The 288,358-nt window shown below is 36.0% G+C and overlaps 3 protein-coding genes across 4 annotated transcripts; 1 reads left to right on the plus strand and 2 right to left on the minus strand.

Annotated features, from left to right (window-relative positions):
• Positions 1 to 28,810: 28,810 nt before the first annotated feature.
• On the plus strand, positions 28,811 to 150,003 carry LOC134676557 (uncharacterized). Of its 2 annotated transcripts, none has more exons than XM_063534958.1 (8): positions 28,811 to 28,948; positions 111,653 to 111,745; positions 115,250 to 115,437; positions 120,700 to 120,801; positions 120,927 to 121,035; positions 124,679 to 124,790; positions 134,072 to 134,250; positions 147,012 to 150,003. In XM_063534958.1, exons 2-8 carry the CDS (start codon positions 111,673 to 111,675, stop codon positions 147,110 to 147,112), a joined length of 864 nt encoding a protein of 287 aa, XP_063391028.1. In that variant the 5' UTR covers positions 28,811 to 28,948; positions 111,653 to 111,672; the 3' UTR covers positions 147,113 to 150,003. The 2 variants fall into 2 exon arrangements, with proteins under 2 accessions (XP_063391028.1, XP_063391021.1); XM_063534951.1 differs by having other exon boundaries at positions 28,841 to 28,952.
• A 12,145-nt stretch (positions 150,004 to 162,148) lies between these two features.
• LOC134676139 (zinc finger protein 595-like) lies at positions 162,149 to 164,435 on the minus strand. Its single transcript, XM_063534422.1, has one exon. It carries the CDS (start codon positions 164,419 to 164,421, stop codon positions 163,123 to 163,125), a length of 1,299 nt encoding a protein of 432 aa, XP_063390492.1. The 5' UTR covers positions 164,422 to 164,435; the 3' UTR covers positions 162,149 to 163,122.
• Positions 164,436 to 219,599: 55,164 nt separating this feature from the next.
• Positions 219,600 to 221,928, minus strand: LOC134679645 (attacin-like). Its single transcript, XM_063538594.1, has 3 exons — positions 221,454 to 221,928; positions 220,883 to 221,080; positions 219,600 to 219,829 (listed from the first exon to the last, which is right to left on the minus strand). Exons 1-3 carry the CDS (start codon positions 221,843 to 221,845, stop codon positions 219,622 to 219,624), a joined length of 798 nt encoding a protein of 265 aa, XP_063394664.1. The 5' UTR covers positions 221,846 to 221,928; the 3' UTR covers positions 219,600 to 219,621.
• Positions 221,929 to 288,358: the final 66,430 nt, after the last annotated feature.

The raw sequence follows: 288,358 nt of genomic DNA on the forward strand, positions 1-288,358 counted from the left end.
GGAATTGGGCTTTTATTTTGCTGTCACAAGCCGCAATACTGCAAAATTTATCGTAATGTTCAACCGTCCAGTTAAAATTTCTATGAATAATTGTTATATTGCAACTAGCAAAATTATTTCACAAAATTGTAGAAATAAAATTAAAATACTAAGCCCTTATTATGACTTCTTAATACAGAGAACCGCCCGAGCATGCTCTGAGGCCGTTTTTATGAGAATCTAAATGTCTATATATGAACAACTGTATTATATACGTAGCAAGAAGAAGGTCAGTGTGGCTACCACTATTAGTTTGGCACTGACATAAACGCTATCGAGAACGTAACTTACTTTCTATGCGACGCACTAATATGCGAGACATATGTAGTTGTAGCTATGCGTAGGGGACGCTTGACGTTTTTCGATTTTATAATTATGGTAAAAATTTGGAAAGAAAAAAGATATCATACACATTTCTAACTCGTAACTATACATAGGGCCGTTAGCTGTGGTAAAAAAAATGTGTCAATAAATTTTCAATAATATTCTTATCAAGAGAGAAAAATGAGGACTACGTTTGTATGAACCTTCGTTTCAAATCTTAGGCTGTTCGATTAATAGGTCACTTGCAATATTAAAGAAGGTACGGAATTTTAAGTTTAAAATAATGTTATTCAAACTCAGACTAATAATACCAATCATTAAGCTTGTTTACTTCTAAATCCCAAGTTTTACCCATATACACGCTTAAACATCTCATTTAACACAACGCGCCTGAGCAACAATTTGTAAATGTACACCTTAATATATGAATGGGTCACTGAATTTCAATATTTTCTTGAAAATTTGTTCTTAAGTGCCAACAAAAAACATTCGAATGAAAACCTTAGAGATATTCCCTTAAGTTATTTTTTGACTGAGGAGTCGTGGAAAAACGACGTTGTTCTTTTGAAGGGGCATTTGGACGAGTGCCAGACTCTAAAATCTGAAACTAAGCCGTGAAATTTTAGTCTGAGTTACACTAAGCACAAAATCACCCGATTCCTAATGTGTTTTAGATAGCTTCGATTGCAATTTGAAGTTATCCAGTCAATAAGAATGATATATTTGATTTGTTGATTGTATTACTGAGACTTTTATATCCAAATAACTGTTTATGTAGGTACATAATCATCAATTGTTATTCCTTGTGGTTCTGACACAATTTATATATAAACTAGAAGATACAAAATTAAATAACACCGACAAGCCGATCTTTAGATCTGATATGCGGAAGAATCAACCCTGGACACAGTGACTATGCGAATGTGGCGACCTACAAGCAACGCAACATATTATGATGCAATGTCCCCTGTGCCCAACTAGGTACATGCATTGCAGAAACCCTTATAAAAGCTACCCTCAGGGAGGTTAGGTAGTTAGAGTTGGCAAGGTACTGGAAAAATATTATCTATGTTGTTATGATCTCTTCACATGATAGGAAGAAGAAGACTGTAGCCAGTAACTCTGGTGCAGACTTCACTTCAGTTCACCTTTAACAATCGCAATGGGTTATGTCTTAAACCCTATTCAAGTGTTCATAGTATTTCTTAATACTCTCATTTTGATTTCAATTATCTACGATTTCTTTTTTCAGAAAAGTACTTGCTAAGTTTGGGTAAACGTGGAAATCTGATTGTATATTATGCTTACAGTAACTTTTATTTATAGAGTCTTTGCGGAAAAAGAATAAGAATCTTGAAATGTAATTGTATGACTCTTCTGTTTTCGCACAGACTCTAATTTGTTTTGCAGATAGATAAGTAATAATACAAAACATTAAACGTTATGACTTGTTTTGGTTACAATAATGAAATTATTGGACTGTGATCCAATTACTCCGTGATTGAATTGTCTGTATTGATTATGTCAATGATCGACTTCTGTAGAGTTATGCTTCATGACACGGTTAATTTTCGGCGTAGTACACAAATCTAAACCTATTCGAAATCACCATTGTTGTCTTTGTAAACATTTATACAGCTGGCTTGGCACACGTCGATCGACTGCTGTTATTTTACCTGCCTTATTGGTCTGTGCTTAAACAATTAACCGCTCAATTCACACAACTGCTAGTCAATTTAGTATTGTTTATGTCGTCGTCGAATATATGTTTATGTCGTCGACGTTTACTAAATTTGATAGGTATATCATTAGTCAAAATATTAGACGATTTACCAATAAAAAACGTTTTAACAATTTACCAATAAAAGTTGTTGTTATAGCAGCAACAGAAATACAGCATCTGTGAAAATTTCAACTGTCTAGCTATCACGGTTCGTGAGATACAGCCTGGTGACAGACCGACGGACGGACGGACAGCGGAGTCTTAGTAATAGGGTCCCGTTTTACCCTTTGGGTACGAAACTCTAAAACGTACCCTAATAACTGTTAAACGCTGTCTGTTTAGAAACTCATTAGCCATGATATATTTATTTTTTGACTAGCGACCCGCAGTACCCGCACTGGCTTCGCATGGGTTAACAAATTACCTAAACCTTCCTCAAGAATCACTCTAATGGTGATAGGCTGATACGTGAAAACCGAATGAAAATCCGTTCAGTAGTATTTGAGTTTATCGCGAACAAACAGACACACGCGAGGGACTATGAAAAATATTAAAATACAACTAGGTACATATAAATAATGAGGAGTTACGATTATGCTCTACGCGATTATGTTCTATTGTGATTTTTACAATTTACAAGTGAGGCGTGCATCAAGTCTCGTAATAGACTACCATCAAAATGTTGAAATAAAAACGAATTTTGTTTCTTTGGTCGAAAAAGACAAGGTTTTAGTTAAAACATGTACGCTACGAGTCGATTAGTGACTCTAACCAGCAAATTTTAACAATCCTTGTTTTAGTGTATAATATCTATATTTTAAAATATAATCAAATATTAATGTGTGTAATCAAAAACACCATAAATATATATTATGTTTTCCATTGTTTGCCTTTTATAATGGCTTCAAGCTTAACGTGCAAAGCGCTCAAACATGGCGAAGATTAATTTTAAAAGGACTCTGATCTCCTTGTTTTTCTTTTCTCCGTAATCCCTTATAGCTGTGTGAAGCGGGATTAAAAGCTCAGGAAGGGCCCTTAACAACTGTTACTGACTTAGGTTTCTTTAACTGCTTGAAGCCTTGACAGCACTAAAAAGCAATTTCAAAGCTGAAAAAACTGATAAATTGTAATATGGCATCAAAAATAATACAGAAACTTACAACTATAATATTTTCTTTTTAATATTTTGCCTATCTATTTTACTAAATACATAATTATATTTACAATTTTATTCATAGTGATCATCAATTTAAACATCAATATTTATGTCAGAGCCTTTGTGTATAGCTTGTTTACAATATGATTATCTTGTTCCGGAATATCAGATCGGTCTGTATTCTGTTTACTTTAATCTTATTACAATTTGTCAATACTGATTGATCCTTTAACTTTGAAATCTTGGGGACGTACAGTCAGCAGCAGAAGTTGCTAAGCGAGCGAGGTATTCAAAATGATCTTGACGCGACTTTATTGTTAAGAGAATAAAAGCACGTTAAGGTAATTTTGAACACCTCTCCCGCTTAGCAACTTCTGCTGCTGACTTTACGTAGCGTATCTGTAAAATATAATTTGAAGGCAAGTAGTAGAAACTATTCGATGTTATTATAGCAATAACATTTAAGTTACACTGAGTGCCTATTTGACCTAATACCAATTAAAACTAAAACCAAAGTTCAGGAACTATTTATAAGCAAAGCTTGGTTCCTCAGAAGTACTTAAATTAGTTAGGGGGCATAAACAATTTGGACATATCTATTCTGCGGTGCAAACTTAGATATTTGATTGAATTGTCTGACTTTATGCCGTCATGAATTCGTAATAGGTAAGGAAATCAAAGATACAGTAGACTCGCTTTCGTGAATCTGTGGTCTTATCAAGGTGACTAAACTTACTATTTTGTAGGTACATGTTCTCTTATCAGAAAAAAAATCTTAAAATCATCTACATGCAATGATACGGCCAAGTAATTTAGTTGGAATGTAAAGGCGTTAAATTATAGATTTAGGAATAAGTAATATCCCAAAATTTATCAGTGGGACAAGTTTCCCTAATGATGAGTAAACCAACTTGTTAACTAATCTTCTAAGGGATTAGAGTGGCCCTAAGTTACATTTTTATATTTTTTATATTTCCTTCCTAATGTAAATTTTATCAAACAGATACGTTTGCGAGCGATACTATATTTTTTTAATTTAGTGTTAAAGAGAAAATGCGTGCGTATTATTCCATTCGTTTGGTTTTGTTTACACGCACGCTCTGGTAAGCTTCTGTAGATCAGAAGGGTACGAGCAGTCGAGCACAGACAAAACATCCTCCAGGACTGAGCATAGTCACGCTACCCCTCTGCCACGCATACGGTAATTTTACTCCATGTTCGAGTCGAAAGTGTGTGACGGACCAATCACAGCACGGGACTAGCCTCACCTCGTCCCGCGCACCCCCGCATTTTTGGCATCATCGGTTGCATGAAATAATTGCTCTAAACTCGGTCTAGAGGATTTCTAGTCTATGGGTTGCAATCGCGATTCTTGCCGGAAGTGGTGAATTTTTGCATTTTTCGTTTAGAATAATAATATTATACTTATGGTATAATAATATATAGGGCCTTTACGTGTTTGCTCCGGCTCCGCACACGCCTCCCAAAGGTCTAAATACCATTGTTCCATGATGAGAAAGATATATTATATGTATTATGTTATTTGCGATTTATATATAAAATACAAATTAATATCTTGCCACAGTAAAACTATTACCGTTTAAAATGTAACTCCTCTAGCGACTTTTATAGGTATATAAGTATCTACTTAACATATTATCTTATATAGCCGGTCAAGTAAGTTAGTCAATAGAAAAAGGCGCGAAATTAAAAAATTTCTATTGGACGATAATCCTTCACGCCTACACTTTTTATGCAGATATTTAAAAATGAGATGTAGAATTACAAAGAATTATCCTGTACAATTCGGAAAATATTTTTAGTTTTGCTATATCTGTTAGCAATATGAAGCCGCATTTAGTGCTGTATAGTTATTCCAATATTTTATGAATCTATATTTAATGCATCTTCTTCTTCTTCCCAGACCTTATCCCATTTACTTGGGGTCGGCCTTCCCTGTCCTCTTCTTCCATTCTGTACGATTTAGTGCCAGGTGTGCGTCATTTATGCCTTGCTTCAGGCTATATTTAATGTATGATCTTTGTTTATTTATAAACCTTACCTACTGATTAAATATACTTTTCTACTGACGGAAATGGCTTGACAGAGTCTGCTGTATCCTGTACAAGTGCTCCGAGGCATCCACCTGACAGTTCCCTTAATTTGTGTAGACCCGCCAATCACAGCGACACCAGAGCAACCAAATTAATATTTATTATGTTATGTTCATAAGACCCTTGAAAGGTACGCAGACCAACGTAAATGTTGCGAAACTCGACTGTACCGGCATTTCCCGTTTTATTACATTAAGTAGGAAATTGGGTTACCCACGATTAACTTTTCCATCGCTGCAAAACTGGTAAAGCATAAAAATAATAATTAATTTCTTGTTTCCACTTAGTTATTGCATGTTAGTTATACTTTTATGGACATCTGTTTTTGGCTATGTTTTCTGTTCACTATGCTATGTACTAATTTTTGTAGTGCTGTAGATCCCCAAATAAAAAAAATAAAAGAATGATTCGTTTTTATTCCTTGTCCTTAGCTACTCGTAATTTAGGTTCACGACCTACTTGATATTGTTTGATGTTATAAAACTTATAAACTATTAAAAATGATACTGCATACATTTCATATTTTTCCATACATTTTGTACGATATTTTTATGGAAAAAATATTAACACAATTATATTTGTTATAATAACAATCTTATTAAGTAATTAAAATATAATGAGATTTATAGTCCAATTAGAAGCAAATCTACATATAAGTCTATCATTTCAGAAGTCTATTTTCTGTGGAATTGATGTATATTAATTCCACAGAAAAAGTAGACTAGTCATGAAACAAAATTATTTGTCTACTTTAATTTTAGACCTCACATCGGTTACCCGTAACCACGTTAATTTAATCGACCAACATACATTGGTCGACCACCACATTCTACAATTTCTCTGTACGTAATCATGCCCGATAGCTCAAACTTTACTCTTCGTCAATTTCATATCCGCTGGAGCCCATATTAACTGGTTCGATGCTTGTCGATATCCGGATTATCCTTATTTGGGGGATGACAAGGGTACCGTTTTCTGCCCTGTCGCCGACGATTCTGGGGGTTAATTTTTAATGGCCTCTTATATCTTTGGTGGGCGAATTTCGGAACATAACCTTTAAGATTACGTATAGTTATATATAGAATCGCCCACATAGTTAAGTAAATACTTTAATAATTCACGTGAAAGTGTGCTTTGATGTATGCGGGGTATATATTTTTTATAGTTAAAATTAAGTAACTAGTCACTTTTACTTTAGCTTTTATTTATAAAAATCGGTTAGACTTCAATATAAAACCTAAACACAATACAAGTAGATACCGATGAATGTGAAATTTGCTTTGGGGGATAGACATACATTAAGTACAAATTCGTAGTAGATAAATATACTGTTAATAAATAAATATATAACCTTCAACATTTAACTTTTGCATTAAAATGACAATGTATTCATTTGGTTTTCATATTTGTTATATCAAATTGCACATCATTATGCTCAATGTTTGATGTTGGCGACGTTTAACCTCTTGTGTGAGGTTTGGCTGGAAACACTGCACACTGCAGAACAATTCTCGCTAAATATCACATTCAACACGTACTACTTAGTTATCCCCACATGCCTATAAGCAAATAACACCGACCTGAAGCTGATGCCAGGAGAATAAGCAGACACGTTAGCAAACGACGAGCCAATGACTAAAATGCTTGATTACTCGACAGGCCTTTTAGGTTTGCCCTTTGCAGAGAAATAGTCATAACATAAAATCCAAAATGATAGCGCATATATTTTCCTCCAGTCAGATGAAACCCGCAATTAAGAATATTCAAAACGGGTCATTTTATAAGAAAACCTCCCTACAAGTAATTTTCATTGTTCTTGCATGTATTAACTTAATTGTCACTGTATACCTAGGTACACGCACATCTTGAAATATTTAGGTATCTGGAAATCGTATTTAGGAACAATACAGTACCGAGTACTTATGCTCACCAATATCATTTCAGTTGAGTCCTCAATCTTCGTGTTAATAACCTAATCATTGCTAACAATAGGTATGTAATCGGGCATAGCACTAAATTAATAATCGCTAATATGTTATACTAATATTACTAATGGATAATAAATTAATGGTGATTACTTGGGGGCTAAAATATATAGTTTAGTTATTCTGTGTATTATGCTTACGAAACCAATTTACTACGAAATAAGTAATAAGGTTGTAAAGCATCAATACAAATAATTACGTCTTTTGTGAATGAACTTTGTCCAGATAAAATTTTATTACTGTTTCATAAAAGTCGATCCAACAGTTCGTATCAGCATTTCCAAAATAATGTAACGCATTTTTTACATAAAATGGATTTTGTTCGCATATAGCGTAGGATTTTATTTTTAATGTAAGTACCTAATAGTTATGTTATCTTCCCATCTGGTTTTAACAAGACAGTTGTGAATTACAATTCCTGACATTGCCCAAGCGCTGGAGCTTTAGACTCTGAGCTATCTTGTAGATCCAGTACAGTTGGAATAGCCGCGATTTTACATAATCCCTAAGTGAAATAAACCGACCTGTGTCCCCAAGGTAAGGCAATATATACTTTGTGTTTCCTAGAAATTAGTTTGGAAGACAAACGTAGGTACTGTGTGTTTTGTGACCATGGACAAGGATATTATACTGGAAAACAATTCTAGTAGATACTTTTATCATGAGGTCCGCTTAAATCGATTTTATTGGTTACAAATTAGATGCCAAATGCCTGCAGTCAAAACGTTTAAAAACATTACGTGCTCGATGTATGCGATGAAAAACGTCCATATAAATTCCGCTCAGCAGTTACAAACCCCGAACCAGGAACAAAGAATCCTTTTCTACTAAACATATAAACCAATTCATTTTATATACCAATAGTCAATGGATATAAATGTTACAGTAAACAAATTTACATCTATTCCTAGATCAATCTACTTGTGTATTGCTGTTGAAGAACTCCAATACTGAAGAAGAAATAACAAATAAAAATGTTGATTTGAATTGTTTGACAAAAACGTTTTATCTCCGTAGGTAACTAGAAACTGCCATGCCATAAGGACCTTTTGCCATGGAAAGCCGCAAATTTACTTTACACGTACCAATATTTTATTTTATTTTCTGGTATCATTATTGAGGAAAGCACTTTATATGACTTATCTAGCCTGCTATTAATAATGTATTGTTAAAAGTGAACACACATAATACCTATAAGTAGGTCTTGAATCCTTGTGCATATATGAAACTGAATAGGTAGGTACCTACCTATTTTTAAAACCTCCGTCGACTCACAATTTAATCTTTAAAAAATCCTATTCTTATCATCATCAGGCCTTTAACATCTTGACAGATGATTTATGCAGCGTCTTTAAGCGAGGAACAACGTCTCTCGTGGCTGTAAGTATAAGCCAATGCGGGATCGGCATTTGCGACCGCATTTATGGCAGCTGAAGCAGGGAGCCATGTCGACATCATCAGGTGGATTGTGCCTCTTTGCACGTCGGGCAAGGTCTTGAAACCATGCGTTGTCGTGGATTTCGCGACCTTTCGCGATGGAACCCCTGCATAGGTACAGTATTCTTATAGGTACATAAATTCACAATGGCTATGATGTTAAGTTTATAAGGTATTTCATACTCTTATCTCACAATTCAACAAGGTTTTTATTTTAACTTAAACCTTAACACGTAACTTAAATATAAGACTAAATAAATACTCATACTTTAAATTCTGGAAAGGTTTCAAAGAACTCGGATTCAATTAAAATTAGTTCAGCTTCAACCCTGCTGTCTTAGTTTTTCTTTTTAAATCACCAACGATTAGCTAGCTACTTTTTGATTGCGTTCACTATTTTTACACAAATTACCTACCTATCGCAGTTACGTTATTGCTGCCGAGTGTATAAATAAATGAATATAAATAAATAAATAAATATTATAGGAAATTCTTACACAGATTGACCAAGTCCCACAGTAAGCTCAAGAAGGCTTGTGTTGTGGGTACTCAGACAACGATATAATTATATAATATATATAAATATGTACTTAAATACATAGAAAACAACCATGACTCAGAAACAAATATCTGTGTCATCACACAAATAAATGCCCTTACTGGGATTCGAACCCAGGACCATCGGCTTCACAGGCAGGGTCACTACCCACTAGACCAGACTGGTCGTCATACGTCGAATATAAGGGAACATCTTACACAGATCAATTAAACAAAACTTGTACTATGGGTGCTGATCCAATAATGCGTTTCTTTAATAAAATGTTGTAAATTACCGATTCGTAACACAATTTTAACAAGACACACATAGTAGAAACTACTGATTTGTGAAGTTCCAACGTGATTTGAGCATTTTATACTGCAAGTGCAATTACCATAGACGGTTATAAATATTATATGATTATCAGTGCAACTCGCTAGCGCTTATTTGGTCTAAGCTAGGTAATATAATTTCAATACAGAATAAAATAACAGATTTTTAAATCAGAATAGCAGTTCAGAATGGATTATATTTTTGAGCCACAAGTGAATAAATGCCAGATGGATTTTGCATGTTTGTGTTATAAAAAAATGGAAGAATACTGTTTGCGAAATTTAACGCTTAAAAACGCGGACGACTTCCCAATAACGTTATTCCGTTTTCATAATTCTCGTAACTTGAATTGCTGAATTTTTAACGATTAAAAGTAGAGCTGGAAAATAGTTTACCGGGCGGGTTGGGTCCTGAAAGAAGAGCAAATATTGAAAAAGAAGACTCATAAAACTATCTGAAGTTAAATAATTACCATCGAACTAGCCTTCATTGCCTCCAGTAGAATCTTTGCCCAAAAATACATTTGTACACATATTCGTTTACGTAGACAAATTTAATGTATAAGCAAGGTATACAAGAACACTTCTATTTTTAGTGGAACATTATGACAACACTAAATTTTTAGCTAGTTCCCAAATGTGTGATTTTTGCGGGAAAAGTCGTATTGAAAAATGTTAACAAGTTTATAAAAAAATTAAATCCCATTGATTTTTTTTCAAACATGCAATGAAATATTGATGTTATGTTCCTTATAATAGGCTGCGAAGTATGACGTTTCAGGTGCAGCTAGGACAAAAGGTCGTTAATGGAATTTCATACACATCTTGCAGGCCTAGGCCGGCAAAGTCCTCTTTTTTAATTTTCATTTCACAGATATTTGTGACACAGCATCGTGGCATTCATCCATTAAAAAAACTAGAGGCAGTATTTGCTTTATGGTTCGTAATGACAATCTGCCACTACGCCTATAAAAAAAAAACAAAAAACAATGTTTGCTATAATTTGCAGTTTTCTTTGTATAAAATCAACATGAACTTAATAAATAATACATTCTATAATTTTATAATTTCAAAATATAAATTTAACTAAAATTACAAATAAAAACATTTAAAATATTTCATCTACACGTTAGCGCTAAAAAGGTCTACTCAAACACGCGTAGTTATATTTTTTAAATTGTTATGGAGGTAAAGTTGAAAAATATTCATTCTGTTTTATTGGATTTATGGTGCGTTGTTGATTTTTTGACTTTAATATGAGTTCCGACGAAATAATGAAATTAATATTAATTGTAATCGTAGGTGTTGGAATTGGCAGCGTAAGCAGAATTGATTTTAAATAACTTGCTGCCTCTTCCGCCAAGTCAAAGACGAAGTATGCATATGGTTGCTTATGGCAATTTTATTATTTGAGAAACTAAGAAAAATGGCTTACAGTTTATTAGAAACAATTTTGTGGCATATTTTAAATGAATGTAACTACAAATTCGTCAACACTGTGGAAATTATACTTATTTACTCCATGCATAAAGCAACGATGTATGTGAAACATGATATCAACATGAAAGACTATGTAAACTTATGTGACGAAAACGACAGTCAGACGGATACAAGGCGAAAAAATCAAAGATACATGAAAATATACGGGTAGTAAAAATACACGACTCGTGTAAAACATACGCGTGATAATGATATAGGGACGTGTTGGTTATATTTTGGGTGTAGTTTACTTTTTTCTATAAATAAAACTTGGGTTTCGTGGATTTTTTATTTTATTTATTTCATTGCATGTTTGAGAAAAGCACTATACATACCTCGGCGGGAAATGGGGTTGCCCGCGCTCAGACCTATCCGTCTATATGTCTTCGGCCGGCAACCCCTTTCGTCCCGGCCTCTGTAGTAATGTACTATTGTTATAAAATATGAATCGTAGATTATTTCTATCATAGTTAAAACAAAAACAGGCCTACAATTTTATTACTACACAATGTGACGGTGACCAATGTAACATTAGTACATTATTACAGAGGCCGGGACGAAAGGGGTTGCCGGCCGAAGACATATAGACGGCCGAGCGAAGCGAGGCCGGATAGGTCTGAGCGCGGGCAACCCCATTTCCCGCCGAGGTATGTATAGTGCTTTTCTCAAACATGCAATGAAATAAATAAAATAAAAAATCCACGAAACCCAAGTTTTTTTTATAGAAAAAACTAAAAGTAAACTACACCCAAAATATAACCAACATGTACCTATATTATTATCACGCGTATGTTTTACACGAGTCGTGTATTTTTACTACCCGTATATTTTCATGTATCTTTGATTTTTTCGCCTTGTATCCGTCTGAGTGTCGTTTTCGTCACATAAGTTTACATAGTCTTTCATGTTGATATCATGTTTCACATACATCGTTGCTTTATGCATGGAGTAAATAAGTATAATTTCCACAGTGTTGACGAATTTGTAGTTACATTCATTTAAAATATGCCACAAAACTGTTTCTAATAAACTGTAAGTCATTTTTCTTAGTTTCTCAAATAATAAAATTGCCATAAGCAACCATATACATACTTCGTCTTTGACTTGGAGGCAGAGGCAGCAAGTTATTTAAAATCAATTCTGCTTACGCTGCCAATTCCAACACCTACGATTACAATTAATATTAATTTCATTATTTCGTCGGAACTCATATTAAAGTAAAAAAATCAACAACGCAAACGCACCACAAATCCAATAAAACAGAATGAAAATTTTTCAACTTTACCTCCATAACAATTTAAAAAAAATAACTACGCGTGTTTGAGTAGACCTTTTTACCGCTAACGTTTAGATGAAATATTTTAAATGTTTTTGTTTGTGTAGTTAAATTTATAATTTAAAATTATAGAATTTGGTTAATAATGTTTTATTTATTAAGTTCATGTTGATTTTATACAAATAAAACTGCAAATTATAACAAACATTGTTTTTTTTTATAGTGTAGTGGCAGAGTGTCATTACGAACCATAAAGCAAATACTGCCTCTAGTTTTTTTTTAATGGATGAATGCCAAGATGCTGTGTCACAAATATCTGTGAAATGAAAATTAAAAAAGAGGACTTTGCCGGCCTAGCCCTGCAAGATTTGTATGAAATTTCATTAACTACCTTTTGTCCTAGCCGCACCTGAAACGTCATACTTCGCAGCCTATTATAAGGAACATAACATCAATATTTCATTGCATGTTTGAGAAAAATAATTTACAGACCTAATGGCAACTTGCCACCACTATTTGTAAGAAACCGGGCAAGTGCGAGTCGGACTCGCGCACGAAGGGTTCCGTACCATAATGCAAAAAAAAAAACAGAAATAAAGCAAAAAAAAACGATCACCCATCCAAGTACTGACCACTCCCGACGTTGCTTAACTTTGGTCAAAAATCACGTTTGTTGTATGGGAGCCCCATTTAAATCTTTATTTTATTCTGTTTTTAGTATTTGTTGTTATAGCGGCAACAGAAATACATCATCTGTGAAAATTTCAACTGTCTGTTGAAACTGTCTGTCTGAAAATTTCAAAATTTCAAATTTCAACTATCACGGTTCGTGAGATACAGCCTGGTGACAGACGGACGGACGGACGGACAGCGAAGTCTTAGTAATAGGGTCCCGTTTTACCCTTTGGGTACGGAACCCTAAAAAGCGCCTAGGCCTGTCACTTTCTCGGAGGTCACTTTGGATAATTAACTAACTGTGTACTCGTAAGTAATAATAGAATGTAATATTTTGTACATCAAAGTAGCGTTATAGAAATAAGTATATACTGTATCATTTTCTCGCTATACCTACTTTGTTTAGACGTATTAGGCCTTTTATGTATACGGCGTACAGCACAAAATTAAAATACAATACATAATACCTTTTGCCTATTTTGAAGATTATAATTAACCTAACAATTTTGCAAATAATTTAAACGGCTTGTTTGGTAAAGATCAAAAATGGCTTGGTAACATTGCCGACCAGATGTTTTACAAAATTTTACATATTTAACCAAAAGTCGTTTGAAGTGAACGCTATGATTACCCTAGGTACCTATATCAAGATTTCAAGAAATGACCCTCGTTTCAACGTCCAACGAGCCTGTATTTTTCTGTACGAAAACGACGTGGGCAATAATGGCGAAAACTATACCCACCATCAAAATTGCTAAAAAGTTAGTTACTTAAATGCCAAGTTGGCTAGTTTGGCGGTACCTATACCTACCCTGGAATGTTTTTCTAGTAAGTGCACTTCCACTCGTATTTTCTGTATACGTGTACCTTAATATGATATTAAATCGTCGTAAAATATAACTTACTGTCTAAATGTACGTACAACTCAAATATTAGTGATATATACAGATATATGCGGCTTGCAATATGGATCACGCGGCAGGCGGTCACGTTTCTAAAATATTCTACGGGCGCCAAATTTAGAGTTGGCGGTGATGCTGCCCCCTACCAAAGTCTTATACAAAATTATGATATAAAAAAATTAAAATCGAGGTTTTTGCAGAATATGGATTAAATAGATTTTAAGGCGCGGTGTGTAGTAAAATGCGCTTTTTTGTAACCATATTTACAGACTTTTACAAGGATTTTAAGCATGATTTTCTAGTATGTATAACTTTAGTCCTTGAACTACGTTATTGCTTGTCAGGAACACAACGGCTCATTATTTTCTCGATAGAATCTTAAGTTGAAAACATGCTTAAAGCTGTCTTTTGATCCATATTTTAGAAGTACTACGACGAAAATGGATATGAAACTTACCTCATTCGATAGCTTTTAAGTAAATCTTCGTTATTACTGGTCCTTTTATCGATACGTTAATCTTTTCATTCATAATTTTATGAATTCAACTTTTGCCTACTAAATTACACCCTACGCGGCAATACCTTGCGCCCATTCCCCGCGCCAGTACGCCCGTGGCCACTGCCAGCGTCGGACCTATGCTAGTTTACTGGACGTTTCATAAAATGGGTAACCACTGTATAAATATGCAAATATGTTATACACACAATGTTTTTCAACATACTTACGAAGAAAAGCAAAATAATTCTTAATTATTGTGACATTTCAGACATTCGCCCGTCATATTGTCAATTTATAACAAGTTGGGAAGCAAAGGCACACACCCATCTAACCAATCCGGAATTCAGTCACGATTGATAAATTGTGTAAACATATTTTATTAAAGGCTATTAAATTAATCAAATTGAATCATTTTTAAACATATGTGTACGGGATTCAAATACCTATGTGGGAGTGTTTAGTGTATGGTGGTAACCATTTCACCGCTTTTAGTTTCCGAGTTACCTACATGCGTTTTAAGGGAAGTGGTCGAAAAATGCCTAAAATGGTTTCGTGTTTAATATTAGGTAAGGTAGAAGTACTAGTGCTCGACGCTGCACTAGTTTTTGACAAGGTATAGTGTGTAGCTTTCAAATAGAGCTCGATGGCTAATCCTATTGTCTATTGTTAAGTAAAACCGCTCGTGCCACGTGCCACAACCACCTGCATAAAAAATACGTACTTCGGTTACTGAGTGCCGGCGAGTCGAACGCTACAGAACCAGTTTAATATGTGTCATCGAGATGCGTAACAAAGGCGCGTTATCGGAGAGCGCACCTACACTGGTTTTTTGAGCGTTGGCCTAGCCCGCGCTCAGGTGCCAAATAAAATAATTAAGACCCTTTTTTGCAGGTAAGTAGCACGTGCGGTTTTACTTAGGGGCTATTCATAAATTACGTCATTTCAAATTGGGAGGGGGGGGGGTCTGGACATCGGATGACGGTAGCATGAAGTAAGGACTGTTCATTTTATTAAGCGGACACACAAAAAAGTATAAATTACATTTTTCTAATTCTGGAATCGCTTTATTAAGATAAATATAATAAAAACGGAAACCAACGCAAAACATTTTAATGTAAATATAGTATAATATAATAACATCGGTAAGATTTTCGTACTTTTACACGGTTGCGCCGTTCAAGTGCCTGCACATAAATTTTTGACACTTTTTGACAAGTTGTAAACAACATTCGTTTGAATTCTTTCAATGTTTTAGCTTCTCATCTACCCTTTTTTAAGTGCATCTTCACATTGGTCTAGTGCCACTCGATGGAGTGGAGCTCCGGGCAATTAGATGAGTTGACTTGTTTTTGAACGAAATCAATGTTTTTCAAATTCAGTAGCTTCACTTTCTGACCAGCATAGTGGGCACTTGCCAAATCAGGCCGAAATGAAGAGGTGACATTATGCGTCTGATAGACGGCAAGTACTCGTTATTAGATGCATTATTTTCTGTAAATGTCGCAACCAAAGTTCATGTCGCAAAATAGAACAAACTTTTTAAGGCCACAGGAACCAATTGCCTGCCAGACAAGGACTTTCTTCATGAATTGGTCAATTTTGATGTTACTCTCCTCGTCGAATATATGATCTTCTACAACGGCATGGTAGCATCAGGGCCATTGGTAACGTACTACAGCAACATTTTACGCATTTTCCGTTGTCCATTAAAATGCTACGAAATTTATCTTAATGTAAAATGTAGTACAGTTTGACGCTTCTTTTTTTCGATTGCTTTCGCTGCTCTGTAATTCTTTTGTCCATTTTTTTCTTTCTATGGGTCCATTTATTGTACATACTTCTTATATTTTAATCTGTGCCTACTCTAACGCCTGCTGTCTTAGGAATTTCGCGAACCGATAAGTAATTTATTGATTTTAACAGCCGCATGACAATACTTTTGTTTCTGGATTGGCCGGGCCGCTTCTGTGCCGGGATTTTGTAAAATCTTCAAGCATATGATGCCCTGCAAATGTTTTAATAATTTTATTCACGTTTAACTTGGAAAATTTGTACATATTTACGATTTTTCGCAGTGAATACTAGCCTGTGCATCCTTATTGCAGAACTAACTTGCTATGTTCCAAATTTGTTCGGTCCTTCGGGAAAAATATTTGACTATTATGGGAACAAATATGTAGCAATTGATAAATAAGGGATTGTTAATTATATTGTTATGAGCTGTACGTCAATTGATTTTAAATTCGCCGATTAAAAGAGGTGTAAGAGTGTCCGCTTAGTAAACTGAACAGTCCTTAGGAGGAAATGGGGTCATTTGGAGCATGATTTTTGGATGATTATAAGGGGGGGGGGGTCTAAAATCGTCAAAAATCGATGACGTAATTTATGGACAGCCCCTTAACAATAGACAATAGGATTAGCCGTTGAGCTCTATTTGAAAGCTACACACTATAATTTATGTCAAAGTAATATAGGTTAAATTTGAACGGCGACGATCTTTCTGTAGTCAAATTTAGTTCTTGTCACTTTGACATAAAGTGCCCGTGTCGAATACTAGTGCAGCGTTGAGCACTAGTACTTCTACCTTATTTCCGCCAAGTCTGTACCGTGCGATATGGGAAATTTATTCCAAAAAATACTGTTTTTATATACCACACTGGTGGCAAGCAAGCATACGACCCACATTCACCATAGGCTATGGACGCCTGCAGCTACGGGGATGTGACACATCATGCCAAATGTGGATTGATTATATATAAAATAAAAGTCCTAATATATAAAATAAGCTTTCATAATATGTAATAGTTACTGATTTTTAAAAAGCGCTTTTCAATTAAAAGACATGTCAAGATCGGTTACCTTCTTTCGAGTACTTTCTAATGCTAAAATAAACGAACTACAGTATTCTTCCTTATTTTCAAACCTACTTGCCCGAAATTGACTTCTAGAATTAGACCAAGTCTGCGACGATTTTGATTGCACACGCAGTGCAAGTGTTAATCATAATTTCATAAAGGTTTGTCGTTCAAAATAACACTTGCACTACGTGTGCAATCAAAATCCTTGCAGAATTTTCTTGGTCTAACTCTATTATATTTTTAAGGTAAGTAAGTACCAATTTCTGTCTCATAATAATTGGGTATAATTTGATTAGGTTCTTAGTTTGTCGGGGTATACTCTCATATTGTATATAATTTCATTAAATACTCATTAAAATACGAATTTGTTAATAAACCTTATTCGATATTAATTGCCGGAAAAAATCCCGGAACTGACAAATCAGAATATTCAGAATACCGATGGCGCCAGAATAAGGATGTAGACGTGCTGCGCGGAAATGGTGCGGCGGGGCGCGCGGGGCGCCCGCCCGCCTGTTCTACCACTCGTCTGCTTCACCCCCTCGGAAACGTAAAACTCAACTATAAGAGCGCCTTAACATAAAAAATGGAAAACAGTAATAGTACATTACTACAGAGGCCGGGACGAAAGGGGTTGCCGGCCGAAGACATATAGACGGCCGAGCGAAGCGAGGCCGGATAGGTCTGAGCGCGGGCAACCCCATTTCCCGCCGAAGTATGTATAGTGCTTTTCTCAAACATGCAATGAAATAAATTAAATAAAAAATCCACGAAATCCAAGTTTTAATTATAGAAAAAACTAAAAGTAAACTACACCCAAAATATAACCAACACGTACCTATATCATTATCACGCGTATGTTTTACACGAGTTGTGTATTTTTACTACCCGTATATTTTCATGTATCGTTGATTTTTTCGCCTTGTATCCGTCTGACTGTCGTTTTCGTCACATAAGTTTACATAGTCTTTCATGTTGATATCATGTTTCACATACATCGTTGCTTTATGCATGGAGTAAATAAGTATAATTTCCACAGTGTTGACGAATTTGTAGCTACATTCATTTAAAATATGCCACAAAACTGTTTCTAATAAACTGTAAGCCATTTTTCTTAGTTTCTCAAATAATAAAATTGCCATAAGCAACCATATATGTACATACTTCGTCTTTGACTTGGCGGCAGAGGCAGCAAGTTATTTAAAATCAATTCTGCTTACGCTGCCAATTCCAACACCTACGATTACAATTAATATTAATTTCAATATTTCGTCGGAATTCATATTAAAGTCAAAAAATCAACAACGCACCATAAATCCAATAAAACAGAATTAATATTTTTCAACTTTGCGTGTTTGAGTAGACCTTTTTACCGCTAACGTTTAGATGAAATATTTTAAATGTTTTTATTTGTGTTGTTAAATTTATAATTTAAGATTATAAAATTATAGAATGTATTATTTATTAAGTTCATGTTGATTTTATACAAATAAATCTGCAAATTATAGCAAACATTGTATTTTGTTTTTTTTTTTTATATAGGCGTAGTGGCAGAGTGTCAATACGAACCATAAAGCAAATACTGCCTCTAGTTTTTTTTAAATGGATGAATGCCACGATGCTGTGTCACAAATATCTGTGAAATGAAAATTAAAAAAGAGGACTTTGCCGGCCTAGGCCTTAGACCTTTTGTCCTAGCCGCACCTGAAACGTCATACTTCGCAGCCTATTATAAGGAACATAACATCAATATTGCATTGCATGTTTGAGAAAAGAATATTGTATTCAATTCTATTCTTCTTCTTACACAATGTCAATTTTAGTGAGATTTGCATTAGCAACATTGGGCGTTTTTCAAGTCTCAATAGTTTGAAGTAAGTAAATACTTCGGAAGATAAGAAACTTCTGTCTAAATTCCTAAATTCTATTGACTATTCACAGACAGAAAATAATATAGATAAGATTCTTATCACTCTTCATAACTTGTTTAGTTTCGTTTGAAGTTTAACTTTAAAACAAGATTAAATTGATTAACTCTATTGTCAATAGTAGCGGTCACGGCATCCATATGATCTAGGAAAGTCGCTTCAATACATCACACTCGCCACAACGCTTTAAATTATTCTAAAGAGCGTTATTTACTATCAAAACACGGTCAAACGTTTCAACAGGCTATATTTTGAGCGGGAGAAATGGACGTCGCACATTCAGAGGAAAGTGCAAATACGTTTATGGTACGAATCGTGAATTTAAATATTGTGAATGATATGATGAGATCTACCCTCATTGAAACTATTTGAAAATCTCTCGGAAGGTCACCTTTTTTTGCGGAAGCCTATTTCATCGGCATGTAAGGTCAAGCTTTCACAGTTTTAAATTAACTTTAAAAAAGTTTATGCTCGAACACCAATTAAACGAAGAGTGCCTCAAACTTGAGACTAGCTACATTTAAGCACCCTTGACGCATTCCTAGTATTACTGCTTTTCGTCTCTTCTACAACCGCCACTCATTTTAACTGTAATAATTTTTAGTTTTATTATGTAATATTGTAGTCATAATGTGTTCTTTTATAATTTAGACGTAATAGTCCATGGCCCCGACGGAAGACCAGCGCTAGCCTTTAGGCTAGCACCTGCTGAGTCGGGACCATTTCGTGACCATGGTAGTATTGGTAGTATTACCTGTTGTTTTATCTATTAAGTTTTGTCACGAATAAAAACATTCTATTCTATTCTATTCTATTCTATTCTATTCTATTCTAATAAGGGTAAGTGTGGCTGTGGGGTAGTTGCGGCTAGCCTTTATATTGAGGCTTGTTTACAGATTGTTTAGTGTTTATCGCGAGTCTATATATTTGCTACTTATTACTTGTGTATAATGTATGAATTCGCACTAATGATAATCACTAATCAATGTGTAAATAGGGGGCCTATTCATATTATTTTTATTTTCCTTGTTTTGTTTATCAGAATATCCACATTGTCTAACATACCAAAAAAAGTGGCCACCGCGGTTAGAATTAAACCTTCATCTTCAGCATTCGCAGCTGTTACCATCAGGGTATAATAAAGGGATATAATAAAATACTTATACATAGCTATATGTACAATGACTTAACTACCCGGATCATTTTAGGGATCCCTGGCATAGTGAAAGAGATTGCGCTGTTATATTATATGTCATATACAAATTAAATATTTTGATTATCTTTATTTAAACATAGATACCTACCACAATATTCAAATTGCCGTTTCATTAGCTAAATGTTAAAATATTTCAAACATGGCCCGTAATATTTTACATAGATAGTCATTATAACAGGATTAATTAACGTGTACTGAAAGTATCGATATAGAAGTAAATGGACACCCAATTAGGACTTTGCGGTCAAGGTTCTGTAGAGGTTGCAGAAAAATGTCCTGTTATTTATGTGAAAACATTATAGAAATAGAAAATATAGACCAAGCGCAGAGTGGGTTAGACGGAGATTAGTTACACGCGTCGTACCTACACACCTACACATAATAACTATGAGTTTACAGGTTAGAATCGAACTTCAACAAACAAAAATCAAGCGGTTGCTTCGATAGAATAAGATTTATAATTTCTCATGAATCGTTTTAAACTTCTAACTAATGCTTGAACAGTTGAACAGTAATCGATAAAAAAAACAATGTTATTTTATTTACAAAGCAAAATATGCTATACCATTAAAATATATTTGGAATAGGTACTCTTGTATGGACGAATAGTCAAATCATACTAATACACATTATTAGAATAAATTGTATACCGATATTTGTTCTAATCACTAGCAAAAACTACTGAATGGATATTGATGAAATTTTGCAGAAAATATAATATAAAATTCATATAGGTTAATAGACAAGCTAAACCTTCATTAGCTGAGTATTGTCCTTCTGATAAGTACCTATACTCTACGCTGAGTATATACTTTGTGTTAACATATACTTCAGAAAATATAATATAAAATTCATATAGGATAGACAAGCTAAACCTTCATTAGCAGAGTATTGTCCTTGTGATAAGTACCTATACTCTATACGCTGAGTACATACTTTGTGTGAAGTGTTAGCTAATAGTAGTCTTAGGAATTGATATTAATGGAGGGGATATAATGTTCGCGCTCATACTTTAAATACCTACCTATTATATATATTAAGTATAATTTTAGGAATATTTACATACATCGTTGTGAAAACGTTTTTGTCTATTCTAACCAAGCACTGTTGCTATTTCAGAAAGTCATCAAACAAAAATTAATATACCTACTGATAATAATTTTGTTCAGTATCTAAAACCGGCCAAATGTGAGTCGGACTCGCGCACGGAGGGTTCCGTACCATTACGCAAAAACACTGCAAAAAAAATCACGTTTTTTGTATGGGAGCCCCAGTTTTAAATATTTATTTTATTCTGTTTTTAGTGTTCGTTTCTATAGCGGCAACAGAAGTACATCATATGTGAAAATTTCAACTGCCTAATAGCTATCACGTTTCATGAGATACAGCTTGGTGACAGACAGATGGACAGCGAAGTCTTAGTAATATGGTCCCGTTTTTATTCTTTAGGTACGGAACCCTAAAAATCATCAAATTTTAATTGGTATATTATTCGGTATGCACCATTATCCGAACGTTACATAACTTTGTTATTCAGATACCTAGATTAAATTACTGTGCGACATTCAATTAACCAAACCAAACTAAGGCCCTGATTGCTAATGGAGTGGCCGTGAGAATCATAATAAAGTTGACTCGATTTATCAATTCAGGCCTTAATTAGGCTCCTCGGATTTTAGTATTAATGGTTAAATTATTATACTTTAGGGAGTGAGATTTAGATTGATAAGAATAAATTTAATTGTACATACACTTACAATAACTAGACATACACATTTTATAGTACCTATGCTTAACTCGTTCGCGTCTTTCCTGTAGACATCTGAAAGTTAAGGGAATCCAAAACAATTTTTTACGCTGAACCCTTACAGGCGGGATAATTTTTTTCAGTATGTACCTACTTGAGACTCAAATATAAGAAACGGGATATAAATGAACCATAGTCGTTCATTTTTGTCCCGTATTGTATTTATTGTCCACTGAAGTGACCTAAAATGTGTTTGACCCATTAACTCTAATGGTCTAATGTTAAACTGAAGTGGTTGCTAAGAAGATTTTGTGGTCAGCTAGGGACATGTTGAAGGTTTGGCTGCATGAAGATGATTTGTATTACATTAAGGGCCACTTGCGTTACCATCCAGGGTTAACCACTAACTCGAGGTTAACCGGTTAAACCCGGAGATACCAGGACAGTCTAACCCCGAATAGTGCAAGTGGCCATAAGTAAGTAAAATTGTAATACATAAACTAGATCTCGTTTCTCGGACGGTATTAGACTAATATTATTAGTCCACGAACTGTATGGGTTACAGTTGCCATGGTAACCCATACAAATTCGTATGGGTTACCATGGCAACACACTCTAATACTATTACCCTAATACTGTTCGAGAAATGGACCTCATTGCTCCATTAATAAGGTAAGGACTGACCGTTTTATTAGATCGTTATAAGCCTGGAATAATGAAAGTAAAACCAAAATCATGAGGAAACATGTAATAATAATAAAACAGGAAGGATGAGAAAGCGTTTTGACCTTTGAGTTGGGCCTAAAGATGCAAATTACTTCTCTTCACAACAATAAGGTGCCTTAAGGGCCCTTTCCCAGTGTATATTTTGCTGAGCCTTAATTTAAAATGACTTTTCTGTGTTAGAATTAAGTTAGTTTGTCATTTTATGTGTAAATATTGTGTCTTCTTTTGTATGATGTACCTATTGTCCTTTTTGTATAATAAATAAATTAAGTTAATATTTCATATTTTTTCGATATCAAACTTTCGTGAGACATATTTTAAACTGCAAAAAGCGACTGCAACTCGTGCACTGAGTTGCCGCCAGCACTCGAGCCTGAGGAAGGACCCCCGAAAGGCCCGAAACATGTCGCCAATAGCGACAAAAAATCAAGTGAGTGAAACCGTTATCGTCTAAATAGTTTATATTTTTTCATAAGTTAAATCATAATTTTACTTTTAACATACCTATTTTTTGCAATTGAAAATGTGACTTAGTCTAATTGTAATAACCGGTTACGAATTTGATCTGGATATGATATTGTCAGTGTCAAGAGTGACATTTCTCTAGCCAGAAACGTCACTGTTCACATGCTTTCCTGAAAAAAAGCTTGTGATTCTGAAAAGAAAGACTGTAATATATTGTAGGTAGGTACAACATACTAAGATTATTAGTAACGCAAGTAAATAATGCTACAAAAATTACATTTAAATTATAAGTAATATTTTAAGTAGGACGGAAATAAATATTATACCTTTTTCATTCCATTCAACTGCATAATCATCATAATTTTACTTTATTTTCTCTAACAATAAAGTAAACGCCCGGAAACTGTTATAAATAACTTCCGTGGTCGCCTCACGACTCCTTAACAAGCGAACATAGCCCTAACTGCCACAATAAACAGAATGAACTTGGCTCTATACAGGACTTGAAACTTTTTAATTTTGCCTCCAAACTCCAGCATTGTGCTGCAAAGAGTTCGCAACATTTCAGCCCCTTTTATGTTGGTAGGACTAAGTTAATTTCAAGTTTTAAGTTGAGCGAAGATGGCTCAAATTTTATTGCACAGCTTGGTTAATATACAACTTATATTAATCATGTACATACAGTATCTGACACTGAGTACAATCAAACTAGTTGTAGATATACTTAGTTAAAAGTAATTAAAATAGATCACTGCGTAAATAATGTTTATTATAAAGTGACCTACTGTCATGGTATCTGGCCAGGTTTTTAATAATACCTATTACTATGACCTTGTAAATCCTTGATGTGTAAGTATGTAGTATAACTATTATACCATTTAGTAGAAATCTTAACTCAAACGAAATAATTTATTGCAAAACTTTTGTAATCCTACTCTCTGGAGGATAGTACTACCTCTAGTAAACAAAATTCGAAAACATATTCAATTGTTTACCGTATTCTTGCGTAATAAATTTCAAGTTCAAATTTATTTTCAAATATCACTTACCTTCGGTTACGCTAGAGCACAAAGGGTATTTAATTAGTAATACGAGTAATTCAAATTTATTTCCCTCTAAATAATATAAAAAAGAATGAGATTCTCAAAATAACCCTTTTATTTGATAACAATGATATTTTTACTAATTTACCCGGTCCGGAATCCAAGACTATCAATTTACATAGGCAAGATCTCTCACCGGGATTTTTGTTTATTTGAGGCAGCTTGAGGGCTATATCCAGAGTGTATTGTAAGCCAGTAGCAATAGCTACTAGCTTACAATATTACAATTTCAGAAATGGCTAGGGAAGATCAGAAACAGAAGTCTGGTAAATAGCTATAGCAGACTCGAAATATATTTTATTAAAGTGACTAAAAAGTATCTCCGTGTTAACTTGGCTCCTTGCCTGGCTTCTCAAATTTCCAGGATAGCATTGTTCTTACCATTATTACGTGTATGTAGTAATTGGTAGGTACGCGAAAGACAGGATAATTAAACATCAAACGTAGACATAAAGTACTAGGTACTACATTAAAGATATACTCCATAAAATAAACAATGCAAATATCTTGATTCGCTGGAAACACATTAATTACTTTAACAGTTTATGGTACAAAACACAATAAAAGTTACTAGGTCCTACAATAGTTAAGGCCGCAAGAAGCCAGCCATCAAACTTGAACTATTCGCAGTTTGCAAACTATGCGTCGCACGGGGTCCTCAGCCGCGGAACCCTAAAAACTAGGTCGCAATTAAGGCTGAAATTCGCCTTTGAAGTTATATTTTACGATGACATAAAACGCCTTGTCATTTTCACGCGTTGTTGCGTATAAAAGCGTCGGGTAGAAAAGTTTATTTAATTTTGATCTAAACACTGAACGTAAACAATTAAGTTGTTTTCAATTAAATAATAACATTAACTTTAACCTGTTTTATTATTCGACGTTATTGAATATATTTATAATTCATGAAATTTACAATCTATTTATATAGAAATACATGAAAAAATTGTCACAAAAAATGTTTTGACCTTGTCTTTTGTTGATAAATATAGGGTCATTTATATCCTAAAATAATATATCCTATAGGTACCTACTCGATAAAACTTAACATAATATATTATGTAAGGACGGAATAAATATATTATCACGTTTTCCTCCACGACTGTACGCCTGTAAATGTGACCCGTAATATAACGGATGCTTAACGAGATTTGAGCTTTAAAAGGACGAAATCAAGCAGTTAAGTTGTTTTCAGGGTTCTGTCAAAGAAAACCAATTTACAGCTAAATAAAGAAAGGAGAATACCAATTCATAGAAATTGAGTAATATTGGTAAGATAGACGTCACAGTGAAGATAACTATTTGGCTCTACTCAATCGAGTATCATTTAGCGTATAATTTAAGTTAACATTAAATAGATACCACCATAGCATAGCATACCGCTCTCCGTTGTATACCACATTTAATGACAAATTAATATATTTGTATTTCTCTAGACTAGGCATATCTCCGTCGCCCTCCTGAGTCAGCATCCTGCTTTGATGCCGACTGCCGACCTATGCCCTGAACCTTACAATTATATGCCCTAGTTGGCGTTACACACATTAGTGAAATGTGTGCGACAGTTTCACGTCGTGTCGAGGACTGGACTAAGTAGGTATAATCATGTATATTACATTTCCATGAAATAATATGTCTTTACTAATAATTATAATTAGGTACTCTACGTTTAGTAATTGGAACAATTGGAACATTTCTCGGAATCCTACGTAATGAGCATAATAATATTTGATGAAAACATAATTATTTATATTCCAATAATAACTTAGAATTATTAAACAAAGTAGCATGTTATTGAAAAATAAGAACGAAGTTTTGTGTAATTAAATTATTCATACATTTACTAAATATACCTAGACATGTAGGTAAAGGCTTATTTGTTAGGTACATAAATACACAAAAAAAATATTTCGACACAATAGATAAAATTTATAAATCCACTGTCTTTATGTTTTTAGTAGGGATGTTTATTTTTTAACATCGTATGAAAGTACGGAACCCTCCATAATGCGTGGTCCGACAACTCTTGACCGATGGTACTTACTGTGCTGTATAGTTTAGTCATGCGCCTCCCTTTTTTTTCTCGGGATGCTTCAGGCTAGGTATATAACAATATGAAGCTAACACAATACGAAATACTCTATCAAGATTTTGTATTTTGTTTGTATATACTCTATCGCAAAAACTTGGATTGTTCAAGTCAACAACTTACCTAATTGTTTCTCAGTTTAGTAACTTTATGATACCGTACACATTATTCGAGAGCCGAACTGTAAACAACTAATGAAACGTAGTCATTTCAATTCAATTAGATTAGACGTTGACAAAATTGTTTATATCCAATACTGTAGGAATATCCTTTGTCTCAGACATTTTCAATTTATATTAAACTTATTATTATAAATTAAGCCCTACTAGGTGTTAACGAGGTAATGCTTAACTAATCCTAATTATTTAGGCCCAGTGTCCCCACTTCCTGCGTCAGTTGCCACTTTTTTTTTATTACCTGCTAATTCTTGGCAGTTGGTACTTAGGTAGGTTGGTACCTTGGCAAACGCCCTCTTAGTCTAGTCGGTAGTGACCCTGCCTATGAAGCAGGAGGTCCCAGGTTCGAAATCCTGTGACGGCATTTGTGTATATCTAAGTATTTATTTATCTTGTAAGTATAGGTATATATCGTCGCCTTGTACCCATAGTTCAAACTTTGCTTATATTCGGGCTATGCGAGGACAATTTGTGTAAGATTGTCCCCAAATATTGATTAATTGGGGAAAATACTAATGAATAGTTTAATAAACCGCAATAAAAATATAAAGTTATGTCGTTGTTGCTCCTTATTTTTTATCTTAGATTTCTCCCCAAGTCCCCACTGTATCAAGCTTCTATCACCTCCTACTGGAATCAGTTATATAACGCTGCCATACATGACCCAAATTTTTTTTATTAAGCTATGAGCTTCATCACATCTGATATTAGAGTAATTCTAAGCATTTCTAGCCTGGGAGGCGGGGAGGGTGGGGTACAAAGACGGCCGCCACCCGTCATCTTTAAAAAAAAATCTATTCTGATCCTGGTGGCTACTAGGGCAAGTTGGTATCATTTTCGTATAAACCAAAGACGTAGAATTCATTGCTGATATTTGTTTTTTTCAGTTTCATAGTAATTTTACAAGAAAAACGTAAAAAGGTGAAAATTTTGGTTGGAGATTTTTGCTACGCGGAGCCGAAACTACAAAAGATAGAAAGTTGAAATTTGCACACTAGATTACATTTATAAAGTGTACAAGAGATAAGAAGCGATTTTGAGAAATTCAACCCCTAAGGGGGTTAAAAAGGGGATGAAAGTTTGTATGGGGTTCAAGTTTTATTTTAAGCTAGGAATTTGAAACTTCGTAAAACGATATATTATTAAAATACAAGAAAACTCATTTCAGCGTTTTTGAAAATTCATCCCCTAAGGTGGTGAAAAAGGGGTTGAAAGTTTGTATGGATATCAAAAAAATTTTCGGACGCGGGACTTGAATCTTTGTATTTGGGGATATTATTAAAAGACAGGAAAAGTAATTTCAGCGTTTTGTAAAATTCATCCCCTAACAGGGTTAAAAAGGGGTTGAAAGTTTGAATCCATTACAAATCCGAGTAGACGCACATTTCTTATCGCCTCCCAGGCTTGAAATGCTTAGAATTACTCAAGGAACATATGTGATGAAGCTCATAGCTTAATAAAAAAAATTTGGGTCAACTTTATAACTGCTTCCACTACCGTAAGCTTTCGAATATAATGTCAGCTGGGATCGAAATGAATGGCGTGGAGTTTGCCGAAAAGCGTACAATTATACCTTTTAACGTAGACGTATAAATATAATAGATCTGTTATTGCGAACACCGGTCTAGTATAATGTTAAACAAATATAATATGATTTTATTTACATACTTACTGTAAGGATTTTTGTCACTCTCGTATTTTAAGTCCATAAACGCTCTATATGCTTTCGTGAATACTTGAGTGACCCGATCTTAATAGATTTAATTTAACTACGTACAAACTTTTAACATTCTAGACAGATAATAAGTTACCTAAAATTATTGTTTAGGATTAGTATTAAAAAACATTGCCTAACATGTTTTTTAATAATCTTAGAAAGAAATTTTACAACGCTGTAGTATAATCCCCGTTAAAATAAAGTACTAAAGTTTTTTAGCGACAGTAGGGACCCACCAATTATTAATCATAGCAAAGTAACCAGAATCGAAAGTTCGTAAATAACCGGAGGCTGCGCGCAGGCGCGGAGGCTGCTGCGCTGCAGTGGGGAGCAGAGGTTGTACTCCGCGCGTGCAAAGTGCCCGCGTCGCGTAGTGCCTGAAGGATGAAGTGAATCGTGTTCAGTGAGTGATTAAGTGATGAGTGCATTCGTGTGAAACATCGGGTAAGTGACATTTTTTAACCACTTTTTTTATTCATAAAAAATCAAGCGTGAAGAGTAATGCCTGAGCTTAAAACGGCGCGAACGGTTGATTTATTTGGCAAAGTTTTTGGAAGTTTCCGGTTAAATTGACTAAAAGAAAACAATATCTTCTTTCTGTTTATACTATGTTAACATTAACTTAATAACATTATTTTTATAGATAATGCGTTAAAACTTTCGAAGACTTTTTGCTTTAAGTAACAAGGGTATATGTAGGGATGTTTCTTTCTACATACGTATCTACATATTGAAGAGATTAAAATGTTGCAATATAAGATACATAATTATGGTTAATCATTGTTATTAATTGCAATAAAAAAAATTAAAACTAGAGACACAAATGGTGACGTGGTAATTATCTAAAATGTGCCTGAATAGATCTTAATACAAAAGGGTAGGTTTATTGTATTAGGTGTTTTATTCACTAGGAAACTTTATTTTCCACTTCAGAATATAATTGTTATTTACACTATGCCAATTTAGTAGGTATTACATTTAGTCTTAGTAAATGTAGGATTCATGGCGTACCAAAGAAACATAATACATATATAGATTTCAGTATGTAATTTAGGCACCGAGCGACGAAAAGATATATACTGTATTGCAATAAGTGCTTAGAATCGGAGAACTTTAATGAGAAGTCCTTGTTGGTAACAAATCATATAGGCTCATAATAATAAATTAACATGCTAAAATTAAAACTAATCTACCCTCCTAAGCTAAAATGACGTATTTAATGCTTTTTAGCTTATGAGGGCAGTAATATAATCAATTTTGGAGGTATTGGTAAATATTTCTCCCTTCTCTTTATAGGTAATGTAGAGACGGAGAAGATTTTGCTTGCCTGTCACGAGTCGGTTTTTTTACTTCTCCGAAATAAAAATGTAAAACGTCGTTGTGTCGTATAACTTTTAATTAAATTTAAGAGAATGTCGCGAGAAAATTTATTTCTACTCATAATTTTCAGTCTATAATAGGGTAAAAAAACAAGCGGTTTCTGAGTAAATACCTATACATATTAATGTCTACGGGTAAACTAAGTCTTATTTGGAAAAGCTCATTTAGCAAAAGACTTCTGACTTTCAATGGACCTTTGGCCTCTTGTACCTAACTAGTAGTGTATAGGTATAACTACGTAAGCTTTGTACTTATTGACAAATCTTACGTAGCGGACTTAATCGCGTGCACTTTTATTATTTGGGTTGATGTTTCCAACGTGACGTTCTCGGTCGCAGGCAGCGCAGACTGGTGAGGAATTGTATCGCCATCTTATAACTCTGATTATGATTTTCACGGAATGCATATAAACAAAGGTGTGATTCACGATATTTATTATTTCCGCAGTTTCCAAATTTATAATAAATACATACATACATATAATCACGCCTATTTCCCGGAGGGGTAGGCAGAGACCACGGATTTCTACTTGCTACGATCCTGACATACCTCTTTCGCTTCCTTCACATTCATAACATAATATTTATAAGATAATAGATAATAACTGCAATAAAATTAACTTTTTAACCACCATCCTATTAAAACGGGGTTACCCGGTTAAACCTGACCATGGTTACCAGTACAATTTGACACTGGGTTAACGGCTTAACCGCTTTACCCCGGGTTTGTGGAATGGTGTAAGTGGCGCTAAGTGTGTTACCACACCAATCGATCGCTGACATCGATAGACGTCCACATGGAATAGTCGACGTTGATCGATAGTTTCTACCTAGAGATAAATCGATCAATCGACGTCGACATGGAACATTTGACAGTGCAAGAGCAGCATGAGTCAAGACAGCCTCAAAGAGGAAAGGGGACAACCGCTTCTCCATCTCTATATCTCTATAATTTGAGGAACGCGCTGAAGCATTGGGCAAATTTTGTGTTGAACTTAGGACTGTTCCAACGCTCACGTCGTCTACATAATGTCAGAGTCGAAGTTTTTATGTTTTTTCCATGTAATCTGTTCAGAACGTACAGTACGCCACACGATTCGGCGGTCTTTATTACACTCATGCTAAGCTTCCGGTATGCTTAGGATGAGTGCGCGCGAGATAGACTATGTCTACCCCTTTCAGTTAGAAAAAGACCGGGAAGCCAATTCGAACTTTAATTTTGATGTCAAAATTAGTTGATGTTTTTTTTTTTATTTTCACCCCACTCTCTTTCGCTCGCTTGTGTGCGAACCATTAGTTCGAGCGAAATGCACGTGGGATTGATAAAAAATGTCATAATATTGGAATAAATAAATAAATTATGTTTGATTTGGCCTCCGAGAATCTCACGCGCGAGATAAGTACCTACTGTCACAGTACACTAGTTCTATTTACGTCTACAGGATGATTACTAAATGCTACTTAAATATTTATTTGTGTTAAAATACCGCCTACTCGTAATTTTACTGTACTCTACTGTACATTAAATAAGCTGTTTATTTGCAATACACAGAAAAAGCTTTCGCTCTCTGATCTTTTATCATGCTCCTAAAATTTTATTATCAGGCACGGCTGTCCGCGGGGTAATAAAAATATGCTCCAAATTCCATTTCGTAGGAATTTTCAAATAATGGGTTGTGACAGGAGCGTAATAACAGGATTTGGTGAGGATATTGTAGCATAAACAACACAGGCTTAATAAGTTAGCCATCTGTACCTATAATTATTGTTTTCATCTGAATTTAAAATTTACTTTTCATAGTCCATTATCAGGGGTTGTGAACCTAGGATCATTCGCTTTATGTACCTAAGTACATTTTATTTTAACAGTGAAATGTAATATTCTTGTCTATTTGTAGGTACCTACCTGTCTCGTCTAGTATCAAAATACTAAGTTTATTCAGTTGGCTGCGACCAGCTACGGACTTCAGAAACACATTTTACGAAATAAATCAGGAGATATTCATGGAAATACGTAAACAAAGATTTTTTTTATGTTGAAATCATTGAAATACAATGATTCTTAGGTAAAATTCGAATCGGTAAAGTTGCAAGTTTTTCGTTCTTATTTTAAAACTACGTGTTGGATTGAGATGAATACAAGTTACGTGTCATTTGAAAATCAAAAATATTAAATAGGTTTTTGTAAAGTGTTGTTACAACCAGTTATGGTTGGGATCTAATTTTTATAATCCAATTATGCTTGTGTCAGAAGACTCCGCTCAAGTACAACAAAGCAAGGGTAGAAACCAATAGTTTGTAAACTTATTTAAACAACTAAACCTAAATTGATATATAAACACTAAAATGTGTTAATTTAATTAAATTACAATTTTCCTTAACTAATATTTGAACCCTCTTAGTTGTATGCGGTAAGGTTTGCTAGCAATTTTAATATGTTTTATGTAGTGACTCAGGGTATCTTTATTTATATAATTATCTTCCTAGCGGTGATCCGGCTTTTTGCCACGGCTCTTGATCTGGGGACCGACTGGCAACTAATCCAGAGAATTGGCGTAGATAGGCAATAGTTTTTACGAAAGTTACTGCTGTTTGACCTTTCCACCCAGAGGGGAAACCGGGCTTTATTAGGATAATTCCGGTTTCCTCGCGATGTTTCCCTTCTCCGAAAAGGGACTGGTAAATATCAAATGAAACCTCGCACAAATGTTAGAAAATCTCATTTATAGGAACTGGAGTTTGTATCCGCGACCTCCGCATTGAAAACGCTACCTCCTTCATTCTTCCTCTCGTTTTCCCAGCATTTTGCCACGAATTATAGGAGCTTGAGAACTAATCCCAAGAATTGACGTACCTAGGCACTAGTTTTTACGAAAACGACTGCTATCTGACCCGTATTAAAATTGCTAGCGATACCTTATCGCAGTCGGGGTTGTTAATAATTTAATTCGAGTTATCATGATTTGGGAGCGTTAGCAACATCAGTGACATTTTTTATTTTACTATCATGTAACAGTTCTATTTTTAACATGACGGAACGGGTACCAAAATAAAAGGGTGTGATATTACCTACGTAAACTTATAGCGAAAACGAGTTAGTCAAGCGATCGGTCACCGAAGTAGATGATGGATGAGACAAATTCCTGGGCAAAGCTATGACCCACAAAATTGAGCATGATATGTCACTCCTATGATATTACTTATGTATGTACCTATACATAAAAGTGATATGACACTGTTACGGGAACGAACACCCACATAAGTGCCTTTAAAAATCATGAAAATGCTTTAGCTGATATTCACATACCTTCAAACCAGCCAGCATTGATTCAAGGGATATATATGCCCAAAAATATATTTTTTTTTAATTCGTTTATGTATATTAAAGTATATATATTAAAGAGGTTTAATGGATTAAGTATACCTAGTGATACTGCTATTTTTAAAAAAATAGCTTATTTTTGTGAGCACACATGTGTTCAACGTAACTCGGGAATTTTCATCGAGTTGTCAAATGATCGTACAGTCAACTTGATAAATATGACTGTAGACAACTTACTCAAAAAATAAAAAATATGTCCCATAGTTGTTACTTCACTGACATAAGAATTATGGGACATATTTTTGAGATGATTTATACAGCCATATTTTTACAGTTGACTATACCTAGTTAGGATGCATTTTTGACGCCAATGTTTCCATACCAAATAGACGTGGATAATGTTGGCAAAAATATGAAACACCTTTACCCGGCATCAAAAATTGCAAATAAAAACCATATTTATTTTGAAGAACCTACTCAACAACATCGGGGGTTAAAAAGAAAAAAAAATGCTTTAAAGCATTTTTTTTAGGGTTCCGTATTTTTATTTCACCACTTTGTTGGCATGAATGTTTAATATATCCATTATCCATGTCATAGCCGACGTTGGCATAGCATAGCCGAGCATAGCCACGGACTGACAGACAGACAGACGAACCCGCCACTGAAACTACTATAAGTGTTCCTAGTTGACTACAGTATCCCTACTGTACATATTTCATTCGATACCTACAGCGTGACGTGACATATATCTTTTACATTTGTACATTAATTTAACTTGGACACATTTTTAATGTTCAGAACCCCTGGTGTAAATTTCATTCGATACGAGATGCTTTCGCGTTTGCGTTACGTCTATATTTTTTGGGATTTTGATTATGGGCAGCGCGCCAAACTCAAAATCCCATACAAAATGACCCTTAACGCAAACGCGAAAGCGTGTCACGCTATCGAATGAAATCACACTAGGGGTTTTGAACATTAAAAATATGTCCAAGTTAAATTAATAAATGTAAAACAAGTTAAATTAATGTACAAATGTACTTACACGATATACAAATGCAACAGAAAAAATTGATGCGCGAAAAATTGTATATGCGACGCTCATTGAGCATATTTAACAAGGCCACGAGTATTTTAAATGTTTCGGTATTTTAAATTTTAAAAATTTTAAATGCTCATTGTTGTGTAAAATAATAATAAATGGCTGCATATTGTTACCTACATTTTTCATGTACTTGTATGTATATAAATAACTCCACTTTACTTCTACAATTTTTAGAATTCCGTACCTCAAAAAGAAAAAATGGAATCCTTATAAGATCACTTTGTTGATCGTCCGTCTGTCTATCAAGAGATTTTATCTCGGCAACGCGTTGAGTATTATTAGTACGCGTTGAGTAGATTAGTTAATCTACACTAACTACGACAAACATTCGTTTTTTTTTATTGTAGGGAAGCAAGATCGTCACTTATGTCACTCAAATGTCATTCCACTAAAAACGAATGTGTAACAAAGTTACATTATAAGTAAACTTTTTATAGGTAACATGACTTCGAGGAGGCTTAAAATCATTGTTATATTGATACCATCATTTTCTATAAAAAGGCCGGAACCATCATTTATATTAGCAATTCATATTTTACGTTACACCACGGTAACACCAATACCCATGTTTTAAAATACTGCGCATCAAGCATCGTTAATCCTTCAGGATGTCACCAAGCCGACGACGTGACCAAACGGCCATTATCTATAAAATTGAACGAGCACAAATGACGCGTACACGTGTCTACAGGGGCACAATTTCACATAGTGATTTCACAACTTGTCATATGTCCGCCATTTTGTGCGTCATACAGTTTAATTTTGATGCTACTACAGAATTTGAAACCTGCGGGCGCAGCAAGGTTCCATTTTTATCGCCTGTCACTATGCCCATTACTTTCGCACTTACATACTTGTTAGATAAGCGATAAAAATGCGACCGTGCTACCGCCGCTGGTGGTATTAACGCGTTTAAAAAACAACCTATGACTATAAAAATAAATTACTTAAGTGAGCGAGTCGTATGCGATAGCATATTACTGTATCGATAGATATTGAGATATTGTATTGTACCGATTGTTTGTGTTTACGAATAAATCAATTCTATTCTATTCTATTCTAATTCTATAGATGTAGGGATATTATTAATAAGTTTTGTTTTCCTACTTCAGTAGGTATGTAAAGAGTATTGTTTTGTATTGCATAATAATATAATAAGTAATCATGTTTAGATTATCAGTGGTAACACGTTGTAAAATTTAGTGCTAATCACCATTTGTTTGTTAACCTGTTGCTATTGGTGGGAACCTATAATTGGCTTTCTGTTATTTACATATATAACTACTGTACAATTGATAGCTGTTGGTTCTCCAAATAATAAATAAATAAATATATCACGAGCTGTAAATAAAACATTTGAAAATGGGCTTCCTGTGTAACGTTTGTTTTTCACCAACGGGGGATTAATTGAAACATACGCTTTATAATTTCCATTAATTGTTATGCCGGTTGCAGGTTCCGTAGATATTTGGATATATCATCATCATTTCAGCCATAAGACGTTCACTGCTGAACATAGGCCTCCCCCTTGATGGGGGGTGAATGCAATAACCGCCACGCTTGGCAGGCGGGTTGGCGATCGGAGTCGAATACACCGAATTTGAGGGACGCTGCTGCCCGTCTACCGGTGGTCTTGGACGTATTTTAAGGACATACCCGGGTCCAGGACATACCCTATACCATTTGGATATATAGATATTTGGAACTTAATTAGTGTTTAACATTCCCATCCATTCAACGCAGAAATAATTACACAATCTTTGTAGTCAAATGCCAATTGTCAAACAAAATCCTTATTAATTAGCCAAAGCGTATTGCTTTGATAATATAATATGTGCAGTATTATGGGATACTCTACTCATCATAAAGTTATTAAAACATTCAAAATTTTACCCAAAATTATAGCAATTACTAAACACAAAAAGAGGTAAGTACGGTTAAACTGCCAGGTGTTTATTTTCTTAATAATCATGTCATGCCTACGCCGTTATTAAACCACATAAATTGAAAGGATCTCTAAAACGGTCTTCAAATGTTAACCTTCATTTACAACCCCAAATTATACCCTGTGTCACGTTAACGGTAAACGTGAGGAGAATAAAAATATCGTATTTTTTTACGGTAACGTGTTTTTAACATTTGGTGCGTAAATTGATATATGTTTTCAGTTTAAAATTTTGTTACAAATTTTATACAAGAATATTAAAAAGAAACCCTTATAAATAGCAATTGTTTTTGTATAGGTATAAAATCCTTAGCCAACATTTACAGAAATATAAACTCAAAAGAAAGCAACCGAAATAAAATAATATGAATTAGTAAGTAACCTTAGAAAGTAGGTTTTAAAAATTGCCATTTCATTTATAAATGGTAGCAACTAGCTACATGAAAAGTCAATCTATTTTTACAAGCTTTTATTTAGTTTCAACTGACCGTTGTCTGTCTGTGTGTAAGCAAATCTTGCAAGTTAAATTTGATCCACTTCCCGGTTTTCGATTGAGCTGAAATTTTGCATACAAACGTAAGTCACTGACAATGCAATATTATGGTGTCATCGAACTGCTCTGATGATGGAGACTAGAGGTGGCCATAGGAACTCTGTGATAAAACAACGAAACGTAATTGTGTTTGGGGTATTTAGAATTGTCTCGATGAGTATTAATTGCCTGTGGAAAGAAAAGTACAGTCAGCGATAAAAGCTTGTACCAAAAATGAAATTTTTGCCAAAAACTTATTTTGGCAGAGCAGCAGCACAAATTTACACTAATTCGGTGGTAAAAGGCCCGCCTGATGGTATGCGTAAACCGTATCCTGTGGACGCCTGCAGCTCGGCTTCAGGGTGCGTAGCTATCGTGCAATCGTTAACGCTCCGTGGCGAACGAAACGCAACTGTCACTGTGGAAGAGTGATAGAGAGGGATGCTGTGGAGAGATGATTAACGATTGGCACGCTGGCTACGCGCCTTGGGGCGTTAAATCTGCCCTGCTTATCGTTTGTGCAGTACTTGCACGAAAAACATCGTTTAAATAAAGAACTTATGGAAAGAATGAATGACTTAATTTTTTTTTTTTAAATTTTGTATGATTTTTTAGTAACTCAAGCATATTACTCAATACTTACAAGATTTTGTGTCAGACAGTGGAAACTATATAACCTTTTGATTTGTCATGTATTACTTTATAATATAAAGTAATAATATAAAGTTTATATTATTAAGTTTTAGTTTTAAATGCACGCTACATGTATTTTGTAACTATTTGTATGCCATATGGCGAAGCATAGTGATACTTACTACTTATATGTATATTTAAGACCTACTGTTGTACCTACCTATGTTAAACAAATAAATAATTTGGAAAGAGAACAAGATAGACAATTGCATGACTTTTCAACTGCGATTACTGCATATGTTTTGATAGCACGGCAGAAATGCGCGTGGCCAACTATTTAAAAACCTCCTCTCCTGTTTTGAAGAACCTCATGCTGTAATGTCTGCCTCGTGTCCCTCGAGAAAACTTTGGCGGGGAGCTCAGAGCCGAATCTGCGGTATTCCTCTTAAACCGCACAGTGTACTTACGATTATTTAGGTTCCAGCCGGCGTATTATGGACGGCTTTATCCATCTTTATCCACGTGATAAAATAAGTGTCACTTTTTAACACCGTGAGATAGAAAGTGACGGACACCGTTTTATCACGCTGTCACGTAGACAAGAACGACCAATATATCCGTACAGGGCATGAGGGTGTGCGACCTGCAGACGGTAAACGTGATGGAATAAAATTTGCGCTAGGTCTTTGTATAGTATTAATACCTATTAAGTGTTTTAATGGATATAAATTGGTATAGAGTTGTCAGAACTTAAAACACAGTGGTACCACTGGTATCTAAAATGATATTATTATCCTTAATGTTAAAATACTTAATAAATTTTATAACATTAAAAATCTATACGGCGACCAATACATAAAAAAAGAAATAAATAAGAAAATAAGTTTAATTGAGAAAAACTCTTTTATGGCTCAACTACATAATGAAAAAAACTAAAGTATTCAAAATAATTTTATGTTAACTGTAGCCCTAGTGAATAAGGGTACAAGTCTCAGGCAGCGCAGGAGCAAAAGGATGTAAGTTCCACGTAACACTTATGCCCTTTTATTTACACCTAATCTGTGTGAGACTTGTACCCTTTTTCACTAGGGCCACAGGTTTGTTTTGTGATTCAAAACTTATTGATGTTATGAGTGTCAAATGACAGCTACCAAACTGATATGATTCCCCATACCAGGTGCACGTTCAAATTGGCCTAAAAGTTGTTTCGCCTCTATTTAAACCCATGTTATCGGCTAAGACGAGTTAGCGCTACGACCAGTGAATGCTTTGGAGCTTAGTTAAATACAATGAAAAATGTTATGTTGAATAATAAGATAGGACACTCAACAGTGTAAATATCTACAGTCACTCTACAGTAAAGTTTACTCTTAGCACTATCCCGACTTGATTTTGGCCAGACATTTTATTAAACGCTTTGTCCTTTTCATATCACTCATATTAAATTTTTAGTCTGTAAAGAATTTGTAAAATAAACGTTGCACTATTTCAAAAAAATAAGTTTTAGACATAGATGTAATATTTTCTTTTCTCTACTGTTCATGAACAAGTAGTGTATATCATTTTTATTTATTTACGCTACGAAGAAAGTGCTATAGCGGTCCTGGCTATTACGAGTATTTTCAATAAAAAAATATATATAAATTATGAAAACGGCTTCTAAAGAAGGCGACAATGCATGGATTATTTATTACATAATTGCCTTTGGTATAAAATAAATGGACATGACCCGAACCAATAATTTAAGTTGTAAATGTCCTTATGTTTGGGAACGTATTTTGGGAAGTGTAACAAATATAACAAAAGCCCGTGTTTTTGTGTTAGTCCTAAATACCTACTTATCTTCATTTTATTCTATCTGGCGGCCCTAGAGACTACTAATGACCGGTTGTTATTCTGCTCCCATTGTGGACTCAAGTCCAGAAATAAGTAATTGGGTCAATTTTTGAAGAGGGTGTTTTTTCGACATTTGTATGGCAATTTTTTATTTTTGAAAAATCTGATTTATAATCATCGTTTTAGGAAGGGTTCTTAACAACAAAAAATATACTGTAGGAGGCACCTCTGTACTTTTTATAGTTAGCTAGATATGGACGTTTAAAGATCGACATTTGTATGACACTATTTAGCCATTTGTAAGGCGATTTTGACATGTATACGGCATTTTTTCGACATTATATGGCAGTATCAACATGTATATGCCACTATTTATTATTTTTGTTGCATTTATAAGACCCTGGCGACATATGTATAACACCTTCTCGACATCTGTATGGCACTATGTCGACATTTGTATGCCACAATCGACATTTATACGGTCAAAATAGCCGTATAAATGTCGCCATACAAATGTCGCGACATGTCGCCAATAATATTTTTTAGCGATATTTCCTACACAATACAACAGATTCACTTATTTATTTTACTAATTATTTTAACGCTATATTTGCAACTATTATTATAAAAGAAATATTTTTATTCCAACTATGTACCAACGTATTCAGCGTCCATACAAATGTCGTTGTAGTCGTACCAAAATATATCGAAAGAGATTTTTATCTGTTTTTAAATAAATTAAACTGTTTCCGGATTTACATTTGATGTCAATCGATGCCCAACTAACCGCACTATTGCGTTGTAAATTTAATCTAACCGTTATTCAATAGACAAAGAAGATTATAGGGGGTATATTTAAGTCATAACAAAACAGGTGCCGCGCGGGACAGCGATAAAAATGCTTCCCTTGTTTTATTAAATAACGCATTAATTTATCAATACGATTAAATCAATTCTCTAGAAAATGCTCTTTATAGAAATACAAAGTTCTTTATAATACGTTGCCTACATCCAAAGTTATGATTTTTTTTATTGCGCGATGCCGCCACTGGGACACGCGAAAAACGGCAAATTTCGCCGTTTTTGGAACTTCAAATGCGATTTTGTCAGGACCAAATAATATTTTTGGTACAGTTGTGCATGATTTTTAAAGCTTATAATACACTGAATGAAAATATATACATACCCAGTCTTTTAGTCCTATGGACTTCGAGTTTTAGCCGTGGGACAGCAAAAAATGCCTATTTGAAAATTGACCCAATTGTGGAAACTTTGTGAATAGTCTGGATAAAGCTAGTAGGAATTTCTTTCGGTGAGCTTTGTTTAGTTGGGACTTTTATTAATTTGTCCTAATTCTTGTGAACAAACGCTGCAGGTTTTCATAGGTTTAGACATCATAGATGTAGTGACGTTCAGTTTGATTATAGAAGTATTTGTAGTAAAACACTTTTTTGTATAATAACCATAAAGTTCGTATGACAGGTACAGTCAGCTGCAAAGATTATTGACCCCTTCTGCAAACAAATTCCATCACAGGAAATTCATGTCAACAATTGCTCCCACTCCACCAAAAACAGTGTCACAAGGCGACGGATCGCAAAAGCTGCGGTGGCGCAGAAATCGACCGTGACATGACCACGACCACTCTGTCAAGAGTGCACGACTAAGAAGAAGAGCAAACAAATTTTAATGCAAGGATATCAGTTGTCTCTGCAGCTGATTGTAAATTCGATTAAAATAGCTGATTACATAAAGTTTGGTTTCGCAGTTATGCCTGAATTAATCAAGGCTCAGGCTTTAACCACCTGATTAATACAAATAAACGGATTTGCATATAGGAAAAGGATATCTGTGCTCCCAATGCCCTTCCTATGTAAATCAGGTATAGTTCATTCCTGACAAATGCGAGGTTATCCCGTCGCCGGGTTAAAAACGGCCGGCCCAGCATCCATCACGATTGTTTGGGAACAATTCCAATGATTTATTGCGCGTACTCGGGAATTTTCCCCGACTATTGACGTATCGGCCGCGACCACTGCACACAGATTTAGATCAGCAAAACATTGTCACAACTGTACCGCAACAACGGTAGAATTTATTTAGATTCAGAGCTCAATATTTATAAACACCAAAAAGCCGCTCCCATACAATGGATGTTACGCTATCATCTTAGAACAAACTGAAATAACATGAAAATTGACATGTCTTAATGTCTGGTATTAAGCAGTGTTAACTGCTAATAATTGCAACAAAAATAAAATAGAAGTTTTGTATGTTCAACGTTTATTTTTAGGGTTCCGTACCCAAAGGGTAAAACGGAACCCTATTACTGAGACTTCGCTGTCCGTCCGTCCGTCTGTCTGTCACCAGGCTGTATCTCACGAACCGTGATAGCTAGACAGTTGAAATTATCACAGATGATGTATTTCTGTTGCCGCTATAACAACAAATACTAAAAACAGAATAAAATAAAGATTTAAGTGGGGCTCCCATACAGCAATCGTGATTTTTGACCAAAGTTAAGCAACGTCGGGCGTGGTCAGTACTTGGATGGGTGACCGTTTTCTTTTTGCATTTTTTTCCGTTTTTTTTTTTGCTTTATTGTACGGAACCCTTCGTGCGCGAGTCCGTCTTGCACCTGCCCGGTTTTTTCTATTTTCTTTACAATTCCTAGCAACGAAACTACCAGATAGATATAGATATTACTGGAATGTCCATGCCATGTTCCATGTAATTTCAGAAAGTCGTTTTAAAATTGGAGGGTATCTTCGATTGTACATATAGCGGTGGCTAGGTTCGCGAGACCTTTTAAATTTAAGTAAATGAATTGTCAGTTGTCAACAATAGTTACTATTGATTAAAGGGCGATGGGTTATCTCCCACTCATGTTTAAGTACTGTTATGTTCTGTGTGCTAGGCTTTTAGCTAGCGTATACTTATATGTGTGTATTTATATGGCAACTATGTAGGCGTCAGTTTGATAGCTAGTTAATGCTTTTGGAGATTTTCACACTTCATATTTGCTACAAATATTCCACAGTTATATAACTGATCATTGATCATTTCGCTATAGAAAGTGAGAATGTTTTGCATCATTTTACATAATGTTAAACTATTCAGTATAAAAAGTTATAAGTTGTGAGACAAATAATGCACATCTTTGTAGGTAATTAAAAGTGTCTATTTAAAAATTTCTTCCCAAGTTAAGGAACTTATGGCTAGTTGCCAATTATAAACTTTGTATAGTTCGGTATTCTGAGTAAAAATCCAACCAACTGGGGCACGTTTCTCAAAAGCTTGTAACTTGTAATAGGTGCAGGCGGATGTCACTTTTTGACAGCTTTTCTTAGAAAGGGACTTCGACTTGTATTACAAGTTACAAGCTTTAGAGAAACGGGCCCCTGAGCTTGGTAGGTAGGGGAGACCGAGGTGAGTTGTGACATTGTCGATTTTTAGGAATCTAATAACTGTTAGTGAGCTCGCAACAGTGTGCGTTTGTTAGCTCGCAACTTGAACCAATAAACGCGCGCTATTGCGCGCTATTGAGTTTTTAGTTAATAGATTCCAAAAAATCGACAATGTCACAACTCTCCTCTGTCACAACCCACCTCGGTCTCCCCTACTTTGATAATATCTTATATTCATGTTTGGTTTCTAAGCACTTAGGTAATATGTATTTGCCTAGTAATAAGTAGTTACTATTTACTTTCCTTATACATTTACTTCAAAAGCCTTAATTGGTATGCTGACAAAACAAACAAACAAACCAACCTCGAAAAAACCTGGGGATATTTTTATGACCGCCGTAAAACACCGTTAATTTATCAACAACTCGACCAAACTTGTCCGTTTACACTGAAATGCGTTGCAAAACACCTGCCGTATTCGAACTTCAAGATATTCACAAGAGACGACACGTACTAGATCCATTTTAGATACGTTATAGTTTAGATATCAACTAGTTCTCTTTTGCAGCGCAATTCGGGCAACCAATGTCACGTTTACGTTAGATAGAGCAAGATATCTATTAGATGTGAATTAGATCTCTAAGTCATATCCTATGGAAATCGTGCAAGAGTATCTCCAGAATCGCGGAAATGTCAAATTTGACAGGTTAGATCTTAAACATATCGTTATCGTATCTTGGTAATGTCAAAAAGATGTCTAATAGATGTCTATTTCAAAATCCGAATCGGGCCCCACGTCGTTACCACTCCAGTCCTTCAAATTTATTTACGAGTTCTCCGGGGACAGGTTAGGAAACTTTTGAATTTCATTACGGTACCTCGATGTCGGTTGAGGCGTGTTATTACTTTTGTGGGAATAGGTAATTTAACAATAATGTTATTATAAGAAGTTTATTTGCTGCACAAATAAGCGGCCGAGTGTGAAAGTCCGTACGTATCGAATTTCTAAATAATTAGGTGAAGCAAAATAATATGCCAATAATCCTATCTATACATAGGTAATTACTTAAATATTGTTAAATGTTCATTCTAATTTCGAATTTCGCGCCTTATTTGAATCCGTCTCGCACTTGACGATTCTTATGTCAATGTCACTTCATATTCTTGTACTCCGTGACCCGTGTATTGTATGAGTGTTTTTTATAGAAAATTAAAGCAATCTTTACTATACTTGGTCAAGCAGATCTTGTCAGTAGAAAAAGGCGGCAAATTTGAAAAATGTAGGCGCGAAGGGATAGCTCCTCATAGAAAATTTTAATTTCGCGCCTTTTTCTACTGACAAGATCTGCTTGACCATCTATAGATTTCAGTTAATTTTTGTTTAATTTATCAGGTTATTTATGTTTGTATATCTATTTTGTTCTCATGGTTCCTTCATAGCTTATCTCTAAAAAATTATGTAAATTTCCTAACTAAACTTTTCTATTTATAAAAACAACAGCTCTCCTGAAACATAATTATATAAAATAAATATACCAGATACTGCCTCAACTCTTATTATTTATCATGTTTAAAAATCTACCGATAGAAGCTGCATAGATAAGTGACTCCTCCTGCAAAGAGTTCGCAGGGGCTGGAGGTCACTTAACCTATTATAACTAGGCGCCCACAACTTGATGACGTTTTGCAGCCTACTATGACAATATTTCCACGAATTTTTTGAGAAAAAGTGCTTTCCCTTTCCAAATTTCTCGTACATTCCAAAAACGAATTAAATCAAAGTCTAAACGTAATGGTTACTGAATGTTATGATTGATCCCCTTAGTAATCACATCGCTTTCTATCACTTTACGTAGCAGTAGCAACAAAAACGTAGCATATAGTAAGAATATAGCATATATACTATTATTTTCCTTCACATCCTTCCTTGACTCATACAATTGAATAGGGCCATTCATCCTAATAGATTACTTTTCCGTGAATGCCTCCGGATCATTCTTTCGCCAAATTTGCTGCCTTACAAAATGAGTAATACGTATTATCAACGTTTTGCTGATACATGTACTCCGTATCATCGCGTTTTTTTATTAATTCCCTTAAGATAAGATTCCCATAGTCCTTTTTTGACGCATAATGCCAATATTTTACAAGCTTTTATTTAACTTGCCCTATAAATTAGTGTGGGTCAAATCTTGGAAGCAAAATTTGACTCCCTTCCCGATTGAGCTGAAAATTTGCATTCTACCTGTGTTTATCAAGTGAAAAAGTGATTATATGTACCATCGAGCTGATCTGATGAACTGAATGATTTTAATCGCAAAAACTTATTTTGTGTAGCGTTGTAGTTCTCAGTGTTCGGTTAGCTGTAAATTGGAAACTCTTTTTAAAGGTACCTATTTTTCAATCATCGATGAGTTCGATGACAAATAATTCATCTTTAAAATGATAAGGGGAAACCGGCGGAAATAGGGATACCAGCAAATATTGAATAAAATAAATAAATAAAGTTATTAAAATAGTAATTATTATATTATTGGCCAAATGACCAAGCAAGCAAGTTGTTTTGTGTCAATTACCAATTATTAATTTTGTGTTAATTAATTAAAGTAGTAAAATCTACAGTCAGCTGTGTCAGCAACTATAGATGCTGACTGTAGGTCTGCTATACTAGCGAATAAAACAACGTTCTAAAATTATCTGTCATCCTAGAATTCTTTCCCAAGTAGATAAATAATATGTCTCTACAGTTAACTTTCTAAAGTACCTATCACAGTCAACCTTTTCTATATGTATACAACTTATATTTTAACCTATTAGAGAATAGTAGATATTTATGATTTGTAGACTGATCCGTTATTTTTGACGCTGACTGTACTTACTGTACAGTCGATATTCTTTACAAACAATAATAGGTTACTGTACAGTCAACGGTAAAAATATGGGTGTAGACAACTTACTCAAAAATATGTCCCATAGTACTTAATTCACTGACATAAGAGTTATGGGACATATTTTTGAAATGATTTGTACACCCATATTTTTACCGTTCACTGTACCTACCTAGTTAAGTAATTTTCCATTAAATTCAAAATTTGCATGTCGTTATTGGTTAAATAAATCTTTAATTTATGTATGTCAGCAAAACATACTACTAAAGGGGAAATTCATTTATTACTAGAAACAAGTAGTAAGTATACAACACAACCAGTATTTACTAGCCTACTAGAAAAGTAGAAAAAATGTATAATAAGTTGGTAATAAAATGCCTTAATTGAAGGAGTACGATTATATGTAAAACTTAATGACGTAATACAAAACTCCACTAACAAGTCCCAAAGGAAAACTTACACCAGGATTCAAGCGCCTTCCTCAACAAGGTAGGCAATTGATACTTTGATCTTCCTAAACACTCTTTTATCATATTGAGTTACTGACCCATGTTTATTACCGTCATTGTAAATGAAGCACGTCCGACAGTTTCTTGGGTCGTTACATTACTTTTAGTAGTTATAGTTATGGAAGGGTAATCGAAGGGCTAAGCGATTTCGAACATAACCCAAGCTAAGATTAAACGGTATTAGGATTAACGACTAAAGAATTTACCGACGTTTAGTTTTCGTGTATAGTGTTTAACTCTCTGTTTTATGTACTAGATGATAATGAATTGAAACTGGTCACCATTTTTTCTTTTTTATTAGAGAATTATACCATGGAAGAATGTTGAAGTGTATATCTTAAACTGTGATAAGTACAATCATTGCGTTTACTGTTTCCAGTATAAAAAATAAGTTTACTTATACAGATACACACTTGCGTAAATAATTATCTATATTAAAATCATCATTATATTCTTACAACAAAAAAGTCAAAAATAATTTCTATAAGTTAAGGTTATTCCTTTTTTCCTTTTTCCTTTAGATATCATAAAATAAACAGATTCTAAAGCGTAATTTTCTTACTCTATTCTTAAAGGCATGTTAAACCTTGTATTTTTTAATGTGGCATGATAAAAGTCTTAGAAAAATGTATCCAAACCGTTAATTTTCAATTTGCTCAACATTTAAAACGTTTTTGACCCAAATACGTTGAATAATTTGGCACAGATATATAATTTATAAATTTGATTGTTCTAGCTCGACCAAACCGAAAACTATTTTTATTTTCAAAGTTGTTCCCCTCCTAGGGGAATAAGATGGGGGTTGTAATGTAGACAATAATAGTAATGAGAACCAAAACCACAACAAAGGCATACCTAGTCTAGATGTACCTAACATATTATATTGTATATACATATAAAATTATAATACAATGTTTATCTTAACCTGATCGATTTCAGCAACTCTAAGCTCAATTATCTCTATATCAAAACAACCAAAATTGTAATCCAATACCCAAATAGAAGGACTAGTAGAATATTAATATTTATTGATAAACTTACTTTAGGTAGGTACTTGGCGCTCTTTTACTTACATAATTATGAGTATCATCGATAGCTGTTGGTTCTCTGAAAAGTAACAATAAATTAATAACACAGAATCTTTATTGTAATAATATACAACTCCAACAGGTACGCCTATGCACAGATGTTATGCATGAAATAGAGGGATATCCAAACGATGGCAGTTGTCAAATTGTAAATCGTTTTAAAAACAACTACGGCAAAATATATACCTAATATAAGCATATATCTTACGCTTTGCTGCGACAAAAAAAATCCAGTGTACTTTAACAAACATAGTTTCCTTGCAATAAAGAAACGTAATACCGCCATTCACATCAATACTCCAGTCAAAGTTGTCGTTTCTAATACATTTTATCGATAAATTCTATCTGAAATGAAGCCGGAGGGCTAACATAATAAGGGATAACAAATAGCATATTGCTGCCCCAAAAAAAGGCAAAGAGATATAAATCTAAGAGTAAAAATGGGCTTGGTTGCCCTTATTATTAAGAATGGGTGACGTTACGCGCAAATGAACCAGGATAAACAATAGCAAAATACGTTATTGTCTTTTCGCCTGATTAAAACCTACGATGCCTTTGGTTAGTAGTAGTTATTTAAATATTATTTGGCAGGATATTTATTTTTGGAATAAATTGCTTTTGAAATCGTGATAAAGGATGACTCGCTAGACCGGGCCGTGCCCGGGCGGAGGCGTCCAACATGTCATTTTCTATGTCATATGATCGGTGATCATATGGGGTTTTCCATAGAAAACGAAGCTCCGGACGCTCCGGCCCTGAGGGCCCTACCGCGAAAACCGAAATTTGCAAATTGCGGGGATCTTTCACTTTTACTCCAATGAAAGCGTAATTAGAGTGACAGAGAAAATTGCCCGCAATTTGCGAACTTCGATTTTCGCGGTTATAAGCGGCTAGCCCTGGCCCAGTCTGACGTGAGTCATCCTTAATGAGAATCATTATTAACTGTCTTAAAAAGCTTTATGTACCTACTTAAGACATGCCAAAATATTTCTAAACTTATTGATTGTGTTCTAATGCTGAGTTTTGGCTCTCTTTCTCATAGAGCATTTCAGAAGTCACTAAGTGTCGCCGACTGTTATTATACTTTCGGCATCGGCAAAGATCGATACCTACCCCGCTCAGTCGGTCGTCTCGTCCACGGAATTCATATTAGGTTGGAAGCCAACTGAATATGAGGTCTATTCAAATGCTAAAAAATCTCATTTAATCACACAGCTTAAGTATTGCTTTGATATAAAATGCATACAAAATATAAAGAATATAAATTAAAATTTACATTACTAGTATTTTTCACTCAACGGGGTGAAAGGAAGAAAATGAAGGGCTTAATGCATTACAAAAAATAAAACACCGAGTATTTTACACGTGAAAAGTCGCGAAGCGATGTTGTTAAGACATGAGCGAATTTTATGAGCAAAACATACTATTAGGAGAAAAATTCATTTACTTTACTCCATCAAATAAAATAAAGAAAGCTCGTTTCGTTCAACCGCACAGCGCTGCATAATGTGGAGTTACTTAAGTATATTATATGTTGCGCCTTTTTAAGGTTCCATACCCAAAGGGTAAAACGGGACCCTATTACTAAGACTCTGCTGTCCAGCCGTCCGTCTGTCACCAGGCTGTATCTCACGAACCGTGATAGATAGACAGTTGAAATTTTCACAGATGATGTATTTCTGCCGCTATAACAACAAATAATAAAAACAGAATAAAATAAAGATTTAAGTGGGGCTCCCATACAACAAACGTGATTTTTGACCGAAGTTAAGCAACGTCGGGCGGGGTCAGTACTTGAATGGGTGACCGTTTTTTTATTTCCTTTTTTTTTAAATGTAGTGGGCGCGCTACGCGTATACTCACACTCCCTAAGTTTAGCCCTATATAAGCTCTTACATTATGTTATTCAATACATTATAGATATATACTAGATGGGTACCTAATGATTCTCCGAGAAACTTTTAGCAGATCATCGATTCGCCGACAACGATTCGCCGAACATCGTTTCGCAGAGTCATTTATTTGTCAATGTAACTTTTGGTCGACTAACGTTACGTAGACTCTTGGTTCACATACCGTTCAGTTCGCTTCTGTGTAAATTAGCAGAACTATTATTGGACGATTTCCATTTAGTAAATAATCGTTTCGTTTAAGCAATGTTTAATCGAATAACGTTTCATATAAAGTCGTTATTTTCGAAACAAAAACTTTTTGCAGAAATAAAGAAAACCTAAAAATAAACCTATCAGATAAAATATTATCCTTTTTTAAGTAAATTATGGTTTATAAAAATTATTATATTTATATGGTTTAGCTTTGCTTTGCCGGCAATTTTTCTATAGATTTTTGTATCACAGAAAAAAAATCTTGTAATTTCAAATAGCAAAATCTTTACACAATATTTATTTCAAATAATTTTAGTTCGGATTAGTTATGTTATGGTTCACCAAAAAATTTAAACATTGGTTTAGTTTCAAGGACAATTTGTTCATGTAATTTCATTTCACAGATTCATGGACCTGTAGAAAAGTTACTTCTTATAAATACGGTTTTTACCAAAATTTAAGATACAGAATAGTCATTTAGTCGAATTTTATTTATTCAGTCGTTAATTTAGCGCAATCTGCTTTTCTGGAAAGATTTAATTTTTTGGGTCACAGTTCTAACTTAACCAACTTTTCTGGGAAAAGTTCGATTTTTTGGGGGTCGTAGTTCTAACCTAACCCAATCTTCTGGCAACAGTTCGTTTTCTTGGGGATCGCAGTTCTAACCTAACCTAACCCACTTTTCCAGCAACGGTTCGTTTTCTTAGGGGTGCAGCTCTAAACCAAACTAAACTGCTATTTTAGCAATTTCATTGAATACTACGAGTATGTGAAAGTTAATTTAGTAAAATAATAAATTAGAGAGAAGTTTTTCTAGTCAATATGAATGCCAAATGAACATTCGACCTATTGTGTTTCGACCAATGGTTTCTCGGGTAATTATGACAGTTACTAAATGATTATTCTACGAATAGTAAATATGCGTATCAATGTTCTGCTTATTGACTACTCTCGCAAACGACTACTATGCGTAATGACATTCGGCCAATCGTTACTCTGCCAAAGAACCCGTCGGCGAATCGTTGTCGGCGAAACAAAAATCGGCGTAATTTTTTTCGGAATATCAATAGGGCACCATACTAGATATAAGCAAGTAGTTTCATTTTAACGTCCAATACTACAAAATACTAACTCTGTTTTAAACAGGACCCACTTAATAGTGTGAATCTCTATTCCTCTTGCTTTGTTTATAATATTCTAGCTATGTTTCTGCCGTTCCCATTAAGTGATTGTCGTCTACATTTGAAACAATGGAACCAAAAACCAGCTTCTCCATTTGCAATGGTTTATATAGAATATTATAGGCCCGCGGTATTGACTGAACGGATTGGGATCGCGGTCAATCCCCATTGAATGGTCCACTTTAGGCGGAGGTCAGCATAACTCGATATTGTATTTTCTGAAGTAGGTAATACTGGCAACTCCAGGATTAAAGGCTTTATTTTACTTGTACCCATTTAATTATATCATGGTATCTATAAGTAATGTCTTTAAAACTCCTCTTCATGGCACTTTTTGACATTACCCTTTGAGTTTCTTAGTGACCGGAAAGGAGAAGCGATGTCTGGGAAAAACAAAAAATTTACCCTAAATGCCGGATCGTGGATCAAAAATTTAATGTTTATGGAGCCACAGTCGGATTCTGCTGGTACAATGCTCAATTTTCCAACAAATTACACCTATCTGCCTAGGGTAAGGCAAAGCGAACTAGTTACTTGTTCTGTTTTTGAACAATTCTGTACTTTTTCACTGCTTCTGTGGGCGAAGTGTTTAATTCGACTGCTTCTGTAGGTGTCACGTTGAATTTATGCAATAAATAAATATTATAGGACAATTTTACACAGATCAACCTAGTCCTGCAGTAAGCTCAATAAGGCTTGTGTTGCGGGTACTAGACGACGATATATATAATATACACTTATATAATACTTATATACATAGAAAACATCCATAACTCAGGAACAAATATTTGTGATGAACACATAAATAAATGGCCTTACCAGGATTCGAACCCGGGACCTCCTGCTTCGTAGGCAGGGTCACTACCGACTAGGCTAGGAGGCTGTTTAAGGCAATGATGTAAGAAAATACAAACAAACCTGTAAGTACACTTATAAGCTTATAACCTAAATATAGAAAGAAAGACAGAACGCAAATACATCTATTTACATCATACCAAACAAATAAACATAGATACTCGTAAGTACAAAACAGATGGTTCGATGCACATAACCTACTTTTAATTTTCTTCACTATCTATGCTGTGCGTTACACAAATAGACGTCACAACCACCAAAAGAAAAGTATCTAGTACTACCAATTTATCTAAACGTTTAACAGTGATTAATTTGCTACTTTTCCCCCGTTACATCCATCTCCAGCCCCTCTCACCTAAATACGTCCGCTCCGTTAGAAAAACCTCCCTGGCCGCCTCATCTAATATCAATTACTCTTTGTCCTTCAGATATATCACAGGATTGTCTTCTTAACCTACGTAATTATCATTCGTCAGGGAGGCGCATTTCTCTTAACTAATTTCCTGCTCTTGGAAAAATCTTGCCATAGGGTTGAAGTACTGGCGCTACTACGGATCTGATCGTATCTGTTTTATCAGTATGTAATTGCAAAAAGAATATAGATAGTATAGAGGGGTCCTGTCATAGTAAATTTTGTAGTCACAGTAAATTTACTGCCATCTATCGACACACGACTAAAACTCAAAACGAAAAAGTATAAAAGTATCAAAAAAATGTGTGTGGATAATTTTTTAATTTTAATTTTATTTATTTGGGAAACATACAGCACATAACATTTTATTATTTTTATATCATTTTGATCCATGTTCATTCACAGATATCCATGTGTTAAAATTGTTAAATATGAAACGGTGTCGTCACGCCATCGGGAGGGGATGGTCCCGGTACTGAGTTTGTATGGCGAGAACCGGGAATTCCCGGTTCCGGTACTGTGTTTGTATAGAAAACCAGTACCGGGAGCACTCCCTAGCTAAAGGTGTGTGCGGCATCTATCCGAGAATGACTTTGGGCCCGATTCGGATTTTGAAATAGATATCTATTAGATATCATTTAGACATCACCAAGATACGATAACGATATGTTTAAGATCTAACCTGTCGAATTTGGGATTTGCGTGATTCTGGAGATACTCTTGAACGATTTCCACAGGATATGACTTAGAGATCCAATTCACATCTAATAGATATCTTACTCTATCTAACTTAAAAGTGACATTGGTTGCCCGAATCGCGCTTCAAAAGAGAACTATTTGATATCTAAACTATAACGTATCTAGAATGGATCTAGTACGTGTCATCTCTTGTGAATATCCTAAAGTTCGAATACGGCAGTTTTTCTTGATTTTCGAGGCACGTTTTTTCTTTAGACTTTATTCATCTTATAGGTACGAAGTTACATATGTCTTTGGTATAATTATAAATATGTTTGTAAAGGATTTTTTTTCAGACCTCACTTAGTTATAACCAGACATCGTAACTTTTACAGCATTTTTGGTGCAGCGGAGTGGTGTTAACGGAATCGGTATAAAGAATTTCAGCCCTAATGATTAATTACGTTAATATTAACCTTAATTTACCATTTCAGTTGGAATTATCTATACCAATTCCGTTAACACCACTCCGCCGCACCAAAAATGTTATAAAAATTACGAGGTCTGTATAAAACAAGTAATATACTGAAGTAGACGTCAGTTAATAGGGAAAATCAAGCCCTCCAGTGGCCGAGAACTACCTACCTACCTTTAGTATCTATATGACATCTATTTCAGTTTACAATTTATATAGTAGTGTGACTACTTAAAACCAACAATCTAAACATTTTATCTACATATACAATAAATACATGGGTCTCTAGTGGACTCAGAATTTACAATTTTTTTTAGAAACGGTCGCTGTCGGGTCTAAAAGACCCATTACGCACTTCAGACGTCCTTAGCACTTGATCGCGACGAGCTGACGGTCAGGCGAAATGACGAATCAATGCAACGGATTTTCACGTGATAAAGACCTCGTGAAATATCACCGGGTCCAGCCTACCTTTTAGCGACTGCTTATTAAAAGTATTTTTACAGGAACTAGTTAGACCAAGAAAAGTCTGCAACGATTTTGATAGCACACGCAGCGCAAGTGTTACTTTAAACGTCAAACTTCCATGAAATTGTGACGTATAAATAACACCTGCACTGCGTGAGTGCGTACACTAACAAAATCGTTGCAGACTTTTCTTGGTCTAACTCTATCGCGGTAATCGTAGAGAGTATTAATAAAATGTTAACCAATAGCATTTCTATGTGTGAGTCCAGAGGCCGCCGACAGCCCTCCTGCCGGGAGGGAGGAGGTAGGATTAGTGGAGAGGTCAAAGGCGACAAATATGTAGCTTTTTTAGGTTATTAGATATTTAGGTGTCCGTGCCTTCGCTTGAACCACATTATGAGATAACACCCTTGTAACTCAGCCCTAATCAAGCGAATTCATCACTTAGTAGCGCCATCTATCGCGCCACTCAAGTACTAATGTCGCCCGGTTGCCAGCGCTCGGCTGCTTTCTCTTCAGTACGCTTTTGTAACTCAGCCGAGCAACACGTTTACAAAGCAAGTTTAAAAAGATCGAGAAATTTAAATCGAAAAAATATTTTGAAAATCTCCGACTTCGTGACATTCCGCTCGGTGCCCATGGCCCAGCGACGAGACGCAGTGACCTTCCTACAGGCACCGTCATAAAAAGTACACGGGTACGCCTCATGGCCTTGTCCTGTGGGACAACAAGCGTCGTCCCGTGAGACGACATGGCGTCGTCCCGTGAGACGACAAGCTTCGTCTCGTGAGACGACAAGGCGTCGTCCCGTGAGACGACAAGGCGTCGTCCCGTGAGACGACATGGCGTCGTCCCATGAGACGACATGGCGTCGTCTTGTGAGACGACAAGGCGTCGTCCCGCGAGATGACATGGCATCGTCCCGCGAGACGACATGCGTCGTTCCGTGAGACGACATGGCGTCGTCCCGTGATCGTCCTGACAGACGACATGGCAGCGTCTTGTAAGACAACGAGCATCGTCTCGTTAAAAGACCTTGTGACATTCGGCTCAGTGCCCGTGGACCAGCGATGAGACTAAGTGAGCTCCTATAGCCATCGTCCTTGAACAGAATACGGGTATAAATGACTCATGGCGTCGTCCCGTTGGACGACAAGCGTCGTTGCGCGAGACGACATAGCGTAGTCCCGTGAGATGACATGATATCGTCCTGTGGGACATCAAGCGTCGTCCTGTAAACAATAAGGCGTCATCCTGTGATACGACAGGCATCGCGATGAATTACGTCATCATGTGAGAAGACATTGCGCCATCTTGTGGTACCGTCCCGTAAGAGGATATTGCGTCCCAAGGGACTACATTGCGTTGTTCCATAAGGCTACATTTTGTCGTATCGTGAGACAGACATATGAGACGATATCGCATCGTCCTTGAAATGACATTGAAATGACGTTATCTTGTTAAACAAAAACCGTTGTCTCATCAGTCTCATGGCCTACCACTAACACGATAGTGGACGACTTATTGGTCGCTTTATCGATCGATGTCTGCACGGCGGACTCGCATTTAAAATCTGCATGGTCATGAACCAATGTGCGACCCACTTAGTAGACGTCATCATCATTGTAGCCGACCAAATGGTGTGTCACCTTTTAGAACGACGAGCAGCAGAATTTCTATTGGCGGATTTGGCGCGAAATTGATAACGAAATGTAGTTACAGTAATTGTTTCAACCTGCCGGGAAAAAAGGACGGTTTCCGTCTTGGTCGTGTACAAATGTTGGTCTTGGTCGATAACTGCCATCTCAATTGCCGTGAGATACCAAACAAACCAAAAATATACATTCTGAGGATCCTAAACTGAATGACTAACTGGCCATGGAAAATAGCAGTTAAGAAACTGTGAAAAGGGAAGAGTACAAAGTGAAAAACCGTGTGTTATACTTTGCCCAACTAGATCCTATACCAAAAAGAGAGAGGGGGAGGCAAGAAAAATTGACGTTAGCTTTAAAGAGGAAAGAAGACTAAAACTCTCTCTTCTAAATAGGAATACCAATACACGTATAATGCCAATTCATTAACGGCTCTGTCATAGGCTAACAAAAGATATCTCTTTATTGCGGCTCTAAACCTGAAAATAAATAAAGAGTTAATGATATATATGAGTGTATAATCATCGCACTAAATCCCTCTCTTAAATGATGAATGACTATAAGACTTAATAGTGTCTTTGGGAATACTGAAGCATCTCTAAATATTGACCATTAGCTAAAAAATTGCGACCTGTCACAGATAAATCTTTTACTTAGGTTAAATCGTCTACTATGTAGCTGTGAAACTAAGACCGAACTGACAAAGGCATTTTTAATGCTGTAAGCAACAAGCTCCACTTCGGAAGAGTATCTAAGCAGCGGGTTGTCAATCAACCTGCGCCGTCGGTATAACAATCATGCATCATAAAACGTTGACCGTAAACGTTACATAGTTCAATTTCAAAGGAAATGAACTCTTACTGGTGATATAACTATCGGAAACAGACGGCATTTGTAGGAGGTGCTTTTACATAATGTCTAAAAGGACCCTACAATATTAATTTAGTACGGCAATCCGCATAGTTACCCATGATTGTTCAATAGGAGGTGAAACATCGGCTTCTTTAGTGGTAATTGTTATGCCTATGTAGACGATGAAGCGCCCCTTCAAATTACTTATGTAAATAAATAAAGAATTTATGAAAAGATTTTTCGTAAGTTTAGTTAGAGTGGAGTTACTGATTTTGTTTCGAAAAATCGCGTATTGAATTAGAGGTGAAGCCGACTAAGGGACTAAACTGTCGAACCAACAGCCACGGTCCACGGCTTTACGTCATCTAAACGATGATTGTTTAATTTTTCCAAATAGATATATTAAAATGAAGTCACTTCAGAAACTTTAAACCAAGTGGACTGTGGAGCAAGCCAATATACATACAAATGTACAACGTACGTAAACGTACATACTATCCGTAATATGTAGAAAATATTTGCAGGCAGTCACCGATAGCAGATACCGGATTCTGACCAGAAATATCCTTCTTTTGATTTCCAGATGAGAGGCTTCCTTGGCAGATAAGGAAGTACTCACATGATTTTATAAAGAATAACAACATACGGTGGTTCAGGCAAAATGCAAGATGTAAGCGAAATGTGATCCTGGTAGTGAATCATGACTACAAATATGTTCGCCGGTTAAATAGAGCCTGCAATTTACTCTAAAAATCAACACTAGTTCTGCTGACATTGCAGCATTGCCAGATCTAAGTACTACAAGCTTAGCTGAAAGGTAGTAGTCCAGGGACTCCAGGGTTTACAGCATACTGTTGTAACAAGTCTCGTAGGGCATGTAATTGGAAACATCATCGTCAATGCAATCAATTAGAGTTCCAGGTGTAGTACCCTACAAAATCATCGTATCTTGGTTATAGGGCAGATGTGCTGCTAATAGAATTACAGCATTAGTTGTGAAGACAACTACAATTCATATATTCATATATTCATGATAATATGCTTACATCATTGAATATAAGATATCTGTAGACATATATCAGTGTTACGTCAGGCATAGCTCACTCCGCGATTTTGTCGCGTCGCTCCAAGTACATGCGGCCCACACCAATTTTGGTGTCTAGCACTAGTAGTTGCCGCGCACCGCTATGTAACGGACACCTGCTCGCGTTTGAGCCACCTTGCGGTCATAATCTGTCGTAATAGACGCGTTTTCTTAGAGAGTGAACCTTCTGTACCTACAGTACATACTATTATTTATTTTATGATTACGTCAAGGTAGTGACATAAATATAATATGTCGCAGAAAGGCCAAGATCATCAAATAATTGTATATTTGTGGCCATCATGATGCCTAATTAACCCTAGGGTTCCCCCACGACCATAAAAACAGTCTAAAATCAACTGATACACAACTTAATTGCACGAAAGCCAATAAACAACATACAACGTCCTTGTATTGCTAAATTTCTAACCAAAGTACCTACAAATTATTAATAATAATAATTCAGCCTATATACGTCCCACTACGGGGCACAGGCCTCTTCTCACTCGCGAGAGGGCTTGGGCCAGGGTCTCCATGCCGGCCTAATGCGGATTGGGGCTTCAAAGTACAAATTAAGTAATCAAATTAATATTTGGTAATGAATGCGTCTACACATGTTAAGGTTTGACAGGAATTGTGCCACAGCATCGCCCGCGCGCGCCGGTGCTGGCGCTGCACTTGAGATTAGATGATATCATGAGACACCCGTGGCTTGTGCAACTACAATGCTATAATGCCAAGAACTTATTGGTTCTCACCATATACAAATAATAATAATGTTTTAATTTGTCTGGGTGTTACGAAAGTTTCGCAATTGGTTTGTAAAGGTTGCACTACAATTTAAAGTGGATAGGTCCACCTCCTCTTTTCTTAGTCAAAGTGTCTTCCACCATCAGTCAAGAGGTTTTTACACTCTTATAGAATATTGTATGTATACAAAAGCATTAAAAACTCACAAATCGTGCTAAGTCTAACAATAAAGCATCGTACAATCCATTACTAGCGCGCGAACCATAAAATCTTCAGTTTGGGAATCAGCTTGCCACCAGAAAGAGTGAACATTAAACAACCTACAATTACAAGCCTTTTTTATATTAGCCTAAAAATTATAGGTGAAGGCATTGGAATTATTCAAAGATCAAAAAATCTTCTAAAATATCCTACTTGGTAGACGGATCTTCAGTCTACGCACAATATCATGGAGAGATGTCATCCACAACAACTGGAGTTGTCAGCATCACTTTAAATTCATAATCATCGCCTTCATACGATTGTCACCTGCGTGTCGGTGATTTTGTTCAGTCGTTAAATACATTCGCTTGCATCACTGACAAGCATATAATATAAAAGCTTGGTTGACCCGGCACCAGCTTAATTGGCATGTTTCCAGTTATCAGTTATCATGTTATCAGTTATTCATAATTAACACTTGAAATAGGTAGGAGGACTAGGAGGCCTACCTTTTCATATAAGAATGAATGAATTACTATTAATATGGTTGTTTTTTTTAAGCAACCCTCGCCTAAAACTAATCAGTAAGGTAGGATGTATTATCGGCTCAGTTGAAACTACTGCTGAGTGTTGTTACTAGTTAGTAACGCATACATCAAATCATGAAGTGTTGTATTTTCTTCTTCACTTTCTTACGCTACTTTCAGGCAGAGGAGTACTCGATTCGAAATAAATCTCAATGGCTTCCACAAACAAGTACATCATGTTTATAATTATTTTTTTTTACACATTTGTTTACGGAATATGTTGTCCTTATGTAATGATAGCCCATTAACAAATAAACCTGGTATACCTAGTCAATAACTATTTATATCTAAATAATGACAACGTCGTATTCTAGTGGGTACCTATACTTACGAACATTTGGTTATTTGTCCACATAGACGTATATAACATTACATTTGGCCTATCATATGATGCAACTTACCAATTTATATTAAATTGTTGGAAAATACGATAAATCAGAGAGGACCCAAGCTTTTCCAATTAGTTACAAATTTTAAACAGTTGATGGGCCGACAGTGCTATTTTTGTGGTAAGCAGTAGATAAGTAGTAGTAATATCATTACATCATACAACAAAACCTTTTTATCACCTAGTGGGCTATTGTAAGGAAAGCATCAGAGGTAGTTTGGACGGGTTTAATGTAAAACTCACTCGATGTGGTTCACGTTACATGCATCAGAGCTACTACTTCAGATAGTGGTTACACTTAAAAATTGTACGACCTACAAGTACCCTTTTATATCTTTAATTATGATTTTAGGGACAGTTTTTCAACTAATAATTACACAGTTTTGTTTTATATAAAAAGTAATTTTATAGTCGCAACAGATAACTTATGTTGCAAGTCAGTGCTAACAATTGTCTCATCTATCGGTAATTTAAAAATAAGGAAAATCTAGTTTGACGCAAACAATCCTTTAATATATCTATATGGAATAAATTTCAAGACCACGTTCTTATTATGTGATTTTTGCATAAATATAAATATTATCAGTCACAGTACGCCCGGACCAGCGCCGGCAGAGGTTTAAACACGTCTCATAATGTGGTTCAAGCGAAGGCACGGACACCTAAATAGAACCGTTTTTCCCCCGAAGGGTAAAAAACGGATATTTAGGTTCCTGCCGAAGCTTGAACCACACCTAAGGGCCTTGCCGGCTTATGTGGTACTGAAGAGAAAGCAGCCGAGCGCTGGCAACCGGGCGACATTAGTACTTGAGTGGCGCGATAGATGGCGCTACTAGGTGATGAATTCGCTTGATTAGGGCTGAGTTACAAGGGTGTTATCTCATAATGTGGTTCAAGCTTCGGCAGGAACCTAAATATCCGTTTTTTTACCCTTCGGGGGAAAAACGGTTCTATTTTATGTAGCTCGTAAAAACTGATACGTTTTAGACCTCGCAACGGTATTTTAATTTAAAATAAAAGGACCCACTGATTAACAGTCTGCCTGTCAGTTGTTCGGAACTGTCAATATTTTGTTCTAACTGACAGGTCGATACCGTCCGGCGGACTGTTAATCAGTGGGCCCCTTAAGTAAAGGAATACTTGATGCACCCTAAGTTGAAGTATGTTCGCAGAGAAGTTATTTATTTTTTACATGACTTCCAAAACAAGGAGTGTATTGTTTTCAGGGTTAATCCGGGGTTAATGTTTTTACACGACTGCTAAAAACTCGAGGTATCACTGGTAAACCCCGGGTTAGTGGGATAATGCAAGTGGCGCTTAGCTACATGCGTAATTAGGAACGAAACTAACGAACATTGTGCAGCTAAAACGTTACGGATTGGTAGATTGCATGATTGACATTTGTGACATTAGACTAACGGCTCGATTCGGAAAATGAATTAGATCTCTACTAGACCTCAACAAGTTACGATATGGATAATTTAAACATATTTGTAAGATAGATATGTCAAATTTGACGTTTCCGCGATTTTGGAGGTCCTCTTGAACGATTTCGACAAGTTATGACTTAGATATCCAAGTCACATCCAGTCGATATCTAATGTACATCTAGTTGATCTCTATATCGTCTCTAGATCTTGTGATTATCTCGTTTCCCGAATACGCGTTTGGATGTCTGGCGTAGATCTGCGAATATACTGCTTAAATAATCAAGCGTTAATGTGTTTCATATAATTTTATTTAATAATCCGTTTGACAAAATTCTTTAAATTTAATTACGAGTAGGTACTTAACATAAAGTGGAACTTTCTAGCCTTAAACTATTTTTATGCTATTTTTTTACCTAAAACACAGTTTCAATTAAAATGTTTATTTTATTAAACCGGCCTAGCAGGTGTATTTATTAACAGGTGAGAATCATTACATTTGATTTCTCACAAATATTTTACAAGTCTGTTCAAGTTACTTACTTAGGAAGTAAAAATAAGCATGAAGAGAAAAGCTACTACAAAGTTACATTCACGCACGTTTCTAATAAACTTTTAGCATCCCTAAAGGCACTGGTCCCACCGCGAGCTAGTAAGCTATGAGCTATCGGCTATAAACACGAACAAAAGATAAGCACTCCCGTGTAAATAAAAGAGACACGGCGATATTTATAGCTCACCGCTGGGCGAGTAACTATAAATATCGCCGTGTCTCTTTTATTTACACGGGAGAGCTTATCTTTTGTTCGTGTTTATAGCCGATAGCTCATAGCTTACTAGCTCGCGGTGGGACCAGTGCCAAAAGCTCCAAACTGGTCGTAATTTCAAGTTATGAGTTTATTTTACTTGACTTTAATGAGGTAAAGTTCGACACCTTACGTAAGGTCCTTATTGTATCAGTAAAATCAAATTTCAGTTAAAATATGTCGTGTGACAAAGCTAGAACAAACTGCCGTATTCGAACTTCAAGATATTCACAAGAGACGACACGTACTAGATCCATCATTCTAGATACGTTATAGTTTAGATATAAACTAGTTCTCTTTTGCAGCGCAATTCGGGCAACCAATGTCACTTTTACGTTAGATATAGTAAGATATCTATTAGATGTGAATTGGATCTCTAAGTCATATCCTGTGGAAATCGTTCAAGAGTATCTCTAGAATCGCGCAAATGTCAAACTTGACAGGTTAGATCTTAAAAATATCGTTATCGTATCGTTATCTTGGTGATGTCTAAAAGATGTCTAATAGATGTCTATGTCTATTTCATAATACGAATCGGGCCCAAAGTGTCTCTAATTCGTCTAAATGATAATTTTCCTGATGCCATTCAATACTTAACTGAAACTATAGTCCGACGGTATATACTAGTGACTCGCCCCAGCTTTGCACAGATTACACAAAACCTTAACAAATTACACTCACAAACCTTTCTCAAGATTTTTTGAAATTCAACCCTAAAGGATGTGAATATTAAGTTTAAATTTAAACCATTTTTACCACTAACATGCGGACGAATTCTCGGGCGAAGGGTGGTTTTAAAATAATATGACTATTAATTTACCAACATCACTCAACTATGCTAGCCCAATATGGATTGGGGACTTCACATATACCTTTGAATTTCTTCGCAGATGTATGCAGGTTTCCTCACGATAGCCCAAGCCCTCGCGCTCGAGAGGAGGCCTGTGCCCAGCAGTGGGACGTATATAGGCTGAGATGATGATGATGATGATGACTCAACTATGAACTGTGTAGGTACTTACCTACTTTCAGTAACTTTCAAAAGGATAGTCCCCATTATTTCCTAAAACGTGCAGTCGGTAGTTGTCCTGAAACTAAATTAGTTTTTGTTCCAGACAGCAGACGGTTAAATTGTTTTTGACTTTAAAAAGGCATTGAGACGAGTTCTAGCTTTAGTGTTAAAGGAATTAGCATTTAAAAGGGTTTTTCATTTCTCATGCTCTGAAAGAGAGTCATTGTTGTTCTTAAAGCTGTGCAGAAAATGATACGTTTTGCACTAGAGCATTTAACGTTTCAAGTACGATTTTAATTTTTTTTATTATAAGCAATTTGAATGCGGGTTTCAATGGATTTTTATACAATTTCTATGCTGATATTTAACTCCTAATTCCATGAAAGTACCCTTAAGAAATAGTATACAAATTATACTTAGTCGTTTAAAAAAAAACACATGCATATTACTTTCCTCGAGCGCCAAGCTTCCTCAGCAGAAATGAGTGGCTTTTATCCCTTGGCACAGAATAAATAATAGTACTAGGTACAGAAGACTCACTCTCTAACAAAACGCGTCTGTTACGATCAGCACAGATATGGCCGCTAGGTGGCGACAGCGACACGCGCGGCTTATGGCTTTCCCCAAAATTGGTGTGGAACGGATGTAGTTTTAACTACCTGTAGCAAAGCGACGAAATCGCGGAGTGAGCCACGCCTACCCTTCCTTGGTTACCAATCTACTATTATTTTCTTACTCTCATTACTGGTATTATTGCAAGCTAGTTAAGTACCTATCAATTAATATAACTGTTCAAAAGTAAAAGTTACTTATTTGTGTTATATTTTATTGACGATTGCAAATAATATAATTATATTTTCAATTAAAAACACATTCCGTTCATATTACTGCTCTAGCAAGGAAATTTAACTAGGAGACTAGACAAAGACGCTAGTGGCAAATTATTTGAGATGAAATCAGACAAGCTATTGTCTGATTTCATCTTAAATAATTTGCCAAACTGTATTCTAATGAGCGTAACCTCAGACTGGAACTAAGCAAAATACATGTCAATTAGGTATAAAGAGAAGCAGCGGGAGAATTTAACTTGCCGTACCTATGTACTTAATGGTTGACTCGTTAGGAAGCGGTGTTTCTGTATTACAAATTAGCGTATGACGTTGGAGCGAATAATGACGTAATAATAAAATAAACATTGCTTACATCTTCGTTGTTGGAATGAAATGGAATTATAAAGCAAGTATAAAACGTTTTAAATATAGTCGAAATAGGTAATTTCACTGCTTCGGACGAAATTCAAACTCGGAACTTCGGGATACAAGGTTTCCGCCCTACGAACTTAGCTGCCGAGACCTACCAGGCGGCAGTAAATAGTTAAATAGGTATGTCGCCCACATCAGTAAACCGAAACATGTGCATTTTAATAAAACCTTATACCTTCTTATAGTTTGTATCTTTAGGTATTTAAAAAAGAGTAAACAAAATCTACCCTCAAACCTCAAATGGCTACTTAAGTCAGTTTAGGGTAGATGAAAACATTACATGATCAAATAATGTAGGTTAAAGTCAGGTCGTTCAGTGACAGATCCTGGTGGTTTTTATTTGGTTGGTTAATCAACAAATGTTATGAGTACCCGAAAATGTACAAATGATTTGTTTACTTTTATTTAAGTACCTAAAGATACAAACTATAAGAAGGTATAAGGTTTTATTAAAATAACAACAGAACAATAGACACTAAAGATACAGAGTATAGTAGTGCAACTTACCTCAATACATATATAAATGAATTGCCTTAGGTACCCATAACAAATATTGTGCCCCTTTGAGACACAGGAGGTATTTCATTTGCACATGATATTGTGTGCGTAAGTCTCAGAGCCAAACATTTGCTCGCCTCTGCCAATATTGGCTTGCAAATACCGTGGCTTACAATTTACGCAGTAGCTGATAACGGCGGACGTCAGCGCGTGTGAGGTTTGGCGATTCCTAACAGGTTCCTATTTCACAGTGCCAGTTTTGGCTTATCATTTTCGAGTACAGAATGAACCAGATTGTAGTCTAGCTAGCCTATAGATACCATGACTTGTTAAATTTGTGAATCAAATGATTTAACGTTTGTCAAAAATATTTCACCGTTGGCTGTATTATTATGGCTTTTTTTTAAATATCATCGTTAAAAGCTTTCCTAGAAAATAGTCGGATTTTTAAAAGTAGGTTAATTTAAGGCAATAATATGATGTTTCAAGAAGACAATTCGGCTACTATGTACAACGTCAAGTTTTTTTGCAACAATTTAGATAGTCAGTTTAACGTGGTAGGGTATCTTTTTTCCGTCCACATTTAGTAATGTTTACATAACTTTGTTACATTAAAGATAAAACAAAAAAACTTGCTTAGTATTTAAATAAAACTCTAACACCCGGATACAAAATATGGATTCATAACCGAATCACGGAAAAACTTATTAGGTAGGTGACTGAATCAAACGGCATCGCCACCCTGTCGCCGCTGACAATAAACCGATGCTCGCATAAACACATAAAAGTTTATGTGTCTCGAGTACATTTACAAGAGTAAGTGTGAGTGAACGGGGTAGTTTTTGCGCGGACTATTTTAGTCAGATTGGATGCTGACGCGGATGAGTTGCTGAGTGATCGAGGATAGGGGGATTTAGGAAACGATTTGTTGATCCACTGTAAATAGGTTGAGTTAGAATCAGTTTCATTTTTATCCGGCCGGCTTGGCTACGAAACAACGTACGCGGCTGTGAATAAAATATGTAATTCTATGAGTTTACTCACTACGTAGAGTTTCGTATCTTTGCCTGCGCTACCTATTTTCGCCTAGTTTGACATAAGTTGCCATTAACAAAATGTTTCTAATGTAAGCCTTACATAAAACTGCTAAATACAAAGTATTTTTTACGGGTGTCAATATTCTTCGAACATTCTGCGGCTAACTCCACACAGTTGACCTTTAGTGAGGTTTTTTCGCGACGCCGACCACACGTTTTTTTAAACCAGTGTTTTAACTTCAGTTTTAAACGGTGATACGGACCCGGTAATGTTAAACTTTTTACATGATTATATCCTATAACTATCTCTTTTTCATATGAAACTATTATTTAATGGCTAGCTTACGTTTAGAAGTCACAATTGGATAAAACGTTGGAGAGGGTACTTTGCGTCCATCTTGTTGCCAAATTTCGCCTACCCCTAGGGTTGACAAATTTTTTGTACCACATTCATCGGTGGATGACATTATTTGTTTCCAGATTTAAATATTTTCTTATGTTTGGTTATTTTAGTTTACGCTATATGCAAATGTTTATTTCTACTCTTACCGATATTGAGTAGGTACCAAATAGGTATTTTTATGTCTCACTTTATGTAAATAAGGTTGATTTGATGTCAAATACGATAATAACAACAATTTTGCAACAATTAAACAATTTTGTTAAAAATAATTATTTTTTTAACTTATAAACCATTACTCCCCTTTATTTGACATGTTGGTTAATTTTTGGCAGCCCTAGCTTCATTATAGAAAATGTATGAAAACAACTTCAGACTGTTACCTAACTTCGCCTACTAACCCGTTTTTTAAATATATGCCTAGTCTGGTGTAGTTAAGGTTCGTAGTATATTAGCACATTCCAAGGAGATGCGACTTATCATGTGTAAGTCACAGAAAAGTAAGTATTAGCGGCAAGGCATGCCATAGGCGAAATTTGGGAAAAATACCCAAACATCGCCTATTGCCTTTGGGGCCATTTATTACCAACTTAAATAATGAAATTTAATGTTTTAGTGGTGTATACTGATAGTTAGGAATACTAAAAAACGTTTTTTCGCCTTAACGGATTAAAATGCTTTCAAATTTGAGAGATTTTTTGAGAAAAGCGTCAAAACCCAGGCGAAGATACGAAACTCTACGGTATAAAAAAAGAATAAAATTAGCCATGTCACTGACTGCCCTAAGGATCTTGACACCAAAGGAAACCTGTGGTTAAGAAATAGCCGCTTTTATGTCGTGTACAAACGCAATACAACAAAAATAAAATAAGATATAAGTAGATAATTAAGTTACTAACAGTCAAATTAAATAAGGTTTATAAATGAATCGGTCGTTTCAAGCACAAGTAAACATCGAGGTCTGAATTGTGTGCTTGTTTTGTAGTACTGTACTAATTGATACACTCCTCTTTTTTATTAATCTCTTGAAAAAATGCTGCCATAAATCAAATTCAATATCACAGACTGACTGAAATTCCTTTGACATGCAAAACTATGTCAGTTGGCAACTTTTTCAATTTAGCCGTTTGATAGCCGTTAAACCTTTTGATGTCCTTTGATTTTTAATGACAGCTCAAAGTGCCTTTTGGTCGCAACTAACATAAAAAGGCACGAAAACCAGAGCGTTTTTAATATATACTTGCTTGTGTCCGACACTCGAATACTGATATTGGTTGCGTGAAATTTAAATTCATGCTAATGTAAGAGTAAACCGTTCAATTAATTTAAAACTTGTATTTTAAGGTTGCCTCCAGAATCTCGCGAACTAAATTGACAGGTCAATGTGCACAAATGATACCACAGTTTGGCCAGTGCTGTTCATATCGATATTTTCAAAAAAGATTGAATTAGAGAATATCGCGAAAATTCACCGCTAGCGGCGCTACTGTTGCGCGGTCAGTTAAAATGTATCTTTAAGTAATTTAAATTATTTTACAAATGTTACTTGGTATTTCGAAAATTGTGCAATTTTATAGTAATAGGTACTAGGATATTAGATACACATATTGTAGGTAATTAAATAAATATTTTACTATATGTATTTATTTTATTTGTTAGGAAAACTTACAGCTAGAGTAACAAGTTGTAGGTGATAACATAGAAACAGTGATTTTGGCTCAAAATACAAATAAGGCCGACCCAGACGGGGAAATAAGATAAGATTTCTCATTTATTTTGTGTGGTGCGGACGTAAAAAATAAATCGTCTCGGTGATCCCTATTGCTTCGATTGTAAAGAAGACCAGTCCCTAAACTGGACATTCAAATTGACCATTAGGTCAGAATTTAAATACAGCTAGACCGAAAAAAAGGTCTGCAGCGATTTTAATAGCCCACGTAGTGCAAGTATTATTTTAAACTTCAAAATTCTATGAAATTATGACGTATTAAATAACAGTTGCATTGCGCGGGCTATCAAAATCGCTGCAGACTTTTCTTGGTCTAACCTTAATTATCGATCAATCTCATCTACCGGTCACATTGTATAAAATTAAATCACCAATTTTAGATTTATGGCGACAACCGCGAGCTCTTGATATAAAAACTTGCTCCCAAACCTGCATATTAAGAGCCAACAGGAGTGGTCATATCTCCATACAAACGTACTCGACTGTTTCCTCCGTGGGTTTTGATGCTAGAGCAATGATTTTTTCAACACAGATTAATATTGTAAATATCTGTGTCGGACCGTTTTGCTTTTTTCGATATTTTTGTTTTTTAAGGCACTAGAACCTTTCAAAAATGGCCTCATTGACTATGCCGCAATGAGAGGCGTAGTATTCAAAACTGATATCAATTAGCCAAAAAAGCAAAACGGTCCGGCACAGATAATTTCATACGAGTAATAATTTAGATTTCCAAATTTGGTTACGATTGGTTAAGTTTTGGAGGAAACAGTCGAGTACGAAACCTCGATTTTTAAGATTTTTACGCAGGATTTTTCGCCTTGTCCTTATCGATCTAGTTTTAGGAGCCGCTTCCGTTAGCGAGATGGGTATATTTACCTAAAATATTTAAAATTCAGCTCTTGTTTCGTTTTAACATTGAAATTTGTCAGTTTCACATCCGCACCTCCTGATTTGATTGGTAACGTCACAATCTTATACAATCGAATCAACCACTTTTCTCGTCACATTCATACAAATCGAAATCGTTTGTGACCCCCTTATAATTATCACATGGGTAGTAAGTGCGTCTTACTTATCGATATAATTTTATCGACATATACCCCTGACTATTTTTTCTTTGCTATTCCTGGTATCATTTTATTTGTCAAACTCATGTCAATTTAGTTCGCGAGTTTCTGGAGGCAACTGTAGGTATGACTTTATTTAATAACTATTCAAATTGTTTTACGTACTATAACGTATATAATTGAAAATCATAAGTCATGTTACTACATGGTGCAACAATAATTTTCATTTCTGTCGACTCATTTTATTAAAGAATATAAGGTAATCAACAACAACCATGCTGTGCAGTGTTGCTGTTGCAGCGTTGCAGCACAGGGAATTGGGTAATGTCATTGACAATAATGACAATGTTCCTAATAAAATGAGTGACAGATTGAACATCCTAATCACAATTCTACACTGCAGAAGTAAAATTGCAAAATACTGTTGTAATCGCTATCTGAATGTTACCTTGCGGTTAAGCGGGCATGCACTGTAAAATAGAGGCAGTGGAAACATGGCATATGCCAAGACACAATTATTTTAGTAGGTATGTTGTTTATCAAACAAAACACTCGCTAAAAAGTATTTCGGGTTTCGATGAGTTTGCACTAACTAGATTTAATAAAAACATTAATTTATGCACTTTTCGTCGTGACAAAACAGACAATTTTAGCGTATTTGTTAAAAGAAGACAGTCAATTTGTTGGTCTTCCATTTATGTAGATGCCAACAGAAAAAGAGTTGATTTAGGTAGGGATCTAAATCAATATGAAGTCTCATTAGCATCATATTCAAAGAATCCTTTTCTTGTATTCGTATCTTTTATTCATTTATTCATAAATATATCCTTCATATCTAGGCACAATCACACTCTGGTTACATTTTTCAGTTTACGGTACGATTTACTTTAGGCCGGGCGTTAAGATAGGTATCATTACCTATATTAAACTTATGTACTTTAAATAAGTAATGTAATCTTAGTGAGGCATCGGAAGAAACGGCTAATTGCTTTTCTAAACTTAAAACTGGTTAAGTATTTAGGTAGATAAGTGTAAGGGACTTGCTCGGTCCTTCATTATATTTTTAACTCTTCCAAATTCTAAAGGAACGTATTTATATTTTTTGGATAATTTTAATGTTTTTACCTCAGAGTCCATTATTTCTCACCCGATTTGGAGAGTTGTTTTTTATTTGTAAGTAGGTATATTTACTTACAGATTGGTCCCATCATTGTCAAAATTTAGTTCTGATGATGGAATCCATAACGACTTGAGGGAACTCCTCAAATTTAATAGACACAGATAGCATTTCGTTAAAAAATCAAGTTTGATGTAGCGAAACTGCTAATATAATATTATTTATTAAGTATGTACTGAATAAGTTATGTCTAACTGCCGTATTCGAACTTCAAGATATTCACAAGAGACGACACGTACTAGATCCATTCTAGATACGTTATAGTTTAGATATCAACTAGTTCTCTTTTGCAGCGCAATTCGGGCAACCAATGTCACTTTTACGTTAGATAGAGTAAGATATCTATTAGATGTGAGTTGGATCTCCAAGTCATATCCTGTGGAAATCGTTCAAGAGTATCCCCAGAATCGCGCAAATGTCAAATTTGACAGGTTACTTACATCTAAAACATATCGTTATCTTATCTTGGTGATGTCTAAAAGATGTCTATTTCAAAATCCGAATCAGGCCCTAACTTATTTAGAAACACGCCTTGCCTTAAAATTATGTAATTGTTGAATTTTAATTCTACGTGTCCTTTGTTTGATATCTTAAACAACGCTCAAACTCAACTATGACTACAAGTATGTAATTATATAGGTACATACTTGTAGTCATAGTATTTCAGCATTATATTTCTTCACTCAGTACATAATCTTCTAAAAGAATATTCTGTCATGATAAGTTATGTGATTATTTTGCATGGAAACAACCACATAAGCTTATTTATTACATTTTCATTTCAAAATAGTTCCACCCAATCTCCACCAGCAAAGATTTTGAGTTTTTGAGTTATTATGTAGACCAGATACTAAGAAATTTTACAGTTTTAGTACTAAATCTTAAAAATATTTTGTAAATGTTTACATATAACTAGTGACAAACTTAAGGCTTCTTTTAGTCGCGTATATAATATATTAAGAGTTAAAATTACTTCTGACGTTTTGAGGACGGCAATCGCGGCCGGGCTTATGGCACTGGTCCCACCGCGAGCTAGTAAGCTATGAGCTATCGGCTATAAACACGAACAAAAGATAAGCACTCCCGTGTAAATAAAAGAGACACGGCGATATTTATAGTTACTCGCCCAGCGGTGAGCTATAAATATCGCCGTGTCTCTTTTATTTACACGGGAGTGCTTATCTTTTGTTCGTGTTTATAGCCGATAGCTCATAGCTTACTAGCTCGCGGTGGGACCAGTGCCTTTAAGAAACAGTAGGTAAGTACCTTAGCACATAAGTATGTTTAAGAGAAACGAGCACAAGATTTCCATCTTTGTTTCCTTTTGTGATAGTTACGCAACACTAAACCAATATAGTTCACTGTATACGGCAAAACCCTTTTTCACTAAATTTACGAAAAACTTTCAAAGTAGGTATATCCTTAAATAAAACCCTAATAAAAGATAGCCCGACTATTTACCCGAATTTTCCGTGAATACGCAAATTTCTAAAAGGAATTTTCGAGCGATATAGTTTGGAGAAGTTATTGCGGTAATCCTCTCTGGCGATCATATCGACGATACGATTTAGTTTTCATGCAGGACGACAATGGACAAACGGTTATCATTGGATATTGTAATGTATGCAAATGCGGGTTTGTATCTCGCATTTATTTGAATGTTTGTGAGATTCGAGCAGTAGCAGAAGTATTTCACTGCTATTCTAAAAGTTGGCAGTTTTCTTGCGGAAGAAGAGATAGAAAAAGTGGTAAAGCTAAGCCAACTAAAAATCTATTTACGTGCAAAATAATTCCTGAAAGATAAAACACCTATTTATTTAGGTGTCTCAGAGATTTTGTTGTTGTTTTACGAGTTGGAGGTCAATGGATTAGGAGTAAGCGATAAATGGATCAAGACAAGCATCATCATCCAACTTTAAAAAACATTAACTCAGTTTATTTTAATAACATATAATCGATTATCATAATATATAAACAGTTGAGCAGACTTTAAAATTTAAATGGTTTTGTACAAAGTGTTCTAATATTTCGGTTTTTTAATGAGTTAGGTTAGAGTTAGGTTGGTTATTAGAATTGTTAGTGTGCCGTGCCCAATAAACGAAACACGGAAATTAGATTTCAATAAATTAAATTTTCTGAAAGGAATTTTATGAAAATGTCAAGTTATCTTCAATACAAAGATTAAGGAGCAACAAAGAAGTACACATTACCGAAAAGTTATTTAAAAAAAAGTCGTAGACCTAGCTGTTATTATAAAGTAAAAGCTGTCTTCAGGAAAATTTATTCATTCAGAAACTATATTAAATATTAAGGTCAAGAATGCAATAAGATAATTCTCGGAGCGTATTCTTGTTTTAATATTATGCAAATAGCTCTTGGCGTCGGTATATCCATAACTACTATCGAGAAAGGAGGTGGGTAGAATATTAAGAAGGTTCTGGAAGAAGGGAAAACGATGTAATGCCGCCATTCGTAATAATGAGATGAGTATTTAATCTTAACTTATGGTATAAATAAGACATTGGTACTTTTTTGAACTTTTCAAGAAAAAATACTTTTATTTTCGACCAGGCTGTGCTGAATGTCAATAATAGCTCTCTTTTGAGAGCCTGCCAGCCTGGCACGGTGGTTTCTTTTAAATAGTTGAGCGCAACAATCTCAGTAGGCACCTATTCTGTACTTCAAAATCTACAAGTAAATACGGATGAACAAATCGGAAGCAACTATCCTTTGTTGAGTTTGCTTGTATCGCAAAATGCAAACCTTTCCGAAATACGTAAAGCGACATACCTGCGCTGAATTCCAAGTTGTCCCGCCAAAAGATGCAAGGTAGCAGAATATTTAACACAGGCTATGTGAAGATTTTCTGGGACTTATCCTTGGCTTATTTTGATAAAAATAATAGCTGTGTGTATTGAAAATGTTCTAAATAATAAGTAAATTATATTAAATAAATGTTGGCTTGGTTCTTATAATTATCTTAATACACAAACATTATTAATAACAAAACTTCCGTGAGACACGTAGACATAACGGGTCACTCATATATTTTAAGTCGAAAAACGCTCGACTAGCCACGTCAAATTAAGCCGAATTTGGGCAAGTTGCGGAAATAATTCGTGTAGTTTTGAAAATTGGTACAGGCATACCTTGTGGTGTCTAGATAAACATACTGAAAGTCCTCGAGGGTAGGGGGTGTGCTGGGGGTGTAGAGGGGGGTTGAAGGTACCTTTTTTCATATTTTTGCTCATATCTCGAAAATGTGTACGAATTGCATTATAATTACTTCGGACAAAAGTTTTAACATAAAATTTACTACAAATTTGGTTATGTTTATTTTTACTCTGCGATCAATACTTTAGGAGCTACAGGCTGTTAAAGTTAAATAAGAGATAAAAAATAGACGGTTTAAAAAACGTCGTATTTTCATAATTGTGCATCATAAATAAAAAATTTAATTAAGAATAAGCAAGCTAAATGACCTGCTGATAAAATATAAAAAAACCGGCCAAGAGCATGTCGGGTCATGCTCAGTGTAGGGTTCCGTAGTTACCCGTCCGTCAAAATAGACTATTTGCAAAAACTCAAAAACTGCTCAATCGATTAGGTTCGCTATATTTTTCTCTGAAAGTCTTTACTAAGCTTTACTTTCACGATTTTTTTCATATTTTTTGGACCCATGGTTCAAATGTTAGGGGAACTAAAGTGGAAAACACAACTTTTTTTCTTTCAGATCGATTATTTCCGAAAATATTAAGCAGATCAAAAAATAGTTCTCGAAGACCCGTATTCGTTTTAAAAGACCTATCCAACGACACCCCACACTATAGGGTGGAAGCGAAAAAAAATTTCATACCCTTTTTAATGTACGTTTTTGAGTTATGGCAAATAGTCTATTTTGACAGACGGGTAACTACGGAACCCTACACTGAGCATGGCCCGACATGCATATGGCCTATTGTTTTATATTTTATCAGCAGGTTGCTTAGCTTGCTTACTCTAAGCTAATTTTTTTATTTGTGATGAACAATTACAAAAAAACGACGTTTTCTTAAACCGTCTATTTTTAATTACTTATTTAACTTTAACAGCCTGTAGCCCCTAAAGTATTGATCGCAGAGTAAAAATAAACATAACCAAATTTGTAGTAAATTTTATGTTAAAACTTTTGTCTTAAGTAATTATAATGCTATTCGTACAGATATTCGAGATATGAGCAAAAATATGAAAAAAAGTACCTTCAACCCCCCTCTACACCCCCAGCACACCCCCTACCCTCGAGGACTTTTAGTATGTTTATCTGGACACCACAAGGTATACCTGTACCAATTTTCAAAACTACACGAATTAATTCCGCAGATTTTTCTAATTTGCTTAGGCTACGACATGTTTCACTCCGTACCGAGCATGTCAACATGTCGAGCGTTTAGTGACCCGTTCTTAATATATTTAGGTAATGTTTGATAAAATTATTCTGTGAAATTCAAGTTCCTGTCCTTGACAGCCCCCATTTGACAATAATCCCTTAATTAAAGCGAGCAGAAATGTAGCAATACTACGTAAACTTAGCTTGGCAAGGTGTCCTTGGGCGGACCGAGACCTTGGCTACTAAGCTCACCAATTACGACAGATGTCGTATAAAAGGGGTTTCACCAAGTCAAGTGATCAATCTTCTGTCCAAATAATCAATCACTTTCCCGCAAAACTTCGAGTATCTAATTAAGTCAATACAGATTCTCCTGTAGATGAGTAGTAATACTCTTTGTTATGTTCTACTTTTTTATATTTCACATTCAGCGCCAAGAACCCGACTGTCGGTTACACTGTTCATATCGACTACGAGCTCCATACGGCGAAGACTTGGCTACGCGCTACGAGCGTAACCCGTAGCAGCACTTAGTGGCAATGAATGTGTTAATTTATTTTTTAATATTACAAGTTTGACTGAAATGTCAAGTGTCAAATTCATATTATAAATATAATCTGCCGGGCTAACTAGTACATGATTATCGCGACACTATCTCGCGGCGAGAAAGACTACCCGTCCCCCTTTTGTTAACATGGATAGAAAAAGACGGGTAGTCTATCTCGCCGCCAGATACTGTCGCGCGATTCATGTGCTCGGCCTACTGCCGGCCTAGCCAAGGTTACAATCGCCATCGCTTCGACAACGAAAAGCATTATGTGTCTCTATCACTCTTCCATATTAGTGCGACAGTGACAGTTGCGTTTCGATCGCTACGGAGCGCAAACGATTGGCATCCTGGCTACGCGGCCTCATGCGAGGTTGTTAATGAGCTATCATTATTCTTTTAGATATTTTGGGGCCAGCTCGTGTAAGTAAGTCGATTTATATAAAAGTCAACATGACGACAAATATATATGTAGCATACTTTACCTAATACACGTGTACATTATACAATGTACCGACATATACCCTTTTTACTTTGATGCATGGTAGGTACTTGGATACCTGAAATGTTATGATATAAAGATGATAAAGATAACAAAAATATTGTAAAGCTGAAGTGACAGCCGTGATATATGTAACTCACGAGAAATAAATAAACTTATATTTTTGTACCCATAAAATGGGTCGAGGCTGCTGCCGGTGCAAGTGAGAAAATTTTATACCGCGTAATTTTGTTAATAATGATGCATATTTTTTTATTGAAGCGTTAAATTCATTTTTGTTATATTACCAACAGCTAAAAATAAATATTCATATGTAAAACTCGAATTCCGAATCGCAAACCGTATTTATCCGTTGAGTACCTATTATACATATTTATATTCCATCTCTGCAAACCTAATCATGTGGCTAATGTGTCATAAATGCAGCCTGCAAAGCAAATAATAGTAGGTGTTATATTTTTATATTTAGATTAGACTACTATTTTTGTTAATCCGGATTTTATAATACTTCCTAGAAGCCTGTAGCGTGCAATAATTAATATTCTAAAAGGCACATGTAACATATGTATCGTCATGTAATTCTAATTGCCAATTTTTATTACCTACATCAGTTATTGTGTAAATATTGAACTTAACAACAACTCATTCATTTACTTAACATTAAACTACGTATCTGATATTAACGTAATTTACAGTTTTTGAATCAATTATATAGCTAATTATAACGTGTGTTTGCTGACAAAACAAAAAAAACATCTGATCCGTAAAGTAATTTCTTCTTCAAATCATTTTCTACTTCCTATCACAAAGACCTATCATCTGTCAATTCAATCAAAACAAAAGAAAACGCAGACCCGGAAAAATACGCCCCAGCACCTTTTTATAATTGTTTTTCCACGAAGCGGCCGGAATTCTAAAACAGCCGAAAAGAAATCAAATCGTCATCAACTATCTGTGAAATTTTGCGGAGCAATTTCTTATCCGGGCCCTAAAAGGGACTTTATAAGTGTCCTTAGCCTATCTAATTTCAACTCTTGAAATATGAGCGCAATTTTTTCGCTTAAGTTTCTTGCCGGAAGACATTTTTTATTATTCTTGAGCCTCGGCCTACATTGTCATACCTTTTTAAGTCGCCCGTAGCAAAGTTCAGCCTTTAATGTTTCTATTTCGGTTCTTGGATAAGATTAAGTTAGTAAGTAAGTACTAAGAGTTATTAAAGGATTACTTACTTACTCAGCTTTCAGTGTTTTAACAAGTGTTTATTCTGAATTTAATCGTTATTTTAGACTACGCTGGGAAATGTAAATAGATACGAGTACCTACCTATATTATCGCAGCTCGCTGCCGCCAGAGCTCCCGAGAGCCAGCAGCGCCTAATTGCGGAACAATCTTACTAATCAACCCGATTGATTTATTATTTGGCACTAATTTCAAATTAAATTCAATAACTTCATTTGCTTCCAGTCATCTGTACTATAAGTAAGGTCACGAATAAAATATGTGTTGGTACCTATCATACATTAAATGCAACATGTGATTACAATTAGCATCTGGCGGCCAAAATGTACATATTATGTTACACTAGCCTCAAAGACTTTATATATGAAGTAAAACGCTGCACAATAATTCTGTTAAAGAATTTTACCTTAATTTACTGCAAAACTCCGGAAGCGTAAAATTATTTAATTAACTCGAATATTAACCATTTCCGTTCAATTTCCGGTAGTTAATTCACTTTTAAAATGCTTGTACTTTTAATATTCTTTGTGTTTGTCGTTGTGAAGGAGGAAATTCAATTCGAATGCTTAAATTACCATTTTAATTTTATTATTTATTAATGCTTTTCATCAGGTCGTACCTACAATAATGTTAAAGACAGCCAGTAGCTGTAAATATAGTAATAATAATATAATAAGCTATCTGGTTTTAGTCTCTGTACGGTTTCACCCCCTTTCCCCTAACTAAGTCAACGATCGTCCACTGTTCAAAGCCATACCGCCTTTAGTTTCGCAAATCAACCTTGAATCGTATTCGGGTACCTCTTTGTTAAGACCCGCAATATCTAAATAGAGTAGGACACCAGACCCTTTCAAACAATAATCGTGAATATAATATTTAACAGCTTAAAAGGCACTACAATAACAATCTAGATGGGTTCCCTAATATATTATTAAATGGTTTGGTTTTGGCTGAAACATCTGCATACGATTTAATCCTCATGCTCATTTGAATATTCGCTCTAGCATTTAAATATAAACTAACAATTGGACGTAGTTACGCGAAAACGTTCCAACCCACAAGTCACTCGAAAATGAGTTACCATAACCAGGGTACTATTTTTGACATATTACATCATGTGCACACAAAGATGCTAGTATTTTTAGGTTAGTTTCATCAATAAAGTTTGACCCAAATGTTCCAACCCACCATTATACCAAGGACGTGTACTCAAAATAAAGTAAAAACATTACATGCATACTGAAACATATTGTTAAAAACTCCTTATAGAATAACATATCGTTATAATGTTCCACTTGTCTTGAAACATTATACTAAATTCATAAAACGCACATTTATTTTTTTCTTAAGTGATCCATGTATGTTGGAACGTTTTTGCAAAATCTTTATACATTTTTTATTTCTGCAAAAATGTTCCATGTAATTTGAAACCTTTTAGATTAATCCATACTGTTTTTTTAAGTTGCGAAGACTGTTCTAAATAAATTGGAACATTTTATTATAATATATTATTTTCTAATTTTTTGCTATAAACGATCCACATATACTTGATCCATTTTTGCTATTATTTAATAAAGGTATACAATAAAGGTGGCAACATTATTACTCTTTGCTCCCGTAAAATGACAGCACCAACGAAACGCACATGTGAAACGAAACGCCGCCGCGGACCTACCTGTCATTAAATGTCATGTAGCTGGTTTGTTAGCGCACACCGTTGTATGGGGACCTTGCACTTTGTGACTATGCGCCGAAACTTGGCACAGTTGATTCTTAGCTGGTCTTGAGCAGATACAGACCGGGGAGACATCGAGAGCCACCTCTCAATTAGTGGGGGGGGGGGAAGTTCAACACTGCCGCGCTTCACTTGGAGCTGCATTTCTCTAAAACTATACCTATTAGGGCATGTAATATATTATTTTCGGATAAATTAAGGACAAGGAATCTATTTTTAGAACAAAAAATGCCCTTTCGAACAAAAAAGTGAGTAAAGCAGAAACGACTAAATAACGTATTTTACATTTTTTTATAATTACAATTTTTTTAAAAAAAGAGTAGCAGGAATCTGAAAAAAAAAATATGCCGATGTGCCGCCGACATATTTATGAATATGGAATTCTTAGAGATTTTTGATTAAAATAACTCATTTTTAGTTACTTTGTCAAATTCGATCTCGTCGAGATATTAATCTCGATCTCGAAAGTGTGACTCTCGAGATCTCGAATCACCCAACCTCAAAAAAAACAAAAAATTAAAATATTATACCCAATCTCTATTCGGATATTTCGTGCGAGATTTCGAATCGCCAATCTTGTACCTAAAGAATTTTGTAAACCCATGACCATGCAATAAAATAAATTTCATATCAATTTCAATTTTGAAATATTAGAATCAAAAAGTTCAAAATAGATTTTATAGGTACATAACTTCAAAAATGTGTTCCCTCTCAACCCAAAACCCCTTGTCTCTCAGGATGATCTAGATATTTTCACACAAGACGGTTTATCGATAACTTCTTACATCACTAGATTCTTCTTCCTCGCGTTATCCCGGCATTTCGCCACGGCTCATGAGAACCTGGGGTCCACTTGACAACTAATCCCATGATTTGACGTAGGAACTAGTTTTTAAGTAAGCGACTGCCATCTGACCTTCTAACCCAGAGGATAAACTAGGCCTTATTGGGATTAGTCCGGTTTCCTCACGATGTTTTCCTTCACCGAAAAGAGACTGGTAAATATCAAATGATATTTCGTACATAAGTTCCGATAAACTCATTGGTACGAGCCGGGGTTTGAACCCGCGACCTCCAGATTGCAAGTCGCACGCTCTCACCGCTAGGCCACCAGCGCTTCTTACATCACTAGATTATCGACATTAAATGTCGACGATTGCCCATCACTTTTCTGTCTGTGTACTTATTTAGAAACTTGACTCCGCCCTTAAAATTAGTGCGATAAGTACAACTGCAGCACAGGCGAAACATACTTACTTACTTACTTACTGCCGTGGCGCAGTGACCCGAAGTGGATCTTGGCCTCTGACACTAAGGAACGCCATGCTTCTCTGTCATGCGCCGTTTCTGTCCAATCGACGGCACCGAGCTCGTTCAGATCTTTCACGACCTCATCGCTCCAGCGATACCTAGGACGCCCAACCGGTCGTCGACCCTCCGAACGGCCCGAGTACGCTCTCCAAACCGCTCGATCTTCACCCATACGGACCACGTGCCCGAGCCATCGGAGTCTTGAGGCTTTCGTTTCTCCGACTATATTGGGCTCGGCCACTAGATCTTCGATTTCCTGGTTCCTGCGTAGGTATCCTCCATGAGCCATCTTCTCCGCGAGTGGGTCCAAGTATCTTCTGGTAGATCCTCCGTTCAGCCACCAGCAGTGCGTATTCCTCTCTTTGTGTTAGGGTCCAGGCTTCGCATCCGTACATCAAGATCGGTCTGATTATAGTCTTGTATACAGGGTGATTCAGGAGACGTGAGCAGGACTAAGACTGCGCCTTTTGTAAATTATAAGCAACTGTTTCGTATCAGTATTAGTGAGATTAACGTTAATTTTCTACTCGTGTTGAAAAAAAAATTAATAAATTTATTTCCGACATGCATGGTCACCCTAAAATTAGAATACTAAACTACTAATATTCTGTGTCAAATTGATTGTCATCACTGTCATCATGGTCTGGTTACTTTTGAAAACTCGTATCTCACTCAAGTTTGACAGTTTATTTCTTCGTAATCAAATGCTGTCATTACGGTTAAAGAGGTTTTATGGTTATTAATTGGGTCTTGTAGGGTAACCATGATTGTAGAGGATTAAATTTGCCCTCACCAAAAAGTTAAAAAATAGGAAAGATTGTGGTTGTTTCACCTAAATACGACGGTGATCGGTCAATTATCAGTTACTGAGTGTGCAGGATTAGTCCTGCTCACGTCTCATGAATCACCCTGTATACGGAGTTTCGTCTTTCTGGTCATTAGCCTGGACACCAACACTTTAAGAAGAGCAGCTGTGCACCGGAGCGCGTTCTGAATTCGGGTTTGGATCTCCTCTTCCCTCCGATTGCTGTCTGTGACGATACACCCAAGATATTTAAATTTCTCTACACCTTTGTAAGAGGTTTGTCCTATAGTGAGATCTTTCCTACGAATAGAGTTATTTCTGTATCGCTTTATATGAAGGTACTCAGTTTTCTCCCGACTAATTCGTAGGTCAACCTTCACTGCCTCTTCCTCAACGAGCAAAATGACGGTGAAAACGGGAGTCGGCCTAACAGACCAGTTTGATGTCGGTACGGGTCTCAAGCAAGGGGATGCTCTCTCTCCCATACTTTTCAACTTGGTGCTCGAATATGTCACCAAGAAAGTTATAGCCTCTGGTGGCGGAGCGGAGTAGAGTTGAACGGTAGCCACCGAATTATTGGGTATGCAGACGACCTAGCCCTCCTGGGGGAAAACGAGGCGGATGTCCGTAGGGCTGCTCAGAGCCTAGAGGACAGGCGAAACATCCTGCGTAAAAATCTCAAAAATCGAGGTTTCGTACTCGACTGTTTCCTCCTCCAAAACTTAACCAATCAAACTTAAATAACCAAAAAGAAGAAAACAATGTTATATGCTTTAGGTCAATTTAAATTCATTACATACACTTAAATTCGTTTTGGAACGTTTATGCATAATTGCTATTTAACAAGTTTCATACAAAATTAAATTTAGCGAAAACGTTTCAAACTCGTTTTACCTATTTATATGCCCCTTGTATTATGTATTTACAAAAAATATGCATATCATTGAATAACCAGTTTGGCATTCCACAGTAAAACCAATAGTATTTGCCTGAAATAATTACAGGGAAAAAGTGTACCGCTAAAACACAAAATTGCGTTTATCTCAAAATGGGGTCGCTGTGGGTTGGAACGTTTTCGCGTAACTACGTCCAATTATGGTATATAATATATATAAGAGCCATGAAGACGAGAATGTAGGTATAAAAAAGTTACGGCTGAGTTGTTGCTCATGCAATAAATCGAATATCTTGTTCCTCTGGGTCATTGACTTACATTCATAAAGACGGCCCTTACGGGCACTAAGAATGGTGCCAGTACAGCCGGTCTTACGTAGACGAATTCGAGTCAATCTGAAGTCTAACGCCACAACGCAATTGGTTGACAAGTTGGCATCATGCTCGCGATTGGTACAACTAGTTGGGTTAGACTGCACGATTGGCTCGAATTCGTAAGTGACACCGCTAAACTAGCACCATTATTAGTGCCCGTAAACCCTGTCTTTATAAATATTGGTCAATATTCTGGGGAAGTATTGCTGCTGTACACTAAGAATATTTTGTTGGTGCCAATAGATAATAAGGTAGTATCTAAAATTTATTGTATACCTACATGTACATGATGCATCAGGATACGGTATTAAATATAATTTCTAGTATCAAGGCAAATGTTGATTAAAAACAGCGTAGCTATTTTAAAATCATAAATTACTTAGTCTTTGTACACGATTTTCTCATCTCTAACCAGCGCGTAACACGAGAAGGGTGTTTGTCGAGTAAACCACTCTTAGATTAATGTGATTAATCTTGAAATATGATCGTTTCGTCCCAGTTAAGGGATAGCGATCATTAAGTTGAGACCAGCAGCCCCATTATCGTCGCATTTACATCGTTTGTCGCTGTGAATAAAACACACCCACTTATAACCAAGATAAAGTACCTACTCAAAAGGAAAAAATCAAGAGGCTCAGCTTTCTCCGATAAAATTTTTGCAAATCTTTAAATAGGGAGAACTTTTTTATGTTATTTCGTCAATGCAAATACACATGATATATGTACCTACATTAAGGGCATTATTCATAAACGCGCTAGAAGCCTTATGTATTGTTCTGAAAGGGATAAAATATAAAGTAAATAAGTATGTGAAGCTTTAATAAGGGGGTAAGGGCTCATTTAGAAGATGCGAGAACTCGCATGCGAGTTTCATTACATTGCGGTTTTTGATCGGTCGGTTGAATTGGATGTAACCAACAACAGTCCGCAATGTAACTAAAATCGCATGCGAGTAAAGTTCGCGCGCCGTCTAAATCAGCCCTAAGGCTAAATCCCGTAGTTCTAAAGTTTGTTTTTAACCATTAAAACCAAAAAGTACAAAGAATTTTTATTTACCTACTTAATTCTTGAATTACGAAGTTAGCTGGAAATCGTATGAGAATACTCAAATCGCTATACATACCTAAATATAATATTTGACGAGTAAAGTGAGTTCAAATCCCATAATTAACTAAATAGATCTCGTCGTAATGATGAGAATGGAATCAATTGTGAAATAACCAAAACAAAGCTACAAAAAGATATCGATGAATTTGAGAACATTCTTTTTTTACTTTGACAACAAATATAAAGCTAGTGGCTTTGTTAGTTGTAGACCTCGCGGTATGCTAAAATTTTTAAAAATAAATATATATTTAGGTACTTACTTCGTTGAGTCATTATCATAGCGAACTTACAATGGTGGTCTTAAGTTGGTACTTCAGTCCTTTATACAAATTTCAACCTTTTTGAACATTTTCCAAAAAAAAAACGACAAAAATATTATATCTAACTAGGTACAGAATCTACTAACAAACTTTCCCGAGAATTAGTTGAGAAATGTGACTAGCATAGGAGAACATCCGGACATACGAAAGCATTATTCATCATCATCATCATCAGGCCTATGTCCAGCAGTGGAGTAGCTCGTCTACTGCTGGACATAGGCCTCTCCAGCTCTTGCCAGCCGCCTTGCGAAGGTCATCGCTCCATCTAGTCTGAGGGCGTCCTACGCTACGCTTGCCGATGCGCGGTCTCCACTCGAGAACTCGTCTACCCCAACGGTTATCGGTTCTACGGCTAATATGACCGGCCCCCTGCCACTTCAGCTTGCTAATCCGGTGGGCTATGTCGACGACTTTAGTTCTCTGACGGATGACTTCATTTTGAATATGATCCTTTTCCATAGCGCGCTGAGCGACTTTGAATTTATGGACCAATCCTACCGTGAGTGTCCACGTTTCGGCTCCGTATGTCATCACGTGTAGGACGCACTGATTGAAGACTTTTGTCTTCAGACTCTGTGGGATTGACGACGTGAAGACGAGCAGCTTCCCATATGCTGCCCAGCCCAGCTGTATCTTTCTATTCGACTCTTTCTCGAAGTTAGAAAGCATTATTGCCCAAGCTGAAACGGGGAGACCTTCGCTAACGCACGGCCCATAATACATGACTAAATAATAAAATAAGACATGTTGCAGTAACACTAAAACTGCGTCGTCCCCGCTATCGTCACCCAAACTTCGGTTTTGGCGAAAGCTCTTTCGGCACCACTAAATTGATCGGTAAGCTGCTAAGCTCGGTTAACTGACAGTAGGCTTAACTGAAATACAGTTTACACGTACCGTAATATTACTGGTTGGTAATAAATGATCCCAAAATGACGGAAATATAAATAGAGTAACATATGAGTGGTTGATGTAAAGTGGAAATAGTGATAGCAAATCAAAAAAAGTTTAAAGTCCCTTGTCCCTTTCCATCATACCGATACGTCGGAAAGGGATAAACGATTATTATGCGCTTGTCAACTTTAGTAAACGTTTATTGAAACGACGCCGCACTCTTGTTGGTGTATATTTCACGGAATGAAACAATAAAACAATGTTCAACAGTTCACAATTATATTGGCAATAATGTATTCTTTACAATCAACCGTTACGATTCCAAACTGTCATACGACTGAACTCGTTTCAAATCTGATGCCCGTTCATTCTCCAATCTACCCTCAATATCAAATAAATCAACTGTCAACTTAATAGGTCCGTCTACCTACAACTAAAATGTTAGTGGGTGGTCTCCTTCATTATGAATTAATGTTACAGTCGGCCATCCGATTTTAAAACGAGTCCCTTCGTTTAAGAGATAACTCATTGAAACAGAAATCACTCCATTATATATTATACATCATTCAGATTCTTCATATAGGTATATTTTTTCATGAGGAAATATTTGAGCAAATACAGATCATGTTACGTTTTCATTTACGATATTACATAAATCTACATGATTTTAATCTAAGTTAAATAACAAAAGGAAACAACATTTGACATCCAGAATATAATCAGTCTTAAAGCTAAGATGTCAAAGATCCGTCTTTAACATTCAGACATGACTCATGATGAGCCATGTTCAGTCATGATAACCTTAATCATGCTCCAAACGATTACCGGTATTGATTCAACATCTCATCCTAAAGGTAATAAATCTTAATATGTCTAACGTATAGAATCTACTCTTCCGAGGAACTGTCATCAGTAGAAGATTTGCTAGTAGGATCATTATCATAACTCATCCACGGGAATATCTTATCAAGTGAGACTATACCTTCATAACGTCTACCTTTCTTCGTAAGGGGTGTGTCTTCAATTACAAAGCGGTCATGGGGCAAAACTTTTTTGATTCTATAGGGCCCTTGACACTTGGACTCAAGTTTCTTCGACTGACCTGTTCCTCCAACTATAGCTCTAACTACCCTAACTAGATCTCCTTCTTTATACTGAGTACCCTTCTTCCTACTCCTATCAAATCTTTCTTTATTCTTTTCTTGGTGTTTTTCTATGGAATCTTTTGCCTGTTCCCTAATTTCTTCTAAATTTGGTTCTACTACCTCTCTATCTATGTCCTCTATCACCTCGCTTAAAATTCCCTGAGAAGTGTTGGTCGCTTTTATGCCAAAAAGTAACTCGTTTGGTGACTTCTTCGTTACCTCATGCACCGTAGAATTAATTCCAATTTGAACGTCTTGGACATATTCATCCCATTTATCAGGGCTTTGGCCGTGAGACATTGTGCTAAGGGCAGATAAGATGGTGCGATTATATCGCTCCACCTGGCCATTTGCACGTGGTGTGGCCACTGCGTTTAATATATGTTTGATTCCTAACTTTTGGGTAAACGTTTTAAACTTTTTACTCGTAAAACTTGTACCCCGGTCAATCACTAATCGCGTAGGGGGTTTGAAATGGCTAAAGTAATTTTTAAAGACCTTTATACTTTCCTTCGACTTAGTGCTACGGACAGCAGTTAGATTGACGTATTTGGTAAACGCGTCGACAATCACAAGTAGGTACGAATTTTTGCGCTTACTTCGTACGAACGGTCCTAAATGATCGGCATGTACCGTGTGAAATGGCACCTCAACTTTTGGAATCGGGTGAAGTTCTCCTTCTTTGGCCCCAGCCGGAATTTTGTGGTGGGCGCATTCTAAACAAGCCGACACATACTTTTTGGTAAACCGACGCATCTTGGGGAACCAATAGTGTGATTTTAGCCGTTGCAAGGTTTTTTCGAAGCCAAAATGACCCACGTCATCGTGGTTGGCTTTCAATATTTGCCAACGGACGCCTCTAGGAACCACCCAACGCATCGTGTTCTCGTCAATGATACGATATACTCGACCGTTTTTCAATTTATATTCTTTATGTATATTTACAATTTTTGTAGTTGAAGGGTCTTGTAGAATATCTTTGATGTGTTTTATTTCTGTGTCACTAGATTGGACAGTCGTGATCCAGTCTTCAAGGTTCACTGAAAGGACATCGAGTACGTGTGGTGGTTCCTCATTTTCGTTGATGGGACTACGGCTAAGCGCATCAACGTGCGCCATTTTCTCTCCTGCTCGATATTCAACTTCACAATCGTACTCTAAAAACTGTATCCACCATCTTGAGATACGAGGAACGAGGTCCCTCTTTGTGAATGTTGAACGTAGGGCATTACAGTCGGTGACGATTGTGAACTTGACACCGAGCAGGTATACCCTAAATTTCATAAGCGAGCTTACGACAGCTAATGTTTCAAGCTCAAAGGAATGTAGCTTTTGTTCGTCGATAGTCGTTTGTCGACTATAGTATGCTACGGGGCGCCAAGGGTCGGACCCTGAACGCTGCAGCAAGATGCCAGCTAAGCCCATTTTGCTTGCATCTGTATGGAGCTGCGTTTCAGCAGTATGATCATACAGAGCAAGTACAGGCCTTTCAACGAGACGTTTTTGTAGGCTCTCAAATGCATTAACCTCGACTGAAGTCCATCTCCAAGGGGTATCCTTCTTCAAAAGACTCGTCAACGGCCTAGCTATTAATGCAAAATCCTTGACGAATCTTCTAAAGAAGCTCGCCAAACCCAGAAACCTTCGAACGTCATGCTGGTTTGTTGGAACAGAGAATTTTGAAACGGCTTGCACTTTTTGCAGCCCAGGCTTGACACCCTCTTTACTTATTTCAAATCCCAAAAATTCAATACTCTGTTGAAAGAAGTTACATTTTTGCTTCTTAAGAGTAAGACCACTTTGTTGCAGTACACTAAGAACTTCTTCCAACCGAGTCAACCCCTCCTCAAATGAGGCCGCTGGGATCAAAATATCGTCCATGTAGATAACAACATATTTGATCTTGGCCAGGACCTTATGCATGACCCTCTGAAATACTGCTGGTGCGTTTGCCAGGCCGAATGGCATCCGGGTATACTCGTACTGCCCATCCGGCGTGACAAACGCAGTCTTCTCTATAGATTCTTCTGCAATGGGTATTTGGTGGTACCCTGACGCGAGATCGAGCGTTGTGAACACCTTCTGTCCCGACAACTGGTCCAGCAAATCTTCAATCCGAGGCAGGGGGTAGTGATCGCGTTTAGTTTTATTGTTGAGTGCGCGATAGTCGACGCAGAGTCTCTTTTCACCAGATTTCTTGTGTACCAAAACAATTGGACTAGCATAGGGTGATTTAGACTCCCGAACTATCCCGCACTCGACCATATCATCTACCATACCCTGTACAAGTTGCCGCTCCGAATGTGACATCCTATATGGTCTATAAACAACAGGTTCCGAGTCTTTTAGCTGGATAACCATTTCAGCTTCGGTTGTGAACCCTAAATCACGTAAACCAGTTGAGAAACAGGTTTCATATTTATCCAGTAATCTATTCAGTTTATGTTTTACATCGGAAGGCAGATTGTCTCCACATCTAATCGATTCATCTGAAATGTCTTTCTGTCCAGCTGTAACTGACACATTCTGCACATGCTTCACCGCATTCAAATATCTGGCGCGAGTAATGAGTGAATCCTTAAGAATGGTTAAAGGCTTTGCACCTAAATTCTGTACGAGTAGCAAACAAGTCCCTAAATTGATTTCATACTCCCCCGGCAAAAGGTAATATTCACTACCAATACTCCCTCTAACCGAGCCACTAACGTAGACAATTCCGCTGAATTGTTTATCTGCAATGACACGAACTGCACTCATTGAGCCTTCAGCGATTGTTACGTCTTTTTCCGCTTTAAGTAACAGTTTCGTGTCATTGTCTTCATCTACCCTCACAAATCTCAATTCCGATGATGTTTTTATAATGCAAACATTTGGTCGTTCTGTATATGAGTGTCCTAAAAGCAATGAACAGTTAATAAGATGGTCGTCAACTATATAAATCTCTACACCCTTTTCAGTGACGCCCTGAACATCAATAATAGCTTGGGTATGCCCCAACGGAACGTATGGTATTAAACCTAGCCCCTTCAAAACAGTACCATTAACTGTTGTCCACTCTAGTCCTAACGTTTCCGCATCAGACTTACGGATAAGTGTAGTCTCAGAACCCAAATCTACGAGACTGGCTATCGGTTTGCCATTAATTTCAATTACCATCTTATATTTACTGCTGGTATTGTCATTTGATGAGTCATGCAGATCCTTGTCATCTTTGTTCACATGGATAACTCTCATAACGCTTTTATCCTTTACTTCAGGTTTAGTTGCCTTTTTGGGACAGTCACTAATAGCATGACCTATAAAATGGCAATACGAGCACTTAACAATGGGTTTTGGGCATTTAGAACATGGGTGACCCTTCTCTTTGCAATTAAAACACACCACACTATCTGAATTTTGCCGTGGTTTAAGAGGGGTTGCGTCGCCACTGCTAGTTCTGTAACTTGGTTTACTAAATGTGTTATTATTATTAGAAACTTTTCTATCTTTCTTCAGGTCTGTGCTGTTTTCTTTATTCTGAACTTTAATGGTTTTAAAGAATTGCAAAACTTGTTCTGTTTTCTCAAAATGTGCCGCTTGAGCGCCTACCCTGACCCCTCTGTCGTCTACACCATGTATAATGCAGTCTATAGCTTCCCTACCGAAAATTTTGCAGCGATTTAATAAATTTATTTTCGAGAAATAGTACAATTCTAAGGATTCGCCGAAACGAGCCCTCTTCGCTAGCATCTCTGTTAATAAATCTGCATAATTCTCGGTTGCAGGGAATGATTCCGCTAGAAGAACTTTCCATTCGGGCCAAGTTCGTTTCAGGGATGGTAACCCTTGGTACCATAACTTAGCATGACCAGTAAGCTTAGGCAAAGCATAGTGGATAGTTTGTCTCTCGTTCCATTTATACATTTCGGCACATTCATCCACTTTGCTTAGCCAAACAGTAATTGGTTGCTCCCTACTCAATGGGTCAAAGTCCGGAATAACATTGTTTAAGACAGGAAAACTGTTATTTTGCTCATTATTCTGTTTCTTCATAACCTTTAAAAACTCTTCAAAGAAACGAGATGTTGAATCATACCTGACCTCGTCGTCCCCTCTAGGGCTCAGTCTTCGATCACGAAGCTCCAAGTACCTCCCGGTACTCTCATTGTCCCTTGCAGGACTCCGTCTCCGATTTCGAAGCTCCATGGACCTCCCGGTCTCCACACTGTCCCTGTCCGGAGTTCGTCTCCGAATAACAAGCTCTGTGAACCTCCTGGTCCTCTCACCTTCTTCAGGGCTCCGTCTAGAACTGCGTAGCTCCGAATCTCTATGACGTGCGCGTTCCTGATGTTCCTGTCGATCACGCTCGTTCCTCAATTGACTTTCTAAAACACGTAAGCGCTGTCTCTCGAGCTCCAGCTCCTCCCGTAGCCTCTCGTTGCGCAGGGAACTACGACTACGAGTACGACTTCGCGTGCGATCATGTCTCCGATTGTGAAGGTCATTTTGTTCGTCGTCAATCAACCGACTACGACTCCGACTGTGCCTTCTAACGATTGAGCCAACACTAGGGTTTCGAGTACGACTGCGACTCCTAGCCGTTCGAGCACTACCGGTACGGCTACGGTGACGACTCTGTCTAGGAGTGGATAAGATTCTCTCTGACCTTATCTCTTCTCGGTGACCGGCAATCGGCACACGGTGTGCGGCAATAGTAGTCCTTGGTCTTTGTAGCACGGGGCTGCTTGGAGCTGGCTGACCATTTTCATCATCATCCTCCATTATTAACTTTTATCTGAAACTTTTAGTGGGCCTGTGATTTTATCCCGTCTTCTGAAGTTGAAACGACGCCGCACTCTTGTTGGTGTATATTTCACGGAATGAAACAATAAAACAATGTTCAACAGTTCACAATTATATTGGCAATAATGTATTCTTTACAATCAACCGTTACGATTCCAAACTGTCATACGACTGAACTCGTTTCAAATCTGATGCCCGTTCATTCTCCAATCTACCCTCAATATCAAATAAATCAACTGTCAACTTAATAGGTCCGTCTACCTACAACTAAAATGTTAGTGGGTGGTCTCCTTCATTATGAATTAATGTTACATTATGAATAAGGAAGTTAGAAATTAATTTAACTGTGTTATGGACTGACTCCCCTTATACGACTTCACTTTAACGCAGCCATCTCGCTCAATCTCGCAGCACACGCGTACATAAGCGAGTAAATCGTGAAAACCAATTACTTGGAAACGAAACCGTTATTTTTTATGAACAGTCATGATACGCGGGTTTCCCGGGTTTGCGTGCGATAAGAAATATACTTTATGACGGATTTAATATAATTTGTATCATGTCCAAGTTATGCCGTGCTCTATTTTTACTCACGACGGAAAGAAATCAGTATGGTATTCGTAAAAATGGTTTTAAGTTGAAAAGTCGTTTATTTGTGCATAACAATTATGTTATGATTTTTTAAACTGATTTATTAGGTTCTTTGATGTCTACTAAAATGTATTGATGTGAACTCAAGTGTATATTTTTTTATAAATGAGGAGAGGGCTTTGCCCAAATGTGAGACACTCAAAGTAATAAATGATTTTATAAAATGATTAAAACGCTTTGAAACCAATTTGTGGACCTTTTGTTATATCGGTTTAATAGTAAGTTTAAGTGGGTAATTTAATTTTCTATTCTGAACTAGCGTTAAAAATTTAAATTGTTGTTTACATTCATTGTTCCAATACCAAGTGCGCAAAGGGGAACAGAGGAGAAGGACCCTCAAAAGACCCAGAAAACTCCCATAAAAGTAGTTTAATGGCCATTCCGTTTGATTTACGTCCAAATAGGGAATAACATATTCTGCCATATGAAGAACTTGAATAAAGTGGGTGTTTAATTTATTTCCCAAGTATTTAGAGCATCAAAATTGCATTTTTTTTAATCTTTAGGTATTATGCAGTAAGCATTTAGTTCTCCGTTTTTGGATGAATTAAGTTAGTAGTTGTACTTATTTATTTTAAATAAAGAAGTATTTAAACAAAAGGCTAGAATCAATTTAGTAGCATTTATATCTTACTTAGTATGAATATAAAACTATACAAATAATTAATATATTGTACTTACACAACTAACATCTATTAAAAACAAGTCAAATACATTCATTAAACAAATTAAATCATTTAGAATACTTAGAAATGCTTCCAGCATTGAATCGTCGCTATGCCTACATTCTTAGAAAGAGATATTAATTAACCTTAGGAACCTAATCAATTAAATGTTCAAATAACGACATCGAATTCAATTCCAAAAGTACCTAGGCAGTTTTATATACGTAGCTGTCGTAGCTGTAAAAATACCCAAGCTCACAATTTTCATCAGTTGCCGCGATGCTGAAATGAAATAAAACTATGTAAACGGATTATATTGCATATAATGCATGTGAAATAACTGTCCAACGCTTAAATTTTCAACCCTTTTCAGCGTTCGTGGTCAACTGTGTCTTCCAATTAAAGTGTGGGTAACGCTGTAAACGGTTTGAAACGTCGGGGTGTATTTTAAATTCATAATACGGATATAATCGGTTTACCTATTTTTTTGTACCAAAAGCTTAAGTTCTATGCATTTTTATTTAAATAAAATGTACACGTTCTTGTGAAATCATTACTCGTCTACAGTTTAGTTCTAAAATGTAATTAGTCTGAAAACTGTTTACGAAATAGCCTAAATTATACGGGCTTTAGAAAAAAAAAACTAATTTTATGATCTTTTTTTACTGCGTCAGTGGCAAACAAGCATACGACTCGACTGATGGTAAGCAGTGTCCGTCCGTAGCCAACTCCAGAGGTGTAACATGCGCATTGCCGGCCCTAACAATCACCTTCGTTCAGCTCTGGCAACCTTACTCACCGGCAGGAACACAACACTATTCTCGTATAAGAAGAAGAAGAAGAAGCCTTATTTATATAAGAACACCATAGCACACCTAATTTAAAGACAGTTGAAAATACAGCTTGGCAAAAAAGAGTAGAAATTAAAAAGTGGCAACACTGTGAACACTGTAGTGTCGTCCCTTTCTAACCAACCCATATAAGAAAACGGGACGACACTTCTACAGTGTTGCCACTTTTTAATTTCTACTCTTTTTTGCCAAGCTGTAGGGTAGATCGGAGTCGATTGTACTTAGCACTTGGCGATTGACGCGTCGTACCTACTTGGATGACCACCATTTGAAAGCTAAATAAGGTAGGTAAGTAATAAAATTATGAATAGGTAATGTTTTGTCCTCCTATTTGTTGTAATTAAATCACCGTGCCATCAGGCTGTTACTTTGTTATGTGTGGCGCAGTTTAATGATCAAAGCAAAAACAATTGTGAGGAGAAATTTTACAGTGCCTCTAGCGGTCACCTAAAAAACTAGGTTATTTTAACTACAAAAAATTGTTTTAATCAAACTTATCTTGCACTAACAAAATTGCTTACAAGTTCAGCGCAATTCCAGCTCCATGTGTAGTTTAGGTATGGCATGATAATATGTTATAATATTAATGTTGTACTAAAGTGAGAGATGATATATGTACCAGACGAAAGAAAACATCGTGATGTAACTGGTATATAAACACAATAAAACCTAGACTCCCCTTGTAGTTGGAAGGTCAGTTGGTAGTTTTTACCTATTGTGGGACTAATTTTATTTGTGTAAAGGTTTTTATGTTTTTTCATATTACTGTCACAAATAAGAGTACAACAAATCTTACTTCATTACTTCATACAAATAAAAATGATGATAACGAAACGATGCCGGATAGGTATAGACATTTTGTGCTCAGGCTGGCATTAAAACTGTAATTGTTATTGCAAACTGTTATTTCAACCGAGGAACATTTGATAGGAATTCATGTAGCCTCATATTCCTACCATTGCTCTCAAGGGTATAATAAAATTTGATGGCAAAAGACTGGCTGGTGGATCTGTAGAATTTTTCAATAACTTCATTCTTGGCAAGAATGGTTTCGTAAGGAGTCATCTAGTATATTTGTAAGTACTTATATCTGAAAATGGGCAAGCTTTTATATTGTTTTTACAATTTTGTGTAGGTAAATCAGAAAGATGTTAATATTTCTTATCGCAATTTAAGTTTCATTATGAACTTTATATCAGATGGTATGTTTATTAGTTGTTGACCACGACTTCGTTGGCATAGAATTTAATAATGATCGCTTAGCATAATTTTCCGTTGTCGCGCGCGACTCTATGTTAGAAGTCACGCTCGGCATAATAATGGAATCGCGGGCGACAACGACGTAAGTCATGCTAAGGGGTATGTTTGGTATACACCCATTAAATTTAGACTCCATTTTAACAACACAAAAAATACATGTTTTTGTTTTTCTTGATATTTAGTCTTGTGTGTGCAAACTTTAAGTACATTGTAAGGCAGGCTTTATGCTTGTTAGTTACTGAGAACTGATATAATCTGATAACATCGGTAATATGCATCCTCTGCTTTTCTTTTATTTACCTATTTTGGCAGATACAAAATCACAACGTGCGCCTTAAAGGTATACCGCAAAATGTATCTTGTAAGTACTTAGAAAACAATTATCAGAATAATTACTTCTTTTCCTGGCCTTTAGACTAAGACTTTTATAACAGCGTTTCCGATACTGAGGCGGATTCGCACGAGACCATTTCGACCGCTTCCAATCTTGAGAAGGATTATACAGAGATTATGTCTCGTTGTTGAGAACAAGGATTTGTTAAGCTTAGCGTCTATGTTACTAGGTACTGTAAAGGTTTGCAACCTTTACAGGTTTCTTTTAGGCACATAATTTCAATTTAGAATCAGGGGCCTTATTCGAGAAGTATATCTGTCAGATTTCGCATCCACATCAAATCAATTCTTGATTTAATTGCATGTTGATTCTATCAACTGTGGATAATATCATTTGGTCCAACCAAAACTCAGCTCTGAACTCGGGATGGTTCGGTTTAATTTGATTTTTCCCACATCAACGGGAGATCAACTTAATACGTCAGTCTAGAAGAAACAGCTATTATGAGTAGAAGTGTTGTACAGTCGCCATCAGATATATCGGAGCGGCCAAGGTGTTCACAATATCTGAACACGCACTCTAACGCCCTGACAATAGAGGCGTGTTCAGATATTTGTGAGCGCCTTAGCCAATCCGATATATCTGATGGCGACTGTACGAAGCGAATACATTGAGAAAAGAAAAATAAATATAGAAAAGTACTGTTAAATGTTTATTATCGACCACATCCTCCCTCCAGGGAGCGATACCTATTAGGTCGACATCTTTTACAGTAAGTACCTAGGCTAGGCTAAATATTCCAAGAAATAATATTAATAACATGTTGTTTACCAAACATTATCGATTTGTATCCAACTTACATTAATATAAAAATTTTATTTACGTACCTAACTATTCTGGGAAATGCCCTCATTATTTTTCATAGATCGTTAACCTGTTCAATTCCTACGATTGTTTACAAAATTAAAAGGAAAAAATACATACACCAAAGCAATCAGTAGAAAGTATTCCCCGATTCTGGCCCCGCCTCTCAGTGGTCCCCGATCCTGACCCCAAGGCCGAGCCACCGCCCCGAACCTAAAAAAAAAAAAAAAAAATAGCCCCCCATTTGAATTGATTGCGCTAGGTCTCAGCAGTGCCCGGCGCCTCCTTCAGGGACTTACGAAATACGCTAATTAAACAATACACCTTGTTCACCACGGTAACAATAGGCTTATCGACCCTTTTCTATTGTTCGATCTCGACTCGGGCGCGCTATTGTGTTACCGAGCATACTACCTGCCTGGAACCTTTCCTTAACCCACCGACGTCTCCATTCATGCCTTCTTTATGTGTGTTTACTGTAGGTGTTTGTGATAGGTATTTTGCAATAGGTATTAGGTACTCTAACTATCAACTCTAATAACCCGCATTATCTTATTACCTCTTGGAGCTATTTCGATTTATAAGGAATACAGTTCTAACCTTCTTCTGACGTAGAATTTACACTAGTAATCCTTTGGCAGCCTAAACTAACCTTAACCTTTTACCAAACCTAACTTATTCTTCGAAAACCTAACCTAAACCTAACTTGTCCAAACCTAACTAAAATCAACCTAACTCATATCAAACTAACCTGCTTTCACCTAGTCTTCCGATATAAAGTAAACTCGTAGTTACTTGTTTCTTTCTATTATTTAAGAAAATAACGAGGCGTGTGAGGCATTTCTTGTGCACTTGTGTTCATTGTTATAATAGCTTAATTGTTTTATTGATAGACGTCTATTATATTTTATACTGACAATGGATTTATTGTTTCCTATACCTATTCTTTTATAATTTGGGTTTGAGTAAAGAGAACGTCTGTTTAGATGAACTTGTTGATACATGTTACTTTGTGTGATTTAAAAAAAAGAACGAGACATGTCAACTGGTTTCAACATGATTTAGTCTAATACATCAACATTTCTTGTGCGTTGCTATTCATTGTTATAACAGCATAATTGCTTTATTAATAGACGTCTATTATATTTTATGCTGACAATGGATTTATTGTTTCCTATACCTATTCTTTTATAATTTGGGTTTGAGTAAAGAGAACGTCTGTTTAGATGAACTTGTTGAGACATGTTACTTTGTGTGATTAAAAAAAAGAACGAGACGTGTCAACTGGTTTCAACATGATTTAGTCTAATACGTCAACATTTCTTGTGCGTTGCTATTCATTGTTATAACAGCATAATTGCTTTATTGGTAGACATCTATTATATTTTATACCGACAATGGATTTATTGTTTCCTATTATGCTTTTGAATTTGGGTTTTAGTAAAGAGAGCGTATGTATTAGATGAACTTGTTGAGACATGATTTTAACGGTACTGTACCCTGGTCATAGTGACACAGTATAAAAGCCGAAGAGAAATGAGTTTGAGTAAGTATTACCGTCGTGGCAGTCCACTGTATCAGAGCTCCTTGTATCTATTGCAGTATATAGAAATATAGTGTTAATTCAACAGTGAAGTGTTTAAGTGTTTATAGAAAGACCTAACAATGGATGTAAGTATGTCTTTTATTACCGTAACTTTGTTTTGTTTTCACTTGTGTTCTTTGTGTTTTAATTATCAAGATTGTAGACAGTGTGTAAATTATTGTTTTATATTGTTTCAGTTCACTGAAAATACTTTCAAGAACTATTACTACCCGGATAATAATAAAGACGAATCAAGCGATGAAGAGGGTACGCTTGGTTTCAAAGTTAAACAAGCCATCGCAAAGAAACGTTCAGGAAACAATATCGATAGTTTCTTTGAACGACCTAAAAAGCAACCCAAAATTGTGAAACGGTCTTCGAATGTGAGCAAAAGTTCACCAGACGGTGTTGCAAACTTATCATCCGGACAAGACGACGGGGCATATGCATCACATTTGATTAAAATCGAGATATATGATATGCAAACAATTAAAAACGTCCCACCCATGGAACACTGGAAGCATGCGGACTTCAGATTGAAATATTTTGCGCTGGAAGACGATTTGGAGCTACAAAATACGCGAAATATTATTTATAACATAACAAAGCAATTAGCTTCTAAGGACAGTAGTGTGAAATATTTTATAGATAATAAGAAACAGTGATAGTTATAATTATTAATGATAGTAGTAGCTTAATGATTGTGTTAACGTATTTCTCATTTTTTACCTCTCCTTAAGTACATTTTCCATGTAACAGATTATTTTTATTGTATAACATTACAACAAGTTTTAATTTAAACTTCTCACTTGTAAAGGTCACAGTCCCCACTCTTAGAAATCTTATACGTGTAGTCAACTATTTAAATGAAAGAAAGCACTGTATGATTTCTCATTTCATAATGGACTCTTTGAGCTGTGATGTCTACGATCTTGAACTTATCAGACTCTGTGAAGAAATAGAAGAAAATGAAGATCTATGCGAGGCTGCCCGTCTTGTGAGCCAACTTCATCGAGAGGCGTAAGTAAAAATATTCCTGTTCATACATGTTTATAACTCTTAACCGGTACCTGTTTAACAAAGGATGGGTCCCTAACTTGTTGTGACCTGAACTAATTGTTAGGATAAACGTGGGGTGGGAGAGGACTGGTTATATAAGCGGGGTATCTCGAGTTCATATCATTCAGTGTTTTGGTGCCGTGCTTGTATTGTGATTTCCTTTTCCATAATGGTGTTTACTTATTATCATATTGGTCTCACCTTACCTCGTGATAAGATTGAGGAATTAAGTAAAGAATTTATTGTATCATATTTTCATAGAAATATTAGAATGTGGTACATTTCAAACAAATTACCTCACACGTTACTGGAAGATTCTGATATTATACCGTATTACACACCATGTGATGGGCATATAAAAAATTCCAAGGGGAATACTGAATCATCAGATGTGATTGATGGAGTTTTGATGATGCAGGCCTATTGTCAGCAGTGTCGAAAAGACTTACGTTAGTATATACAACCAACCATTTTAGTAATTATTTTTATTTTATCTCACATTAAGATATTTATGTTTATTTTGTATTGTTATAGATCTTCTCAAATAGGACGGGGAGTAAAAAGGACAGCTGCAGTTTTGGAGACTGAAGAATTCTTGTTGAAGAAAAACCGTCCAGCAGCTGCTGAACCTGTCACATCAACATCACCCGAACCAGTTCCCGATGTCATTGTGAGTACAAATAATAATCATGAAATTGAATGTTCTGTGTGTAATAAGTTTGTCTCTAAAAGATATTTTAAAAATCATTTAAATAGTAATCTTCACAAAAATAATGTTTTAAGGGCTGACATTGAATGGGTTAATGTTCAGTTAATTGAAAATGCTTTTAAGAATAGGGTGGCCACTTACAGAATACTATTAAATGAAAATGTTCACCAACCATTTACTCCCGAATCTATTTTACTAGGAAATAAAGATAAAATCTTTGCATTATTGGATCGTTCCCTCACTGATCACCATGCTTTAAAAGTAAACTTTATTTTAAATGCGGATTTTACTCAAGAGAGCAAACAAGTAAATAATACATTTGATTTCCAATTATGTAACAATGTAGTTGATGTTAGCAGCGACAAAGATGAGATTTTCGAGTCAGTTGTTAAAGATATATTAACAAAATTATTTAACTTTGAGAGAAAAGATAGTGGATGGAGTTTAGTAAAATTTAACTATCTAGATATCAATGTAAACAAATTTAATCCATTGCGTGGTTCTTCCTATATCGAATTACCTCGTGATATTCAGAACAGAAAAGCAGTTATTAATGTAAAAAATAGTGATCATGAATGTTTTAGATGGGCTGTATTGTCAGGCTTGTATCCACCTACAAGTCATCGTTCAAACACTACGAATTCGTATATAGCGCATAAAAATAAATTAAATTTTGGAAATTTAACTTTCCCACTTATAGTTGGAGATATTCAGAAATTTGAAAAAATGAATGATTTAAGTATAAACGTTTTTGGTCTTGAATACAATTCGAAAAGTAAAATACATGACGTAGTAGGTCCATTACACTTAACAAAGTGCAAAAAAGCTACCCACTTGAACTTATTGTACATATCCAAAGACAGTAAGGGGCATTATTGCTATATCAAAAATTTATCTAGGTTAGTATCCAAACAATTATCAAATACACAGCATGCCGCACATATTTGTGATGGTTGTTTGGCGAACTTTACAACTCGTGACAATTTAATGAATCATCAAAGAAACGATTGTTTCCATGTTTGTACACATTTACCTTCAGAACAGGATAAAAAGAAAAACTGGTTCAATGAAAACGTTTCCTCCAATATACTTACTTTCGATAATTATGAACGTAAATTAAGGGTACCTTTTGTTATTTATGCTGATTTCGAGGCCTTTCTAAACCCGATTCAAACAGGTAAAATGAATCCTACTACATCCTCAACAACAAATATACAAAAACATGAGGTATATAGTTTTGGATACTATATTAAATGTTCTTATAATGATAAATTGTCAGTGTACAGAACATATAAAGGCAAAAATTGCACTCAGGAATTTATGAAGTATATGGAACAAGACTTAAAGGCCATTTGTAGGAGAAATACTTTTGTAAAGACTCCATTGCCTTTATCTAATGCAAATAATGTGCATATTTCTCAGAGTAGTACATGTTATATTTGTGATAAAAATTTAAACGAGGATTCAGTCATTTCCTATAATTACCATACTGGTCTTTATGAAGGAGTGGCACATAAATTTTGTTCTGAAAAATACAGGGCACCTAATTTTGTACCTGTATTTTTCCATAATTTGTGTAACTATGATAGTCATTTTATAGTGCATGGGCTTGGTTTGATGGAAGGCGACATTGAACTAATTCCAGAGAACAAAGAGAAATACATTTCATTTTCTAAGAATTTGCAAATAAATAATCGCACAGTTAAATTGAGATTTGTTGATTCACTTAAATTTATGTCCAGTGGTCTTGACAAATTGGCAAAAAACTTGTTGCCTGAACAATTTCATGAATTAAAATTGAATTTTTCATGCGAGGAGGATTTTAAACGCTTATTACGTAAGGGTGTATATCCCTATGAACACATGTCATCATACGATTCTTTAAACTTAACAGCTCTTCCCTCTAAAGATGATTTCTTTAGTTCCTTGTCTGATAGTCACATCTCAGAGGAGGATTATGATCACGCAAAAGATGTTTGGTCTCATTTTCAATGCAAAAATATGGGTGATTATTCTGATTTATATTTAAAAACTGATGTTTTATTACTAACTGATATATTTGAAAATTTTAGAAACCTTTGTCTTAAGACGTATGGATTAGACCCCGCTCATTATTATACTGCTCCGGGATTAAGTTGGGATGCAATGTTAAGAAGTACAAAAATAAAACTAGAACTCCTAACTGATATCGATAAAATAGCTTTTATAGCGAAAAATATTCGAGGTGGCATATCACAATGTATTAATAGATATGCGAAGGCTAATAATATTTTTTTGTCAGATTATAATCAAAATATCCCATCGTCATTTCTTATGTACTTTGATGCAAATAACCTTTACGGGTGGGCTATGTCTCAATGTCTTCCTACCGGTAAATTTGAATGGGTAAATACAGATACTGACTTTAATATATCTGATGACGCTGATCATGGTTTAATTTTAGAAGTTGATCTCGAATACCCTAACGAGTTGCATGACTCTCATTCAGATTTGCCATTCTGTCCTGAAAACGTTTGTTTGGGTAATTCCAAAGAAAAAAAATTAATTCCTAATTTAAATAAAAAAACGAATTATGTCATTCACTATAGAAATCTAAAACAGTGTTTAAAAAATGGTTTGAAATTGAGTAAAATCCATCGCATTCTTAAATTTCAGCAGTCTATGTGGTTAAAAAGTTACATAGATTTGAACACCCACATGCGATCACAGGCATCATCCGATTTTGAAAAAGATTTCTTTAAACTAATGAATAATTCAGTGTTCGGTAAGACCATGGAAAATGTTGCAAAACGTGTAAATGTCAAATTATTAAATAACTGGGAAAATCGAGGAAAAACGCAGGGGGTTCAATCTTTGATAGCGAAACCTGAGTTCCATAGTTTATCCATATTCTCTGAGAATTTAGTGGCCGTTCAGTTGAAAAAAACTAGAATATTTTATAATAAACCGATTTATTTGGGATTTTGCGTATTAGATATATCAAAAACTTTGATGTATGACTTTCACTACAGCTACATGAAAACCAAATATCCAGACAATCTTAAGCTTCTTTATACAGATACTGATAGCTTAGTATATCAAATTTTCACGGAAAATTATTACGCAGATATAAAATCAGACCTTAATTTATATTTTGATACATCTGACTATCCTCCTAACAATAAATATGATTTGCCGTTAATTAATAAAAAGCGATTAGGGTTTTTCAAAGATGAAAATAATGGTAGAATTTTAAAAGAATTCGTAGGTCTGAGATCTAAAATGTATACCTTAGATGTTGAAAAATATGACGAGAATGATGAGAAAACCGAAAAATACGGTGTTTTATCAAAAGCCAAAGGAGTCAATAAATGTGTTACAAAAAAATTTACTCTTGACAATTACAAAACGTGTTTATTTAATAAAAATTTGCAACGCGCTCAAATGCTAAGATTTAAATCTATAAAACATATAATATTCACTCAAAAAATAAATAAAATATCATTATCGCATGAAGATACAAAACGATACTTATTAGAAAACTCTTCTGACACTCTTGCGTGGGGTCATTATAAAATACCGCAATAATTAAAAAGTTTCAAAGTTGTAATTTAATCACACAGAACATTCGAATTCCAAATTATTGTTTGTACATTGTATATTTTTAAGATATTACTTGTAAACATGTAAAAAAAAAATGTATGAATTTTATTTTATTGTATCTTTTAAGGTAGTTTTGTAAATAAGAAACAAAAAAATTAATGTTAAAAGTGTGATCATATATAATAAATTTATTTTTTTACGTAATCCTTTTGTTTTTTTCTACTATATCTGAGTTGTTTAAATAGTAATCTTCTTTCTGAATATTACCATTTAAAGTCCATCCGTTAACATATCAACACTCACCCACACACACACACACATACACATAGATTACGATATTTAATAATGATTCACTTTTATCATCCTTTCACCACCATTGTCGCAGGTCCTAGTGGCTGTGGTAAAACTCAATTTGTCACAAACTTTTTGAATAACTCCAAAGAGATATGTAATGTTGAATTTGATGAAATTATTTGGTGTTATGATGAAATGCAACCTCTCTACAATCTGGAAAATGTAAATTATAGTCAAGGAATACCAGATTTTTCAATTTTTGATGGGAAGAAACCTAAACTTCTTATTATAGATGATTTGATGAGAGAATCAGATGGACGAATCGTTGACATTTTTACGAAAGGTAGTCATCATAGAAACTTAAGTGTTTTTTATATTACACAAAACATATTTCATCAAGGTCGAGGACAACGTGATATTTCATTGAATACAAGCTACATTGTATTTTTTAAAAATCCCAGGGATAAAACTCAAATACGCTACCTGTCACGACAAGTTTACCCAGAAAACTCAAAGTTTGTGGACGAAGCCTACAAAGATGCTACAAAGGAGGCTCATGGTTACCTCATGATTGACCTGAAACAAAATACAAATGACATATGCCGTTTCAAAACAAAAATATTTCCGTTCGATGGGCATTGCACAGTGTATGTACCTAAAAAGGGGTTTAAATATGATAAAAATCAGCATATTTTAGTCAGTTCTACATGATGCATGCAAGAGTAAACACATATAAACATTTACTTGAAGCATTGCAGTTGCTTAAACCCAAATATCGTACTGCGTTACTTAAATCTTGTGACGATGAAGAGATCAACATTATTTGTGAGTGTATTTATAACGTCCTAAATGGGAAAATTCCATTAGAAAAAAAAGAAAAGACGAAACTAAAAAAATATAAAGATATTTTAAGAAAATTAGTTTCGAAAGGGAAACATAAAATAAGAAAAACTGTTATAGTTCAAAAAGGAGGCGCATTTCTACCTATTATTTTAGGTGCAGTTTTAAGTGCTTTAGTGAACTCTTTATCATAAACAAAATGGAAAACACAAAAAAAATGTTATTAGTAGAATCAGATTTTATTGAAAGACTGAAACGGAATGAGAGTCCACCCGAAAATTCCTCATCTCGGCTAGATGGAGAGATGCAAAAGATCCTTAAAAGTAAAATGAATGATCGCGAAAAGTGGACGTTATATTCTCAAGCATTACAAAGATTTCTACATTTTATTGAAACAGATCGAAAACCGTTTAGAATACCCATCGTGATGGAGGGGCTAGATCAAGTCATCAACGAAAGTAATGATATTATAAAAACAAAAGTGAACAAAAAGGAGGAGAATGAAAATAATGAGTCAGTTACAGATAATATAACTGAAGCAGCCACACCGTCATCGTTTAATACACCACCTGGTGAAATAAATCAAGAACTAATGCCAATCAGTCCATCAAAAATTATAAACATATTACCTAAATCTTATGAAAGAAAAGCTCGAACGTTGTTAGATTACATTGTTTCAAGTAAACCGAAAATTTGGTGGAAACAGACTGGTGAAGTTGTTATAAATAACCAAACCATTCAAAATAGTAATATTACTGATTTGGTAAGCGACACCGTTAGATGTCTTAAACGTCCTAAGCCAATTGGATGGGAAGTGTTTGCTTTACTTTTAAAAGATATCGAAGTTCCTAGGTCATGCATAGGTAATCCTACAAATTTAGCATTTATTAAGGGTACTCCTTTGATTGAACCCTTTACCCCCTCCACATCTGTGAAGACGAGAGCCTCAACAGATAAAGATAATAATACTTCTACACCTCTTGCTACACGGGAGCAAAAGAGATCCGGAAAGAAAATAGAGTGGGAAAGATGGACTCCTTATTAGACATTAACAGAATCTACTATGATGTCTCTAATCCAGCTGGCTATAGCAGTTTAAATAATTTATCAAAGGAAATGAAAGGTCAAATGAACAAAGAGGAAGTGAAAAAATGGTTACAATCTCAAGATACGTACACGCTGCATAAACCTACTCATAGACGATTTACTAGAAATAAATACATTCTCTCGAACTTTAATGAACTTTGGCAAGCCGATTTAAGTGATATGAGTACTTATAGTCAATATAATGATGGGTACAAATATATTCTTTGTGTTATTGATGTATTCAGTAAATATGCTTTTGCAAGAGCCATGAAGAAGAAGGATTCAGCAACTGTTAAACAATGTTTTGAAAGCATATTTACTGAAGCCAACTCTGTTCCCCGTCACATCCAATCTGATAAAGGTACAGAATTTGTTTCAAGGGCGGTTAGAGATTACTTTAAGAGCAAAAATATTAATTATTATACCACTAATAACCCCGACATTAAAGCAAGTATAGTAGAAAGGTTTCAAAGAACACTTAAAATGAAAATGTGGCGTTACTTCACTCATAAGAATACATATAACTACACAAATATATTACAAGATCTTTTACATTCTTACAACCATAGCTATCATTCTAGCATTAAAATGCGCCCAGTTGATGTTAGCTCTAATAATATTATGACTGTTTGGTGTAATTTATATGATCGCAAAAAAGATAGGCAAATTTCATCAGAAACTAAAAAACTAAATGTAGGTGATCATGTTAGAATCACTAAATATAAGCATGTGTTTCAAAAAGGTTATGAAAGTAATTGGAGTGATGAAATATTTATTATTGATTCGATTATTAACAGATCGCCACGAGTTGTTTATACAATAAAGGATTTAGAAGGTGAACCCATCATTGGTACATTTTATTCTAAAGAATTACAAAAAGTAACTTACCTCCCCTCCAACGAGTATAAAATTGATAAAATAATACGCTCGCGTCGAGTTGCTGGCAGAAAGGAAATACTAGTTAAGTGGCAAGGTTATCCTAATAAATTTAATTCTTGGATACCTGAATCAAACTTAAAGAAAATATGAGTGAAAATAGTTTTTATCTAACTTTGTTAAGTAATAGTTCATCAGATTACTACACGGATAACACGACTGCACATTTCTTAACTAAATTACCAAAGACCATTAAATTGGATGGAGAATGGGTAGTTGGGTTGGTGGAATTTCAATACCCTTGTTCCATGTATAATGTTCAAGAGCATGAAAACATCATTTATTTAAAGAAAACGGTGTTATCACCCACCGATAAAACTACAAAAATAGTGGATATAAAAACTCATATACCAGCCACTACATATGATAATATAGATCATTTTCTTCAAGCGTTTAATGAAAACCCACAGTTAAAAAATAACGTAAAATTTCGATATGATGGATTAACAAAACTGGTTGGAATAGCAACAACAAATAAAGAAATAACATCTATCATAACAACTCCGATACTAAGTCTGCAATTGGGTTTTAAACCGAGAACAAATTTAAAACAAAATACATTAGGAAAAAACCCCGCAAATTTATATTTAGGTTTACCATCTCAAATATTTGTTTATACTGATATAATACATCCACAAGTAGTCGGAGATGTTATTACTTCATTACTCAGAATAATACCTTTAGATCCAACTAAGTTCATTTATGGAGCTTATAAAACTCACATCTTCTCACCCGCTCATTATGTACCAGTTTTACGAAGAGAGTTCGATACAATTGAAATTGATATAAGAACAACGACTGGTGTCAGAGTACCATTTCAATTTGGATCTTCTTGCGTGAAGCTACACTTTCAACGAGTAAAATGATTTACAACAGATCGTCAGTCTCTTGTCCTTACGAACATTATTATTCACACCAAGCCGGCTCTGGGATAGGTATTGTCTATAAGGGAGTTCCATACCAACGAGGACATGGTATAGGCAGTTTTTTGGGTGGACTATTTAGATCAGTGCTCCCTTTGTTATCTAGCGGTTTAAAAACCATTGGAAAAGAAACCTTAGGGGCAGGGGTTGGTCTGTTATCTGATATGGTAAATTCTCGTCCTATGGATAGTTCCATTCGATCACGATTTAAGGAAGCGAGCGCTAACCTAAAAAGAAAGGCTGATGAAAAAATTGATTCTCTCATGTCAGGATCTGGGTATAAAATGTCGAATAAAAGAAGAGAACCGCTCATTACTCGAAAAGCATCGCGACGAAGAGGAAGTAAAAATAATAATAAAAATAACGATATATTTTCAAGTTAAATAATGTCATTTCTACACAGTCATTCATGTGAATGTGCAAAATCAGAATTAGATATATTTGCCCTTCCATCAACTCAAACAAGTATTGAAAGCGGACATTGGATTCATTACAAACCAATTTCATCTTTAAGTGATGATGGCCCCATTGAATTTCAAGTACCTGGATCAGGAGATGACTACATTGATCTATCACACACAATGTTACATATTACTGCTAAAGTGTTGAATCAAGATGGGACAAAATTAAAAGCAGATGCCGGAGTTGGACCCACCAATAACTGGCTACATTCCCTTTTCAACCAACTTGATGTATATTTAAATCAAAAACTCATATCACCCCCAAACAATACATATGCTTACCGTGCTTATATGGAAAATCTTCTCAACTATGGACCGGCAGCCAAAAAAACCCATCTTACTTGTGGGTTATGGTATGAGGATACCCCAGATTTTATGGATACCGTTGACGCCAACAACAAAGGATTTCAGAAAAGACTAGAATTTATCAAAGAGAGTAAGCAAGTGGAAATGATTGGACATTTGCATGGCGATATATTTAACCAAGAGAAATTCTTGATAAATGGCGTTGAATTGCGTATTAAGTTAGTCCGATCAAAAGAATCGTTTAATTTAATTTGTCATCAAGATAAAAAATTTAAAGTACAAATAACAGATGCTAGTCTCATTGTTAGAAGAACAAAAATTAATCCTAGCGTTTTGTTAGCCCATCAAAAAGTATTGGCAACAACGACTGCGAAGTACCCCATTACGAGAGCAGAAGTTAAGGTTCTCACAATACCATCAGGGGTCCAGGGTAAAACATTGGATAATATATTTCTCGGACAAATTCCTAAACGGTGTATTATTGGATTTGTATCAAATTCAGGTTTTAATGGAAATTTAGCTTTGAATCCATTTAATTTTCAAAACTATAATATGAATTCATTTAGTTTGTTTGTAGATGGTCATGAAATTCCTTCTAAAACATTACAACCGTCATTTAGTTCTGGTTTAATAGCGGCGGCATATCACACCTTATTTTCCGGAACTGGTATTCATTTTCACAACGAAGGTAATGGAATAAGTAGAACAGATTATGGTGGAGGTTATTGTTTGTTATGTTTTGATTTAACCCCAGATTTATCTGCTAGTTCAACTTCACATTGGAATCTTGTTAGACATGGAAGTGTTCGGATAGAAGTACGCTTTGATTCGGCTCTAACTAGCACCATTAATTGTATCGTTTATGCAGAATTTGATAACATTATTGAAATAAACAAAAACCGTGATGTATCTGTAGATTATAATAGTTGAAAAACATAATTATATAAATACAATGTTTTCTTTCGTTTACTTTATTTTGTTGTAGTCATTGTTTGCAGCATCATCAAGACAAAAATTGTTATTAATTAAGTAATTATGGATACTAATGAGATACAATTTTGTATGAAGAAATTAAACCCACTTTTTGAAACAAATGTTTTTGCAGCTAACAAAATACCTATTTGGGTCGATCTACCTGTCTTTATTGTTAGTAATTTGGACCCTGACACGAAACCAGGCTCCCACTGGGTTGCCATACACATTGATGTTACTGGTATAGGAGAATATTTTGATTCCTTCGGAAGGAAGCCTTCAGGTTACCATAACTTATTTTTAAAAAGAAACACCAGACAGTGGTTTTTTAACAATAAACCTCTTCAAAACCATTTTACTTCAGTTTGTGGTGAATATTGTTTAGTTTATTTGTATTTTAAATATCATGGAAAAACTATGAAAGATATGCTAAGTTTGTTTTCTGATAATTCTGTATGTAATGACCTTATATTAAGGAATATGTTTAAAACATTTTTTGTGAAATAAAATAATACGTGTACTTAAATAAGATTTTTTATTTTTTCATATAATACAAAGACCATTCTAAACTATACATTTTTTTTTTAATTTTATTATTTACAAAATATTTCTTAACATTCTTTGTTACTTAAAAGCGAGACGACACAAAAAAATCTGTTACATGGAAAATGTACTTAAGGAGAGGTAAAAAATGAGAAATACGTTAACACAATCATTAAGCTACTACTATCATTAATAATTATAACTATCACTGTTTCTTATTATCTATAAAATATTTCACACTACTGTCCTTAGAAGCTAATTGCTTTGTTATGTTATAAATAATATTTCGCGTATTTTGTAGCTCCAAATCGTCTTCCAGCGCAAAATATTTCAATCTGAAGTCCGCATGCTTCCAGTGTTCCATGGGTGGGACGTTTTTAATTGTTTGCATATCATATATCTCGATTTTAATCAAATGTGATGCATATGCCCCGTCGTCTTGTCCGGATGATAAGTTTGCAACACCGTCTGGTGAACTTTTGCTCACATTCGAAGACCGTTTCACAATTTTGGGTTGCTTTTTAGGTCGTTCAAAGAAACTATCGATATTGTTTCCTGAACGTTTCTTTGCGATGGCTTGTTTAACTTTGAAACCAAGCGTACCCTCTTCATCGCTTGATTCGTCTTTATTATTATCCGGGTAGTAATAGTTCTTGAAAGTATTTTCAGTGAACTGAAACAATATAAAACAATAATTTACACACTGTCTACAATCTTGATAATTAAAACACAAAGAACACAAGTGAAAACAAAACAAAGTTACGGTAATAAAAGACATACTTACATCCATTGTTGGGTCTTTCTATAAACACTTAAACACTTCACTGTTGAATTAACACTATATTTCTATATACTGCAATAGATACAAGGAGCTCTGATACAGTGGACTGCCACGACGGTAATACTTACTCAAACTCATTTCTCTTCGGCTTTTATACTGTGTCACTATGACCAGGGTACAGTACCGTTAAAATCATGTCTCAACAAGTTCATCTAATACATACGCTCTCTTTACTAAAACCCAAATTCAAAAGCATAATAGGAAACAATAAATCCATTGTCGGTATAAAATATAATAGATGTCTACCAATAAAGCAATTATGCTGTTATAACAATGAATAGCAACGCACAAGAAATGTTGACGTATTAGACTAAATCATGTTGAAACCAGTTGACACGTCTCGTTCTTTTTTTTAATCACACAAAGTAACATGTCTCAACAAGTTCATCTAAACAGACGTTCTCTTTACTCAAACCCAAATTATAAAAGAATAGGTATAGGAAACAATAAATCCATTGTCAGCATAAAATATAATAGACGTCTATTAATAAAGCAATTATGCTGTTATAACAATGAATAGCAACGCACAAGAAATGTTGATGTATTAGACTAAATCATGTTGAAACCAGTTGACATGTCTCGTTCTTTTTTTTAAATCACACAAAGTAACATGTATCAACAAGTTCATCTAAACAGACGTTCTCTTTACTCAAACCCAAATTATAAAAGAATAGGTATAGGAAACAATAAATCCATTGTCAGTATAAAATATAATAGACGTCTATCAATAAAACAATTAAGCTATTATAACAATGAACACAAGTGCACAAGAAATGCCTCACACGCCTCGTTATTTTCTTAAATAATAGAAAGAAACAAGTAACTACGAGTTTACTTTATATCGGAAGACTAGGTGAAAGCAGGTTAGTTTGATATGAGTTAGGTTGATTTTAGTTAGGTTTGGACAAGTTAGGTTTAGGTTAGGTTTTCGAAGAATAAGTTAGGTTTGGTAAAAGGTTAAGGTTAGTTTAGGCTGCCAAAGGATTACTAGTGTAAATTCTACGTCAGAAGAAGGTTAGAACTGTATTCCTTATAAATCGAAATAGCTCCAAGAGGTAATAAGATAATGCGGGTTATTAGAGTTGATAGTTAGAGTACCTAATACCTATTGCAAAATACCTATCACAAACACCTACAGTAAACACACATAAAGAAGGCATGAATGGAGACGTCGGTGGGTTAAGGAAAGGTTCCAGGCAGGTAGTATGCTCGGTAACACAATAGCGCGCCCGAGTCGAGATCGAACAATAGAAAAGGGTCGATAAGCCTATTGTTACCGTGGTGAACAAGGTGTATTGTTTAATTAGCGTATTTCGTAAGTCCCTGAAGGAGGCGCCGGGCACTGCTGAGACCTAGCGCAATCAATTCAAATGGGGGGCTATTTTTTTTTTTTTTTTTTTTTTTTTTTTTTTTTTTTTTTTTTTTTTTTTTTTTTTTTTTTTAGGTTCGGGGCGGTGGCTCGGCCTTGGGGTCAGGATCGGGGACCACTGAGAGGCGGGGCCAGAATCGGGGAATACTTTCTACTGCAATCTTAAACAAGATTTCGTACATTGTTTTATTATGAGTATTTTATTAGACTGAAAATTAAGTAATAATATGGTTGTAAATTGAGTCTGTTGTGAATTATTTGGGCCTACTTTCAAAGCAAAAATAATAAATTTACGCAAAACGCTCCGCTTACTCACCTTAATGGAAATCCAGACGAAGTAAGATTAAAAGCAAAGTCTTGTCTAAAGGCCATCACGGTCTAGTTAAGGCAACGTTGTAGAATTTTTATTAAAACTTTAAATGACGAATATTTATTTTCGTTTAGTCGGATTTTACTATTTAATGTTTTTAATTTAATTGTTTTCGTTACTATGTTACCTTTATTAATATACGAACATAAATGCGTACCTAAGGTCCTGATATGAAAACACTTTCTTTTAAAGACTAGGCACGTAATGTGTCATAGGTGTATGTATTAGGTAAGGCTTTCGGTACTTTTTTCTGATTGTAAAATGCTTAGTAACTTTCTGACGCTTCCTTTTAAACAGTAAAATTAGTATGTACCTACGCTTAAGGTGACAGTGCATTTCCAACGACCGCTGCAATACTGTTCATTTTACTATGGAAATTGACAATGACAGCGACGCGTTCAGTACCGGTAGTGCAGCTGCGGTTAGAAATGGAATGTTACCATTATTTCAAAGGAGGGTGACCGCAAACACGTTTACGCCTTGACCAGAGCAGCATTACACAGGCCACTTTGCCCCCATACAGAACCTTTTAGGGACCGCCATGCCCCAAAGGCATGAATTGATGGCATTAATGATCGTGCCTACGGTGAGTAATCTAGTTTTTGTGGCTCCTTTGAAATATTGTTTGTTTACGGTTCAAAATTAGGTATTGTGAATAATACATTTTTAAAGGGGATGTTTTCTTAAAAGGGTGATAATAATGCTTCTTTTTTAACCGCGAACATTTGCCGCAAAAATCACGTTTTTTGTATGAGGCCGCCATCTTATTAAGATTCTCGAATAGAGAGGACTTCCTCCTTTATGGAGTCGGTTAAAAACTAACAGCATAAATGAATTGATGTGAGTTTGTTCTAAGTAATCGTTGTAAAAAAGCTTTGAAAAGCAACTGATATTTTATAGGCAAAATACCAGTACCCGTACACAACAGTATTTAATTTTACTGGTACAAAGTTATCTTAACAGACCCATCAGAGCTGAAAAATCTTGTCGAAAACCCTCTAAAATTAATTTCATTTAGCAAATTTAGCAAATAGATAAGCGTGTTCAACTGAATGAACGAATGAATTCAAATGTTGAGTAGGTAATTAATCATCCCCATTCTCTTCTGAATGGGACGCGAATGACAAAGGTGTGACAAAACAAGTAGAAGCTAAGGTTAGGTAGGGAAGTATTTTTATACATGTTAATGGTTCAAACACAAAAAATATCTTCCTTGATTTATTCGTTTTATGTAAATTGTATAGCCTGCCCGATTTCTAAAATCAAGTTCGCCATATAATTTTTCTTAGGGTGAGAATAGCATCGGATAAAATCACATTTTAATACTCCCGAGATTTTTTGAGAAAAACATAATCAGTGTTGATTTGTGTTTTCCCTGGTTGCCCTGAAAACCAGCGCCATGACTAAGTATTTTAGTCACCGGCATATATTATGCTGAGTGGCATAGGATGGTATTGAAACATGAAGTCGGGCCATGGTAATAATCTTAATACCAAATACTAATTAATGGTGATTATTTACAAATAATACTAAACTTGTCATAACATAATTTGAGAATACATTGCAAAATTCATTAAAAATTCATTATAATAAATAATGGAAAATCTTAATTAAATAGGATTTATGCGGCATTACTTATTTTATAATTGTACAATTCTTCATTATAAAAGCTCAATAATAGTCAATAATAAAATTAAAGAAATGTAATAAAATAGAATATATGGATGTGTTGGATGTCCTATTGATATTTACTGGTAATTGATTGGTAATATAGGTTAAGTTTTAAGTTTTACACCAAATAAAGTTTTTTTTTGTCTTAATAAACATCGAATAAAGTAATAAAGTATTTATATTTGTATTTGTTGCTTGTTTCAGGGCTAGATCCCGCGGCCGCGATGCCGGTGGAGGGCCAGCGGTGCGTCTGCGTCGTTGTACTCCTTATTCACACCGTCATCGGAGCTGGAGAAGGTAATCATGACAAAAATACTTGAGCAGTTTTTAAATTTGCTTTTATTATTTATACTAGCGAACCACTCAAAAAAGTATATACATAAAACTTCCTCAAGAATCACTCTATCGATAGATGAAAAGCGCATAAAAATCCTTTTAGTAGTTTATCGCGAACATACAAACACAAAAACAGATGCGATGGGGGACTTTGTTTTATAAGGTGTAGTGACAGTGAATACCGGGAACCGCTGGACCAGAAATGATTTTGTTTTGCGTGCACGGTACAACACCAGCACAAGAATTTAGATAGCACTAAGTAGGTACGTTCAAGAACAAGTGTTATTTAAAAACGAGTAAATAACTAACAGTCACCATCCATACATTTTACTTAATTAGTAATTGTAAGAAACATGTGAAACTAAATTACTGTACTAAAATTAAGGAAAGTTCAATATTAATATTAAACAATTTGTAACTTTCTTCTCTCTCCTAAACTCAGAAATTTGAACAAAGAAAAGTTTCAATACAACGCGGCGATAAAAAAAGAAGGAATTACACACTTGCTACTAAAGTTTTACATTTTACGACTCACGGGAGTTGTTGCGTAAGCGCACGTTAAAAATTACCAAAGGATTTTTTGAGCTGAAATTTTATTGGACGCGAAGTCCGAGCGGCGTCCCTGTCCTCTACATGTGCCTTCGATTTGGCCCCTTTTATGTCGAACATGCTTTTTGTCAGCATGCAGCAATCACTTTTGCAATACAATTCTGGTACAGATGCTTGTACATAAATAGTTTGCATTGCAGTGCAAAATATTCTATATTTTTAATACAACGGGAAGAATGTATAGAGTTCTAACCAAAAAACTATTCCCTTTTCATAAGAAAATACTTCGTAAACTACGTAAAATCAATCATGAGGATTCAAATTTACATCTGCGGCTTTTTCCTGGTTCCACAATAGTTTTGCATTTATCGGCCATCGATGTACACAAAGTTCTTCCTAAAATCGATCAGTTCTTTGCTTCGAGTCTGTCACTCGAGCAAAACACGAGTGTTCCGCTTGAGGCCGCCGGCCGAAATAAAAACAAATGCGGGCCATCCAATCTCGCGGGCACCCATTTCACGAGCTGCGCTTGGCCTATGTTCATAGAAACTGCGTTTTAGGATGGTGATAACTGATGATAATACCTAAAAGGTGTAAAACTTAACACTTTAATGTATGGTGTTTCAACCTGTATTTCAAACTGTGATAGAACAAGAACCCGTCAGCCAGTAATGTTCTGCCTACCTACCTTAAATACTAAAATATTTTTTAACTAAATTGTGGTACGAAACGCCTAATAAATAAAGGTAGGTTTATCTCTATTATAATAGCTCGATGTGTAAGTATAAGAAAAACTAACTTTACTATGACTTCAAATTGAGAGCTCAAAGTAGTAGGTAAGTAAAATAAGTTAATTTTCCATTCTTATCATGACGTAGGAAATAATATCCCTTGAATCTACTCAAATGTACATAATATATATTACTCGTACCTACCTATGTGCTCTCGTCACTTGCGTCACATAGTAACACGTTGAGTCGGAAACGCAATTTTGTTATGTCGCGACAACATGCTGGAAATGTGTAATTAATTCTTTGAATCCGGGCCACTTCACGCGCTTCCAAAGCCAGACCCTTTGGACCGAAGCAATTTAATTTTCTGCCCTTTGTATCCGTCTTATTTTCGTTTTTCTTTATATCCAAATGATGTCATGTTCTTACTGAATAGAAATCGATTATCGTCAAGCTTTCAAATATTTAATTCATTGCGGTTGAAATTTATATGTAACTTTGCATTTATGGTTTAGCCCCATAAATGTTTAAAAAAGTAGATAGATTTGAAACCGATTGAATTTTTTATTAGTTAAATTAAGTATTTTCCTGGTATAATATACCGATTACTAAATACAAACTCTCTCTCTCTTCCTAGCTATCCATCCCACATGGTGGTGGGGTCAGCTTTCCTGCTTAACCTTCTCCACTTCGCCCTATCCACGACATCATCCTCGGATAACTTGCACTCACTCATGTCCTTTAGCACTACATCCTTCCATCTTGTTCTGGGTCTGCCCTACTAAATACAAACTAATAATAATAATTAGTGTCAGGATCGTAAAATGAAAGAAAGACAGAAGTTAAATGAGGATTCTTGTGATAGCTCTATGTAAGTACCTGTAGGGTACGCTTTTAAGGTAATACATATGATGAATAGCACGACGGAAGGTACTAATGCACTTGCCGACTAGCTGACTAGTCGGCCGCCGAACAGGCCATCAGAGCACCGATTAGTCGGTCAAATAAGTCGGATCAAATAAAGGATGACGCACGTTAGACCGGGCCGTGTCCGGGCCGGAGGTTCCGGCGCTTACTTTTCTATGACATAACTAGGCGGTCACGTGATGCTTTCCATAGAAAACTATGCGCCGGAAGCTCGGGGTCGGACACGGCCCGGTCTAACGTGAGTCATCCTTTAATCAGTACTACTAATAGTATGCATTAACATTTTAAGAAGATCATTAGAATCTTCAATTAAACAGGCAAATGAGCAAATATCGGGACAAGCATTATAATAACTTTCCGTAAAGCAGCTTATTCCAATAATATTATTAATTATGCTTCACTCCAAGTTGTTCCCAACTTGGCGGAAGATTTGTTGCTTTTTGGAGCATTAACCAAAATGATGATTTGATGTATCTAAGAAGTTATCGTTGGTCGCGAGAGAATACTAAAAAAAATACGTTTTCCAATGGCTGGTATAACTGTTGTACTCGTATCCCGTGGTGGAGCGTCCGCAAACTTGATAAGTTTATAAAATAAACAATCCTACACGTACAATGTACATACCAACAACTTTAAAACATGATTTTAAGTTTTCATGATTTATTCATTATTCTTTACTATAACAGGGCTTAGTTAGATACGTATAAATAAGTTGTTTTTTCTAAAGGTCCTGGTACTTTAATTATTTAAAGTAGGTGGATTCTTTTTGGACTTAATTAAGAAATAATAGTTTCTAAATTAAGTTTTAAAATTACCTCCGGGACCACGAGGACACCGCCATTTTCGAAATGGCGTTACCTCCGCCAAAAACTTGTTGAAAAATTAATTACTTGTACACGATTCAAGTTTTACGGCTCGATTCGGAAAATGAATTAGATTTCCACTAGACTTCAACAAGTTACGATATGGATAATTTAAAGATAGATATTTCAAATTTGACGTTTCCGCGATTCTGGAGGTCCTCTTGAACTATTTCGACAAGATATGACTTAGATAACCAAGTCACATCTAGTCGATATCTAATGTAGATCTAGTTGATCTCTAAATCGTCTCTAGATCTTGTGATTATCTCGAAATCCGAATAGGCGTGTTAGTAAATAACAGTTTTTCAAATAGGGGGAAAATGGGGACCACATGTATATGGAAAAGCGGTTGTGTATTATTTTCTTAATATTTCTATATACCATATTGTCCTCAGCGCCAACATCGTCCCCCCCAACACTGAAGCCCGAACACAACGAGCTGACGGTCACGTTCCCGCCCCTGGACGATCTCTACCACACGCCTGAGAAGCACTTCGCAACTGAAAACAACACGGTTGTGACTTCACAAATCGGCTCCACGGCTCTGTTGCCGTGTGTCATTAGAAATATTGGTGATGGAATTGTGAGTATTTTATTTTACAAATATTTTTTCTGGTCTCCGCTCGACGCTCCCTGCGTGGGAGACGGTGGAAATACAAAATCCAGGCCAGTAGGACGTTTACGAATTAGTTATAACGTCATAAATACATACGTATAAGTTAATTCGACATTCATAATAAAAATAAAGACGTTATTTTATCCTAGATAGTATATTTTCACCTCAAAATTTACCACTTTTGTCGGCATGATTTATTTATAATGTATGCATATACATGCCAAATTTAGCTTTCTGACACCAAGGATCACGGAACAAAGCTGTAGACGGACAGAGTAGACGTGTACATGGCGAAACTATAAGGTATCCTAGTTCACTACTGAACCCTATAAATAAGTGTTGCTTGGCGGTAAAGTTTGCTTCTCGTGTCGAAATCCTCGAATTTCCCAAGGTTAAACTGTTTAAATCAGTAGCATTTTCGCATACTCAAGTTTCAACGAGCAAACTCTTTCCTAGCGCTTTAATACGAGTCTGTTAAGTCAAGGTTTATGTTATCATTGGAACGACCATTTCTCGACTTTTCATTCTGATTTACTTTCTGTCTTTTTCAAACCATATTTAATAAATTAATGACTGTAATTAGTACAAAGTATGTAGGCATTTACTGAACTTCGAGGAAATTCACATTACCTGCTAAAATTTACAGTACGAACCGGGGTGGCTCGCACATAATAAGCTTAATTTTCGCGCAAATTTAATTTAATTATACCGGAACCCCAATAAACAGTCGATTCTGCAAAAATTAAGCAATTTGCTAACTCATAATATGGTAATTATATGCGCCGAGCCAAAGAAGCGGAAAATACAAAGGTGAATTATAATTCTACTTGACTTTAATGAAAGTATTTTGTTTCTTTTATATTTAAGACTTGGGCATGTTAAATATCTTCAAGGGAATATTATCATGCTACGTTTCCGTCGCAAAGGTCAACAGACCGCTAATTACTTATTAATGTTCAAATTTAATAAAGAAGCAAAAACAAAAATGCAGTGTCAGTCAGGTTCTTAGTACCCATGTACTCGCTATTTTCGTTCATACTCTACTCCCATTTAAGAGTTAGTCGCTTTACCTGCAAAGCGCTCGCTAGGAAAGCTTGTACCTACACTCCATTACGTCATACGCGCTTAACCGTTGATTTTTTACTAATCACCCAGTACAAACTAGCGCTTAGTCCAAAGCACATTAGGCAAACTCAACAAGGTAAATAAACGTAGCTCGTTACGAACGTATTAAGCGAGCCATTAATTAGTCAGGTAGGCTGCTGAAATGGTCGTCGTGTTACGATTGTTTTATGTGCTAATGGTTTATTTCTTGACGTTCACCCCTCTTCTACACCAAGTAAATACATTCAATGGATTGTTGAAGAAGAGACGGCTTAACATCAAAGGTTGTTCAAGTTATAGTTAATTATCAAGTGGAATGGAACTGTTTAAATAAAGGACTGAGTATCTCAGAAGTAATAGACAACTTCTTACATTAGAAGTTTTTCAATTTTGCTGGAGCTTCGATACGAGTCTGTTCAATCAAAGAAAAAGAAATTCATGAATTGTAAATTGTGTTATCTAATCTTTGAACACAAATTTAATATAAGTGCTCCTTGATTATTTAATTGGGTCGAATCATTTGACTCTCAAATTTAATTGTCAGTTAATTTGCTCACTATTGTAATTGGAACTCAATGGCGCATGATCTGCGTTCATTAGAGGAGGCATTGAGCTGTGTGATGTTTCGGAAATGATTACTCCGGTCTTAAGTTTCATTATATCTAGATCTATCTTAAACAATGACATCCCTTATCAAAGTTTGCTGTATTTGTTGTATGCTCACGAAGAGGAATGAATTCACAAAGAAAATGAAATTTCGTAGCCGTCGTTTATTTACTATGCCCGTTATTTCGAAAAATCGACTTTCTTAAAAAAATCTATGAAGGTTAACATTTTTTCTTGCCTTCTACATCCATTGTGAGCATACGCATGTTTTTTTTTAAGTCGCTATGTATATGTAATCCACTTTTTAGCAATTTTGATGTCGGGTGAAGTTATCTCCTTTTGCCAACATTGCTTATGTCGATTTCGTATGGAAACACAGCTCGTAAAAAGTTGAAACAAGGATCACTTCAACACAAAGAAAATCCTCGCATATTAAAATTTTACGTTTAACTTTGTAACCTGTACGAAATTGGTGGGCAATGTTAAGTACCTACCCGTCTTTTTTCATACAAGACGCATACACGTAAAAAGAGCTCATATCTCCCCAATATTGGCTGAAAGAAAAATTCTAAATATGGAATCTAGAAGGGAGCTTCACATGGCTTGCCTTACACATAAAGTAGCATACACCAAAATACCTATTTACCTATTTCAAAAATTATCCTTTTATACTGAAACTCGTCGACCTAAAAGAAATACAATGAAGATGAAGTTAATAATCCCGAGATATAAATCTGCAGGATTTAAGGGAAGTTTCAGGTACGCCGCTTCAAAAATCTGGAATAATTTACCACCTCCAATTAGGCTAAAAACCTGCTTGCTGACCTTTAAAAACCAATGCAAAATATTATTATTTAACAAACAGGCTGAAGCGGCGAACCTAAGATAAATAAAAATAAGTATCTGACTAAATCACCTGGTTAAAGTACTATATTTTCCACTCTTTAGTTCACTTTTAATTTAATTTAATATATTATGTATTATGTAGATGTTAAAACGCGGTTTACATATAATTGATTTGTGGAGGTGCGAAGGGAATCTGGTTCTGGCTGAAAAACAGCGCTAAAGTGTCACCCATGTGGGCGGGCATTTTCAGCATCATGCTGACGCCAAAACCGTTTGCCACATTATTTAGAATAATTATAACTTATACTTAATATTATTAGAATAGTTAGTTTAAGTTAGTTTAGTTTATATTTTGTACTTCCTTGTGGCAATAAAGCATTTTCATTTCATTTCATTTCATTCATACAATATTTTCAAAATTAGCTTTTGCCCGGCTAGTAGGCCAATCAAATTAGACCCATAAAAAACGTTTTGAGGAATCAATTCCCAGCAAGCTTGTTGTTTTAATACCTTCATTTTGTCCTAAATGAGTGTAATCCGATTTTGCGCAAACTGCGGAGGCAAAGTTGGCTATTATACCTAAATATTAAGTATTATTTTTGGTACCTGATATTATATAGGTCAATTAATATTTCGTGTTATCAGTAATAAATTCTAAATATTATTGAAAACAGGGTATTTATTTACCTGAATAAATATTTGCTTTGACGTGTTCCCGATATTCCGGCTCAGTTCACCATCACGGAGTCACTGACCTTCAGATTCGCTTGTTACAATTGGTGTCACCACAGCACTGGTACCTACTATCGTTCGCATTCTCACATATTTATACACACATGATATTTGCTCTTCTTATAAATAGTAGGTATTGTCCCGGAATCCAGGACAAGATACACTTCGATAGCTACTAAAAATCGGGAGCAACGAAAAAGCCGAGTTTCACACAGAGCATTTAATGACAACTGGCTAAAAAAAAAGTTAAAAACAAAATACCATAAAACATAGACAAAATGTATAAAAAGTATAAATAACATATAAAACCTCAAATTAGTTCTCGACAGGTATTTATAATGTAAATTTTGTTTTATTTTATGTTATTTATTGGAGAAACAACAGAAGTAGGTATGCGACAGGATAATATGTAGGTTACATTTTACATTGTTAGATACACATATATTATTGAGATGAACACTTACTTCCTTAAATGCTCTCACTAAATATACATCAGTAAATGGCCAAATCAGGTTTAACATCAGTGAGACATTATTTATAATTCCTATTTTAGTAACTACTGAAGAGCTGTTTGTGTGAGCCCGAAGAGAATGGCCAGTATTTTTAACAATACAGTCATTGTACTTCAAGCTTTAATTTTATTAAATCTTTTAAGCCTATGTTAATGAAGTCTGTAGTGCCTGAATTAATTATGTAGGTTTATAATTATGTAGGGTTATAGTTATGTAGTTATAATTATGATAAAATTTAATAACGATCAGGCAAAAACGGTAAAACTCGATGCAAAAAATGAAAACCACCTAACCTCTAAAGTAAACTAACTGGCGAAGCATTTGTCTCGATTTAATTAATCTATATATATAAATGCAAGTGTCCTGACTGACTGACTGACTGATTCATCAACGCAGAGCCGAAACTACAAAAGCCAGAAAGTTGAAATTTGCACTCCAGATTGCATTTATAAAGTGTACAAGAGATAAGAAGCGATTTTGAGAAATTCAACCCCTAAGGGGGTTAAAAAGGGGATGAAAGTTTGTATGGGGTTAAAGTTTTCTTTTGAGCTACGAATTTGAAACTTCGTTAAAAGATATATTATTAAAATACAAGAAAACTAATTTCAGCGTTTTTGAAAATTCAACCCCTAAGGTGGTGAAAAAGGGGTTAACAGTTTGTATGGATATCAAACATTTTTTCGAGTGTGGGACTTGAATCTTTGTATTTAGGGATATTATTAGAAGACAGGAAAAGTAATTTCAGCGTTTTGTAAAATTCATCCCCTAACAGGGTTAAAAAGGGGTTGAAAGTTTGAATCCATTACAAATGGTTTTGAAACTTCTTAGAAAGGCATAATAGCCGATTGCAAAAAAAAGTGATTGCAACGTTTTTGGAATTTCAACCCCTAAGGGGGCTAAAAAGGGGATGAAAATTCGTCTTGGGGTGTAAATTTAATTTTAAGCTAGGAACTTTAACTTTTTTGAAAAAAAAGGTAATAAATTAAAAAACATGAAAACTAATTCAAGCATTTTTGAAAATCATCCCCCAAGGTGGTGAGAAAGGGGTTGAAAGTTTGTATGGAGATCAGATATTTTGTCAGTGCGGAATGCTGAACTTGAATCTTTGTACCTATAAGGGCATAGGTACCTATTATGAGAATACAAGAAAAGTAATTTCAGCAACCAACATCAAAATCCACTTGACTTAAAACTTCATACAACTTGCTAAAAAAGAAAAGTACTTAATTTCAACATTGCTTGGATATGAAAATTATAGGTACTAAAGATGTAAAATGTTGAAGATAAGATTCCACGCGGACGAAGTCGCGGGCAACAGCTAGTTCTAAAATATTTATTAGTAGGTAATAATAATACCTACCCTTCAATGATATGCCACGATTGACCAAACAATATTTAAAGGTATAATACTAATATCTTCTGTCTGCAGATATCATGGATAAGAAGAAAAGACTATCACCTCCTAACAGTCGGTCTGACCACATACAGCTCCGACCAGAGGTTTCAAGCCATTCATCTACAGCATTCAGAGGTAAGGTCATTTGTTTAACAGTTTGCATATAATAACTTGTAAATACGATTTAAATCATATACCTATACATATTTTCTATAAAACAAAAAGGTAACTAAAAAACTCACTGGGCTATTCTGCTACAGGACTGGACACTGAAAGTGAAATTCGTCCAAAGTCGTGATGCGGGCATTTACGAGTGCCAGGTTTCATCTCATCCGCCCACCAGTATATTTCTACGGCTAGATGTCGTTGGTAAGTTTTAAGCATTTAGTTATGTTTTTATATCTATAAGGTTTAGTGAGGTAAGAAAAACTATGGGGCAACAGAAATACTTAAAGGAAAAATAAACGGATACAGATACTTAAGTATAAAAAAAACTAATTTACCTAAATGTTTAAACTAAACATAATCCTAATACATACATAAAATTAACTTGAAAATACTAACGTAGACGAACTTTCTCCATTGGTTTCTCTTGCCCACAGTAAAATAAATTATAGTTCTCTTACCCCAAACTTACCTTACCTTAATTATTACACCTCAGTTTTTACACCACAGCGTAGTAAAACTTTATAATAGTGTACCACCTAAAACAGTGGAATCCACTGTTCCCGTGCTCGAAATGTAGGCAAGGTTAAGTTAGGAAGACACCGAGGAAGGCTCGTTTAATTCTTTATACCTACTTACCACGGATGAACCAAAAATTTTCTCAGAAAAAATGGATAAAGCTCGTGATTCTGAATAAAAACAATATTAAAAATTCCCAATTCTAACGCAAAATTTTTTGGTACTTAATCGAAATACCCAACTACCTTGGGCATTCCAGCATAATATATTATGTTCTATTACCTAAAAACATATTAAAAATATTTTCATTGAAGACACTCCAATATTTACTGACTGATTGAACATAATTACCTGTCTGAAAAACAACAAGCTCTTTGTATTTATTTGGATTGCGAATTCAATATACCTATTGACTTTATTGTTATGCTCATAAAAAGTCTAATTCAATAAACGTGATATTGCTTTGGCGACTTCAATACCTACCTACTTGAAATAATGACTCCTTCAAAGTTAAGCTGTTGTTTGATTAGGTGTTTAACAAAATATTTGAATTATTACTAGATATCACTGGTTCAAGTTTATTGTTATAGGGAAAACTGTTTGTGAAATTTGATGATATTAAGAACAACTTAAAGTTGATCGAAGTTACGTAAGTATTAGTCCTGTTGTATATTTAGCCTTTGATCCCGAAGTAAAGTATTTTTACTGCATTATTTTCCATACGTTTATCGGTATAGGTTATGAGCTATCTCCATGACTAATTTCGATTTTCTGTATCAAATATGTTTAAAAATGTCTGCTTGATGGATATCACAGTGTTGGGGTTTCGGGTACCCATTGCCGGAGCCCCATTCTCGTGCTACACTTGGCTCTCCCATTGGAGGAAATTTCAACATCAGACCAGCAAAATGTATGAATCATCCAATTTATTTTCCGCGTTTTCGGTCCCATAGTAAAAGTTGCACAGTGCTAGTATAACCTAAACATTAATGAGTCTTTATCTTTGCCTTTCGTTCTGATACATACTGTAAACACATCTTAGGCACATATATATGGGTAGGTACCGAACATCAAACAAAACAGCAAAACCGTGAAAGGCGTTCATTTCTAAAACATAATAGGTATGGCTGGGCGGACAGGAAGCTGTTTCAAATACCCGCTTTTAGAAAATTTCAAAAGGGAACCTAAAAAATTACAACCACAAAGAAGCGCAGGTACTTCATACTAAAACATTTGTTTATAAATGTGAGGAGGTCCAGTATTATCACCAACAACGGGTGGAAATGTCAAAACCGTGAAACATTAACATTCCATTTACAATTTACTTTGTACTGTTGGGTCTTTATCCTTTATTTTTGGATGTTTATCATGTAACCTAAGGCGGATGGCTTCCACCACCTCGCGCCGAAAATGAAGTCACGTTTTGCATTTTTGATAACTCTGTCCCGTGTCCGCTTATTTAAGTTATATTTAGGCACGTGGTACGAGAACTAAGTTGATTTCCTTTTTATAAAATTTCCTTTATACTCGTAAAACAACTTGGAAACAATATTGAATAAAGAGAAAATATGGTGTAAAATCAAGTTTAAGGTTAGTTTCCGTTCATGCCATCTTGGATATGAGTATTATTATGTCCTGCATACAAATATATAACATGACAAGCGCGAAAATGTAGCTAAGTATTGCGATGATACGAAGGAATAAAGAGTAGCCATGTTTATTGTGCCCAGCCAGTATCCCGGTATACCTATATGTATATACATACCTATATATTTACTAGGTTCTCTACGCCAAAAATCCAATTGCCATCACTAGCGGGGACTATTTTTGGTCTGAATCTTTATGTGCACTAACAACTAACGACCTATCTCAGCCTGAAATACTGGAATAGAGAATCCATCACGAGTCGGTTTTGGGCTCTGACACATGAAAAATGGCGGCCGTTTAGATGAATTAATCTTTCAGCGATTTGTCTGTACTTTGTTACAGTGTCATTAGTAACATGTCATGTCATAAGTCATAATAATAAATAAATTTTCTACTTTTTGATTTGTTTTGTTACGGCTCGCGATAATGTCACATTAAGGATAGTCCCTACTACTAATGGTAATGACTAAAAGTAGATGCTAAATTCGACTGTGTGTGCGTGCTTGGGACCGCGGATCATTTATTCGAAATTTGATTTTTTTTTGTTTTGATAATAAAAAAAAGTAATGCACAAAGTCTCAAAGTCTCATGCACAATATTGCTCATTTTTAGAAATATTTTTCACATTACAAATAACTTTAAAAAGTGCATTAAGGTTTAAAATAAAATTGGTCAATTTTCGTGATTTTTCCTATCGACCGAAAGTCAAAAACATAATGAGGTCCCTACAGAAAGGCCTCAAGATTACTAATAAAATTTTTGGCAACTGTGTTGTCATTTTAAAAAGAGCTACGTCTGTTCGAAAACTCCGTTCTTTGAGCCTACTGCATCTTAATAAGCGATACGTTCAGCCACCTATAAATATACTTTTTATATTGAAATTGATATAACTAATTAATACTTTTGAATTTCAATCTTGGTTTAATAATTATGTATATACCTATATAAGAACTAGATATTATTCTTATATAGGTATATACATAATTATTAAACCAAGATTGAAATTATTAAATAATTAACAAGAAGAGTGAGTTGATTTACATTTGTCTTGAAATGAAATTTACTTCAAATTAATTCTTCATTCAAAGACATTTCAATAATAATCAAAAATCACGATTGGAATTGATTGATTTTCAATTTGGTTGTTTCAATAAGTACACATCGGTAAAGGTTACATTATATGGTATACAATATACATTAATTTTGTCCTTATTACGCGTTGTTTGTGTCACATTATCTATTAATAATCATGAGTGCCAAACACTTGAGTCATACGGCTCGATTCGGAAAATGAATTAGATTTCTACTACACTTCAACAAGTTACGATATGGATAACTTAAAGATTGTAACTGTAAGATAGATATGTCAAATTTGAAGTTTCCGCGATTCTGGAGGTCCTCTTGAACGATTTCGACAACTTATGACTTACGGGCGATCCGGGAAATGAATAAGAGATTCACTAGATATGAAATAGTAAAGATGTGAAGTACGGCAAAAGGTACCATTGCCCCGGCTGAATATTGCGTAGTGGCGTTAATAATAGCGTAAGCGCCAGCCGCCATAAGGTACCTTTAGATCTAGTTGATCTCTAAATCGTCTCTAGATCTTGTGATTATCTCGAAATCCGAATAGACCTGATAAAGTATTGTGATCTTGGCTAAAGCATGGTAATTATTACAGAGGCACGCGCGCAGATTTCGGGTCCCACTGAGAAGTATCTCAAGCCAGGCTCGACATTGCGTCTGCAGTGCGCCATCGTGCAGACAACGGAGGCACCAGCATTTGTATTCTGGTAAGATTTATACCACATTTTATTAGCTATGGTGTTATAATATCCTGGCCAATAAGAGGTCATATTTATGTAAGTACTTAACTATGCTGTCTTAGGTACATAGGTATACTTAAAGTCAAACCAAATTCATTATTTTTATTCAATAAGACCTAGCTACAAGCACTTTAGAGTCGTCATTTACAAATATTATCTTAAACTAATTATCAAAGCAATTTTACGCCATTATCGTTTTTCTTAAAAATTATTGAATTGTTATAGGTAGAGATATCAAACTTAATAATAAAAATGTCGCATTAATATCCTCTATACCTATTAAAAGGTATGTACAAAGTTGAATAACAAACTTCCGTAACACAGACATAATAAATAATATATTAAAACGGGTCACTCACGTACCTATTTTAAGTAAAAAATCGCTCCACATATTTCACTCCGTACAGAGTAGCATCATCGGGAGCTCACTTTAGCGGACCGGCGCAGCGCTCCTCACTATTATTATTCTTCAACGGTACATATTTTGGATATCTGTAACAAAATATTCTGGCAGTGGAACACCAGAAAAAAAAATTTGGACCATTCTAATCATTAGTTTAGTCAAATATCGAAAATTCGAACGTAAAGCCTCTAAAAGTTACTTATTACTTAGTTAGGTACTAACTAGTAGTGTTCACAAGTTTTGAATATACTGTTTTAGTAATATGAAATATATTATGAAATATTATTAGTATTCATTAGTCAAATGATCTCGCAATTTCATGTTTGCAAATTCTAATTAAAAGCTACAAACCGGCCTTAAATAATTATGTATTAGAAATTGTAAAATTATTAAGCTAACGTTTCTAATTAACAGGTCCCAGGAATTAGTTTAGATATCAAAATATCAATATACATATACAATGCCCAATCAAAAACATCGCACACCTGGCTGTGGCTGGCAAAGTACCTGTGGATGAAATCAAATTCACAGAAATACACTGTAACAATTATTTTAGAATCAACAAAAGTACTTACATCACGATTCGCGATGTACCTAGTTTATTTTGCGAACGTTCGTATTTGTCACCCCACTTCACTCAACTATACTTTTTGTACTGAGACCACACTGACTGACTGAAACCACGTTCGTGAGTTTCCGTGAAAATACGGTGGTAAAGGGTTTTTCAGTACATCTGTAACTAATACATTTTGCAGTTAGATACTTAATTTTCTAATAGATTCATAACATCAAATGTTGTTGATGCTCTATAAATAATAGCTGATTTGACTGGTATAGTAATCTATTCCAAGTGGTACTTAATACTTATATTATATCAGATCCCCGTGAAAATACGGTGGTAAAGGGTTTTTCAGTAGGTACATCTGTAACTAATACATTTTGCAGTTAGATGCTTAATTTTCTAATAGATTCATAACATCAAATGTTGTTGATGCTCTATAAATAATAGCTGATTTGACTGGTAGTAATCTATTCCGAGTGGTACTTAATACTTATATTATATCAGATCCTTGTATATTGTAAAGGTAACGGCTTTGCCGCTCTAACCTATGTTATAGAAGACAACCCAGAACTTTGCAACAATAACACTGTTGTATTAGTCTTTCTAACGTAACCTTAAAGGAGTTAGTAAGTACAGATCCTTTCTAAGACATTTAAATCGCCAACAATGGCGGTAAGTAATCAATATATCTGTCAATACATATAACTGCTTAAAAATGTCCCTCATCATTGTCTCTAATACTGACAGCTCTTTTAGTGCCGACAGACGCGAATGAAAGCTCGCAGGAATATTTTAATAAAATTCTCAAAGTCGGCTGGCAAATGCGAAGCCTTAAATCGATAACGTGCCATTTTGCAAGCGATTCTAGGCACCTGCTCCCTATTACTCATGTTCTTAGAACTATGGAACTGTCTGAATATTTAGTTATACCGCTTTTACAAACTATCGGTTTTGCTTTCGACACACAGGCTAATAGCTTTATTTTATCAACAGTTAGATTTATACGAGCAATCCAAGATTTGCTGTACAAAATCATTTTTTTCATGACATACATAAACCCTATCTCTTAATTCACAGTTTTAGTGTAATGATATGGTGGTGTATGGACATTATGTGCAGTGCGTATGCATATTCAATTGCATTTAAAAGATATCTAAATTTTAGTACTTTAAGTTACTCAATCTAGGCGCCAGGACATTAAATATCATTCACAAATTTCCAAAAGAATAAATTTTGTTTTCGCTTTAGCTCTATGGTGCGAATCCTTAAAAGAGTCATGATATGTTGTAATTGACTGAATTCCACCTCGTCATTAATAATACTTAATGCGGAAAATACCGCATAATATAAAATAATACCGACGCGTTCGGTGAGCTTAATTCTAACTGAATGTTGGCAACATTGCAACTGACTTGGCAGTCTTTGACCGTTGGCTCAGGGCATAGTTTTAGTCAACGTATTCACTGGTCCAATGCTAAAAAGCCAAAATCAAGCCACGTTACTGGATCAGCTTTCACTGGCATTTCCTTTCTGGTAATAAAATGTGCATTATTTTAACGTCACATTTTTTGGTGTTTGCACCGTGGGTGTCTTCATACCTTTCATTGCAATTACTTACCTTTTCATAAATAAAAGTTTAATATTATTTAAAGTAAATAAAATTAAAATTAAAAGCGCTGGTGGCCTAGCGGTAAGAGCATGCGACTTTCAATAAATACAATCCGATACAATCCGACAATTCAATCCGGAGGTTGCGGGTTCTAACCCCGGCTCGTACCAATGAGTTTTTCGGAACTTATGTACGAAATATCATTTGATATTTACTCGTACTAGTCGCTTTTCAGTGAAGGAAAGTATCGTGAGGAAACCGGACTAATCCCATTAAGACCTTTGGGTTGGAAGGTCAAACGGCAGTCGCTTTCGTAAAAACTAATAGTGCCTACGCCAATTCTCGGGATTAGTTGCCAAGCGGATCCCAGGCTCCCATGAGCCGTGGCAAAATGCCGGGATAGGAAGATGATGCTAACTATACCTATTTACAATGAGATAATTTGAAAGCGGCAGTCTCAAAGGATTACAAGCGGGAGCATTTGAGCTATATAATCTAAGACAAGTTCATGTTAAATTACCTACAAGACAATTTGAATTCATAGGTTGGTTCAGTGAACTATTAAATTTGATAATATACCAATTGATGAATAGGCAGTTCCCGCTAGTGAGTAATGAATGCCGCATGTTAGCTAGGTGTACTAATTAGAGAATTCATTTAATACGAGCTATACATATAAGTGTAGCTAAGCTGTTTATCTTAGACTTCTCAATATATAAGTTACCTATTTACATAGGATAGTCTCCAAACTTTTTTATCTGAGGGCCATATTGCGCCTCGAAATTTTCGCGCGGGCCACCGTCGGCGCCAAGCGAGAGGGGGGTTGTATCTGGTTCTACTGTTAGGGCTGAACACCTGGAGCCTGGCTCCCGCGGGCCGGATTGGACCGCTGTTGGCGGGCCGGATTGGAACGCTTCGCGGGCCGGACTTGGCCCGCGGGTCGGGGTTTGGAGAGCCCTGACATAAGAGAAGAGATCGTAGAACAATTTCGGCTGCCCTACAACAAAACTATTGCATATTATATCTCAATAGTCACTACACCTTATAAAACAAAGTCCCCCGCCGCGTCTGTATGTTTGTTCGCGATAAACTCAAAAACATTGTTTCACATATCAATAGAGTGATTCTTGAGGAAGGTTTAGGTGTATAATTTGCTAACCCGTGCGAAGCCGGAGCGGGTCGCTAATAAAATATAATTCAGATAATATACAGAAACGCAAGTACATAGAGGTCCGAAACCGGCGCTCGTTCTTATCGCTACAGAAATTACAAGTCTTTACAGGGTGTTTTTTGATATCCGTTACTTTCAGAGCATAAGTACATTTAAGAAAATCAAATGCGTTTTCGTATCTTTGATTTTTCATACAAAATAATTAAATGAATAATGATAGTTTATTCTAAATTCCAAGTACTTAGGCATATTACAATGCGCTTATGAACTAGCTACGCCGGCTCCAACCCTACACCTCTGACCCGTGAAGATTTAAATCCCTCCTAAATTGTAGGTTGGTATCCCAATATGGGACCGGCAAGAGACTCGACGGGACACAGCTTTTCAAAACATTACACCTTATAATAACATAGGTACATTAAATGAAATACAATAAGCAACAAATTAAAACGTTATTTTCAAATTATTATATAATTTGGAGGAGGCGCGATTCGGCAAATGAATTAGAGAGTCACTAGATATGAAATAGTAAAGATATGTGACGTTCCACGACAAAATATTGGAGCGGAGTTAAAAATAGCGTAAGCGTCAGCCGCCATAAGGTCCCTTATGTCGTGGAACGTCACATGTCTTTACTATTTCATATCTAGTGAATTTCTAATTCTTTTCCTGAATCGCGCCGTATTTTTTCACCTATACTAACTTAATTGGATGCTTACTATGTTTAGGTATTATGTGGTTATTGCAACAACAACCTAATACATATTTATTACCTACTTAACCAAAACCTAGTGTACTTATGATTAGTATTTACAGTGAAACCTGGTTAATTGGCACCTGGATAAATGGAAAACCTCAATAATTGCAACGAAAAGCCCGGTCCCGGTCCCTTGAGACCAAAGGGCCTCTATAATTGAAATTTTGGAACCTCTATAATTGCAATTTAGATTTTAGTGCTTTTCGTAATTTTGCCTCTGTAATTGACCACATCGCAACTAAGACCTCTATAATTGACTCTGTGCTAAAAAAATCAGTTATTTTTTACCTCTATTATTGAAATGAGCCTTACTTTTTACCTCTGTAATTGAAATACATAATGTAGTTATAGACAGCAGAAACAATATTTTAATAGCAATGATCATTTTATTTATATCTCCATCCAGAATTCAATTTATTTATTGGGTATCTATCAAAGCCTGTAGTAGGTGAAATAGTTTAGATTAAATCAAAAACAAAGTATGCTTTTTACATTCTAATAAAACTTTATTCTACAATTCAAGGGAATTTTTTAAACCCAAATGATAAGAAAATAAAGTAGGTAGTAATTAATGTAGTGTAAAAGTGCAAGCACAAAACAGATAGGTACAGAAATCAATCTATGTACATACAAAGCGAGCTCGAGCAACGCACACATAGACACTGCTCACGGACACGATATCTCGGACCGGTTGGGACCACTGCGAGCGCGAGTGCCATCCGCTTGAGACACGCGTCTGTGAACTTTTTTGTGCAATAATGGAGAAACAAAACAAAAAGTTATTATAACTGTACAGTGGACGTTTGTTTAAATTCAACATTAAACGGTGAATTGTCGTTTTTTACCACTACCAGTGGTTTCAGAGAGAATGCGTATGCGAATTTATTACATTGTACATGAGAATGCGAATTTATTACACTTTAAAATATAATAATCGTGCAATTCGCCAATCTCGAAATCATCGCAAGATATTTTCTGTGGCAAATTTGTAATATAACAATGACATTAAAATTTAAATACCTATTTGAGTTATTGTTATTATTAATTTATATTTCCATTCTTCCCGTTTCATCCTCAACAATAAATCAAACAACTAGTTATGAGATACGATACGATAGATACGAGTGCCACTACCACGATAGTTTTTTGTGCATAAGACATAGTTCGCAACAATCGCAACCCTAGAGCGACCGCCGAGCGTAGGTATGAAAAGTAAAGTACATACATGTGATTGACTTCTGTACTTATCTGTTTTGTGGTGCAAGTATAGTTAGAAGCAATATACAGGGTGATCAATCCAAATGGGTCAGTATGGAGAAGTCAGAAACTATAAGAGATAGCGAAATCTGTTCTTAGGAACCATGGCTTCGATTTTAGATTTAATAATAATGGCATTCAATTTTTTTTTAAATCTATCATACATAACCGGGATTCGGACCTTGTCAATATTCTTGTTGTTTGTTTGTATGGCAAGTTTTAAACGATGCGTGATAGGTGGGGGGTGCTCGACCAAATATCATAGAGGGCCCCGAGACAAAACAAACTACATTAAAAAAAATTCAAAATGGCCGACATTTTTTTTAATTTTTTCAAGTTGGTCCGAGCGCGCTGAGATTTGGCATGCGGCGAGCCTGGGGGCCCAAAATTACAATGTCAAAAAAATTTTTTTGGAAAAATCGAAAATGGCGGCGGACATGGGCAAAGTCAAATTCCCAAGTAGATTAAGCGAGCCCGAAGGGCGAGCTCCAGGCTGGGAGGCCGAAGGCCGATCCCGGCGGAGGGCCGAAGGCCCGGAGCCTCCACCCCGACTCCCAATAGTAAAAGTGTTGGCTCGTGTTTAAGCTCCAAATTCCCCCTCTCGTGTGACGCTTCGGGCCTTCGGCCCAACGCGGAGCTCGGCCTTCGGCCTTCGCAAGCCTCGACGCTTCGCCGTCAGACATTCGGCCCGCCGGCTTCGCTCATCAAGTCAGTTGACTTGGTAGAACGCTTGGAAGCACCGCATTCACGCAGCTCGGCCTTCGGCCTCGCATTTTGGGAGTCGGGGTGGAGGCTCCGGGCCTTCGGCCTTCCGCCGGGGTCGGCCTTCGGTCTTCCGGCCTGAAGCTCGCTCTTCGGGCTCGCTTAACCTACTTGGAAATTTGACTTTGCCTGTGTCCGCCGCCATTTTGGATTTTTTCAAAAAAAAATTGACATGGTAATTTTGGGCCCCTAGGCTCGCCGCATGCCAAATCTTAGCGCGCTCGGACCAACTTGAAAAAATAAAAAAAAAGTCGCCATTTTGATTTTTTTTAATGTAGTTTCGTTTGTTTCGGGGCCCTCTATGATATTTGGTCGAGCACCCCCCACCTATCACGCATCGTTTAAAAGTTGCCATACAAACAGACAACAAGAATATTGACCATGTTCGAATCCCGGTTATGTATGATAGATTAAAAAAAAAATTTGAATGCCATTATTATTAAATCTAAAATCGAAGCCATGGTTCCTAAGAACAGATTTCGCTATCTCTCATTGTTTCTGACTTCTCCATACTGACCCATTTGGATTGATCACCCTGTATAGACCAGAAAACCAGAACGTAAGCGTCTAAATCTACTTTCAATGGTTATTTGCACCTCCATAAAAGAAATTTGTCAGAACGCAACCTCTATTAATGAAAACCTCTATAATTGACACAACGATTTTTTGAACCTCTTGACACGACCTGCTTAAGAGCCCTTCAACGTGCACACTAGCGCCACTGCTAAATAATCGTGATTATTTAAATTTAAAGACAGGTATTTAAAAAAGGGGGCCGCTACGGACTGTATTGTGTATTTAAGTACCTTTTGAATACATCAAACTAGTTTTTATGTTGCTGGATTTGTCAATCTATGCGTCCAAAGTAAAAACGGCCGTTTTTGTTTTGAGTTCCTAGATCGTTTGAACGAAGTTAATAATAGCAGTACCTGTGTCCGTTTTTATAAATACGACCTGTATACCTGCGGCACAGAATAAATAATAGTACTACCGTACAAAAAGGACACTTCATACAAACCCGAAGTTTGAAAGCGATTCAGGGTCGAATCATGCTATCCCTTTCTAATATATGGCACTATCCCTTTCGACTATTTAGGGTTGTCAAAATTCAAGTGATTATCTTATCTGTTGTCGTGCACGCAAAAGGAAGTCAAATGGTGCTAACCCTAATAATTGCTCAGAGCAATGCTGAGCCGAACGGAGCCGAGTTCGACCGAAGTGAGGAGTGTATCCCCACTGCCTGTGGAGAATAGCCGAACAAACATACGAAACCATTGTTTCCTAAGGTAAAACGGAGACGCTTCGCATTAAATCGATCAAATAGCGCCGCCCTACGACAATCAGAAATCTTGCGGCGTGGTATGGAAGCTGATGTTACTCTTGATTAATTGACTACACTGCTTGTAGATATTCACGTTAGGTATGTTATACCCAGCCTTAACTGTATACAGCAATTACTGGCACGAAACTGTCGTTCAAGCCTAGAAGCGATATTTGAATGATGATGATGATGATGTAATTTTTGCATGAGCAAAATACACGCACGAATGATATCTTATTGTTTTCGGGGGCCCTTGCGGATACACTTCGACCTATAGGAATCCTTTGTGCAATTACACCCGCACGAATGATAACTAAATGATAACATTTTGACCTCAAAAAGTACGTTCGGATTGGACTCTGTGTCTGTATTGTAAATTCTCAACAAATTTTGTTAGAGAAAAGTGAAAAAATTCCCATAATACCACATGTCTACTTACCATAAATTAAAGTGGAGATTCTTCGACGACCTGCAGTATGGTCTTAAATACCTCTCAATTGGTTTGAGAATATTTTTATTTAAATAGATAAAATTCTATCACGTTCCACTTCTTTTACGAATGTGAGTTACAGCATCTTACAAGGAAGCAGTGGCGGCGCGTCCATAAAAGCCGATTCCCACCGGCTTGCCTGTTTTTGGACATTTGAGCAGAGTTGTAAAGGAAATATGTAAGCCAAATTAGCCCCGGCTTGCCTATGGATATCTTTGTCGCGCCGCCACTGCAAGGAAGGGTACCCAACTGTCCGACTCCGATTTGATTTATTTTGATATATGTTATAGAGTAGTCTAAAATAACGGACACGTATTTTTTTAGCTGCCCAAACTCAACCTTTTAGGAGAAAATGGCCTTCAAAGTACTGAAAATTGACCAAACCTTCTAATTTCAATGAAAAACTGTTTTCAAAAAAATTGATAATTAATTACTGGTTTCGTTATATGTTGGAGAACATGAATAAAGAATGGGGACGTGTTTTGTCATTTCAGCACAAACTATATTTTTACATTTATATTTATATTTTCATTTTATATTTTTTATATTATTATTTTTTACTATATTTTTATATAAAAATATATTTATTATATTTATTTATTTTATATATATTTTTTTTTATATAAAAAATGTGTTTGGGGTGAAATGACAAAACACGTCCCCATTCTTTATTCATGTTCTCCAACATATAACGAAACCAGTAATTAATTATCAATTTTTTTGAAAAAGTTTTTCATAGATTCTTTTTTCAAAAAAATTGATAATACAACTGAAAACCGCCGTGTCGCCGAAATAATTTTTAGCTTGTAAGATTTTACTATTGTATGTATGTTAGTTTGTAAGGTATGTATCTATGGGCCTTAGTTGCCTGATAATAAATGATATTTGATTTGATTTGATTATTTATTGTTGTCAGGTATCACAATAGCCGCATGATAAACTACGACGCCGAGCGCGGCATCAATGTGACCACGGACGCCGCGCAGCGCGTCTCGGATCTGCTGATACCGGCGGCGTCGGCGCAACACGCTGGCAACTATACCTGCGTGCCCAACAACGCCGTTCCTGCTAGTATATACGTCCACATATTTAATGGTAAGTATAACAATTCCTTACACCTAGTAGCTCTACTATGAGTTCCGTGAATGACAGTCGATGGTGAGAAAGTTAAGAAAAATGTATGGAGTAATTGTACAGTGCCTCTACCGGTCACGTAAAGAACTAAAAATTTCAATTTGTACCATGAGTTACAAACGTTTTTACGCGAGTTTTCCATACTTGCCTAACTTCACACCTAAAACGCTCTCTTTCTAATTATATAATGAAAACTGAGCCAGAATTATTCTGCGTAAATACTTTACGCGAGTAAACGTGACAGATGTTATGGAAAAATACGTGCGTTTCCAACGTGACATTTCTGTCAACTTGTAAACAACAAATACGCAGATTTTTCACGAATATTAATGCAATTTTCAACGTAATATGTATAAATTTATAACAGTATGTGAACTTCAAGCAAAACTTTAAGGGATAAATCAATTAATAGTTCGATAAAAGGCTGATTTAGTACAAAGGTAATGAGTTATACTTGACATCATATTTTCCTATTTCTACTGCTACATTTGCGAAAATCACATTGCTTACGAGCAGTTTTTGGTTTTAGGCAAGAAGCTGATTGAAAACAACATTTCCATGAAAACCCGGATTGCATCATGTATGCATGCGTATGCATGTAGAAGTTACATATGTATTAAGAATTAAGGCTCAATACAAGGAGCGGTACATAGACATGTTGCTGTTTTTGTTGCTGGGTGCACATAACACATAGTAAGAACATACCGCAAGACCTATTATAATATTTACACAAGAATTGCTACGTATTTTATTAAGCATTATTATCTTAAATAAAATAAAACATACAAATGTTTTCTGAGTTTATTTATGTTTCTTTAAGTACTAAGTAAGTATTATTTTATTTTCCGTTGTTCAAATTATTGTATTTGGTACCTAGGTAATCGTTTTTCATGTAAACTTGGTAACAGGAAATATAAAACTTTCTTCAAAAACTTTTGCTGGTGGTTCAGAATCTGAAAATTTAAATAAGATTTAACACATTTATTGCCAAAAACCCGCTGCGTGGGTTCATTTTGTATTGGAAATGGGGCGCTTGGCACTGAAATATACTCGAGATCATATAGGTACTATAAAATTAAGATCGCTATTAAGGTCATACGTAGGGTCTGTGCAGAAAGAGGAGAGTCGTAGGTATAATGTATGGGCTCCCCTAAATGTCACGACTCTTCTCTTTCCGCACACTCTATTAGGTAATGTTACTTAGCAGTAGGAGACGGCCGCTGTCATGATGCGGACTGAAGCGGACCATTAAAATACATACCTATTTTAATATTTTAAGATTTCTTCTCATGTGTGTACTATTTTCATCATAGGTAATAAATATGTAGCCAAAAGTAGCCTGTATAATCGCGCCGTATACTTTGCTTCCTATTTTTTAACACGCAGTCATAATTTGAACTCGATTATTAATGATGTTTACGTAATTATCATATTTTGCAATGTTTGTCTTGAATACAATATATTTTAATTTATACATTGTTTACTAACATTGATGTGTTTATTATTTTCGTAACTATGGCAACGTCAAATCTTTAAAAAATTGTAGAATGAAGGTTGAGTCAGTAACATAATGACAAAATTGGTCTTAGAGCATTTAATAACTGGAGTGGCCATTGAGTCGTTACTGTTAGGATTTAGGATTAGGGTTCCAAGCAGGAAAGAAAAGCTTGTTTTAACACCATATAGGTAATGTTTATTCATCTCAAGCAAGACTACATAGTAATGGCGTCTCATACCAGAAGAAAGAACACCTACATTTGTTTTATATTGACAACCGAATAAATCAAATATCATAGTCGTAGTAGTCTCGAAGGTATACTCTTTATTTTTTTGTTGACATTATTACTTACCCCTCTGCCGAAAAACTTGCACAATTGTGCAAACTTTTGTATAGACTGACATGGCTATTTGTACGTTACGTACAAATCATGTAGAAATAGCAATACATTTGACGTCCCCTCCCCCGTAAAAATCGGCAGACTATTTTGTAAAGAAAATGACAGCGATGACATCTCCCTTCTAAATGCTCTTAGTGGATGGTAGAGGTAAGGAATACAATCTCCTTGTAATTAATAATGAAAAAGTGTCCGTCAAAAACCTTAAGAGGGAAGTATACTACGTAATCGTCCATACAAAAAGGGAAAACGTTTTTCCACTTGTAAATACGAGTATCTTCCATTCTCCATGATTTTTAGTACGGTATTGATACAATGAAAAACTAGGTTTATGGGTTTTCTTTTTTTCGCTACTCTGGAGAGATTTAGAAAAATTATAATAGCTGACAGCGTGCCCAGTTTTTGCAAATATTCTCCCATAAAGGAGTTTTCTCATAAAGTCATAAAGGATTCTCCTTACCTCTACCCTCCATATTCACGGCTACATCAGTATATGTAACATTACTTTCTGTGCATCTCACTTGCACTAATATGCGAGAGCGAAATGCATAGATAGTAAATTACGTAGACGTGAGAAAATGTGTCAATTTTGTTATTTAGTTCTTTTGGTGAATCCTAGAGGCGCTGTATAAAACTCCGATATAACTCTTGCTCTGTTTTTTAGTATACTTAGAAAGGGACAGTATCGTTTGGAGTGGAGTGAAGTTAGGTACATAAGACCGTAAAGAAACGTAAAACGTGACTCACGGCACGTTTATTCACCGAGTGTAAGTGAAAAATACTCTGCCAACTGATGGTAGAGGCTATTGATAAAACCATAGCCGCAGTTTTATCACCGTGACAATTTTCATAATTGCGGCAGTAATAAGGCGGCGACCATCACTCATTTTATCAAAGAAATTGATAGATTAAAGCTGTAGCAAAACGACGCCGCAACAGTATGCTTTATTTATTTTTTAGGTTAACTAAAGCTACTATTTAACATGTAAGCAACTTACTGCAGTAACATATTGGTGTCAGAGTCAGATGTTTTAACAATGCTTTATAATGTATTGCAATGACATAAGAGTTAACAACCTAAACAGCCTTTTATTTATATGTAAATCTTCGCGGATACCGGAAAAGTCATAAATAGTTTAGATGCCAAAAAATATTAAAAAATACTATGTACCTCCTTGACTTCCATTGACTTGGGATTCAGAATGAACTTTGGAAATTCTGACCCTAAGCCGTTGAAATGGGGTTTGTATTGTACCTAAGTGGGGGAAGGAAGGGACAGTTTACATACGAGTTCTACGCGGAAAAAGTTCGCAAGTACCAGAGTATTTCGAAAAAAATAACGTTTTACATTATTTTTATTGCTTATATACATCTTGAGTTATGTTGTTAGCGATATTGCAATCGTATCCGCAATCTTGTAGCTTCCTTATCAATTTTGACGCCCGTTTGCATCGTATATGTATAACAGAGCTAAACCTTCTGCGGATTCAGGTTTACAATTTCCTTTGATTCCCCGGGAAATGCCGGGAATAAGACGAGAATTAACAGAGCAGCTACTGTTACAGTATAAAATTAAGTCCCTTAGTCTCTACAATAAAGAACGTCTTAATAATAGGGCTAGAGTAATTGCTGAGGATTGCATAGTGTGAATTGCTATGAATTCGTACAAAGTCAAGAACCTGTAATTAGTCCAAAGTCAATTGTCGTAACACAATGGTGTTTCGATTATGTTACGACAATTTAGCCATTTCTATAATGAAAATGTATAGCTATTGACTTACTTATACATATACATCAATTAAGTACAATAAATACAATACAAACTACATAATTTTCGTAACAATGAATCAATTAAGTTAACAATAGTCACAGCTTCTTAACTGCGCTTAATTATGTATTTTTTTTAATTCACTCTAATATAGGTTAATTGCAAACCAAACGTACGTAGCTAAGGTCCGTAATTAGTTTAAAATTTGTTGATTCGATTATTACAAAAATAAACCATTTAATTTACTCATTTCAAACACATATATATCTTAGTTTACTGCATGTAGCTTTAATAAAAACTTGCTTGGTTTTAGTAACACAATGGAATCAATTAACTTAAGACTAATTACAATCCTTGATTATGTACAATTTAGTTGCAATTACATAGGTATACTCGTACTTACTAATTGTGTAATGGCTCTGTAATAATACTTAATTTAAAATTCAAAGAAAAGATAAGAGCCTAGCTAAGAAGGATAATCTGATGTCAAGGAAATTGTTTTCATAACATGTAAACTCTCTAAGCATATTCAATTTTCCTCGAGGAAGTCCTTCAAAACAAGTAAAACGTTATATCATTATATCGTTATCGTTATAAAATCACATCCAAAATAACATTTAATTCAGGATTACTCGTATAAGTGTCGTCTAGCATTTCTACCTTACACATAACGCCCGTAGCAGAAAAGTATTGATAATCTTGTTTATTTTAAATATGCTAAATAATTGAATGCTATTACGGCTATTAGGGCCTTATTACACTGGCGATTTGCGGGAGAGTTGGAAAGCTAGGCTAGCGCGCAGCGAAAACGCCGCGAGCGCGCATCGAGCTGGCCGCGACCGCTCAAAGAATTGTCTTTTTTTTTTGCTTCAACCGTATGGCGTGGGGACTGTGGAGTATCGTCAAATAGACATTAAGTAAAACTACAGGATTTCACGATGCTATAGTACAATTAGAGCTCCCATGCATGCATGTTAATGCAGATTATTTAACTATGGTCAGATTTTTTTATCTCTACTTCTTCTTTGAATAATAACTATTAAACCATAACGCCGCGTGAAACTTCACATAATATTGCACTATAAAGGCAACATAAATCTAGGCATACATACATCATATTACGCTTCACATTTTATCATGAGTTTTTTTAAAACAACATGAAGTTTTATTTTAACTAAGCGACATGACAATCTAATTTTCACAAAGGTCAACCGCTGTTCCTGACCATAAGCCCGCTGAGCCCTTAATAGCCCTTTTTATGTCATATTAAAATTTTTGCATCAGGCTCATAAATTCTCAAGTGGCATAGAGTCTCTGTCGTAAATTTTTAAATATTAAAATTAAAATAATAATCGCCTACCTTATTTAAAATTTAATGCCGTTCGGGGTTTGTGTATGCAGCGTGTAACTAAAATACCGGTGATTCGTTTAATAGTAGAAACATCACTTGAAAGACAAAATAATAATATACAGCTTCAGCGGCCTAACTATATTTAAAAACGTTCCATTATACGGTAAAAGATTTACCGAATAAAATATGTTTTTGTAGAAGTATATTTTAAAGAGTGAAGTAGTTTTAATATTAAATACATGCGAGTACTCTATGTGAAATTATAATACCAAACACTTATTTGTATTTCAAATAGTTACGTGCAATTGTAACACTAGGTACTCAACTCCGTGCCTAGGTTAACCAATCCGCACTTTAGGTACGCTATAATTAATTTAACTAATTGGATTAATGAATACGGCACATTAAATCAAACACAAAACAGTGAACACAACACTAACCACAACCAAGAGACTGGCATTAACAGGCAAACAATCCGAAGTTCGCGAGTGACTAACTAAATACATTTATCAAAAATCAGATTGGTTACTTGTCCCTATCATTCTTGCATGTTCGAGCGGTAGAAACTGTACCCTCCCCCTTATATATATGTAAATAAATAAATATCCCCTTAATAAATACTCCTAATATTTGGCCTCGTAATCGTCTAGTAAACAGTTAGGACCCCTCGAAGTGGACCGCGGAAACCTAGATCCTTTAATGAGTGATGCTAATTTTGGGAGACTGGTTTTAATCGTTATAATGACCTATCTAGATTTTATTGAAAGAATATCTAAAATACTAAAATAATTTATTACGTAACTAAGGAATAATTGTAACCATTTTATTTTATTATAAAATTAGAAAATTCTACCAGTTTTATAGCGTAATGTAAGTGTCATTAATAAAACCAAAACTAAAACGATATTGAAGAATGCCGCATATATGATAAAATATTGATAATTGATAAATTAAATATAAAAAATAATTGTTGATAAAATCCTGCTACGCCTATTAAGCCTCCGGGATAACATATAAGTAGCATTCCTGGGATAAGCCCGTTTACACCCTAACTTTTCAAGATTATAATTAACTACCAGCTTCTTGCGAAAATGCTACTCATACGCCCGATGCAGGATTGGGGGCTCTTAGTCCAGTCAACAAGGTTAGTCGGAACACCTACCCTAACTTGTTAGCCAGACGGGCTTTTACCAACACTTCGGAACTTATGCGTATCTAGATGACTATGAAGAGAAGTGCCAAGTATTCATCAGTCATCAAAATTACTTTTCTTTTATTTCAAAAGCTAAGGAATATTAATTCCATTTCCATTCCCCAAAACTAAAATATAAGCTGCATTTCTGGTCTCTTAATAGTATAAACGAAGTACTAAATTTACTATGAAACTGAGAACGAATTATGAATATCAAAATGAGTATTATTCCACTCAAAGTATCCTCTGGTTTACTCTTGCCTGCCAAAGGTCCCCTAAAACAGCTATTCTTTGATATTCCATCTCAGAATAGACTGCATTTCCTAGCAACTCAATTTGATATTTTAGAATTTGTTTTATAAACACCTTGGAAACCTGATTATGTTACTCAGTACTTCATCTCTACTCCAGACGACCAGAATTTTAATAGATAAAATTTGAATAAGATAGAGAATACCCTTTTACCCAGATAAATTATAAGTTCATTAGCAGTAACAGTTAACTCCGCATAATTTTATAATGAAGAAACCATATTCGAAGGTTTTGAACGAGGAAAAATATCAACCGTTTCAATCTTTGACCCTAAATCTCTAAAGAAACCCTAATTCCCTAGTAATAGTGTGCGATTCTACCCTATTAACCCTATCCTCTGTCCCTACTTTAGTATAACCAAAGCACAGTTCGTACTTACCATCGACCCTGGTACTTTGGAATATACGCAAGTGTGTCCCTATTAGATGCAAGCTAAGCATTCGGCGAGTGACTCCGAGATTGCAACCTATCAACTCGAGTTATTGCCCCCCTCCATGGCGTTTTGCACAAAGGCAGGGATGCAACATGGATAGGGCAGGTCCCTATTGTGTATATAATTGGTATAAATAAATATATTTAAAATACAAAGCCTTCGAATACTGTAGATTTCAAGCAAGCCCAGGTTACCCCGGATGACGCGCACGTGACGTCCTTGCTATTCATCTACAGTTGGACATCGAAAAGCTAGGGAGGGAGACGTTTTAAGTCTGCTATGTTGATAAAAAGCAGACCCCAAGACAACCCTCATCTTGGAACAAGTTAGACCTCCTTCCATCCGCTGTTTGTCACCGTTAGGATAGCAGATGAAAGGCTAGACTAAACTGTATGTCTAGGCACTGATTTGGTTTTGAATCATATGAAAAATAAAAATTAGGAGCCTTCAGATATAGAATCAAGTAAACACTTTCCAAACAACTACATTTCTATTGAAAACTCCTATAGAAAACTATTAGCAAAGTGGACACACTCTATCCAATGATATCTAAGTTCAAACATAACAGAAACACATATTTCCGCCATGCCAAAACAAAGACACAATTCCAAGTTCTACTCTATGAGATTTGGGACTTGCGTCTTAATCTCGATAAAGCTAAGCACTTAGAAAAATGGACAGAGCTTCCCCACTCTCACCAATAATCTCCGCGTACTATACAAAAACCAAAGTCAGTTGTCGGTCCGGACGCTAGTGAAAGACTAATTCGCATCGCCCCTCTTCAATCCTTTTATACTATTATTCTTGTCGTCAGTGACGACAAAAGTGTCTTCAGTGAAGACAAAAATGTCGCCAGTGAAGACAACCCATTGTCCAAGGTCATTCACCCTGTCTTCACCGAAGACAAAAATGTCGTCAGTGACGACAAAAATGACCTTGGCAAGGACAAAAATGCCGTCAGTGAAGACAACCCATTGTTCTCGGTCATTCACCCTGTCTTCAGTGAAGACAAACCACCGTCCCTTAATATGCCCACTTACCTTACCGAAATATAAGTCTTACATACTTTACTTAAAGCTTAAAACCGTTTAATGCCGACTCTTGACATGTTTTCGCACGTAGTTCCTATGTCTCATACTTTAAGGTTTACTCTTGATTAACCATGATGACCTTAATCGGTGCCATCTATGATTTTCTTTCTTAAACCTTATGTCCTACATGTTAAGATCCATATTCTAATAATAAAATGCTGATGAGGGTAGTTTTAAATCGTATTTACGTACGCGCATGCACAACCAAAGTATGTTTGAGTTAAGATTTTTCCCTTTATGATTCCAAATATTACGTTCATACTGAAGTATTTCGTATTTTCCTCCATAATAATGTTTATTTTCTTATAAACATATAAAAGAAAATAATTATTTAATTATTGTAATCTTTTATCTACCTCACGCTTTTTGAGTTTTACGGTTTAAAACAATACCTAAATGGCTCCTCGCCCATACCTGTCAAAGTCAACGTAAACAACCTCTCTTACTGTCAAATGTTTTCGTAAACAAATCCTTGTCGTTATTTTGTTTTTACTAAGTCAATTAGCCATTAATTTTATTGTGGATACATGTGATAAAGACTGGACTATGAAATCAAGTGCTTTTAGTTACCTAAGTTGTTTAGAAGTTCAATCAAAATCGCGAACGTAAACACACGGCCGACAAGAAAGCTCCCGAAAGCTTTCCTTCACCGCTAAAATGTAAGTTTTATATTGATAATTAAGCTTAATACTATGTAATAGACATATGGCCAGTCACAAAACGTAAAAGACGAACTAACAAAGCGGTTCATAGAAGCCCTCTGCAATATCTCTCTGAGGGGGTATTACAGCAATGTTCTTCCGCCAGAGTGCAGCACTAGCACCTATCGTAAACCATATTAGGCCCACTTGCACCATTCTACTAACTCGAGGTTAACCGGTTAAACCTAGAGTTACCATGGTTACCAGTACAATTTGACACTAGGTTAACGGTTTAACCGCTTAACCCCGGGTTAGTGAGATGGTGCAAGTGGGCCTTAGAGTAATTTATACAAAAATGTCAGAAATGAGCGGTTGCCTAACCCCAAGAATTGGCATTACAGCTGTTATTTTTACGAAAGCAAACTCCATCGGCCTCATCTAGGCTTTGTTTGAGTTCAGTCGATTCTCTCACAAATCTCACAATTATTCACCACAGACGTCTATACTACTCTAGGTATACACGTACTAGTCTTGCCCCCTCCCAAAGTTCATTTAAAGGCAGCAGATGATTTGTTTTGAAACATAGAGGTCACTACGTAACACCACTTTAAAGAGGCAATCGTTAAGTAAGTTTAGCCGTAGGTACTTAAATAAGAATATTTTGATATACCTAGTACGGTATTTTCGACAAATTATTCACAATTTTGATTCGCATAATTTTTTGTTCAATTCTATAAATCTCAAATTTAATTCGAAAGTTTTATTCTTCTGAATCCAAGCTAAATCTCGCTCGCTCAAATGAGACCATTACGTAACTTTTCCTAAAATCTGAACCTTAAGTAATCTGTCTAACTTTCCAAGAAGTTTTTTAAACTCTGCTCAGTTTTAAATGCCTTAAAATGGTTATTATGTAACAAGCTAAGGAGATTATGACATGTTTCTATAGAAGTTAATTGAAGTTTCGTGTTCTCGTTTCCTTGAGTAAATGAGTAAATTGGTGCTCATTAGGTTGATTCAATATATTTGAGCTTTATATTTCTATGAGGATATCGGTATTTGAAGAAGATGAAAATAGAGTCCAACCAAGACAAGTCTGCAATGATTTTAATAGACAGTGCAAGTGTTATTTTAAACGTCAAACTTCTACGAAATTATGACGTATAAATAACAGTATTGCACTGCTATCAAAATCGCTGCAGACTTGTCTTGGTCTAACTCTACCTAGTAAATTTAATCGCGGATTTTTCGTAGGTAAAAGTGATACAAACAAGTTTTACATATTATACCTAACCTACCTACTTGAATTATTTTAATGTTTAAGTACTATACGATTGCATGGCAAGATATAAACGCGACCGGTCCATTGGAACAAATAATTTAAATAAAAGTAGCACGCCCTCATCTAGCAGTAGGAAACTAGTAATAGATTTTTTATTCACGATGCAAATGCGGAAAATAGGAAATTACCTATTCGCACGTTTATCGTACAACGTTTTACAGTACCCTTTAAATTTTCGACATAGTTACGTAGTGCTTATTAACACAGGCTGTTGTAATGGACCACCAGATGAACTCTATAATATCATCATCATCTCAGCCATAAGACGTTCACTGCTGAACATAGGCCTCCCCCTTTTTTGGGGGGTGAATGCCATAATCGCCACGCTTGGCAGACGGGTTGGCGATCGCAGTCGAGTACACCGAATTTGAGAGACGCTGCTGCCCGTCCACCGGTGGTCTTGGACGTGGTTTAAGGACATACCCGGGTCCTGGACGTAGTTTAAGGACATACCCGGGTCCTACTCTATAATATATTGGCACATATTGATTTACCTCGTCTATTTAACAATTATAAATTTTCACTGACGCTAAATATTGTGATGAGATTATCAAGCAGTTCCCTCCTAACCTAAATAACCGCAACCTAAAGAGGCTGCAGCCGTGAGCTCTAAGTGGAGCAATACGTAATACTGGGACAATTCCACGTTCTACGTAAACCTCCTTAGCGTCATTTATTTTCTTTACTGTCCCATTTGTAAAACCAGTAGAAAAGCGCCCCACTATGAGCAACAGCCGCAACAGTTATAGGAAAAAGAGAATTGAATGAGTTTTCCTTTAGCTGTTACGTGTGTTAGGTATTCACGATAGTCGGGGAATAGAATAGAAAATATAATAAATAATTCTGACCAAAGCTTGTCAGAATTATTTATTATATTTTCTATTTTATATATAGGTAATCTAGTTTGACAATTATTAATGTAAAAATACCAAAAAAAAAATTACAAAGTCCATAAGACTTTTAAAAGTAACACATAAAAACTTAATTTAATGAAATGTTTCCTGATTATTAAAGTATGAAGCTTTGTAAAAGAAACAATTGAAAAACCTGATAATTTTAAAACTTATAATATTCTACGTTATCCTTGCCAAGGCATAAGAAATCCGATCTTGCGAATAGGTTAAGCTCAGAAAAGCTAGCGATCAAATCCCAATCAAAAAGCTTTATTGGCCATAAAATTCTCATATCTATCGGCGAATGAACGAATGATTAAATGACAGAGAGTCGGTCTTTTCAACCAGTGACAGCAGTGACATCTATTACGGCATTAACGCGTTTTGAAAGAGTTTCAACTGTAATGTCTAAGATTCTTTTTTCTGATCAAAATATAATTTATAGGTACATATACACATAGAGTAATGAAATAAGCTTTAAAGTAGGTATCGGATCGCTAATTTTAGTTGTCCCTTGCAATAAGTAGGTACCTGCGAAAATCATACAAAATAACTAAAAGTCGCACACGGTTAAGTTACAATCGTATTAAATATTTGATTTTTACCCATTTAAAACGATACATGTTGGTGCAAAAACTATGGTTAATGGCCCCGACGGTCAGACACAAATAAAATTAATTAATTCCATAGGTCTCCAGTTCCATAGGTTCCATAGGTTTATACCTAATTTAAGTACCAACGAAAGATCTTAGACAGATATACCTATGTAACATAACTTATGAAATTATGTATAGAATGTAACCTTTTGAGCTTAATAAACTTAATCTTATCTCTAAAAAAACCTTATAATTTACCAACAAATAATTCATCATTAAAACATCAGATCTTTCCACAAATTAGAGTTTACAATCATTACTCCGAAAGATCAAACGGCAAGTTTATTCAGCAGAAATACTTTCAACCTTTTTTATTCCGTAAAAAATATTTTCTGTAATAGGCAACAAAGGCTGTTGTGCTTTTGAAAACGGCCAATTTGCTTAATAGGTCAAACACATTTTGATAAAAGGTCACTTCTGTGGACAATACAATCGAGTCTCAAGTAATTTGTGCTAATAAACATCTCTTATTCTTATTTTTATTCTTAAATGAAAAAATGTACCTACCTTGGTAAAGGTGCCGCGTAAAAATCAACTTTAGGTTCCTTAAAATTGCAATATCTACAGGAAAGACGGGAATGAGTTTGCTAAAAATGTGTATGTCTATGTGCTTTTTAAATCATGGTAAAATAAACTATTTCGATATTGGTATTTATTTTAACTACCCTCATTTACTCAGCATTTAATATTATCCTGACGATGCAATTTACTTTGATGAGTTTATTAAAGTTTATTCAGTAAAACCATGATAGTTCATATCATTTCGTAGTAGATGAGATATTTGTGCAAATAAACTATTTTACTCTGTAACGTTATATTAAGTTGTCTTTTAGTTGTTATGTGGTAGCTATACAGTATGTAACTGAACGAAAAACAATTATTTAAATCCGTTAATGTTTAGGTCATACTGAGCAACTTTTACTATGGGACCAAGCCCGAAAAAGCGGGAAAAAAATTAGATGTTATATACATTTTGCTGGTCTGATGTTGAAATTTCCTATGGGAGAGTCAGGTTTTTTGCGATTTTGGGGTTGGTCCCATAGTAAAAGTTGCTTAATATGACGTAAACATTAACGGGTTTGAGTAATTGCTTTTCGTTCTGTTACTTACTGTATATTACATGTATATTTAACATTACACAATTGTTTCAGGTGAAAACCCAGCGGCCATGCAATCGTCATCGCCGAGCTACTACATTCTGGGCAACTCTCTATTACCAGCACTAACGATATTAAACCTCTCCCTTCGGTGACAATCGTAAGCTTAACTGCCTTAGCAGAACGTAGCTAAGCTAAATATCTTCTGAAACCTTTGTAGGACGGTTCGTTTTTGCGTGAATCGAGTTAGCGTTAATTAGTGCTGCAATGAGAAGCACTTATTGCATGCAGATTTGTTTTTACTGCTGTTCACCGTGCTTAGTAGTAGGGGAGACAGACAGTTGTTTTTATTTGCGAGTCAGAGTGACATACTTTTTAGCGGCTTAATGTAAATTACTTAACGTTTGCAGTAAACGAAATAAAACTTTTGTGAGACATATTTTAAACTGTTTAGACGACAACGGTTTCACTCACTTGAATTTTTAGTCGCTATTGGCGTATTGCAGCCGCCACGAGCACTCGAGCCTGAAGGTGACAGTCCATTTCCAACGACAGCTGCATTAGGTACTGTTCATTTTACTATGAAAATTGACAATGACAGCGACGCGTTCAGTACCGGTAGTGCAGCTGCGGTTATTAGAGAAGGAATGTTACCATGAGGAATTTCGAATGTTCATCAATAATGTTTCTACTGCTTATATTTGGTATATCCTCCTTGCCTTAATCAGCAAACTTAAGCAGCAAGGAAAAAAAGATATGTGTATGAAAACATGATACGTCAGTAAAATTACGTAATGCGAGCTTGCATCCTAGCCAAATCTGATGCGCTCTAGGAGGTCAGTATGAAACTTGTTTTTTTTTACGAATTTGAAAGCCTGCAGCCGCTCTCCCTACCGATGAAAGTGAATGATGTATTAAAGAAACTGGAACATTGACATATTACTTCTATGGAGCTGGGCATTTGAGGAAAGTCTTTTCAAAAGGGCTTATTTCTCCAAAAACAGCATACAAAAATTAAGCCCTCATTTGATTCTGAAATATGATTTCATTTCATCAAACTGCACAACGGGACTTAATCGCGTATTTAAGTTTTAAGATTTACCTCCGACGTTTCGAGGACGGCGTTGTCCCCGTGGTCTCGGAGAAGACTGGCTTAAGTTGACATCAACATCTTCTAGCCGCGCGAGTTTTTCGAACTACCCGCACTTGGTCTTGTTTATCAGTTTGAACGTTTTGCGCACTAGGGATGTCACTCTGTCGACACACAACACTAACGATATTCGATTTATCGACTGTCGATATTCGTTTCCGCTTGCATTTACTAATGACTGGATTCCATGTGGATGAGATCTTAAAACCCTCGTCCCGATTAAAATTGCAATGTTTTTTGATTTCAATGGCTTGATTTCATTTATCTATAAATTTAAAGGCACTGATGCTTTGAAATTGCTTTAATAGTGAAAGGCTAGACGAGAGATTCGAGTATTATTTAGTCTAAGTACTCAAATTACGGAGCATTCTTAAAACATCTTTTAGGTGCAAACTAATACTAATAAGATGTTATGTTTTGATTTATTCACTAGATCAAAGATAAATGAATGAAATGATGAAGAATATATAAATAATGTTGTATAACTATCACATGCAAAAGATGTTATTTGTTGACGGAATATCTATGTAGCTTACATAGTTATGAACATTTAGCCATTAACCATTGCTTGTAGTCATAGTCGTATCCAAATTTTACTTGTATCTATGTTCAATCAACATTCACGCAAAAACGTTTTCATATTGCAATGATTAAAATATAAATAATTGTAAGTGTTTAATTTACTGTGTCCATGTAAAAATTTCATCACTAGAATATAGTTAATGAATATCAATGTTAAATATATACACAAAATATTTGTAAAAACAGGGAAGTATTATATGTAGGTAAAGTCGGAATTAAATAAACAAAAATCTGTAACTCCACTGATGTTTATTAAAAAAAGTTCAATATGTCATTGTTAAAATTTTTGTTGAAGCCATTAATAAAATCGCAACTTGATAATTGTGTTTTGTAACATCAATAAATTTGAGTGTAACCTTCATATCAACTTTTTTTTTTCATAAATTTTATAATTTTACTACCATACAAAGTCAAAGACGACATTTTATAATTTTAATTGGGTATAGTATAAGCCAATAAAACGTATAGCTGTAGGCAAGTCATGCAGTGACATCATTTGGGTATAACCTTGTAAAATTGGGAATAAAATCGTATTGATCGCTGTTTGGCTACTTAACTCAAAGTATGGCCCAAACCAAACGACTCACATCACATCAAACCGATCCTTTAAAAATTGGGTTACGGAAAACTGGAGTAAGTAGGTACGTATATTGTAATGTTATACTTTGTGGTAGGTTTTGAGAATGTTTTTTGTCATTAATATATTTAATATTTTTAAGTAAGTATGTAGCTTCTTTTTGCAGACAGTTACGATCTTTGTATGTACCAACAATAATGAAATTAATATTATTGCAGTAAGGCCGATAATTATGTACGAAGAATTTCCTATCTCTTTCGAACACGCGTAACTTCGGATGTTTAATAATTTATAAATTATAAATATCAGTGGGTTAGTAGTGAAATAAAGTAGAACTTAAGTGGAAATAAAAATATTCAAGCTGGTGGTAGGTACCACCACCGACACAGGTACCGACAGAGGTATGTTAACTAGGTTTTGACATACAATACAACCAATTACAAGTCCTACAACAAGGAACCTAGCCTTTACATATTGATTAATTTCCTATACAAATATATATTACCGTAAAAACGCATTTCCCCACTTAAAACCAAATTTTCAGAATTAATTACGTTGCCTCACTGTAAAGTGTAAAATCACAAAAAAAATATTGTAAATAATATAATTCATGTATAATATGGTATCCCTAAGTATTGTCATTGTCATTGTTACAGTTGTAAATAAGTACCTAAATTGTACTAGTCGTACAGCAGGCCACATTATGTAATAAAACTAATAAAAAAGATGTTCATTTTAGAATGTGTTTTATTTAAAAAAATGTACATAGGTATAGGTAGCTATAAAAACAAAAGTTTAACCTATAAATCGCAACCTAACCTATATAACTATAACCTTTATCACAGTTACAAATAATATAATATAACAAACGATAAATCGAGTCTTGTTACTCAGGGACTATGTAGACTTATACTTTTTATATAATGTACCATCATGTATGTGCAAGATTTTATAAAATTACTTAACGGGTAGTACACGTCAGATTACTTAACTAATTCCATTTCCACCATTGTACCATTTTATTAACTGAATTATTATAGCTGCTATACTCATCATGGGCACCTTTGCACCCGGTACAGCCCGCGGAGGTCTTTTATATTAAAATATTTTAATATTTAGATATATTTAAGTTACTTTTGTATGATTATTTATGTACCTTTAACCTTTTGTATAATAAATAAATATATATATAATAATCCTATAACCAAACCATACTCACAAATAATCAACTGGATCAAAGTCAAATTACAAATATCAATCATCAGAGCGGTCTCTCTAAGAATTAGAGGAACGAGAAGAAGGATAGAAAGATTTGGATCTGAAGATGGCTGTGGAATACCCATCCTTGAAGATTAGATTTCTCTTCTTTCTACCGCACAACTGTTTTTTAAATACGTCTAAAATTATATTATTTAATGTAATAAATGTGTTATCATATATATATATAATAATCCTATATAAATATAGGAAGCTATAAATGTATAGCTTGGTAAGCCGTGGAAATAGCAGCACAGGTATATCTTCACATAATATCCGTAGCTTCGTGCACTTAGCGGCTGTCGCGAGACATTATTTATCACAGCGACCAAATGGAATTAGGGAGAACGGATGTTGGATTGCGCCCTTAGTAGCTAAGAAATTGCCAGCGGACGTACCTGCTACGAAAATAATCTATCTCCAACATGTCAAAGCTAAAAGTGAGGATAAGGTTTAATTTATACCACATTATGTGGTATTGTCGAGAAGGCTCATATAATATTTACAGCCATCTGCTTTCAGTGAATACGCGACTTCACGGAAAAACTTATTTTCTCGAGATTACTTAATATACCTTTACGTACCATAAAATAAATTATTATCCATCACAGCAATTTTTCAGAACTGGGTTACTTTATATTTTTAGTTTATTGTGTAGAATTACTGCCTATTTTGAATTTTTGTGTTGTGAGGGATTCATTGAATTCACGATACTTACCGTTAGATCAACCATTTTGTTTTTAACTAGCGATATTATTGTTTACAAAATTATTTTAAATGAGCCACACAACGACATCCCAGTTTTTGGCTAGCTGTATGCCGAGTTACCAATTTCGTATTTTTTTTAACTAAACGGGAAAAGCAACGCATTGACCTCAATAGAAAAAAAATCACGAAAACATGTCAAACCTAACCTTTAATTATCTATTTTCAATTATATACCTATCGTTACCCTGCATACGATAGCACTATAATTTTTACAAAAAATAGCTATTAATATAGCCGAAGGATTTGACAAGCAAAATTTTAAACAGAAATATACGTTCAGAGATATTGATGAAAACGTTAAAACCCCCCTTTTAATGGAGAGCAAGCAGGCGTTTATCTGGAGGTAACATAATAGGTATTGCTTATTATACAGACTTTTTCGCTAGCAATATGTAAATACCATCGGGCTAGCCTAGTTTTTCCGAACAAATTTCAAACTAGTTTCATCCCATCCCATCAGGAAAGTGTCACGAACCCGCGTCTCACACTGTGGCCTTCATTACGCGCCCGGATATGAACCAGGCCGTCTGTCGGCCAAATGTGATTTGGTAAATAAATTGGGTTATACTTACACGAGCGTTTGACGGTGGTTTCGTTCAAGCATGCCTGCAGTATTTCTTTTTTTTTCTTAAAATTTACAAACAGCCAAGATACAAGTCAATTCAGGAAGGATCAGACAAGCAAGTCTTAAAGCTTTGTTACTCGCGTTTAAGATAAGGAAAAAACTATATTTTCACGAATTTTCTTGTATTTATCCTCCTGCCTACATCCTTCCTTTGGAAACGACATAAGAAATAAAAAAAAGCTGTGGAGTATTTTTCAATGGTAACCCTAATGCAATCCTTGTAACTCATTATACAACTGTCAAAGTTTATAGGAAAAAATAGAAATGTCAATGTCAAGGTGTCATTTTTCAAAAATGGCGACTGCAAGTGGACGCGCCGGCCTGCGCCCGCGCAAAGGTAAGTCTAATCGTGATTAATCTCGTTTTTAACCGACTTCCAAATCCCAAAGGAGGAGGTTATCAATTCGGTTGTATGTTTTTTATTTTTTTTATTTTTTTTATTTTTTATGTTTGTTACTCCATATCTCCGTCATTACTGGACCGATTTTGAAAATTATTTTTTGATTGTATGTATATGCATACAGATTGGTCCCGTTTTTGTCAAAATCCAGTTCTGATGATGGAATCCATGAGGAATCGACGGAACTCCTCAAATCTTAAAGGCATACATATGGTGATTTTTGTGTTTTTATCAACAAATCAAGCATATACATTCAAAAACGTGACATTTGATGAAGTGGAACTGCTGATGATGATCAGAACGGAACTCTTCAACGACGCATAGTTCACCTTTGACGATTTGTCCTCTTCGTTATGTTTGTTAAGCAAGTTAAGTTTTTAAGCCACAATTTTGTCAAGCTTGAGTTCTGATGATGGGATCCATGAGAAATCGAGGGAACTCCTCAAATTTTAAAGGCATGCGTATAGAGATTTTTGTATTTTCATCAGAAAATCAAGCATTTTCATTAAAAACTGTCGCATTTGATGAAGTGGAACTGCTGATGATGATCAGAACGGAACTCTTCAACGACGCATAGTTCACGTTTGGCGATTTGTCCTCTTCGTTATGTTTGTTAAGCAAGTTTAGTTTTTAAGCCACATTACTGTCAAGCTCGAGTTCTGATGATGGGATCCATAAGGAATCGAGGGAACTCCTCAAATCTTAAAGGCATACGTATAGAATTTTTTGTATTTTCATCATAAAATCAAGCATTTACATTAAAAACTGTCGCATTTGATGAAGTGGAACTGCTGATGATGATCAGAACAGAACTCTTTAACGACGCATAGTACATGTTTGGTGATTTCGAATTTCGATTTGACTTGGACTGGGACCCGGACTCATACCCGGATCCGGTTCGGACCCGGACTCGGAGTCGGACTCGGACCCGGACTCGGACCCGGACTCGGACCCGGACTCGGACCCGGACTCGGACCCGGACTCGGACCCGGACCCGGACCCGGACTTGGACCGGGACTCGGACCCGGACTCTGACTCAGAGACCCGGACCTTGACCCGGAAAACCACTATAATACCTAAACTAAATACATCACTATGATGATTACCTACCATAAAATGTGGGTATGATGATGCCAAACCCCTCCCGCTCAAACTCCCGTACAACGCACCGCATGCGCCGTTAAGTGGGTTAGGTTAGGTTTGAACTGCGATCCTCACAGAACCGAACAAAAGTGGGTTAGGTTTGGTTAGAACTGCGAGTCTTACAGAAACGAAATGCTACTAGAAAAGTGGGTTTGATTAGGTTCGAACTGCGATCCTCACAGAACCGAACTGCTATCAGAGAAGTGGGTTAGGTTAGGCTAGATAACTACGACCCTTACGGAAACGAAATGCTACTAGAAAGTAGGTACTGGTTTTACCTCCTTTTCTACATAGTGCACCATCTACCATAATCTTTCACCGGGCCCCATAGAAGTCGGTTTTTTTTCTTAAAAATTATTTAATAACAATTATCTCGTAAGACGTATAATTTATCGATAACGCTGAAAACAACGGTCAATAAATAAAAAATATACCCTCCTTTGTTAATGTCCTGTGCAAAGTACATATATAGTCTCAATTTCTTAAACTCAATTGCCTACATTTGTACTCTGCAAAGGACATACATACATTTCAACATGGTACTTATCACAAAATATTTTGAATAGTTAAAGAAAATAACTGTCTAATACGTAAATATATCATTTAATTATCGATAAATTATACGTCTTACGAGATAATTGTTATTAAAAAACGAGATTAATCACGATTAGACTTACCTTTGCGCGGGCGCAGGCCGGCGCGTCCACTTGCCGTCGCCATTTTTGAAAAATGACAGCTTGACATTGACATTTCTATTTTATTCTATAAACTTTGACAGTTGTATAATGAGTTACAAGGAATGCATTAGGGTTACCATTGAGAAATACTCCACAGCATTTTTTTATTTCTTATGTCCTTTCCAAAGGAAGAATGTAGGCAGGAAGAGGATTTCGAAGAAATGTGCCTCGTTTTTTTAAAATTTTACATTATTCATATGACGTTGATTTGTTTCTAAATTTTTCATATTATTATTCTTTATAATACCTCAGTTTTTTTACTTTTAATGGTCATCAAAGTGTTATGTCCTTTGCACAGGACAACTTAATTGGGCACTGATGTCCTTTGTAAAGGACGTAAGGAAAAACTAGTAGGAAAAACGAGAGATTTTTTCTGCATTTTTCCTAGACATCTCTAACCCTAAGAAATGTTTTCTGAATATTTCAAAAAGGTATTCCAAAAAAAGTACCTCTGGTAGGCAGGAGGTTATAAATAATCCACTTTTTACCTTTTATATCTGGCTTAATTGCCAATTTTATTAAATCAACTAATGAAGGAATACAAAACAAAAGATCTCTACAGAACAAGTCTCCAAAATTATACTTATTTTAGGTACATTTGATCAAAAGAGATATTTCCATACTTCCCATTTCATCTTCAACAATAAATCAAACGACTAGATACGAGATACGATACGATAGATACGAGTGCCACTACCACTATAGTTTTTTGTGCATAAGCCATAGTTGACAACCTTAGAGCGACCGCCGAGCGTAGGTATGAAAAGTGCAGCAGGTACATACATGCGATTGACTTCTGTACCTATCTGTTTTGTGTGCTGGGTGCGAATCCAACTCAGTAATCATTTATCCCACCAAAAACATTCTGTAAAAAACTAGCCAAGTCTCGATGGAGCTGCTTGTTTATCTCTAAAAAGTAATGAAATCTAGACAAAGTCGTGCCAAGTCTAAGGTTCCTTACTGCGATTTCTTTATTATTATAGTTAATGTTGTGTGACTTGGCCGTTGAAGGGTACACAAGGGTACAAAACCAGGTGCTCCGTGACACCATTGCACCAATCTGTCGCCAGAACCGCTACCCATTGACGATGGAAAATTGCCACTTGGAAAACGTTGATTCAATAACCAGTCAATTGTAGGCTTGATAAAGCTGCGTATTTCAATAATACTTATGTATGGGCGAGCCTGAAACAAACACTTCTTTTTGGTGCAATGGCAGATTGGTGCAATGGTGTCATGGAGCACCTGGTTTTGTACCCTTGTGTACCCTTCAACGGCCAAGTCACACAACATTAACTATAATAATAAAGAAATCGCAGTAAGGAACCTTAGACTTGGCACGACTTTGTCTAGATTTCATTACTTTTTAGAGATAAACAAGCAGCTCCATCGAGACTTGGCTAGTTTTTTACAGAATGTTTTTGGTGGGATTTCACTTCTTTTTGTAGAAACGTGGGCATATTGATTTATTTTATTAGATTTTCTTATTTAACACATTTTTTTTCTTTTTAGGAGTAGTTTTTTTTATTATTACAAATCTTTCTTTTCTTTTTTCCGGTTCTGATTCTTGTACAGTAGCAACAGTTTTTCGTATTGCCCATTCATTAAATCTAATAATTAAATAATAATCAGTAATCCGTCACTAATCATCATATAATGACTTGGCAATCGCACATAATGCTTTACTCGTACCGTACTCGTAAATATGTGTAATGCTCAAACTGCAATTAGCGCTAGCGTTGTGTTCAATTAGAATTATTTTTAATAGGTGACGATGATCCATTTGTCATTATGCAGCCGTGCGATGGCCAAGTCATTATACGTATTACAAATTAAAGATATCTTATTGATACGGTTTTAACACCCCCTGGCACTGATTAAAATAACCGACTTGGTTTCACATTACATCTCAAAACTTTTTTGTAGTAAAAGCGTTGCGAGACTTGCACCTTTTTACATGTAATGTTTTTGATGGGATCTCATCTCTTTTTGTAGGCAGTCCTTCTTTTCGGGTACTCATACCCATACTATGTATACACATATCATAACTAAACATATCTTCATTCATACTCACATCGTACATCGTAGAGTACCTTTACTTTACTTTACCTACTATTTGTAGGAACTGCAACAGTAACTTTGTAATATCATATATTTATATGGGATTACAAACTTACTTATGCAGTTCTTAGATCTTTAAAACGTGACTGATATTGCAATATTTTTAGGTTTTCCCTTTATGTGGCCATTAAACCCTAACTCTGTACCAAATTTCAGCTCTCTGAGTTTATGGGAAGTACTAGTTCTATTCTGATGATCCTGAGTGAGTTTCATAAATGCGAAACTTTGCTTTCGCTTAACTTCGGAACTAAATGACCTACAGACTTGAAATTTTGGATTTTAAGTATGTGATTATAGCTTACTGGATGACCAAAATTTCTTCGTTCTGGTCTTATCCAGAGGTTCTCAAATAGGGGCCTGAAAATGCGGCGAAATGGTTCCAGTAAATATGGTACGGCAGTGTTTGCTTCGCGCTCGACTTGGCGGGGGCACTGCCGTGCCCCCCGATATATGTGAGTCTCTAACGTTGATCAATGTAACAAAATTTTCATTTTAAATAGGTATTGTTGTTTTTAAGTACCCGACAAACCAGCTGTTTCTTCGAGAGTTCATAATGCAGATTTAATTTACCTTTTATTTTCTAAATACTTTTCTTACGTAAAATTGTTTTCTCATGTCAGCAAATCTTAAATCAATCATAATCCCTACATAAATTTCCATACAAAGCAACGCCTTACGAATAGGAAAGCAATTTATGCTTACGCTATTACGGCTTACTATCTTGTGCATATATATTCATCATCTTATCAGACCCTCCCATGGCATTTGCCCGGAATTTCCTTAAGTGAAGATGCTCCGATTATATTGTTTAGAACTTTGGTTCTGGTAAAGTAAAGCTCCTTAAGAGATAATGGACGTATTCGGTCTTCAATGTGGAAATTTATTACTTTGTTATCTGTTTCGAAAGTTTAAAATTGGTGTTATACCTATGCGCTGTAACGAGGGTCGTGGTCTAAGCTAAGAGTTATTGTTTATTGTACCAGAGCGTGGCCGGCAATATGGCACACATTTTCTTCTTTAACATAAGTTTACCTTATTTTGCCAATTAATTACCTATATAACAACATCGTAAAATACAATACTTGTCATTACCATTACAGGGTTAGGTATGCCGTTTATCCTAGACATTGTATTATCATAACCTAGTTTTATCCAGTCAATCTTTATTTTAAACCCTTACATCACACCACATTGACCTTAAATCGTTTATATCAGCTAAATTCGCCAAATACCGGTAAGCTGTGGTTTTGACAGGTGCCAGAACGAACTACAATAGATTTCGCAGGTGCTTAATGGGTTGAATAACGGCGTGGCACTGGTAATACGATATTTGTTATAAAGTTGAATTTATGAGTCTAGACTTAGAAATGTATTCTATATTTGATTTGCAACTTCAAAGCTATAAATTTAATATTAGTGGGTAAATTCATGTACAAATAATATTTTATTTACCTAATTAATAATAGACATGAGTTGTTGCTAGAAACTAAGTAGGTACTTAAGTACCTCGTTACTATATTCTTCTTTTTCATATATTTTACTGCTTGTGCTTTAACTGGCACAGGTTCTTATTTATAAGGAAGCGACTGAAAAGAAAAGGTCCTGAGATGTCTTCATGCTTTCCGTGTGATGTTCTCTTGCACCTGAAAGTGACTAGCTAAATATAAAATTATACTAGTATTTAGTATACAAGTCCCAAGAAACGAATTGGTACGACAGGGGGTTTGACTCTTGCGCCTTGCCTCTATTATTCTACCAGCATGTTTCTTTTCAGTTAGCACCAACTACCTACATTAAAGTTCTTAGATAGGTACCTATAGGTATCTCGTAATGTAAGGGTTCCTGAATTTATCATAAAAATTAAGAGACCTGCCTACTAATAGGTCCTTACCTACATAATACTTCAGCTACTTCACCTACTAGTAGATACTCGCTTCTTAATGCTTATAATATTATATGTATTAAATATCGGATCTTCAGGATTCGTGATAGAACAGAGAACGTCGATTATGTTTTATTTTAAGAAATGTACCTAATATGTAACAAGGTTATTGCAAATACATAGCTCATATATAAGTTTGTATGTATGTCACTTTATTATACATAAACAGGTTTACATAAAACGGACAAAAACAAAACAAAAATACTATGTACAAAGGCGAATTTATCCCTAAAAGGGATGCCTGGGGGAGGGGGGAGTATGTTCTAGGTTTAGAACTTTTATTGGGCATCTCATACATGATAGTTACATACCTATACATAGAATATATATCATAGAAAATGTCACATTTTATTACACTGAGCAGATCTTAAAACCCGCGGGTGTCACCTGCAATAAAACAGAGGGAAGGCCGAGGTAAACAAGTTTCTTTGGGCTCTGTTATTTTATTAAGGCCCTTTAAAAAGAAGGGTCTGAAACATACTGTGTACATGGTAATAATTTAGATGAACAGTAAAGTTCCAACTCAAAGTTTTTTTTACTTGCTGCAACTTTCTCACCAGTTTTTGAATATAAAGAGAGCCTTTACGAGCTGGTGTTGAAAAATACTTAAATGGTTTGTGCCGGCAACAACATAATCCTTAGTAAAAATGTTTCAAATGTATTATTTATGTTTAAATAATATTGTTGCTTTCACATGGTACCAAAGACCTAGGTATAGGACGCACTTATACGTTAATGGGAAAGATGTTTAACTGTTTGCTGTATCATGTGAAAGCGTACAGTCACCTGCAATAATATGTTACTCTTCGAAGGCCGCAAAAATATGTGACACGCTTTTATGGCTCTACAAATAAGATCGTGTCAGATATTTTTACGGCCTTCGTTGTAAAACATATTATTGCAGGTGACTGTACATAATACCCTGCTTACGCTCAGTGGCCCCTCAATAAATTTCAAGTCTTTTTGGTCTAATTTTATCTACACCATACAAAGTGTTTGAAACTAAAATCGCTCCAACAACCACTTTAGTAATAAGTATATACCTTCTTAAGTATTTTCTTTACAATATTTTTAGTATTTTTCCCGATAATTTCCCGAGCATCTGTCGTAATAAAAGAAGAAAGAAAAATTAAGGAAGACAGCTAAATCATCTCTCAAAACTTGGTAAATTAATAAACAACTCCGAACTCACTAGACATTATTTCAACTAGCAATCTCGTGAAATTTCCACCAGTCTGCCATTTTTCTCGTCGACATATTAATTTCGGGTTCTCCCGCCTTATAAAACCCTCTTAACTGCTGCTTGTATTTTTCATAGCAATTGCCAGAGAATGGAGGATGCTGGTAATAATTTATCACTTTATTGTGTTGCGAATAATGTTTGATATTTTGTTAGTCAAAATTTCAATTATGAGTAAATATTAACTTGACATTATAAATCTGAATAATAAGAATAACAAGTGACGGCCAATTCACTCTTAACAACGAACTTAGGCCAGTTATCTACTGTACTTTAGTATTTTAGTTACACTATTCGCCTCAAAATTAAAAAAAAATTATAGCAAGTCACACTTTTCTATATAAATAATTGAATTTATTATCTCGCAATTATAATAAACAACATAAGTAGTGAAAACACTGGGTCAGGGACCAATAAAAGTAGTGAACTTAAGTCAAAAAGCTTTCAGAAACGATGTCAGATTTTAATTTGAACTAACAAACCAACCAAATTGTGATTTTCTTTGCTTGACGGCCATCACTTACCTTTTCTTTGAGCAGTATTCTTTGAAGAAATCGCTTTGTCTAGCAAATTATTTAAGTTACATTAGTCCACTTACAAAACTTCTCTAAGTCAACATACAATCGTTCAATAAAATCAAACTTAACTGCTTAGATTGAATCCCAGGCTAGCAACTGGTGGCTGCCTTAACCCGGCGTCTGCTGTCCCTGGGGGTACCTGCGCCGGGTCGTAACGTTTGACAGGCGGAGGGTTAACTGCCGCTTTGATGCTCGCCTGGGACGTCTTCCAAAAGATCACAGAGGCCTGGACGTTGTCGTTAAGGGTTTCCATCTGTATTGATGCGTGCACTAATATAGAGAATGGATTACCTAAATGGTGTCAATATACTCTGGATTTGATAATTTCTATATTGTTATTACTTATGACCTAGGAATAGGTTTTTAGAAAGTAAATTTCACTATTTAGCCATTCGTAGGTATTCGGAAGTCGGAAACAAAACGTTTTTTAGTCGCCAATGTGTTCACAAATATCTCACCAAAGCCTCAATAAATATCCACATGTTGAGCACTTTGGCCTCTCTGATATATCTGATGACAATTGTACGAATTAAGACGAAACAGGAGCTGAGTTTTAAATATTTTAGGTAAATATACCCGTCTCGTTAACGGAAGCGGCTCCTAAAACTAGTGCGATAAGGACAAGGTGAAAAATCCTGCGTAAAAATCTCAAAAATCGAGGTTTCGTACTCGACTGTTTCCTCCTCCAAAACTCAACCAATCGTAACCAAATTTGGAAATATAAATGATTATGAAATTATCTGTGTCGGACCGTTTTGCTTTTTTGGCTTATTCATATCAGTTTTGAATATTACGCCTCTCATTGCGGCATAGTCAATGAGGCCATTTTGGCCATTTTTGACGGGCTCTAACGCCTTAAAAAACAAAAATATCAAAAAAGCAAAACAGTCCGACACAGATATTGACAATATTAATCTGTGTTGAAAAAAATATCATTGCTCTAACATCAAAACCCACGGAGGAAACAGTCGAGTACGTTTGTATAGAGAAATGACCCATCCTGTTGGCTCTTAACGGCAAAGTAACAACGTAAGGAAATCCGCGTCAAGTCCCAAGCTCCCAAGGTAGCGGAACAAACACGTCAGAATGATACGGATACTACTATACTAAGGATGTATCCCTGGCAGCGGGCATTACCAAAACAATAAAATATTCAGCTAGTAAAGTTAACCGAAACCCCCAACCTAGAATGCCTAATGGTCTAAGCCTGACATTTACAAAACCGAACTTAAATTACTTTAACGCACCACTAGTGTGTAAAATAGTGCCGACTGACGGACAGATTGAACATGACACAGGCTATTTTCGGCCACAACCGCCACTTCGTGAAATTGCTTTTCATCGATCTGTACGGATATGATGGTCGTTCTTGTCTACGTGACAGCGTGATAAAACAGTGTCCGTCACTTTCTATCCCACGGTGTTAAAAAGTGACAGTTATTTTATCACGTGGATAAAGATGGATAAAGCCATCCATAATAAGCCGGCTGGACATTCTGAATTAACGAGTGCGATTCAGATGTTTTCTATAAACTCTATAATTACTGTTTCGTATTGTTTGGTCTAAAATAGATTCGAGAATTTCCTGATTCGTGGATAATAATGGCACACGTTAAATTTAACTTCGTTCGTATCAATAACATTGTAGTGGTACAGTCAGCGTCATATAGTAGCATCCAAAGTATTAAAATAGTTCGGTACACCGTATAGTTAATTTGAATGGCGTACCGAACTATTTGAATACTTTGGGTGCTACCTGCTATCTGACGCTGACTGTACCAAGCACGTACAGTCAAACGGAAAAAGCTTTTGCATCCTCTCTGGGCCAACAAGTTTCATTTGTAAATTACAAAATTGCATGTGAAGAAGTTATATCATTAGTCACAATGTCCATAGTTAAAAGCCTCGGTGGGTCTCAACGAGCATAAGGATAGTTTTTCAATAAATTAAAAATTTCTTGTTAATGATTTTATTAACAAGAAAGCTTAAATACTAAACGTTAATTTGAGTAAGTAAGTACTTACATATTTACTAAAAATATTGTGGCAACATTTCTAATTAGCTCAAGCAAAAAAAGTCATGTCATTTAAATAAATAAAGATGCCATGAATAGTGGGTTTGGCTGAATACCGAATATACAGGCACAGTCTCGGCCAAAACGTATTTGGCCATGTAGAATCAGGTCTATTATGAAAATTGTTCCCTACAAAGAACAATGTTTGCTAAGGTTTAAGTTTAGATGTTTAGTTGTGTACTTATGTATTAAGAGTCAAGCAAAACTGGCCTAAGCTAAAAATAAAATCATTTGCAAGCAACAAATGCTCAGAAAATTCTTCATTTATATTAACTATCCTATGAACACATTTTAATGAAAAAATATAATGGTTTGTGGTATACATTAAAAGTGCAATTTTTCTTTATAGCAAGACTACCGGATACCAAATATTCTTCACATATCGAATATTCATAGCATCTTAGGAAATAAATAAAAGTAGGTAATTTTTACGGTAAAATAGTGAACCAGAGGTAAAAAATAGTATTGGCTTTTCTCATTATTTTTCTTGGCCTTAAACATAATATCATAAGTTGTTGCTAAATGGGCAAGGTTCAAAATGATCTGAGCATGAATGTAGGTATACATTTATTGTTAAGGCTATCATCTCATCCACCTAGCTAAATTATGTACATTATAGTTAATTAAAAATAAATTCTCAACCTATACATTACATAGTACAGTGTAAATGCATTAATTATTCTAAATGATCACAAAAGAATAATTAAGTATGTTGAAAAATTATATTGATCGATTTATTTAGCCTCTAGGTGCCCAGAGGCCTATAATAAGGTCTCCCGTTCCGTTCCAATTTGAATCTTTATTTTAACAAATCAAAATTGCATTTGTCTTGGCAGGTTTTGGCACATAGGCTAGAGGGTAAAGTACTTTCATCTTGTTGGTGGCAAGGAGTCAGACAATATACTGACAAAAATAAACGAATTTTAGAACATTGTTTAAAATACTATTAATTTACTGTCGTATTATGTAATTTATTCTGGAAAGTCACCCTTCCCTTTATTAATCCTAATTACCTTGCCTTGCACTTCTCTTGGCACTCCATGTCTTTCTGTTAAATGCCGCCTGACCGTAGCCGCCTTTGCATAGGTGGCTCCACATTTATTACACAAGTACACATACATCCTCTCGTGAACATTATTACAATGCGCTAACATCTCACTCCGCAGATAGAATTTACGGGGACATAAACTGCATTGAACAGTTTTCTCATTATGGTAGATGAGATGCTTCTTCCATACAAATCTTCTTCGGAATGTTAAACCACACTTTTCACAAGTGTATGGACGTTCACCAGTGTGTATCCTTTCATGCTCGGTTAGACTAAACTTTCGTGGAGCTTTGTATGGGCACTGGCGGCACTGTAAGTATGGTCCGGTGCCATGGACAGACACTTGATGTACTTGTAGCTCGGTAAGTACTGGAAACCCCTTGCCACAATGTTCACAGACAAATCTACATCCATTGTGTCTCTGCATATGATTATCATATGAATGTTTGTTAGCCAGGACTCTGTGGCAAATGTTACAGTTAAACGAGTCTATGCTTTGAAATTTCATTTGTTGTCTTCGAGCGAGTTTTTTATGCCGCTTGAAAGTTTGCTTTTTAAAACTTTTCTTAATTTCCATTGATGATATATCTGCATATGAGCCTATCAGTTTTTCAATGCGATCCAGAACGACATCTGCCTCTTCCAGTGACTGGGCAGGTTTTTCATCAGAATAAGGTGGATTACAAACATAGTCATCTGGATTATCCGGAAAATTATCACTGAAACTGTCTTGAGACGCAGGTAAGTCCATATCCAGATTATCTATTCCAACGATGTTTTGCATGAATACCTTGGGCTTTACTTCACGTTTCATGTTAGAACTTGAACACCCTCGCAGATCTTCGTTAGTAAAATAACTATGAAACATTGCATATTCGACGACTTTTGTTTTGATTTCAGCCTCAGAAAAACACTGATTTGCCAAATTTTTAAGCTGTTTATCACTTGTTTCACACTTTAGTTTGAAAGAAATAGCTTGTTTTAGGCAATATAAACAGTCATTGCACATCAAAGTAGGAAAAACATTGTTCGATTGGATGTCAACACTCGCGAAGGCTAGAATGGCTTTGCCAAAGCAACTTAAGCCGTCAACGCTGGTAAAATCCAATAAAGGAACCATGTTTTGCTCATTATTTTGTTTTAAACACACACGACATAAGTGTTTGTATATATTCTCATACTCTTCCATGGTTTCCGAAATAAAATAAAGTGAAGTCAACATGGAAAATACACAAAAATATTTTTCTAATATAGTACTGTCAATGTCAAACGTCCATGTCAGTTATATGTCATATGTCAGTTTTTTAATAATGGAACTCGGGTCCGAACAAGGCCCCTACCTTTTCTGTTCTCTTTGACGGCGCAGCAACTAGTATCATTTCTCTCTCCTCGCTCTTTTAAAATGCCATTTGTCAAAAAAGGACAAACATACTGTTGACAAGGTGAACTTCAAATCAAGTGTTGCCTTTTTTGATGCATCCAGGCTGTGTGTGTGTGCGTAAAAACGTGTATGTGTGCTCTTTTAGGGATGTGAAAAGTCGATTTTAATCATGTTATATATCGATAAATGCTACACAGTGGAACGAAATAGCAATTAATTGAAGCTTCAATATCTTTGTTAAACATATACATAATTGAAATGCTAATGAATAATAAATATATTAGAATATAATAAAATATTTCAATTATTGCGGAACACATATCTTAGTAGGTGTTTATGTATTTTAATTAAATATCTGAACTTTCCCTTGGTTGTTGGTTCCCTTTCCCAGCAGGGGCTGGGGCGTGACGATAAAATTGTGATCTGATAACCACAATAAAGAATAAAAGCGTTTTTGTTCATTTTAGATATCGTCAAACCTTTGAAGTAAAATTAAAATTGTAAGAAATGTCGATAGTTTATCGATATGACTTTATCGACATGGCTACAGCAAGGTGGTGTTAAATTGTTAATCGTACACTAAACAAAAGTGGCAACAGTGACAGCTCGCTGAGACCCCGTCTCTATATATTGTAAGTCTATGGGTCCGAAATAGACATAGAGAACAATAATATAGAGATGACACGGGGGAGGTGCCAAACGACCGAACGAGATGCACTTGTCCTTGTCACAGTCTCACTTTTTGTTTGTTCCCCACCAAAAATTTGGTATCGTCTTGGGTCGTCCCATTCGTTTTTCGTCAAGTTCTTAAATTAGTCCTATTCTGCTATCGTCACTCATTCAACATTGAAAGCCACCGACGATTGTGACGAATGTAGCATGAGTGACGAAAGCAGAATAGGACTAATTTAAGAACTTGACGAAAAACGAATGGGACGACTCAAGACGATACCAAAAATTTAGTATGGTTTATGGTGGGCAACCAATAACCCGACCGAATTACGTCGATTGTTTTTGGTATGTAGTCAGGAATGTTAAAACGTGTTTTTAATTTAATTGTCGCTTTGCGTATGTTTTGTCCCTCACGGAGGCACGCGTATAGCTCATCTATGTAATACTAGGTCTATGCAACAGAGGTTAAAAACTTGCTTCGAGTGTTAAGCCCACTCTACACTCGCGTTATTGGCTTCGCTTTTGGCTTCGCTCCGCGATTCGCGCACGAGTGTGAGGGGGCTTTACTAGCGAAGGTCGCCGTTTCAACTTACGTACAACGTGTAAAAAAATACTGGGGATCCGGGCCATATTCAGTGTCGTGTTCTTATTAGGAAAAATTACAAGATTTATTTGAAGCGAAAACTGTTTGGCCTTTGTATGGAGTTTGCCGACTTGGACGACATACCCTATATGTATGTTTATTGCGTTAAAAAAAATTGTCTTCTACTTTTCCTAATCAGAACACTATACCGAATATGCCCTTAAATAGATCCCAGTATTTTTGTTATACCTAGGTACACCTGGGTAGGTACAAGTAAAAGCCGAAAGCCAACAAAATTCAGTCTAAGCGCCTAATAATACCTACAATTGAGCTCCTACTTACATACTATAGTTACTGTACAGTTACTCTAGTTTAAACATCGTCGTCGACGGTAACTGTGGTTTAAGCATACGGCAATAAAAGTGTGTCAAACAAACAACCGGGGGAGCTTTGCTTGCACAGAATACATATATAGGTACAGCTTTACCCATCCTTCAGATTCAGAACAGACATCCAATTCCAATCGCTTTGAAATCTTGGCGAGTTAAATATTTGACCTCGACCCCTTTTATGTGGTTCCCATTATCATCCGGTCGGGGACGGGGTGTAGTGAGGAGCGTGTGAGAAAGATAGAACTCGACAACTCGTCTCATCCCTACCATCAATAAATACGATCACTCGACGTGTTTTTCTATGAAAAATATTATTTAATGGGTGCGTCTGAAATTAATAGATATTTGCAATCGTATTCGTATGTGTGTAAGGATGGTATTCCACCATTTCCACCTGTCCCATATTTGTCTAATGTGTATTTTGTCTCACGTCTTGCTTAATAAGTGAGTGAGACGCAATGACATTCGACAGCTGGAATACCACCCTTACTTGTTATTTCTGTGTAGCATAGGAGAGAATCTGAAACTCTTTTTAAAAAAAATGTCTTTAGCTTACGGAATGTGCTCTCGTGTGTTCTTGCCGATTTCATTTCGTGACTGATGTAAAGCAATTCTACTCGTATTATAGGAAACTGTAGCCTATTAAACAAGTGAATTCTCTGTGTGTTTAATCTGTATCCGCTATAGAGCGGCGTAACCACCGCGCATTATTCAACGTGTGAACGACTTTTACGCTCCCGGGGGCGCGTATGGACTATGGACTATTTATATTGAGCTGGTAATACGAATATAAAGTATGGTTATAAAACTTATAAATGTATGATATTCTCATAATATAATACATTTATAAGTTTTATAACTATACAAGTGTATGGTCATTGGTCATATATATGGCTTTTGATGTTTTTTGTCATCGTTTTATTTCTTAACAACCTTAAAATTAAGGTAGAGTTTTGTAGAATGTATTTTTGTTAAAAGAGGATGATAGCTAGTGAAGTGGACTGTATGATGAATTGGTGATATAATGGAAACACGCAGATTTTATACAAATATTATAAATAATTTATTTAAGAAAGCACAACAAGATCTTAATATGTAGGCGGTGACAGGCAGACTAATTGTCAAACACAAATTAAAATACTTCACAAACAATACGTTCGAAGGAGGCCGCGTGCCAGCCAGTCGCCAACATACCGGACCCCCAGTGGAACACTAACCACTGGTGGCTACTGGCTGAGGCGCGGCCTCCATCAGGATAAGTTTCCGGGCCGGTCTGCGCAGCATGCCCCCTCTGGTGTGGACGTCTGCCACGCGGACCGCTCCGTCGGGTCCCAGGTAGACCTTTGCTACCCTTCCTAGTGGCCACAAACCACGAGGGAGGGTAGGATCGGCGATCAGCACCACGTCACCCTCACTAAGGTTCCGCGAGTTGTTGTTGGGTCCCCTTGTACGTAGCATCGGTAGGTATTCCCGTAGCCATCGTGCCCAAAACTGATCTGCTAGGCGCAGCGTTCTCCGCCAGTCACATCGTCGGGATAGGTCTGCGTCTGTCAGCGACGTGGTCCATGGGACGACTGATGAGGAGCCGAGGATAAAATGGAATGGTGTCAACGCCTCTGGAGCATCTGGGGAAGACGGGACATATGTAAGTGGCCTGGAATTCACAATTGATTCGGCCTCGAGTAGGAGTGTTGACAGGACCTCTTCCTTCAGTGGTTGATTTGTTAGGCAAGATCTGAGGGCTGCTTTCACTGTCCGCACAAGCCGCTCCCAGGCGCCGCCCATGAACGGAGATGCCGGTGGGATGAAGCGCCAGTCAATTTTGTGGTTAGTGGCGTATTCTACGACCGAGTTGTCATGTAGGGAGCGCAGTTCGCGGGAAGAGCCAACAAAGTTAGTCCCGTTATCGGAAAATATGGTGGTGGGCGATCCTCGGCGAGCAATGAAGCGTCTGAGGCTCATTATAGCGCTATCTGCAGTGAGCGAGTTCACAATTTCGAGGTGAAGCGCTCTGGTTGTGAGGCACGTATATAAGGCGATGTATCGTTTCTCGCTCCGTCGATATAGCGTTACCAGGATCGGGCCAAAGTAATCAAGGCCTACGTGAGTGAATGGCCTTTTGTGGTGATCAAGACGTTCTGGTGGTAAGTTGCCGATCTGAGGTTGGATAGGTTTGGTGTTCCATCTCTTACACTTCAAGCAGGCGCTTGCTACGCTACGGATGGTTCCTCTGGCTCTTAAGATCGAATATCTTTGCCGAAGTTCATTCAAAACGAGCTCGTTAAATTGATGCGCGGCTTTGATATGTTCGTGGAGGATCAGCAGTCGTGAAATGTGGTGGCGGCCGTCGAGAATCATGGGTGATTTCATCTCGTCGTTCACTCCCGGTGCAGAACTTATGCGCGTGTTTTGTCGCATTAGGCCTTCTCCATCAAGTGTAGGCGCCAATTTCTTAATCCGACTATTCTTGGGCACTGGCTTCGAAGATCGTAAATTCGATAATTCCTCAGGGAAACTCTCTGTTTGTGCTTGACGGACCAACATCTTCTCCGCTTCTATCATGTCTGACGCGTGAAGCTGGTGGGGAGACGTGGTGTTGTCAATGTAGAGTTTGGAATTTGGATCTATTGGCCGAGACAGTTTAAGCCGGAATAGGCGTGCGCCCTGGAGAAAACGGGCAGTGGCACGCAGTAAGCGTAGCCAGGAGCTAAAACGCGTTGGGTCAGGTAATGAATTCGAGAGTGGGGTGTCGAGGAGCAGAACCATCAGATCCGATTTTAACTCGGGGTCTGATGAGATCTCTCCCTCGTCAGTGACGCGCTCGGTCGGCCAAGTGCAAGACTGTTCAACAAGGAACTGCGGACCGGTGAACCACCGATGAGTTGCGGTAAAGTCAGTTCGTTTTGGTTTTGTCGCATCATCAGCGACGTTGAGAGAGGTAGGGATCCATCTCCAATCGGATGGATTGGTGATTTCCAATATCTCTCCCAACCTGTGCGCCACGAACGGTTTAACTTGCGAGCGTCACTCCGGATCCACTTTAGGAAGGTGGTTGAGTCGATCCAGAAAATGGTTGCGGAGGGCTCAAAACGATGGGCTTGCAGAATTGTTTGCGCAAAACGCGATGCGATAAGCGCGGCTTGTAATTCTAATCTTGGGATGGAAACCGGTTTCAGGGGACAGACTCGGGCCTTACTACCGATGAGGGCTGTCGATACAGAGTCATCGCTGTAAGTGAAACGCCAATAGGCGACGCAGGCTTAGGCTTGTTCGCCACCGTCGGCGATGACGTGCAGCTGGACGTCGGACAAGTCTGACCTGACCATGTACCAGCGAGGGATTTTTATATTGGCTACAATCTGCAACTGTGCAAACCAGTCTTTAGATTCGCTTACGTACATTTCGGGTAAGTCTGTGTCCCAGCCAACGCCTGCCCGCCATAATCTTTGAATCAAAATGCGACCCCAGATAACAACCGGCATCAAAAAACCAAGAGGGTCATAAACTTTCATGACGTTCGATAAAAGAATGCGTTTTGTTAAAGTGCTGGTCGGTATCTGGGGTACGGCGCGAAACCCTAATAAATCTTGACGTGGGTTCCATTTAACACCCAAGACGCCGACGTCACTACTGGGAGGCAGGTAAACGTCAGAAGTTGCGTCGCTACGAAGTTCCTTCGGGACAAGAGAGAGTGCCTCTGGATGGTTGGACGTCCACGCTCGCATCTCGAAACCACAATTCTTGTGCACTGTGACAACGTCGGCGGCAAGTTGAGCTGCGTCGGCAACATTTGTGTGGCTCCCAAGGTAGTCGTCCATATAGTGGTCGTCAATGATTGCTTTGCAGGCAGCGGCATAGTCAACTTCGTGCATCTTCGCGTTTTTGTTTTTTATATAGAGGGCGATGAAAGGACTCGAAACTGCGCCGAAAATCATTGACGACATGCGGTATTCCTTGAGGTCGCCGTTCTTGTCACGCCAGAGAAAACGTTGAGCATCCCTGTCCCTTGTGGCAATCTTAATCTGGGGAAACATCTCCTTGATATCGCCATTCAAGGCTACCGCACCTTCTCTGAAACGGAACAGGATGTCAAGTAGGGGCGACAATAGGTCAGGACCTTGCAGAAGCAGACTGTTGAGGCTTACGCCTTTTGTTGTGGCAGCCGCGTCATGGACTGCTCTCAGCTTCTTCTTTTGAGGATGATAGACGCCAAAGATAGGCAGGTACCAGCGAATGGAGCCATCTGGGTTGACGCAAGAGGCATTTGGTGCGGGTCGATGGTGATAAGTCTTCGAGTCACACTCTTCGGCATAGTTCTTGCTGATTATGTCGTCTATGAATTGTTGAAAGGATGCGGCAAACGCTGGGTCCTTTGACATATGTCGCTCGAGTGCCTTGAAGCGTGAGAGTGCCTGTGGGTAGCTATCTGGTATAATTTTCGGTAGCTCCTCCTTCCAAGGCAGGCTAACTTCAAAATGGCTATCGTCAAGTTGGTGAGCGGATGATTCCAAGATGTCTACAGCCCGTTGATCCTCGCTGTTTTGACGTGGGACCTTTTTTGTAATACCCAAGGCGTCGATGTCGTATTGGCATTTTATAAGTGTATCCAAATCTTCCGTGACGTGATTTATAAATTCAAATGGCTTCGACGACAAACAGTGTGCGCCATGGAGTACCCAGCCTAATAAGGTTTTGGAAGCAACAGGGTCGTTCTTTTTTCCGCATCGAACTTCGCGACTTATGGATATATACCACTCAGGCGCGCCGATTAGGACGGTGGGGTAAGCAATGTCACATGACAGTTCGTTTGCCAGACCTGACAGATGATCGTAATCCGTGATATTAATCGTGTCTGGATATCGTGCGCGAAGCCCTAAGGGTTCCACGGCTCGCGCGTGTTCGATCAGGTAACGATCGGGTCGGTCGCGACCGCGTACATAAAAATCAACATAACTTACGTCAAGTTCCGCTGTCATATTACAAACACCTTCAATGCGAAGACGCTCCGAGCGGGTTGGCCTCGCGCCGATGCGTTTTGCCACGTCAGCGTCAATGAGAGATGACACGCTGCCGTCGTCTAGCATCGCTGTTGTCTCGAACGCACCGTCAGGACCCTCGACTATAACCGGGACCACTTTCAGCAGGCCTCGGGGGTGTGGGCGTGAAGTCGATGGGCAGGATCCTGTTGCATTAATTGAACAATCAGTAGTATTCGCGATTTTGTCGGAAGGTTCGATTTCGTTATGTTGTTGGGTAGTATTTATATTGACCAGTGGCGTGCAGTGGAGATAAGACTTAAATCGGGCTCTAGAAGAGTCATTCTTGAAGGAATGTAACGCAAACTATAAAAATCGGCAACTTTTTTTTTGGTCATTTTGTATGGACTGCCTACCCTAGTGCCTACCTTTTTTTGTATGCACTGCACGCCACTGATATTGACAGGACATGTAGGGTTGACAGAGGAAGTCTGAAGACAGAAGCTCTGTCCGCTTGGAGCTGCGTCGGGATTGCCGTCGGCGGTCTCTGTGCCATGGAGGAGTGCGTTATGACGTCTAGGGCATCCATCGACACCGCAACGTTTCGCGCGGCAATTGTTCCACGTGTGTGGCTTAGACTTGAGACAACGGTAACATATTTTAGTTTCTCGGACCCAGCGCCATCTGTCGTCACATGTTAGTTTAAAAAAACTCTTACATGTTTTTATCTTATGCGATCCTTGTTTACAATATGCGCAATGCTCAGATGTATTCCCGCTAGATACCGTAGCGTGTATTGTTTCCTTTTTAAACGGGAATTTTGGAGCATTAGTGCGTAGTACATTTGAATGCGTTGGTGGCGTTGGCGCCTTAATTGTACTGTCAGCAATAAAATTATATTTTAATTGTTTGTCAGCCTCGGCTAAGAGAAATTGTGACATCAATTCAAGTTTTGTTAGACTTTGTTGCTCTGGCGCGTGAGCCGATGCGTAGTCTGTAAAGCGAGATCTAGTGTGCTCACTCAATTTTACTAAAATGCACCGAAGGAGCTCTGGAGATGATAAGTACTCATTTTGTTCAAGTAAAGTGAGCGTTGTAATAAAATTACGCAATTTATTTGCTAAACCATTTAGGTCTTGAGGAGAACTTAGCTTTGGAGTGTTGCGGAGCTCGGCGACCTCGCGGGCGACCAGAAGTTCCGGACGGGCGTACGTCTGCTCCAGGGCCTTCACGATGTCGTCGGGCGAGCCGCAGGTCGAGCACGGCTTGTTGACGCGCGAGTTCAAACTCGCGCTCCGCCTGCTCCCGATCACTAGCTCAATAGTGGGACCGGATTTTTGCACTAAAAGTTTTGATAATTCTAAAGTTGAAAAAGTGATACTTATCTGATATAGGACATATTTTTAAGCATATATGATATATATGATGAAAAGTTAGAACGAGCGTTAGATATAAATTAGGTATTTATATATTTTTAGTAATGATTTTTTAATATTGAATTAAAGTGCAATGTTTAAGTTCCATTGTTTAATAATATGTATGACGCTTTATAATGTAAAATTATTAGAATTTTTTTTAAAGTGCTTCTTTGTCAAACTACCATTAGCTTATTATTTTGTCGATATTGAATTAAAGTTTAATAAATCCACAACAACATATCTAAATTTATAAGTTAATAGGCAAGCTAAAAAGCTAGAAGAATAAGATATATGCTTTAGAATTAATATACGTTTTTTGTCCTATAAGATCTAATATTGAATTAGAGTCTGTAAAAATAAGTCTATTACTATAAAATAATATACGCAGCCATATTATGGAAAGTAAGAAATTTCTGTGTGTAGCTTGCATTGTAATAGTAAAATCTAGTTAAAAAGGCGCGAAATTCATACATACGCCGCGCTGGTCCGTCAGTCGCCGGCGCGGCGCTCGAGAGCCTATCATAGCCTACCTATACCTCGCCCCTCGCCCCACCTCCCGCTCAGTAACACTGTCTGTCTTTTCTTATCATTCATTTGTTTGTTTACCGTGCACATATATAAATTAGATGCGGACATAACGTGAAATTAAAATATCTTATTAAGTAAAAATACCTACAGCTGGTCAATCAGATCTTGTCAGTAGAAAGAGGCGGCAAATTTGAAAAATGTAGGTGCGTAGGGATATCGTTCCATAGAAAATTTGAATTTCGCGCCTTTTTTTAGTGACAAGATTTGCTTGACCAGCTATATTTCATTATCTTGACTAATATTGTAATAAAAATGTACAAGATATTCACAACTATTTTTTACTATACATAGTTTGTCAAAGGACTGTCTCATTTCAAACATAGAGAGGGAGAATCATCATACTATCTTTGACTTACACTAGTACTAGCACCCAAAAGAAAAGGATGAATATAGTTTTTTGTTTGTATTTACTGACAAATTGGTTTGACCAACTATACCTATTTCTGGTTCCTATTGTCATGTCCTGTCCTATTCAACGTCAATATCATAATATGTATATTATAAACCAACTGATCAATATTACACGGTATACATCCTGAATATACAATAAGGTAAGTGGCCTCACTTACCTTATTGTATATTCCGTGTGGGCCGTATATGCCTATATACAGCCCACCTTAAATTAAAATGGTTTTTTTTAAATAAACAGGATATGAAGTATGAAAAACTCACTCAAATAGGTTTCTCATTTATTTAAGTTTCTTCATTATACCAAAAAATATTACGATACTCTTGGAAAATATACCTTTTATAAAAGTCCTATTATGGGCCTTATTGAACACTACCAGTGTATTACTTAATCCCGCAAAAAATAATCATTTTGACTGTAGGTAATAACAGATTTTATTGTTTTTAACTTAAGAGTTATACATATACAAATAACAATATTTATACTTCATAACAGGAGGATTTATTTATAATAAGTGAAAATAATTATTTTGGGTCTTAATAACTAAAGATATAAAAATTGTCTAGTTTACGCGAAAATAGTAGGTAACTAAACATAAATCTTTATTAGTTACAGTAGTCTCATCTTTTAACATCTGGGGGCACGGCAGTGCCCCCGCCAAGACGAGAAAAGCGCAAGGGCACTATCTACCTTTTCTCGAAGCGCTTCGTCGTTTTTTGGAACCCTCATAACTTGGGGTTGTATTATACCAGATAAACAAAGTTCTCGGACTTATTAAGCATATCAATTGCATAGCTCTTATACTTTAGATTTTATTCATATCTAAAAACTTCGATTTCGTCACTGACTCACTCACTTGATGATCATCAATACCGGGTACTTCCTGAAGTCCTCTAAGAAGCTGAAATTTGGTATGTAAGATAGTTTTAGTACACAAACAACAAATAAATTAAAAAAAAAATTATCCCTAAGGGGATGAAGATGGGGTTTCATTTTGTATGGGAAATCAATAATCGCTGAACCGATTTAGTTGAAATTTGGTATGTAGATAGGTATTGTTATGGGGAAGGATATAGAATAGATTTCAACCTAAAAGTTTACCCTTACGGGGTGAAGGCAGATTTCAACCCCAAAGTTTACCCTTACGGGGTGAAGGGTTATATGGGGAATCAGTAAGAAGTACATTGTGTAATAGATGCCCCCAGATACTTATTTCAGGATTTTTAATAGTAAATCACCCCCAACCCTTTAAATTAGGGGATGGAAGATTGTCATAAACAACTTACAATAAGAAGTGAAATCCCATCAAAAACATTTTGATGTACAATGTTGCCCAAACGAAACCATAAGGCTCGCACTGTCAAAAAGTTATCAGATCTCTTGCCAAGCTTCTAACTCTACAAGCCCTCTAACTTTACTAGCTCTACACCAAAAGTGTGTGGCTTGGCCGTTTCGTTTCTACAAGAACTATTGTATGTAAGTATAATACAAAAACCGCCCAAATGCGAGTCGCACTCGCGTTCCAAGGGTTCTGTACATTACACAATTTTTAACAATATATTTTTTTTAGAGAAAAGTGAGTAAAATGTCTTTAAAAAACCCGTAGGTATCGGAAAACTAGGTACAGTAGAGTCCGGTTATAACGACACCCAAGGGACCGCTGATATTACGTCGTACTAACCGGACGTCGTACAAAACAAACCGCCAATTTTAATATATTTTTCAATCAAAATAATTACATCATTTTGTATTTATTAATACTCATGCGACAATTAAAGAAAAAAGAAAACATTTCTTTTAAAATATTTTTTTACGTTAGTATTACGACACCTTGTCAAAATGGAGAGACTTGTGTGTTTAGAAGAAGCCACTTTTCAATATACGCGTACTCACTCGTCATCCGCAAATTACTCGAATCCCGTAAAATAAAAAGACGCAACGCTTGGAGATCTAATCAAGATGACGTTGTTTTATCACACAGTTTCTATAGCCACCTCCTGTGTCCATCATCAGATCAGCTCGAAGGTACCTACCAAATATTGCATTGATATCCAACTTACATAATTATGCACTTATGTGAAGTTTAAGCTCAAATGAATAATGGGAATTGGGTTTTATTTAGTTTACGAAAGTAAGAAGAGCAAGTTTACGAAAAATCACGTGACTATTTCATCTTGCTCCGTATAGGTAAAAGGGGAGTTGGGTGAGTGGGACGGAGTAAGCTTCTTACCAACAATTTATTTGTAAAAACTACGTCGCTCGTCGCTGTAACCGGACTTGACGGACGGATTTTGTGTCAATTTCCGTCGTTAAAAGCGGTCGGTTGTTATAAGCGGAGTCGTAATAAACGGTTGTTCTTTCATAGTAGTTTGTACTAAAACCAAACAAGTGCCTATACTTACGTCGCTATAAGCGGTTGGTTGTTATAAGCGAAGTCGTACTAACCGGATTCTACTGTACTTAAGTCCGACTCACGCTTGACTGCACATTTCTAATAGGTTTTCCTGTCATCTATAGGAAGAGAGCTAATATGTGTATTTTTTTCATAATTTTAGACCCAGTAGTTTCGGAGATAAGGGGGGAGGGGGAATGGTCATTTTTTGCGTATTTTCTTAAATAACTTCTAAACTATTTATTTTAAAATTATGAAAAAATATATCTGAGATTCTTACAATGAGCCCCTTCGTTTGTATATATTTTTTTAATTTATTGAACAATAAGCTAAATAAAGTACATTATTATTACAAGACCCATCGTGGGCAAAACCTTGAGGAGGTTTGTATGCCGATGGGGAGGTTCGAGGGAGTATTTTTTTACAGTAAAAATATTTATTCGTAACAGTAAGTATTATCTTTTAACATAATTTTTACAGTACATCTGGTGCTACATTACGACCGGTGCTATAATAAGCACGTTAAAACACTCCCTTTGACCGTGTTTTAAAATTCGTCACTCGTTGCAAAATATCTATTTTTCGCAATTCTATCGTAAAAGAAAAGAAAACTAACGAAGAGGTTTTACGCATACGAGGGCCGCACTGAAAGTTTTGCGTAACTTTTGAATAAAATCATTTATAACCATAATAATACATTTATTGCTTCTCAAAATGTTTCCCTTTACATTCTATGCACATATTCACTCGCTCGGACCATTTTTGGAAGCATGAGGCCCAATCACTTGACTGCATGTTTTCGACGTGGTGATGAAACGTAGTAACTGCCTTATCCGGGGTCTTAAATGTCAAACCCCAAATTAAATCCTTAATTTTGGGAAATAGATAGAAGTCACAGGGTGCAATGTCTGGATTATAATCCGTATAAGAGACATTTTCCACGTTTTCGTAATTAAAAAATGTTTTATTGCGGTATCGGTGGACGCATTATTATGACGCAGGAGGATGCGGCTTCTCGGTCGTCTCTCGCGGTCTTTTTCAATGACTGCGGGCACACAAATGGTAGTGTACTACTCAGTATTTAACGTTCTTTTATTATTTAAAAGTACGGTACAAAAAAGTCGCGTTTAAAAAAAACAGACGATCAAAATGTTTGGCAACGTTTTTGGCTTGTTGAACTTCTATGGGCCTCCTGTCACCTTCGAAAGACCCATTGACTGGACTAATGCCTTTTTTCCGGATCGTAGCAGTAAATCCAGATTTCATCTCCTCTAACGATGTTATATACAGCATTTGAACTTTCTTGCTTGTACTTACGCAGCATTTCTCGGCACCAGTCAAAAAGTACCTGTTTTTGGACTGAAGTTAATTCGTGAGGAATCCAAAGACAACAAGGCTTCCCGACTTTTAAATATTCTTGTAAAATCTTTTGTATTTGTCTCATACCTATCCCTAATTGTCCTCAAATTTCGTCATAGGTGATTCGTGGGTTTTCTTCAATGAGTCGTCTCACAGTAGCCACGTTTCCTTGAATGATCGCCGTGGACGGTCGACCTTCACGAAAATCATTATCTAGAATAATACTGTCTCTACTAAATTCACCATACCAACGCCTCACGATGCTCAGATGTGGTGCTTCAATCCCAAAAGCATTTTGAAGGCAAGCACTACACTCTTGCGGAGTAAGCGAACTTTTAAAATCATAACAAAATCATAGCTCTAAAAATATTTTCGCGTTAAAGCCACGTTCAACGCACTGACTTACTTTGACAAGCCATTTAAAACAAAAGACGATCGATTTGTCGCCAACATTTGTCACATTCCGTAATCAAAAGCCTGTATTTTTTTTAAATATACAATTCATAATTTAAATGTTTACCAGTAGCCAGTAGTGCAAAACATTCAGTGTGGCCTATGTAGTAGGAGAGAGAGGAGTTTGTTAAGAACTATAGACAATAGAAGAGGAAGGATGCTTGGGCACCTGATACGACACGACGAATTTATCGAAAATATCATAGAAGGGAAAGTTGAAGCAAACAGGAAGAGGGGAAGACCAAGGAGAGCGTACATGGATCAAATAAAGGAAAAGATCAACGTCGTGTCGTATCGGGCTGTCAAAGAGAAGGCGGAGGACCGCCAAACATGGAAATTGCTCCACCGACAAGAGTCATACTCTTAAATATATGATGATGATCGTAAATACAGTGGAAACTGGATAAGTGGAATCGCAAGGGACCGGCTGTTTAGTTCCGCTTATCCAGGTTTTCCATTTACTCGTATCCAGTTTTCCACTTAACCAGGTTCAAATAAAACGTTTTCTCACTTACAGAGGTTCTCCCTAACAGAGGTTGTGGATGCTAGTAATGTCGCTTATAGAGGTCACGTATAGTATGGTCAAATAAAAGATCAAGAAATAAATAATCATCTTTTCTCAAATATGTATGTATGTATTAACAAAAAATCGGTATGTAATCCTGACTTTAAAAAATGCAATACTTTAAATAATCCACAGTACTCGTAGGTATACAATTTTCAAAATTTCAAAAACAAAATCAATTAAACAAAATCACTCCTAATATTTATTTATGCAAGAGAAACCAGTAGGTATGGTTAAATAAATCAATGTACCGATTGTACTTTAATGAAAAAAAAAACCGTTATTTTGGTTTGTTGGCCTGAGTCACATTTTACCACATTTCTTTGAATATCGAGAATACTGTCGAACACATTTTTGTCTACGTTTGGCCGCGATTAAAAAAACTCTGCAGTGTTTCTATTGCTTTTTCAGTCTGTTATAATTTTTAATTTATCCTGAAGAAATATAAAAACTTGGTTTTGCGCTTAGGCATTGCTTATCTAACAGCACGGCACCGCACTACGGCTAAAAGAACCAAACTGAACTATTTGTGATCTCATACAAAATATGTAGTTAAAACACGAACCATAATGTTAGCGAAACACACTACCCTCCTTGTGACGGTTTATTAAAAATACAAATTTTATAACGCCTAGCTATTCCACTCATAGAGGTTTCGGAGACGGCTGCTTCCAGTTACAGAGGTAAAAATAAGAAATTTTCGAAAAAATAGATTCCGCTTATAGAGGTCCCAAAATTCCACTTATAGAGGTAATTCGTTGCCAAGGGACTGGAACCGACAACTTGGGTCCACTTAAAGAGGTTTTCCACTAACCCAGGTTCCACTTATCCAGTTTCCACTGTACCTACCTATGTATTAACAAAAAAAAGTCACTTGTAATTAGTTACTGCCTTTAAAAAGTATAAGTGCCTCAATGTTATTAGACTTTTTGATTCTTTAAAACGTCTTTAGGTCAATAAAGCAAGTGAAAAATTATTAGAGTTAGACCAAGAAAAGTCTGCAGCAATTTTGACAGCCCACGCAGTGCAAGTGTTATTTATAAGTCATAATTTCATAGAAGTTTCTTCAAATCGACCTTATTAATAAGAGATTAAAAATATTGAAAATTATCTTAAAATATTTTAATCTAATATTTCATCTCATACGTTCAATAAGGCCCGGGACTAGACCTTTTTACCTGCACTGACAGTGGGCCTTCTTAGCAACAAGTACAAATTCAGAATAATTGGGAATAATAGGGAGCAACTGCTATTTTTGAATGCTGGGCCTTGTTACCCGCCGGGCCTCATATGCCTGCACCTCACCACAAAACAGATAAGTACAGAAGTCAATCACATGTATGTACTTTACTTTTCATACCTACGGTCGGCGGTCGCTCTAGGGTTGCGATTGTTGCGAACTATGACTTATGCACAAAAAACTTTCGTGGTAGTGGCACTCGTATCCATCGTATCGTATCTCGTATCTAGTTGTTTGATTTATTGTTGAGGATGAAACGGGAAGAATGGAAATATAAATTAATAATGACATTAATAACTCAAATAGCTATTTTCATTTTAATGTCATTGTTATATTACAGATTTGCCACAGAAAATATCTTGCGATGATTTCGAGTTTGGCGAAATGCACGATTATTATATTTTAAAGTGTAATAAATTCGCATTCTCATGTACAATGTAATAAATTCGCATACGCATTCTCTTTGAAACCACTGGTAGCTTAAAAAAACGACAATTCACCGGTTAATGTTGAATTTAAACAACCGTCCACTGTACAGTTATAATAACTTTTTGTTTTGTTTCTCCATTATTGCACAAAAAAGTTCACAGACGCGTGTCTCATACAAGCGGATGGCACTCGCGCTCGCACTGGTCCCAACTGGTCCGAGATATCGTGTCCGTGAGCAGTGTCTATGTGTGCGTTGCTCGAGCGCGCTTTGTATGTAGATTGATTTCTGTACCTATCTCTTTTGTGACCTCACCTACCTTATTTATTTGTTTTACAAGGGGAAAAGTTGTTGATTAACCGCTCGTGCTAATATTGATACCCAAACAAGCGAAACATTTTTTTTTATTAAATAGGAGGCAAACGAGCAGACGGATCACCTGGTGGTAAGCGATTACCGCCGCCCATGGACACCCGCAACACCAGAAGGGTTGCAAGCGCGTTGCCGACCTTTAAGATGGGGGTCTTTGAAGGTTTGAAGGTCGTATCGGACAGTTCATTCCACAGTTTGGCTGTGCGAGGCAGGAAGCACATTCACAAATTCAAACATTCTAAAATTGAACCACGAGCGTAGTTAGTGGTTCGTAAAGTTGAACCTTGAGCGTAGTGAAGGTTTCAAGGGACGAAGGTTAAATAAAATTTTCACCACATCAGCTCGTAAAGGCCCTCTTGATTGTTCGTAACGGATAAGAAAAGTGGCATTTAATTTGATGCAAATTTTGAGTTGTTACCGTAGGTAAATTGGATCAGTTGGTTGGTAATATTGACTTTAAAATGACAAATATTGAATAACGTCAGTTTGAAATTGATTTTATGATAAAGTAAATATTATCGGAGATGATCGCTCTTAAAAAATATATGTCGCTAGTCATTTATAACCTAAAGGTCGTTTCTCAAAAAGTTGGCACCGCCACCTGTAAATAGGTTTATGTTAGAACTTTTTTTTCGTTATGTACTATTTTTATATATAAAAAATTAATACATATTTAGAGAGACTTTTTACACAGAGGCCTAATACTTTGAAAAAGAGAGTGTATAGTATAGCTACCCAAAATTTTTGTTCCCCATTATTTTTTGTTCCATTCGCGTTTTTCCCCACTTTTTTATTTTCCTATGCAGTTGTGTCACTATTAGGCTACTTTCTCGGACGCATGAATTTCTATACGTTTTTGTTGCTACGCTTATTTTATTCCATGCATTTTGGCTCCTAGTCCGTATTATCTCCATACCTATCATGTACCTGTAGAATTTATTACCATTATTATTTAATCAAACACTAATATTTTAGATGGTTAATATTTTGCCCAATCTTACCTACCGAACCGTTAAAATCTTATACAGTACTATACATACCTACTTAATAAACAAATAAACCTCTTTGAAATATGATTACCTTTTATTGCTATAAAGAAAGTATTTATGAAATGTCACTGAGACAAAGAACTGAAAGATTGGTTTACCATTATTGAAAAATATAATTATATATTATTTGCTTTGATTTATATTTGAGATTATCGTAAATTATGGAAGAAAATAGCCAAAGTCCTGGTGGAACGTCTGAAGAATGTCAAATTAGATTTTTAAAAAGTACACATGGGGGCAGTATTTTAGTGCGAGGGGGGTACCGGCACTATTTAAAACGCACGAACAATAAGTCTCTCACGTCCATATGGGTGTGCCATCTGAAAGGAATGTGCAAAGGATCAGTAGTTTTAGACGCGTCACGAAAGTCCATTCTAAAAGACAAAAAGCACTGTTGTGTTCCAGACTTTGAGAGCATAGACATCGAGCTCAATATAATTGACTTAAAGCAAAAAGTGGCTTCTGATTACCGGCCGATTCCGACCATTTTTAGAGAACAAATGGCCCCACTAAAAACGGTGGAATATGCGGATAAACTACCAACATTTCATAATGTGAGAGATTCGTTGTACAAGGCCAGACAAAAATCCAGTCTAATTTCGCAGTTTAAAAGTTTTGAAGATATTGTTATACCAGAAAACATAGCCAAAAACTTCGTTTGCGTCAAGGACGATGACATTTTGATATGTATATCTGACGAATGTAAGAATTGGATTTCAGGTTATAAGACTTTTTTTTTAGACGGGACATTTAAAATGGTACCTGAACCATATGTACAGTTATATACCATACACGTGGACATCGGATCTGATGAAGAGCATACGAAAGTCGTGCCGTGCATATATGCATTGTTGCCTGATAAGCGGCAATGCACGTATGAAAGATTGTTCAAGGCAGTGGAGCAAAGTATTCCAACATTTCGGCCAGAATGCGTCAAAGTTGACTATGAAATTGGTGCAATAAATGCTATTCGGATTGTTTACCCGTCAGCCACCATCAGTGGGTGTTATTTCCATTATTCTCAGGCCCTGTACAAAAATGCCGACATCTTTGGGACAACTAGTAGTCGCGAAGGGGCAAGGTATGTTGCAAAGTGTGCTGCATTGGCTCATTTACCAGCGCTGAAAATCCACGAAGGGTGGATGATTGTATTAGCGTCGTCACCACAAATAACTGAAGTAACAAGGTTTAACGAATACATGCTTAAACAGTGGATTAAACTGGACATGGTTTACATAATGTCGTGCTTTGGGCACAGACATAGAACAAACAATGTCGCCGAAAGCTGGCACAAAAAAATGAATAACAGGATACATAATAACAGTAACTTATTGTACTTTTTGGACCAATTACGGCAAGAAGCATTAGATGTAAATTTCACTAATCTTCAAAACGAAATAAGAAGCGATATTTTTCGCAAACGGAACAAAAAATATACGCTGATGGACAAAAAAATTCAGTCAATTGCTAATAAGTACCTTCAGGGAATATCCTCGTTAGAAGAATGTATAACACTTTTATCAATTCTTAAATATAAAATATAAGTATAATAAGGTATAAAAAGACTATTACTACATCAGACTATTATTGGTAAATAGAAACTACGTTTATACTTTTAGGACATTATTTTTAAAAAATCGGTGTTTGTTTAGTTGTTAAGATTTACTTTTAAGTAAAGCGGGTATTGATAAGATTTTTAGTTTTGTTATTTACATATTAATGTAAAATTTTAAAGTTTATAATAACCCATGACCGATTACAAACATTTATCATATTTATTTATGGTGTTTTTTTTTATGTAGAATGACAGATAGTCTCTATATGCCGGACTACTCATACGTATAGCGATTTGATTTTTGTAAATTTTAATTGCAATATCTCAAAAATATCCCTGGTTTTAAAGTTATACATACAACGTCACATACAGTCAGCATCATAATATATTCGATAACAATCCAAGAGGCCAACATCCTTACCTACCGTCATACAACTAAAAACAAAGATCTGTTCCGATATATTTAGCTACTTTGGTTGCCACTAATTCTTTGACGCTGATTGTACTTCCTACCTAGGTACCTGAAAAGAGTGAAGACCTATGTAAGTGCATAACTGATATTACTGAATCGCAATTAAAAAGGGATTGAGATAGCTGTCAATCCATATTGATTTTGACGTAAGTGTATGGAAATCTGTTATTTCTAATCCCTTTCTGATCGCGGCATGATAATACTATGGATTGGTAATTTTTTGACATTAAGTTTTTGGTTCATACGCCATTTCACTTTCAGTCATTTGGTGTGACAGAATAACAGTATATGATAAAATAATAGTGAGATTTGGTTCTACAGGTACATGATAGGTATGGAGATAATACGGACTAGGAGACAAAATGCATGGAATAAAATAGGCGTAGCAACAAAAACGTATAGAAATTCATGCGTCCGAGAAAGTAGCCTAATAGTGACAACAACTGCATAGGAAAATAAAAAAGTGGGGAAAAACGCGAATGGAACAAAAAATAATGGGGAACAAAAATTTTGGGTAGCTATACTATACACTCGAAAAAGATTTAATAAATATTGATTACAAAAAAAAATATTGTAACTACGTTTATCCGTTAACCTGCCGTGTCCCAACGCGAGGTACTGATGTTCCGAGCTATGAAAACCACACAAGATATTAACTTAATTTAACGGCATTACCGTATTTTATTAACATATATCCTTAACTTTTAAAGTATTACTATCGCATAACAATATTATACTTATATTTTAAGTTATTCGGCTTCAAAGTTTGTCCAAGGCAATTCTTAACAGTCACCTGGCGCGTCACGTTCACGACGATTGTATAACCCCCACTGCACCTTTCCCGTCTCACTCCGCACGAGCTGAAGCCGTCACTCATCAGCTATCACCTGGTAGGACGAAGACGTGGTTATTGTGCTTCGCAAATAAAACACAAACGACAAAGTATCGGAAATTGGAGTTTGTAATGGGTAAGTACTCTTTATCCTGGAGTCGATATCTTGCTAATTATGTAACCTATCGCATTACTATCAAGATATGTAACGTAAACAATAGTTTAGTTTTATATGCCTAAGTATGGAGTTCATCAAGCTAATACATTTTGTGTATTCGCGATATAACTGCCATTTTCCCCATCACCTGCATATCGTCCACCTGGCTAAAACTGCCAGGTGGATGAGATTTTGCGGCAGGTTAATGTCACTGATACCACAACTAATACTCGTAACTATATAATTATATAGCGGTTATATCGCTTTTGTGTGTTAATTTAGGAATAAAAACTATCCTGTCTGTTAAAGCTGCATATTATTGAAATTTTTGTACTTTTGTCTTAAGTCTCGTTAACCTGTCCAAAAAAGTCAGGTGAATGATGCAATGGCAGGTGAACGAAGCGTCATTCACCTGCCATATGACAGGTGATCGATAATTATTTAAAATCCACGTTACATATACTCAAACTAGATTTGTGACGTCCCACGGGAAAAGGTACCTTATGAGGGTTTTTAGTTTTAGACATATATTAAAATGTTTTGTAAAAAGTATAAGTATATGCAGATTAGTCCCGTTCTTGTCAAAACCCAGTTCTGATGATGGGATCTATGAAGAATCGAGGGAACTCCTCAAATCTTAAAGGCATGCATATAGTGATTTTTGTGTTTTTATTTACAAATCAAGCATATACATTCACAAAAGTGACATTGGACGAAGTGGAACTGCTGATGAAGATCAGAACGGAACTCTTCAACGACGCATAGTTCACGTTTGGCGATTTGTCCTCTTCGTTATGTTTGTTAAGCAAGATAAGTTTATAAGCTGCATTTTTGTCAATCTCGAGTTCTGATGATGGGATCCATGAGGAATCGAGGGAACTCCTCAAATCTTAAAGGCATGCGTATAGTGACTTTTGGATTTTCATTAGAAAATCAAGCATTTTCATTAAAAACTGTCGCATTTGATGAAGTGGAACTGCTAATGATGATTAGAACAGAACTCTTCAACGATGCATAGTACACGTTTGGCGATTTAGATTTTGACTTGGATTGGGACTGGGGCTGGGACCCGGACCCAGACTCGGGCCCGGACTCGGACCCGGACTGTGACTCGGACCCGGACCTAGACTCAAACCCGGAGTCGGACCTAGACCTGGATCCCGGCTCTTATCTAAACCTGAACCCGGACCTAACCTGACCTGACCTTGCACCAAACCTGAGTTCCACTAGGCACTGCGAGGGTTCAGCATCAGCTCTATCTTGGGTACTGCTTTCCCAAGTGCTCATCAAGACGTGTCGAATGACCAAAACAGCGTGTGTCTATGTTGCACCAAACCTGAGTTCCACTAGGTACTGCGAAGGTTCAGCATCAGCTCTATCTTAGTAACCACTTTTCCAAGTGTTCATCAAGACGTGTTGGATGACCAAAACAGCGTGTGTCTATGTTGCACCAAACCTGAGTTCCACTAGGTACTGCGAGGGTTCATCATCAGCTCTATCTTGGGTACTGCTTTCCCAAGTGCTCATCAAGACGTGTCGAATTACCAAAACAGCATGTGTCTATGTTGCATCAAACCTGAGTTCCAGTAGGTACTGCGAGGGTTCATCATCAGCTCTATCTTGGGTACTGCTTTCCCAAGTCCTCATCAAGACGTGTCGAATGACCAAAACAGCGTGTGTCTATGTTGCACCAAACCTGAGTTCCACTAGGTACTGCCAGGGTGAATAGACAGCAAGATTGAATGTTTACTTATTCACAGAAACTTGTTGTTAAATTGGGAATCGAATCGAAGGTGAGGTGGGTCAGAATCCAAAATTTTAATCATCGTGGTGGACAATAAGTTCCCTTTTTATTGATGATGACACATTTTTCGATTCTTTTTAGAAGGCATTGAAATGATGTGGTGGACAGGTGGATGACACTCATTACAGGTGAATGATGACAAGAAACCAGGTTAACGGCAACGGACACAGGTTAATGACGCCTCTCGATAACCTGTCAATATTTTTATTGGAATTTGTACTTATTTCTCGATAACCTGCTTCTACTATCGATAACCTGGAGACAAAATATCTTTCACCTGCCCTTGATATCATTCACCTGAATTTCAAACGCCTATGTCTTCTAAACTAATTGAAGGAATTGCTTCCCTTCCACATTTTCTAATAGTTTAAGTTGCCTTTTAACGATCCCAATAAAAAAAAATGCGAAAATGCAAAATTTTTGAAAAACATAAATTTTAACCTGGCGGTGCCAACTTTTTGAGAAACGACCTAAAAGCGCCAAATTACGCAAAATTATATTGAAATGACACCTGTGTATTGAATTTGAAGAATACTTTAACAAGGGTAGTTATCTGTATGACAATGCACCTAAAATAATTTTCAAATGTATCTATTATTTCTATACTTAACACGATAACGAATTCTACGTAAACGAAACCGCGGGCAATCCCTAGTACATATAGAAATAAATAAGGGAAGGTAAGTTTCCATTAGTGTACTGTATAAAATAACTATTTACCATTGATAATAATTTTATAAACGCTTTGCGTATTTTTAAGGGCACCGCGCTAACCGCTAGCCCGCGACCGTCGATCGCTGCCTCCTGCCACGGCGCACAGCGCGGCGCGCGCAAACGCCGCGCGTTTGAAATGTAACTTGATATAAGCTCGGAATGCATACTTACGTATCAGTATTTAGTGTCGCCGTGATTTTATATTTCTAATCTTTTGTGTGAGAAGTAAGATCTTTATTATGACCGTGTAATATTAACTCTACAAACTTTAATTCAATATTGGCTATACTGCTTAACGAGAAATCAATATCTAGACAAGCACATTGTCTACATTTCTAACTTTTTACATGTATACTAAGTTGATAGATAATATCGTAATTTTGCAATATCAACTACTCTAATTCTGTATTTACATAATAATTCCTGTTTTTACGTTCACCAGAAAGCAGCTGTTCCAGATTTCTAAAAACCGAATAGTGTGAATAAATTAAAGTGTTATTGAATATGTTAAAGTTTTTTGTAACTTTAATTTTATATTTGCATAGTTATTTAGCAAAAATTGAAAATTTAAATATGGCCGAACGCTCCACCTAAAATTTTCTAACTTTTTACATGAATGTTATTTAACATGCTTACAATAACATATCAAAAAAGAAAAAACTTTAATGTTATCAAAACCCATTTTTGTTCCACCGCTGGTCTACACGGTCCGCCTGTTGTCGAGCGAGTTCGCGCTCGCGCTCCACCTGACGCCGCATTAAGTAGGTCCGCTTCAAGAGCTAACTTCTGTGCGTGAACGGTCGCCGAAGAACGCGTTGAGTGTGTGCGCACGGTATGCGATTGCTTACTGTGAACACTAGAAGCGCTTTCAGTTGGTGCCTTGACATCGCCTTGTGCGAGCGTAAGCGAGCTAGTTCGAACATCTGGGCGTTCGGCAGCGGGCTTCGGTTGTGCCGCGCTGGTTGGAATGTCGCCCGTCGTTTGTATGTTCGAACTACCAGGCAATGCCGAAGCACCTTCGTTATTCGTGGCTAAACCCGGCCGGGCGCTGCGCGGTGAACGATCACGCCGTTCGCGCTGCACCCGGTCGGATTCCGTAGCCGTCGGGTCTGCCTTTGTCTTACTACGTGTTTCCACCATGATGAAAAATGTACGTAAGTAATGTAAACAATGTTTAACAATGAAATGAAAATTTACAATGACTTACGTGAAAAAATTTGACAACTGAATTTCGATGGAATGGTAAAACTACGGCGAGAATGGACCAAAATGATAGCTAGTGAAGTGGACTGTATGATGAATTGGTGATATAATGGAAACACGCAGATTTTATACAAATATTATAAATAATTTATTTAAGAAAGCACAACAAGATCTTAATATGTAGGCGGTGACAGGCAGACTAATTGTCAAACACAAATTAAAATACTTCACAAACAATACGTTCGAAGGAGGCCGCGTGCCAGCCAGTCGCCAACAGAGGACAACTCCCTTTCGCCTTTTGAGTTTTAAGCGTTGGGGCGGCGTAGCACATATTTGACATATTCAACCTGGTACCTGTAAATATGTATGTTCATAATTAAACAAAATCTAGAAACAAGTTTAAACAGCTCTGTGTAATTCTACGCAAAGTACCTAACGTCATACGTTTTTCTGAATTGCTAAAAGAGCTGATACGAACTACCTGTCGATGTCTAGTCGCAAGCCAAGCTGTTTTTTGAAGTGAAAATTTCTTTAGCGGCGCTGAGCACTTTTTGAGGTGGGGAAAAAAATGATAAACTCGATACAGCGTAACGCGTAACGTAACGCTGACGTCATGTGTCACGGACAATGTTATTCACCAAAGAACTTTAGTCCTATCGTATCATAATCAGGTCAATTATTTAAAACTGGACTTTTATATTAAGCAATAAATAGCTCAATAGTGGGACCGGATTTTTGCACTATTTTATTTTTATTTTTATTTTATTTTATTTTATTAGAAGAATATAAGTTTTGATAATTCTAAAGTTGAAAAAGTGATACTTATCTGATATGGGACATATTTTTAAGCATATTTGCAATATATGATGAAAAGTTAGAACGAGCGTTAGATATAAATTAGGTATTTATATATTTTTAGTAATGATTTTTTAATATTGAATTAAAGTGCAATGTTTAAGTTCCATTGTTTATAATATGTATGACGCTTTATAATGTAAAATTATTAGAAATTTTTTTAACGTGCTTCTTTGTCAAACTACAAATTAGCTTATTATTTTGTTGATATTGAATTAAAGTTTAATAAATCCACAACAACATATCTCATTTTTTAAGTTAATAGGCACGCTAAAAAGCTAGAAGAATAAGATATATGCTCTAGAATTAATATGCGTTTTTTGTCCTATAAGATCCAATATTGAATTAGAGTCTGTAAAAATAAGTCTATTACTATAAAATAATATACGCAGCCATATTATGGAAAGTAAGAAATTTCTGCGTGTAGCTTGCATTGTAATAGTAAAATCTAGTTAAAAAGGCGCGAAATTCATACATACGTCGCGCTGGTTCGACAGTCGCCGGCGCGGCGCTCGAGAGCCTATCATAGCCTACCTATACTTCGCCCCTCGCCCCACCTCCCGCTCAGTAACACTGTCTGTCTTTTCTTATCATTCATTTGTTTGTTTACCGTGCACATATATAAATTAGATGCGGACATTACGTGAAATTAAAATATCTTATTACGTAAAAATACCTACAGCTGGTCAATCAGATCTTGGCAGTAGAAAGAGGCGGCAAATTTGAAAAATGTAGGCGCGAAGGGATATCGTCCCATAGAAAATTTGTGTTTCGCGCCTTTTTTTTGTGACAAGATTTGCTTGACCAGCTATATTTCATTATCTTGACTAATATTGTAATAAAAATGTACAAAATATTCACAACTATTTTTTACTATACATAGTTTGTCAAAGGAATGTCTCATTTCAAACATAGACAGAGAGAATCATCATACTATCTTTGACTTACACTAGTACTAGCACCCAAAAGAAAAGGATGAATATAGTTTTTTTGTTTTTATTTACTGACAAATGGTTTGACCAACTATACCTATTTCTGGTTCCTATTGTCATGTCCTGTCCTATTCAAGGTCAATATCATAATATGTATATTATAAACCAACTGCTCAATATTACACGGTATACATCCTGAATATACAATAAGGTAAGTGAGGCCACTTACCTTATTGTATATTCCGTGTGGGCCGTATATGCCTATATAGATAGAGCCCACCTTAAATTAAAATGGTTTTTTTTGGTCTTTTGTCAAATTAAAATGGTTTTTTGTCAAAGGAATGTCTCATTTCAAACATAGACAGAGAGAATCATCATACTATCTTTGACTTACACTAGTACTAGCACCCAAAAGAAAAGGATGAATATAGTTTTTTTGTTTTTATTTACTGACAAATGGTTTGACCAACTATACCTATTTCTGGTTCCTATTGTCATGTCCTGTCCTATTCAAGGTCAATATCATAATATGTATATTATAAACCAACTGCTCAATATTACACGGTATACATCCTGAATATACAATAAGGTAAGTGAGGCCACTTACCTTATTGTATATTCCGTGTGGGCCGTATATGCCTATATAGATAGAGCCCACCTTAAATTAAAATGGTTTTTTTTAATAAACAGGATATGAAGTATGAAAAACTCACTCAAATAGGTTTCTCATTTATTTAAGTTTCTTCATTATACCAAAATAGTTATAAAAATATTACGATACTCTTGGAAAATATACCTTAAAAGTCCTATTATGGGCCTTATTGAACACTAGCAGTGTATTACTTAATCCCGCAAAAAATAATCATTTCGACAGTAGGTAATAACAGATTTTATTGTTTTTAACTTAAGAGTTATACATATACAAATAACAATATTTGATACTTCATAACAGGAGGATTTATTTATAATAAGTGAAAATAATTATTTTGGGCCTTAATAACTAAAGATATAAAAATTGTCTAGTTTACGCGAAAATAGTAGGTAACTAAACATAAATCTTTATTACTTACAGTAGTATCATCTTTTAACATCTGGGGGCACGGCAGACGAGCAAAGCATAAGGGCACTATCTACCTTTTCTCGAAGCGCTTCGTCGTGTTATGGAACCCTCATAACTTGGGGTTGGATTATACCAGATAAACAAAGTTCTCGGACTTATTAAGCATATCAATTGCATAGCTCTTATACTTTAGATTTTATTCATATCTAAAAACTTCGATTTCGTCACTGACTCACTCACTTGATGATCATCAATACCGGGTACTTCCTGAAGTCCTCTAAGAAGCTGAAATTTGGTATGTAAGATAGTTTTAGTACACAAACAACAAATAAATTCAAAAACTTGAAATTAATTTTTTATCCCTAAGGGGATGAACAGGGGGTTTAATTTTGTATGGGGAATCAATAATCGCTGAACCGATTTAGTTGAAATTTGGTATGTAGATAGGTATTGTTATGGGGAAGGATATAGAATAGATTTCAACCTCAAAGTTTACCCTTACGGGGTGAAGGCAGATTTCAACCCCAAAGTTTACCCTTATGGGGTGAAGGGTTTATATAGGGAATCAGTAAGAAGTACATTGTGTAACAGATGCCCCCAGATACTTATTTCAGGATTTTTAATAGTAAATCACCCCCAACCCTTTAAATTAGGGCATGGAAGATTGTCATAAGCATCTTACAAAAAGAAGTGAAATCCCACTAAAAACATTTTGATGTAAAATGTTGCCCAAACGAAACCACTGTCAAAAAGTTATCAGATCTCTTGCCAAGCTTCTAACTCTACAAGCCCTCTAACTTTACTAGCTCTACACCAAAAGTATGTGGCTTGGTCGTTTCGTTTCTACAAGAACTATTGTAAGTATAATACAAAAACCGCCCAAATGCGAGTCGGACTCGCGTTCCAAGGGTTCCGTACATTACACAATTTTAACAATATATTTTTTTTTTAGAGAAAAGTGAGTAAAATGTCTTTAAAAAACCCGTAGGGATCGGAAAACTAGGTACTTAAGTCCGACTCACGCTTGACTGCACATTTCTAATAGGTTTTTCTGGCATCTATAGGAAAAGAGCTAATATGTGTATTTTTTTCATAATTTTAGACCCAGTAGTTTCGGAGATAAGGGGGGGGAATGGTCATTTTTTGCGTATTTTCTTAAATAACTTCTAAACTATTTATTTTAAAATTATTAAAAAAAATATCTGAGGTTCTCACAATGAGCCCCTTAATTTGATATATAACAAGATATAGTGTTTTTTTCTTCTATTTATCATTCATCTCAAAAGTGACCCCTTTATTTGAATTTCTATTATTTACTTTACATGTATGTTCTTGGGTTATAGACTTACATGTGTATACCAAATTTCAACTTATTGGTGCAGTAGTTACGGAGCAAATAGGCTGTGACAGACGGACAGCCAAACACACGAGTGATCCTATAAGGGTTCAGTATTTTTCCTTTTGAGGTACGGAACCCTAAAAATAATGAATTTAATAAATTTTTCACCTTATGCCCATGTGGCGGTAGCGAAACAGCCAAGCCACATATTTTGACTAAGGTGTAGAGTTAGTGAAGTTAGGGCTTGTAGAGTTTGAAGCTTGGCTCGACAAGAGATCTGACAACTTTTTGACAGTGCGAGTCTTATGGTTTCGTCTTAGCAACAATTTACATGAAAATGTGTTTGGTGGGATAATTTTTTACAGTATAAATATTTATTCGTATCAAATAAGTATTATCTTTTAACATAATTTTGACAGTACATCTGGTGCTACATTACGACACCGGTGCTATAATAAGCACATTAAAACACTCCCTTTGGCCGTGTGTTAAAATTTGTCACTCGTTGCAAAATATCTATTTTTCGCACTTCTATCGTAAATACCTACCTATGTATTAACAAAAAAAGTCACTTGTAAATAGTTACTGCCTTTAAAAAGTATAAGTGCCTCAATGTTATTAGACTTTTTGATTCTATAAACGTCTTTAGGTCAATAAAGCAAGTGATAAATTATTAGAGTTAGACCAGTTAAAAGTCTGCAGCAATTTTGACAGCCCACGCAGTGCAAGTGTTATTTATAAGTCATAATTTTATAGAAGTTTCTTCAAATCGACCTTATTAATAAGAGATTAAAAATATTCAAAATTATCTTAAAATATTTTAATCTTATATTTCATCTCATACTTACGTTCAATAAGGCCCGGGACTGGACCTTTTTACCTGCACTGACAGTGGGCCTTCTTAGCAACAAGTACAAATTCAGAATAATTGGGAATAATAGGGAGCAACTGATATTTTTGAATGCTGGGCCTTGTTACCCGCCGGGCCTCATATGCCTGCACTTCACCTACCTTATTTGTTTTACAAGGGGAAAAGTTGTTGATTAACCGCTCGTGCTAATATTGATACCCAAACAAGCGAAACAGTTTTTTTTATTAAATAGAAGGCAAACGAGCAGACGGATCACCTGGTGGTTAGCGATTACCGCCGCCCATGGACACCCGCAACACCAGAAGGGTTGCAAGCGCGTTGCCGACGCGCGTTTAAGATGGGGGTCTTTTAAGGTTTGAAGGTCGTATCGGACAGTTCATTCCACAGTTTGGCTGTGCGAGGCAGGAAGTACATTCACAAATTCAAACATTCTAAAATTGAAGCACGAGCGTAGCGAGTGGTTCGTAAAATTGAACCTTGAGCGTAGTGAAGGTTTCGAGGGACGAAGGTTAAATAAAATTTTCATCACATCAGCTCGTAAAGGCCCTCTTGATTGTTCCAAACGGATAAGAAAAGTGGCATTTAATTTGATGCAAATTTTGAGTTGTTTCCGTAGGTAAATTGGATCAGTTGGTTGGTAATATTGACTTTAAAATGATAAATATCGTTAGTTTGAAATTGATTTTATGATAAAGTAAATATTATCGGAGATGATCGCTCTTAAAAAATATATGGCGCTAGTCATTTATAATCTAAAAGCGCCAAATTACGCAAAATTGTATTGAAATGACACCTGTGTATTGAATTTGAAGAATACTTTAACAAGGGTAGTTATCTGTATGACAATGCACCTAAATTAATTTTCAAATGTATCTATTATTTCTATACTTGACACGATAACGAATTCTACGTAAACGAAACCGCGGGCAATCCCTAGTACATATAGAAATAAATAAGGAAAGGTAAGTTTCCATTAGTGTACTGTGTAAAATAACTGTTTACCATTGATAATAATTTTATAAACGCTTTGCGTATTTTTAAGGTCACCGCGCTAACCGCTAGCCCGCGACCGTCGATCGCTGCCTCCTGCCCCGGCGCACAGCGCGGCGCGCGAAAACGCCGCGCGTTTGAAATGTAACTTAATATAAGCTCGGAATGCATACTTACGTATCAGTATTTAGTGTCGCCGTGATTTTATATTTCTAATCTTTTGTGTGAGAAGTAAGATCTTTATTATGACCGTGTAGTATTAACTCTACAAACTTTAATTCAATATTGGCTATACTGCTTAACCAGAAATCAATATCTAGACAAGCACATTGTCTACATTTCTAACTTTTTACATGTATACTAAGTTGATAGGTAATATCGTAATTTTGCAATATCAGCTACTCTAATTCTGTATTTACATAATAATTCGTGTTTTTACGTTCACCAGAAAGCAGCTGTTCCAGATTTCTAAAAACCGAATATTGTGAATAAATTAAAGTGTTATTGAATATGTTAAAGTTTTTTGTAACTTTAATTTTATATTTACATAGTTATTTAGCAAAAATTGAAATATTTAAATATGGCCGAACGCTCCACCTAGAATTTTCTAACTTTTTACATGAATGTTATTTAACATGCTTACAATAACATATCAAAAAAGAAAAAACTTTAATGTTATCAAAACCCATTTTTGTTCCACCGCTGGTCTAAAAGCTCAATGTTCTAATCTTGTACGGGCTGAAATACGAGGATCTCACAGTAACATTCTAACTTTATATCACTCAAATATAATTCAATAAAGCTACATGTTGATGAAATCGCTAATAAAAGTAAACTCTAGTACTGGTGAATAAAACTAAAAATATCGTGACCAAGGTAACTTTACAATTTCTATTCGAATTTTAAACAATTAATGCTACAAATACTATATTTGCTATATTAGCTCACTGGCCAGCAATTTCGGAACTAAAGTTTTTCAATAGAAAGGAGGATGGGTCAATTATACATAGTGCTGCAGACATTTTGGTCTAGTCATTGAGTTTTCACTTCTGTCGGCACTCCCGGAGTGCAACCCGTTGTTTTCTTTGCTTTTTAAAGGCTTGTATTAAAAAGCTTAATCTACTAAAGCGTTAAAGGTAAATATAAAATAAATATGTAAGAAGGTATACGTGCAAATTTGATAAATTGAGGTTGATGTTAACAAGCGTTAGCTGGTTTGACTTGGCAACTGACAAGTTATGTAATTTTACAAACAAACAAACAAACATTAGGTATACCTTACGTTACGTTACCTTTATACATTAGCGCATTATTAAAAAAAATATCTGATTCAAGTGAGATTCAAGTGCTTATTCAGTTTTTATATTTCAACATGTTTTGTCTGTTTTTTTGATTGAAGTACTTTTATCCAGTTTTTATACAGCTAGTATAAGACTAAGTGCATTTTGTAATTAAGTTAGGCGCATTTACTGTAGGTACCTAGTTACCGGCTAAAATCGTCTTTCAATGGCAACGGTAGCAATGCACCGAGGAGAAGTTTCTTAAGTTGCGAAACTTCTATGAAGAATATTCTCTGGAACTTAAATTTAATAAACAATCTAATCGTGTCAAGACCGACGTAGACACATGCCATTTTAAATATTTTGCCTGCCCGCTTTACTGGTATGTGGCGTGTAATATTATATATTACACAAAACGTTAAAGTTCTCATGGGAACATTCTCACAGAGAACTTTCTAAGTTTCTTTCATGTAATTTCTCTGAAATTTCCGAGAACATTTCTGCATTTTCTACATTGCTAGGCAACGGGCGTTCTGTATGCCCAGTACCTACGCGAGTAGCGTAGTCAGTATGCCAGTAAGTTTCCTTTACTGACCCATTTAAAAAATACTCAACGTAGGTATATAATTCCAGTGTTAACCACAAGCGTCCACTCGTATAGGTACCTACTAAAGAGTTCCCACGCTGCACTGTCCCTATAAGTAGTCCGTTTTTTTAGCATTAGAAAGAACTCCGCAGAAGTAAGCTTGTGGTTCCAAATCCGGCACTTTTAGCGGTAATCATTTGAAGTAAATTATATGTATTGACCATGCTACATTAGATAATTCAATAATTATTAACAATTAAAGAGCCTGATAAAAACTGCACGCTTGCTACTGTGGAGTTCTTTCTAATGCTAAAAAAAAACGAACTATATGTGCATCGGTGACTTCGCTTATTCACTCTTAACTACCTTTAAATTCTCTTCTTTAACTTCTCAGACGTGTAGGCAAGTGTCCTAAAGAGGGTTGTCATTTGTAATTAACAAAGCCAGTAGTAGTTACATGCATGTACTTAATTTTCGCAAACACGTGTTCTCTCACGCACATAATGTACCAAAATACAAAACTTGGCCAATGCAATGTGTACCTTAATCAATTTCAACTTAGGTCCATAGTCACATGGGCTTGCTAAGTATGTGAGCTTGCTCGTATTGGGATAGCGTGTATCTGTCACTTCACGGACTCTAACAATATTATACGGGGAGAGTATCGGGCATAGCTCTGGCTATTTGCCAGACACAACATAAACTATGACGACCGTATTAGGCTGGTAGTGACCATGCTAGCTAATGAATCTGGTTCGAATCCCGATAATATATTAGGTAGGTACCTACTGGTTTTTTAACAGCTCGTTCACATTTATGCAATGGATGTATGTACATTATTATGCCATGCCCAGTGCAGAGTTCTAGTGTAGGGTGCGAAAACTCAAAAACCGGGCAAGTGCGAGTCAGACTCGCGCACGAAGGGTTCCGTACCATAAAGCAAAAAAAAAAACGGAAAAAATGCAAAAAGAAAACGGTCACCCATCCAAGTACTGACCACGCCCGACGTTGCTTAACTTTGGTCAAAAATCACGTTTGCTGTATGGGAGCCCCACTTAAATCTTTATTTTATTCTGTTTTTAGTATTTGTTGTTATAGCGGCAACAGAAATACATCATCTGTGAAAATTTCAACTGTCTAGCTATCACGGTTCGTGAGATACAGCCTGGTGACAGACAGACGGACAGACGGACGAACGGACGGACGGACGGACGGACGGTCGGACGGACGGACGGACGGACGGACGGACGGACGGACGGACGGACGGACGGACAGCGAAGTCTTAGTAATAGGGTCCCGTTTTGGGTACTATTAATTTTGGTAGTACCACTGAGTAAATAATAGTACTAGGCATAGAAAGTTCACTCACCAAAATTGGTGTGGGCCGCATATTGTAGCGATCGATGCGACGAAATCGCGGCGTGAGCCACGCCTGCTTGTATTTATATTATAGTTAACACCGTTACGTTATTACAAAATTATTGATTTATGACATTAACGTCAATAAAATGATACAAAATCTAGGACAACACCTACTTATTTCCACTATTTGATATTCCCCTGTCGTTTTACCGCCAAAATGCGTTCAAAGGACAGGGTAGAACGTGCCCCGGGTACCGAAGGGGCGAGTAAATTGGACCAAGTGCCATATTGGTATAATGTTCCGTTTGACACTTTGTTTGGGATGCCCATTAAAATAGTAGGGGTATGACATTTGAATAGGATTAGACTAGAATAGGGTTTCTCAGACAAACCTTTAGTTAAATTAATGATAAATGTCTTGAGTGTAAATTCTTTGCCTATATGTGACGACCCACGGATAAAGGTACCTTATGGCGGTTGGGGCTTACGCTATTATTAACGACGCTCCAATATTATTGCGGCGCTATGCGACGTAAGCGCCAGCCGCCATAAGGTACCTTTTGCCGTGGAACGTCACATATTATGTCTATATTGTAATCTTACCTGGGTCAGTGCGTCTTTCATTAAATTTTTTTTTTTTATAAAAGGGCATTTCTCAGGAGGGCCGTTTTTACGTGTCCGGGGCAGTAATTGATTGAATTTACTGTTCAATAAATCTGAATTAATTTAGGCATGATCTTCAGCTTATATTCTGTCTGGGACACTATCAAATTATTTATTTATTATTTATATAATACCAGAAAAAAAAATTCAAATGCCAAAAATGATGTTCGGTGGGCGTGTCCCGCACCCAGATTTTATGAAACAAAAAATTATTACTCAAGATGGGGCATTAGATCGGAGTTATTATGGGTATTCACGCATAGGGTATTAGTTAGCTTATCATATTCTTTATATCACAATAATGTGTTTGCTCACCACATTGAATAAAACCAAATTTACGATGTGTCCCGGGCTAGTGACTGATATCGGTGTAATTTGCAAAACATGTCAGTACTCCTTCAAAGTTGTAGACCAGGAACTCAGTGTCTCAAACATAGTATGCTTTAGTTGTGCCTTAACCGTTGAATAAAGTAGAGGTACAGTCACAGTACAATAAAGTGATTTTTTAAACGTTTCTCCGGCCTTCGCTGGGTTTGGTCCTATGTTTTTTTGAGATCGGTGGTGCAATTTACTCCGAAAGTTTTAGTGCAATTATCGTTATGTAAGTGATTAAGAAGTCATCGAAAGTACGTAAATCCACCATTATTACATCTCTTCTGTATCGTTCATGCTATTTCTGTAATTGCTAAAAAGCGATTAATTTTGATATCGCTGGTGTTGATTTCCCTGGTTTCGGTGGATTTTTTGACCACCGATATCAAAAAAGTGATCACTGAATTCAAATCCTGCTTTGTAAACTAGTTTGTTGTACTAATTTATCATGTCTAAAAAGTGAAAGATACGTTGTACAAACGTAAAATTATGTTTGTAAGTAAATTATGTCATAGTAGGTACACAAAATCACTAGTTCACTATGAGTAGTTTTTTAAACCAGACGTATAGACCCAATGTTTCTTTCTCTGTCTGATATTCTTTTCCAACCAATTAAGTAAATTATGTTCGTTGTCTTCTGTATCACCGGAGGCCCTACACCTCGATACCTTTAAACATGTCAGCCATGTTAAATAAATGTAGGTAGTCAATTAGATCCCACTTTTTTTTAAATAACTTGTGTTTGTAAGTACTATGCAAGGTGAACCCAAGGGACAGGATGTACAGAACAAGGGATTAAAAATAAAATAGCATTCTAATGTCGAGATCGCTTCAAAGGCACTGAGAGTACCTACTGATCGATATTTCTAAAGGATAGCCATAGAGACAAATTGAACACAGCAAATGTTTTAACAATCCTCAATGTCTTATGTCTTTGTCAACAACTTTGTTACAATTTAGCTCAAGTGTTTGAGGGTGCTGGAGATCATAATTAATTGGTAATTGGATCTTCAAGCATTACTCGACTACTTCAAATATTATAGTTTTAAATTGACGGAGTTCACGCTTTTAAAATCTTTTATTAAAAAAATACTTGTTTTCCGTATTGCATCACATTGCTTTATAAGTACATTAAATATTTAATGAGCATTGAACACCACTCAAGAGTGTATTGTTTATCGGGTGCAGGTAACATAAGTTTTTTTTAGATGCGTGTGCGGTCGGATTGCGTGAAACACATATCTTCTCCTTCATGGATATAATAATGCAATGAATAAATGATTATAATGTGCGAATTTGTGGTCTGAAACTCGTTTCAGGACCACCCATCACCCTATTATATGAGGCCAGTCATATAGTGTGGGATATCTTCTAGAGATGTTGATTTACAAGCCGTAATTTGGTTATTTTAAAATCTTGAGTCTATATCTATTAAATTTATGTAAGCGTTCGAGACCATTAGCCTTGTTACATCGCTTATCAACAAATAGGATTGAAAAATATGATTAAAATAATTATATAATTGAGATGTAAAACTTAAATGTGATTTTGGTGTAAGCATTATTGAATTCGGTGACGCAAATTGATTTCAGTGCCTGTACATGATTTCGGTGTTTTTTAAATCTCAAATATCTTGAAAACTATAAGGTTCTAATGGAGGCCTCCACTACCAATATTTTTTATATTAAGGGTAGATTTTAGCAAATAAACTCGCATATTATATAAGTAAAAAAAAAATTTTGGCACCGAAGTCAGGCACCGAATGTCATCTCTGAGAATCGCCCAAAACATTAATTTTCTCATTTGAAATCATTAAAATTGAATGATTGATTCCACAAAAAGCTCTTCAAGCAAGAAGCACCTACGATTGTAAGTACGTTATAAGAAAAGGATTCGCAAATGGATAAATTCGAGCGATGACGTCAGCGTAAATGTTAGCAAATTGGTTAACGCACTGGGGGTCCCGGATTCGGGTCACAGGCTATTGCGCTTCGTTTATGCGTTTATAATTTTCTTTTCACCACACCAGCCCGGAAAGGCTTAGGTACTTTGCACTTCAAAAACTGATACTTACCTACCAAAGTTGCATTTTATTCAAATTTTGAGTTGTTTTCTTATATTTGCTGGTACAATTGACTTTAAATGATGATAAATATTTAATAACATTCATTCGGATTAGATTTTGTTTGATATTTGGTGTGGTGAAAAATTTTGTGGTTCACTCGGGGGTAAATTTTGTTTAATCCTTCGTGCTTTGAAACCCTCGCAACACTCAAGATTCCATTTTTCGAACCACGCTACGCTCGTGGTTCAATTTTGGTATCTCTCGCTTGCTTGGGTATCAATATTAGCACGAGTGGTTAAACAACAACTTTGCCCCCTTGTAAAACAAATAACTATTGTACTGCCGCAATGAATACATTTGCACAACAAATAATAACAGGTACCTATAGGTTCCTCGTCAACAGAGTCACAACTATCTATATGCCCTTATTGTGTTATAGGCACCTATAGGTACCTAATGAATGTAATGATCATGGTATCAGAACAATAAATTTGTTCCTGTTGTCATGGAGACGTATTCCGTCACCTACCTTTTAACATTTAAACATTCACTACCAAAAGGTCGAAGTTGTTAACATACTGATTGTGATTTATCATGTAAAAATAAATCATTTACTCTTATAAACGGAACAGAATACGTTTGTTTTGTTCTTCGTGTAGGTGTAGCGAAAATTTCGTTGCACTCGCAACGCTCAAGATTCAACTTTATTAACGACTAGCTAAGCTCATCGTAAAATTTTGGGGTTTTTACTATTTTCCATATTCTGATTATTATGCCGGTGACTTTTAAAATTATATGTAAAGCCCAGGATTCAAACTAATAATAGGTATATTAGATGGGAACTACCTAATTATTTATTAAATCAGATAAGAAAAGTAACAAATGAAACAAAAAATCTTAAACACGTCAGTAGGGCTAAGATGGTCAGTTTTTTATCATTTGTCATCATGCCTGACATGTTCTAACAAGTGACGCATGGCATGACAAGTGATAAAAATGCACCCATGATAGCGCTGGACACCATTAGCAGCAAAGTTCGTCGTTTTAGCAAAATATATTCCGGGGACGCCTCCGATATTTCAGAGATAAATTCTTATCTCAAACTGTCGCGAGTTCTGTGTACCTATAGGTAGTGGTAAGTTTTGCAAAAAAGCTAAGTAACATTTAATGATTACATTTTAGATAGACTGATATGATAATGATCCAATATCGTTATTCAAGTCCGAAAGCAGGCAATAAAATGGGGACTGAACACTAAAAATGGTACTTATTAAAATTACCTTTGTAAGTAAGATACTTAGTACATTTTTAACCTACCTTCTTAATATCTGAAATCGAAAGATTCGGTAGACAGGTAGGGAGACCGAGGTGAGTTGTGACATCGTCAATTTTTTGGAATCTATTAACTAGAAACTAGGTCGCAACAGTGTGCGTTTGTTAGCTCGAAACTTGAACTACCTACCTAACAAACGTGCGCTATTACGACCTAGTTTCTAGTTAATAGATTCCAAAAAATCGACGATGTCACAACTCACCTCGGTCTCCCTAGTTTTTGAAAGTACATTATACAGACATGTTCCAAATTTTATATTAAAGGACTTCACAACAAATGCTCATCAAATCGACAAAGCTTAGACATAAAATCTTTACATAGGTAAGTGTGTATAGATAAAAACATTTAAGCATATTCTAAGCACTGTAGTATTATTTGCAGACGTTTCTAATTAATACAAAATTAATTTAACATCAAATTGCTTCTATAATATAGACTTCTAAGCTCTACTGTATACCATGCACAAAGCAATTAACTAGTAGTTATGTAGATATTGTTACTACCACGCACGTATTAATATTGTCAAAAGGACGGCAGGGAATTTCATAATGGTTGAATCGTGGACGGAGTACCGTTTATTATGAATTTTGATTAAATACGGTCGGATATAAAGGATGCGGAAAGAAAGTGGATGAGACGAATATTTTCACAGGGCTCCCTAAAATTGTAATTTAAACCGTGACTGGCAAGGTTGATTTTTTTCAGTTTTTATTGATGAAAAATTTGTATTAGTAATAATGGACAACAATTAAATAGCAAGCCATTGTTAACAAGTAACAATGTAATTAAATATTGCAAGTCGATTTTAAACCACGCGGCTTTTCGTAATACCTACATCTCCATACTCCTCCATATTAGAGGCCTATGTCCAGCAGTGGACGAGAGTAGGCTGATGATGATGATGACATCTCCATACATTTTTCTTTTCGGCTAGGCACTCAGGTACTAGTACCTAGCAATAGTTAATGGGTGGACAAAGTTCACCCACATTGATTTTCTAAAATTAGATGTCTATGAATCTACCCTATAGAGATTTTGGTGTACCGCGAATTCTCAGTTCGGGGCGAACTACATAGTTACATAAAGTTAATGTTGCCATTTTCAGCCTAGTTTTTTCGGTCATGTTTTCTATCATAGCTTTTTTATTAGTATCAAAGGCAAAGCTCGTAATAAACATGCAAAATAGCGAGTTTTACAGTTTAGGTACTAGCCGAATATTTATAAAGATTCTGGCGAATGATTTGGCCAAAGTCTTCCGGTGATATTGTAACAAAACCCATCCGAGCACCAGACCAGACGCCATGTTAACAAGTTCCCGCCAACAAACGAGAATAGAAAAACCATTAGAGTCGGCTCCGTATACCAAACAATGACATTTAAACATAATGTAAAACTGAAGTCCATAAACAAAAGGATTTTCCCCTATTTTATTTACTGAATACCGAAATATCGAAGTCTGCTTTCGTCGGTTTTCAATTTTGTTGAGATATTATTTTTGGTTTGGTTTATTTATTCAACTCAACTCAAAATATACTTTATTCATGTAGGCCTAGCAACAAACTCTTATGATTCGTAATTAATCTTAATCTAATTATCAGAGCAATTTATTGATGTTAATATTATTCCATAATAACATTGGATTATTAAGCAGATCAAATTTTACACTAAGAATTTCACAAAAGGATCGTCAATCATTAAAAAAATTGTATTAAAAAATACTAGTCTAGAATTTCTAGAATAAAATCTAAATGTCAAAAAAAAAACATAACAAAAGAAGTAGATAGTATTACATCGAAATATCCATTTCCTCATCAATAATCAAATATACCTTATAAATAAAGAATCATTTCGAATAACAATTAACTAATCCCACGTTGTTTTATTTTTGGTACTTATCGGTGTTTGGACCGATTTGGACAGATTATAATAGAACATACTAGGTACCTAATTATGATAATTGCGCACGTGTATTTATCAAACGACTAGTATATTAGGTAGTTGGTATACGACTTAAAAAAAATTATAATATATCAATAACCGACCAAGTGCGTGTCGGACCACGCATAATGGAGGGCTCCATACCCGTATACAATAGGTACAAAAAGCCATACAAGCAAAAGGTCGTACCTACGCGGTACTTATGTCGTGTTAATTAGAAAAGTTTAAACGTGCAGGAAACCTTTCAATCCCTTTCGAATTATGGTAACATTCCATTTCTAACCGCAGCTGCACTACACTATATTTTTTTATACTGAACGCGTCGCTGTCATTGTCAAGTTCCATAGTAAAATGAACAGTAATGCAGCTGTCGTTGGAAATGGACTTTTTTACCTTTAGGGTGCTCCTCAGAGTTCATAATATAGTAGTTTTTATAGTAGTTTTGAACGAGCAATATTTCATATAGGTTCGTAGAGTACTTAATTCCAAGCAACCTCTGCACAGACTTAGCAACTTTGGAGTAACAAAGTGTAGTGGCGTCACCGTTAAATTTGCATGAAAATATGAAGTTTGAAGTGACACTTAGTCCTGTGTAAGTCGTTGCAGAGCTTAGACGGAGCGTAGAATTAAGTATAAACTTCAGTTTACACAAAAATGTATATTTTCTACTGAGTTTTAACACCTCGACCAAATTTAACCAAATGATAGTATCTTTTTAGCGAGACGACGACAATGTGAATATTGCAATGCAAGTTTTACAAAAGTCCTACCTTTCTAAGTATCAACATATACCTCAGTCTTTGCAGCATAGAAGACATTCCCGCAGTAATTACTGCTGCGGAGAACGGAAACAATAGAGACTCCATTACGGTTTTAGTTGTTTACTAAGTATTATTTTTAGTTGTCTTTAAAAAAATACCGCGAAATGCCTGGGGAAATACGACAAAATAAAATCCGTAAATACTGGCTAAATATAGATTGGGTTAGCTTAATCACTTTTTAAATTTACATGTTTGTACAAAAGTTATGTTCAACAACATACCAATAGGTCTACCATCAGTTGGCAGAGTATTTTTCACTTACACTCGGTGAATAAACGTGCCGTGTGTCACGTTTTACGTTTCTTTACGGTCTTATGTACCTAACTTCACTCCACTCCAAACGATGCTGTCCCTTTCTAAGTATACTAAAAAACAGAGCAAGAGTTATATCGGAGTTTTATACAGCGCCTCTAGGACTCCTTAAAGAACTAAATAAGAAAATTGACACATTTTCTCACGTCTACGTAATTTACTATCTATGCATCTCGCTCTCGCATATTAGTGCAAGTGAGATGCACAGAAAGTAATGTTACATATACACGTAACGTGAATATGGAGGGTAGAGGTAAGGAGAATCCTTTATGACTTTATGAGAAAACTCCTTTATGGGAGAATATTTGCAAAAACTGGGCACGCTGTCAGCTATTATAATTTTTCTAAATCTCTCCAGAGTAGCGAAAAAAGAAAACCCATAAACCTAGTTTTTCATTGTATCAATACCATACTAAAAATCATGGAGAAAGGAAGTTTCTCGTATTTAGAAGTGGAAAAACGTTTTCTCTTTTTGTATGGACGATTACGACGTATAGTCAGACCGTAAAAAGTCTGCAGCGATTTTGATAGCCCACGCAGTGCAAGTGTCATTTTAAACGTCAAACTTCTATGAAATTAATAACACTTAAGCTGCGTGGGCTATCAAATCCGCTGCAGACTTTTATTGGTACTACTATAGTATACTTCCCTCTTAAGGTTTTTGACGGAGACTTTTTCATTAATTAATTACATGGAGATTGTATTCCTTTACCTCTACCCGCCACTTAGAGCATTTAGAAAGGAGATGTCATCGCTGTCATTTTCTTTACAAAACGCGGGGACGCCAAATGTATTGCTATTTCTACATGATTTGTACGTAACGTACAAATAGCCATGTCAGTCCATACAAAAGTTTGCACAATTGTGCAAGTTTTTCGGCACAGGGGTGAGTAATATTGTCAACAAAAAAAATTAAGAATATAGACTAGGTATCTGCCGTATTCGAACTTCAAGATATTCACAAGAGACGACACGTACTAGATCCATTCTAGATACGTTATAGTTTAGATATCAACTAGTTCTCTTTTGCAGCGCAATTCGGGCAACCAATAAAAGTGACATTGGTTGCCCGAATTGCGCTGCAAAACGTTAGATAGCGTAAGATATCTATTAGATGTGAATTGGATCTCTAAGTCAAATCCCGAGGAAATCGTTCAAGAGTATCTCCAGAATAACGCCAATGTCAAATTTGACAGGTTAGATCATACCGTTATCCTACGAGTATCTTGATGGTGATGTCTAAAAGATATCTAATAGATATCTATTTCAAAATCCGAATCGGGCCCTATGATATTTGATTTATTCGGTTGTCAATATAAAACAAATGTAGTTGTTCTTTCTTCTTGTATGAGACGCCATTACTATGTAGTCTTGCTTGAGATTAAGAAACATTATTTGGTGTTAAAACAAGCTTTTTTTCCTGCTTGGAACCCTAATCCTAACAGTAAGCACTCAATGACCACTCCAGTTATTAAATGCTCTAAGACCAATTTTGTCACTTTGTTACTGACTCAACCTTCATTCTAAATTTTTTTAAGATTTGACGTTGCCATAGTTACGAAAATAATAAACACATCAATATTAGTAAACAATGTATAAAATAAAATATATTGTATTCAAGAAAAAAATTGCAAAATATGATAATTACGTAAACATCATTAATTAACGAGTTAAAATTATAACTTTGCGTGTTAAAAAATAGGAAGCAAAGTATATGGCGCGATTATACAGGCTACTTTTGGCTACATATTTATTACCTATGATGAAAATAGTACACACATGAGAAGAAATCTTAAAATACTAAAATAGGTATATATTATATTATGGTCCGCTTCAGTCCGCATCATAACAGCGGCCGTCTCCTACTGCTAAGTACCATTATCAAATAGAGTGTGCGGAAAGAGAAGAGTTGTGAAATGTAGGGGAGCCCATACATTATACCTACGACTCTTCTCTTTCCGCACAGACCCTGACCTTAATAGCGATCTTAATTTTATAGTAAATGATCTCGAGTATATTTCAGTGCCAATAAACATTTTTGGTCGATATTCCGAAAAAGGCACCTATTTTAGGTCGCACAATTTAGGAGACCAAAATGAGGCACGTCGAATCGACGTCGTGGGCACGTGCCGGCGACATAAATGGGGAAAAAACGCACGTGCCGGCGACGTATTTATTGACGGTAAATTAGTGATTACAACCATTAGGTCAACACTAGGTCATGTTTCCGATGTGGATTCGACGTCGCCACGACGTGCCGCGTAGTGAAAATGTACTAATTTGGTATTCTTTACCACCTTTAGACGTGATGGCGACATATTTTTATCCATATAATTACTCTGCGAGGCAATATTTAGATGAGACGCGATGAAGAGAAAAAGAGACACAAACATTTTACGCTTAAATATTCTTTTCACTCAGAAACAAAATGTCTAACAAGAAAACAACTTTAAGTTGTGCAATGATAATGGCGGCCACTAAGTCATGTAAAATAATTTAGGCCGATTACGCTGATGAAGAACGATGAAATCTAGTGCACAGAAAAATTTTTCGTGCAGTATGTTAGGTTTACATACAAAACTATCGATGGGCTTTTGAAATATTTAAGTTCTCAACATTTTATAAAATCAAAATGCATATATTTGCTTGTAATTGAGTGTTGTAATTGAATATTTGTGTGTGTGAGTGTATTGACTTGATCAAAAATATTGTTTTATTTTGAATATTAGCACAATGAAGTACCGTGCGATGGCACCATTCAAGATATAACAACTTAAGTTATGCAATTTCATATTTAGCATCTCGTTATAATGAAAGAAAATGGCGGCACAACCTTATGGTATTGATAGTACTTTACAAGTGATTTTAACTATATGGTCGCAATTTGGTATCTATTTTAAGTAACATTTACCTAAAATTAGTAGCTAAATCGACATAAAATCGACGACCTAAAGGTCTCCGTATAAGAAATAATTACGTCGCAAATACACCTAAAATGTCTTATTAGTACATTTGACCTATTGGTCAGACTTTGCAGTTAATTTTACCTAATATTTCGACTTGTTTTCAACCATTAAGTCCCTGACTTCATGGTCCCCGTATAAGAAATAATTACGTCGCATATACACCTAAAATGCCTTATTAGTACATTTGACCTATTGGTCAGGGTTCGAAGTTAATATTACCTAATATTTCGACAGATTTTCAACCATAAAGTCCCTGACTTCATGGTCTCCGTATAAGAAATAATTACGTCGCATATACACCTAAAAGGCCTTATTAGTATATTTGACCTATTGGTCAGGGTACGAAGTTAATTTTACCTAGTAATAGGACTTATTTTCAACCATTAAGTCCGTGACTTCATAGTCCCCGTATAAGTAATAATTACGTCGCAAATACACCTAAAATACCTTATTAGTAGATTTGACCTATTGGTCAGGGTTTAAGGTTAATTTTACCTAATATTTTGCCTTATTTTCAACCCCTAAGTCCCTGACTTCATGGTGTATTTATGAAGTGAAATTTACGTTTTATTATCCCTATATTTTGACTTGGAAGTAAAAGTGTACAATACGTAAAATAATTGGTGACTTGGGACGTCATTTTCACTTAAATTGGAAAAATCTTCTTCGAGCCTAGGAAAAAATACTTAAAATGTTTGCTGGGAAGCGCCCCATTTCCAATACAAAATGAACCCACGCAGCGGGTTTTTGGCAATAAATGTGTTTAAACCTTATTTAAATTTTCAGATTCTAAACCACCACGAAAAGTTTTTGAAGAAAGTTTTATATTTCCTGTTACCAAATTGACATGAAAATAGATTACCTAGGTATCAAACACAAGAATTTGAACATCGGAAAATAAACTATACTTACTTATATATTAAAGAAAAATAAATAAACTCACAGAACATTTGTATGTTTTATTTTATGTAAGATGATAATACTTAATAAAATACGTAGGAATTCTTGCGTACATATTATGAATGAATGAATGAATGAAAATGAATGAAAACATTTATTTTCAGGCAACTATTGGCCCATAGATAAATACCTTAAAACTAGCATACATATTATTACAAAATATATCTTAAAACTAAAAACACAATTATGGTTACGACGCAGTTCGCAACCCCGCAGTGTCAGGGAGCCGGCCGCGGAACCGCCGGAATTTGACACCCTTCGGCCAAAATTCCTCCTTGGTGAAGGTCGCTAGATGTTCAGTCGGAACGCTCAGCACAAAATAATTAAAATTCACATTGTGTCGAGATTCCAACTTCACGACCCTCAGGATGAATCCGGACTTGGCTCGTACATACTTCACGATCTCCTCGACCTTCGTAAGGTAGTGTAATCGGGACACATACAGCAGCGTCGTCGGTGTTGCAGGACGCAGCAAATGGTTGGGTCCAGTCGGTGCGGTACCGCACTGATTCGGACGAGCTGACTTCTTTCTCCTCTCCACCTTTTTGAAGCCATCTCTGTCGCATCCCGACTCTTTTAGAGTCAGCTGCTGTAATAGGTCTTGCGGTATTCTTATATGTGTTATGTGCAGTGTGCACCCAGCAACAAAAGCAGCAGCATATCGTACCGCTCCTTGTAATGAGCCTTAATTCTTATTGCATACATGCATACGCATGCATACATGATGCCATCCGGATTTTCATGGAAATGTTGGTTCTTGCCTAAAACCAAAAACTGCTCGTAAGCAATGTGATCTTCGCAAATGTAGCAGTAGAAACAGGAAAATATGATGTCAAGTATATCTCATTACCTTTGTACTTAGCCTTTTATCGAGCTATTAATTGATTTACCCCTTAAAGTTTTGCTTGAAGTTCACGTACTGTTATAAATTTATACATATTACGTTGAAAATTGCATTAATACTCGTGAAAAATCTGCGTATTTGTTGTGTTTACAAGTTGACAGAAATGTCACGTTGGAAACGCACGTATTTTTCGATAACATCTGTCACGTTTACTCGCGTAAAGTATTTACGCAGAATAATTCTGGCTCAGTTTTCATTATATAATTAGAAAGAGAGCGTTTTAGGTGTGAAGTTAGGCAAGTATGGAAAACGCGCGTAAAAACGTCTATAACTCATGGTACCAATTGAAATTTTTAGTTCTTTAGGTGACCGGTAGAGGCTCTGTACAATTACTCCATACATTTTCCTTAACTTTCTCACTATCGACTGTCATTCACGGAACTTGACGGAACTCATAGTAGAGCTACAAGAGAGAGCCATAAGAGTAATATTATTGCAGGTGACTGTAGTACTATTTTGACATTGACTTCATTGTCTGATTTACGTTCTGATAACTATTAGATTATTCATAGGTTCAATGTTTTCCAAATGAAGTTGTAAAAGAAAAGTAAGTACAGCCATAAACATATTTTTAAACATTTGACTCTCGTGAGGCCCAATATTTAAAGTTATATTTTAATATATAATTGAAAAATAGAGGGTTCCAAATACAATACCAATTGCTTCTGGACCCCATGAGGTTAACTATGTAATACTACCTACATCAAAAAATAAGGAAATTTAAAAGATAAAAACAAGGAAATGGAAATGATAAAAGGCATGTAAGAAAGGAATAAAGGAACGTGATACTATGGTATGTGCCGTTGTACGCTGACAGAGGATTACTGTTCCATAATATCTGTGTACTTGATAAACATAAAACTCGGATAAAAGCTTTATGGAACTTGGCTAAGCTCTGTCCGTAAAGCCGCCGTGTCAACAGTTAGGCCGATGAAAGTATGGAAGGGACGATAAGTCGTCCGACTTAGCAGATAGTTGGCTGAACAGTTTAATTCGTCCATTATAATTTTATTGCATCTTTTAATAAAATTGACTATTTACCGACAACAGCAACCAACAATAAGCAAAGCAACAGATGTATTTTTGCCATCTGGATATTTTAGAATAGGGTCCGTAGAGTATAATGCCGAGACAATAGCAAATGGTTTCCCTAGCCTAGACGATAATTTATTAAAAGTAGGTTCTTTTTCTTAAACATGCTCTCAAATGTTTTTTCTTACCGTCGATAGAAACGGGACAAATTGGAAAATGCCTCGTTGTCCACTTTAGACATTTAAAAGTTAAAACACTTAGATACTTTAATAACATGGTCGCGCTTTTGTCATACCTACACATACCGCGCTGCATGCCATCGTTAGGTTGTCGCATGGGGTTTCGGTTAAAAATGCCTTAATAAAACATGATGCCTTCATAAAATGCCTACCAAATATTTGACTGCATACGACAGGAGTAATAGGAAGAATCAAAACGCGAAAAATATTTTACACACCTTATTTCCGTGTACAATAAATTGCTTACATTGTTTATTTTTCGCATGAACCGCTGCGCCGATCTGCGTGAAATTTCACATATATAAACCTGACACGGAATGGGATTGGATATCTGGGATGATGGGTATAGGATTGTTGGAACCATTAATTACACATATGTCCATACAATTTTCAAACAGTGTTGTAGAACAGGAATTAGTTCTATGTTTGATATAAGTTCTTGCAAAACGAATTCATATATTTTCATAAAATACATTTAGGTTATAATTAGGGATGTACCGACTAGTCGCCGACTAGTCGGGAAAGCCGACTATCCGGCCTCATTTGTAGTCGGCGATTAGTCGGCGACTAGTCGGCAAAAATGGCCGATTAGTCGGCACTTTATAAGTGACAGAGAAACAGGGCAAAAAGAAATAAACAGCCAACAATATTTACTATAAGCTATTCACCTATTTTACCCAAATTCCTATTTAGGGTGCTTACGAAAACTTTTGTTCGAATTACGTAGGTCACTCGATAAGTTTTAAGATACAGAAAAGCTATTCAAGATATTAGCACTATTTATATTACATTTTTTCAAAATACTCTCTATTATTCTATATTCAAAGTTCCATTCATCTAAACCAACTTTGAAAACATTTTTGCCAGTCTTGATCCGATAGGGCAGAAATCGCAACTTCATCACTTTGTTAGAGCAAACGCGGGATCTAACGACAACAGAGCTTCCTCACTCCATGATATTGATGTAGGATTATATTAACGCTCCCCGAATTGACCGCTAGGATCTTCTCTATGTCCTTGTAAGTTATTCGTGGATCTTCTCGCACCAACATTTCAGTAGTCCACACGTTTTCTGCAGTTACTGCTGTTTGCGGGCGACCACTTCCATGGTCATCATCGAGGCTGGTTTTACCCCTTTTAAATTCGTTGAACCATCTAAAAACTGCTGCCCGTGAAGGAGCAGAATCTCCTAACGCTGACTGCAATCGTTGCAAACACAATTGTTCAGATAAATCAAATTTAAAATCATAAAATATCATAGCACGCAAATGTTCGCGGTTAAGCTCCATCGTTTCAAAGAAAAAACGCTGGAACCGTTTTGGAAAAATGACATCATATTCATTTTTTAAATTGGAGCGAATCGGCAACTTGTGTTCTATTTTTAAATAAATTTGCTTTTTAAAAACATATAATTCAGGTGCGTTCCATTTTCGAATTTCGAGCATCTCAAAACTTATCGAGTGACCTACATATTGACCGTTTGGTCGCTTTCTTGTCCGATTGTCCGGTTGAAATCGTATGAAATATAGCCTCAGGATTTTTTTATTTATTTCATTTTTCAGTGTTTCTATTTATAATATGACGAATAGCACGACGAAAGGGGTAAAACGGTGTTTTTTTGAGCATCTGAACCGAACATAGACGAAACTAATGATCCGGCCGACTAGCCGACTAGTCGGCCGACTAATCGGCCATCCGAGCGCCGATTAGTCGGCTAGTCGGCTAGTCGGCCAAATCAATAGTCGGTACATCACTAGTTATAATCATTTATTTACATACAATATATATATACAGTGGTACAACTAAACGAAATTAATAACTAGCTTAAATCTAAAATAGGCCCCTTAGGCATTGTACCAAGGATGCTGGCGGCATTTCCCCGCTGTATCGCAATACTGATACGTTGTGCGAGGTAGCCGCCAGCTCTTCGGTCACCAGTTACGTCAACCAGACGCTTCGCGATTTCTGCGAACAACTTATGCGCGCTGGGACCTCATGGACCTAGAGTTTCAACTCCAAATGGTACAAAATGGTACTCTCTACCGAGGCTCTTATATTTGTTACATTTAGGTTGACATAAAACTAGAGGTGTTTAAATTGGACATATATTAATATAATTTACATATTTGCTGATTACTGGATTCCATGAAGACTAAATTCCGCATTCCAAACGCTTCCCAATATCTTCGGGAACTGTTAAATTGTTTTTCACAGAAGTGTCAATGATGAAAAAATATCCATACCTACCCTCAAAATGGACCATCGTTCGCCGGTAGTTCACCATTCTAAACGAGGAAGTCGAAAAAGTTTAGTAAAATTATGTAATTGAGTGAGTTAAGATGTCCAACTTTTTGAAATTCGCTCTTAACGAAAGTTGGATGGTGTTTAGCAATAATGAGTCATCCCACATCCATTTTGCAATAAAATGTCAACTTTATGCGTACATTTTTTGAGTTGACATCTTATTGAAAAATTTATGTAGGTTACACATTATTGCGTATCAGCATCCAGTTAACCAGAGGTTCAAAATAAAATGTGTAAGTAGTAGGTAAGTATGTAAAATTACAATGAATACGATTGAGTAGTGCATAAATTATCACACGGAAAATCACCACACGGCTCTCTACAATCTGTCAAGATGCACTCAGCTTCTTTGCTCATATCATGCGGTCTAAAAAGCACGACCTAGAAAGAATCAGAATCAGAATCAGAATCAGAAAAATATTTATTGCCACAAAAAATACCTTATCAACTAAGTACAATATATAAAACTTAAATACTAAAATAGGTACAAATTAATTAGAAAGATAGGTAATTATAATAATATACGAATGATTGGGCAATGGGCTCCAATCTCAGCATATGCCAAGCACTCCAAGCAGAGGGCCTAGCGCTGGTTTTCAGACTGGACCCTTGAGATCGGTCGGTCGCAGTTTAACAAAATTACCGTGCTTTGCTAGGCTTAACAATTACATTAAATTCAACAAGAGTAGAATACGGATAACATAAAATAAGTGTCATTCTATGCATACTAGTAAGTAGAATAAAATCAACCAATATATAAATATAATTATATATAAACTTGTGTGCGTGTGTCTGTGTGTGTCTGTGTCAGTGTGGTATGAGTTAAGCATGCGGATATATGTAAGTGCCAATTGTGTGCCAAATTTCGTGTCTTTAGGCAAGGCAGATTATATTGGATCAAATAGAGGAAAAGCACCCACGAGATGGTCTGATGTTGTGAATTATTATGGCCTATGATCGCACACTGTGGAGACGTAGCATACATGGTCGCGATCCTCAGCAATGAGGGAGACGAAGTACATAAATTGGTAACAAAATACTATTTGAACTTTGTAAAAATAAGGTATCGATTTTAGGCCTTTTTCTTGTTAATTTTATTTTAGTTTAGTCATCTTCAAATACGCAGCAAATACCTACATACACATTATTCGAAATTGCTTTGAAATCGACCGGAAATGTGAGTAAACAAATTAAATGGCGCCATGAGCGATTCCAATCCAGCGATTTCTTAACTCGATTTCTTTGATATTTTATTTACTTTGCTTTTAAGGTTTCGTTACATTCATCGACTCGATGTTCGATATTTGGATATATAATTTAATATGATTGTATGGATGCTAAGATGTTTTTGTAGCATTAAAATGCTTACGAATAAAATAGGTATTATAAACAGCACCAGTCATGGGACATTTAAGAGGAAATTTGGAGTATTTATGATATTTCCCTTATACATGTAAATGGTCTACCGCTTAGCGTGTTAAAAGATGAAAGTCCTATCCGTCTTTCATGTTTTAGGCGTGTTGTATCAAAGATACTGCAAGGAGTTTCCACATACTTAACAAATTAAAACTATGCTTTTTTTCTCCAGTCATGATACGATACGATACGATCATTTATTGATAAAAAATATTTTACATGTCATAATATCTTAATACTAGGTACTTATAAATCTATTGCAATGTCCATTTTAATTTGCTAATTGGTTAACTTACCAGTTGCTATTTCTTACGAATATCAATTTAATGTCACATAATATTTATATTATTTATATTTATAGGTACATACATATTGGTTAGTCTGGCACTCGAAAATAGGCGTCTAACGAGTAGTAGGCCTCAGCCTCTAGTTTATTTTTTAGTTTATTTTTAAACGAGCAGTAGCTGGTGGCATTTCTTATTTCTTGTGGCAATGCATTGTATATCTTGGGCCCCATCGTGTGTAGACATTTTCTCGATTTGGCAAGCCGTGTTCGAGGAGGTCGCAGTTCGTCGCACCTGGACACCAAAGCTCCAGTAATGGGCCCCCGGTAATGGACGTGGATCCAGTGATGGGCCCCCTATAATGGACATTGCTCTATCAGTATAAAATATTGAAATGGGGAATAAGTTGGCAAAAAAATTATTTTTTGGTATAAGCTTTTATCGCTGAATGTATTTTTCTTTCCTCAGCCAATTATTTATTGTATTAGATCCATCGAGACAATTCTAATATACCCAAACAAAATTAGTTAGGGTTTATTGCGATAAAGTTCCCATGGCCACCTCCTGTCTCCATCATCGGATCAGGTCCATGTTATCATAATATTGCATTATCATCCGATTTGCATACTTAATTACGTACTTACACAAAATTTCAACTGAATCGGAAATCGAAAAGTGGCTCAAATTCAGCTACTAAGATTTGACCCACACTAACTAACAGGGCAAGTTAAATAAGAGTTTGGAAAAATGATATTAATTTATCCGAAGTCCGAGAATACCTCCTGGTTGACATATTTCGTAACTACAATTTACTTCTGTATTGTTTAAACATGATATTATGGCATGGCAAGCATCATTATGTCAATTGTCCCATCATAGGAGGTATGCAGTTTTACAGCTCCTATAATGGGATTGGGCCTAATACCACTATTTTTTTTTAATCTGTGGAGTCACAACATAGTGTGTTGTATACCTTATCTCATGGTAAATGCAATTAACAAAACACATTCTAGTTTTCATCAAGTATTAATTAATTAAAATGTAATAAATTAACTCACCTCTCTTAGCGAAGTTGTTAAGAATTCCTAGTGATATTTTTTTTCAGTGGCACGACAACTTTTGGGTTGACGCACATTTCTTAAAAAGTAACCGAATTTAATAAAAATTCAAACATAAACAGCTCTAGGACTCTAATATAAGATAAAAATATATCCAGTGTTTATAAACTACTTTTAGATACTTATTTTAGAGGATTTGTGGTTTTTTGTCCCATTACTGGTTCCACGTCCATTATAGGGTATACTTACTATATTTCTCATTTTTGTAGCTTCCTAGAAGACAATTTAATTTTAATATTTAACTAACTCTTTATTAAATGCATTAGTGAATCGTTCGCAATGAAAGTTATAATTAAACACTACAGAATTGAATCTGATTAAATGCTGATACCCATGATAAATACGAGTACCTATGTTATTAAATGGTGCCTCCATTTCTGCAGCCTTCGAAGATTCTGATTTGACAATTGTTATTACATAAATGAATAAAGGATGACTCACGTTAGACCGGGCTGTGTCCGGGCCGGAACTTTCGGCGCTTGCTTTTCTATGACATGACAGGTGATCACGTGATGCTTTCCATAGAAAAAGACGCGCCAGAAGCACGGTCTAACGTGAGAAATCTTTAAGTGTAAACGAGATGCCTAATGCGAAGATTCTGATTTCTTTTCGCGCACATCTATCAGCACGAGCAGAGTTGTGTAAGAGCACTGGTGCGCATAAGATGCGTAATGGCAATGACACTTATACAAGGTCGTATCAAAACTAAATGTAAACCTTAAGAAATTGTTAAATCAAATTTGGCCTCATCCCATTTGTATAAATTTTCCTTGTCGCTTTGTTGCGTTTCAAACTCACTTTTCATTCATCGAGCGTAACGCGTTACTTGAAAGCAGGCGGGTTGCTATACAGGGGTGGCGTGACGCGTTACTAAGTATACAGGTGATTTTATTATGTCTGACCATACTATGTGTGGTGAATATGATGGTCATACTATACTGGACAACTTATACTATGGAGCCCAACCCCGAAAATCTGCTGTTTCATAGAAAACATTCACATATGATTGTTCAGTATGACCTTCATATTCACTCCTCAGATTATAGTCAAACAACAAAATCACCACATTATTTTTTTGTGAAGTGTCGAGATTTTAAAACGCATAAAATGTATACATTAAAACTTTGGAATGCGTTTTTACCTTGACCCAGCAGCATAGTTTTGTTGTACTCTATTTCTGTACACTTAAGTCGACCACTGACTAACAGTCCGCCAGACGATATCGGCCAGTCAGTTGTTCGGAACTGTCAAATTTTTTATAACTGACAGGCCGATAATAGTCCGGCGGCCTGTTAGTCAGTGGTCGGCTTTACTCTTATCATTACGTGTGGTGTGTCGCGAATAAACTTACTATCATACCTGTAAATATGATGTATAACATATTATAATTGTATTAAATTTTTAAAGTTATTTTTTTATTATAAATAGCCCTTATAGTGTTTCTGATGGACGTACTTTATTACACAAAAGACCTTATTTTAAGCCCACAAAGGTAATGAATTAATGATAAATTTAACCTTTCACCAGATTAATTATTTATTGTTTAAATTTAAATTACATCTGCGACCTGAAAAACAGGTCTAAATTAAAGCCGAATTTCTTTGAGCGATAACGGTTGTAAAATCGAGTCAATCCGACGTCAGGACTGAGTTGAATGTTGGCTCCGTTTGAGCAATCAACTCGCTCGTCGTGATCCAATTATGTACAATTCTCGCGCGCGACGACTAGCATGTTACACGGTTAAAGCACAGTATGAGTATATATAGTACTCTATACACCACAGACAAAACATCCTCCAGGCTTAGCATAGTCGCGCTACACCCTCTGTCACGCATACGGTAATTTTACTCCATGTTCGAGTCGAAAGTGTCTTTATGTGACGTGCGTGTCTTTGAATGGACCAATCACGGCACGGGACTTCGCTCACCTCGTCCCGCGCACTCCCGCATTTTTGGCATCATCGGTTGCATGAAATAATTTCTCTCAACTCGGTCTAGAGGATTCCTAGTCTATGCTATACACTTACAGGACTTACGTGAACGTCAAGCGTGTACAAAAGGTTACGGTCAAACAAATTGTAAGTATAATGCCGCACTATTCGTACACATTTAAATAGATAGATCGCAGCGCCGGACCGTGTTCGTCGACGTCACCATCCCCCCCATGATGAGAATCTCGTGAGGGCAAGTCCAGGGAGTACCTAGACTTAGCTCACGAGATAACCGACGTGTGGCAATCCTTTTATTTGTACCTACAAATAAAAGGATTGCCACACGGCGGTTATCTCGTGACCTACCCAGGTACAAGTATAAATACAATTTACATGGTTATGTTTTTAGACAGTGAAGTTAAGGCTCGGTATAGGATCGTATTTTTCTCTCATTCTCACTGAGCGTAAGCGGGATGAGCGACATGGATGGAAGTCATGTTTTTGAATTTTAATTTGTATGTAGGGTACTGTTTTTAATGAATGTACTGCTACGATGTCAGTGTTGATATTTTGAGCCATTTATCAGCTTGACATGAGCGTAAAAGATTTTGATAGCAAAGAGGTTTCTGTCTCTAAGACTGATTTAGGAGTTAACGCCAGTATGAAAATATGACTATCATTAGGCATGTAGGACTTTATTCGAATACAATAGGCTATACATGTACGGCACATGGCTAGAATGACTGCTACTATCACATTTATACGCGTAGTTAATGTGTGTTTCAGAGGTGAGATTTAGGAAGTCATGCAAGCGTTTCTGATATTAAGGGACCCATTATTACTTGCAAATAACTTGTTTATTTGCATTTTCATAGATCAACCTAGCCCCAAACTAAGTAAAGCTTGTACTATGGCAACTATTTCTCTATGGTTGTACACATGGTAGTAGGAGGAGAGCGGGAGAGAAGATTAATTAAAATTAACTTTTACAAGCCGATATCTAGAATGCGCAATATTTTTATAATTGATAAGGCATGCTTTAGAACCAAATGTTTTTAATATACCAATATTTAAACAGTACCTAGCTCATTCCTAAATTATAAATAAAAAAAGAACCTTTATTGTAATAATTGTTTATTATTCGAAAAAAATTACAAAGGCCTCCGGTGGCAGGAGGCGTAATTCGAACCTTTTCGACAGTATCTAAAAATAACTTAATTTCACAATATTATACCTAATTACATGCATTTACTATCTTCAAATAATTAACACATTTCTTAAGGGGTCCACTGATTAACAGTCCGCCGGACGGTATCGGCCTGTCAGTTAGAACAAAATTTTGACAGTTCCGAACAACTGACAGGCCGATACCGTCCGGCGGACTGTTAATCAGTGGGCCCCTTTATTAACTATATCTTACCAAATTATATTCTAATTTTTGGACGGCTTCTACTTTACGTTATCACATTGCTTACATTCAAAAATACTTGGTAAACGTCAGACCGCCCTGCGGTGCCCAGTTGTGGTTGAAAGCAGGGATGGGAGACCGCGACTTGGTCCAGCCGGCGTTGAGGTCGAGCGAAGACGAGGGGTTGCGGAACAGGTTCAGGTTGCCCATGGCCGAGTAGTCGGTCTTCTTGAACAGATCTGTGTGCGCCATGCCCAGGGAACCACCAATTTTGTCCCTAAAAGAAAGTGTTAAGATTTTACTTTTCGAATTTCAAGCTCTCGCGACTCAAATTGACACTGATAATTGCCCGTTTTAGGCATAGTACCAATATAATAAGTGTTAAGCCTCTATTTTCAACCGAATTTAATTCCAAGATTGCATTCAGTTGTGCCTTTTTTGAAAATATTTTAATTATAATCTATTATATGTCTCTCAAGGCAATAGTCGGACATATGGTCCGATTCTGATTTTTATTTCTTGTTCTCAAACTCTTATGAATTTGACCTGTCAGCTGTCAAAAGCCATTTCTGGCCCATTAAGTATCACTGCTACTTATTAAAGTTATTAATTAGTTTAATTTACTAGCAAACTGACACCAAAGAAATGCAACTTGATTTGAAGGTTGTTCACTCGACCACAGAAAGTTTTTACAATACCTATACACATAGGTATAACCATATTATACTTGTAGGTATTTCTGTATGATTGTGTCTTCTCTTACACATAGTTCTCCTCATCGATTTCGATGACGGCGACCTTAGCAATTACGGATTATATACGCCTATTATGTGCCTGAATGTGACTGGCGAGGCCTAACTTGCTCTTATTTTTCCTTAGAGGATGTTCTATGCTACATTAAAATCCGTAGGCGAGTTATAGTTTTCATACGTTCAACCTGTTTATTTACTAGTACCAAATTTCATTTTAACTAATAACGTTCCGCTTTAATCGGATAACAAAAATGGCCGAACTCCAAAATAGTTCTATAAATATTTACTCTATTTATGTTACTGTGTTATTCAAAATAAAAACCCGTATTTTTTATTCTTCAGTAAGCAAATATTTTCATCTATAGCACGTTTAAATTGTACCTATACCTATGAACTAGAGAAAATCATTTTTTTTTACAAACAAGATTATATATACCGTGGTATCTGGTGGTATTAATAAAATAAATTAATAACTAGCTTAAATCTAAAATAGGCCCTTGAATCATTGTACCAAGGATGCTGGCAGCATTTCCTCGCTGTATCGCAATGCTGATACGTTGTGCGAGGTTTGTACTTACTTGAAAGTATAGTCCACGCTGCCACCATGGGTGTTGAAGTTGGGGAGGTTGGGGATGTTTGGCATGGTCCTAGTCACGAAGGCGTTGGCGCCCAGCTTGTGGTCAGGAGTGTTGATGAGCCCCAGCCTCCCCGCCGCCGTCGCCTGGTTCCCGAGACCAGGAATGTGCTGCCCGGTCACACTTAGTCCATGGCCGTTGCTGAAAAATTAAAATTATTTTTAAGCATCCTAGTAGTATGTATTCAATATGTGGTGTAGGTACATTATTTTATGATTTTCAGAAAATTAGAGATTTCAATCAATAACGCATAAGTATCCTCTAAAATTTAAAGTCTAAATGGATTTCTATTACGTACCCCAGTACTGTAGAAAAAATTTCAGGTTATACCTGTAACTAACCCGTGCCAACTTTTATACGATTTTAATATTCAATGAATGAAAATAAGCAATTTGTTTTAGTCAAACCGTATAATATATACTGGACATACTGGTCTATAAAAATTAAGTACCTACACAAAAAATATCAATGCGAACAGGAAACCAATAAAAAACACAGTAACAGAAATACTTACATATTGTCGAGAGCCAATCCGCCACCAGCAGCGCTGTACCCTGGACCAGGTTTCACTCCAGCTGCTCTGAAGGCATTCGCCGACTGTATCCCCGAAGCAGACCCAATAGCACTCAGTACGTTGCTCTCACCCCGTGCAATGGGAACTTTTAGGTTCAAATTCGCACTTCCATCTGGATTGGTGCTCATACTGCCAAGCTGACGCCTAACCCGGTTGAGGTAGCCTGGATGCACAGACTCAAAAGTCTGCTCTGATAACGCGTCTTCAAATTCATCTTGTGCGAGGTTGGCAACGTCTATCACGTAAGGTTGTATTTTTAAATCCCGTAGAACGATATAACGAGCTTGAGCTGTGGCTAAAATCGCCAAGGCAAAGAGATGAACAGTAAACATCTTTGAATGTAATTTTAAGTACAAAGAAGATTGAAATCGCGAAGTTAATTACTCAGTTAACTCTGGATCAGGTCAATGTGTAGTGAGTAATTATGTGGAGCGGGCCACTTTATATGCAGAATGGACTTGATAAGCGTTTGTGCAGGGGATTCCCTGGACCGCCGCGTTTGAGAAAATGATGTAGTTATATTAAGAACTGTACCTTTTTGCAGGGGATCCCTGGATCCCAAGACCTTTAATATTTATTTAATTAAGAAAAACATTTCTAATTAAAATTTCATTACTTTTTGGTTAAACTTATACTTGTACAAAAAATATTTCTCAAATCAGACGGTCAAATAGACATTTTTTATTCTTAGAAAATCTATGTATGTCTATTTATATTCATAAAGAGAATTTTAAACTCTCGCCAACTGCAGTTTTTTTGGCATTTAGTAAGAAAAATGCAGGTAATTTATACCGAACACAATCGAATGAAGTATTATTATCCTAAAATAGTACCTACCTAACTATAACGTTAAAATATCTTGAATTAATTATATATTAATCAAAACACATGTTTTGTTTGTTTTGCAAGTGTAAATAAAAGATAAGTAATTATCAAATTGTATAATATACATAATTATTATGTATAGGTCTTCTTCTTCAGTCGGTCCCTCAATACTGAGCATCGTGACATCATATCCTTCTGTTGAAGACCAGGTTCCTCCATAGGGTTCTGTTCCCCGCCATGCGCATGGCCTCGTGCAGTTTTAATTGCATAGGTGCCGTAATTTGAGCACACCATCTAGTAGGAGGAGGGATAATTATTATATTTATTACTCCCAAAACGTGGTAACTACACCTCCATTATTTTGCATTTTGATTTGACCATGACTAAGTCTTAATTTTATTTTAAAATATTATTTATAATAACTTTCGGTTCGTTCATCTTAACCCTTAAAGCGTTTTTGTCACTTTTTTAGTACAGGTACTAAAAGTATCTATAGAAAAACCTATTTAGATAAATATTTAACCTATGTATATAATTTCAATGACTGCAAAATATGATAAAAATTACCTATTAAATATAAATTATAAATAATACACTAGATAACGGTAAACGGGGCATTACTTGTATCACTTGTCAGAGGTCAATGGTTCAGCACGCTGTATTTTATACGGGGGTTCCTCTAACCAGACTCTAACCTGACTAAAAACATAGGCCTTAACTCGGGGATGAGCAAACTGAAATTGAACTGTATCATGCTAGACTTAAGGTTGAGTTTACAATTAAATCAGTCTTAAAGTTACTTCGCGTGAAAAATTAAATAACCAATCGACCTAGCATTTTCCTTATTAGTTTTTTAGTTTCTAAAATGTGCCACATAATTTTTTGGTATACCAGGTGTGGCCTGCAAAAAATTAAACTGTAAGCTGTACTCCTCATACTGATCAACATTTGTTCAGCGACTTTTAAAAATAACTTGTGGTTTGATTTTTAATACACTTTATAGTTTATTCTAAGACGCAATGTATTGCGAATTTTGTTATGTTTAAGGCGTGACAAGCAACGTCAATCACAATGATAATGGCGTGGCGATGGTGTCCATTGAAGATAATATGTATTTATTTTGTATTAAAAATAGGGAGTCAAAATACTTCATAATTTTAAAAAAATTATTGAACAAAAGTGTCACCGTTTGAGGAGTACAATCTATGTTTTAATTTGTTGCTCGTGTTACAGGCCACACCCGGTATGAATAAAAATAGTAATATGTACAAATATTGAAATAGTCAATTCTACCAGCCAACATAAGGAAGGAAACAACTCAAAATTTTCACTTGTTTATTTTACCACACGTGTGGAAAATACAACTTTCTCATCAGTTTTTGAACAATCAAGAGAGTCTTTACCAGCTGGTGTGGTGAAAATAATATTAGCCTTCCAATGCCATATTTGATTCCCACTGGGAACAAATGATCGTGAAGTCTTTAGAATTCTTACATCAATAAAATCACTTTCTTAGAATTAGGTTTCCATTGCATTAATTTTAGTTTGACTACCTACGTACAGGAGTTTTTGTGATGCTCATTATAAGAAAAATGACTATTTTTTGTAATAATACCCTTAAAATAATCCCACTTTAATATTACTAGTAACCAACTCAAATATTTTTTATGAAAATATTTTTATTTGTTTTTTGTTATTTGTGTAGTTCAATCCCAGCGCTGGGCACTGGAGGCTTTCATCACTTTTTCTTTCTTACCAATGTGTATAATAACATATAAGTACATTACAGTTTATTAAATTAAATAACGTAAAAATAACTTTTTTTAACTACTCAGATTCAACTTTTTTTTTTGCCCCGTAAATATTTCCCTAGCACTATCTATTTCACTCATTAAACTAACATTATAAACATCGTGTACTTAGTCTTAATTAGAAACTGTCGCTTTTCGATGTGGTTAGCTCCCGATACTTCAGACCAAAAAGAACCAAAAATCGCTACCTTTTTTGCACTGCCATTGACCAGCTACATTCCAGTTGATTTCCAATTCAAAAGGCTTCGGTTTCACCGCTTCTTTGCACACACAGCAACTGAGCGACCAAAGAAACGGAGCATCTGAAGAAACTTATTCAAGATTCTATTAGATATTGATTTTTAAACAAGGCTCTACATATATCCAGTTTAATAGTAAATTTGTTACCAGTTTACGTTACCTAGACAGTGTTTCCGAATCACTTATATATTTTAATAATTTTATAAAATACGGAATATAGCTTTTATAAATGTAGCTCTGTGAGACTTGCGTTTCGTAGTTCTTGGTTAAAAGACAACGATTTTGTTAATTTACTTTTCCTTGAAACTAACTCCCCTTATTATATCCAACCGAAACAAGATAATTATTTCGTTTCTTTTTATAAAGTATGTAGGTACATAACTACAATTGATAACTTATTTAAGGATTAAATAATAAATAAATATTATAGGACATTTTTATACAAATTGCCCTAAGCCCCACGGTAAGCTCAAGAAGGCTTGTGTTGTGGGTACTCAGACAACGATATATATAATATATAAATACCTACATATGTATATAGAAAACAACCACGACTCGGGAACAAATATCTGTATCATCATACAAATAAATGCCCTTACCAGGATTCGAACCCGGGACCATCGGCTTCATAGGCAGGGTCACTACCCTTTAGGCCAGACTGGTCGTCAAAACAATACTATTTCTAATTCAAATGCTTTATAGTAATACTGACGATGAGTAGTAAAGTTAAAGCCAATGATCAAAGTATTTTGGGGAAAATTAAGAATTTTACTTTCAGGAAAAATTCTTTAACAACTATAATTAGTTTACATGGACAGACCTCTTTCGCCGAAAAGCAGGCGTGTCTCACTCCGCGATTTCGTCGCTTTGCTACAGGTAGCTAAAAGTACATCCGTTCGGCCCCAATTTTGGGGTTTACCATAAGCCGCGCGTGGCGCTGTCGCCACCTAGCGGCCATATCTGTGCTGATTGTAACAGACGCGTTTTGTTAGAGAGTGAGTCTTCTGTACTTAGTATATTACTATTATTTATTCTGTGCCTAAAGCTACATATTGGTGCTAATAAACTGCCTCCGGTTATTCCACCATGCCACCATCACCATGGGGTTGAATCGAAAAACCAAAATCATCTGTACCTACTACCTAAACTTGTATGTGTATGTTTATTATTTAATTTGTCTGCGTGATTTACACAATCACTGAGCTTAGGCGCGGAAGTGTGGCAAAAAGTTGAGTCTGACAATAATTCCTGTTTCTCTGAGGTATGACTATGATGTCTATGATTAATACTATATATTTCAGGAAAGATTAATGTGGAAATATAATCACAATCCTTCGTAGAATTTCGGTAACTTACCTGTAATACTTACTTCGGTGTATTAAGCTTTAATTTATACGACCAATGAATCTGGTTTCAATTTCACGCTGCGGATGTTTGACAGGAATTAGACAGTTGCAATTAAATTACAATTAGTTAATTCTATTTAAAAATCAACTGATATAACTAGAGTTTGCATGGCCAAATGTATTTTTTCTGAAGGGCTTTCAATTTATTATGTAATTTTGGAAGAATTTTCAAAAGTTTTACTCCGAAAATCTCCGTAGAAATTATACTGGCAAGCGCGCCCATATTTGTACCAGGAACATGGTATAATAATATACTCCGCCTGGTACTCTCTTCCCGTCTTTTCGTGGTCACGTGACTGACACAAGCCTACGTCATCATGCGACAGCGCTATAGGATAATATGCGATAGCGCTATATGTAGCGGCCATGTTATTGCGACGTAGGCTTGTGTCACTCTGGGAAGAGAAGACCATGTTTTATTAGACTATGTACCAGGAATATGTTGCGATTGATGAGGTGGTGACGCAAACGTGTTCTTTTGATCTTTATCAGGGTGCGTAGTAAACGTGCAATCGTTGACGCTCCGTAGCGAACGAAACGCAATTCTGTCACTGTCGCACTAGTGGGGACGAGTGATAGAGATGACTACGATACGCTACGAAGCGTTAACGATTGGCACGTTGGCTACGCGCCCTCCTAAATTGTTGAACCAGACTCCTCCGTGCCGTTTCCGGCTTTCCTTGATAGCGATCTCTCACTAGATCCCAAAAGTCACCATAACAAATTTAAAAGCAAAATTTTTAGGTGATCCTATCAAATCGAGATAAAACTTAATGTCAAATATCAGACTAATATGCTTTCTCGCTGTCGGTCGAATGATTCCCTCTGGAGCCACCGATACCGACGACACCAATCCAATTTCTTTGTCCAATGTGTATTTTGTCTCACATTTTGCTTAATGAGAGGGTGAGACGCCATGACATTGGACCAACATATTGGACAGATAGAATACACCACCCTAAGCTGGATAAGTAAACATGATAGTGTGAAGCGGCGGACGAAATACCGACTAGGGTTCCCTGTTCGTAAATAATTTATTTGTTTTGAGGTAAACATCCACTTACATTTTGACGTGGTGTCGAATTGATCAATATTGATTTGATATTACTCGCATTTCATCTCGCGCACACCAATATTACAATATGTGAAATCTACAAAGAGGAACCCCCGCGTTTAATAATAGCACACTTTATTAAAAAATTTGATTATTTAAAATAGTATGGGATTAGGAATGTGAAATCCTTTATTTTGCCGTATTAAAGTTAAATTAGATGTTTAAATTAGCGGTCGGTAGTTTATTGATAAATTTTGAAAAAATTAAGTTTTTTTAACGCATTCACTGCCACCGACGCATATATGCGTCACCGTAACTTTCACGCTGTGCCTTTGACGCACAGACGCGTTCATAATATACAATGACAGCAAAGTGTGGCACCTGGTGAATGTCCAGAAAAAGAGGGTGGCAGTGAATGCGTTAAAGATTGTATGCAAATAAGTAGGTACCTATCATTAACTTTCCGTTATTTGCTGAATAAATGTTTACCCATTGAAAGTTGTTTAAATTGAATTTAAATAGAACTATTAATATTAATATGGTTAGAAAGCGCTAAATTATTCGTCAAATTAATTGCTGATTATTTATTAATTACTTATATTACTTGTACATAATTTTATTCAATAACTTTGTCAGACCGGGGATCTCTTTAATAATACAGCTTTTAAATAAAAAATAGGGTTTGTGATGTTATGGATCTAATGGAAAGTTTTCAATAGAATTTACAAAATAATAAATATAATCTCACGGAACCCAAAACACGAAAATACAAAGATTCTACGTGACCGAAATTCAATACGTTGTTCTGAATCTATACGTGAGATGTGTGCGTGATTCCTCTAGAATAAAATAGCCTAAGAGACGCTGGTCAAATTTGAATATCACCGTATTTAAAAAAAATCGTTACATATATGTATAACAATTTAATAGGTAAGGTCTTCTAGGCAGTTAAATTGGAATAAGTCAAATTTCAGCAAGTAAGTAGTGTAATTAACATTTGGAGGAAGCAATAAAACATTCTAAATTTTGTAGTATAACTAATACAAAATCTGTATTCTTTCGTAACTAATCTCTCATCACAGAATACGGTCATAGTCCAAAATACAGTTAAATATTTAGAAACCAAGGTAAAATAATTCTAGTCAAACCTCAGATTTTGTTATATTTATCTGTTGATTCTCATACAAATACTGAGGGTTGGATGTGTAGGTAAAATTATTTTCAACCCTCAGGGTATGGTCAGATATTATAACAAAATCACTCTGCATATAGAAAGAATATTATATGTTGTAGAGATACTCCGAAATTTTGGTACAATAGGTACGTATGCGTCGGGAACGATACCTTTTGATACCGTGGCTCTGAGACTATTAATCGTTCCGGACTTTGGACACAAGAATATCTAGAAATATCAATATTAAGTTGCTAAATAAGCAGTATTTGTCACAATGAATAACACAATTTGCACATTGACGTAATAAATTATTTGCTTTATTGTCATTTAACCATACTGACAAAGCTGATTTATACAAACATGTTCAAAATAATGTCATTTTAAACAGGGAAAACATATTATAATTATGTCATACTTGTTTATGTATCGAAAGTGTTTTTTTATACACGGTACAACATGAGGAAACCGAATAATTTTAACCACGCATTTCTGAGGTCAAAAGAAGGAAAAAATGTAATATGAGTTAAGGTCAATTTCGCCAGAAAAATTTTTTTTTGTTTTTATTTTTCAATTTTTTAAATGTATTTGTACCTACATAAAAAATAAATGTTATTGGTAAACTTGTTACTTAAATTTGATTTTTACATTTTTTTTTCGTAAAACCTTCTTTTTGCAAAGTGTTACTTGTCACTTTTTGATATCTATCAATAAGTATATTTAGACTACGTCCCATAGCAGCAACATTACCATCAAAAAGGCCTACACTATGTAACAACAAAAAATTGTTTATTTTTAAATTAATATTATCTCTGAAACCAGGCGAATTTCAAAAAAGTTTGTAGGACATTTTTGTCTCTAAATATGACCAGGAATATATACGCTGTTAAAATTATTCGGTTTCCTCATGTTACACCGTGTATAAGATGTGTACTAGCATCTTATAAATACACTTACATAATTGCGTGGAGTAAATGAAGTTACATGAGTAATAAAGTTACAAACAAAAAACCCAATCGCAATTAAAAACTCTGATTAAAAACAAAGAATCAGAATAATTCTAATCTTACATAGCTGTAATTAACACCTCTACTAATATGTACATTAATTCCGAGGAAATTCTCTTATATAGGTAACACTCGTAGGTACTAACGTTTGAATAGCCATCAGGAGACAAATGTAGTTTCGATTACATACGGAATGAGAATCCGGAATATTTGCACTGAACTAGTAGTAGAAGAGCCGGCCGCAAATTTTCTAACCGACTTGATACCACGATGAAATACACAATGGGAAACCATAAAAGTGATGCTAAGTCCGAATTCGATAGTCTGCCACGGCGGAACTTGCCGAAAGTACGAAAAAGAAGGCCACTTCCGGTGCGAAAAAAGGGGGCTGATTTAACCCATCTGATACCGAAATAATAATTATGGCAGCAGTTAGAAATTTACATGTAGACACATAAAAGCGAAGTCTGCCAGTATTTTTTTAGCCGGAAGTGCTTGGCAGACGCTCTCAAAGGTGGCTAACGGGACCCCTAATTTAACCCATCTGATACCACCATGAAACCAATTCCAGTCGGTAGGTATGAACCCTCATGTCAGGAATATATAAGTCTGCCAAGGCTATTCCTGCCGAAACACCTTGGCAGACGAGATTATGTAAGCAAGGTCGGCATCGGTTACCCTACACTAACCCATCTGATACCACCATGAAACCAATTCCAGTCAGTAGGTACGAACCCCCATTTTAGGAATATATAAGTCTGCCAAGGTTTTTCCTGCCGAAACACCTTGGCAGACGAGATTATAAGCAAGATGACCATCGGTTACCGTACACTAACCCATCTGATACCGCCATGAAACCAATTCCAGTCGGTAGGTATGAACCCTCATTTCAGGAATATATAAGTCTGCCAAGGCTTTTCCTGCCGTAACACCGTGGCAGACGAGATTATGTAAGCAAGGTCGGCATCGGTTACCCTACACTAACCCATCTGATACCACCATGAAACCAATTCCAGTCGGTAGGTATGAACCTCCATTTTAGAAATATATAAGTCTGCCAAGGTTTTTCCTGCCGAAACACCTTGGCAGACGAGATCATAAGCAAGATGACCATCGGTTACCGTACACTAACCCATCTGATACCACCATGAAACCAATTCTAGTCGGTAGGTATGAGCCCTCATTTCAGGAATTTATAAGTCTGCCAAGGCCTTTCCTGCCGAAACACCTTGACCACAAACCACAAACGAGATTATGTAAGCAGCATCCGCATCCGAGGGATCCGTATTTTGGAATTATACAGATTACGGACATTATTAATAGCTGTAGGCTTATTTATTACTTTATGATTATACATATTTGTATATTATTATGTTATTAATAAAATATATTTATAATTTATTAAACCTAAACTTAATACATTGGGAATTCATTACCTGCTTACGGCAGTAGTAGGGATTAGTGGGTGAGTTCTGGCTCACTGAGCCAGGCCAACAGTCCCTCCCCCTTTTTTCCCTTGTTGAGGCCCTGCAACCTTGCCTTGAACCCAAACTAATGTCATTGTAGCTCGAATCTAACCTAATCTATTTTTATTGCTTTTAAAATATTTCAATTATCTACTTTTGCAAAGTTAAATGTTGTAATCTCTATTTCGCAAAATGGAATTTTAATGTGACTTTAATGTATGTGCAGTCTACTTAGTAATTGGGTTTAAAGATATAAAAACACACATTTTATTTCCTATCCTAAGTATCCTATCCTAAGTTTATTCAAATAATATTCAGAACATATATAGTAACATCATTACTTATTCTGTGTACAGTGGAGAAAACGAATGAAATCATGCAATTTGATTTTGCTATTTTTAAATAAAGAGTAACCAAATAGACTGGTCATATTTTTCATCAAAACGATTTCGACTGGCAAAGCATATTACTTTTTGGCAACCGGGTTTTTTAACCTAATTAGACCCCCCTGAATCCGAATTTGCCGGTTGCTCGATCGAAATCTTGACCGGAAGTGAGATATTTGACATTAAAGGTCCCTTTTTTTAGTTTTTCGTAAATAACTCTTAAACGGAGGCGCATAGCAAAAAATGTTCTATTACATAAGTAATCTGCATAAAATTGCCTACAAGAAAGATTCAGTACAATTTTTCGCTGGGATCAATATTCAAAGAGATATTAACGCGGGAAATTTAATTATAATCATTTCTAAGGTCCCTTTTTTTAGTTTTTCGTAAATAACTCATAAACGGTGGCGAATATCAAAAAATGTTGTTAAACGATAATAATCTACACAAAATTCTGAACAAAACAGATTCAGTACACTTTTCGCAGGGATCAATATTTAAAAAGATAATAAAGAGGGAAAGTTCTAGTATAATGAATTCTATGTTTCCTTGTTTTTATTTATTCGTTAATAATTTGAAAAGTATGACTCATAGCAAAAAAAATCTTATACCTAAATAATAAACATAAAATTTCCTACAAGAAACATGTAGAACACTTTTCGCTAGGATCAATATTTAAAAAGACAAAGCAACGGGTCAGTTAATTATAAATAATTTTAAAGTCCCTTTTTAGTTATTTGTAAATAACTCGTAAACGGTGTCCCATAACAAAACAGGTTTTTAAAAATAAATTATCTACATAAAATTTCCTCCAAAAAACATCAGCAACACTTTTCTCTAGGATCAATATTTAAAGCTATAGTAATGGAAGAAAGTTAATTACAATCAGTTCACAGGTCACTTTTTATTAGTTTTTCGTAAATAACTCGTAAACGGTGGCCTTTTGCAAAATAATATTCTACATAAACAGTAAACAAAATTGTCCACAAAAAAGGTTCTGTACACTTTTTCGCTGCGATCAATATTTAAAGAGGTATTAAAGGGGGTAAGTTCAATAATCAATAATAATTAAATTCCAAGTCCCTATTTTCAGGTTTTCGTAAATGGCTCGTAAACGGATAAATGGGGGGGGGGGGGGAATGGTCATTGTTTGGCTATGAGGGGGGGGGGGCTTTATCTCCGAAACTACTGGGTTTACCTATAGATGACACGAAGACCTATTAGAAATATGCAAGTGCGAGTCGCACATTACTTAGTTTTTGAACGGGTTGTTAAATGGCAATTCACTCGCGTTTCACATATAAAAAATACGTTGTTGACATTTGGGTAATGTACGGAACCCTTGTAACGCGAGTCCGACTCGCGCTTGGCCGGTTTTTTCCTTTTGAGGTACGGAACCCTAAAAACTAAAAAGAAGTGACATGTGAATTGATCGTAATGAACTTTCTTTCTTTAATATCGTTTCAAATATTTATCCCAGAGAAAAGTGTTCATTATTTTTCGTAGAAAATTTTATGCCGATTTTTTATTTACAAGAACATTAAGGACTTATTTTGCTATGAGCCTTACTTTACGAGTCATTTACGAAAATCTAAAAATATGGACCTGGAAATTGATTATAATTAACTTACACCCTTTAATACCTCTTTAAATATTGAACGAAGCAAAAAAGTGTACAGAACCTTTTTTGTGGACAATTTTGTGTTTAATATTTATGTAGAATATTATTTTGCAAAGGGCCACCGTTTACGAGTTATTTACGAAAAACTAATAAAAAGTGACCTGTGAACTGATTGTAATTAACTTTCTTCCATTACTATAGCTTTAAATATTGATCCTAGAGAAAAGTGTTGCTGATGTTTTTTGGAGGAAATTTTATGTAGATAATTTATTTTTAATAACCTATTTTGTTATGGGACACCGTTTACGAGTTATTTACAAATAACTAAAAAGGGACTTTAAAATTATTTATAATTAACTTACCCGCTGCTTTGTCTTTTTAAATATTGATCCTAGCGAAAAGTGTTCTATATGTTTCTTGTAGGAAATTTCATGTTTATTATTTAGGTTTAAGATTTTTTTTGCTATGAGTCATATTTTTCAAATTATTAACGAATAAACAATAACAAGGAAACTTAGAATTCATTATACTAGAACTTTCCCTCTTTATTATCTTTTTAAATATTGATCCCTGCGAAAAGTGTACTGAATCTGTTTTGTTCAAAATTTTGTGTAGATTATTATCGTTTAAAAACATTTTTTGATATTGGCCACCGTTTATGAGTTATTTACGAAAAACTAAAAAAAGGGACCTTAGAAGTGATTATAATTAAATTTCCCGCGTTAATATCTCTTTGAATATTGATCCTAGCGAAAAATTGTACTGAATCTTTCTTGTAGGCAATTTTATGCAGATTACTTATGTAATAGAACATTTTTTGCTATGCGCCTCCGTTTAAGAGTTATTTACGAAAAACTAAAAAAAAGGGACCTTTAATGTCAAATATCTCACTTCCGGTCATGATTTCGATCGAGCAACCGGCAAATTCGGATTCAGCGGGGTCTAATTAGGTTAAAAAACCCGGTTGCCAAAAAGTAATATGATTTGCCAGTCGAATCAAGAAGGAGAGCGATTTTGAATTTTTATGTCTAGTCTAAAACAGTATTTTTAGACCAGCGGTGGAACAAAAATGGGTTTTGATAACATTAAAGTTTTTTCTTTTTTGATATGTTATTGTAAGCATGTTAAATAACATTCATGTAAAAAGTTAGAAAATTTTAGGTGGAGCGTTCGGCCATATTTAAATATTTCAATTTTTGCTAAATAACTATGTAAATATAAAATTAAAGTTACAAAAAACTTTAACATATTCAATAACACTTTAATTTATTCACAATATTCGGTTTTTAGAAATCTGGAACAGCTGCTTTCTGGTGAACGTAAAAACACGAATTATTATGTAAATACAGAATTAGAGTAGCTGATATTGCAAAATTACGATATTACCTATCAACTTAGTATACATGTAAAAAGTTAGAAATGTAGACAATGTGCTTGTCTAGATATTGATTTCTGGTTAAGCAGTATAGCCAATATTGAATTAAAGTTTGTAGAGTTAATACTACACGGTCATAATAAAGATCTTACTTCTCACACAAAAGATTAGAAATATAAAATCACGGCGACACTAAATACTGATACGTAAGTATGCATTCCGAGCTTATATTAAGTTACATTTCAAACGCGCGGCGTTTTCGCGCGCCGCGCTGTGCGCCGGGGCAGGAGGCAGCGATCGACGGTCGCGGGCTAGCGGTTAGCGCGGTGACCTTAAAAATACGCAAAGCGTTTATAAAATTATTATCAATGGTAAACAGTTATTTTACACAGTACACTAATGGAAACTTACCTTTCCTTATTTATTTCTATATGTACTAGGGATTGCCCGCGGTTTCGTTTACGTAGAATTCGTTATCGTGTTAAGTATAGAAATAATAGATACATTTGAAAATTATTTTAGGTGCATTGTCATACAGATAACTACCCTTGTTAAAGTATTCTTCAAATTCAATACACAGGTGTCATTTCAATATAATTTTGCGTAATTTGGCGCTTTTAGGTTATAAATGACTAGCGACATATATTTTTTAAGAGCGATCATCTCCGATAATATTTACTTTATCATAAAATCAATTTCAAACTAACGATATTTATCATTTTAAAGTCAATATTACCAACCAACTGATCCAATTTACCTACGGAAACAACTCAAAATTTGCATCAAATTAAATGCCACTTTTCTTATCCGTTTGGAACAATCAAGAGGGCCTTTACGAGCTGATGTGATGAAAATTTTATTTAACCTTCGTCCCTCGAAACCTTCACTACGCTCAAGGCTCAATTTTACGAACCACTCGCTACGCTCGTGCTTCAATTTTAGAATGTTTGAATTTGTGAATGTACTTCCTGCCTCGCACAGCCAAACTGTGGAATGAACTGTCCGATACGACCTTCAAACCTTAAAAGACCCCCATCTTAAACGCGCGTCGGCAACGCGCTTGCAACCCTTCTGGTGTTGCGGGTGTCCATGGGCGGCGGTAATCGCTAACCACCAGGTGATCCGTCTGCTCGTTTGCCTTCTATTTAATAAAAAAAAATGTTTCGCTTGTTTGGGTATCAATATTAGCACGAGCGGTTAATCAACAACTTTTCCCCTTGTAAAACAAATAAGTTAGGTGAAGTGCAGGCATATGAGGCCCGGCGGGTAACAAGGCCCAGCATTCAAAAATAACAGTTGCTCCCTATTATTCCCAATTATTCTGAATTTGTACTTGTTGCTAAGAAGGCCCACTGTCAGTGCAGGTAAAAAGGTCCAGTCCCGGGCCTTATTGAACGTATGAGATGAAATATTAGATTAAAATATTTTAAGATAATTTTGAATATTTTTAATCTCTTATTAATAAGGTCGATTTGAAGAAACTTCTATAAAATTATGACTTATAAATAACACTTGCACTGCGTGGGCTGTCAAAATTGCTGCAGACTTTTCTTGGTCTAACTCTAATAATTTATCACTTGCTTTATTGACCTAAAGACGTTTATAGAATCAAAAAGTCTAATAACATTGAGGTACTTATACTTTTTAAAGGCAGTAACTATTTACAAGTGACTTTTTTTGTTAATACATAGGTAGGTATTTACGATAGAAGTGCGAAAAATAGATATTTTGCAACGAGTGACAAATTTTAACACACGGCCAAAGGGAGTGTTTTAATGTGCTTATTATAGCACCGGTGTCGTAATGTAGCACCAGATGTACTGTCAAAATTATGTTAAAAGATAATACTTATTTGTTACGAATAAATATTTATACTGTAAAAAATTATCCCACCAAACACATTTTCATGTAAATTGTTGCTAAGACGAAACCATAAGACTCGCACTGTCAAAAAGTTGTCAGATCTCTTGTCGAGCCAAGCTTCAAACTCTACAAGCCCTAACTTCACTAACTCTACACCTTAGTCAAAATATGTGGCTTGGCTGTTTCGCTACCGCCACATGGGCATAAGGTGAAAAATTTATTAAATTCATTATTTTTAGGGTTCCGTACCTCAAAAGGAAAAATACTGAACCCTTATAGGATCACTCGTGTGTCTGGCTGTCCGTCTGTCACAGCCTATTTGCTCCGTAACTACTGCACCAATAAGTTGAAATTTGGTATACACATGTAAGTGTATAACCCAAGAACATACATGTAAAGTAAATAATAGAAATTCAAATAAAGGGGTCACTTTTGAGATGAATGATAAATAGAAGAAAAAAACACTATATCTTGTTATATATCAAATTAAGGGGCTCATTGTGAGAACCTCAGATATTTTTTTTAATAATTTTAAAATAAATAGTTTAGAAGTTATTTAAGAAAATACGCAAAAAATGACCATTCCCCCCCTTATCTCCGAAACTACTGGGTCTAAAATTATGAAAAAAATACACATATTAGCTCTTTTCCTATAGATGCCAGAAAAACCTATTAGAAATGTGCAGTCAAGCGTGAGTCGGACTTAAGTACCTAGTTTTCCGATCCCTACGGGTTTTTTAAAGACATGTTACTCACTTTTCTCTAAAAAAAAAATATATTGTTAAAATTGTGTAATGTACGGAACCCTTGGAACGCGAGTCCGACTCGCATTTGGGCGGTTTTTGTTTTATACTTACAATAGTTCTTGTAGAAACGAAACCATAGAGCGACTGGTCGTACAAGGAAGAGTGGAGGGAACCAGATCGCGCGGCAGATCACCTATGCGCTGGACTGACCAAATAAAATCCGCAGTGGGAAACCGCGTATCTGACTGTGCCAGACAGTCTGCCAACAGGGAGAGATGGCGGGAGATCGTGCGAAGAGCTGTGTCCGCCTCTACTACCGATGCGGACGCCTCAACGTGACCACGACCGCTCTGTCAAGAGCGATACGACAGAGAAGAAGAAGAAACGAAACGACCAAGCCACATACTTTTGGTGTAGAGCTAGTAAAGTTAGAGGGCTTGTAGAGTTAGAAGCTTGGCAAGAGATCTAATAACTTTTTGACAGTGGTTTCGTTTGGGCAACATTTTACATCAAAATGTTTTTTAGTGGGATTTCACTTCTTTTTGTAAGATGCTTATGACAATCTTCCATGCCCTAATTTAAAGGGTTGGGGGTGATTTACTATTAAAAATCCTGAAATAAGTATCTGGGGGCATCTGTTACACAATGTACTTCTTACTGATTCCCTATATAAACCCTTCACCCCATAAGGGTAAACTTTGGGGTTGAAATCTGCCTTCACCCCGTAAGGGTAAACTTTGAGGTTGAAATCTATTCTATATCCTTCCCCATAACAATACCTATCTACATACGAAATTTCAACTAAATCGGTTCAGCGATTATTGATTCCCCATACAAAATTAAACCCCCTCTTCATCCCCTTAGGGATAAAAAATTAATTTCAAGTTTTTGAATTTATTTGTTGTTTGTGTACTAAAACTATCTTACATACCAAATTTCAGCTTCTTAGAGGACTTCAGGAAGTACCCGGTATTGATGATCATCAAGTGAGTGAGTCAGTGACGAAATCGAAGTTTTTAGATATGAATAAAATCTAAAGTATAAGAGCTATGCAATTGATATGCTTAATAAGTCCGAGAACTTTGTTTATCTGGTATAATCCAACCCCAAGTTATGAGGGTTCCAAAACACGACGAAGCGCTTCGAGAAAAGGTAGATAGTGCCCTTATGCTTTGCTCGTCTTGGCAGGGGCACTGCCGTGCCCCCAGATGTTAAAAGATGATACTACTGTAAGTAATAAAGATTTATGTTTAGTTACCTACTATTTTCGCGTAAACTAGACAATTTTTATATCTTTAGTTATTAAGGCCCAAAATAATTATTTTCACTTATTATAAATAAATCCTCCTGTTATGAAGTATCAAATATTGTTATTTGTATATGTATAACTCTTAAGTTAAAAACAATAAAATCTGTTATTACCTACTGTCGAAATGATTATTTTTTGCGGGATTAAGTAATACACTGCTAGTGTTCAATAAGGCCCATAATAGGACTTTTAAGGTATATTTTCCAAGAGTATCGTAATATTTTTATAACTATTTTGGTATAATGAAGAAACTTAAATAAATGAGAAACCTATTTGAGTGAGTTTTTCATACTTCATATCCTGTTTATTAAAAAAAACCATTTTAATTTAAGGTGGGCTCTATCTATATAAGCATATACGGCCCACACGGAATATACAATAAGGTAAGTGGCCTCACTTACCTTATTGTATATTCAGGATGTATACCGTGTAATATTGAGCAGTTGGTTTATAATATACATATTATGATATTGACCTTGAATAGGACAGGACATGACAATAGGAACCAGAAATAGGTATAGTTGGTCAAACCATTTGTCAGTAAATAAAAACAAAAAAACTATATTCATCCTTTTCTTTTGGGTGCTAGTACTAGTGTAAGTCAAAGATAGTATGATGATTCTCTCTGTCTATGTTTGAAATGAGACATTCCTTTGACAAACTATGTATAGTAAAAAATAGTTGTGAATATTTTGTACATTTTTATTACAATATTAGTCAAGATAATGAAATATAGCTGGTCAAGCAAATCTTGTCACAAAAAAAAGGCGCGATACACAAATTTTCTATGGGACGATATCCCTTCGCGCCTACATTTTTCAAATTTGCCGCCTCTTTCTACTGCCAAGATCTGATTGACCAGCTGTAGGTATTTTTACGTAATAAGATATTTTAATTTCACGTAATGTCCGCATCTAATTTATATATGTGCACGGTAAACAAACAAATGAATGATAAGAAAAGACAGACAGTGTTACTGAGCGGGAGGTGGGGCGAGGGGCGAAGTATAGGTAGGCTATGATAGGCTCTCGAGCGCCGCGCCGGCGACTGACGAACCAGCGCGGCGTATGTATGAATTTCGCGCCTTTTTAACTAGATTTTACTATTACAATGCAAGCTACACGCAGAAATTTCTTACTTTCCATAATATGGCTGCGTATATTATTTTATAGTAATAGACTTATTTTTACAGACTCTAATTCAATATTGGATCTTATAGGACAAAAAACGCATATTAATTCTAGAGCATATATCTTATTCTTCTAGCTTTTTAGCGTGCCTATTAACTTAAAAAATGAGATATGTTGTTGTGGATTTATTAAACTTTAATTCAATATCGACAAAATAATAAGCTAATTTGTAGTTTGACAAAGAAGCACGTTAAAAAAATTTCTAATAATTTTACATTATAAAGCGTCATACATATTATAAACAATGGAACTTAAACATTGCACTTTAATTCAATATTAAAAAATCATTACTAAAAATATATAAATACCTAATTTATATCTAACGCTCGTTCTAACTTTTCATCATATATTGCAAATATGCTTAAAAATATGTCCCATATCAGATAAGTATCACTTTTTCAACTTTAGAATTATCAAAACATATAGTGCAAAAATCCGGTCCCACTATTGAGCTATTTCCACAGTTATTGGTAATGATACCATCTCTTACAATTTCTCTTCATGAACATTTTATGATACCTAACCTTCCAGTTTTCGCCCGAATTAATCAAAAAAATCACCAACACCATTTACACCAACCAAATAGAAAACGGGTCCGTGTCCGAATTCGCGATCTCGAGTCCGGGTCCGCGTCCGGGTCCAGGTTCAGGTAGAAGTCGAATTCAAAATCTTGCTTGTTTTGCCAGTGGGGTAACTTGCTTAACAATCAATTAGAAAAAGACAAGTCGTCGAGGAGTTCCGTTCTGATCACCATCAGCAATACCACTTCATCAAATGCCACTGTTCTTAATGTAAATCCTTGTTTGCCTGATGAAAATACAAAAGTCACTATACAATGCCATTCAGATTTGTAGAGTTCCCTCGATTCCTTATGTATCCCATCATTAGAACTTGAGCTTGACGAAAATGTGACTTAAAAACCTAACGTGCTTAACAAACATAACGAAGAGGACAAATCCCCAAACATGAGCTATGCGTCGTTGAAGAGTTCCATTTCTTTTCATCTAATGTCACAATTTTGAATGTTAATCCTTGGTTTGTTTATAAAAACACCAGTATCACTATATGTTAGGGTGGTTCAAAAAACATTTTTTTTTCCTAAGGGGCACCCCCTTATTTAGTTACACCTATTATGCTGATAAAATACACCAAGTTTCGTAATTTATCTCAACTACAAGGGGGTGCTTCACCACGTTGAAATTTTGTATGTTGGTTGAAACCCAAAAAAAAGAGTATTATTCAGAATTTTATTTAAATATCTGGTTTCACACTATTTGCACATGTGATGTATAAGTTTTGAAGTAGAAAAACATTTTCTTTCAAAATAATATCTTTTAAATCACACTTTCAAATAATGTGAAAACTACTACTTACATAAAAATCTAAAAAATAGTAACTTAATTTTTTTGGATTTCATACAATTTGAAAATTTCTAAGTGTTTGAGCACCCCCTTGTAGTTAAGATAAGATTACAGACTTGGTGTATTTTGTCAACATAATAAGTGTAACAAAATAAGGGGGTGCCGCTTCTTCTAGCTAGAGTTTGAATTTTTCCCATACAAACGTGAACCACCCTACTACTATATGCAGCACAACGTCCTGAGTGGCGCAGGCTGGTGCATGACAAAGTGCGCGATTTCGAGAAGCAACGTAAAGTTGACCTCGACACTAAACGCGATGATCTGAAAGCGCGCCAGCCTGCTTCCATTCACTACCACTATGTGGCTGGTGTTCTCACGTGCCCTCAATGTGCGCGGAGGTTCACCTCCAAGATCGGCTATGTCAGCCATATTCGGGCGCACGAGCGCCGAGCTAACTAGGAGTCGAAGTGGTCGCCATGGTCGAAATCGGCCGGAAGGATCATCATCATCATTTCATTCACCTAGAAGATTTGAAGAGTGCCCTCGATTCCTCATATATCTCACCATCAGAACTGGGTTTTGACAAAGACGGAACCAATCTGTATGTATATACTTACAAGTTACAACTCAACTAAAAAAAGAATTTTCAAAATCGATCCCGAAATGACGGAGATATCAAACATTAAAAAAACCGAATTAATACCTCCTTTTAGGGTTCCGTAGCCAAATGGCAAAAAACGGAACTCTTATAGATTCGTCATGTCTGTCTGTGTGTCTGTCCGTCCGTATGTCACAGCCACTTTTTTCCGAAACTATAAGAACTGTTGAAACTTGGTAAGTAGATGTATTCTGTGAAACGCATTAAGATTTTAACACAAAAATAGAAAAAAAACAATAAATTTTGGGGGTCCCCCATACTTAGAACTGAAACTTAAAATTTCTTTTTCATTAAACCCATACGTGTGGGGTATCTATGGATAGGTCTTCAAAACAAAAATGATATTGAGGTTTGTAATATAATTTTTTTCTAAACTGAATAGTTTGCGCGAGAGACACTTCCAAAGTGGTAAATTGTGTGCACCCCCCCCCCCCCCTTCTAAAATAAAATAAGAGAATGACAAAACTAAAAAATATATATGATGTACATTATCATGCAAACTTCCATCGAAAATTGGTTTGAACGAGATCTAGTAGGTAGTTTTTTTTTAATCGTCATAAATCGTAAACCGCAATTTTGTTATGTTGCTTGCTGCTACGGAACCCTTCATGGGCGAGTCCGACTCACACTTGGCCGCTTTTTGGGTTTGCTTTATTATTGTTTTTGTATTATTGAAGTGAAAACTTCTTTAGCGGCGCTGAGCACTTTTTTAGGTGGGGAAAAAATGATACGACGAGACAGCGTAACGCGTAACACGCTGACGTCATGGGTGACGGACAATGTTCATCATCATCATCTAAGCCATAAGACGTCCGCTGCTGAACATAGGCCTCCCCCTTGGACCTCCATTCGTACCGGTTGGAAGCGACCCGCATCCAGCGTCTTCCGGCGGCCTTAACAAGGTCGTCCGTCCATCTTCTGGGTGGACGCCCTACGCTGTGCTTGCTAGTCCGTGGTCTCCACTCGAGCACTTTTCGACCCCATCGGCCATCTTCTCTGCGCGCAATGTGGCCTGCCCATTGCCACTTCAGCTTGCTAATCCGGTGGGCTATGTCGGTAACTTTAGTTCGTCTACGGATCTCCTCATTTCTGATTCGATCACGCAGAGAAACTCCGAGCATAGCCCTCTCCATAGCTCGTTGAGCGACTTTGTATTTTGAGATGAGGCCGATAGTGAAAAACTACGTTTCGGAGCCGTAAGGTATCACTGATAACACACATTGATTAAAGACTTTCGTCTTGAGGCACTGAGGTATGTCGGACAAAAAGACATTACGTAGTTTCCCGAACGCTGCCCAACCGAGTTGGATTCGGCGGTTAACCTCCTTCTCGAAGTTGGACCTACCTAATTGGACTACTTGTCCTAGGTAGATGTACGAGTCAACAACTTCGAGTACCGAGTTCCCAACAGAGATTGGGATGGGCACAACATTGGCATTTGACATAAGTTTCGTCTTGTCCATGTTCATTTTCAAGCCCACCCGTTGTGAAACTCGGTTGAGGTTATCGACCATCATGCTGAGTTCCTCCATCGACTTTGCCATGACTACGATATCGTCGGCAAACCAAAGGTGAGTGATGTATTCGCCGTTGATGTTGATGCCAAGTCCTTGCCATTCCAGGTGCTTGAAGGCGTCTTCCATTACGGCAGTATACAGTTTCGGAGAGATAACGTCTCCCTGCCTTACACCTCTTTGCAATAGAATCGCCTTCGCACTCTGCTCCTGACTCGGACCGACATGGTGGCGTAACTATACAAACACTTCAACACTTCGATGTACCGATAGTCAATATTGCATCGCTGAAGAGACTCAAGCAGTCTAGAGGCTAGTTTAGATCTCGTTCAAACCAATTTTCGGTGGAAGTTTGCATGATAATGTACATCATATATATTTTTTAGTTTTGTCTTTCTCTTATTTTAGAAATTAAAGGGGAGGGGGGTGCACGCAATTTACCACTTTGGAAGTGTCTCTCGCGCAAACTATTCAGTTTAGAAAACAATTATATTAGAAACCTCAATATCATTTTTGAAGACCTATCCATAGATACCCCACACGTATGGGTTTAATGAAAAAGAAATTTTAAGTTTCAGTTCTAAGTATGGGGGACCCCCAAAATTTACTGTATTTATTTTCTATTTTTGTGTTAAAATCTTAATGCGGTTCACAGAATACATCTACTTACCAAGTTTAATTTCGGAAAAAAGTGGCTGTGACATACGGACGGACAGACACACAGACAGACAGACAGACAGACATGACGAATCTATAAGAGTTCCGTTTTTTGCCATTTGACTACGAAACCCTAAAAAGGAGGTATTAATTCGGTTTTTTTTAATGTTTGATATCTCCGTCATTTCGGGATCGATTTTGAAATAGTACATTTCGATGTTAGTGCGGAAGGTATGTCATTACTTCACGAGTACCGAGATATCTTGCCACGAGCCGCAGGCGAGTGGCAAGACTCGGGACGAGTGAAGAATGACATTTCCGCACGTGTATCGAACGACGTTTTTTAATACAGTTGCGAAAAAATAAGAAAAACATTGTTAATCGTACACTAAACAAAAGTGACAGCTCGGTTAGACGTCGTCTTTAAGTATATTATATCTATGGGCGTTTGACAGCTATTCCGTTCCATTCAGTCAACTTATAAGAACGGAATTTTCAATATTGAATATTAAATAATTTGGCCAAGTCCGAGATAGCTCGAGGCATTTAGTGTTCCGTACGGCTACCATCAGTTTGGCATTGACATAAACGATATCGTGAACGTAATATACTTCCTATAGGTATATCTCTTTCGCACTAATATATCAGTACGAGCGAGATGCATAGAAAGCCCACGCCCACGGTAGCGTTTATGTCAATGCCAAACTGATGGTAGCCGTACCGCTCGCATCGTTACATTTTACAGAGGTTGTTTGCCTGTTTTTAGGATACCGTATTCAACTACACACACAGAACAATAGTACAAAGTGTCTAAGTGCGAAGGCCGAAGGCCGAGCTTTAGCAAAATGTCATTGCTTTAGCACAAAGCAATAGTACAAGTGTCTAAATGTGAAGGCCAAAGGCGGACCTCCGCGTAGCCCGAAGGCCCGAAGCGTCCAGGATGTCAGTGCTTTAACACAGAACAATAGTACAATTGTCTAAATGCGAAATCCGAAGGCCGAGCTCCGCGTAGGGCCGAAGGCCCGAAGCGTCCAGGATGTTAGTACTTAAACACAGAACAATAGTATAAGTATCTAAATGCGAAGGCCGAAGGCCGAGCTCCGCGTAGGGCCGAAGGCCCGAAGCGTCCAGGCTGTCAGTTCTGTGTTTAACCACTGACATCTTGCAGGCTTCAGGCCTTCGGCCCTACGCGGAGCTCGGCCTCCAGCCTTCGCATTTAGACACTTGTATTAATTACCTGTGTTTAGAACAGGGACCGTATAACCGGTTTTATTAAATACCTGTATATAAACTGTCAAACGAATACCGGTTAAAATGTTATACCTATATTCGAATTAGAGGTATTGCTGTCATTCCGTTTTTGTCTTTATCGCTAAACTACACTAATTGACATAATGAAATACCGGTATTCATTAATACCTCAATAATAACAGGTATTCAGTATACCGGTAATGGTTATCGTATTTAATACCGGTATTCATTGCACTTGATCAAAGAGTAACCAAAAACTTTGCGACAAGAGGTTAAAGTTGTTGTTAAGTCCTCATGCTAATATTGATCGCAGTACAAGCGAAATATTTCATAATTTAACCACGAGCGTAGCAAGTGGTTCGAAATTGCGACCGTTTCAAAGCACGAGGTTAATGAATGAATTAATGAAAAGAATTAACCCCAGAAAACATTTCCATATGAAATATGAGCGCCGCGCCGGCGCGCCGCCGCCGCCATCAAAATTTTCGCGCCGCCGCCGCCGCCAAAATTTTCGCGTCGCCGCTGCCGACACTGCGCTATCGCCGTGGCATCGGCGTGACCTTGTTAGATACTAGAGTCTGTCTAAGCTAACTTTGCACCGATTTGAACAGAACAAAGTGAGGGAGTGTTATTATAATATAAACGTCATATTTTCATAGAAATTTGACATTAACGATGATATTTACACACGTTGTCGTTGCAAATGCTATGCAGATTAGTTTGATCGGGAATTTATTGCTTTTATATAAGGTGCTAACAAATTACAGCTTGGCAAAAAAGAGTAGAAATTAAAAAGTGGCAACACTGTAGTGTCGTCCCGTTTTCTTATATAAATTGGTTTGAAAGGGACGACACTACAATGTTGCCACTTTTTAATTTCTACTCTTTTTTGCCAAGCTGTAGGTATCGATATTTTAAGAGATGGTACTTTATATAAAAACAGTTAACTTTAAATAGAAATCAAGAAAACTTTTCATATCATATTTTTGTTTTATTTACCGAACAAAAAAATAAATTAAAATTATATTAATAAAATTAATTAAAAATAATCATTACGTGCATTTAACCACATAAAGAAAAAATACATAGAGTGCTCATGCTCACTCCATACATCAGTTTTGGTAGGTACCAAAAATACTATTCTTTTCGTAGTCAACATTAGTATCGAGTAACGGAATTATCAGTACTGCTACTTGACAATAGATGTTGCACCGACCGAAAAGTCTAATGCTCAACAACTTTCAGCGAATATTAAACAAGGATTAACTGGAACTTATTTTCAACTCCTTTTGCTTTAATATTAGTTGTAAATAGTTGTTCAATACAATTTTCGTGAGTCGCGACATTTGAGACATCTAGTATCAAGTAGCGGTACTGATAATTCCGCTACTCGATGCTAAATGTCAATTACGAAAATAATAGTCTTTTTGGTACCAAAACTGATGTATGGAGTGAGCACTCTATGCTTACTATATTTGTCTATGATTTAACTGACAAGATGTTTAACACTTTCTGTTTTGCCAACAATTGTTTGTGTTAAATGTCATTATCATCAACGTGTCATTTCATTTATCAACGTGAAGTGGCCAGTTAAAAAGAGGTCTCATTTAATTATCTCATTAACAGGGTGTTTTTACGTAGCAAATTTGTTTTCCAATTTTCTCAAAGAACATCATAAAACCTAAATGTTTCATACTTAAATATACTCCAGGAGTCGAGTATTATCAGCTGTAAAAATAATGGTAGCTAATTTGTTAGCACCTTATATTAAGTTCGGATATATAACTTTTTTGGCTAATATATATTAGACTGCATGCTTTCTCTTGTCTATGCTTAAGCTAAACATGTGGCAGTAGTTAGCGATTCGGTGGCCAGGCAATGTCAATAAATAAGAAATAGGTGATATGGAGTCTAACCTAATACGTCTATTCCAGAACATATCCTCAACAATTGAATGTAAAGGTATGAGCACGATAGTTGAAGTCACGCACACAACAACAAAATCATGTAATGACAGTGAGATTTTGAAATTAATATTCTTTTTAGGCTTCCGTATTTCGTACCAATATCAAGTTGATATCAACTGTAAAAAAGTTTCTTGAAGGTTTTTTTTATTGGCTTTTAATATCGTACGTTTAAGTCGCATTCACTCATTGATTCATTCATACTATTTTTGCGATTAGTAGGTACTCTGTGCGAGCAGTGTGTGTAATCATTCACCTCTCCTGGCGATACGTACATATAATAACTATTATATTTGACTATAGCTACCCGCACTGACTTCGCACGGATAACACAAAACCTTAACAAATTGTACACCTAAACTAAAGCTTCCTCAAAAATCTTTCTATTGATAGCTGAAATCCGCATGAAAATCAGTTGAGTAGGTTTTTTTTTTTTTTATTTAACACAATTATGTTTACACGGCATTACAGTAAAAATACCAATGCGCCGAGAAACGCTTACAAAATATTTCATTACAACTAAAATATAACACAAAGTAGGTACAAGATACAACATACACAGGAAGAACAGAAATAACAAATCACATAACATAGTATTACCTATACACGGACTGTGGAAGGCCTGTCATCCATCGTCTCACAATACTTCAGACACTCACGGTACACAGTCGTCCATCTCCATGCAAACAAATCACAATCAGGTGCTGACGTCAGGAGCGCATTGAGCAGCGTCAATGCACGAGGGAGCGGGGAATTCCTGCGTGACACAGTGCGCGCCGATGGCACCGCCAACAGTGGGCGCACCCGCGGTCTTAGATTCATCCTGGGAATATCCGGCACGTGCAGTCTGAGCACACGACTCACGAGGTCTGGACAGTCGGATTCCCCGCGCAGCATGCGACAAACAGTAGCCAGTAAGTTGCAGTTACGCCTTACTTCTAGAGAGTTGTAACCAAGTGCTCCGAGCAAAAATTTAGTCGGGTATAAAAATGGGTAAAACCCATACATTTTCTTATACAAAAATCTAAGAAAAGCCTTTTGAATCCTCTCTAGAAGTAAGGCGTAAGTCGACTCATACGGGATCCACACATTTTGAGTTCATCGTGAACATACATTCATATATAGTTACAGACAGACGCGGCGGGAGACTTTGTTTTATAAGGTGTAGTGAATTAGTGATAAATTCAATTAACAGTAACCTCACAATATAAAGATGTTCATTGTGCTGCTTATCTACAGTTCATGGCATGAAAAACTTTTTTCCTACCATAATTCAATAAATAATCCTTGAAATTAAAAGGTTTGAATTCTCTTCGCATAAACCAAGTTTTCAAGGCTACGCCGCCGATTCGCCGCCACCGCCAACCAATTTTGACCGGCAAACCGTCGCCGGCTAAATGCCTATCGGGCGGCGCTAGACGTGCGCGCCGGTCGAAAATAATTGGGCAACGGCGCGCCACCAAAAAATCCACGGCGGCGGCGTGGAATTTTTCAACTTTTCAATATTAAGACGTATAATGAAAAGTCATGCTTAACCCTTAAATCGACAAGGGAAAAAAATCTTAAAAAACTGTGTTAGTATCATTTTTTCGGTGTTATTATCTTATTAGGTATGTGGTTGTTTATTGTAGAAAAATCATGAAAAAAATCTATTTATAATAGTTTCGAAAAAAACATAGGTATGACAAATATGTTGGATGTTGCCAGGTTCGGTGTAAATAAAAAGATACGCTGCATAATGAAAAGACGTCTAGTATTTTGGACGTTGCCGAATATACAGTACTTTATATGCATAAGGTTTTTTTTTTGTCAATATCATGTTTTTTTTTAAATTATTATAGAATAATTGCTTTTAATTACAAATACACTTACTGATAATGTCAACTTATGTTATGAACTAAAGTAAAACCTACTATTTTTATATTTTTCCAAAAAGTTTATAGCTCGTAGGTGGTAAAATTTTACCAGTCATTGGCGTCATTTTATTAACATTAAATCAAACTTAGCGGGGTATCGTAGGATGCAGCAACATCTGAACAATGGTATACAATAATGCATGTAATTTTATCAATATTTTCGTAAGAACTTTCTTAAATGAAATCGGGTCTGTCTCTTGATGTCTTGATGAACGCACAGGAAAAAAAATCCGTAATAATATTTTTTTATCTATTTGGTTCATTACGTTGTAATAAGACAAATAATGACTTAGTATGGTGTTGGTGCGACATAAAATAGTAGAAATTCAATTATATAACCAGAAAAATTCCGTAAGTACGTAATTAGTGCCATTTTTAAGTAAGTATTTTACGTCAAAAATGTGAGAGTTACGTAGGAAGTGGCGCCCGCAATAATTTTCAACTATTTCTTATCGGACTATAACCTATTACATATTTTAACGCTGCATAATACTGTCTTATAAAAAAATATTCGGCGCGAATTTTAAACTACCGGCGGCGGCGGCGGCGCGCGTACTCCTTATGGCGGCGGCGCGCACGTCTAATCAGCGCTCATATCTTTGAGATTATAAACTACATACATAATAAAATACAATTAAATCAACAATTAAAAAACAATTAAAAGAATCAAATGAACGCTATTAAAAATGTATTCGTCAAAATCATCACCTAACAGCTAATTTCACCAGCAACATGAAAACGGGCATTCTAAGATCCGAATCTTAAGTATTTACAACTTTACAAGCGGGCCGGACAACGTCCTTGACGAGTAGCGAAGGAACGAATCGTGGTACTACTACAACCGGTATTGGCACTTACTTATTACCGGTAATAGCTTTAGGAGTAAACTATCAAATAGTGGTATTTGTTGTCAATTGGCTAAACCGATAACACTATTGAATACCGGTATTCGAATACCTCTATTCGGAGCTTAAGTGATATAAATACCCAAATTCAAATTACACCGGTTATACCTCAATAATAACCTGTAGTCAGAATACCGGTAACGGTCCCTGGTTTAGAACTGACCTCCTGGATGCTTCGGGCTTTCGGCCCAATGCGACTTCAGCCTTTGGATCTTGCGACTTAGACACTTGTACTTAAAAATACTTGGAAAAGTTACGGGAGGCGCGCGTCTGTCGGACGCTTCGGATCTTCGAATCGCTCCTTCGGCCTTTGCATTTAGTTAGATTCTTGTACTAATGCTTAGTGTTTGAATACCGAAGTCGAGCATCTCGCGAATGCTTGATGTATTATAATAATTTAGAGTAAGGCCAAGCGCGCACCACGATTTTTTGTCCTGCGATAATTTTGTCGCAGAAATGCAACGTATGTGTTTATATGTTAGTGCGCGCATATGCGACAAAAAAGTCGCAGCGATTTTAAAATTGTGATTTGTCACATTTTTCCGCGATTGTTCGCGACGCGATTGTCGCAAAGTGATTGCAGCATGCGGAGTTGTATGGCCCCGCGCGCACTATGATAATAAAATCGCACCCCGGCCGGACCTCAGTCGGCATTTCGCTCTCCAAACCCCAACATCTCGGCACCTGCATCTCCAATGGAGTCTCAAAATGAGACGCTAGATGTTGACCATTTAATTATGGAAATAGACGGGGATCACCTTTGTGTTATAAATGCTCAAAGTCATACAGCAATCGCATATTAAAGACACGTTTCATGACAAGCGACTGGTACGAAATCCATGTTGAGAATGAACAAATCGTCGACTTTTTCATCGCAGTGCGCGCAGTGAATTTTCTGCGATATATTACAGCGCGATTCTAAAATCGTGTCGCAAAAATTAATATCGTGGTGCGCGCTTGGCCTATAATACCTTAAATGTATACTCCTTCAATTTGAATTTAGAACTCATTATTATTTTTTATTTGATTTTGTTTCTAGTTCTATGCCATATATATAGACTTTAATATTATTTAGAACTGCTAAAAAACAAGATCGGCTTACTTTAAATATTTCGTCAATTATACCTTTGTTTCTAAAAACTGTGATACCTATTTAACTGTCATATACTATTAATGTCTTCCAAAATTATTTTTTTGTCGTAACAGGACTGAGGGGCTACCGCGAAAACCGAAATTCGCAATTTGCGGGGATCTTTCTCTTTTACTCCAATGAAGGCGTAATTAGAGTGACAGAGAAAAATGATCGCAATTTGCGAACTTCTATTTTCGCGGTTATAGCCCTGAATCTCGTTGCTCACCGATCCGTTCAAAAATATACATAAGTAGTGAATATAATTAATAGATATTATAATTATACAATTAATACAGAAATGTAATGGTAGGTACTTAATGAAAAGGAATATTGTGTATATTGTTTCGACGAATCAGATACTCGGGCGTTTTCACTAAATCGTGCACCAGAATGAAAATGACGACTTAAAAAAAAAACATGTTTTTATGCTGAATGTTCTAATCCATAATGAAGTTTATTTTCTAAAGTTACTAAAACTGTGATGAGTCCCATATAAATACGTTTAGTTTTTTAATTATTGATAAACGAACCTGACAGTGTAGTCCAAACTGGTCAGTTTTGTAACAATCTAATTTTTGTTGACACGCTTTAACTACAAAAGTAATTAGCAATATTTTGCATTTCTTTTGCTGCAAATGACTTATATTTTCATATAAACAGGTCATTTCATAAAACAAACAGTTATTATTGCCCGAAAATAAATTTTATTGTCAGTTTTGTAACGATTGATACCATTATGTTATTTATTTTGTTTATTGCGATCAATATTTTGAAAAAATCGTTTATAGTTGCATTTGCTTTAATGTATATTTTTAGGTAGTTCTCTATAAAACAAAACCTTGGGTTAAAAGCTTATAGAAAACGAAATAAAGACCAAACAAAGCAACTGAGCAAGTGGGACAGTTACAAAACTGACAAGCTGAAAATTCTTAGGCTGGGGTTACATGATGCGGTAAGGTAATGAGAAACTGTAAATATATATTAATTCGTTTTATTATAACAATCCACCAAAGTATAACCATTTTAACACATAGATATCAGTGAATTAACATGGATCAAAATGATATAAAAATAATAAAATCATTTATCCATTTTTTTGATAATTTTATACGTTTTCATTTTGAGTTTTAGTCGTGTGTCGATAAATGACAGTAAATTTACTGTGACTACAAAATGTACAATGACAGGACCCCTCTATACTATGCTATTCTTTTTGCTACTACTAAACAATTATTAATAATCGTCAATATTTTGATAAAATCTCGTATCATGACCAAAAGATCAAACTTTATAAAAAATTAAAGTTAAAACGCCCAAATAGTATGTATTCAACTCATGCGTTGTTACTACATTTTCTTTCTGTTTTTTTTCGTATTACTGACGATATCAAGATTTCGAATAGAACGCCCATGTAATACCACCCTATAGACGTCAGTTTTGTAACATTGTCGGTCAGCCTATACGTAACGGAGCGATTAGTTACAAACCTGACGTCACGTTTTTCTACTTTACTACAATCATAATTTAACTCTGAACTCATCTTACATAATATATTTATGTTTTTATAAAAAAACCGTTGCGAGCTTATCAATTTCCATCTATAATATATGAACTTTATGTAAAAGCTAATATTATTAAAGAAAATTGATCACAAACCTGACTGACGAAACGTGTACGGTCTGCAGTCCACTGACATAAGTTCACTTCACAACTTCCTGTCGCGTACTGGCGGTTTAAAATTGTTTGCCGTATGATCACGTGTTACTAATGTTGCCATTCCCAAAATTTTATGTGGATTAGTAGAAATTTAAATGTAGTTTTGATCGTTACAAACCTGACGTGTCAGGTGGCATCACTTTCAAGCAATGTTATTTAAATTTAGTTTTTAATTCAAAAGCAGCAAGGTTCAATTCAAAACTTTGTTCATGTCCCCCGTAAGACTCTTTAGATTCTAGGTAACATTTAAACTTGACAGCTTTAGTAGAAAAAAATTGCACGACGTGATTTGCAAAACCTTAAAGTTAGGGTGGGACACGTTAAAAACCGGTGTCTTAACTGTTTAAAATAGTACATTTCGATGCTAGTGCGGAAGGTATGTCATTACTTCACGAGTACCGAGATATCTTGCCACGAGCCGCAGGCGAGTGGCAAGACTCGGGACGAGTGAAGAATGACATTTCCGCACGTGTATCGAACGACGTTTTTTAATACAGTTGCGAAAAAATAAGAAAAACATTGTTAATCGTACACTAAACAAAAGTGGTAACAGTGACAGCTCGGTTAGACGTCGTCTTTAAGTATATTACATCTATGGGCGTTTGGCAGCTATTCCGTTCCATTCAGTCAACTTATTAAGAACGGAATTTTCAAAATTGAATATTAAAAAATAAACGTGTTATAATGATGAAGAGGTAAGTAATTAAATATGAAATATGTAACATTTTTCGTATTCTTACATTAACGGTAGGTTTTTATGCTGATTACGACGTTTAAAGGAAACTAATATTAACACTCATCAATAAGTAGTCGTGAATTGGAACAAGTATAAATTTAAAAAAAATGGAAAAGTAAAAAGCACTAGTTCGAGATAACCAACTTTCCGCACGCTAAACAGCTACGTAAAGTAGCACTTTTTGAGCAACTGTATTAAAAAATATATTATAATTACATTATGCTTATCTTAACTAAAACTATAGACGAAACCATTAGTTAAATATGTGTTCTATGGGTATAAATTATTAAACTCAGGAAAAAATAATACATAACGGAGTAAAAAAAATTTGATAACGCGGGACATCATAAAAACGGGGGGTGTCCCTAAAAGTGAAAACGCCCACTCAATAAAATCTATACATGAGGCCAAAGCTGTTCATAAATATTAAATGACTTTATTATCTCTATACGCCTTACTAACTCTATGTGTCCTATTGTGGAAAAAAAACACAACGACAGTCAAGAACGGAATTCTTAATTTGAATTTTTCAGATTTTTGAGATGCCTAGTCCATTGGTTGGAAAGCCCGTTCGAAATTGAAACTTATTTGCAATATAATAAGGTCGTATTTTGTAGATGTCTCTCATACTTATATAGTAGGCTATTGAGATAAAATTAAATATCCCACAAAAATAAGCAAGCAGGATTAAACTTTGTGTCAAAGACATAAGTCATAAATTTCAATGCCAAAGTTTTAACTAAGGATGTTTCTCGCTAAATATGAATTGACCAGTGTAAGCATCAGTTAGCTAGCCCTAAGCAACCAAAGGTCAAGCTGCAGTTGAAAAACTAATAAAGATAAAGTTAAGCTGATAATTTTCCCGCCGTCTCCATGCTTCTTTAAGTTGGGTATTGACTGGTCAGCTGCCTGTTAGCTATAGTTTTCGCGAAAATCGCCAGGACAGAGGTGAAAATTTTTGTATGAAAACTTGCAACTTTAAATGCATTTTTTGACGAAACTATTGCAGTCTAAAATGAAGTCAAAATCAGTCCATCGACTCAATTTTTTGCAAGCTTTCTAATGGTACCCCACACGATTCTTACAAATGAAAAAAGTTTCAGCCTACCCCTCTAAACCCCTAAATTTCCCCCTTTAATAAGAAATAAGCAGTTTTGACTTATTTACAATATGAGTGGTGGTAATTGCTATAACTGTTCCAAATTTTAGGTATCTATGTCAAACGGTCTCTGAGAAAAACGTATTTAACTGATTTGCAAGACCGAAGTGATCCCATAAGTGTTCCGTAAACAAAGTTTTGTACGGAACACTAAAAATAAACGTGTTATAATGATGAAGAGGTAAGTAATTAAATATGAAATATGTAATATTTTTCGTATACTTACATTAACGGTAGGTTTTTATGCTGATTACGACGTTTAAAGGAAACTAATATTAACACTCATCAATAAGTAGTCGTGAATTAGAACAAGTATAAATTTAAAAAAATTGGAAAAGTAAAAAGCACTAGTTCGAGATAACCAACTTTCCGCACGCTAAACAGCTACGTAAAGTAGCACTTTTTGAGCAACTGTATTAAAAATTATTTTTTTAGTTGAGTTGTAACTTGTAAGTATATACATACAGATTGGTTCCGTCTTTGTCAAAACCCAGTTCTGAGGGTGAGATTAAGGAGGAATCGAGGGCACTCTTCAAATCTTGTAGGTATACATATAGTAGTAGGGTGGTTCACGTTTGTATGGGAAAAATTCAAACTCTAGCTAGAAGAAGCGGCACCCCCTTATTTTGTTACACTTATTATGTTGACAAAATACACCTAGTCTGTAATCTTATCTTAACTACAAGGGGGTGCTCAAACACTTAGAAATTTTCAAATTGTATGAAATCCAAAAAAATTAAGTTACTATTTTTTAGATTTTTATGTAAGTAGTAGTTTTCACATTATTTGAAAGTGTGATTTAAAAGATATTATTTTGAAAGAAAATGTTTTTCTACTTCAAAACTTATACATCACATGTGCAAATAGTGTGAAACCAGATATTTAAATAAAATTCTGAATAATACTCTTTTTTTTGGGTTTCAAACAACATACAAAATTTCAACGTGGTGAAGCACCCCCTTGTAGTTGAGATAAATTACGAAACTTGGTGTATTTTATCAACATAATAAGTGTAACTAAATAAGGGGGTACCCCTTAGGAAAAAAAAATGTTTTTTGAACCACCCTAACATACAGGGTGAAATTTAAATCACTGGCCATATTCATTCCCGGCACTAGGTTACACTTAAGGAATCTATTTAGCGAAAAAAAGAGTACACTTTTTTTTAATTTTCATTTTTCAATTTTAAAATATTTTCCACGAGTCGTGGTCACCCTATTACCACAAATGTAAACAAACCTAATAGTAGGTTTTAACAACAACATCAGCAAAACCCTTATCTGACCTTCACTAAACCTTATAATCGTTGCAATAGGGTCCACCCAGTTAGTGTTGGCGATGGTAGGCAGGTTTATCAATTTCGAGGGTAGTCTAAACTAAACCATTCCGCGCTAGCGGTAAACATAACGGTAAGCATAAATGATTAGTCACTCTTCACTCGCCAACCTTAAAATAATAATCGCGCGCGTACTAAGGTCAAAAAAAATGTTTTCGAACCGGGAATATTACGAAGTGGTACGGTGTTATTTATTAAGTGATGAGTGTTTACGTGGTGCACAAAGATTATACGAAATGGAATCCGTTCCACGCCTTCGCAGACAAGGATTGAATCCAAGAGTACTTACCATCGGTTCCCCTATCTTTGGCATATTTTTTTTTGTAATAATTCTATTGTGCATAATAACTTTAGGCATAATATACTGTTAGCATAAACTCACTTGGTACTGGATTGTTGCGCATAAGTGTTCTACGCATAATTTTTATTGATCGAAGTGTCTTTTGGCATAATTTTAATGTCCGAATCGAGACCTGGTATCTGTTTCATTTCGCATAATTTTATTTGTAATAATTTATTTTTGCATAATTCGCCATTAAGCATAAAGTACTACAAGCATAAAATCTTATGGCATAGAAATCTTTTGCATACTTGCAAGAATCATATATGTTGTAGGCCCAATATTTTATTTGGCGGAAATTAATTCGCCGAATGTTTCGCAACTCGCAACTATTATTTCTCATAATTTCATTTCGCCGAATATCAACAGTTTGTTTTCATGGGGTCACAGTTCTAACTTAACCTAACCCACTTTTCTGGCAACAGTTCGTTTTCTTGGGGGTCGCAGTTCTAACCTAACCTAACCCACTTTTCTGGCAACAGTTCGTTTTCTTGGGGGTCGCAGTTCTAACCTAACCTAACCCACTTTTCTGGCAACAGTTTGTTTTCGTGGGGTCGCAGTTCTAACCTAACCTAACCCACTTTTCTGGCAACAGTTTGGTTTCGTGGGGTCGCAGTTCTAACCTAACCTAACCCACTTTTCTACCAACAGTTTGTTTTCGTGGGGTCGCAGTTCTAACCTAACCTAACCCACTTTTCTGGCAACAGTTTGTTTTCGTGGGATCGCAGTTCTAACCTAACCTAACCCACTTTTCTGGCAACAGTTCGTTTTCTTGGGGGTCGCAGTTCTAACCTAACCTAATCCACTTTTCTGGCAACAGTTCGTTTTCTTGAGGGACGCAGTTCTAACCTAACCTAACCCACTTTTCTGGCAACAGTTTGTTTTCGTGGGGTCGCAGTTCTAACCTAACCTAACCCACTTTTCTGGCAACAGTTCGTTTTCTTGGGCTGTCGCAGTTCTAACCTAACCTAACCCACTTTTCTGGCAACAGTTTGTTTTCGTGGGGTCGCAGTTCTAACCTAACCCAACCCACTTTTCTAGCAACAGTTTGTTTTCGTGGGGTCGCAGTTCTAACCTAACTTAACCCACTTTTCTGGCAACAGTTTGTTTTCGTGGGGTCGCAGATCTAACATAACCTAACCCACTTTTCTGGCAATAGATTGTTTCCGTGGGGTCACAGTTCTAACCTAACCTAACCCACTTTTCTAGCAACAGTTATTTTGTTGGGCTCCGCATCTGCTCCGGCGCTACGGGCATAGCAGCCCCTTCGCCCTTGCGTAACAAAGCGCAGGCTCTAATGCTATGTGCCATTCTGCCAAATGTATGTAGCTTATGACAGATGCGTTTTAGATCATACAAGTTATACCAAATAGAAATAATCGAAATACGTTTTCTGCGATGTAAATATTCGCCTAAATCCTATTATGCTAAACAGATTATGCAAATCACATTTCGGACATTTAAACAAACGCAAAATAAAATTATTCGTATCAAAAGTCGGCCAAAGTAATAGTAGTCTATATAAGATTCGGACTTGCAAACATTCGGCCTATTGCATATTATACAAACTGAAGCTTTCTGCAAATTTAACATTCGTCGAAATACATTTCTGCCAAATAGGTTATGCCAGATGCGTTTCGGGTCACGGAAGTTATGCCAAATAGACGGAACCCCTTACCATCTCGTGGGACTTTCGTTAATTGCGTCGATTTTTAATCAAATGTACGTAAGTTGATTCAATTTTTTAAATACGCCTGAATGCAAAGATTCCTGACCTAGTTTTTACTCATTGTTTTTAAGCCACGGACGTTTTGTTAATAATCATTAGTCAGAAATAACATTTTAGATTAAAAATGGGTTGCCTTTGCATTTTGACGGTTCTAAGCCCGTTAATATGAAAGGAAAAATTAGCAACTTATGTAGGTAATCTCGCTGCAATAGGGTTCATAATTGGTGACGCGATTGCAATCAGCGGGAGGGGCGGGGTGTCAATGACCTTAACTGATAAGAGAGAAGCGGGTGTAGTGGGTAGTTGTCGGTTCACCATAACGTACGAGGTTTTTAGGACAACTTGATGATGAGTTATTTCGAAAAAAATGTACTGAGCGGTATTAAAAGAAAAAACACGTGTTTAATATTTTTTCGAGTTCTTTCGGTTGTTTCAATTTGGCCAGTGAATTAAATTTCACCCTGTATAGTGTGATACTGGTGTTTTTATAAACAAACCAAGCTTTTACATTCAAAATTGTGACATTTAATGAAGTGAAACTGCTGATGATGATCAGAATGGAACTCTTCAACGACGCATAGCTCATGTTTGGGGATTTGTCCTCTTCGTTATTTTTGTTAAGCACGTTAGGTTTTTAAGTCACATTTTCGTCAAGCTCAAGTTCTAATGATGGGATACATAAGGAATCGAGGGAACTCTACAAATCTGAATGGCATTGTATAGTGACTTTTGTATTTTCATCAGGCAAACAAGGATTTACATTAAGAACAGTGGCATTTGATGAAGTGGTATTGCTGATGGTGATCAGAACGGAACTCCTCGACGACTTGTCTTTTTCTAATTGATTGTTAAGCAAGTTACCCCACTGGCAAAACAAGCAAGATTTTGAATTCGACTTCTACCTGAACCTGGACCCGGACGCGGACCCGGACTCGAGATCGCGAATTCGGACACGGACCCGTTTTCTATTTGGTTGGTGTAAATGGTGTTGGTGAATTTTTTGATTAATTCGGGCGAAAACTGGAAGGTTAGGTATCATAAAATGTTCATGAAGAGAAATTGTGAGAGATGGTATCATTACCAACAACTGTGGAAAATACTGTTTGGTTACTCTTTATTTAAAATAGCAAAATCAAATTGCATGATTTCATTCGTTTTCTCCACTGTACACAGAATAAGTAATGATGTTACTATATATGTTCTGAATATTATTTGAATAAACTTAGGATAGGATACTTAGGATAGGAAATAAAATGTGTGTTTTTATATCTTTAAACCCAATTACTAGGTAGACTGCACATACATTAAAGTCACATTAAAATTCCATTTTGCGAAATAGAGATTACAACATTTAACTTTGCAAAAGTAGATAATTGAAATATTTTAAAAACAATAAAAATAGATTAGGTTAGATTCGAGCTACAATGACATTAGTTTGGGTTCAAGGCAAGGTTGCAGGGCCTCAACAAGGGAAAAAAGGGGGAGGGACTGTTGGCCTGGCTCAGTGAGCCAGAACTCACCCACTAATCCCTACTACTGCCGTAAGCAGGTAATGAATTCCCAATGTATTAAGTTTAGGTTTAATAAATTATAAATATATTTTATTAATAACATAATAGTATACAAATATGTATAATCATAAAGTAATAAATAAGCCTACAGCTATTAATAATGTCCGTAATCTGTATAATTCCAAAATACGGATCCCTCGGATGCGGATGCTGCTTACATAATCTCGTTTGTGGTTTGTGGTCAAGGTGTTTCGGCAGGAAAGGCCTTGGCAGACTTATAAATTCCTGAAATGAGGGCTCATACCTACCGACTAGAATTGGTTTCATGGTGGTATCAGATGGGTTAGTGTACGGTAACCGATGGTCATCTTGCTTATAATCTCGTCTGCCAAGGTGTTTCGGCAGGAAAAACCTTGGCAGACTTATATATTTCTAAAATGGGGGTTCATACCTACCGACTGGAATTGGTTTCATGGTGGTATCAGATGGGTTAGTGTAGGGTAACCGATGCCGACCTTGCTTACATAATCTCGTCTGCCACGGTGTTACGGCAGGAAAAGCCTTGGCAGACTTATATATTCCTGAAATGAGGGTTCATACCTACCGACTGGAATTGGTTTCATGGCGGTATCAGATGGGTTAGTGTACGGTAACCGATGGTCATCTTGCTTATAATCTCGTCTACCAAGGTGTTTCGGCAGGAAAAACCTTGGCAGACTTATATATTCCTAAAATGGGGGTTCGTACCTACTGACTGGAATTGGTTTCATGGTGGTATCAGATGGGTTAGTGTAGGGTAACCGATGCCGACCTTGCTTACATAATCTCGTCTGCCAAGGTGTTTCGGCAGGAATAGCCTTGGCAGACTTATATATTCCTGACATGAGGGTTCATACCTACCGACTGGAATTGGTTTCATGGTGGTATCAGATGGGTTAAATTAGGGGTCCCGTTGGCCACCTTTGAGAGCGTCTGCCAAGCACTTCCGGCTAGAAAAATACTGGCAGACTTCGCTTTTATGTGTCTACACGTAAATTTCTAACTGCTGCCATAATTATTATTTCGGTATCAGATGGGTTAAATCAGCCCCCTTTTTTCGCACCGGAAGTGGCCTTCTTTTTCGTACTTTCGGCAAGTTCCGCCGTGGCAGACTATCGAATTCGGACTTAGCATCACTTTTATGGTTTCCCATTGTGTATTTCATCGTGGTATCAAGTCGGTTAGAAAATTTGCGGCCGGCTCTTCTACTATAGTTCAAATCTTCCATTATTCATCCGAATCAGACTTTGTTGTGATCGAAGTTAGCACTTTCTTTGGAACATTTTATTATTATTGTATTCAAGAAGGGAAACTTTGTTTGTCATATCTCGTAATACAGTGGACAAAACATCTTGAAGTGAAATATGTATTTTAGAACACTCAAAATACATGCTGAGTACGTGAATACTTGAATAGCCCCACCACGCATAGCAGGCATAAGTCCGATTTCCATTTTTTATTTATTTAATTATATGTATAATACTATCAACAATGTGGAAATAAGTATTTGAAATTCGAATTGAATGCGGTACTCTGCTGCCCGTTAAATACGTGCCTAAAAATAAGATGAGGGCTGTCCGCCCCCGCCGTCAATTCTAATTTCAAAAACTTTCATTTCGTACGTAATGACGGGTACTACGAAGTAAATATTGAACCGATTTGATCACGGTATAGTATCTTAGAATTGAGTAATGTAATGCTGATAATAACGCCATCTTTGGGTTATGCTCCAAGTCTATCCCTCAGCCGTGGTGCCCTGATTAGCTAAAAAGCGGTATCTGAATTGAAACTTTAATGCAAACCAGTACCTTAAATTTAAATCATAAAGTTCCATTTCCAGTTCTTTCGTTTTTGACATACCGCCTTTTACTCGGAGTAATTAACAATGGAGCCGCCATTAACAGCCGTTCCCCTCTGTCGAAAATAGGCGGCCAATGGTCAACCACATGTCAACCATATGTATGGACTGACGTTTATCTGACATGACGTACCTATACATTTGATGTGCCCCTCCCCCGCAAAAAACGGCAGACTATGTTGTACCGAAAATTTTAGACATGGCGTCTCCATTGTTAATTACTCCGAGGCCTTTTAGCATAAGGAGGGCTACTGTGGCTATACATAATTCTTGTATATAGATGGTAGAAAACAAAATATACCAAACAAATATTTAAGCAGGTAACTTAATCGTATTTAATTAAATCTGGAAAAATATATTTTATTAAAAAATGTTTTGAGATAGTTACTAACCTTACGTTGCAAATGAACTAGGAAACAAATTAATTTTTAAACGATAGTAGTTATTTTAATCGGAGCGCTAACCAAGGCCTATTGACTTCCTTGGAATGACGTGACCCTTCATAATTGTACATGTGTGCTCCGTTTCTAGAGCTGTATTGCCAGTAATTACCATAAAAATATTTTACTACAGCAACATTGATAGAACTGGCTTTGTCTATACGATTTCTAGGAACAAATCCAATTATTTTATCAAATATATTTTGATTTGTATTTTATGAAGTAGTCAAAGTCATATGTAAATTATTATTTATTTTTTGAAATAATTTTGTCTTTGTCTATGTTCATAAAATCAATGAAGGGTAGACGTGCCTCTACCCTCCTTGATAAAATTTAAAAAAAAATCTTTGTCAATAGGCCTCTTTGATAGGCCTTGATTTGAGTCTGGCCGGTAAGAACATAGACAAGACAAAAGTCTGTAATGTCAATGCTGTCATTTAAGTCATTTAACGCCAAAAATATAAATTTTCATATAAAACGATTTATTCACTTGAAATATATTTATTTACCTATTAATTTAAAAATAAAAACTATTCATATGTACGAGCAACATATCTAAATGCGTCTTCGCACAGACTTAGTTAAATTTAAACGGTTGTCGCTCTTCCTTCCTTGCTTTATTATGTATCCGGCAATGGCGACTTCATCAACTATTCTTATCCGGATTATGAAAAGCCCTAATGTGTGTGTGGAAACCGTTGTAGTAAACCAGAAACAGCGATAATTTCAAGGTAAGAAATATATCAATCTTTAAATAAAAATGAGCGTACTAATTACCAAATTCAAATATAATAATTTAATCTTACTATCCCCGTAAGTCCCGCGGACGCTATATATCGCGTCCGAAATTATAATCTAAATTCATCATAGATGTAAAACCTCTCATTGTTTACGAGTAAGCTGGTAAATTTAGACCTTAGGAATTAGCGACGTTAGTAATTAGGAAGTTAGATTATATTGTTTAATTTGTGACTATTTTGTTTTAGAAAGTGAATCATGGCTTGAGCGTGAAATAATAATATAATCCTGGCCCGTCATATGATTTCTTGGAAAAAGCTCAAAGGGTACGTATCTGCTGCATATACAGACTAGTTTTCCGGTGACCAAGAACGCTGCGTGGAGCTGTGGAGCAGAAATGTCCGATAACCGGATAGATGTAATAACAACTTGTAACCATTTGCCATATCAATGTATGTATTCATATGTATTGCTCCTAACATATATACACTAATCCTAATAGGAATGAAAATATTTATATCTTAATAATACGTAACTTTTTGTAACCTTTTATATTTGACGAATTTTTAAATATAGTACCTAATCATTATCTTATAACGTATTTCTTTATTTATTTGTGATATGCTAATTTAAGAGCCCAACAACGTGCACACTAGCACCACTGCTAAAATAAATAATCGTGATTATTTAAGTTAAATTTAAATTTTACAGGTATTTAAAAAAGTGGCCGCTACTGACTGTATTGTGTATTTAAGTACCTTTTGAATACATCAAACTAGTTTTTATGTTGCTGGATTCGTCAATCTATGAGCTCAAAACAAAAACGGCCGTTATAGTTTTGAACGGGTAGGTTGACGAATCCAGTAACATAAAAATTTGTTTAATGTATTCAGCAGTGGCGCTAGTGTGCACGTTGATGGGCTCTTAAAAACCTGACCCCAACAAAAAATAAAATAATACAAAAAGAAATTCCCTCTCCGGGATTCGAACCCAGGACCATTAGCTTTCTGAACTGGATTACTGCCAATACCCGCTAGGGGCGCTAGGCTAAACGGGTTGTCAATTCTAATTACAATGGTATCCTACCGAGCGCTAGTAGTATAAACGAACTTTTGAAGGGGACATTTTTTTGTATGGAGTTATCGTTCTTCTCCTAGTGAGTATTATATTCTTTGGTGCTAACACTGTAAAATGACAGATTGACGTTTGACATATTTAGACGAATAAAAAAAAAACCGATTGACGTTTGGTTTGACGGTAAATTTTGAAATTATTTCAGAGTTGGTTTTTAATAGAAGTATATTATTCCCTATATTTCTTTATATGTGATATAACGCCAACCTTGTGATTTGTAATTAAATTGAGCTTTTATCCAGATACATAAACCAACGCGGGCAAGACGAAAGAAAAGCAATGGCTTCGCGCCGATGCTGTGTGCTTTCTTGTCACAGAAATTGGTCTGATGTTTCTTGTACATCGGTACGAGGAGAAGAAGAATAATAATCGGTGCAGATAAATTATATTTTAATGAGGAAAACCACATTTTGGGACCAGGAGGACGAGATGAAAAAGACCGCCTATAAATATTATTTGAAACACAAAGTCAGGAGATAGTTTAATGAATTATATATTATACGTAGGCTGTTCCAAAAGTCTTGCAATGGAAGGAATCTAACAAGCTTTGACATGTATGACTGAGCGTATGGTTATCTGCCACTAATTACAAGTTCTTACATGATGTGTTTGTTGAGCCTGCCAGCAGTGATAGTCGGTAAATAGATCGAAACAATTGTGAAAAGGGTAACCGCGAGTACAGAGTGATTTTCTATTATAATTTCAAACGTGGATTATTTTACCAAGAGTGCCACGAGCGAAATGTTCGGTGCCTTTGGTAAAGAGTGCCCTTCCCTTTCTACCGTATTCAGGTGGTACAAGGAATTTCAAAGAGGCAACTATAATTTAGACGACGATGAAAGACCGGGCCGACCCTTTACAAGCAGGACCCAAGAAAACATAGACGCTGTTAGAAAACTGATAACTATTAATAGGCGAATTACGTGCAGGCAGATTGAGGACATTCTCCACATTAGTGCATCAACACTTAATTCAATTTTACACGAAGACCTACAAGTTAAAAAGTTATGTTCTCTCTGGATCCCTCATCTGGGCAGTTGGCACCTCCACCATCATAACGCTCCTGCTCATCGTGCGATTAGAACTCGGGAGTTTTTGGAGCAATCGGGGCTTACTGTGCTGTACCATCCGTCTTATAACCCCGACCTTGCACCGTGCGATTTTGGTCTCTTCCTGCTGATCAAGAGCCAATTAAAAGGACGACGGTTTGCAACTGATGACGAGCTAGTGAGTGCATGGGATGAAGCCTGCGCCACTGTCACAAAGGAGCGGTGGAAGGTCTTGTTTGATACATGGTTGGAACGCATGCATAAGTGTATTAACAGTGATGGTTTTTATTTTGAACAAGCTTAATAAGAAGTTACACTTTTGCAAGACTTATGGAACAACCTACGTACTTGAACTAATGTCAGTTTTCATTTATTTATTGAAAAATATACAGATTTTTTTCAATAATAATATTGTTAGAGTCTGTGCGGAAAGAGAAGAGTTGTGGAATGTATTGGGCTCCATACATTCCACGACTCTTCTCTTTCCGCACAGACTACCTGTAGGCAACGAGCCCACAGGTATGTGCAAGTGTGCGTGTGTGTGTGTGTACATGTGTGCGTGTTACTGTATATACAGTCTCATTAGTTGAGAGCAGGTCCGCTAGGGGCAGCACTAGTAGAGACGTGAACGTCAAATGTCCGAGAGTTTCTTGTCTATTACAGTTAATAACATATACTAATCTATGGATTTGATTACGAGTATATACTCAAACAAATGACTTACTTTCAGATTGTTGATAAAAAAAAAAATATGTATTTTAGTAAAAGAAAATAAAATTGCGTATATTACACATATCAAAATATGGTATAGGTGTCGCTAACTTGCAAGCAGTAATAAAAAAACATAAATTCTTGAAAAGCCAAAATTATGTCAGCAACGTGATTGGCTATTGACAGCCTCATAAATTTAATAACGTATTTCCGGAAATCCCACAATCAACAACCCTTATTCTGTTATTATATTAGATTATGGATACCCAGGTTGTATTTAAGAACCCACGGCTGATCCTTCCTAATCAAATTTACCATTACATCAATTACAATTACTTATTGGACCGAAATTACGTGATTCCTTGGATGATCCCGTTTATTTCTATTGCCTCCCTTATTAAGGTAGGTATACCTACCGAATTTTATTTTCTACACGTGTAGGTATCTAACGATGGCATTCCTTATTGCAAATGATATTCTGGAATTGATTATGGGAACGATAATTATACCTACAACCTAATACTGCCAGTTCTATGTCACTCTCATGAGCCTAGCAAATAACATATTATGTAACAGGTTTTATGAATATAAATTTAAATTACTAAAAGACATAAACAGGAATATAAAACTAAAACTAACCACAATTAAAATAACTAATACTAAAAATTAAAAATACCTATCAAAATTTGGTGCCTTCGGGAGGGTATTATTTGTAATATCATTGTATATGAATATCATAGAAGCCTTGAGACGTTCGGCTGTAATTAGTAGCTCTAATACGAAGTGTAATAAAAATAAAGTTGTTATAGGTTGGAATAAACATGTCCGCGAGGCTCACGGGGAGGCCAGACGTATGTTTAAGGCATGGGTGTGGTACAATAGACCTAGTTCGGGTCCAGTATACGAGTCCATGATCGAGAGCAGAAAGTTGTTTAAATCCCGATTGAAATGGTGCCAAAAAAACCAGGATCAAATTAAGCTTGATAGGATGGCATCATTTCACTCTAAAAAAGACTTTAAGCAATTTTGGAAGTGTACGAATAGAATGAATACTAAACCTGGTCGTCCCGCGAGTGTCGATGGTATAAGTGACCCCAAACAGATTGCTGAACTTTTTAAAAATCAATTTTTGGTTCGCTCACCACTAGGACCATCACATGCAGGGTGCGAGGCTGAGACCATTACGATCGGGACTAAAATAACCGCCGAGGAGGTCACTAAAACGATAAAGAAAATGTCTGGAGGCAAATCCCCGGGTCACGATGGTCTCAGCATCGAACACCTGCAATGTGCGGGCCCACACCTACCTCGAGTGCTGGCAATGTTATATACATTATGTCTGGGGCATTCGTATTTACCGGCCGAACTAATGAAAACCGTTGTTGTTCCGATTGTTAAAAACAAGACTGGAGATACGTCGGACAAGACCAACTACAGGCCAATTTCACTTGCCACTGTTGTTGCAAAAATACTTAACAGTCTGCTTGATACACAACTAGATAAGTATATACAGCTGCACGACAATCAGTTCGGGTTTAGGCCCGGATTGTCGACTGAAAGTGCTATATTGTGTTTAAAGCAGACTGTTAGGTATTATACTGATAGAGACACACCTGTTTACGCATGCTTTCTCGACCTGTCGAGGGCTTTTGACCTGGTCTGTTATGATATACTATGGAGAAAGCTTGAGGAGATGGAGGTACCTCCAGATCTTATATCCATTTTCAAATTTTGGTACACAAGACAGGTCAATAGCGTTCGATGGGCGGGAGCGTTGTCGGAACCGTATAGTTTGGAGTGCGGGGTAAGGCAGGGAGGGCTAACCTCCCCGAAGCTCTTCAATCTATACGTAAATGGACTTATTGCCGAGCTCAGCAGCACACATGTCGGTTGCCATGTGCAGGGCGTTTGCATTAACAACATTAGCTACGCGGACGACATGGTGCTGTTGAGCGCGTCACCCTGTGGTCTCGCGAGGCTTATAACGGTCTGCGAGCAGTACGCTGCCGCACACGGTCTTAAATACAACTCTGTAAAGAGCGAAATGATGGTGTTTGGAGTCAGAGGTAAATGTCCATCAACAGTCCCAGTATTACAACTAAACAATAACCCGCTTAAGTTGGTAGACAATTTTAAATACCTGGGACATATGATTACCTCTGACCTCAAGGACGGTTCCGACGTCGAAAGGGAGCGCAGGGCACTGGCTGTAAGGGCGAACATGATTGCCCGCAGGTTTGCGTGTAGCTCACCGGCAGTAAAGATTACGTTGTTCCGAGCTTTTTGTACATCTTTTTACACCAGCAGTCTGTGGGTGAACTACACGCAAAAACAGTACAGTGCCCTGTGCGTACAGTATAATAATGCGTTTAGGGTGCTGATGGGGCTCCCTCGCTACTGCAGCGCGTCAACAATGTTTGCGGAGGCGCGCGTGGATAGTTTTGCTGCCATTATGCGCAAAAGAGCCACTTCATTGTTATGCAGAGTGAGGAACAGCACCAACAGCATCCTAGCCATGTATGCAGATAGGTTTGATGGGGCCTACCTGAACCACTGTGGTGCACTCCACATGTGCTTAAATTAAAATTAATTAATTTATATTATTATGTAAATATATATGTAATAGATAGTCAATAAGTTGTGTGTGTATACCTACTAACATTAGTTGTAAGATTAAAATGTGTCACTAACGAAATTGATCCTTTGTTGGTCTTAAATAAATCTAATTTAAATTTAAATTTAATTTATTGCACTAGATATGTACATAATGCTATGATTTATAATTTCCAAAAAACATAACTTAAGCGTAATACAATTTTTGTTTCTATTCTTTTAGGGTTCCTAAGTTAAGAAAGATGTTAAAGATATTTTCAGAAGTGAGATAAATTATTTTCATTGAAATGTTTAATGGGTCTTTAAAATTCGTAACGTAACGTAAGTGTGACAGGGAGGCAAGACGTCGAACGTGGTTCGCGGTAGGCCCTCTGTACGATGCGATTTAATAACGGTGCCAGACAAATTGATAAAACCTGGACTCTCTGTTTGTTTTTAAATCATTTCATATAAGATGTGAAAATATAAATCAATGCAAAATCCTTTTTCATATACTATACGTCGGCAGCTTGTCTGTTTGACAGGTCTCGATAAATCAGAAATGTGTATGGAAACACTGTAGACCTCAATCCCGTAATAAAAGTATTTATCGTGAATCTTTATTACCGCCTACTCATTAGAGCAATAAAGCGAAAATCTTTTCACTAACAATAACAAAACCCAACAAAATTATTGTATTACGTACTCCATTTCCTGCCCTTCATAACTATAATAATATTACTTCAGATGGTTTCTGAATTTATTTTGCCTTTTCATTGTGGTCTGTAATTAATAAATATTTTATAGATATAACATACCTACAATAAAATTGTAATCTAACAGATCACTACACCTTATAAAATAACCCCCCGCCCCCGCCGCGTCTGTCTATCTATATGTCTATCTATATCTCTTCACGATAAACTCAAAAACTACTACTACATAAACATTTTCATGCGGTTTTCACCTATCAATAGAGTGATTCTTGAGGAACGTATCGGTGTATAGTTTCTTAAGGTTTTGTGTAACTCGTGCGAAGCCGGGACGGGTCGCTACTATTTTTTATATACCTACATATAACATTTTGTAGCTAAAGCTTGGAGTAAAGAACTTCGATACATTTTTACTGGGTTCTCAGATACAAGGCGTAAAACAATTTTGGCGCTAAAAAGCGTCCAATGCTTGGCAAAAGTTTTAATTGCTCTTCAAATTAATGTTCAGCGGTAGAGTACTAGAAAACACACGGACTACAATGATGTTCCAACGTTTAAGGCCGAAAAATTAAAGACTAATTTCAGAGTTTGAAATTAAAACGACAGCATTTATAAGTAACTGGGTGGGCATGTGACTTCACGATAAATAATATGTAGTTGACCTTAATGAAAATTATAGGTAGTATTTAACAGCTATAATGTACCGTAGATATTTAGTAACTAGTATTTAGTTCCCTGCAATATTATAAAGCTAAGAAATAAATAAAAAGGGGAAAAATTCTTAGTCTCGGACTAGAATCGAACTCGCTTCCGAGTTTTCACTCGGCACCAGTGCCAGCGCCGGATTGGTCTGCTTAATACAAAATTAATCTACAATATCATCGCGAGAAATCGCAGTAGTTAAGTATAAGAAACCAGGTATTCTCAGGATTGCTTGACAACAACTTTGGTCTGAATGAGGAACTGAAGCATATAATCTGAGTTGTCATTATTTTGCTGTACCAACATATTTTTTTTTCTTCTTGATATGGACCCAGTGGGATATACCATATAGAGGATAGTGCAAAACGCTACGTGCTCGTGGCCTAACCTACTCCCGTGTGTGCCCGCGGATTTTGTAGCGCTCCAGAGCTACCGGCTTGACGTTTTATTTATTAGTGCGCTCAGCGAAGTCGGGATTTTTTAGATGACGCCCATAATTTCGCGGGATCTGTTGGTGTATGTTTTAACACTAATGAAGGCGGATCCTCTAGAGTCTAAACTTACACTGAGCATAGTAGCGCTGGAAATAAATTCACTGGCAATAGCATTGGATTAGTTTCATTAATTAGTAGGTAGGTTTTTATATCAATAGAGTTTTTTGTTCATGTCGATGGGGAAAATAACAATGTACAAATACAAATACAAATACAAATACAAATAATTTATTGAAAAAAGTATAGTACAATGGTTGTTCTTAAAGACTAAGAATTTACATAGAGACACGTGTTTTACAGATGCCTGAACTAGGATTCCCTGTGTTTCAGGCAGCGAAGGACAATATTAAATATATTTATTTTTAATTATTCACTTAATTATGAACTATATTTATTACACAAAATAACTGTAATCACCTTAACAAAGAAGTAGGTTCTTAAGTATTAAAAATCACAGAACAGTATTAGGTAATCATTTTACGACTATTAGTAGGTTCTCTGTATCATCGTACGTCATTTTTTGAAGGGCGCGTCGTAGAGTATTCTTACAACAAGCATAGCTTAGTGGGTATAAGTCTAGTATTGCATTTAGCCTGTTGTACAAAAGTGGACCTAAAAAGACAAAAAATCTAGATGAAAAAATGTGTTTTCTTTGTACTGTTTGGATACATATAATATCCTTGCGCCTTTTATTTCTATATTCAGAGTTGAAAGGAGTTCTGGCGTGCTGCTTTAGTGTTGTGCTTAGTATATATAATTGACGAACTGTTAGTACTTCACATGATTTATAAAGGAGGTCAGTAGGGTATAAGAAGGGCCGGGAGGTAGCTACCTTTAGTAAGGCTCTCTGGGCTCTTTCTAGGGTTAGGAGTGTTGTTTTCGCTGTGCCACCCCAGGAAGAAATGCAATAAGTTAATATCGATTGACATAGTGCAAAATATACTTGCTTGATTAAATTTGGGTCAGCGATTGAACGAAGTTTTTTGAAAACAAACATTAACTTTCGAACTCTATTGCACAAAGTTTCAATGTGATTTTTGAAGGAGAGGGTTTCGTCTATCATGACTCCCAAATACTTAATTTTGTCAGTATTAGCTAGAGATTGACATGAACAGAGATTGTTCGATTTATCCTTACAGTTATGTGCGTAAAGTTTGCGGTTATGTGCGTCCGGCTCTGTTTTCCGCATGGAGAATCTTATAAACTTCGTTTTGTCAGAATTCAGTGTTAGTAGGTGAAGTTTAAGCCAGTTAGTTACAGCATTAAATCCGTGTTGTGCGTACTCGTAGACCTCGTTTATTGACTTTGCGGAAAAAAGTAGGGCAGTGTCATCTGCGTAGGAAATGATTTTGCCACCGTCTATTTTTAGATTGCATAGGTCATTAATATAAATTAAAAATAAGGTCGAGGCCAAAACGCTGCCTTGTGGCAAGCCAAAAGCTGTGTTTTCTAAATCGGAACTGATAGTGTTATCTATTTTTACGCATTGAGTACGGAGTGAGTAAATGGTGGAATCCTGCCTTAGGCGGTATTTACATAACTAAAGTAATTGGATTTCAATGCTGCATCTAAAATACACACTATTCTATTACACATTGTTCTGTATTTCCATTGAGCATAATAAAAGAGATCTGAGAAATTTCTCATGCAAAAATAATGTGTATTTTTACAAGGCTAGTACCTACTTAGTTTTATTAGATTTTTTGCCAAAATCAATATTCCAGTAATTAATAGTATGCAATACATTTAATATTGAATAAACTGAGTATAAGTAGGTAAGTACGCAAACAAAAAAAAATTACTTTATTAGAGACTCAAACTCGTATCGTGGATAAAGTCGACGTTAAATACCTATTATGTATTCAGTTTTTACCCAATTAACAAGGAGTACGTTTCAAAAGTGTAAATTTATATATAATGATTACTACATTTATATCTTCATTCAATGAATTGTTTGGTATTATACGTCAAGTAAAAAAATATATTAATTCATATTTGTAAATAAATCTCCAAGACCTCTAAATTTTTTATAAAACCCCCGAATTACAAAAGTCAACAAACTTAAGGCCCACTAATACCGTTTACAGGACAGATATAAGGATTTATATCCCAGGGATAAGGGAAAAAGGAAATTTCCTGAATATCTTAAGTTTAAATCCCAAGAAATCTAAACCGGCTTGTCGGCATGATATCGCCTAACGCAGTCCCAACGGTATGTCTACGTTTCCCTCATGCTCCAGATAAAAAGCTGAAGCGAATGTTGATATACTAAGTTTGAAGTACGAATGTTGAACATAAAATAGAAACTAGTTTCTAATAATATAATACTAATAGTAGAGAGTGAAAGTGTTTTTTGACTTTTGAGGTGACATTCAGATGGAAATTGCAGCTGCATTACTGTTGCGACATTACTGTTTCATTACTAACGCGATTATGACGTTCAACACATCTCTCATTTTATAACTCTCTCCAACACCCAACGAAAATTTTCTTTCCCAGTCTAGTACTTACTTACTACCTGCTCAACTACAAAATAGGCAAGCCGGTAGCATCAAAAATTTTGAGCGCCCTTCAACTGCTTCAGAATTTTAAAAATAATTCATAACATTGCGCGTCGGAAGCTCCATATATAATTATATAGAAAAGTATGTGATCAAAGTTTGATCTATAAAGTCCTAATTCAAACATTAAAGTAAAATGTATACAAAGCTAAGTTTTTAGTCCCTTTAGGTTTTAAGGTATTAATTTTGTATTTTTTTTTAATTTATTAATTTATTAATGAATTACAGTAAAAGAAACAAAGTTTAGTGTTCAACATTTGTCTTCACCATAAAGAATTTAACGCTACCGATTACAAAGTTATAGTAATATCAAAACAAAAGAAGACTGTTTGATTATTGTAAAAATTATGACGTAAGTGACTGACCGACGTATCAAACTGACGGATAGTAAGTAGCAGAAGGCTTTTATTTTCTCAGTTTATATTCGACCATTGCTTCTTTTTGATGTCATCTATCCACCGCACGTATCTCCTTTGCAACAGTACTCAAATGTTTTTGCACAGAGTATATTGCTATTTTATAAAGGTTAAAATTCGCAACCTCTCTCACCTTACGGCACTTTTTATCTCCAACAACATGATTTACAGCAGCGGCTGCCAGTTTCGTCCAATTTACAGAATGCCCCACCCTAATAAAACACCCCGTGTGAGCAACAAATTCCCGCAGGCCCGCCGTCCGCGCCAATTAATCTGGCACGCGATTCCGGGTAGAAAAATGATTAGTCATGTTTGCACAAGAAACTTACCCAAAAATTACGTTAAGATATAATTCCATGAAAGAAAATCTAAATATTTTCTTTCCAAACGAAAGATTGAGCTTTTCAAGGTATTTATTATACTACAATTTTAAACGTCTATCAATAAATCAGTCAATTTTAAAGGTCTAAAGACCTGTTATTAACAAAATTTAAAGGGTCTTAATGGTCTTATCATATTTTCGGTAACATGAAAAATAATCTGACCAAATAACCTTCAGCAATAGTATACTTAAAGAAAAATAGTCCAACAAAATACCTTTAGCAAACAAATAAATGACTTCATAAAACTGTTTAAAATGTCATCAATTATGATCTCAGCAATAAATAACTCAATTTCTCCAGGATACTGATATAAATTTTATATTCTCTCAAACCAAAGAAGGATTCAAATCGGCGGAGATGTTACTTAGCAGAAAAATGTCAAGGCTCAAAATTGAGTAAATGTACTTATTATAAGTATAAAAATGAACTACTCTGCGAATAGCATCCCTATTCCTAATACTTTACACCCTTATTTGCTTTAAGCGACCCAAGTATTGCGCTATCACGAAATTTTTGTATCGCCCCGTTCGCCCCATTTTTTAAAATTCCTTTGTAAACAATATGAAAATATCGAGGTGAAAAGAGCTCTTTTAAGGTTTTATTAATCTGTGCCTTTTTCAATGGCCGATTTTGTTCTCAGCATGTTTTAATAGTAATTTTAATTTTTGATAAAATATTTCTTTGAATAATTTTACGGTATTAGTTTTTTTGCTTGTTTATGAAGATTTGCACTTTAAATATTCATCAAGAAGCCTGACAAAAATGTTGTAAATATACCGGGTGTGGCCTGTAACATGAGCAAATAATTAAAACATAGATTGTACTCCTCAAACGGTGACACTTTTGTTCCACAACTTTTAAAAATTATGAAGTACATATTTAGACTCCCTATTTTTCATACAAAATAAATATTATCTTCAATGGACGCCATCGCCACGCCATATCATTGTGATTGACGTTGCTTGTCACGCCTTATACGGCCCCGACACTATCATGGATACTGACATTACTTTGACGGAATGACGTTTTTAGTGATAGTGTAGGGAGTGTCATGAAGGAATGACGGCAAGTAATGAAGTTTATTTTAATAATTTCCGTCAGTATTGGAGTTATGTCAAAGTAATGATACTAGAAATGACATTATACTGACAGTGAATTGGTTAGAATGATGGAATCAGAAATGACAGAAAGAATGATGGACGATAATGAAGTTATTAAACATTTTTAATATTTTTGAAGAAATGTCAAAATAATGACATTATACTGATAGTGAGTGGAGCGCATCACTCTAATCCCTCATTCCGTCATTTAAAGTACTTTAGAAGAAGGTTTTATACTAACAAGAGTCATTACTGGCATTTAAATCAATAAGTGAAGTATACCTACTCTATTATCATTGCTCTAAAGTTTATTTTCACTTGACTGAAAATAAACTTTAGAGCAATTGCAGAATACGATGCACAAAGAAAATCTCTGTCCCTTTCTAAAAGTTTCCATACATGAAATAAAAATTGAAAACCTTTTATTTTATGTTGTTTACAACAATTTAATTATATTTTTACCGGGAAACGCGAAAATCTAAATTTAGTTATCTGCCTCTTTATCGTTCGAATATGCAAAAGTGAGGATGATGATGATGAAAAGTGATAGAGAGGTTAGATAACGAAATTTCGTGTTTCGCGGTAGACCCCCAGATTGTGATGGATTGTGGTAGTGGCGCCCCCTACGCAGAGTTTCGTGTAATATTCCCTATTCAGGGAAATAGAATAATATTACGCAATACTCTGCGTAGGGGGCGCCTCTAGCACATACTGAGGGCTTAATACCGCGTAATTTCGTTTTCTGCCTCTTTATCACTCTTGCGTATTCGAGCGTTAGAGACTGATAACGAAATTTCGATTTTCGCATTTCGAAGTAGACCCTCTGAATTTGCTAGTGGACCCTACGCCGACTTTTGCGTAATTCCCTTTTGCGTTTTATTTCGTGCATAGAGTTCAATATATTTTTTAAAATATGGTCAACATCCCTATTTTGTATATTCTGTATATGGCCTTATATAATAACATGTTGTAAGTATGCATCTATCCTATAAGTAAACTCTCTGGTTTATGGCATTATTTATAAACGCGTTACTGACCTGAATTAGCTATGAATAGTTAGTTTTGATCTTCTCGTTTTGGTCTTTATCTCTCATTTTGACTTATGTATTTGTAAGAAGGATAAAACATATTAACTAAATCAGGCCCGTAAAGCTTAATAAGTTTTATGACTAATTGAGAATAATGAATAGTTAGTGTTTATGGTTGAATGTTCCATATAAGACTATCCCGTTCGAACTTGCTTTATGACGGACTCTTTTTTTATACCTCCTTACTTCGAACCTCCACAGATATTGTTTTTACTAAACGTCAGGTCAACCGCAGAAACCCCGACTAGTTTTAATCAGCAAAATCCTAACCACTTTTTTAATAATTAATATAATTATGTACAAGTATAAGTATTTCGGATACCCCAAAAACCTGTGTCTTAAAGTGGGCTATAATGGTTTGTACAAAATAAAACGAAAGAACATGTACATTAAATTACAATGAAACTACACAATAAATTGAATATAAACCAATCCAGTACTTACGGTGCACGGAAATCTCAACGCTACGACTACACATATTTCGTCGGCTAGAAGACTGGCGTCAACTAACAAACAAGTTGTTGTGTTGCTGTTTCCGAGCGAGAAAATTAGAATATTGGCGAGAACTTTTAAATTTTAGCAGTGTTTTAAGCTGTTATTTTATATTTTAGCGCTTTGATTCACTGAATTTTGAATTGTGAATTTTGCGCGAGCCGGTATTTTGAAAAATGTGCCGGATCCGGCCGGATTACCGGATCCGCCGGACCGGATTGCAATCCCTACATATCAGGTACCTTTTTTCTTAACCAAATACGTATACATTCTTACATAACAGGAGAATCCAGTAGGTACAGTCAGCGTCGTATAGTAGGTAGCATCCAAAGTAGGTATTCAAATAGTTCGGTACACCATATAATAGGTATGTATGGCGTACCGAACTATTTGAATAGGTACTTTGGATGCTACCTACTATATGATGCTGATTGTATAATTTGATTCCCGGTTCAAGGTAAGAATAAAAAAAAATATTTGGATACATTTTTTTTTAACTACCAATCTTTCACACAGTCATGGCGCACGCACGCACGAAAAGGTTGAAACAAATAAATATTCTTTTTAATTAACTATTTATTTTTCTGAATTTTTCTGGCTCATCGGGCATAGAGTTGCCACAGTACATAGTATAATTACGACAGGTTAGAAATATTTGAATCGATGATTGAATAATGTCTTGGTTTTGTGTTCTTCAAAACGTACACTACAACATAACTAAGAACGGTTAGGAAAATAATAACTTAAAATTCCCCGTGAAAGGGAATGATGAAAATACTGATAGAAATACTGATAAGTGTGTGGGGAGATTTAGGAATGTCATGACCTGACTGGACCAAACGCTGGAGCGTCATGAAATTTCATGTCATTGCTAATGATAGTGTCGGGGCCGTATTAAACATAACAAAATTCGCAATACATTGCGTCTTAGAATAAACTTCAAAGTGTTTTGAAAATTAAACCACAAGTTATTTTTAAAGTCGCTGTACAAATGTTCGTCAGTATGAGGAGTACAGCCTACAGTTTAATTTTTTGCTCATATTACAGGCCACACCCGGTATGACTGGGTGGGTATCGATTTTATAACGAATAAATAATATTAATCCCTTAGGGAGATTAATTGGAGTTTAATTTTTATATGGAAATACTAGTGACTGTACTGCGCACATGAAATATGGAGAAGTAAATACATTGAAGAACAGCCGATGGTAAAACAGCTTTTATAAAATCCTGTAAATTATTAAAAAACGTTCACCATACGACATAAACAGTTATTGTCTTAGACAAGGTATTCCTGACTGTAGACAAATAAAAATAAAGAATAAAAATAAATTGTACTAATTGTACTGTATACCTATCCTACTCTTATATGATGTAGGTAGATATGATGAGAAAGTTTCATTTTACATGAGAAAATTTGAATTCGACATAGACACATTTGGTTGATATTTAGAAATCCGCTATAGAGCAACACGCATATATCCTCAAAATTGGATATTGACCAATTTAATGCCCAATTGCGCGTGCGATCAATTGGTTCAAAATGTAGGACTAGCTTAACGTACAAGTTAATTGGCAACGTAGCCCGTAATAGTGCATTTGCCGTGCCATGCCGTCAGATATTTGACATAGTTTAGCTGAAAATTGCTATTTGCGTTACTTATAAATACGTATCCCACGTATTAAAATTATGAAGAAGGAAGCAAATTCGTTTTAGTTGCAGCCGATATTACATGTATCCAAATTAGGTAATTAAATGACATAATATTAAATTACATACATTACTAAAAGACATAAACAGGAATATAAAACTAAAACTAACTACACTTAAAATAATTAAATGAATACGAGTAAGTAAAAACAGCAAAAAAGATTTTCGTCTACAAGTTATAAAATACCTGTTTGTTCACCTAATTATATGCACCCAATTTCTGATTTTGATTAGTTCATCACTTGCCTTAAACTTTGTTCCACACATAAAGAGGTAATGAGTTACATACTCATGACGTCATCAATCAACTAGCATTGCGTCATCACCAGCCGTTAGGCGTTTTGCACCCGCCGCGCTTAAAGAGAAGTCAATCTGCCGTATTAGAACTTGCGTATAGATAATAGATGTCTATTTCAAAATCCTGATTGGGCCCAATGTGGAATGTGGGAGTCATAGAGCATTAACAAGTTTGCACATATAAATGAATTTAGTACATTTATATTAACCACATAATTTACAGCAAATTACAATGCTAAACATATAATTCCTTTTCACAAATGAAAACTACGTAGGTTTAGTGTTTACTACGAACAAACTTAGGTATCTCTTCTACTTTCCGGTTTTTCTGGCTATCCCATTTGCGTATCCTGTTTATAGGCTAAAGTTGTTATGTTTTCATCGTAATATTTTACCATTTAGTTTTTATTGAGTAAGTTAGGTACAACAAATAAATATATAATACTTATAGGTACTTAAATAAAAACTAGATGTAAAATATTTACCTCCCTAAAGCTACCCGCCTATAGAATGGTGCCTCAGCAAATGGGGATCTGAGGTGGGGTATTCTAATTTTTTTTTATTTGGAAAAATCATTTATTTACAAACAAGATATATACAGTGGTATTACTAATATAAATTAATAACTAGCTTAAATCTAAAATAGGCCCTTGAGACATTGTACCAAGGATGCTGGCGACATTTCCTCGCTGTATCGCAATGCTGATACGTTGTGCGAGGTAGCCGCCAGCTCTTCGATCACCAGTTACGTCAACCAGACGCTCGCTACGTCTTACGTAGGCGAACAACGCGCGAACGCGGCGCGGCGCGGCGCGGCGAAATCAATCCTTTGATGCCCATAGAAGTGTCCTACGTAAGCGATCTCGTTGCGAACGCGGTGCGGCGCGATTTGCACGCGAATGTCAGGCGGCGCGGCGCGGCGCGGCGCGGCGGCGGCCGCTTTCGCCGCGCCGCGCCGCGCCGCGTTCGCGCGTTGTTCGCCTACGTAAGACGTAGCGTTAGCGATTTCTGCGAACAACTTATGCACGCTAAGACCCCATGGACCTAGAGTTTCAAATTAAATATAATTTGAAACTCTTGGTCTTTTCATTAATTTGTTTAAGATAATCGTGAGATTAGTTTGAATAACGTATATTGTAGTATGAACTGCCCCTTAACTTTAGTATTCGCTTCATTAACCTCGCCGCAAACTAATTACTTCGTACAAATAGATCTACTTTGAAATATCCAACTTTGATCGTTTAACCATTTTAAAAAGAACTACATATGTATATAGAGAAAATAAAATAGACGTATGTTGAAGGGGATAACTTGAAGCGATCACTTAAAATTTGAATATGTGCAGATTACTGATTAAGGATCTTAGATTATTTTTATCTTAGTTGGCAACACAAGGTTAAAAATTTAGAGAAAAAAAGTTAAGCTAGATAATAATTTATTGTGTAAAGTTCATATTAAATTATTGCGCCATTTGAGGCGTTGTATTTATCGCCCAGGGTGCCTAGCTAACGTGCCAATTGCTTACGCTCCGTTGGTGTAGCGCAGGTATTCAAATTTATCTCTCTTTATCACTCTTCTATATGTTAGTACGACAAAGGGCCCGATTCGGATTTTGAAATAGACATCTATTCGATATCTTTTAGACATCACCAAGATACGATAACGATATATTTAAGATCTAACCGGTCAAATTTGACATTTGCGCGATTCTGGAGATACTCTTGAACGATTTCCACAGGATATGACTAAGAGATCCAATTCACATCTAATAGATATCTTACTCTATCTAACGTAAAAGTGACATTGGTTGCCCGAATTACGCTGCAAAAGAGAACTAGTTGATACCTAAACTATAACTCTATCTAGAAGATATCTAGAATAGATCTAGTACGTGTCGTCTCTTGTGAATATCTTGAAGTTCGAATACGGCAGAAAGACAGTTGCGTTTCGTTCGCTACGGAACGTTAACGATTGGCATGTTGGGTACGCACCCAGATATAAACCTCAAACATTAAGTAGCAAATTCGTCATCCGTCATTTCTACTCGTACGCCGTTCCAATTGTAGGACGATGATGATGTTGAAAAGATCTAGGCCGAATTAAAGAATTTTCTAAATGGTTGATCGGATCATAATATTTTGGTCGATAGAAGACGATCTATTCAAACTAAAAGGATTAAACCAATTTGTAAAGCTGAGTTTAGTTGAAATAAAACGGAATGACCTCTCAAAAGGACTGAGCCGAGCTGACATTAAGCTTTCATAGTTAGCGTCAGACGGTTCTAATTGTGAAATCTACCTATATCAGTTAAACCCGTAACCCGTGTCTGCTAACTTTGAATGTCCAAATTAATAATATTTTCACATATATTTTAATTTAAATTGAATTGGTTGAATGGCTACAGGAAAAGTGGCTACAGCTTAATATGTTATAATTATAATAAATCCGAGGGAATGTAAATATGTAAGGAACTAATATAGGATAATGTATATATTAATTTAGTTAAATTGTACTCTTGCATGAAGGTTGAGTACGGATGTACCATTACGCTTCGCGATTGTTGCGCCATTTATATACATGGTCATGGCCATTTACAGGGTCCTAGCTATATTGGTTGTTCGATAGTTACGCTATCGAATTTCCAATTTAGCAAGAATTCTTAATGTATAAATAACAATCCCGTATGGTAACTATATTATGACAAATGAAATATTGATTGGGAATAACAAGGTGACACATCAGCTTTCCAATTTAGGAAATTCACGTACTACCCTATTTAATCTCTATATATTTTGTGATAATATACTTTATATCGAGTATTAATACTTATACGAAAACTTAGTTTGTTTTACTTACCGTACGTAGAAAAAACATAACTCAGTTTAAGCCGTTTACTTGAGTTATGGAGTGTGTTTTATTTTCTCCCTATTTATCCACCTTCGTATAATATTCCCATTTCTAAGGGAATTATTGTATTCCCGCATTTGGTGTTGGCCGGGAAATTTCATTTTGTCCTCTGCTGGAATGAAAAATGCTTGGTCCCACTTACCGGAATTCCTTGCATAACTATGAGGAGAATTCATAGTGCGGGCGTGACTTTTGTTATTTAGTATTTTTTGCCGACACCACATATATTTTTAAACAAAAATTCACTACTTACCTTCAACTTGTTCGTCTCCATTAGCCAAAAATTGTGAGCGAAAAATGTTTTTTAGCGATTCCATTGGACCTGTATGTTGTCTGCTGTTGCTGTTGTATGTTCAGGTAAATAAGATATATTTATTTTGATATAGACTTGATATAGCATGGTTTTCCGTAGTAGATTCGGCCTTTATAGGTACATTTACGACCTTACCACAGTGGAAAGAGTAACAGTGGACCGATAAAGTCTAAGTAGACTTTTACACACCAACACAAACATACCAAACATTTCAAATAAGACACGCTAGCCATGTAAATAGTACCGAGCTACTAACAATGGCGATATATGCAACTCGGGTGCGCACGACCCACCCCTCGCACTCCGAACGATTGCCCTGTCTAGACGGCTTGGACGAGTAACTGTATTGTTTTATAGAGTTGAAGCCGTATTCGAACAATGAGATGTCAAAATCGACGTTTCTTCAAACAAAAACGTCACTTTTGACACTTGTTTGACACTGACATATATATATCCAATCCATATCTTTCAATATCTAGTATTTGACGTATCTCGATCATTGTTAGAATACGGCTTTGTGACCTCTATGAATATGGTCCCGGAAAATACATGAACAACCGCTCGACATGCAATAAACAGTGCACCTTCTCAGTGTCTCTCGGTGCAGAAACAAAAGAACTATTTTAAGACAATTGCTCTACCTGCAATACCTAGAGATTTAAATTATGTTTATTTGCAAATAATTATTCGTAATATATTACAAAAATAATAGTATTTTATGCAACAGTTTTATAAGAGGGGCCAAAAAATGTGAGTGGCGTGGGTAACAATGTGAGCCGAAGGCGAACATTGTTAATAAATACGCCATGAGCATTTTTTGACTACTTATACAACGTTGCATACAATGCTTTTTCTATGACTAAGCAATATTAAATAAAATACAAAAAATTATAAACAAAATTTTATTTATGAAAATGTCAATGTAAATTTTGGATAGTAGGTATTACTATATGTATGTAGCTCTTGTCTGCGACAAGCACCCATAATACCAAATAATACTGCAACCTGTAACAAGAAAAAGGAGAATTAAATAATATTCAGTTTCAATGCAAAAATATAAAATGTACATAAATATAGCTCGTTGTACTGTGTACCCTAAAAATGAGTGAGTATCAAAAAATTTTATAACATATACCAACCTTGCTTAAAAGATAGATCTGATCCGGTGCTTCCAATTAGTCTTTGAACATACACCAAAGACGTTTTCAGAGAATGACGAAGTTTTGTGCTCCAATCTCCATAGCTAGGGTTCTAAGTGACAAAAAAAGGTCGAACCTTTTTTTTCTTGATTAAAGCATGAAACTTGGCACAGTTGTTCCTTATATCAAAACAAGCCGATTTCGATCGGTAGCCCGAAGGAGCCTCCCCTCTGGGGCCCGAGAGGGGGGGGTTAAAGTACCGCTCCGCCCGGCTTCATTCTTAAAATTCTAACAGGCCCCGTTTAGCTAATAGGTCATATTTGGTATCAATTTCGGATAAATCAATAACGTAGAATTCATTTCTGGTATAAAAATTTAGCGATTTGTAGAAAAAATTAAAAAAAAAACTCATAGTATCTAATTTTTTAAGTGTAATTTTTGTTTCTTATTTATTGTCAAAATTAAACTGCCTGGTTTTTCTACATTAAAAAAATATGATGATAAAGCCATTTAATGCAGATTTTAAAAACATAACTTTTACATACCTTTATTTAGAGGAAATCGCATAAAAAAAGCTTATATCGTCTCGCGCCGGTGAATATCTTTTTACTGACATCGGCATCGATATAGACAACATCCGAAGTACACACTCTGGAGACCGATTAAAAGTATTGTTTATTGTTGTAGATCCTATTATAAAGATAGAAAAGCGTACAAATATTTTTTATGTGTCGTTCAGTGAAAAAAGGGACCTTGGAACAAATTATCACAGAGCCTCGCGTTTGTATAGAAGCATACTCGTATTTAGTTAGTGCCAACCACTCCATGGACTCCATGGTCGCTGTTCTCAATATGGGATATTACTGCAATGTTCTGCCGCCAGAGTGCAGCACTACCGACTAGTAAATTCATAGACTAACTTACCGTAGATGTAGATGTAGTGTAGGGACGCCCGGTCAGAAGCAGGCGCGCTGTCGATCGCTTGTCGCGTTCATCAGCCCAGTTCCCTGGAGTTGGAGCTTCAGGTTACTGTCCCGGCGGCATTCCCACACTATTCTCCTCAAATCTTCTTGTTTTCCTGCAGAATAAAAGGACATCTTTGAGTTCGACGTCCTTTAGTTCGTTTTCTTTTAGTGTGTCTCTACCGAATGTATTATATCGCGGTGCCGCGTACATAGTACATTCTGCTAGTAAGTGTCAGCTAGTCTCCTCCTTACCACAATGTGGATAGGAGGCGTCTCTACTAATTTCCATTATCTTGAGGTGTCTGTTGAGAGTATTGTGACCTGTAATGATACCTGTCAATAGTCTCAGACTGCTCTTACCTAGTTTCAGAAGATACCTGGTTCTCCTGTGGTCTATACCTTTGATCATCATCTTCGACTGTCTGCATCCAGTCTCTTCTTCCCATTCTCTCTGTGCTTCCATCTCTTTTACCTTCTCTATGACTCCCTTCGTGACATCCGCTGACATAGGCAGAGCCGGTTCCGGACCTATGTATTCCGTCTCCGCCCTTATCCTCGCCAGCTCGTCAGCTTTCTCGTTTCCCGTTACTCCCTGGTGTCCTGGAACCCATGCCACTGTGACACTTCTTTGCTTGCCTATCAAGTTGAGCTCCTCTCGACATTCTCTCACGAGAGAGGAGGTAACTGATATTTTCTTTAGTGCCTTTAGTGCTGCCTGGCTGTCTGTGTATATTACGACAGCGCCCTCTTGTTTTACGCTCTGCTTGATTATGCTTGCGCAGCGCGTTATAGCACATACCTCGGCTTGGAACACGCTAGCATATCTACCCAGTGGTACTGATTCTCTCCCAGTTTGAGGATCACTATGCCCGCTCCTGCTAGTTTCATCGAGCTTCTTCTTGAGCCATCCGTGAAGCAGATGGTCGTCGGGTGTCCGACTTCCACCTTCCAGTTATCTCTGTCTCCTATGTGTATTCTATATTTCTTGTCAAATATCTCCTGCCTCTTTATAAGGTCATTATTGGCCATCAACATTTCAAGTTTTGATAGTGCCTCTCTTTGTATCAGCGCGTGTCTCTTGTCTACGCAGCTTCCTCTCCATTCGTTGCATGCTTTCATTCTGTACCACTGTTCGGTGGCTCTTTTCTCTACCTCAATCTAGAGTGGCTTCAAGCCTAGCATTACCTCCATTGCGTTTGTCGGGGTCATTCTCATAGCCCCCGTCATCATGAGGCACGCTAATCTCTGGACTTTGGTTAGGTCTTAGGTCTCTTTGGTTTTCTTTAATATGTGCTCTATACCACCATGTCACGGCTCCATATAGCACCCTGGGTAGTATTATCGCCTTGTAGATCCAGTGGATCATTCCTGGCTTCAGTCCCCAGTTCTTTCCTACTGCCCTTTTGCATTGGAACAGTGTTCTTATAGCTTTAGCCGTCTGCTCCTTGATGTGAGTTTTGTACCTGAGTTTACTGTCTAAAGTAACGCCGAGATATTTCAACTCCTCCACCATGTCTAGTTCTATACCTTGTATCTTTATGGGTTTCATCTCCTTTATTCTTCTATTAGTGAATAGCACCAGCTTTGTTTTCGATGGATTGAGATCCAACCCTCTCTCTCTACACCATCTCAGTACCTGACTGAGACCTCTTATCATTATATCTCTTATCGCAGTGACAACCATTCCTCTCTCTAACAGCACTCCATCATCAGAGTAAGCCTGCATGTACATGCCCCCTCTGTTGAGCTCTTTTACCATTGAGTTTAGAAGTGGGCACCACATCAGGGGGGACAGGCATCCCCCTTGTGGGAACCCTCTTCTTGGACTAATCGTCTTTGTTACTCCTCCCAGCTCCGCCGTAATGGATCTACCTTTTAGCATTTTCCCTATCCATTGCGCTATTGCCGGTCAGATGCCCTCACTCTTCAGACTTTCCTCTACGGCCTCGAAGGTTGCTGTGTCAAAAGCCCCCTCAACGCTCAGTCTGTCTTCTTGGGAATGGAAGCAAAAAGCAAATGACTGTTTCCAAACTGTTCTGACAATCCTACTGTGGCCAGAATATGATTGAAACTGACATATATACTTACAGTTTACTTCTTATTTATTGAGAACAGCGACCATGGAGTCCTTGGAGTGGTTGGCACTAATTGAATACGAGTATGCTTCTATACAAACGCGAGGCTCTGTGATAATTTTTTCCTAGATCCCTTTTTTCACTGAACGTCACATAAATAATCATATATGTACGCTTTTCTATCTTTATAATAGGATCTACAACAATAAACAATACATTTAATCGGTCTCCAGAGTGTGTACTTCGGATGTTGTCTATAACGATGCCGATGTCGGTAAAAAGATATTCACCGGCGCGAGACGGTATAAGTTTTTTTATGCAATTTTCTTTTAATAAAGGTAAATAAAAGTTATGTTTTTAAAATCTGCATTAAATAGGCTTTATTGACATATTTTTTGTATGTAGAAAAACCAGGCAGTTTAATTTTGACACCAAATAAAACATAAAAATTACATTTGAAAAATTAGATTTTTTTTTTAATTTTGTTCGACAAATTGCAATTTTTTAATAACAGAAATGAATTCTACGTTATTGATTTATCCGAAATTGATACCAAATATGACCTATTAGCTAAACGGGGCCTGTTAGATTTTTTAGAATGAAGCCGGGCGGAGCGGTTCTTTGACCCCCCTCCCTGGCCCCAGAGGGGGGGGTCCTTCGGGCTACCGATCTAAATCGGCTTATTTTGATATAAGGAACTGCTGTGCCAAGTTTCATGCTTTAATCAAACAAAAAAAGGTTGTTGCACTTAACATCCTCACTACCACGCCATGCACTTCCCATAAGATTTGTCGTATAGGTGCTGAGATTTAATACTTAGGCAACAAATTTTCGGTCGCTGCTTGTGCTGCAGCGGATATTTCTTCAGGTGTAGAAACAATGTAGTCCTCTTTGTCCATTTTCAACACTTTTTATGAACGCAAAACAAATAGTAACGCAAAGTACTCAAAGAACAAGAAATTACCGGGAAACGAGAAACAAACGAATAATGTCTATGATTATGTTTTTTTTAAAGCCGTTACACACTACCGCACCGCACCAGGGTCGTGGTGCTGTAGGGTATAAAAGTATTTTTTATTATGTTGGTAGCAATGAACTCAGTACAAATTTGTTACTTTTTTAATAAAAACCGTATTCATTCAATCGTTTGTCACGTTGGTAGCAATGTACCGGTATGTGGCACCTGCTACCCTGCACTAGCTTACCGTATCGTAATGTCTCTAAAACGACACAAGTGCTTTTTTGGGCAATAGACTATAGACTTTTAAGGAGTATTAATAATGTATGCCCTTATATGTTCGTTCGTGACTATGTAAATGACAGATAAAAGTACCCGAGTAGAAAAAATAAGTAATTTCAATTAAATTACGAGTACATAGTACGTAGGTATCTACAATATTATAAACAATAGGTAGATACTTTTTGCTGTTGTGCTTTTAAGGTTTGAAAGCAGGCCGGCCGCAGACATATATTTTATTTTTCTACTCCCGTACTTTTATTTGTCATTTAAAGGGTCGTGCACACACCTTTAAAACCCTATCTTATAGATGTCAAGACAAGTCTTTAGTCTATTCCCCAAAAAAGAATTTGTGCATACACGCAGTACTTATCTTTTTGACGATTTTACGATACTTCGTGTAATGAGCAATACAGTGTTGCCAACCTTATTTTAAATAAAACCATAGGCATGTTTTTTTTAATTTCATTCATTCATTCTTTTCCCGCCCGTACCCTCCATTTTTGCTACTTCAAGATTTGTTAAATTTTCGTCGTAAAAAGTATTGTATGCAACGTTGTTTAACTGAGTAAAAAAATACTCGTGGCGTCTTTATTAACAATTTTCGGCTTCGCCTCAAATTGTTACTCACGCCACTTCGCCTTTTTTGACCTCTCTTTTAAAACAACGGTTGCATAAAATACAATTATGTTATTATTTTAATGTGCCCTATAGAAATAAGCAAAACGTTATTCTTCTAGTTTCATACATAATAAATATCAACACATTTAAACATAGGTAGCCAAAACGATGTGAATTTTTCACGTTCTTTTTTCCATTCCCTGGGTGCTTATGAAGATACTCCAGTAGGGCCAAATTATTAATCATCTGTGTCACGTAAATAAAGCCATTCCCGAGTATTATATGAAATATATATTAAAAGTATCTTTCCGGGGATCGCGTAGCAACGTGTTATCGGCCGCTCGAAGATTAATCCGCTTTTTGGAACAAAGACACCTTAAGCGTGACACGGTGCCGCCGTGAGAGACGGGAAAAGGTCGATGGTAATATAATGTTATAAGCACCTATCGAAAACTACGGTAGTGCCAAAGTGGTTTGAGCAGGTCAAAATTGCGAAAAACAGGGCGTCAATAGCAAACTAATTTGAAAGATTGACACCCGACGCCCAGACTGGATATCATTTAGCTGAATTCATGAATACCTAAATATTAGGAAATTTTATTATGGGAAATATAAATTCGTATCGTAAATGAAATTCGACACTTAACTACTAGTTAAAATAAGTTACAGTTTTCGACATCAGTTTGAATTAATTATCTTCAACAGCAGTTTTAACACTTGTTTGTTCGACGTTTATGAATATTTTAATAAAAATCATAAATGTCGTCACAGTTTTTTTTGAACTCGAAATTCTATTTTGAATTTTCTTTTTATAACCAGACACATACAGGGAGTTTTTTCTTCCTACAATGCATTTTTCTTGCATTAATGGTGGGTGTAAATGCATAACAAAAAAAATCCTATTATTCATATCATAAGTACAGTGATTTTGATATTCCGAGGTCCAGAATTGGTCTTAAAATATCGACAATGATGAGGCCGTCTCTAGATCGAGGTTCAGGTGCTGGCTCATTTGTAACGTGTCCCGAACACGTATGCAGATAACACGTTTTTTACATTTTCTTCGTTACTGTTTGGGGATTGAATAAATTTTACCTGCCTTTAAAAGAAAGTAAAATTGGCCCCAAGATTGTTTGTTTTTAATAACTGATTTTATCAATTGCATATGTTGCAGCACGTTGCTGGCCCTTTCTTCAGAATTATTAATACAGTTATACTATTTTTTATATTTAATACAATCGTTTTATAATGAAAGCTATTAAATACATACAGTGCCAACCACTTAAATAGCCTCACCTATATATTGTGAGTATTATAATTATACGTGATAATTTTTATCAATATAATATCTTAAATTTGAATTGTACGCCCTGACGATTATCGAACGACACATTCACAAGTCCGAACTTGTCTGCGCGCGAAACGTCGTGGACGCAAGAGCTAATACGGGTCGTCCACATGAATAGCCTCAGTGTAACATAAATAACATAATTGTCCAAACCGTGCATTTATGTTTCGCTTTCAAATTTATTTTATTATGATTAGATAATACAGAAGGCATTCTATTAAGTACCTACAGTAACGCGATAAACACAATGTTTTTGTGACTATAGGACGTGACATAAAACTTACAAGCTTAGAAATTGAAAAGGTTAATTTTTATTTAACTTATAAATTATCCCATCGTGAGATAGCTAAAAAAATAGGTCGCAGCC

This window comes from Cydia fagiglandana, chromosome 2 (assembly GCF_963556715.1).
Source record: "Cydia fagiglandana chromosome 2, ilCydFagi1.1, whole genome shotgun sequence".
NCBI classification, from domain to species: Eukaryota; Metazoa; Arthropoda; class Insecta; order Lepidoptera; family Tortricidae; genus Cydia; species Cydia fagiglandana.

Bases quoted from the DNA above. Each gene is read 5' to 3' on its own strand.
- LOC134676557 (XM_063534958.1), top strand. From the start codon at position 111,673: ATGCCGGTGGAGGGCCAGCGGTGCGTCTGCGTCGTTGTACTCCTTATT. The intron at 115,438-120,699 runs GTGAGTATTTTA...TTCTGTCTGCAG, and splicing joins GAAATATTGGTGATGGAATT to ATATCATGGATAAGAAGAAA. The intron at 134,251-147,011 runs GTAAGTATAACA...CAATTGTTTCAG, and splicing joins ATACGTCCACATATTTAATG to GTGAAAACCCAGCGGCCATG.
- LOC134676139 (XM_063534422.1), bottom strand. From the start codon at position 164,421: ATGTTGACTTCACTTTATTTTATTTCGGAAACCATGGAAGAGTATGAG.
- LOC134679645 (XM_063538594.1), bottom strand. From the start codon at position 221,845: ATGTTTACTGTTCATCTCTTTGCCTTGGCGATTTTAGCCACAGCTCAA. The intron at 221,081-221,453 runs GTAAGTATTTCT...TTAATTTTTCAG, and splicing joins GGATTGGCTCTCGACAATAT to CAACGGCCATGGACTAAGTG. The intron at 219,830-220,882 runs GTAAGTACAAAC...ACTTTCTTTTAG, and splicing joins AGCGTGGACTATACTTTCAA to GGACAAAATTGGTGGTTCCC.